The 203,323-nt window shown below is 39.1% G+C and overlaps 4 protein-coding genes, 1 long non-coding RNA gene and 2 other non-coding genes across 18 annotated transcripts in view; 5 read left to right on the top strand and 2 right to left on the bottom strand.

Moving 5' to 3' along the window:
- LOC113539894 (B-cell scaffold protein with ankyrin repeats) overlaps positions 1–24,758 on the top strand; it is a 42,195-nt gene extending 17,437 nt beyond the window's left edge. Inside the window, exons 8-15 of the mRNA XM_034303403.2 lie at positions 16,284–16,347; positions 16,471–16,704; positions 19,832–19,894; positions 20,152–20,321; positions 22,260–22,323; positions 24,049–24,078; positions 24,462–24,541; positions 24,723–24,758. Of these exons, the coding sequence (XP_034159294.2) occupies positions 16,284–16,347; positions 16,471–16,704; positions 19,832–19,894; positions 20,152–20,321; positions 22,260–22,323; positions 24,049–24,078; positions 24,462–24,541; positions 24,723–24,755 (738 nt within the window). The 3' untranslated portion in view covers positions 24,756–24,758. The remainder of the gene's footprint in view (positions 1–16,283; positions 16,348–16,470; positions 16,705–19,831; positions 19,895–20,151; positions 20,322–22,259; positions 22,324–24,048; positions 24,079–24,461; positions 24,542–24,722) is intronic.
- A 49,252-nt stretch (positions 24,759–74,010) lies between these two features.
- On the bottom strand, positions 74,011–166,371 carry LOC113540206 (nuclear factor 1 B-type). Of its 7 annotated transcripts, none has more exons than XM_034303547.2 (13): positions 166,080–166,371; positions 146,476–147,007; positions 110,995–111,048; positions 108,423–108,491; positions 105,846–105,963; positions 105,585–105,697; positions 98,307–98,441; positions 96,622–96,806; positions 93,981–94,119; positions 93,744–93,826; positions 86,684–86,763; positions 84,264–84,318; positions 74,011–80,732 (listed from the first exon to the last, which is right to left on the bottom strand). In XM_034303547.2, exons 1-13 carry the CDS (start codon positions 166,173–166,175, stop codon positions 80,634–80,636), a joined length of 1,758 nt encoding a protein of 585 aa, XP_034159438.1. In that variant the 5' UTR covers positions 166,176–166,371; the 3' UTR covers positions 74,011–80,633. The 7 variants fall into 7 exon arrangements, with proteins under 7 accessions (XP_034159438.1, XP_034159440.1, XP_034159439.1 ...); XM_034303549.2 differs by lacking the exon at positions 166,080–166,371 and adding an exon at positions 152,883–153,481; XM_034303548.2 differs by lacking the exon at positions 166,080–166,371 and adding an exon at positions 150,565–151,057.
- Positions 151,169–156,707, top strand: LOC117597044 (uncharacterized). Its single transcript, XR_004577989.2, has 3 exons — positions 151,169–151,428; positions 151,542–151,907; positions 154,567–156,707. It is a non-coding gene; the product is annotated as an uncharacterized LOC117597044 (long non-coding RNA).
- On the top strand, positions 158,670–158,741 carry trnah-gug (transfer RNA histidin (anticodon GUG)). Its single transcript has one exon. It is a non-coding gene; the product is annotated as a tRNA-His (tRNA).
- Positions 159,175–159,246, top strand: trnah-gug (transfer RNA histidin (anticodon GUG)). The gene has a single exon. It is a non-coding gene; the product is annotated as a tRNA-His (tRNA).
- A 10,400-nt stretch (positions 166,372–176,771) lies between the features above and the next one.
- Positions 176,772–194,466, bottom strand: zdhhc21 (zinc finger DHHC-type palmitoyltransferase 21). 6 transcript variants are annotated; one of them, XM_034303469.2, is made up of 9 exons: positions 194,358–194,465; positions 193,618–193,678; positions 192,882–193,123; positions 190,418–190,516; positions 187,867–187,978; positions 185,840–185,978; positions 183,633–183,749; positions 181,161–181,204; positions 176,772–180,970 (listed from the first exon to the last, which is right to left on the bottom strand). In XM_034303469.2, the coding sequence occupies exons 3-9, from the start codon at positions 193,033–193,035 to the stop codon at positions 180,844–180,846; spliced, it is 792 nt and encodes a 263-aa protein (XP_034159360.1). In that variant the 5' UTR covers positions 193,036–193,123; positions 193,618–193,678; positions 194,358–194,465; the 3' UTR covers positions 176,772–180,843. The 6 variants fall into 6 exon arrangements, with proteins under 6 accessions (XP_034159360.1, XP_026792266.2, XP_053089459.1 ...); XM_026936465.3 differs by having other exon boundaries at positions 176,772–180,973; XM_053233484.1 differs by having other exon boundaries at positions 176,772–180,973; positions 192,882–193,169.
- Positions 194,467–197,646: 3,180 nt separating this feature from the next.
- On the top strand, positions 197,647–202,632 carry LOC113539773 (zinc finger protein 3). The gene is made up of 3 exons (XM_026935817.3): positions 197,647–198,385; positions 199,260–199,625; positions 200,999–202,632. The coding sequence occupies exons 1-3, from the start codon at positions 197,884–197,886 to the stop codon at positions 201,580–201,582; spliced, it is 1,452 nt and encodes a 483-aa protein (XP_026791618.3). The 5' UTR covers positions 197,647–197,883; the 3' UTR covers positions 201,583–202,632.
- The last annotated feature ends 691 nt before the right edge of the window (positions 202,633–203,323 follow it).

The following is a 203,323-nucleotide window of genomic DNA, read 5'->3' on the forward strand; positions in this document are numbered from 1 at the left end:
GGTTGGTCTTGTGATATACTTGGAGATCAACATACCAGTAAACCTAGTCTTATATGCTGGAACATTAGACTCCGAGGAGAACAGTTTGTTCTTTAAGATACCCCTTTCACAGTAATGAATTAAAGCACTGGCTGGGCCAATGCAACAATTATGAAACCTTGCTGATAATATTTCAATCCTTCTGCTCTGTTTAGGTCTAAATGAAACATTTTAATTGCTTACCAAATGTGAACCAATATTAAAAACTACAACTCACAGATTAAAAGAAAAAAAATGTGAATGTGAATGTTTTCTCATTCACAGTGGTGCATTATGGTGAGTGCTGGGAGGGTCTGAGAAAGGAGTCTGGAGAATGTTAATTACAAGATTATGCTATAATTTATTTTTTTTGTATGAATGAAAGCCTGTTTGCATTAAGATCTCCAATAGCACCCAGATGAAAACACAAAGGATGTTTCAGTATGCTGCATTTATTCACTAATGGTAAGCAATTAACAGTTATCAGTCAATGTATCAGTGAATGCATTAGCCAGGCTCTGAGGAACCAAGTGTTCTGCTGCTTTTCACAATAGTCTCATTAAAAACAGCACAGTACAAACCTGTGTGCAGCAAATGCACCTCATTGTAATCATTATAAAGGCACATGGGTATGATAGTAGCAAAATGTTTGATACATTTGTGCTTGGGTAAAAATTAATAGCTAGTCTTTTATGAGATTATGAGAATAGCCATGCCCAATGCATTACTGCGTGAGTGAGTACATACGTACATTATCGTGTGTGTGTTGTATATCACAGATTGAACATTAAACCTTGCCAAACATACAACATTCCAAGAGGATTTTAAAATTTTACAACACTTTGATGTTACAAATGAAAATAAACTACACTAAAACTGTGATGCATTCTGAGATGCTTTACTTGTTTCCAGCAAACGATTGGAAATTACTGTTTCTTGTAGCATTACAGTACTGACTGATTTTCAACCATTTTCTCCAACCATGTGTTGATGCGTAGATGGATGTGTGTTTTTGTGTTGTGATTTTTGTTCTGATGCAGTAAAAAGCTGCACTGTCTTCATAGTACTTCTACAATATTAGAAAATGTTATTAAGTTATTATACAAGCTATATTGATTATTACAGTAAGATACAATGCATTAAGATACAATGCAATAACAACTTAACTGATGCTACTCTAAAATACAAGTATAATATTGTATTTTGTCAGCATTATTGTAGGTATTACCCGAATTCCTGTAGGTATTATTCCAAAATGGAATTTCTAGACAAAAGTATCTGTCCTGTGCATGATTGACATTGTATTAAGCTGATTTTAAATGTCACAGGTGACTTGGTTTCTTCAGGACTGTTTCTACAGCATTTCTTCTCAGAGTGACATTAATGTCTTTCCCACAGTGCTATTGAATTCTTGACACTTATTGCATGTGATTGATCAGAAGCTGTTGATTAATTTTCTAAATAACAGTATACCTCTGACAGTAATGCTGGCTGCAATTCAAATCACAGGTTAATATTAATGCACTCGTTCTAATAAATTATGGTGGATGCACCACAATAATCTAAGCAAGCAGAAATGTGTAATCGTTGATATGATGAAGCTTTCTGAAAGATGTTTATTTAACATTTATGGAAGGAGTCTCGAGTGTCAGTGCTTTACAACAGTCAGTAATTTTTCTGCTGTGTGAGACTATGCTCAGTAACATGACAAGCTGTGGGTTTTATATATATATATATATATATATATATATATATATATATATATATATATATAACAGGAAATGACATGTCTCACAGATGTTCCACATAATTAAATGTAACTATAAATGGTTAAAAAGTATGAGGTTCATAACAAAGTGTAGTTAGTTCATTAGTTCATAACAATTTTACTCATTTTTACTCAAATGTAAATTGCTATAGTATAACCAGAATAAAACATGCAGGTACAGCAAATGGATCACACCACCATCATTGATTCTTTCCTATAGCAGGATGCCTCATTGTGTTTTAATTCCTTAGTTGATAGATTTTGCCTGACAACCCATGCTCTTGCTCAAGTAATATTTAACCCCCAAAGGAATCAGGATACAAATAGAAGCAAATACTACATCTAATGGCCAGTGCTAATTCTAAAGACAAACTACCACACAGTAATCATTAAGTCAATCGGAAGACTTAGCTGGTAGTTTACTGCAGATGCTGTTTAAGCCTAGTCTTGGAATATAATTTCCACTGGAAATTATGATCATTGATTCTGTACTTTAAGACTAGACTTTTTGCCATGAAACTCCTTCTGAGGGATGTGTTCTATAGTAAAACCCTTTTGTTCAGCACAGTTTTGACCCTAGAGAAATATCCATATCTGTCAGCCATCAGTGTGCTGGGATGTGTGTGAGTCTGCTGTCTCTGCTCAATCTACAACAGGGCAGAATTTGTTCCAGATGTACTGACTCAGGCTTAATTACAAGACATTGCAGATAAGGAGTAATTTCATTTGATTTCTCAGGTGGTTTGACTCACAACATCCACGTTTAGCTCTTTTGCTGAACAGCGTTTAAAATGCACAAATCTGAACTTTCACCTATTTTTTGAAATCAAACCATATGATGTAGTACGAGAGAAGTCCTGCAATCCACTTGACAGATTTTTAAGCCTTTTGAGGGATATGAGAATGTAATAAAAAGGCAATTAGGAATGAATGCTGATGACTATGTAGCTGACTTTCCTTAATAACAATTGAAAAAAAAATCTTTTAATAAATTATGCATTATCATAGTGGCCTTTTTTTAATATAAACTAGTGCTCTGAGAAAAATGTGAAAATTTATATGGGTATGTCAGTGTGACAGAATATGTTTTGTTAACATATAAACTTCACCCAAACCAGAATCTTATGATATAACCCTACCTTCCGTTACGCAATACATGATTTATCACCTTAAAGCTGGCATGTCCACAGAGCTTAATACCACCTTCATGCTAAGAAATGAATTTAGCATAAGCCTCCTACAGGTGCACTTCATCTGCAACACTAACAAGCTTTCAGTCCACCCAGAGAATTCCAAACCTCTAGGGAATGAAAATGAGAGGACTTAACCTAATCCCCTCTCTGCTCTGGTTGTTATGTGACGGCTGTAATCATGCCTGTAAAATTGGATTAAAATTGACTGATAGGCCTCACCTAGCTCTGCAATACATCTGATATATACAAGAAGAAATATAATATAATGATGGAATCTCCTTATTGGATCAATTTCCTTAGGTGGAGATGAAAAGAGATTGATATCCTCAAGAGCCTAATAATGGAAGTGCAATATGTGACCTAGATTTAATATATTAAAATGTTCGAAAGTGTTAATCAGAAGTGATAAATGACCGTGTCAAACTGGGTCAGAGCTTATATACCTCATCACTTCCCAAGCATATAAATTATTTGGTGTCATATATTATTTACAACAGTTATATGCTCAAAAGCAATCAATATTTAATGAACGCATCAATATATGTTAATCATGTAACTGCGCACAAAAACTTTCCAACTGCATGTGAACAGAGCCCAGTGGCTTCTACAGGAGGAAAAAAATCCGTCCTACCGGTGGCAAAGACAGGAATTTATTGTTGAGGCCCTATACATACACCATGACATGAATATACAACTTCTCAAACAGACAACAAGGCTTCTATAATGCAAAATAGCTACTACAAACATCATAATAACATGGTATTAGAAGACAATTTATGACCTGAAAGCAACTACACAGCCTCTCTCATACATACAGGAAACTGTATCTGATTACCATTTTTTTATTTCTCTATCAGTATCAATTATTAATAATGATAATTATGTAAAAATCCATTGCATGGTCACCCAACTGGTGGGTGATGTATGCTGTAGTACAAGCAGTTTTAGACCTACTTTTATAACCATATGTTCTGATTCTTTCCAACTGAACAAAATGGCTAATCAGTCTGTCTGTGTGGGCGATATTGAGTTAGAGTGGCTCGTATTTCATACACTATATGGCCAAAAGTATGTGGACACCTGACCATGACAGCTATATGTGCAAGAAAATAGATGATTTTTATTGGTTAATCCTGTTTCTCACCATAGCAGCTGATTAAACAGACTAGGGCAATTAAATGTGGAGGAACTGTAATGCTTTCTTGACGTTTTATGAAAATCATTGTGGTGCAGTTATTGTGCAAAACAATGTTATTTGACACATACAGTATGTATATAATCATCATCGCTGTATGTGTTTTGTGTTAACCATCTACAATAAACCTGAAATCCCCCACCCCAGCTCTGCCTCTGGCATTTACTCATCTAATTAACATGATATGCTTCACAAGCAACAATGCTGAAGAGGAGAAAATGAATTAAGAAAAGCTCCTACTTTACTCGGGTGCCATTAATTTGCTACATTATCATCTCCTGACCTCCTACTCTCCCTATTATCCTTCTTTGTTGACATTATGTAACAATGTCCAGTTTTGGGCAGCATACTGTAATGCTGTAATTAGGTTCAGTGGACTTGTTAATAAAGTAATTCAGTTTTGTAGAGCTGATTGTTAGGCTTTTACTGCTTCACTGAATGGAATTGGTGCACACGGGAATCTGATTAGCAGTTACCCTATTTTATTTTCTGCAACATAGCCACACTGAAAACCACGTCCAGGAAATGGCTTTGTTTGAATTCACTCTTGGTAAATTATTCTGTTTTTAATATAGACTTCCAACTGTTAATAGTATGTAACACATAATAACGCCAATGCAACCATTCATCAAGGAGAAATTAGACTGTAAAATCTTAAGTCAAAGAGGATGCTTAGACTTGGTCTATGTTAACATGAGGTTCATCTCTTAGTTGGATTTTGCTTGAATTTATAAAAATAAGTCTTGAGAAAAAGGATGAATGCTAACCCCGCCCCTACGACTATCCTTATCCTTTACATCTTTTCATACAACTTTTAGCATATCTTGCATATCAAGTCTTGCATATTTGCAAGCGTGGACAAATGTTGGTTTATTAACTATATGAAAAGGGAAAAAAGATAGCTTCTAATTATTCTGTCTTTGGGCTGTTTACATATTTTATACCACAGTGCTGTTGGTTGATTTATTTCCAGCTGCAAGGTTTATATTAATACAATCCTTCTAATACATTATCATTCTAACTTACTAGAAACAATAATGTATTCAAATACACAGGGACTTCTATTCTATTCACATTCTTCTATTCTTGTATTCTAACTTACACAGGGACATGTATGCTGGTCACTGGTTTGCAAAAAAAAGCATCGATATGGTAAAGATTTCTATGACAGAAACTAACTTGTTTCACAGATTTTCCACAGCACTGCAACTATCAACTGATTAAAAAAGTATGATGTATTCTTTAATTAATAAAAATGTTGATTGTTGGCAAAATGCTATGGTATAAGAAGAACAAAACATAAAATGGTGCATGCTCTTATTGGAAAATAATTAACTTAGGGCTCAGCTTCACATCACACCTACCATGTCAGGTTTACCTCGCACTTCTGTGGTTGGGGGTTCAAATCCCGCCTCTCGTATGTGTGTGGAGTTTGCATGTTCTCCCCGTGCTTCGGGGGCGTGCTTCGGGGGCGTGCTTCGGTGGCGTGCTTCGGGGGCGTGCTCCGGTTTTCTCCCCCAGTCCAAAGACATGCATTTCCAAATTGTCCGTAGTGTGTGAATGTGTGTTCCCTGCCTTGTGCCCTGAGTTCCCTGGGATAGGCTTCAGGCTTCCCCGCGACCCCGTGAAGGACAAGCGGTTGGGAAAATGGATGGATGTACTTACAGTACATGTATATCCCAACTCCTACTGATCATCGCTCTCTCTCCTGTTCACAGCTGCCTGTTAGTGCAAATGTCTGATCTCCACTTTTCTATTGTTCTGTAAATCATTCATCAAGTAAAAAGAAAATACACATACAACAATGTTTAAACTTCTCTATAAATATTACCATGTCATTGAGATACAGTAAGGTCACTTTGAGCGTTGTTGTTATGCCCTTGTGCAACACATTTAATCCTACATTGCTCCAGAGGCACAACCACTTTCAGCCCTTCCCTTCCTACTGGGGCCTCTAAATGTGACTATGTTGCCTGGTCAAAAAAATCCCCAGTCGACCACACGAATAACATGAGGCCCATTCTCAAGAGTTTGGCCTGCTGAAATAAACACAGTTCTTATTGCTCCTGCTAACATATGAGGCAAATCATGACATCCACTTAAAAGGTCAGCATGGCTTAATGGGGTAATTCTATTGTGAGCAGGTTACATTTGGTCTCGGGTCTTATTTCAGCTTACGCTCATAAACATGTCATCTCTCTTCCTTTGATGAGGCTGCTGGAATCATATTGGGACAACCTTCAAACACCATAAAAATTTCAAATGACAAAATGGCAGTGGCTGTTCAAACAAGTAAAGTGCTGAGACGTCGACCAGTAGTTATGTTAGGAGTTATTTTTAATTTTTTTTTTTAAGTAAGCCATTTGAGATACTGACTTGCTTCACTGGATGGCTGATCACTCGATTTGTTTTATCACGTTGCTAATGGCAGAGCACAAGTGGCAGCACTGGTGAATGCATGGTGTGATCAATCACTGGGTTTATAAATAGATTAACTCAGGCATTGGGAGTTACTTTACCCAGCCAAATTGCAATCCATAGGCACCCTCGTGCCAGTGGAAGCGCTCTAAACAGCTCTTTGGCAATAGCAGCTCTGAGTCTGATGAAACCAGGTGCAAGAGCAATCAAGCGCGGTAGCCATTCTGCTCCTCTGACAGCATGCAGCTCTTCCTGTGACCGTGGCTACAGCACATCGTCACTTAAAGTTTATGGGCTGATGATTCCTTTATTTGAAATTGATCTCCATTAGATGGCATTAAAATTGGACATCTAAAATTCTTTAAAATCCTGCCATCCTGACACTGTTTGTTTAACAAGCTTGAGTGCTTGTTTACTCTTCTTATGTTGGAGTCATGGTGGTGCATACTTTACGTATTCATGATGATGACCTTTCTTCAGTGTATGACACTCAATTTATCTTCCAAGCCTTTATTACTCTTTGCATTTGATCTACTTTAATGTCAGTCAGTGGATCATGTTTCATACCTTCATCCCAAGCCCCAAACAAATAAGATGTAACGTTGGTCATCACAGCATCTCCAGTCTTAGCTTTTTCAGCCTGTTTCTCCTCCCTAAATCATTTTGATCCACTCCTCGTCACTCTCCTGGCTGGCAGACGTCTGTAACCACAGCAACACTGACTCAGATTGTGTAGCACAAAGCCTGAATTCTGGAGGAGAGCAGATTAAGTGTTGAGCCCAGAGATCTTTTTCTCCCTTTTTTCCAGTGCAGGGCTTAGCTTCCCTACCGGATGTCTAGTAGGTTCACTTGTTATTTGTTTCCCTGTTAAAAGGTTCAGTGATTTTTTCCCTCTGTGTTCCTTTGTGCTGAAATTCTGAAATTATATTTTCTAGGCTGTTGAATAAGTCAAACAACATGATTAAATACTATGCAAGCTAAGGTCATTTTCACACTTGAGTTTTTTTTTTTCTGGACCCTGGACTTTTGTGAAAGCTGTTCTTGAGCTGTTTTGGAGCAGTCCACAGAACCAATCCTTGGTCCTGGTCCTGGCTCGCTTCAACGGGCCCCTGGTGATGTCTTCATCACGTGGGAAAGTTAACCATGATTGCTTTAACTTACTTTACATTTATATTTTATATAATTTTTATAATATTTTTAACTTATTTCTTCCTGTTTAAAGGATTGTGATGGTGCGGAAAGGGTTATTATGGCCAGCAGAGGAGGTGGAATGCCTTAGTGATATATAAAACGAGACTTTCATAGAAGTGGAACACTGTAATTAGCTCACCTACTGTATATGATGTGAGTGCTTGCTCTGAGAGCATCATGAAAAATGCATATTACGTGCCGGCCTACATGGCTAAAAGTCTGCTTGTAATGAGAAAGGCCCCTCATTTGCAGGTATTCCTGCATGATGAAATGTCTTGCATCTAGTACTGTTCTTCGCTACTTGGGTGTGTCTACCAAAGGAAAACTATATTAAAACAATAAAACAGATGAACCTAGTGCCTTCCATATTGCAAACCTGCCTGCACAAAAGTGACGCATGGACTCGATCCACAGTTAGGAAGGAATTCTTCTGTATTAAAGCAAACCTGCAAACTCATCATGGGTGTGGACTCGAGGATTCAGGCCAAGTGTGAAAGATCCCTAAGTTGGGTTTTGCCTGATAAAATGCCCACAGCTAATAGTCTATATCTCAGGAAAGATTATAAAGGAGTCAAGAGGGAGTCTCTGTTAACATGGATTCCGTAATATTTATAGTAACACCTTACTTAAAGGCAGCATTCATAAGGCTACTGTACATGACATAAACCTTCATAAGCATTTATCAAGGGTTTTTTTTTTCCAGTGGACATCATAAACTTTGAGTCAGTGACATTTGGTAATAAGGTTATATTATGACACGTTCTGGGCTGATGTTATGTAAGAAAGTCACAACTGACTTTGTAACACAGTGTACTTCTGGTATGTCAGAGTCACATAATGATTATAATGTGACATGAAAGTTCATTTAAAAATTTAACGTGTTAAGCATGATAATTATTATTACATTGTGTCAACAGATTTATGTATTTCTCTTGCCCTTAAGTGTGATTTATATTTACTTAATAGAGTTTTTTTAAACCTCTAGCAATGGCATGACACCATAAGGACTAACTAAAAAAAGCACAATTATGTGTCATTTTCTGACTTTTCTGAAATTAGAGTGAGTATGATTTTGATGTTTGACACATTAACCAATCAACAAACACTTCAAAGCTTAGAAAATAATGAGTCATTGCTAACAATAACTGATTAACGTGACACACTGGCAACAATAAACCATGAGAAAAAAAATTAAATTAAGCAATTTTAATAATTAAAGGTGTCAGGTGGCTTGACATCAATTCAGCCCAGAAAGCATCATAAAGCAATCTTATGTAAACAAAAAACAAATTCATTTGACTCAGATCTGATGTTATCTGACATTAAAATGAATACAAGTAGTCTTTCATCAATGATAGCCTTGTGAACAATTTACTCTTAAGTAAATTGCTTTTGAATGTTTCAAAATCTAATTTTGGTATACACTGAAATGATATCAGGGTGTAGTAGCACAGCATGTACAGCTCCAGGATCCAGTGATGGATTGTGAGCTCAGGTTTCTGTCTATGTGTGATGTTTTGCATGTTCCTGTCTAATCCACATTCTCTGGTTTCTTCTCTCCACCCAAAAACATGCCAGTGAATGACTGGCTGCTCTAAATCGTTTGACTGGGTGAATTGTATGAATGAGTGTGTGAGTGAGTGCATGATGCCCTGCAACGGATTAGCGTCCCTTTCAGAGTGTATCTCTGGATAGGCTCTGCATCTACCGTGACCCTGACCAGGATAAAGTGTCTCCTGTAGATGAATGATTTCAAATAAGTGCCTTAATCACCCCATAATCATTTATATCTTATGTTTTATGTCAACAAACATAGCAACAAACAGTGATGTGTATAAGTATTGGCACTCCTTGAACTTCCCCACATTTTGTAACATTAAGATAAGATAAGATAAACTTTATTGATCCCACAGTGGGGAAATTCACTTATCACAGCAGCTCACAGACAGTTAAAGTGCAGGAAGAAAGAAAAGGAAGGAAGAAAGAAAAGTTAAAACTATAACTATATATGCACCCTTAGGAATAATAAAAGAAATAAAATTATATAAAATTATATAAAATTTATAAAAATATTGCACAGTATTACAACCTGGAATTAAAATGGACTTTACTCGGATTATACAGTATGTCATGAATCTATACAAAATAGCCCATGATAGTGTGTGAGGAAAAAATCAATATAGTTTGCAAAATTATTTACGGATAAGAAATGTAAAAGTTGTGATTGCATAGTTATTCAACTCCATTGCTGTAAAACTCCTAAACTAGCTCTGGTGCAACCAGTTGCCATCAGAAATCATATAATTACTTGAATGGAGTCCACCTGTGTGCAATTACATCATGTGATCTCAGTATAAATACAACTGTGAATACTTATGCAAGGCACTGTGTATCAAGAGACGTGATGGTTTTTATCCTTGAGAAAGGACGAAATGAACTATTCAGTGATTAGACTCCCCTCACTGAGGAGACTAAATGTACTGTAGGTTGTATGCAGGTTTCCTGGGGCATGTGGTATTACCAGACAGTGTGTTGAGCAAATATGTATTATACAGTCAGGTCCATAAATATTTGCTAATTGATGATGTTATTGTTATTTTAGCTGTCTAGCACAGTGCAGAGGAGTTGGTATTAAATAATGTACAGTATATGACCTCATATTGCATTTTCAGCTTAAATTTGAGGATATTTACATCCAAATCAGGTGAGTGTTATAGGAACTACAGCAATTTTATATGCTGCCCCGCCCCCTTTTTTAAGGGACCAAAAGTAATTGGACAGACATAATCATAAATTAAATGGACATTTTTAATACTTGGTTGCAAATCCTTTGCGGTCAATGACTTCCTGAGATCTGGAACCCACAGACATCACCAGATGCTGGGTTTCTTCCCTGGTGATGCACTGCCAGGCCTTTACTGTTCCCACTTGTTCTTGGGGTGTTTTGCCTTCAGTTTAACCTTCAGCAAGTGAAATGCATGCTCAACTGGATTCAGGTCAGGTGATTGCCTTGGCCATTGCAGAACATTCCACGTCTTTGCCTTAAAAAGTCTTGGGTTGCTTTGTCCATCTGCAGTGTGAATCTATGCAGATAATAAACACCTATACACACCAGAATTCATTCTGCTGTTTTTTTGTCAGCAGTTACGTCATAACTAAATAAAAAGGAACCAGCTGTATGGTGGGCAGCCATTCAGGCCCACAGCAGCAAGCTTCAGATAATGAATAGTGCCTTCCCTTCTCCATACTCTTGTCTTCCCGTCATTCTGGTACAAGTTGATCTTTGTCTCATCTGTCCATGGGATGTTTTTCTCTTCTTTTTTTTTTAGATGTTTTGGCAAACTCTAAGCTGGTCTTCCTGTTTTTGAGGCTTACCAATGATTTACATCTTGTGGTAAACTCTCTGTATTTACTCTGATTAAGGTTTCACTTGATTGTTGACTTTGACACAGATACGCCTACCAGGGAAAGACTTCTTCGGTCATCCATCACTGTTGTCCTCCGTGGTCTTCCAGGCCTTTTGGTGTTCCTGGCCTCACCAGTGCATTCTTTCTTTTTTTTAGAATGTACCAAAATTGTGCCACACCTGATGTTTTTGCTATGTCTCTGATGGGGTTGTTTTGATTTGTAGGCCTAATGATATCTTGCTTCACTGCCAGTGAAAGCTCTTTGAACTTTTTGACAGTTAACAGCAACAGATTCTTTTTTTTTTTTAAAAAAGTTATTCCTTGAATTGGTTTCTGACAAAATCTTACACTAAACATTTTCACTGAACATTTATTTGTAATATCTCCATTAAAAAGTAATTACCTGAGCAGCATTATTGGGATAGTTTCCTATTCATATAGAATAGTTTCCAGTGATGCTTTTTCATATGTATAGACTGGTTAAAAAAAACTGGTACAGGGGTAGTTCAGACCTAATAATGTAAACAAGACTTCATAAGAAATGATGCATGTTTGACACATGTTTGCTAATACCCTTGAAGCAGATGCATTAACAATGGACAGTTTGTCGAGCTCTTTCACAATGGGGTTAGGACAAATGTGCGTCTCCATAAAGTAGGAATTCATCAGTGTAACACACATGGCTCTGAGATTTGCTTGAAATTTGAATGTTAGCGTCTGCCATGTTAAAGTGTAACACTGGGCTCTTTCAGTTAGCACATGGTAGGCAAATGCAGTCTGAACTAACAGCACATTCTGAGTAGAAGCTTCTGCATGACATAAAGTACCATTGTTCCAGCACTGTGTCCTAAATGACACACTCAAAATATGAGCTCTCAGTGAACGGTCATATTGTGAGTCATATTCTTTTCTTTTTTTTTCATGCTAATTAATATACGTGCATATTAAATATTAAAATGCATTTGCACAGTGGTGAGCTTATCTATATGGTGTGAAACACAGTGTCTGAGAAATTACATTTGTTCCAGTTCATTTAAGCCATCATGAAATCCACACGCTTGATAGCGGGTTTCCAGAATATGTTATAGTCCATAGTTGCTCATATGCAGCTCAGCCAGCGTTCTCTTGATTTATTATGGTAGAAAAACAACAGGCAATGTAAACACGGAAGGAGGAACAAATATTATATGACATGGTTCAAAGAGTGTGTAGCACTGCATTTTGTTTATTCTGAAGACAGAAAGTACTTGGAAGTGTTCCCATTCAGTAAGGAAAAGCAAAGTTGCTTGTGTGTAATAGTATGTCTGTGTTTGCTTAATGCTATATTTGAGCTGCTCATACAGAAATATTCATTCTTAAATTTCAGGTATTCCATTTAAGCACTTAATTAACATTCATTAGGCTGTAGGCAATGTGAAATAAGTAATACATAATAATACATAATTTAACCCTTTGCAGACATTTGCCAAAAATAAAATACAAAAAACAAAAAACAAAAAAAAAAAACCAACAAAAAAAAAAAAGAAAGAAAGCACTGGTGAGCTCAACAACATCGAAAGGCTTGGAAGACCACGGAAGACAACTAAAGTGGATGATCGCAGAATCCTTTCCTTGGTGAAGAAAAACCCCTTCACAACATCAACAGAAGTCAAGAATGCTCTGGAGAAGGTAGGCGTATCATTGTCAAAATCTACAATCAAGAGACGCCTTCATGAATGTAAATACAGAGGGTTTACAACAAGGTGCAAACCACTGGTAACATTCAAGAACAGGAAAGCCAGATTAGACTTTGCCAGAAAACATCTAAAAAAGCCTCCCATGTTATGGAATAAGATTCTTTGGACTGATGAAACCAAGATTAACTTGTACCAGAATGATGGGAAGAGAAAAGTATGGTGAAAGAAAGGAACAGCTCATGATCCAAAGTATACCACATCAAGTGTCAGACATGGTGGAGGGAGTGTTATGGCATGGGCATGTATGGCTGCCAATGGAACGGGCTCACTGGTGTTTATTGATGATGTGACTGCTGACAAAAGTAGCAAGATGTGTTATACATGACCTTAAACATACTGAGAAAGCAACTCAAGACTTTTCGAAGGCAAAGAAATGGAATATTCTTCAATGGCCAAGTCAGTCTCCTGATCTCAACCCAATAGAGCATGCTTTTCACTTACTGAAGACAAGACTGAAGGCACAAAGACCCACAAACAAGCAGCAACTGAAGGTGGCTGCAGTGAAGGCCTGGCAAAGCATCTCCAGGGAGGAAACTCAGAATTTGAGTTTTGAGAACATGGGCTCCAGACTTCAGGCAGTGATTGACTGCAAAGGATTTTCATCCAAGTATTAAAATTATGGTTATATTTACAATTATGTCACTTTGTCCAAATACCTTTGAGCCTCTGAAAATGGAGGTACTTTGTTGAAAATGGCTGTAATTCCTAAATGGTAAATGCCATATTTTTGTGAAACCTCTTAAAATAAAGCTGAAAGTCTACACTTCAATCACATCTTGTTTGTTTTATTTCAAATCCATTGTGGTGGTGTATAAAGGCAAAATCACAAAAACTCTGTCATTGTCCAAATACTTCCGGACCTGACTGTATATCAGATATTTATGCAGATGTTGTCACACACATACAGTAGTTGCAAATATTTTATAGAACAAAGCCTGCAGGATTTCCATATAATAAAAGCATAACTAAACATAAAGCTATAAATATAATATATAGTGGCTATAAAGCTAAGGCATGGAAATGTGGTTATAGTGAAATGGATAGTCCCTAAATGCCCCTTGTTCCTCTCTAGTTTTTAAACATCTGTCATTTTGTTGACACATCATTATTTTTTTCTATGGGAGAAAAATAGTTAAATTATTCATTAGAAAGGCACTTGTGGAAAACCTGTTGTTCCACTCATGCCAGACATCAAAGTCGCCATCATTCGCATCTCCCTCGACTTGTGATGCGTAATTAGCTTGTCTTGTATATCTGTTAATCCTCGCTTTCTACTCTAATGAATATATTCATATCACAGAATGCTAATGTGCATTATCAATACTAAAGGGGAAGAGTGGAGGCTATTATTCAGAGTGAATGGAGCAGGTTGCTAAGGAACAGTGCACAGAGAATGGTAGCTGCAGGCTGAAACATGCGCCGTGGTAAAGTGCGTACTTTCAATGGTCCCCACTCATCAATTCACCACGCACTTTCTGCGTTTTGTGCAGAATGAATTTTCTGTAGCTGTGGTCAGTTTGTGTATGAGTGGTATGAATAGTCTCATTGTTCATCTCTCACTGTGTTGAACAACCAACACATAATCTGCTTTGAGGCAAATTGAGTTGTCTGCTGTTTCCACAGTGACCGGGGCCTTGCTTTGCACATTACTGGTGTGCTTCACGAAGTGATTCGGCAAGGCTGGCAAAACCGACAGGACCTTGAGATATAGAGAAAAAAAGAGCATCACACTTCATTTTAAATATCTCTCCTTTAATTGCAGTATTCATGACAAAGGCAGTTGTAACACTTGGCGAGCATGGAATCAAATCTTTGGCTGAGAATTACGGGCTAAATTACATGTTTGAACAGCCTGAATTACATGCTTGAATGGACTGTGTTTGCAAGCTGTGATTGATGAATTAGACACTTTCTGCTCTGGTCCAGACCACATCATTGGCAGACTCAGATCTCTTAGTAGTTGGTTATATCTCTCCTTGTTAAAAGGACAGATTTTGCTCTTTTCCTGATGTTTTTTAAATCTTAAACACAAATGTTAAGCCAATGGATGTAAAAATGTCAGAAAGGATCAAGTCTCAGTGCTTTAGTTCATTTTTGCCACTGAAAAAAAAAACGCATGCTGTTGTGGTTATGCTCAAATGCATGTAACTGTGTAACTGCTAGATAAATAAAAGCGGTGCATTCCTGCACACTAGGTCCGACTCACCCTAAGCGGTAGATTAATAATAGCAGCAATAATTCAACATGTTCATCATCAGGCATGGAGCTGTATTGTATTAATTAAAGTCAGATTATGCTTAGGTCAAGCCATCAGTGGTTATTATATGACTGCTTACATCTTTTTATTAGATGAGACTCATGAACTTAAAACTGCACCATTAATTAAAGGAAAAATCCACCCTGAACTACTTGCTTATTAATCTTCATAAATAATGTGATCTTAAGTGGTGTGGCGTTCAACATTTATTTTGGAATGAAATTCTTGACTTGAGTTGACTTTTTAGTTTAAAGTTATTTCATTGACATGTTGGTCTATTTTCACTTTGGTTAACAGTTACCTACATTACCCACAGTGCCATTTGACTACCTCCTGACAGTGGCACAAGTGGGCCCTCACTTCATCTCTGCCTAAAGAGAGTGATGCAGCAGAACTGTAGTCCTTTACTCTGTTCATCTATCGCACTTCATCTGTACACTCTGCTCAAATAGATAAGGTCCCAAAGCTTCCATTTTCATGCTCAAGGGCAGATTTAGTGATTTGGGGGCCTTGGCAAAATAAAGGAATGGGGCCCTATTCAGTGTTTTAACATTGATATTTAAATTTTCAGCATACATTATTTAGCATTAATAATTAAAAATATATATAGTATACATTTTTAGGGGGCCCTTGGCTTCTGGGGGCCTAAGGCAGTTGCCTAACTTTGATAAGTGCTAAGTCTGCCTCCATCACTGCAGTTGGTTTGTCTTCTAATAGATTGCTAACTACATATTCTACATTGGATTTCTCATTAATATGTCACTGTACGTTGCTGAAAAATGGTAAGTGAGAAAATAAGATCAGGCTCTTTGGTTTAGGAGGTACCATTATTCCTTATGTCTGAGATTGTTGACATTTTTTTCTCCTATTAATTACCATTGTAACTGTGCTAGCAAAGTCGCCCTGAGATGTCAGCATGATCGCTAACTTTTGGTGTAATTGGTGTAATAAAATTACAGCATCAACCAACAAATTAGCACCAGAATTGCATAAGCACATCACAAATATTTCAGTATAAACATATATAAGGTGTTGCAGGGTTTATATATATTCTTTAGGCCCTAAACGAATTGATAGTCTAACTGACTGTGTTTGTATAGGCAAAGAGCAGTGATGATGACACGAGTGATGACACGAGTGTGTATGAGTTGATGGGCAGTACTGGTAAGTCACTACACACTTAAATGTCTGATTACTGTATATTCCTGTAATAAACAGTGCACTGTACAAAAAAAAGCATGGAGTAATTATTGCAGCAAATCAACGTGTGCTGTTTTGATCGTGCAGTGAATCTGCAGGTTGCTGACAGCCGTGATCAGCCTCACACAGGGGGAGCCAGAGATGCTAAAGTGCAGGTGGAGAAAGACAACAAGCTCTATACACTTGAAGTGAATAATGAAGAATATGACACCATCCTGACCTCTAGCAGCTCAATGGTGATGGCCAACCGACCCCCTGCACCTGCCCCCAGACCTGAGAGTCTCCCCAAAAAGGAGGAGAATGTACCTTACATCGCTCAGGGTAAGAATATCACACACTAATCAATTAAACCTGAAACATTTCTACTGCCTTCTCACTTTGAAGGGAGTTTTCATGGATTAATTGATTGAAGGAGAATCTTTGGACTTGTACTTCATCAAAAAACAAGCATACTAGGGTAAGGGTTAGGGTTAGGACTATTATTGGCCATAGAAATTTGTCCACAAGGTGTTCTTGTACTTTTTTTTGTTTAGTAAAACACACTCCTCGATCATTAAAGCAGATTCTGTTGCTCTCTTAAGCAGGCGAATCAGTAATGTTTATAAATACTTAATATTTTTTCTTTTTTCCCCGCCTATGCTCCCATAACCAACGACAAGGGAAAGTGAGGCCCAAATTTGCATCATTCATCACAGGCAGCAAGTTCTTAAATGTTCAATTTCAGCTGTATTAATAATTCAACAAGTTGAAGGTGCCAACTGACTTGTATTGTTAGAGCTTAATAAATCATTTAGACTATCCTGATCTGTAGCGTGTAAGCCAGAGAGAGCACGAGAGAGAGACAGGCTGAGCCTAGCGGTGCTTTATCATGAGAACAAGACCTTTGCATGAACTGTGCAACCAAACTCTCATCTGAATTGCTCAGTTGTAATGGTGAGGAATGATACTTCAGTATTTTACAGTTTCATTTCCACAGATTCAAGGAATAGTGAAATAGGATGTTTTTATCTAAAGCACTGCTGTAAAGATAAAACATTAAGTAAGAGGAAGTGAAAGTAATGAGTCATTAATTGTTTTTAACGGTTAATAGTCCTGGAGAGTGGCTCAGTGTGTACAAGTCAGTTGTTTGGATCCTGCAGTGAGATATATTGCAGTGATATCAGATGCTGTTTTGTAGGAAACAGATGGTAACTAGCGTGTGTTTCTAGAGCTGTTTTGTGAAAACCTCATTTTTCATATATTAATACAGAAGGGGGAATGAAAACATGAGCAATGCCATGGCTGTTGTTCAACAAATCCTGCTCTCTCACTGTCGCTATCGTGCTCATTTCTCCATTTTCTCTATGAAATGTTTCTTCCTTTCATCAGAGATGAAAAGATTATCATCCCTTTTTACCCTTTTCATTGTGCGATCCAGAAATGAGCTGCGAGTTAGGCTCAGCTAGAATGATTGCTTTTCTATTGACACAGTTCAACCAGCGTCATCGTGTTCACACGGAAGGATGGTGGGAAATGAAACTATTCATTAAACACGGATGATGGACGGAGACAATTTCGACTACGGTGGATATTTCTGAAATCCATCTTTACTATCAGTGTGTCTGTACCACCAGACCACTGTTTCTGGTTCCCTCAGAAACCACAGCATAAAAAGCTGTTTTGTACTTCAAATAACCAGACTGCTTTTTTTTTTTTTTTTTTTTAGGAAAATCTAAGCTCATACAGCTGATAGCACAAAGCAGACTGCTCCCTTTGGCGAGCATTTATGGATAAAAAGCCTTGGTGGGTGTGCTGCTACCGTTTTAGGGTCAAATTTCTCCTGCATATGCTCTGTGTTAGGTTTTAGGCCAGTGTGATGCTGAGCTCAGACCAGCATTATAGTGAGGATGAATGATATAAGGCAAGGAGCAAGACAAAGTGTGTCTGTGTGTGTGTGTGTGTGTGCCAGCTTCTCCTTTGGGCCTAATATGTGTTATGATGAATTACTTTTCATCAGACGATATTAAGCATTATACTTGCATTAATTTAGTGTGCAAGTTGATCCCAAGCGAATAGCTTTTATCCTGTTTAATAAGACCTTGTTGTGCTGATCTGCAAATCCTCAGCAGGCTTAAAGGACGATGCCAATATGATCTGAGTGTTATTAGAGCCAAGGGACTTTAGCAAGAGTATAGAATGGTTGCTTTTGAGCACAATGTGTCTCTGAAGATAAAAACACACCAACACATACTCACTCCCGAAGACACGCAGAGAAGGAAGGCGAGCGAGGCTGCTACTTCATGCATCTGCAACCAATCAGAACAGCTCAAGGGGGCCAAGTAGAGCCGACATCATGCATTACACATGTTTTCCACCTCTCCCATCCCACAACATGAAATGACAGAGGGGGATGGGGGGGGGGGTGGGGGGGACAAAAAGAAAGACTTTTCCATCCACTTCAACATTGCGATCTCTCGCCCACGCGCTGATCAGATTTCTAGACACACTCAGTGTTTATAGAGTTGAACGGGGAGGGACCAGAGCTCATCTGAACTGCTCATGCTTAAATTCCAGCTATTGCTAAAGCCATAAAGCTGCTGCATTACCTTCTCAGATAAAATGGTACCAAACTGTACCTTTCCTTGCCACTGGCATGGCGCCATCGAGGGCACGTCTTCTGTACCTATAGTATGTACCATTAAAGTATTACTCTAAAAGCAAATTAAAATACACGAGTTGTCCTTACAGTAAAGTAAACTCGTTTGACAATACAAGATAACTGATATGTACTAAAGTTACGAAAGGCATCCCACCCCATGACAAGGCAAAATACAGTGTAATACTCTTTTTTCTGAGAGTGTATCTTACTATGCTGCTATTTGGTATACGGGTAATCTGGTCATGTCTGCAGTTCAGGATGTATTAATAAAGAACTAATGTATCCTCATATTGTGTGCCTGCAAGTCATAAAATGGTGCAAATGACAACATGGTAGAAAAGAATCCATCAGAGGAGAATGGCACTGTGTGGTGCTGAAATAACCGAGCGCACCAGCAGCCTTTCATTTAAAGCCCTTACAAACAATCAATAGTATCACCAAGTGTATCCTTCACTTTAATTCAATTTTCCACCTTTCATTGATCTCAGAGAGTCTCATCTGTGTTTAACTTTTGTTTCAGCAAATGCAGAAAAAGAGGCTTCTTCCAGTCTGCTTAAGTTATTATGATAATACTCTCAATCAGATTATGTTATTTTGCTCATACTAACTATGCTTAGTAATAAGCCTGATTACTTTAGGGAATTCATCAGGTTTTTTTTTTTCTTGTGCAAACAGCATCTTTTTTTATTATGTGATGCCACCTAGTGGATTAGTAGCATTCTTACTGTTGGAGCACATGACAGTCCAGAGCTGCTCCAATGAGAAAAGCAGGCCAGTGATTATTGCTGCCTGTCTTTGATTTCATCCTAGTGTTCCAGAAGAAAATGTCCCAGGGAGACACTGAAACTCTCTACTCTTTTCCTGCCAAGCAAAGTAAGATATAATACATTTCACAAAGCAGCGTGCTTTCTTCAAATGTCCTTATTAAGATTTAATACTGATAAAACTCACATCTAACCATTATTATTTAGAATGCATCCTCTCTTTTGTTTTTTTTTTGGCATTTGAGCAAAATTGTGTTGTGCTCTGAAAATGTGGCATATTCAATTTGCATGTGTCACAGTGCTGCTGCCCTACTTTATCTCTCTTTAACTCTGTGTGTAACACTAACTGCTGGGTGCATGCCACAGCCAGCGGTCAAGACTCATGCACATACGACACCTTTATGCCAGCGCCGGGACTGGATGAGCTCATTAAACTGCAGGAGCAGGTGAAGAAAGGATCACTCAGCGTGGATGAGGCCCTGGAGAGATTCAGTGACTGGCAGAGGGTTCAGAGAGGATTAGATGGCATCCAACAGGTGACTAGCCATTTTAGATATGCAGTAATGCAAGTAAAATAAATTAATAAGTAAATAAATACATACATAAACAAACAAACAAACAAACAAACAAATAAATAAATAAAGCCTTATGTTAATAAGGGCATTTAAAAAAATTTGCAGTAAGCTGTTGAAAATAGAAACATTAATAAATAGTGTTATAATGTTTAATTAATACAATAATTATTAATGACTTATTAACAATTAATTATTAATTATAACATCATAAAGTAAAAAGATGGGCTTTAAGATGCTTGTTGTAAATATATGTGGTGGTCTGGGAAAACCCAGTTGTTGTCGCCGGAAAACATCCAAAAAAGATCCAAGAAAAATTGGGTTTTGGCCTAAATTGGACTTTTCTATGACATATTTTGATGAATCAACTTTTAGAAACCATAAATACAATCTTGCACATGCTACCTTCTTGCAAAGATCATGTTTGGTAAAGAGCCATTTTAACAAACATAATGTTAAAAACAGTCTCCTTAAAGATGTCTAAAGCCTTCCAGGCTAAGTGTGATTTGCTGACACATTGAATGCCACTCTTTACTCACGTTATTGTAATCATTACACTTTTCACTTTTGGGATTGACCAGATTTAAAATGCTGTATCTTTACTTCCGACAGAGATACATACAGAAGAGAAAAGCCTGAATTAGATATAATAAAATATATGGGAAAAAAATCACCATGTGAAGGGTTTTCCCAGGCCACCACATGTACAGTATAAGGGACAGTGAGTTCCACTAATTCTGAACGGAAGGTCAAACATTTGCACTAGACCCAAAAGCAATGGTGAGTGGCATGTATTAATTCTGTGCTTAAAGTAGAGCTACCCTTAATAAAATTACTCCATTTATGCTCTGTTTAAATTTCCAATTCAACACACAATTGCTTGTTTTTAAATCAGATTATTTTTAATATAGCGTCACATAACTTTCTAAACTAAGTCCCCATGGCCTCTCAGTAGTTATGCTGAAATAGAATTTTTGTACTGTCATTATTGTACATTCTTCTTGTTTTGTCTAATCGTTGTGCTGTTATGGGACCAAGATTCACTATTAGATCTGTGACTAAACACTCAATAAACCATATCAGTATCACTTGTCATTACTGTCAGCAGATAATATCCAGATGAGATGCTTCCAGTAGGGATCCTGAGTGGCTGCAGACATAACATAAACACAAAGTGAGAACAGATCAACATTACATTCACCAGAATTTGCAGAGCAGTGCAGCACCAATAAAACATACCGCTACAGCTATGGCCATATTAGGAGCCCATACAATACACAATATAAACATTCCATGTTACTGCAGTAAATCAAGCAACTTAGGAAGGTTTGCAAAGAAGGCAAAATGAACACACTTCTCATGCTGGAACAGTGTAATAGTAACTACTTGACGATAAAATGTTAGGCAAGGAGGATCACACATATTTTTTTATTTTTCCTGCCACTCCCTCTGTTCACTATGTAGTTTTCACTTGTTCTCCAGCCTACAGTCCACCCATCCTGTTTGTGCTGCTTTGTTTCTTGTTTGAGACTTGCCTTTCACATTATTCTGGCTCACATGTGGCTTGTGACTCATTCATCTCTAAACGGTGAAATTGCCAGCTGAATTGAACCCAAAAGCAAATCACAACAGGTCTGGTTAAAAGCCGTCTTCTGAGCAATGTGCCAAAAACAAGAGTTGTGGTTAGTACAGAGAGACTCATGCAGGTAGATGAGCAGAAACTGAATGACTTGATGAGTAAAATGAGTCCTAATGCCCAGCACTAAACTCAATTACACTGTACACTGTTTTTGCAACTGCTCGAACACAATCAGCTATTATAATGTGCTGCTGCGCTCTAACTGATGGCCTCCACATTAAGGTGACTGTAATGAAGCTCTATATAAATTCTTTGTGTTGTAGGAAAAACTGCGGCAGTTGCGGGCAAGCATCATGAATAACAGAGAAGATGACGACAGCGTCTATGGTCAGTATGTAGGATAAAAAAAAAGTACTCCAGTGTTTTAATCTAATCTCTATCTGCTGTACCTGTAGCATACATGTGATAAGCATGAACAGTAATTGTAGCACATACAGAAAAAACCTACTTATAACGGAAGTCTAAGGGCAGTTGTTGGGGCAGATAATCTTTTTTTTAATTCAGTCAGTGACACTAAGTTTACTATAAGTCTGTAGCTGGAACTATTTTGTCAGAGAGGAGAAATTATACAGGTTATACAGTACGTTACCAAAATATTCAACTTATACAGAAGTGCGTCATTTTTGGCCTGAACCATAAAACTCCGAGAAAATCTAAATAGCCAGAAATGAGTTGTATTTCTTCAGCATTGGAAACAATGAATAAAACTATAATATAATGAACATAATAAAACATTTTTGTAACACTTGATTTGAAGGGTACCTCCACTGGGCCTTTATAACACATTCATAGGTATTGCATAACTATTTTATAAAGCAATAATGGAGAATTTATGAAAGGCTTTTTTATGCCAGAACTCTTTGAGGTGACATTTGAGGTTTTATGAAAGAGAGAAGAGAAAACAGCACTCAGTTATAATTAAGTGTAGACTGGTTGAGATGGTTGCTGTATTTTTTTATATATATTTTTTATGTATGCTGGTTTGTTTTTATTAACAGTACATTCAGGACACATTAAAAAAATTGCAAAAGGTATATATAGTGCTTCATAACAGTCTTACAAATGCAAATATGATTACTAGTTTAATTTATGGGCATTAAAATCATCCATTTGGCTGTCATATATGACTTCATAAACAAGTGAAGTTGTATATAAATTATTTTTAATAGTAATAATTTTAAATGTAAAAGTAGCATCACCACTTTAGTTAAAGAGTATTCAATTCCTTTCTCCTACGAGAAGTGCGAGTGCTTTTTCTTTTCTTTCTTTTTTTTTTTTTTACAAAGACAGTCATATTCTTTCTAAAAAAAAATCATTTCATAGGTTTTGACATAAGCCTTACATAAATTTTCCAGCCTGGCTTTAGACATTATTTATGCATTGCTTATGAATGTGTTATGAAGGCCTAATGTTGGTATCCTTCAGATAAAGTGTGTTACCAACATTTCTCTGATTTCTGCTAATACTAAGACCTTTGTAGTTAGAGCGTTGTAGTTATGAATTAAAGTTGTAATTATGAATTTATGACTTTAATCACAAGTCAGTTTTGTGCAAAAATTGTATGTTGTTTCCTCAGTACAGGGAAATCTGTCGAAATTCTTGTCAAAGATAATAACACATAGGTTACTGATGCAGTAAACAGAGCACAAAACAGTGGAGTATTCCTAAACATGTGGTAAGAAAGCATCTGAAGTAGTCAAGATATATACTATTATCACTCAAGATACATGTTTCCTCAAGGTTTTTCTTGAATACAATAACAGAGTGGTTATGAATGATAAATTCTTATTGGAAAAGCATCAAATGACAAACTGAAATGTTTCTTGTGTTCGTCATGGTGCACAGTCCTGAATCTGTTCCAAAACAGACCCTTCATTTGGGAAAACATTCAGTGTCAAGATGACAGATTCCTCAATGCAACCAGTACAGAGGAAAAATGAAAGAGTTGGGAAAAACTGACCTTGAATCGTTAAAAAAAAAATCAGCAAAAACATCACAGTCTGCCAAAGCCATGATGCAGGCAAGCTAACTAGCTTCTTCTCTGTCCAACAGATAAAATCAACATCGTCCATCACACGCCACGTAAGTGCCTCACTGCTACTTTTCAACATTCGAGAGCTCAGAAAATCTTCGGAGATTATTATTTTATCTTGCAACAAGCCTCCTCCATATCTGTAACACAGGAAGCAGTTAACAAGCAGGATCACCCACAAGGACAGAATCTTTATGTAGTGTGAGGCGGTTGAGTAGAAGATAGTACGCACAATTTCAAACACACTCTTTGAGGTGCCATTTGTCAGTGTCAACGTAATCTGCCTTTTAATAGCCGTGTGGTTTAGGGAGAATAAATTTTAATGAGCAGTACAACTGTTCAACAGCAATAAGTAGACAACTGCGTAGGTTTAGCAACACTCCCTGAGTGGATCTTTTACTGTCAGACTAATAAATATCTTCACCCTGGTCAGCTGCAACTACAAAAGAATGCAGAAGAGGAAGCCAGCAAGCAGAGGCGAATTTCTACAGCAAACCCGTCAAAGGACAGCATGTGAGTTTTGGAATGAAAACTTCTCATCTACCTTTCATTAATCACCCTGCAGATGTTAGTTGGCTCTCTTCCACATCGTAATTGTTGTTCACAATTTTCTCCTAATTAATATGTCCAAGAATAAAAATAACTCATGTCCATATTCAAATTTGGTCATTATTTTATTTTATTTTTTTCCCAGTCAAATTTCTTTCGGAAAGCAGATAAGCGATAAAAAGTAAGTATGATCACTTTAGTTTGCAAAGCTTGGTTTAGGACATTTAAATTTTTTAATTAAAGAAGGAAAAGAAAGAAAGTAATACAAAAAAAGAAAATAATGTAATTATTTTTCACACACTCTTAGGGAAAAAAAAACTAAACTATACCTTTCCTTTTTGCTAAGATGGTCCCCTTATCTTTTGTATATTTAACATGTATGTTATAAGAATCATTTAAAGTACCGTAATTAGTTTTTAGAGTAAAGCTTTAAAAGTACATGACATGCAACTTTCTAGGTAAAGGATACATACTAGATGTACAAATAGTGTATGGTTGAGGGTACCACCCCAGTGACAAGGAAAGGTACCATTTTATTGTGTAGTCTTTTTTCCACTAAGAGTAACATGCAGGATTGATACATATAACTTCAACAGCAAGGCATATTATAAGTGGTTTAGGATGCAAATTGAGTATACATTTTCTTTCAGAAATATGAAGACATTTTCAGTTTCAAGCTACTGTTACAGGAGGAATACCAGAACCATCTAATGTGGAGCTGTGACAGTTATATCATCTGAAAGGAATCAATGCAGAAAACAATACTGAAAATCTCAGGACTTCACACTACGATGTATCTTGGAATCTTCTCTTTTTTTCTTTTACATCTACTATTTTAATAATCAAAAATAAGCATTATGTAACATGAACATTTCAATAATTTTGAAATAAAAATGTTAAAAGTGTTTAATTTGTATACTATTTTTCAAAAAATCTTTTTTTTGTCAAATGTACAGACCTTGTCAGATACACCACCAAGTTCCTTCCTATATAAAAGCTCCACAAGGGGGTGCTATCTCATCAGACATGCTGATCAAAAAAAGGCCTGTCTTTATTAATTCACATCCTTTGATAGACAAACAAGGCTCTTGCACGTCCCTTTTTCCCCAGCAGACTCTTCAAGTGCCATACGGATCACTGACTGCATGCGAGGACACAAACAAACGTCTCAGAAAGAAAACCATACGATGCCGTGCAAGTGAGGTCTTGCCTGTTATGGTGGTGTCAGGGGATTTGGGAGAACTAAAGTGGCTCTGCGATGCACGGCATGCTGCTAACTTGCTCTGCCTGCCAAAACCAAGCAGCTGGACACGTTTGCATGATCAATCATGCTCTTTGTGAATAATATGTATTAAAGCCCCCACACTCGTGGCGTGTTTGGAAGCAGCAGTTTTGCCTTTGGAGATGATCCGGCTCCAGCAGCCCCGGTGGCATTTGAGGAGCGGGTTTTGCCTGTCACCTGCTGCTCTGGGAAGGAGCCGAGCTTCATGATCCTAGGCTGGAGGCTGCTTCGCCATTTCTTCTTCACCTTCATGTATATTCTTCAGCTTCCTGAGTAGGAACAGGCTGTATCAGAATCCTCTGTGTATGTCATTCCAAAATCTAAATCAGGGCATTTCCAATATGACAGTTGTCTCTTGCCAGAATCAACTCACATGATGTGTGTTGGTGAAATGAACCTAATTAATGAAACTGCTTGTCCATTAGCCTCTTATGGAAAGATGCCACAGGAGTTCTTACTTTTCTCAAGCTGGGACAGAGTTGATAAACCCTTCATGAAAGATTAAGGCTTCCCTGAAGTATAGAGCTTTATCTGCGAGAGAGCAGAGGGCAGGATTAGAATGCAGATGCATCAACAATGCTGTCATAAAACCACAAACTGATAAAGATCCAGTGCAGCTGAGGCTCGTACTCAACACCAGCCTGTTATTTCAGTTCATCTCTCCATATGACATTTCAAAAAATTCTTGATTTCTTAACGGAACCTTCCAGAAGCCTGCTGAAAATCTACCGTTTTAACTGGACACAAATAGGCAAACTGCAAACACAGGTTTTTGGATTGGGTTTTGGTAAATGTACAGCGATACGCAAGTGCATGTACACACACACACACACACACACGTCTAACATCATCATCATCCTCCGGATTAAGAACCAGAATTATGCACAGCTGTTCCTCTTTCTGCACCCTGATAAAAATCAGGCAATTTCACAGTCAGTGGCATTCTTTCATCCCCTAATCCCTTGGCATGTGTACAGTATACGTGACCCTCCTCAGGAAAGGGCCGAGGCCACAGTTGTGGAACCTCAGATCCAGGACAGGAGCTTCTTATTCAGAGAACCAGATTACAATAAATAAATAGGGAGTTACATGCGGCAAAAATGTGGGGAGACGACCCAATCTGACATACGATTACAGCAATTTTAATCACTGAAAGAGATTTATTTGGATTTGGCATGTTGTGAGAAAAGGTCTGACCATTAACCCTGCCCACCACCCTCACATCAGTCATCTGTAACTTTTCAAAAGATGAAAAGTCATGAATTTTAGCTGTGCCCTGATATATGCCAATATCTGTTTTCTTCTAAGGCTTGCCTGGGTCATCGTTGCTTCTTTCAGTCTTTTCAATGAAATCATGATGGAGTACAGCAGGAAAACATTCACATGTAAGGAAATCAGAATTACGTTGATGCTTCTCACCAATGTAGGGAAAACAGGCTGCACAGTACATACTATAGTGAGAGCTGGAGCTCATTTTCCATACTCATTCAAATACTATGCTAAACGAAATTCTTCCATTACATGTAACTCTTCACTGACAACATTTAATAAAAAGGCAACCTGAGATATATAAATAGATTGAGAGACTAACAGCATCAAAATTATAACAGCACTCTATATCGTGGAGATGTTTGTTTGAACCAGGCTTAGCCCAGAAATTGACTCAAATTAACCAGAAGAGCAAACTACTTACATTATAGATGCTATGCATCTCTAGGGTTGTGAAAACATCTTGATTAGTAAGTCGCTAATGGTGTGGGATCTCAGTTGTGAGTATTTGTAGTGCAGACGACAAGGGTTGGAGTGATTGCTAATCAGTGCATACAAGAGCCAGGTGTTAGATTGGGCTGTGGGTTGATAGATGCCAGGATCCTTCTTTTGTAATGTTGTCCTTTAGTAATGCTGGCTGGCTGAACACACTCACTGTGTTATTCTTCAGGTAGAGCAACGCAGTGTTTTAGTATAAAACCAATCTTCATAAAAAGCTATAATCAGAGTTAAAATACAAGTAGGTCTGATTACTGAGTCACCTTACACAGTCTGGTTTTGGACTGCTTAAAGCAAGAAATGATGATTTCAGATGTCAGATTTTTGGAAATTTTGTGTCTATAACACTTCTTCTCTTAAACTGTAGTAATAAAGTTAAAACTCAACAGAAACCTCAAATGTTTTATTCATCTGTGACCACCACAATAACTGAAACTTAGCAACTAAAGAAGACTTAATCTCCACTCACTTGGCACAATCTCATCATGTCATATCCCTGAAAAGCCTGTTTCCTGAAGGCCTATATAAATGTCACATTATGTGTTGTTACGATATACCTGTCAGGTTACATGAAATTATGTTCAGGTTTAAACTCATTTTTCCCCAAATCATTTTTATTCAAATCATATATTGAAAATGCCATTAAAAAGCTTTTTATATATTTTATTATTATTTTAATATCTTTATAACAGCGCATGGTATTTTCTTGCTTGAATGATAAATGATATTCCAGCAAATTGTTCCATAATACTGTAAAAGTCTTTCTCTTGCGTTCACAGTGAAATAAGCATTTTAACCTTTTAGTTCCAAAGACTAGATTTTTGGTTTTATAAATTATGCAAAACTACATGTATTTAATTAGGTGAAGCATCATTTAAATTAATAAATGCAAACATTTGAAAAAGGTTCCAATGCACAAATATTTGTAAAAGTATCAGTAATCCACTGGCAAAGATTGAATGTGATATCTATTGTTGATGACCCTAGTCATCTTATGTTCTGTCAGTAAATGTTCCCTTTATACACCTTATCAGATAAAACCCAAAGTCTATACAAAATATAAACAATGTGTATACTGTTTATACACTGAAACAGTAAGATAAATTAATTATAACAATATAAAATTCATCATAAAGAAGATAAGCTGTATAGTAAAGGAACTAGGTTATAGAGGCTGGATTAGGAGACCAAGGGGCGTAGTTAATAATAGATAGATACTTCTGTCCTTTCTGCTCTTAATATTAATCATAGACTTTTCTATAACACAGACTTGTTTTTTAAAAGAAAACTTGAGAGGAACTAATCTCAAAAGGGGACCTATCCTCTTCAGTGCGACACCGGATAGTGAGATTATAAATCATAAATCGATCACAAGGTAAAGGCATTTAAAAAAAAAAAAGCTGAGATAATCCACAGTGATGTGCTTTACAGCAGCAGAGAATTGAGTTACGATTGAGCCTCAGCCCTCTGCCTCTGCGTGGTATGTAAGCCTGGTGTGGGCATGGAACTACCCCTTGGAATGTACTTTTTAAGCCTTCACCGGCACCCAAACACCCCCAGAGGTGTAGCTATTCAAGCTTACTGACTCCATCCCAAGCTTCTCCGCCACGTTGATGCCTCCCCCTGAGAAACTCAATCCCTGAAGGGTGAAGTAGCATCTGCCAAGAGGGCAAGGGTACATGGGGCACTGTGGCCCCTGCCGACCCTTCATCCATCTGATCAGGGGCCAAATGAGGCCCCCAGGGTGAAGATGTGCCCCTTCGCCTACAGCTCACAGGCAGATTAGCAGCTCTATTCAGCTCGGGGCTTTTGTGCGGCAGCGCCCAGGCGAGGTCCAGCTGTCTACGGCCACAGGGATGCACTAATTCCACTGCAGGTCAGCAGCTCTGCATTTTCAAGCAGCTCCTAAAAGGTCACATCCGCTCAGGAGAATCCAGACGACCAGCATTAGCGTCCTCGCACAATCCCAGTGACCCCTGTCCCCCCCCCTCGCAAAGTCGGCACTCGGGCTGAATCAAAGGCTGAGTTGATATACAGGGAAGGCTTAAGGCTTTATCTTTTATCATCACTTCAATCCTTCCAAGTGGGAGTTGAGCCTTTGAAGCTGACGGTTATGTTTTCATAAGGATGTTTTGACTGCTTGATGTGTCTTAGTAAAGGCCCGTCGTGCATTCTGTGTGTATTGGGGCATTTGATTTAGTGTATTTTCACAAGAGTCTTTGTGTTTGAACAAACACTGTAAAGCATATAGAGGTCAATAGCAGTGCATATTTATCATTAATGAATGGTTGGCTTTATTTCAAATCTCATAGATGCTCTATGTCTTAAGGCACATTTCATAATGAAAACAGTGCCAGAGTTAAAGAATAGCTGATAAGTTCTCAGTGCTCTGTCTTTATATTCTTGCCAAGAGAGGTTTTTCAGGGTAAACGTCATGATTTGTAAGAATAATCTCATTACTGCCATTATGTACAACACGAGAAAAGAGAACAGGCACTAAAATGCAAGAACTGTTACTCTGTAGTCACTGCATTTAAAGCAAAACCTCCAAAGAACAACACTGCACATTTTTCATGAAAATAGTCCTGGCCATGACTTTTGGAAACTAACTCAAAAGCATCTAAATATGCTAGTATGGCACATGTTATCATTAAGGGACAGAAAACAAACAATGAATTAACCACAATTGCTGTACTGATTGAAATGTTTCAATCAGATAACTATTAAAAATACACCCAGTTTGGATACATAATGATTCTAGTTTTCTACAGCCGTTCTGTTTGCTCTACTTGTTCTATTTGTAAACATCAGTATACCCAGTTATGGTGCGAGACTGAATACTAGTCCCTAAAAAGATGAAAATCATGATGACAAAAAAGCAAAAGTATGGTGTGACAGCAAACAATCTTAGTCTTGAAAGCAGCTCTCACTGGAACAAGTCTTAGCAACAAAAGAGATTAATTGTTCCAACACATGTGCAATAATTGCTTGACTCCATGCCCAACCAATAGAGTATGCAATGCCAGTCCACAGAGTAATCAAGGTGATTTGGCAAGCGCTGCCTTGCATACATCGTACCGTAAAGTCATCATCCTATGCTGCCCACATATTGCCTTGAGGGCCTTCCTGTGCCAGAGTTGGGAATGTAAATGGGAACCAGGGGCACTGACTAATCAAATAGAAGTGTGTCTGAATGCTCTTTGTCAGCATTATGACTGAGGATGGACTATTCACTGTGCTCTGGAGTGAGCCATAATAAGTATCACTGTCTCTAAGGGATAGGAGTGTATATAGGAGACAGACGCATTTTGTCATTTTCCTAAATTTCCTTCATGAATTTCCAATATACTTGAATAAATACATTTGCCCATATCCTCATGCATGTATCCATCTCGAGTGTCCCTCTTTTAATCTCTCTTTTTTTTCTGCTATAGTGTGATGAACATGCTGTCAATACAGGCCAATGAGATCCTGGCAAAATATGAAACTTCAAACATTAATTCTCAAAAATGTAAAAAATAAACCGAGAAGAATAAAACGATTGGGCTGTTTTCCCATTTCCTCTCAGCCCGAGGCAGCTTTAATGGCTTTTCTCCACTCGGATGCAGGTGAGGGGAGTCTGATTCCAGCTGAATCACGCTCGATCCCCTTCCTCCTCCCCCTCAACTGCAGGCTCAACCAATCCCTGAGCTTGCTGCTGCTGGATGGCAGCCATATTGTTATTAAAACCTGCAGGCGTGCTGAACACAGCCTCTACGCATCGCCCTCCAGTGCCGCAAGGAATTAGGAAAAAAACACCAGATACCCTGAAAAAGAAGTGGAATCATAAAAAAGCAAACCGGGGAGGAAAGAAAATGATGGGTTTAGTATGAAGATAGAGAACAGAGAGCATGGGGTATTGCGCCTTCACCTAATCACTACCGCTAATGTGGTCGAACATTAAAAGTGATGGGTGAAGTTGAGTTGAATTGCACTGCATTGATTACAACCTGATGTGAAAAACTTCCATTTCTTTGACACCATGCTTTACCACATTCTGCTGATGTTTGTAGGGGCTTTTATGAATTTTTTTTGTCTCCCTTTTTTCACTAATGGCTTCATGCTAATGCTCCCTTTTTGCCAGGTATCCTGCATTAGCTTTGATAACGCTGAGCTTTTCTCACCTGCAGCCAACATCACTGCATGCTTCCACCAGGCACCATATGCAAATTATTATTAATGGTGATTCATTTACTTTGTGTCCTGTGCCAATCTTTAATGGTAAAAAAGAAAAAAGTAGTGTGAAAAAGCAAAAACAGCCCCATGTTGGGGGGTTTAAACTCCGCTCTGCATATCATCCAGCTTCAAGGTTGCTGAGGCAACATCCAATCAGAAGCCATGGTGGTAGTGTGGTTGGCGCTGTCTTCGTTGGGCGCAGGTGGAACACATATGGAACAATGGCCCATCTGGGTGTGCCAGCGGCGCCCATTTTAATCACACCATTGCCATGGTACTGGCTAATGGAGACGTTGAGTGGCCTGCTGGGAGGTGGCCAGACTTAGTCTCTGCCAGGCAGAAGAGAGGGACAGAAGACACTAATGTCCAGAATGAAGGACGAGAGACTTACAATTAAACCCATCGCTCATATTGATTCAATCCCTCAGCACCTTGAGATGAATATGAAATCAAACAATCATACCATCATATCATGCTGCACCTTCAGTGCCATGGCAGAATATACATGTATGTACAGGCATATACGCTGCTTGTTAACTCAACTCCTGCATAAATTAATGCCTAATGCTAAAGCTAACGTTAGCATTAATGCTATGTAAATTGGAAGCACGTGTGCCCAATGAATCAATCAACCAAGGCACCTTATCAACTGAAGCACATTTAGCACGAGCAGGCCCAGCACAGGTTAATTAAAACACAAAAGCCAAGGGGGGAGAGGCCTGGCATCCATCCCTGCCCAGTCTAAGCCTGTTTATGCTATGCTGGGGGAAGAGGATTTAGGGCTGTGAGTGTAATTTTAAGCCCCCCTCCCCTAAAACCCACCAACCCCCTACCACGCTCCCACACATACAAAAATAAATCAAGTCTTTGCCTCTTTCCGCACCTGCCCCATTTCAATTGATGTTTGTCAACTCAACTGCTTGTGAGACTTTAAACCGAAACCGATTCCCAGGAAGCTTTAGATATACATTTAGCAAAAAGTAGTTATACATCTGGTTTCAAACATGCAAAACAGTCATGTTATGAAATAATTATTACCTCTATTTTAAATTCAGAATCGTAAAAAAAAAATCACTGCCAAAATCAGCCACCGTAAAGCTTTCACAGGTGGCCTCAAAATGTTTAATGCTTGTGGCTGAACACTTTGTAAGTAGTGCAAAGGCAATAAGGATGTACACCATTAATATATGTACTAGGTAGTATTATAAGTTGATACCATGCCAACACTTTGTAAAAGCCATAAATTTTCCTTATAGGTTCAAGTGATTTAAGAGCTGAACAGAGAAAGCGATTTAGCAGGAAATACACTTTGATTTAGATGAGCTCACCACATACGTACATAGCTTTTTTGTCCTAATCAGCAGTCATTGCGGAGATATCTGCAAATCACTTCCAGAACTTTCTATCCAGGATGAGGGGCTTCAGTTAAGCATAAAGAATTGCCATCATTAGCTTTACTGCAAATCACCCATTTTCTGTAAACGATAAAGTAATTCTTCAAACTGTTCAAGTAGTTTCAGATAAATTACAGGTTCAGGACACTGATGAAAAAAAAAATCGAAGCTCACACGAATAGCCTCGCATGCAAGAAAAGACACTTAGTGTGGTATGCACGCACACGTTTGTATTACTTTCCTTGTGAGGACCTTCCATTATTATTAATTAAGCTAATTAATGCTATTCCAACACAAAAATCTAACCTTGACCTTAACCTGAATAACTAAAAGGAAATCTTTTGACTTTTTCAGCTTTTTTGAAGTATAAGCTACATTTTTTTTTGTTATATATATATATATATATATATATTCTTGTGGAGATATTTGGTCCTCACTAAGATATAAAAACATTCCACAAAACACGCACACACACCCACACACACACACACACACACAAACCCAGAATACTACTTATGTAAGTTATATACACAAAGGAGGTGGTCTTGGACTGTAGAAGTTTTAATTAAGACCCCACTCCTGGCACAATGCAGAGCATCTACCACTGAGCTCCATTACACATGCACTTCCAATTACATAGACAAAACCATGACCCATGACAACTGCTATAATTACAACAGTACCAGCTTTATATTCCATACGAATGTCTCAAAGGACGCAGGAACTCGTTCAGAATAAAAAAAGAAAAAGAAAGCCCTTTCTCACTTTCACTTCTACGCTGAGGAGCACTCGGAGAAGTTTTTATGGATGTGAAAACACTGGCCTCGAGAGGTGTATCGTAATGATGGATACAGTTACGATGCTACTTTCTCATGCCGCCATAATCTCAGTATGCATGTTCCTCTAGCCCTTTCACCATCTGCAGCCGGAGCCGGAGGGGAGAGCGAGCAGCAGTACAGTGAAGGCATTGTGTGCCCTGACACAGGAGGGGGATGAATTTCTCCAAGGTGGAGACGCATGAGATCGATTAAAAGCGCCAGAAAAACATATGGCTTTTTCAAAAATGATGTGAAATAAGTTCATGTTGATTAAGAGGGAATTTTTAGTATAATGTAAGTTTCTGAGGTAGTTGTGGGTCATAGCCAAAACTCCAAACCATAATAATGAACATCCTAATTCTTTACTCTCCTTTGCCTCTACAGCAAAAAAATGTAACATTACTCCAGCCTGATCTTACCTCCTTCTTCTTTTTCTTTTTCATTCTATCTTTCAGAGTTTTGTATATCAATTTATGTAGCATGATTTATTATTTTCCATCTATAGATGTCAAATCCATGGGAATGTTCCAGAAACATGAGAGGAAAAAACGTCTGACTTTAATATTCAATTTCAGGTCTCATCCACACACCAGACATTACCAGGCATTAAAAAAAAAAAAAGTTCACACTGCTGCTGTTTTTAACTGCACTTCTCTGAATTAGCACAGTGTCTTCTTTTGACTTTTGTTGATATACTGTAAATTCAGCATATATTTGACTGGTACATTTAATATAGTACTGCGTTCACTAACAGCTCAAATAACTTATCCATATTAACTGTACAACAAATTCTCAGCATGAATCTTTTGGTGTGAAATGCTTGCCGCTGGCCAGCAGTGAGCTTTTAAGGCCATTTCCTGTGAGCAGTGTCCATCACTGCGCTCCATTTTGCGCCATTCGCTCTGTCGGCCATTATTTATCGCATAATGTTGTGTTGGGCAGCAGACCAAAACCCAGAGCAGCCACAGGGAGAGAAAAGGGAAGAGAACAAACATTCAATGAACACTTCGTCTTTTACATTTTTATGCAAGGGATGGAGACAACATGTAAGGGAGTTTTAACTTTGTTCCAAACATGGCTAAATGTTTGAAAATTTGGCATTCTGATATATTAATTACACAATAATAATGTGTAATAAGAAGCAAAATTCAGTGATTTCCAGATATATGGAATCAGACCTGCACTTGTATCTGTACTTAAGGTCCTGAAAACTACATGAAAAATCATCAAAAGCCTATTAACTCATTATTGATTACCAATATTAGTAGTATTATTAGTAATTGTGTGATTATTCGCACAGATAGTTATGCATTTCTAAAGCACAGAGATTAGCATGCTGAAAAATTTTCTCTCTGAAATACTCCAGGCACTTTCCGAGCTCTGCTCATGCTTTTCTCTGTAGCCGAATGGCAGTGTTTGGGCCTCTGGGGCTCTGCTAGGGAGCCGAGCAGTGGGGTAGAGGAGCGATTGGGATTGATGGTGATTGCTTTAGCATGTGAGCATGAGGGGGGAGAACAGGCACAGCTTCTAACAGCCTGCCTGGTCTGAGGTTAGCTAAGGTGAGAGTCAGAGACACAAGACGGTTTTGCTGGCTCTATGCCCAGCTGCAAATAAAGTCATACTCGCAGAGAAGTCTTAGCCTCATCCCGTGATTCTTGTTAGGTGCTTTAGTAAGTGTCCTGGCTGCACCTTTACTCTATTTTTCAAGTGTTTCTAGATCATTAAAGAAGGTGTATGTATGCGTATATGTATGTATGTGTATATATATATATATATATATATATATATATATATATATATATATATATATATATATATATATATAGATAGATAGATAGATAGATATTTCATACCTATACCTATTGTCCATGTTTTTGTCCAACTCTTGGTTTAACAGACAAACATGTGTTTAAATGCAGTAAAGTTTTTTATGCAGCTGTTTCTAATATCTACATCATCTGTAGTTTAGTCAATTTGCCCTATGCTAAAATTTTGGAGGACTATCTTTTCATATTTTAGAAAACAGCAACACAAACACACACACATGCACACACAAACCATTAGACTCTATTATCTATGACTGAACCAATGCCAGTGGGTCCATTCATATAATTGACACCTCAAGCTAGTCCAAATTATGTTTCCCACAATGCACTAGATTTGATTATTCATAATTAGCCTCATATTCCGCAGATGTAGTAGATGATGATGTTGATGATGACAATCATTTGTAGGTTTTTTTACACTCTTTTGAAAATCACTGCCAGCATTTACAAAGTTTTCATTTTCTGATTACATCTGATTTGTAGAGCCACTACAACTGCCTTGATCTAAAACATAGAGAATTTTTACAGCGACATTTTCTTTGAGTTTGAGAAAGTAGCACATATACAATGGAAAATTGACCACCATTTACATTACGTCAAAGATGCTCTTATCCAGAGTGACTTAAAAATGCAAACAGCTGAAGGCTCAGTGATAAAAAACACCTAGATAATCTACAAGAATGGCTCAGTCAAGCTGAAATAAAAAAGAGACAAGTTCACGCCTGAGTGCATAACCAATAACACAAATAATTTTGGAAATCCGTGAAGTAATACAGAAGAAAATCAAGAAAACTGACCATTTCAAACTTATATGCATAAACAATATTTAGAAATATGTCCAGAAAACCAAGACATTCCACAAAAAGTAATGTTGCAAGGTTTTGTGTTACAAGCATGTTCAGACCTCAGAGAAAGACATGCCGAGTGCTCTGAAGTTGATGTGCAGATGTGTAGTGCTAAATTAAGGTATGAAAATAATGTGGAGTCCTTTGAAGCCTGGAATGCAAAGACAAGAGTTTTGAATTTGATTCTTGATGCAACAAGATGCAAAACTAACTAACCTTGCCTAAATCACTCCAAACCATGTGGCAAAATGTGTTATGGTCTGATGAAACCTATGTAGAAATTTTTGGGTGTAATTCTAAAAGATAGTCGATAACAAGACAGCTTATTCCCCATGTTGAAGCATGCTGGTGGCAGCATCATGTTATGGGGCTGCTTTTTTAATCTGGGACTGTGGCTCTAGTCAAATTAGCGTGAATCATGGATAGCTCCAAATACCATTCTATTTTGGCACAAAACCTGCAGGCCTCTGTTAGACAGCTGGCGATGAAGAAACATTTCACCTTCCAGCATGATAACGACCCAAAGCACAAGTCCAAGTCAACAAAGGAATGGCTTCAGGAGAATAAGATCAACGTTTTGGAATGGGTAAGTCAGAGCCCAGATCTAAATCCTATTGAAAACCTGTGGAATGATTTGAAGAGGGCTATGCATAGGAGATCCCCTTGAAATTTGATAGATCTGGAGCATTTTTGCAAGGAAGAGTGGAATAAAATTGCTAAATCAAGATGTTGTAAGTTGGTAGACTTTTACCCAAAAAAGACTGAGTGCTGCATTACAGGCAAAAGGTGCTTTACCAATTTATTATTTAAGGGGTGTGTTAGTCAAGGAGTGTTGTTTTTCTAAAGCCTCCCACCCATAAAATTTGTTTTTCTCTTGAATTTTGTTGCTTGCTGTATCACAAGCATGATATATCTTGGTTTAATTTTTTTTTTATATCACAAAAACAATTTTAACAGGTTTTTTTATATCCACTGTAAGTATGGAGCTCCTCAGCTTAAGGGGTTAAATGAAAAGATTCACTGTGAGCTGCAGGATGGTATATATGGGTCACTTCTGTAATTAAACAGGATCCAAAGTGCCTCACGTTATTTATTTTACATATAATTCTTGACATATTTTTGCAAATTGTCACTGAAGAAATGTTCACTTGTTTATACACAAGAAAACTTTTCAAAGTATCAGGATATTACTTTGTATATTAGATCAGAAAGAAAATCAAAGGTGTCATCCATATGTCATCCATCCTACTGAAAAGTCAAGTTAAAACCATCAAATTTGATTAGATTTACTACAGGGTTTCTTTCTTTTTTTTAACAACTGCTAACAAGTAATGTTCGCTACTCTTTTTCAACTCTGTACAAATACACAGCTTAGAACATTAGTTCATTTCTTAACCAAAATGCACTACAAAACACCACAATTTCATAATTCATTCATCCACAAAACACCACAACCAAAAAAACACATCTAAAAAAAATCTTATTTATCAACACATCAGCACTATTTCCATTCTGTCAAGAGCACTTTGACAATCAGAGCACAATAGTAACTAATGAAGGTGGAAAAGTGAATCCATTTTTGAATGGACTGAGAATCACTGTGTGACTGCGTAGGTGCATGAAATGTTATGTTGTTCCATGCAAATGTCTTCCTGTTTCCTTATCTGTTTTTTCGTTTTGTTTTGTTTGTATCTTTTAACAGGCTCATGCCTTGTATAGAGGTTATCATTGGTATGATATTCCTGCATACACGGTGCTGTCATTAGTCCTCTGACCCAGAACACTCACAATGGCCCTTTTCTCTTTTTCTCTATTATGACTTTTTAGAGTTTTGATTTAGTTTAATATATTATTTGTTTCGTAGGTAAATGCTATCAATTTGACATCCAAACTTTTAACCATCTGGTTCAGAAAAAAGGTAAACATTTGCAACAGAAATAGTTTTGCCGATAGTAGAAAAGGAGTGAAAAAGTATGCAAGAATTTTGTGTTCACTAAACACATTTTCTGTAACAAAAAAAAACAAAAAAAAAAAACAACAACAACAACAACAACAAACTGCTACTGCTGTGAAGTTTCAAGATGGAGAACTCAGATCATTCAGTGTACTAGAAGCAGTTTTTCTTGTCATGATTCAAAGCATTTCATCATGGACTTGTAAATTCGACCAGATGACAATGACAAAGCTACACTGACAAATATAAAAAATCTTTACAATAGAAATATTCAACTGTTACTAACCCAACATAAACAGGATTCGGAAATTCATTAACTATCCCACCTAACTATATGCTACTGTACCATATTTCACATCATAGATCCTCACAGGTAAAAAATCCACCTTTTTGAGAAAATATCTTAAAAGTAATCTGAATTCACAAACACATTCACCTCATAATCCACCTGCCAGAACCAAAGCAGACTGACATTACAATGAAGATCAGCGTGAGGGGGGTTTGGGGGTGGGTGGGGGGGGGGGGGGCGTGCATCCAACGGAAGACACCACTTGGGGTTTGGCGCTAATCTGAATATGCAAGATGAGAGACAGAGAGTGGTACTGCTGCCAATTTGACAGATGGACAATTAATACGAGCTAAGATGGCATCTTGGCCTGAATACGAATCGCAGGATACAGAGCTGGACCTGAAGAGAACGAACAATCATTTTTCTCGCTGTAATGTGGCCCAGCTTCCACAAAATGAATCAGAGTGATGGGAGGCCATGACTGTTCATCCATATGGGTAACCTCAATCATTACTTGGAAAAGGAAGAGTAATAAATTCACATCATTATCAAATCATGGCAAAAAACAACTTGTTTAGATGGATTTAGATTGTGTCCTACAATCCAATATTGCTTGAAGATTTAGACATGTCTTAGAGGCATTTCTAGATTAATTGGACCACGGCAGAATTGCCTCTTTGTGAAGCAAAAATAAATAAATAAAACTAAGCTGAACTATAAAATCTTTCACTAAAGTTAACTATTTTGCAGGCTTAATTGGAAACGGGTTGCACAAAATGGTAGCACCAAATAAAACAGCATAGTTACTTGGCAAAGGCTTTAAAAGGAGAAAATGTTTGCATTTATCCAGTGCACTTCATCTCAAAAACACTAAAAACCTTTGTTTAGATGAAGAAATAATGTATGAATTATACCTGTAATTCCTACTAATCGTTCAAAAATATATTTTGTTTACTAAGAGCAAGCAACACTAATATTTATGTAAAATGTTGAAACAAGGAGGATTTTCTACACTTTCCGTAAAGATGAAAATGCAGTGCAATGCCTTTGGGGAAACTGGATACTGCTAAATGAATTAACAAATACAGCTTTCATATGAAAGTGGATGAGATGAATCCTCCCCCAAAACTGCCAATGTCAAAGGGACATTTGAATGGCTCGTCCGAAATAAAGTGCTGTAAATAGTTGAGTATCTCTTATCTACCACTCATACGTACTCGCTGGACTGCCTCTCTTCTCCACAGGTGTTCTCTGAGTGGGTTGCTAGTTATGAAGGCTCCTGTCTAATTAGCCTGTTTGTGTTCAGTCATTTATCTTAGCCCTAATACACAATGCCTTAAGGCACAAATAAATCTCATCTAATCTTAGCTTTGGTGCCAAATATGTTTCTAAAGGTGTTCGGTGTTAATGTAACTATAAATTATTCTCCTTGATTAACACTACGGTAAACAAAAGCTGCTATTTCATGATTTTGTTGAATCACAGAATAAAAGGTAATATGGCCATGCTAAAGCACAATATACTGTATGAAGGCTTGCAAAGACACTGATCTACATTTGACTCTGTTATGCACCCAGCCACCAGGGGGCAGAAGCCAAATTACTGGTAACCATACACAACTGAGATTATTTGTTTGACTGCACATCTCACTCATTTAGAGGAAAATGTGCATATTATCTTTACTGGAACCGTCCTTGTGCATGTGGCTTTAATTGTACATATAACTGGTACATACATTTTTATTACTGTATATCAAGTGCTTCAGTTCTGTCCTTTTGTACACTATAAATGCAATTACTGGAACATTTTCCACTTTTCAGAAATAAACCTGAAAACATTTGTAAAAATAAAAAGCTGTCGGTGTATATAAACATTTCAAATAAACATCGCAAACAATTACTGATTGGTACAGAGATTAAATAATTGTAAAACTGTAAACGCAGGTGTTTGTGTTCCATCTCGCCCGATTTCTCACAATTTTTTTGCTAATTAGTGATTTGTTCTTTGGATTTGACAAAAGGATTATTCTCACTTGCCCTGCTGTTAAACAGAAATTTCAAAGCATATTTTCACTCCATATTCTAGTTATTTTTCAAAACCCTAATCTTGCCATCCAGATGGTCTAAGTCTCTTTCTAATATAATTGGCTATGAATCTGGTGTGAGTTACAGCCTAACACATTGCAAAGACAGGTGCACATTTCTTTTCCTTTTTTTTTTCCGAGTGGCCTACGCTTTCTGACAAGCTCCTATCATCCCACATGTCCACTGTGAAAAAAAGTGGAAGACGAAAAAAAATAAAAAACAAACAAACAAAAAAAATGCTTTCCTCCCTCTGTATACCTCATTTCACTGAAGGGCTGACCTTGAATTAGCAAATTCTCAAAAAAGCTTGTGTTAAATGTTGGACACATGTCCTTGTCTGTTTCACATCAGCGCACTTTATCATATCTGATAACATATGTCCAGAATTGAGGATGGGGGACGGCAGGAGAGGGATGTTGATGCTTTTGAAGATTTGGCCACGTTTGGAGAGAAGAACTAGGGGGAAAAAAGAGGGAAGACAGACGAGACCCATGGACTTAGCTGTTCAAAGAGAAGGAAGAGGAAAATGGCTCGGGGGAATGAGGAACATCAAGTCCCGACCCTGGGACTCAGTCTCTCTACTTGCTCCGTGCTGTGTGTGATTCCCTGTTGGAGCCATCTGTCTCTCTCTCTCTCTCTCTCTCTCTCTCTCATTCCCACTCAACATATTGTTGTTCCATCCTCCCCCATCCCACTCTACTCTCGCCAATCTGTCCCCTACCTATGCCAGCCGGGCATGAGTGTGCTTGTGTATATGTGTGAGACACAGTAAGAGAGATAGAGAGTGCCACGTCACATCAGTGCGCTATTACATGCTCCCAGTTGTCCTTTCCCATCTTTAATCCCAAGGATCTACAACTCTGACAGGTGAAAGAAAAAAATGGCCGAGGTGTGCAGAAGGTTGGGGTGATTCTTAATAGCACATCTTGCTGATGAATATCCTCTGTCTGTCTGTTCAAAATGAGTGTGAAGTGTTCTGAGATGTCATAAAACACTCAGAGGTGTGTGTGTGTGTGTGTGTGTGATAGAGAGAGAGGAGGAAGGGGGATATATCCTTGCTTCTCTTGTCAACTAGCTTGATCTTTGCCCACGCAAGTGGCCCCTCCAATCCTCAGTTGCTCATTACAGCTGAGATGTTTAAAATTGATTTGATTTGGGGATTAAGGCTTGCCAGGCTTGAGTGTTGACCTTTTGAGCAGGTTTTTGATACACGACAGCAATGTTTGAATCATTAAACAGATTTAAGATTTTTTTCCCCTTACACTATGTTGTGGTCACACTTCAGGTCAGACATATTCCTAGCCAAAGCGTCTCTCATTATTCAAATCCGAATCCAAAGTCTCATTAAATGCCGTCACAGCCAGGCAGAGATTGACCTGAGCAGCGTCAGTGAATGAGAGTGTGTGCTGGGGAGCCGCTATGAATGGACCAGAGTGCAAGGGTGAACTGTCCCTCTATTCATTTCTTCCCTTTTCTATCACTCAATCCCATCCATCCCCCCTTCCATCCATCCCCCTGGCTCTCACTTGAGAGAAATCAGTGTGTAATGAATGGCCAATCAAAACCGACAGGGACACTGGTGGAGTGGAAAATAACCAATCAAGTGTAAGTGTTTCATCTAGCCCCCTGCACCAGGTCATCCATATGGGCACACCATGCCACCTTCTGCTCATGTGCGTGTATATGAGAAAGACAGAGAGAGAGAGAGTAGAGAGAAAGAGAGAGAGGCCAGCAGCTGTGGTGAGATGAAAGCAACACACAACAGAGAGCTTATGCCAGCCAGAGTGGTGGGAATCAGTAACATGCAGATTTTTTCTCAGAGACAGGTGCTCAGATAAAATAAATAAATGAATAAATAAATAAATAAACAAATAAAAGGGGAATCTAAATATTCATTCTGTGAAATGTCTGTGTGTCGATCGTGCAGTGTGGTGGTGGGATCAGTGGTGGCAAGTTACCCAGTTCAACTAATACCACAATACCATGTAACTTTTTTTTTAAGTAGAGCTTTACTTGGTAAGAGTTTCAGTTAATGTTCACAGAATGGGGGAAAAAGTGTGATCTCAGTGACTTTGACTGTGGCATCGCTGTTGGTGCCAGACTGCCAAGTATGAGTATTTCAGAAACTGCTGATGTCCAGGGAAACTAAAAAACATCTAGTAAGTGCCGGTCCTGCTGGGGGAAACGCCTTGTTAATGAGAGAGGCCAGAGGAGAATGGCCAGACTTGTTCAAGCTGACAAGAAGTCTACAGTATCTCAAAAAAAAAAAAAACTAAGCAGTGTACAACTGAACAGAAAAGCATTTCAGAATGTACGACACACCAAAACTTGATGGTCTACAACAGCAGAAGAGCATCATTTCTGTCAGCCAAGGACAGGAATCTGAGGCTATGGTGGACAGAGACTCGACGAAACTGGGCAGCTGTATACTGTAAAAAAAAAAAATCATAATTTTTTTAAATCAAGCAATGTTTTTTCCAATCTTCAACTGTCCAGTTTTGGTGAGTCTGTGCTCATTGTAGCCTCAGATGCAACACCATTCTTCCAAACGATATTTCCTCAAATGGCATTTTGATGATGGTAGTGGAGAGTGCTGCTTAACATTGCATTTTGAACGTAAGCTTAAAATTCAAATGTTTCAAATGATTATTGGCTAACATGATGGCCTCTAATTTGCCACATCCATGTCGCAGGTTACAGATATTTGAAGAACACAATTCTGTTACTGTCTATTAATCTGAGAGCAAAATAATAATCTGGTATCTGAAATTATCCTATGAGAAATCTAAAATCATTAAAAAAGAAATTTAAAAGCATTACCAGTAGATAATAAGTAGTAGTTAATAAGTTTTAATAAACATTGAGATTTGAAAATGTGCATCCTCCTACACTGCAGAAACCCTCAAAGGACCCTTCTGCCTGCTTTATGTATTAATTTGATTTTACATAATTTGCACAAAGCCAACTGATATGGGCTAACATCTCCTGACACAGATAAATGACTAATATCTATTTAAAGTAAAATTTATGTTTAGGTATCTACTGCATTTAGGTAGCTGACTAGCTAAATAAAAACTCCAGATTCAGAATTGCCAAAGAATAAAGGTTTGTGTTGAGTTATATTAGTTCATCACACACATATGTGCCCATTCCAAAACCATGGGCAGTAACACAGAGTTGGTCCCCCTTTGCTGCTATAACAACCTCCATTCTTCTGGGAAGGCTTTCCACTAGATTTTGGAGAGTGGCTGTGGGGATTTGTGCTCATTCAGCCACAAGAGCATTAGTGAGGTCAGGCATTGATATCAAGTGAGGAGGCCTGGTGTGCAGGCTGCGTTTCATCCCGAAGGTGTTCAGTGAGGTTGAGGTCAGGGCCTGGTTCCAGTTGGCTGCCTAGCTAGCTTGTTAGTTTATTGTTTCATTATATCTGCTAAAACAGCTTAGTAAACTCTGTATTAAAAAAGAATAAGGTTATAACCTGCACCCCTGATTTTTTTCTTAGGCTCTTTCCTTTTTTCCTTGCCGTCTATGATGAAAAGACTTTGCTTTTCTAGTGCTTTTACCAAACATTTTGTGCCTTATATGATATGAGTTATGAAAATGGCTTTCTTCATACAGATAGACTAAGACTGGCTGGAACTCTGTATGTAAAATGAAAGTTGGATCTTAGCAAAGTTGTGCTGCTAACTGCTTTTAAATTGACTTTTCTGGGCAAACACGTTTGCTATCACTAAATAATTACATAACTGCTAGAGACTAACAAACCTGCATGTTCAGCATGTGAAGTGTTCTGCCAACACTGATGTCGACCATTAACTGAGAGTGTGCTGGAGCAGTTTGCGCTTATGATCAGGAGACCATATTCATAACGACTATGACATTTGCCAGCATATTAAAACCCTTATTTTCATGATTAGCTTTTTACTAGTTATAGCTGCAGTTTAATTTACTATCCACTATCCATTCCAAATACACAAATGGAAGTGACCTCTTTCCCTCAGCCTCTTTTCCCCATGAGAGGCCATAACCAAAAAGGCATCTAACATTTTTAGCGTTGTGTAGACACAGTTTTTTGCATAGTACTTTATTAATGATCATGGTGACTAGTTTTAATTTTTTATTTATTTGTTTATTTATATATATCTTTTAATAAGCAGAGTGGATGAGATGAGATCATCACGATCTTCAGCAGTTGATCTAAGTGTATATGTTTAGTGCTGTAAAATTTAGTGCTGTACCTGTTATAGTACCTCCTTAAATATGAGATCAGTAAAGCTCTTGTAAACCAGAACCCCCCCCAACACACACACACTCACACACACACACACACACACACACACACACACACACACACACACACACACACAGGGAGCCACTACTGTCAATCATTAAATGATCTGACACACAGTCCTAATGTGCATCTCTAATTAAATTAGAGTTACGGGTATTATATATTTCCAGAGTCTACCCTTTGTAAACGCTTATTAAATGACAGATATTTCATGTAATTTTTTTAGGCGTTAAACACTTTCTGTAACACATTCCGTATTACACACAGTGTAACTTTATTTAAAGTGTAACTCCACACCTTTTCCATAAAATAATCACACATCTTAAATTACTATAGCTACATTACTTAATGCATCCTCATTCCATTCTCACACACACACACACACACACACACACTCACACACACACACATGCTCCCTCCAGACACACACATCCACTCAACCCTCCCCTCTGTGTGAACGCACTCTCATCTTAATGAGTGTAGAATTGGAAATCAGGCCTGATTATTTTTCAAGCACTCGCCTGAAGGCATGTTAGCACTGAACATAGAAGCCAGGCCCTGAGAAGTCATACGTTTTTCTCTCCTTTCATTGTGAGGACATCAGGCTTCCACAAAGACCTCGTTAGCTGATGTGTGTCCCCCCTTTCCCCCCATCTTACCTCTTTACCAAGCAGCAGCTGATTATGAAAGGGGGGGGGCGTGGTCTGGGGCAGTAATTCAAGAGATCTTTGGAGAGGAGACATGGTACAGGAGGCTTTGGAGATGTGGCGAGTTCGCTGTTGTAGTGCTTCCAATGCTGAGAGCATCTGCTGTGGCCTGGCAGCACATGCTACACTGCATAACATGTAAACTGGTATAAAGCACTAGGATATTGTTCAAAGTGTTAAGTGAAATGGTCCAGAAATGCATTATATTAGCATATTTGGTTCGAGGGAGACCATCTGTATCCCATCACAAACATACATAAATGCTGGAATGAAAATTTGCAATGATCTCAATCTCTGAAGGGGATCATACTACTGTGTGGAGAAATAGAGAGAGAGAGAGAGAGAGAGAGAGAGAGAGGTGGACAGATTTAAGCCATGACTGGGTTGTCCTACTGTTTGAGAAGTATCACACTGTGCTGTCCAGTATTCAGGGGTCAGTGTGCCAGAATATGAGCTCATATTGTCAATATCACCACCTCAGTGTAGGATGAACAATATAAAGTGACAGAAAACTGTGTGTGGGGGGAAAGAAAAAACATAACGCAATGTTAAAATGTAGTATGTCAGATACAGTGAATCAGAAAATAAGTAATGAAATGATTTTTGACCCATTTGGTAACATTTGACTTAAAAGTAGTGCTGATATGTCTACATGACACCTTCCTAATATGATGTATAACAAATATGACAAAATGAGTAGACATAAGAACAACATAAGCATGAGCTACATAATTTGTCATGACATTCTAACTTAAGCCAGCCACAAACTAATGATTTTATGTTGAGTTATAAGCTCATTCACAAGTCACAACACAGCCTTATGCCAAGACAAAGCTCTGTCACATGACACAGGTAATATGTTCACTTAACATTACAGCTGACAAAAGCAGACTTTATAATTAGTTGATGCTTACTGAAATAAAGGATTTTAAATGATTATGTAGGTTTATATCATTGTCTTTAAGAGCTTATGCAGGTGTCATGAACATGTATGGCCAAATAATGACTATTGGATTGAGTGATATCTGTGTTGAGCAGAGTTAATAGTTTCTAAAAGAGCAAGAGCAGTGAATCTCAAAAAAGCTAAGCTGAAATGTATATGAAATGACACTAATAAGGTTTAAATAAATTCCTAAAACAAAACCAGAATCAGCTTTTCTTTTATTTTTTGGCCAACATGAAATAAGCAGTGCCTGTGTTGCTGTAAGTGTTCTGTCATTATTGCATTACTAATATAGATATATGTTAATATAGGCACCCTGCTCTTTAAAATCCTCTGACCTGATGCACGGTGTTCAATAACAAGCGATATCAAGAGCAGTCCAGAAGAGGGCAGTGCCCATCTCTACAATCTCACACACTTGCCCATGATTTTTCAGCACACCACTCAGGCCTTTACTGTGAGACAGGGAGAGGATTTCACTGCAAACAAATAAAGCTGATGGCCTGCTGTCTTCTCGCTCTTCATTTTAAAACCCGTTCCCCATGATTTCAGCAGATCTTGTGTGAGAAGCCGTCTGAGCCTCTTGATTTATTTGGTGATAATGTTATGGGGCCGTCACTTTTTTCCAGAAGATGGTATTTATTGAAACCAGTGATGGTTTGAGAATAAAGTGCAGTATTTGCATGTTGAAAGGGGCTACAGTGAACGGCTCTGAGTGTTCACTGATGTCAGATCAACAGAAGATCTCATGCTAAATAATTTATTTTCCACTATTATCTATAAGTTCAGGAATGTAATTGGCAAGTGGGTTCATTTTGGAGATTTGCAGGAGACAAACTGATTTTTTTTTTATTAATCAATTTTAAAGATGATATTTTAAGATCAGTTTTTATATATTTTATGATTTATGAGCCTAGAGGCAATGTAACATTCGTCGTTTGATTTTAGATGCATTTTACATTGACAAATGATCTCATAGGAGATCTATTTAATAAATTAGAAACAAATTTGATTAAAAAAAACTGTAGTCTATTCCTTTTCTAATCAGAGAGACTTTAGATTTTGTAGTGTTTTGTTTGTTTTGCTTTGTTTTGTTCCAGAATATATTTATAAGATATATAATAAAAATGACATTTATAAGATATATTTTAGCTAAGCTGAGATGTGTATGTATTCATATTTTATGAGGTGGAAATGAGACTTTTTTTATTGTCAATATATTTTTCTATATAAGCAAACATTCTATTAATATCAGCACAGGTCATATGTATAATACAGCATTTTGGGGTCTTGATAAAATCTCTATATTGCCCTGTATTTTCCTCATTACACATCCACTGGCAAATAGATCTTCAGCACCTTACTGAGCCCTCAAATTAAAAGATTAAGTGTACAAACCTATAAAAACAACTTTGTGAGTAGGCACTGCTGATCATTATACAGGTGAGTGCAATAGTTTGCACTTCCCAGGATATAATGAAGAAGAAATTGAATTTACACCAATAAGACATTTAGGCCAGATGTACATACAAAAGGAGGTGCAGTGCGAAACATAACTTGAAGCGGCTGCGAAATGCGCTCGACTAAATTTAACGTACAATTTTGGCTGAAGCTCATCATCAATCTGCGCCAGAGACCGCCTACTACACACTCTCAGTGTGAGGTGCAAATTGTGATTTAAAAGCCACTATGAAGTGTTGGATACATTCACCCACAGAGCCATCACAAAGTTGAGGAGTAAAGAAGACACACAAGTTTAGTAAGAAAATAATCTGTTAATAAAAAGTTTTATTAAATAAAGACTCTGATGTAAGAATGTTGATATATGGTATTGATATATGCTATATGCTGTATGCTGATATGCCTGAATGTTTTTACTTTTTTTTTGTTTTTTTTTTCACAAATGCAAGTAAAGCTTTTCACAGGCAGTTTGGTCATCATGACCAAAATGCACTAGAACTACCAAAACTCATTTATCAAAACACCACCATTACTTATCTTCCAATATTTTGTCAAACAGAGTAAATTGACCAAAAAAAAAACCCCACTAACAACTAGTGCCATTACAGCAGATTCAGCAGATGATATGTATTGATGACTTAGTCATTTGTTTCTGTAGTTTGTTTTGTGTTGCGTTTGTTGATTTTCTCTCGGTTGATAGTTTAAACATTTTCTAAAATAACAATTACAAACAGAATGCCTTATCTTGATTCATACACAACAGGAAAACAGTTACAAATGAAAAGTGCTTGAAACAAAAACAATAATGCTAACCATAACAGAAAAAAAAATAAACTTGATTATAATCTTTTGAGGACAGCATGGTGGTTCAGTGGGTAGCATTATCGCCTCACAGCTCCAGGGTCTCTGATTCGATCCTGAGCTCAGGTAACTGTCTGTGTGGGGTTTTCCATGTCCACCCTATGTTCATGTGGGTTTCCTCTAGGTCCTCTGGTTTCTGCCCTCCTTTCGAAAAAGCATGTGAGTAGGAAGACTGGCTAAGCTATATGGCCAAAAGTCTGTGGACATCTGACCATCACACCCATATGTGGTTCTTCCCCAAACTGTTGCCACTAAGTTGGAAGCACACAATTGTATAGAATGTCTTTGTATGCTGTAGCATTACAATTTCCCTTCACTGGAACTAAGAGGCTTAAACCTGTTCCAGCATGACAATGCCCCTGTGCACAAAGCGAGCTCCATGAAGACATGGTGTGTTAAGGCTGGAGTGGAAGAACTCGAGTGTCCTGCACAGAGCCGTGACCTCAACCCCACTGAACACCTTTGGGATGAACTGGAACACTGACTGCACCCCAGGCCTCCTCACCCAAAATCAGTGCCTGACCTCACTAATGCTTTTGTAGCTGAATGAACACAAATCCCACAGTCACGCTCCAAAGTCTAGTGGAAAGTCTTCCCAGAAGAGTGGAGCTTATTATAACAGGAAACGGGGACTAAATCTGGAATGAGATGTTCAACGAGCACATGGTGGTCAGGTGTCCACAAACTTTTGGCTGTATAGTGTAGATTACCCCTAGGGGTGAATCCCATCCAGGAAGTATTCCAGCCTCATGCCGTGCATTCCCATAGGGTCTGGATTCACCCTGACCAGGATAGAGTGGCTTTATTTTTTCATTCCAATGTTCCTATTCCATTCTACACAAGTCATCCAAAATTTAAATTAGGCACTTTGTATTGTATGGACTGATTCAGGATTCTATTGGATGATATTCCTGCACACATGGTGCTGTTGATATCCTTCTGGCCCACAACATTCACTCTGGCCCTTTTCTCTTTGTCTCTCTTAGCAATTTTAGGGGTTTAATTGTAACATAAAATATTGTTTGTTACTTAGCTAACTGCTATGAATCTGCCATCCAAACTCCTTTGCACTTCGTTCTAAACACAAGTGTAGAATTAGTTCTGAAACATTTAAACAAACATTTGTAAACCTTGTTTTAAATTGCACTGTAGAATATGCTTGTTAGGCAGCAGTGTAGAGAATAAGCTACTTCATATATATGTGTGTGAATCAAAAGAAACTTTTTTTTATTATTTTGCATTGCCCATTGCAAATAGGTGTCATAAACATGTTTAATATTTCGACATAATCTCCATTCAATGCAATGTTCTAGTGCATAACTAATGTCCAGACATTAGTTACCTCGAGAAATAAAATCTTCAGGTTGTATGTGCAGCCACTGAAATTAAGGTTTTCAGCTGACCCACCTTCATAGAAGTGATTAAAGGAAATTCCACATATCTTGACAAGAAAACTTGTAAGACTGTGGCATCTATAACATTTTGAAAATTGGCAGTGTCACAAAAGTCCTGTGTAATGTGTTGAATTTCTTTGTTAGAAGTGATTTCAACTTAACTCAGGCCTGTGCAACTCAATCATCTCCTGGCTTGCTATAATAGGTTTTTTTGACTGACTCGCATTGACGCCAGCAGCAGCCTGATGATGAGGTATGATGTGTTAATCTTAAATAAGCAAGGCAGCTGTCATTTTCAGGTTCTCTGCCTATAAGAGAGCTTACTCCTGACTGACTGTAAGTTCCACCTTCAGTTATCAATAATCAATGCCTAGAGAGTTTATTAAACCTCTGATAATGTATGTTAATAATTACGGATGACGCGATACCATGTTTTCTTTTCTGATATCAATACTGATACTGAAACCTTTCTTTAAAAACTACCAAGCTTTAAAATGTTTTTTTTTAACTGAAACACTTAATATTTAAACTCTTTCACACAAAAACAACTTACATTTAAAAATCTAATAAATATAATAAAGTGTAAAGTATAATTATAATAAAAATCAATCCTAACAAAAGAAAAAACAGTGAAGTCTCTCTTTATGTAAACATTTCCAATTCCAAAAAATTCATTTCTTTTCCAAATCCAGTTCAAATCTTTGCCTTTTGTTACAGGATCCGATGTCTGATACGTTCCTCCAACATATGATCCACTATTTTTTGCTGGTATTGGCCCAATACCAATACTGGGTATAGGATCGGGGCCATCTCTAGTAATAATGTTATACATAGCAATCAGCTAGAGTCAGGGTGAAGCTCAGATGAACCTCGCTTTAACTGCCTTTAACTTCTTCTGAATCATTTGAGCAACCTTGGAGTCCATTCAGCTGTAATATTCACCCCACAGTTGATCACTTGGCCAATCTTTGCCTTACATACTTGTTAACACATAAGATGTAACACTACTACAGACCAGCTCTGGAGAGTTATGATAAAACTACTTTGTTTTGCTTCATTCATTCATTCATTCATTCATCTTCAGGAACAGTAGAGCCTATACATTTTCACATATACATTTTCTTTATTTTAGCACTTTTAAAAGAATTTTAAATGATGCTGGTAATGTTGCTTTGTGTTTTGAATTGTTGCAGGCAACTTTTCTTCTTGTATTTTTTTTACAGTTCTTCAACAGAAGTCCTTTCTTCAAGAATCCATGAGGAATGGAAACTTTTTTCACTCAATTGTATTATGTGTCAAACCAAAACAAATCCTCTGCAACAATCTTAATGTACCAAACTGCTTTCCTCAGAGGTAACTGCTGTTGGCTAGAGGTTTTTTTTTTTTTTTTTCGTGATGTTTTGGCAAGTTGCTGAATACGCTTCTCCTTAGCACTGAGTGAAGGAGCTTGGGTTAAAATGTGCTCTTGATCATGAGCCACTCAGGCACGAGTTGTGGACTAAAATCACCTGAACACACATGTTCTTGCAGCTGCACTCTGTTAAGTTTGAACAATGTACCCAATGTACTGCCTCCCAGGACAGCTTTTGTCCTCCCAGGCCTCAATAAAAATTTCTGCTGTGCTCGCCTGGTTTTCAAGTGTATATGGATCCTCTGTAATCATCTTTCTCAGAGCATATACAGGTCAGGAGTGCTGGGTGACTGGTGAAAAATAAAACAATCCATCTTTGATATTGTAGTTATAAAGAACATTTTTGGAATTAGATTTGAAGTCAGTTGTAGCCTTATAAAATCTCAGTGCTTTCTATAGTAAGCCATAACTGAAATGAAATATAGGCAATTAACATGTAATATTAAAATGAACACACTGCTTTCTTTCACAGCTAGTTCCAAGGAGTTGACTGAACAGTCATGTGTCACTACGTTTCAGCCTCCCACGTGCAAAGAAAGAGGGTTTAGGTCAGTATGATGTACTGCTGGCAGCCTCCCTCATGCAGTAATGAATTCCCCAGGTCAGGATCATGGGCTTTCCTGTTAAGCTAAGCAGTGATTACACCTGAAGGGTATGGACTGTGTGTGTGTGTGTGTGTCAGTGAATCAGTGGCAGGTGCAGCAGCAGATCAGGCCTCATTAGCAGCACCTTCTGCCACTACCGGCCAACAGCAGATGGAGGTTCCGCCCTCATACGTTACCTCACCTCATATGCATGCGTATATATACAGTATATATTTTTATACTGTGTGTGTGTGTGTGTGTGTGTGTAAGTGAGCACAAAGGGAGCCTCTCAAGCGAGAGAGTATTTCAGCTTGTGGTAAAGATTCTGTTAGGTTTATGGCTTGTGTGCCACTGCTATGGCATTTGAGAATAACACTTTGACAAGAAGACAGAAAAGGAATGTTAGAGGTGATTAAGAGATCTCATTAACATGCAGAATCACAAAACATCTGATTAACTTTAATCTGAAATATGTTAAGAATATGTTAAGTACATTAAATGCTTACATCACACTGCTGTCAGAAAACACCCACCTGTCCTAGTGTGTGTGTGTGTGTGTGTGGTGGGCATTCCTCTGGGAACATAGCCACTTGATTAATGATGGCCACACGTGAAACATGAATGACGGCACTAGGACAATGAATACTTTGTGTGGAGAACTCATGGATCCCAAAAGGGGTGGTGTGAGTGTCTGTGTGTGAGTGTCTGTGTGTGCGTGTGTGTGCATGTGTGCATCTAAGAATGTGTATTTGGATATAATGGGCTGCTGACTGGCATCTTGATGTAGCCACCCCCACATGATAACACAATCCATGGCTCCCTTCATGCCTACGCATGTGGCATTTTGAAGCTACAGACTTCATCAACCTATGTTAGATTTAACACCTATTCTCAATAGCATATTTCCTGAAATACAGATCTCTGTCACATTTTCCTAACACTTAATTTGTAAAATTATGGAAAATAAATTGCAATTAGTTTTGTTTTGCTGCAGCGTATAACACAACAACTAGAATTATGGAATCTGTGGCAGGAAAAGTTAATTAGTAACAGAGATAGATTGGATGCTAGCTGTATAGTCAACAGAAATTTCTTGTGGAAAAAATAATAATAATAATAATAATAATTATATATATAGTTTAATCTCTATTCACTATTCCTGTGTATTCCAAATGCAGTTACCAAATACAAGAGGCATTTCACGATTATTGCTCTTACTGTGTGTTCACATTGCAAAGCACAAGTAGAAATCTGGTGCAGAATACTATAGGAGTAAGAACGGTGTGAGCAAAAAAAAGTCGAGACTTTTATGAGAAGTGAATATCATCAGGAGGCAAACAATCAAACTGTGGTGTGGATCTCATCATAAGTCATGTCCACTGTCATGGTCAAGCCACAAACCAAGTGCTTGGCCTAGTTGGGAGCTCCTGGGTGAAACTCCTTCATGAACCTGATGGAGAAAATGCCAAGAGTTTGCAAAGGTTCATGTGGAATACTGTTCAGAATTTAAAAAGTATTATTTTACACTGTTAAAAAAATAGTAGAAAATAGTCAAAATGAAGCAAACCTTTCTATGAGCAGTTTTGTCCAAACATTTGGTTGGTAGTGTACATGAACAGTATGTACATTGGTTAACAACATTCAACAGTACATAAGTAAACTAACTGGAATTTAATAAATGTTCAGAAACACAACCTAAAACATGCAAAAACTTTAGTATATTTAGCCTAGCAAACTTGCATTTTGCTTGAGAACTAGCCTACAACATTTCATGCCCTTTGTCCTGGATAGCTGAACTTCTTTCATATAAGTGTCACACCTTGTTTCCTGTTGTTGTTAAATGATTGGTCTCAACTGTTTACCTTCTCTATTAATGTCCTTGTTTTTGTTGTATTGTAGCTTTCATTGGGTTTAGACCTTTGTTTCTGGTGTAGCTATCAGTTATGGCCAGGATTTAACCTCAGACTGATGTGGTAATTTGTGATCATAGATTTGCTTGCTTTCACACTGTCTTTTGACCCCTGCTAAGGACATCGACTACGATTCTGGAAAATCCCTTAATAAACCTCTGGGTATGGATCCACAACTCTCCTGAGGCATCAGTGTGACACAATGTGCCAAAGAAACTATGCATAGTTGACTGAAAAACTGCCACATTCGATGAGTCATGGGAAACACTCTTAAGCTCAGGCTAATTCAAGGGCTATGGATGTAACTTACAACCCAGTGAAGCTCTATCATGGCTGGTTACACCAATCCTATGAGGCATTAGAAGTTAATCTATTTTTAATCACCACTCTGCAGATGTGGCCTGGGTTCTGCTTTTAATATCGCCTTGCTCTGAGCTCAGATGTGTCTGTGTGAGCTTCAGTGCCATGGAATCGCTCTTTAATGGATTAGCTCTCCTTGGCTCAAATCATTTATTTTGGCACCGATGCTCTTCCAGTTCTTGGCTGGAGGGAGCCATCCATGGTTAAGCGCGGACCTCGGCCAGGGTGAGACGAGACAATGTTAGTATGAGGGAGTTTGTGTGTAGGTGACGAGCCTGGGGGTTCCCTTTAATCAAAGCCAGCTGACTGTTCCTAAATCAGCCTTCCTTCAGCCACAATTACAGTGAGCACAGCCTGCAATTCTGGCAGGAGCTTTGAATATTGTTTTGTTGCTCGATTCTCTTTCAAAATCACAATATAATCATAGGAGCACAATTGAATTAGATCTATGTGGTTAGGTCTTGAACAAGGATTAAACCATGTCCTCAACTTAAAAAGAAGAGAAAAACTCTGAAACAAATTGAACTTGAGTCTGAGAAATTTGTACATAATGGTTAGAGTAGACATGTTATGTACTCTCTCATCATCCCTGGGTTTCTTGACGAGCCGGTACCCAGTGAACTCAACCCCTGCCATGTTTTATCCATTTACTGCATTTCACTGGCACACCACAACCAGGCACCACTCCAGTCTAATTTGATTGTTGCATTGTGGGGAAGTTCATCCACAGGCTAATACTAGAAAGTAAAAACAATTCAGCTGCAACCGTTAGTACAAAAGAAAGTGAGCGCATTCTTTTTCTTTCCATATTCCTTTTTTCATTACTGTGAATATAGCCTAGAAGGTCTGATCTTAAAGGATCGACATGTAACCAACAAGACTTACAGACGAATAACTATTGTTGTTTAAACTCTGTGTTCCAGCCCATGACTAACAGCAAGCTTTTACCTCAGACCTGAGATTAGTTAAGTACGATATACAAGACAAAATGGCCATGGGCACTTTAGTGGTTCCACTTGAGTTTTGACACCTTTAGAGCAGATTTATGACTAACCCGACCACAGAGTCCTTTACCTAAGTGTGCGGTGACAGATTGAACAGCGGCTTTTGTCCTCAGCATCTGGTGTGTGGTTTTTAAAGGGTCCCTGTAGAATTCTCTCACTGTGGTTTAAAGATTTGCTCACATATTACATTCAATTTGTGTATTTATGGTCCAGTTTAGTGTAGAATAGTTTAAGCTAGTTATGTGTCAGTTATTAGGTGTACAGGAGTACTATTTGTAGTAGGTTCAGACAGACTGAAAGACCTGGAAGCATAATTCTCCATTTCTGAGCTTTGTATGCGCACAGGAATTCTGTTATATGTGCAATTAATTTGAATTACCTGTTGTATCTGAATGTCATCATGTTAAAATCTGGATAAACAAAGTCAACTTTGCCCCAGAATTTTAAAAAGTATCTGTAATAATGGAAATCTGTAACTATAAATACTTTAAATATTAAAATACTGTAAGTATAAATCAATGATGATTAATGAATCCTCAAACAGAACCAGGTATTAATGATTCATGGGAATATCCAAGGCATGACAGTTGTGTATTATTCTCATACATTTGAAACATCAGTTATGTTTATACATGAATATATGAAGTTGGGTTTATAATAGTTTTAGATGAAACAGCACATTTACCATTACCACTGAGCTTACTGACAGTCCTTGTTTTCTAGTTCCTGAATCAGCAGCTATAATTTGGCTGACTTAAAATCAGACTATAACTTCTACAAGCTGTACACAGCCTCGAAACTAATGTATTATTTCTTTCTTGGGAATTTTGCCATGGCTCAGTGTAGGAGCATTGGCTGTATGATGCCACATAACAAACTAGTATGATCAAACCTTGCTACATCAAGCTAATAAATTATGCTGCACACCCCATCCCTCTTTTATCTTTATTATTTTTGGCATTATGCTGGCAACATCATTTCTTCCATGAGTTAGTGTGCTCGTCCGTGCATATATAGGATCTCAGATCTATTCGTTTCGCATGAGCTTAGAAGTTAAAACTTTATGTTTTTTTCTGTGTGGCAAATTCTTCACTGTTATAAGGTCTGACGCCACTGCCAGTGGTTATGCAGTTTGGATTTCTGGCCAAGTTTGAAGCCTCATAAAACACACTGCCTTTCCTTTAAAGGAGGGAGGAAGGATATGGCTCCAAAATGTTCAGTGGATCAGAAGCAGGTAAAAAAAGATGAAACATCAGTGACAGTGACTTATAAGTCGTAATGACTTATTGTACTGTTTATATGCATGCAAATGTCTAAAGTAGGATAAGTTTCTATGTGACAGCAAGTAATTTGCTGTAAATCTACTACAGTTTGCTTTGCGACAGAGTAGTAATGTGTGCTATGTCCAATGTGTGCAATAAAATATGCAAGCTTTTTATTATACAGTTCTGTTTATTTGTGGTGTGCAACATTTCTGTTATATAGTTGAGATGAAATGTATGCACAGTGATACTGTGTGATACATTTTTTGTGTTAATAGTGGAAGTATGGAATATTTCAACATTACATTAAATATTTGATATTAAATATGATAATAACATATTCATATTAATGTTATGCTAAACATCTATACTATATGTGAGTGTTTGTGTGTGTGTGTGTGTGTATGGCTGGGTGCATGTGCGTTGCTTACCTGGGAAAGAGATGGCACCAAGATGCACTATAGGAAGAAGGCAAGCTGGTGGAGGCAGTGTGGTGCTGTTCTGCTGGGAAATCTTGGGTCTTGGCATTCATGTGGATGTTAGGTTGACACATATCACCTACCTAAACACTGTTGTAGACCAAGTACATTGAATGATTTAAACAAAAAAGGGTCATTTTAGTGCTATACATTATCCAAAAATATTCACAAAACTACAAAATATATACAGTATATATTAAATGCCATTTGTCAAAGACCTTGGACATTGTCATTTAAAAACAAAAGTGATTGCGTCACTAATTCACCTGTGACTGGAACATGTTTGTGCCTTTCTCATTTGCACTAATCTTTATGCAAATGCGGTGCACATTTCTGGACATCACATACAAGATGTAAAATGTCATTAAATCTGCTGAGGATGGGCTTCTGTTAGGTTTGGGAGCTAATGAAAAGAAACAAGCACACATATGGGATGGTTTTTTAAGCTCCCAAGCACGAGCTGAGGCCACATTCACACACCATATGGGAGTGGGTGAGAGTGTGGAAGCTCCTAATGTATGTTCGACTCTTCATCCAAGAACTTCACAAGCGAGCCAAGTTCTCACCAGGCTCTCTCTCTCTCTCTCTCTCTCACAGCTCTAGTTCTACCGCCAGCTCATGAAAAGCGAGGTTACATTAAACCACTGCCTCAAAGCACCTCAGTCGTGTTTCATGTTTTTATTTTGGAGACTGACTCTCCGGGGAACCATACATTCTCAATTCTCACCAAGGAAAGAGGAACGCATGCTCATGATGTTTCATAACAGCGTGTTATTAAACGTTTTTAATATAGAGTACTGTACGACATGGCAAAAATTCCTGGCTTTGGGAGAAGTAGTTATGTTCTTTGAGTATTGGAAGATTACTGTAGTTATATTTCAGTACAGATATAACATAACTACTTCTCCCAGTGCCAGTAAGGGGGAACTTATAGATTTTCTTATGGATTTTCTCCTGTACTGCACAGCAAAGTGATGTGAGCTTGTGTAACTACAGTTAGCCTCCTCACGTGGCACCATGTCATTTCTTATGTGCATTTACAAAGAATATCTAGTGTCACATATTTCACCCGAGAGTGCCCTTGTTCCTTTTGCACTTTTCTGACTGTAAAGAGCAGTACATATGAAGGAGTCATCCAAATGAAGGGAGGACCCGTTCTCCTTCAATCACTGTGATGCAGAGCAGCTATGTGGAGAGTGTGCCAGCAATCTGGAACCAATTACCGGCCAAGGAAAGGGGAGGTGGATTGGGTTTAACAGGAGAGAGTTGGTTTAAGGTAAACTGTAATGGATGGGAAGGGTTGGAAGGCAGAAAAGACGAGGGGAGTCATATTATGCCCCATTAGAGTTGAGGAGGAAACGCCTCTGTTCTCTGATTGGTTAAATGTTGAAAACAGGGTAGAAGTATGTAGAAATATGAGAAATTCCACAGGAAACACAAGAAAGTTTGCTTAATAGAGAAAGGAAGAGGAAGTTCACATATGCTTGACATGAGTATATGATCCTCAGTAAATTAGATCTTGGAAACACAGAAACACACATAAATGGAGTATGTGTAAAGGGAGATTTTGAATTTGCTGACCTCAAAGTGTGGTCGTGTAGCGAGCCTCATACCTCCACGCCTCATGCTATAATATTAATACCACATGCGCCGAGACCATATTGAACCTCCACCTCCCTTCTCTCTCTCTCTCTCTCTCTCTCTCTCACTCTGTGGAAATGTAGACCATCCTGTGAACCCCACAACCTGACAGCCTCAACATAGAAGCCTCCAGGGGATAATCCAACATGTGGCTGCATATGATGTTACCTACAAGGAGCAAGGGGCTTTGCTATATGAGATTTGTTGGGATATCCTGAATGAAAATTGGGGAAGTGGGGAGATGTGTATATCCCTAATAACTGGGATAAACTGTAAATAGGTGGGCTCAGAGGGGTAATCAGGTATTACAGGCAATTACAGGAGTGGGGTCTTCATCATGGTAGACATAACATACATTTTGCCAAAAATGGAGCAACTTTGGGTCTGTTTTCTGGAATGCTAATGTCTCTGAAACTTTCTTATTAATGGGGTTTAGAGGTAAGAATGGAGAAAGTGGAGTTATATTAAATATGTGTGTCATATCATGGCCACGATCATTAATCCATGTGGCATTATAATGTATAATGTATAAAATTTCATTATATTGACTGTAAAAGTGTGAGTGATTGGTCAGATATGAACCATGTGAGATTGTGAGACAAAGAAAGACCACATTAATTAATGTGAACATGAGTTGCTGTGTGATGCATTTTCAAGGTTCATTCATTCACCCTTAGTAACTGCCTGTTCAAGGTTGTTAGATATTTTTGTAAGAAAATATTGCAGGCAGAAACAAACAAAAATAATAACTGCATCAGTGGAGTGAAATTAAAAAGTTTCATATACATTATATATATAGATGAGACCTTTCCAGTGCTTCTGCTGCCAGGGTTCATATTTAATTTGAATAAATAAATAAAACCTTCCCGTTTAGGCCACGACTTTAAATCTGAATAGAGATACAGATCTGAATATTTGGAGCACTAAACAGATACAGATAGAGATCATGTCACTGGGTTACGTCTCCAGTACAAGAAGAGTCATTTACTAGTCACTAGATTGTCTTGGGTTTGGTTGGTTGTTTCATTTTAACATTCACAATGGGGAAAACTGCTTAACCAAATAAACCAAGCTGTATATTACCTCAATTACACTTACACAAATTACAGTATAAGCACATTAATGAAACAATTTAATTTAAAAAATATATAAATATACAAACATGTTCATTAATGTTTTTATGCATTGTATTCATCATCATGCTAAGTCTGTACAATCTGATAAACACTGGCTTATGTCACTCTCATTATGTGTTTCAAGGATCTGCAGCCAAGGAGCTCAAGAACTTTGGCTCCTCTACTCTCAGACTGGCCCATAGTCATGTGATATCATCAAGCAATCAAATAGTCTTGCACAATCATTAACTGATTTTGGATGAAAAATGAGAGACTCTGTTATTTCTCGAGTCTAATGTCACAAACAGTCTGAGAGGAAAAGATTTGTTTTTGTGTTTCGTAATTGCACTGTTTACAATGTTAATGGTGCAATTGGATTAAATTGTGAACCCAGGACTACTTTCGTTGAGTAAATTGCAGTGGTTGGAAAAATGTACATGCTTTTGAAAAGTCTGAGGAATAGATGATTATACATTAATGTCTTGCAGGGCAGAATCACAAAATGCAGACACAACATGCAGATATCTACAAATGCAAGACAAATGAAAGGAAAACATGGTGGCTCCGTTATGTTGTAGGGCATTTCGCATGGTTTGTGTCCACTTGCCACTCAGAGGGAAGAGTCACTGCAAATAAGTACAATGGACTGATCATCTTTATCCTATGATGAAACAGTTCTGTCATGATGGGAGTGGTCTCTTCTAGGATGACAATAACCCCATCCTCAGGGCACAAGCGCTCACTGAATGGTTTGATGAGTATGAAAATGATGTAAAACATATACTATGACCTTTGCAGTCATCAGATCCAAATCTAATTGCAGTGATTATGGTAACACCTAGTGGAGATTTTGGACTGACATGTTAGATAGTGCTCTCCACCACCATTATCAAAACACCAGTTTTGGAAGAATGGTGTACATCTCTCCACTATAGTTCCAGAAACTCACTGAATCTATTCCAAGGCATATTAAAGCTGTTCTGGAGGCTTGTGGTGGCCCAACACCTTACTAAGATCAGTTAGGGTGTTGTTGTTGTTGTTGTTTTTTCTTTTAATTTGTCACCTGTCTGTATATGCTATGTGTATGGTTCACATGTGCTCCTCTTCACAAAGAGGAAGGACAACTAAAAAGACAGCCTTTATCTGTCACATATACATTACAGCACAAGGAAATTCTTTTCTTCAAATATCCAAGCTTGTTAGAAAGCTGGGGTCAGAGGTCAAGGTCAGCTACGATACAGCACCCCTGGAGCAGGGAAGATTAAAGGCCTAGGTCAAGGGCCCAACAATGGCAGCTTGGCAGTGCTGAGGAGTTAACCCCCAACCTTCAGATCAGTAACCCAGAGCCTTAACCACTGAACCACCACTGCCTTAAATCCACTTGTGACAGAACTGTAGGCCTGTAGTCTATGTGGCAGCAGGCCCATGGTGTGATGCAAGCGGACAGAAAACACTGGAGGCAGGCAGTGAGGGCCAACCACTGGGCTAACACACTTACTGTCTCTGCCATGTGTTTCCTCCCTCAGCTCCCAGCACTGCTTCCAATTACAACACAGACAAAACAAACATGGAACAAATGTCATTTCTCACAGTAGATTGAAGGCCATTATACTTGGCGCTATGCTTTCTCATTCGCTCATATGCTATGAGTTTGTTTGGATTTTCTTTTTCCATGATTATTATTACAACCTTGCATGTTAATGATTATAGGGAGAATGTCAAATAGGCAACAGCTCATGGGCTTTAAAACACAGCATTCAGTGAATGGCTGGAATAATAGACATAACATAAACTTATACACCATAACAGCATACAAGTTATTGTTTGAATTAAAATACAACTGCAGAGTAGAGAAATTGGCAGAGATGCAGAAGCACCAGGGTAAAGAAATTATGTTTTGGCATCTCTTTTTGGGCCTACCCTAAAGGTTTACCTGGTAGCATTGTCTGGGCACTGGTGAAAAACAATATGATCTGCACTTGGTGCTAAGGAGTTTGTGAAACTTGCTATGTGAGCCAGTGGAAGATCCAGGTATAAAGTAACTTTAACTTAGACAGCTTTTTTTACTAGCCACCACTACAGCCATGTGAGTTTAGCTAACTGCATGCCTTATTAGTCACCATACAGTATTTAAGGAATGGTGTTCAAACATGTCACACTATGGCCAAACCCAAGGAGACTCACTTTTAGAAATTTGCAGGAGAACGGAGCTCTATTATTTAAATGTTACTTCTTTGCACCCTATGTGCTCTGTTGTGAGTTTGAGTGATTCAGTTCTCATCCTCAATAGAGGGCAGCACATTGAGTGATTCACATCCTCAATAAAGAACAGTATTAGCACTATTTATGAGTACTGTCTTTTATTGTCTGGGGTGCACTGCCAGGGAGTGTTAAAAACCCTAGGAATGACTTTGGTATTTTCCACTTTTACTGAATGACCTGGAGGTCCAGAATGTAAAGCAGTAAAACAGATGGTTACCTACTGTATATAACCATGGTTCTGTGACAATGTCAGGACACCTTGGTTGACGGGAATGGGCTGAGGATGAATGTGCTTTAGCAGGGATCTTCTATAGGCTAATTGTGAGATCAGATTCATGAGGTAATAATTTGGTTATTTGTACTCAACAGGAAAATGAAGGAACCTGCACTGGCAGTCTTCCACTTAGTCGCTGTAACTATGGTTACATATGTAACCTTCCAATTCTACAGCCCAATTTCCAAATGTTTACATATTCTATTTAAAAACCAATTGCACTCAAGGTCAAAACTAAATGGATAAGAGTTTAGATGTCAAAAAAAACATTGTAGGTATAGATACAAAGATAAAAGGGCAATTGTGAATGTTCGGGGCCAGAGAGATACCAACGGTACATTGTGTCCAACAAAATCGGACAATACATTGCTATACCCCAAATGTGTATATACCAAATGTGCCCATACGGTACAGACAGCCTAATTTCATTTTCCATTTATCTCTGTGGAAGGCTTGAGCCTATAAGAAACAATTAAGGAAACAGACGAAACATGCAGACGGGAAAATGGATGGGAAAAGACATTTCACCATCCTCATGCAGTCACAGAAAGATTTGCAGTCCATTGCAAGATGGAGTCATGTTTCCTCCCACATTATTCACTAAGTAAGTAAACCCACAGAAGAAGTGGAAAGTTTATTTTGCTGTTATAGTTAGATTTTTTACTTCATTTTCACTTAACTAAAGAAAAAATGCCTGATAGTGCATCGATTATAATACCATCAGTTCATGTTTTGACCAGCGTTGCCAAGATAATGGCTTTGTTGCTTGATTTGGTGACCTTTTAGACCCCTGTACTTGATACTTGACACATCACAGCTATTGGTTGTATGAGTTGAGAGAGCAGGTTTGGTCGACTCACCACCAGTGTGTAAAACCTGGCTGAGTTGTGCTTGTGCTAGCCTACATACCCAGTGGCCAACCACTGATCACTATTGTTTCCCAATCACGAATCACTGATCAGCATTGTTCCAAACAACCAATCACTGATCACCATTGTATGTCCCACCCACACACTTTTTGTACGTTGTTTTAAAATCTGTTCTTGGCTGTATTTACCAGTAATAAAAGTGCGTTATTTCATCCATAACCATTTCCTTTATGTGCATTTCCCAACTATTTACTATCGCTGCTTTATTTGTCTGTGTTGATAGAAATTTTTGATTTAAAAGCATAAATAGTTGGTTTAATTCTATTTTGTAAATACATTAAAGGTTTGTGGTGCTGTAACCAAAGATATCTTTATATCTTTATCTTTATAAATTAAAATTAATCTACTATTAATCTATTATTTTGTTTTCTGACTATTCTATTCTATTCTTCATGGAACACATTTTGATGTGCAGTATATGACAGTATATGGCATCATCCGGACATTACTGTATGACAAAATATGACATCATCTGGCAACTTCAGGTATAGTTTCATGGACTTTTTGACCATGCATTAGCTACTTTTCCCTGAAAAAGACTTGACAGCACACGTTTTGACCATGTGCTCTGACTGACAAAGCTTTCTCTTACTCTCATAGAAAAAAAACTAGCACTCCTTTTTTGAGGGTTTTTATAGACTTGGTAGTGAATAATGCTTGTTAGAAAAACAAACAAACAAACAAACAAATATTTTTTTAAAAAAACAAGCAAATACAATATATGAATTCCATTTCTAATGGAAAGTTTTAAAAAAGAGTATTTCATAGATTTACTACTGCAAGGCTTTATATAAATGAATGCATCTTTTGTTGTAAGAATCCTAGTTCTGGTGGGCCTGAAATGTACCTTTGTGCCACACTGAACATTTCTGGAGAGATTTGTATTATAAGTAGAATGATGTAGGCTTGTACATATACAACCCTATACATAGAGATGCTATAATAATTTAAAAAACTAAGAATAAAAATGGCATGATTGATTCTAAGTTTCAAATCCTTCACAAAAGGAAAAGATTGAGACCTGTAGTAATGCCCCTAGGTAGGGGGTGGTTACCTACTGACGTTAATGACACTGCCAAAGATGTTATTATGACCATGTCAAATTAGGTGTTCAGATGTGTGATCAGTGTTGACCACCATTGTCATCAATTCGCTCCTTTCATCTTCTTTGGTGCAGGCGTGACCAGATGAGCACACACCCAGTCTCTCTCTCTCACACCCACACACATACACACACACACACACACACACATGGTGTATCAGTGCCTCTGATCTGACCACAGATGTAATCTAGCATTTTGCAACCTGCCATGAAATTGCCCCATTATAAATGTGACACATGCTAAAACATGTGTGCTGACTTTAAAGGAGGTATTCTCTCACATACTGCATCACATCATTGTTAGCCATATTTAACTGGTGCATGATTGATTTGATTTTGCGATGCATGTGCTATCTTTACTTGTGTCAGATTGCATTTTTATATAGTGAGCTGCATAAATTTAGCCATATACATTTTGATTTATTGTGTGTATTGTTATTGGAAGTGCCTAATTGAAATATTAAAAATCAGGTTGAGGCACTAACAAATTGCCCAATACAATTGGCTATGACCAGCTGTTGAAGCTTTAGTTGAAGGTAATCAATCCAATTGAGTTTTAGTAATGTGAGAACATCCCAGACCCCCTCTGGAAAAAAGGCATTAGTATGGGTAATTAATCATTTTATTAGCCAAATATGTGGCAAGACCAGCACTTATTGCTTCCCATTATATCAGACCCCACCATGACAATGTTAGTCGACAGATAGAGATTGATTATAGGTGTGTGTGCATGTGTGTGTATGTGTGTGTGCGTGTGTGAGTGTGTATATAGTATGTATGTGTGTGTGGTTTAAGCACATGTGCAAATCAATGGATCTGACATCTGGCACTGTGTTGTGTTATTAGAGCCAGAGGGGTGTCTGCATACGTCAGGGACACAGGAGCCGCTATCGTGTGCCGATTTCTCATCAGAAAGAGATTTATAGATTAATGGGGAAAATGGCAAATGCTTCCACATGGGCTTCTGTGTGGATCGACTTCACTGCGGACAATCTCCTCCGGGTCCCCCCTGAATTTCCTCTTTAAGTAATTGAAGATTAGATTGAGAAATGTATTCTATGGTAAACACACACACGCACGCACAAATGCACTTGCACACACTTTTATATCTGTGTAAAGAAGTTATTTCATATTTTGTTCAGTAATTTTTTTTCTGAGAGTGTACATCTTGTATTTCCAGGTTTATAATTTAATCGTATTAAAGCGAGGCCACATAATTCCATGAATCAATGCCATGTACAAAAAAAAAATATATAGCAGGTATAATACATGTACTGTATAATTTTACCATACTTTATGAGCTGGTAGTGTACAGTTATGTAGACAGAGTTATTAATTAATGCATTAGGTAGCTATGAGTAAAACGTTTCATCTTTAACAAACTGATAAAGAGTCTTTTAAATGAGTAATTTACCTTTATAGCCCTCTAACAAAATACTGACACTCTTTCAGCTTTCCTCTAACTACACATTTAGTTAGCTCTATTCCAGCTGGGGGTGGAGCTAAATTCGGAGCCAGAAAAAGATGAACACAAACCTGAAAACAAAGAAACTTCATCATTTTAAAATGCTAAACCCTACCTTTTGGGTACAACCTTCATTTCAGCCCCAGTTTTCCCTCATAGGGAAAGCCATTGTTGTGACTAAAACTTTACAATAATGAATAATAATTAGGTTACTGTTCAGAGATGGGAAGGAAAGAAAGCATATAATGGAGAGAGGAGAAAACAGCATTTTGTATTTTGTGAAGTAATTACATGAAGCACTATTTTGCCCTGTGGAATGTCATGTCAGGGCAGATTTGTGCCACTAGTGGACTAGCTACTGAAAAGGCGTATTAAAATGGTGTGTCTGCTGTAGCTGATGCCAACAAACAAATAAACAAACAAACAAACAAACAAATAAACAAACAGCAGGTGACCCGAACGCACCTGCAGCTCATTATTCCACCGCATGAGCTGCTTAACACAGCGCAGGTGCAGAGAGTCTGAACATGGAACACACACTACAAAATTCACACAAAACCCACACTTATACTCGCATATCAACCCAAAAGAAAGAAAATAAAACCTAGACAGACAGAGGCCTGTGGTTAACCTCTTCAAAACACTAAATACACATCTAAAGGTGTTTATTTACACCATATAGGGTGAGAGAGAAAGAAACCTTTCGACAAAACCGTACACCACAGATATAACACGATTTAAAAACATCCTACTCCTACACATACTTCACCTTTTTGTGCTCTGTGAGCTATGCAGTTCTTGTTTTTAATTAATGTTGGGCCAGAGTGGTCCTCTTAGCAAATGATGACAAATCACGCATCCTCTTAACTTTAGCCAAATGGTTTCTGGCAAAGATACAATCACGCATCAAACATTACTGGGATGTTTGGCCTTTTTCTCGCTCTTCACTTGGGCAAAGGTTAAGCGGGTACTGTGTAAGGCTGCACTCAGCATAAACAACATCGGTGTAGTTAGAGTGGCTAACCATTACTCGACTATAACATAAACAAATAAGGCTTTTCCAAATAACAGCTTTGATGAATGCTCGCAGAAAGAGTAAGACAAAATGATAAGTTTAATCTTAGCATCTAGTGCAATGTAAAACAAATAAAGCTCAACTTCTGAGAATGGAGGCTGAATGCCCTTTGATATTTCTAGTCTATTATGGCTTATATTTGGAGGGTAGACAAGGTACAGTTTTTGCATTGCCACACAAAAACTGGAGATATAAAACTTCATACTGTTATTCAGGGACAATAAACATATGTACATAGTTCTTATGTTCTATAATAATTGTGTACAGAAAATTTGCACATTTGTCAAGATTGTCCTCATAACAGGGCCACTTAATTATTTATTGTGCTGTAAACAGGCCTATACTATAATACGTGGAGTGAAATTTGTGTAGATGATAACATTTGGTAGCTCATATTCATATTTGTATAGAAAGTACATTTTTAGTATTATATTCTAGGGATGTAACTGAATATGAATACATTTTTCAGAATGAACAGATAATGTTATAAACAGATACAAATATAGATACCCATAAGTACACTATTCATTTTTTTTTTTAAAAACCTTGCCAGAAAGGCTCACAGGGCATGTAGCTGAGACTAGAGGTGTACACTGGGACTGAGATCCCGCAGACAGAAAAGTCACATGGGCGCGAGTGAGCAGTCAGACATGAAGCTCAAATAAAGACCACATTCATTAACATGAACATGCAGCAGTCCTTAGGAACAGTGCTTTAAATTAAGCCACTAGTTTGTTTATATTTTGGCAAATAGAACCAACTAAATTCATTAGAATATATCACAGGTAAGTACAAACAAAAATTATAGCGGTTGTATGTTTGCGGGTGTAAAAAAAAACAGTCCTGTGCACATCTCTCAAGTGATATGAGGTTGAGGAACTGTCAGAGACAGAATTCAGTGACCATGCTGACTGTGCTGGCATTTCTACCTCTGAGGTTTTTCCAGTGTTTCCAGGGACATAGTGGTAAGGTTTCTATTTAATTAAACAACAACAACAACAACAAAAGCCCCATCACGTCCACTTCCATTTTAAATCCAAATACAGTAAACACATACAGATACTGTAGCATTGTGTTACACCCATATTATAATCATTTTTTTAAATGAATGGTTGAATGAAGGCCTATTTGTCGAGGTCTATTAACCGATCGTATTCACTCTTGACCCGTTTGCATAGTGGTCTGGATTTCACATGAAAATAGCACCCTGCTACAAAACACATACTTTTTTAGTAGACAGATCAGTGATCACAGCAATACCTCTTTAATTTCAAGGGCAAGTAGGCACAGGAGCTATGAAAAAAAATGGTCAAAAAAATTATTGATATTTTCAGAATGAAGATGAGCATGTAGCATAGAGTAGACATTTTCCACATTCAAAAAGAGAATAATGTGCACAGGGGACATGACCATACATGTCTGTAGCTATTTAAAGATTTTTCTTGCTGTGTAATGGGGTTTTAGCTTGAAGCTGAGGATAGCTGAGGATGTTTTTATTAGCTGAGGATGTTTTTTGATGGAGACTACAAAACACTTCTGTAAGTCACTCTGGATATGAACATCTGCCAAAGATAATGTAAATGTAAACGTAAATATTTACCAGCTTATGACTGTCTTCCTGTTACAAATTTACCCAGCTTATCCAATGTATTAAGATATGGTTCTTTGGTGTTTGGGGTAAGCATGGTTTTTGGCGTTCAGTGCTTGGGGTAGGCAAAAAAACTTGGCAAAAAAAAAATAGGGTTGAACCAAGGAGAGACGGATCGTGCAAGCACAGCAAGAAAAAAAAGAGAAAAAGATGAGCTAGGAAAGAAATGGTGGAGCAAAATACAAGGTGAAAAGAGGAAGAGAGAGTGAGGAGAGAACACCAATATATGGACAGGTTGAGAAGGTGAAGTCAAAATGTTACAACTGTATGCGTCAGAGCAAAAGAGTTCACCATGTGGTTCCTGTGTGCTTCATATTTTATACTGCAACGTCTCATCTCTTCCAATATTGTGCTCTATAGGCTGAAGAGAACATTAAGAGTTCCAAGAGCAGAACAGACCCGCTAGACACACACTGCTCTTAAACACTATAATAACAGTCTTTGTGGTGACATCTGCTTTGACTTAGCCCAAACACTCTGGCACTTAATAAAGCATATAATCAAACTGCTGTATTCAAGACAAGCGAACAAATGTCTGGAGAGGGAGCAGAATTCGTAAAGACTGTCTCGCTTTACCCTGAGAATGCTCTTCTTCAGACATTTTCCTCAAATGTGGTGCAAAGACACTGTGCTAATCTCTGCGCATCAGTGGAAGAGAAATTCAAACAATACACCCTCCCCCATAATATACACCCTCACTCATTATGTCTTTTGCACTTTGTAACTTACTTCAGTCTCAACATTTTTATGCATCATTATGGCTCCCTCTCTATCAGCAGTTGCAATGGGCTCAGTTTGGTGGTTGTTAGGTTGCTTACAAATTGTTTAGAGTCTAGACAGTGATCAGCATTACTAATCCAGTGAACAGACCATTGACTGGGTAAAAACGTCTCCACTTCTTCTATGACAGGGCCTAATTTGTTTTTATTGTTTCTATGATGTCAGTTCATTTACTATGCTCACCACCTGCAGCAGGCTAAGTTTTGTGAGCATGCATTTCACATGGAAACATGGGTACTTACGTCATTCTTGAGCATCTGCAGTATGCTCTTTATCCTGGTCACGGTCAAGGTAAATCCAAGAACACCGGGCATGACGTGAGAATACACCCTGGATGAGGTGCACACATGTTCACATGCTGATTCACACCTAGCAGGGAATTTAACTTAGCCAGTTCACACACGCATGTTTTTGGGAAGTGGGAGGAAACTTGAGAACCAGAAAGAAACCCATTTAGATGCAGGGAGAAGACAAGTGATCAGGATCAAACCAGAGACCCTGGAGCTGTAAGGCAGCAATGCTACCCGCTGTGCCACCACATCACCATTTGTATTTGTGATATATTTTCTATTTTTTACAACTGCAGTATAGTAAAAGCATCTCAATACTTGGTGCGGAAAGAAAAAACGAGTTTGCAATATGCACAAAGAGTGAACACAGATACAGCAATACCAGTGATGCTTTTCATCTCAGTTTTTTCTCTAGCTGTGAGAGTCTTAATCCTGCTGTGCTGAAAGATGAAGCCTGAAAAGCTCCCCTTTACTCTTTATTTAAGTCCTCATTCTGACTCCCACCCCAGGAACATGATCCACAGTCATTTCCCTGCACATCCCCGGTGCCTGTTCTCCCCATCACCATCACCACAGTGCTGAACTCAATCATGATCCATTTAGAGTGTGAGTGTGAGTTACAAACCAATATAGCCTTTGATTGCAGTCCAACGTCAGATCTACAGTCCTTCCAGAGATGGAAACATCTGAAATGAACATTTGAAATGATCCAAGAGCTTTCGCATAGGTACCACGTAAGAACAAATCAGAGCTCTGCAAGGTTCACTACTGAGTCCTCAATGTTTACGAGTCAGCACATTAAGGAGGTTTTCCTCTGTTTAATCCACCTGCAAGCAATCTTGCTGCATTTTTGCGGAAAAGCGCAGAAAGCTCGGCTAACACGTTCAATCCTGGTGCAATTTTTCATGGGATAAAAACAGCATGTCAGTGCGACAAAAAAAGGGGGTTCGTGGCCCAGTGAGAACTTTCTTGACAGCCAGATTACAGTCTACTGCATTTTTTGTGGTTGTTATCTGACAGTTTACGACAAGGTAGACAGTCCATGCATAGCTGAAATTTTCTCCTGGGCTAAAAAGCAATCTGATACCATTCTTAAAATTCACTTAATTCACTTTTTCCCCTCTCTTTCCTTCAGACTCTTAATGCTTAACAATTACCATGCTAACAGTTCAAGACATGATTATTTATTTCTTTTTTCTTGCTACAATGGGACGCATGAAATCCCTAAACACATACTTATCCCAGTGTATATATAGAGAGACTAGTGTGGTTGCAGAGAAAACTTGTTTCTGGTGTTGAGATTATCTTTCCTGGCTTTTTTTGTTACAGTTTAATTTTGCTTACTGGAGCTATGGAATGTATGAAACATAAATCAAAACTCTGAAGGGAATTTGGCAGTCAAAGTGGAACAGCTAGAACTATACAAAGATGTTTTAGGGTGACTGTTACTGCTGTGAGTGGGGGATTAAAATGTATAGCTCAACCAAAAAAGATGTAGGGAGACATCTTGGTTTTAATTTCCTGAATTCTTGCAAAAAAAAAAGAAAAAGAAAAGTGGATTGCATACATGTGCGTGTAGCCTCTATAAGCTCTGTGATCATCGCAGGGATGCACAAGTTCATTGGTGTCCATGTCGCCTGGCATTCATATATCTCCTCTTCTGTTGTCTGAGGATGCACACACACACACACACACACTGTCCCAGGGCTGGAGGCATCCTAGATTGTGTACAAGAGGCAGGGGTGTATGAGAACGGAACCTCGTAGGGGTGTGTGTCTGCGAGTCCCTTTGAATAGCCAGGCAGCACTCAATATCAAGTTTGTTTGTTGCATCCGTCCTTGTCTGTGGAGTATGCAAATTGGCTGTGTGTGTGTTTTTGAAGGGGTAGAGAGAGGGGGGGTCTGTGGGAAAGTGAGGGAGCTAATCCTGAGAGTTTCATCAGGGTGGAGAAGACCATTCACTCAGTAACCCCCTCCCTCACCCCCCACCACTACAACTCACCGCACGCCACTTCGCAAGACAAGGACGTGGTGTTTTCTCTTTGTGTTGAAGTCACCCCCCCTGCGTATATACACAAACACTTTAATGCTGAACACCTGTTTCTGCGCACACACACCCCGGTGATGCGCAGACATCCCACGCTCCCGTCTACTGGGGGCCACACAAAGAGCTTCTTTATGGATAAGCACAAAATGGTAACATCACATAAACCAATAAATCAGGAGTGGGAAATCATACTATATAGTTGAATATGACCAAACCTGTAGTGGTTTCTTTCATTTTCTGTGTTTGGAATTGAACAGATTAATCCGTCACTTGATGACTGACACTTCTTTCAAGTCGGAAGATGTAGTAAGTCTGGGAATTGGTTCCTAACAGCTATGTGTGTATGTTCAGGCCTTGTCTTACTCCCGCTAGTCTGCTTTTCCCTGATTTCTCCAAGGACAGGCAGTTCTGCACTTAGCTCTGTGTAGCGACTCATGTTTCACAAGCAGACCCAGCTTCCAGCATTCCCTATTTAAAACAAAAGCAAACACACACACACACACAGACACACATATCTCAGCTTCTCCTTCTGCCCTGCAGAACATAATCGGCCCAAACAGCACTTAACTTCATCAAATCACCAAAAGTGGGCCTTGATAGAAAATAAAACATCCTTGGGAAATATGTAGGATGCATTAAGAGCCAAAACCCTTCTTATTGAAGACAGATGTTTATTTACCTAGCCAATTGTTTTTTTATAAATGGCATAATGATAACCATTATGTATTTGAGATAATTTTATATCAGCGTAGCACCATATTGTTTGGTTTTATAGCCAAGGAAAGTGATCGCAGCCAGGTGTTGGTTTCAGCCTAATTGTAAGGGTTCAGGAGGACTTCGGCTTTCATGTTTATCTAACATGGCACTCATTGAGCCCCAAATGTTATTCTCAGCCCTGAGCATGTTGGATTATAAAGACATGTCCTGTGGCACCAACTATAGCCTGCAGTGCTGCTTATCTCACACATACACACACACACACACACACACACACACACATGTATGTCTTCCTATTCTTCTTAGGACCTTCCACTGATATAATTATTAATGCAGGTAATGAATGCTATGCTTCACTTAAAACTAACCCTAAACTTATCCTCAATAAACAAAAGGTTAGTTTTTTTAAGCAGTCTTCCTCGTGGGGACCAGCCAAATGTCCCCACAAGGTCAAACCTGTCAGATATTCCTGTCCTTGTGCAGACATTTGGTCCCCATCAAAATATAAAACATTCCCACACACACAGGTGTGTATTTACAGCCATTCGAACTTAGTGTTGTAGTTCTTTCTTAACAACAAAATGCTAAATAAGATGTATATTAATGACCTCACAACTGAAAAAAAAAATCTTAATCATGCCCCAATGTGAAATTTGGTCTTTTCCCATTTCAGCTGCATACCCAGTGGCTCTGTTTTGCTTCATTAACTATCTGTAATGCTTTGCATGTAACCTTTTCCCAACATTTCAGGCACATTGCAGCCATGATTGATGTTTTACTTACTCAAAGTAGGTTATGCTTGGGGCAGCCAGTATGCAAAATTACACAAGTGAATGCCAGCTGTATAATTTCTTCTATTTGCAGCACAATTGATTATTTTATATTGAAATTGTGATCATTTTTTTTTAAATCAAGCATCAGAGACAAAAAAATTGACAAAACAATCTGTTTTGTAGCATAGCTCGTTTTATTGTTTAAACAGTTTTGCATAGGAAATATATCCACTTCCAGTAATTGACTGCAGTAAAAACAGCTGCTAGCAGTATAGGCTGGATATAACAGTAACAATCACAAAAAAGTCAAGCATTATTTACACTCATTTTTAATCTTGTGGCAATTTTATCCCCTACATCAAATGCAGCTAGCTCAAAGGCAATGCCTACCATTTAGCTGTGAAAACTGAAAAAAAAAAAAAATCAAACCAAATGAAGAAAAGTAAAAACAGCTGAAAAAAAAACAAGACCTTCACTGTACAGTCTCTTGAAGGATACCTGCATTTCCCGAACGGTGAATAAAACAAGTCTTTAAAGTCTTCTATGATGTACATTCAGGAATTTACATTGCCTTTTGCATACATCTGTGGTGTTACTACATTCACTAAAGGCTGATACAACCTTAAAACATTTGTTAGTGTTGTTGATGTCATGTTACAAATGCATGGCTCAAAAAAATGCCATTTTGAAAAGGGTGTAAAAGTGCCACAAGACCTGAAAGAAATCAACCCTGCTGTGGAGCTGGCAAGCATCTTTTTTTTTTTTTAACTGACGTTTTTTTCATCTACTGTAGTTCTAAGTGTAGCATTGACAATCTAAAGAAACACACTGCCCAACTATTTATTTAATCTCATCAAAGAAATATCGAGAGACCAGGGCACTCCATTCAATAGGACTAAAATATTCAAAAATGAACAGAGCACAAAAACACTTAAAAGGACACATCACATAAAACCTGGGGGAAAAAAATAAAACATAATAAGATAAAAATACAGGAAGAAGCAACCCACACATTCTGTTTTGACTGTTTTTTTTTCTACATTTCTATTTTTTCCCAAAGAAATTTCAATCAGTGTTGTTTTTATGTACAATGTGAAGTCCACTGAGACTGTAAGCTGGAACAGGCACTGCTTAACATATATATACTGTATATATTTTTTTTGTATTTTTTTTTTTTTTGGTAACCATCTCAAAATATGCTGGTTTTTAATATGTTCCTGTTTATGTCTACCTGATGTTCATTCATGCCATTGGAAATGCCCTTGGAAAACAGAACTGAAGAAATGGACTGAAAGGTTCTCCTGCCTTTCCCTGTGGTAAATCCATATTCAGGTGAACTAAATAAAGATATTGCGTGAGTGCCACTAGCACCTCCTTGCATAAGGAAAATACTTGTGGCCTTCTCAGTGTCCATGAGCATGGCTTTCATAACTAACTCTACATGTAATACTTAACTTTAACCAGGCCATCGTCTCATATAATGTAATACATGTAATGCTATGAAAATCTAACTTCTTGACAACAAACTGATTAAAAAAATTAACAATAATCAGCCCTTTGAAAAGGAATGAAAAACAAACCTAAAAAATCACTACTGAGACACAAAAAGGTAGAAATTGACCAGAACTCCTCTCATAAGCCTCATAACACTGTGTGCTATGGTGAGCGACACTGAGACACGATCACAATCAGTGAAATTAGATGGAAGTATTCAGGCTTGAAATCTGATGATACACGCAAACCATACACCAAACAACAACGCGCCAATGAGAGGGCTAGTGGGAACTGCGGAAAGTGCAAATGCTCAGCTGTTTGCCAAACTCTCCTCTGTGCTAACGACATAAACGGATATCTGTGTGGCTGCGCAAAAGGCTCTTTTGAGTTAGGGTTCTCCCAGTACTGACCTTATCCTAACTACACGATGAAGGTGATCAACGTTACTTAACATGGCAATCACAGCCCACAGTGAACATGTAAATACTGTGAAATGAACATGCTTAGATGTCAGCATTAGAAAAGTTATAAGGTCTCATCCGAAACCAAATGATCCACTGTATTGTGGGTAAATTAATTTTCTTTTCCAGGAGACAGCAGAATAATATGTCACTAATAACATTACCCTGGTAATCACTGACAACAGACTTGAATCAGGTGCCTTTTTAAAGGGACGATGATTTCCCCATTTGGCCCGAATCAGCAAAATCGTTATTTCCTTTTTCCCATTTCTGTTATCGCATAATCAAGTCACACAGTCGAGGTCCATGCTAACAGAAACAACACACCAGGTTAATCTACATGAAGCACAACAAATGACCTTCATCATTTACTTTTAAACATTTACACGTCAACAGAGGAATTTACCTCCACAACAAAGTACAACAAATCAAAATAAAACTCATTCTGGTTTGTATGGGCAGCTAGAGTTGTACCTCGAGTCCAGATTCCAAACAGGTTTGTTGTATTTTAATTTTTTACAATAAAAATTCATATTAAGCAAATTCCTTAAGTTTATAAATTTAGCTTTTTACAAATAAGGGTAAAGAAAAAAATACAGTGTACAAACTTTTGTCTACAAGGCAGGCATTTGAATAGAAAGACCCTCATTTTTCCTTACCGTGTGGAGTCAGAGTCAGCCAGACACACACTCTGGCACACACTCGAACCAACACAAACCACCCAGCTAGCAGAGCAAAATTTAACCACTACGGACTACGAGACTAATGCTATGACTAGTGCTAGGACTCACTGATGACGAACTGAAATCAGGTGCCTTTTAAAATTATTCTGAGAGAACAAAATGTTACCCTTCGCAACATGAATTTAATCATCAATTCTTTTCCTATTTTTTATGACACATATCCACATCACAACTCTAGGTCTCACACCAACCAAAGAAAAAAAAAAAAAAAAAAAAAAAAAAACATTTTACTTTACAGTTACAATTCAACAATTCAACTTTGTAAGTCTTAAAAAGTTCATTTCAGATTCAAAATGATATTTTGTTGTGGCTTATTTTTACAATTTAAAAAAGAAGGGGTAGCAAATTCATTTATATCTTTAAAAAGTTTGCTCTTTCCAAGCAAGGGTAAAAAAAAATTACAGTGTACAAACTTTTGTCCAGAAGGCAGGCAGTTGAATAAAAAGATGCTCATTTGCTTGTCTCTTGTATTGTCAGCGTCCCACACACTCTGCCACACACTCGCACTGACAAACATGTTTTTACAGAGCTGCCATTTTATCTCCTAAAGACTACCAGAGACTAATCCCGTCTGTATGGCCAACACAGTGACCCATACCTCCAGCCATCTTCACTGTTTTAACACGCCTACAAGCATGACACCAATCCTCTGACCCTGACACTGCCATCAGTCTGGGGGAAATGCACTTTCAGTGGCACGGCTAACGGCCAAATGGCTGCAAAGCACTTCGACTTTCTCAAATCCAATACCAATAAAGAAAAAACAACAACAACAAAAAAAACAAAACATGACAGCAGTGCACATAACATGGGGTAGCTTCATTTTGTTCATTTTTTAAAACTTTTTTAGTTTTTTGCACAATAAGAACAAGCACATTTGTGAAGGAGGAAAGATTGAGCTTGACTTGAGTTTTTCTATCTAGACAAAGTTTTTTTTTTTTTTTTTTTTTTTTGGAGGACATGGTTACACAAAGATCTATAATGATTTCAGGTCTGCTGTAGAAGAAAGCGGCCATTAAATGGACCAAGTACAAACAGCAGAAATGTTGATAGATATGCTGAATGTCTTTGTACAATACAAAGAGTAAATCCAATGACTGATATTGATATAATGCTCTGTGATGCATTATGCCTGAGTTACTGTTTTACAGTTCATGAAATTGTTCATTTGAAAGGGCACTGGAGGTGGATGATTGCCTATATGCTGTATAAGTGCTCAGCGTTTAAGTCGCAGTGGTCCTCCAGACCAAAAGGAGACTGCATAAGGCCCTTCCTCTGAAGTTCATAGTTTATCACAAGTAGAATATAAAACAGATCAGGAGTTCATACTGTGTCCCCGAACCTGACTGACATCCTCATAAGGCTAAACCTGGAAATAACTCCAAGATAAGAAACAATAAAATACAAAGGATACGATTTCTTTTCTGATTGTAAGAAGTTTTAACACGCAAGTATACGTGGTGATTGTGATGCATCTCATAGCAAGTCACTTTTTTTCATAAAAATTTAAGGCATCTACTTTTGTACTTGCATATTGCTACTGATAATATGCAGACCCAATGCTGAAGATTCGTCTTCACAGCTTTCAAGATACAGTACCGACAGTTAAATGTGTTTTAAAAGATGCTGTGTGTGGACAGAGTGAGTTAACAGGCAATATGCAGAGTGTTGCATAACATTCATAGTCCTCATTATATGAAAAATCTGAGCTGGGGATGAATTTGATTCCGCTCAGCAGTGTATACTGTAATGTTGTACATGGAAATGTGTTTGTTCTAACTCTAATTCTCTAAATTTCCACGTTGATTGTCAGTCTCAAGTCAAGCTTTCTCTCCTCTGGAAATGAGCCAATTCCAGGAGCCGTGCTAGCACCCCAGTGTGAAGTTAAAAAAAAAAAAAAAAGTCGGTTAGTCACAGTAGGCAGACCAGTGACTTTGCAGCCATATTAGACCAAACGATGCATGCTACAAAGTGTAGAAAAAAATAATTAATAATTACTCCCCTCACAGAGAAAAAGAAACAAAACTATCCTTGCATGCGCCTCTCCATCTTTCAGTACACTCAAGGAAAAAAAAAAGACCTTGTCACACACTGCATAGAAAGCAGTTCCCACTTTGGTCAATAAAAAAAAAAAAAAAAAAAAAAAAGGAAAATAACAACAACATCAACAACAACATTAACAATGACAACATCAACAAAATAAATGTTTACACTATTTGTATCTCTGTACTAGCTTCTAATCGACATAGCTAAAAGCACTACCTACATAGGCAAAACTTGGTATTGCATAATTCTTATAATTCTGGACCCCTCCCTCCCCAATAATGACTGGAAGATGAAAAAAACACCAAAATACTGAAAAATAATGCTGTTTGATTATAAACTTTAGAACAGCAACTATACACAGCCTTGATATGCACTGTAAATGTGAGATAAAGTAGTAAATGAAGCTAAAAATCAACAATGACACAATTTCATCCAGAGTACAAAATATTTCTTATCATAAAAATGTTATTTTTTTCTAAAACGGTAATAAATGCAGCAAAAACAAGTGTAGTGATGTTTTCTATATTCAAAGGCAAGGCACGTAATGTGGACTATATATATTCGTGCAAATTAAGATTATTGGAAAGATTAGTTATATAAATATATCTGATTGGAGAGGCGATGGCATTGGGACTGCCGTGAACAATTGGAGATTTATGGGACTACAGCTCTCGAGATTCACCAAACTGGGCATAAACGAAGCACCATGAGACCTAGCCTCGCCCTGCAGGTTAGTGTTTAACTGAGTGCAGATTTAACACATAACAAACACGCACACATACACACACACACATGCGCGCACACACATTTTCTCTTAAATTACTTCACCAGCCTGCGTTCCTCGTGTTTCTTGTAATATCACAATGTAAACAGTAGCTTTATAAGCTAATGGCCCAAATGAAAATGCACACTAGATAGGTAGGGATTACATAAAAACATAAGCCATTTTATACACGCTGTGTGTTTGTGTCTTTTCACCTTTTTAAGTTTCTGTTTGTCATTTTACATAATAAATTAAAAAAAAAACTACCCGAGTGCTTGGGTACGGCTCAAGATAAGTGCTGTTTTGTTCGTGTTCAGTTCTGCTCAGGTAAACGTTTACTGTCAATCACACTTCTCCACTCTCAACTTTCCACCATGTTCATATTTGAGGATGCAATTAACTTTTTTCTCATTTAAAAGTGAACTTAAAACAGTTACTCCCCCTTCCTTTAGAGTCCTAGGGCAGACAGACTATGATAGCTTCCCTTCAGTAAAAAAAATCATTTGAATTGCACTTGCCTCATATGAGATATTTTCTTTTTTCCATTTTTTGAAAATCCTTTGTAAAGGATACATCAAGAAAATTCACTGGGGTTGTTTTCTAACCTAGTAATACAGGTCTTTTTTTTCACTATAAAAATTCAGAGTTCTTAACTCTTAAGAGTAGATATTAACCTTTAGCTCTAAAGGAAATACAAATCCAAGATTGACAAGATTACAGATACCAAAAGGTGCCTTTTCATCATGGAAAAAATGAAATTTAGAAGGCAAACAAACAAAAAAGTCTGAATTGCTGAATTTTGTTCCTATGGACATGTAATGATGTGGGTTGAGCCTTCTTTAATAGGTCAGAATTGGAGCCTGCATTCCAAAAAAAAAAAAAATTTTAAGTCCAGCCAGCCAGCCCTTGTGTGCCTCTCCTTCTACACCTGCTCAAAAACCAAGCCTAGAAATTGTGACATAAGAATGAGGAAAAAAAAAACACTACAAGAGACTAGCGTGTCATGCAAAACATTAAGGCATCTAAATTTTTTTGTATGGTAAATATCACAGTATGTCAGTTGAGGGGCCTTCTCACACAATGACTGACTGGCATGGAGAGGCTCGTGCCAGCTTTGACCCAAACCCACTCTCCTGTTCTAGGGCAAAGTCCTTCAGTGGGAGGGACAAAAGTCAGTGGAGATTGTGTAAGTGCTGCTTGCTGGTTTGTCCACGGACCTGTCACTCCAGAGTCAAGGCTTGGCCCCCCCGCTTACACCCCTCAGTTGCTTGTCTCCGCCTGAAGAAGGGGCTCACCAATGATGTTTATGCTGTAATTCTGGACATTTGTTGGCAGAATCTGAGTCCCGTTCGACACTTGGAATGGAATTAAGCTCGCCCAGGTACCAGGACTGTGGACACACAGGAGAGAGAGAGAGAGAGAGAGAGGGAGAGAGAGAGGGAGTGTAAGGACATGGACATCAACATGGTGGAATATCTACACAAACATAAAGCAGACATATCAGAATCTACTTGCCTGAAAAATGGAATTATTATTATTATTATTATTATTATTATTATTATTGCAACTACTACTACAAAACAACACCACCACCAACAACAACAACAATAATAATAATAATAATTCCAAGAATAATTTAAGTAAATTCCTTAACAGTAAAACTCAGAGCCAAGAATATTTTCTTAGATTTTGCATTTTGCCTGAAAGACCTTGAAACCTTGCAATCAGCCAAGCTGACATTTGTTTAAAAAACTATTTTTTTGTTAAATCAAGTAAAGCTAGTTATATGCTGCATATCACATAATTAGCAGCCTTTATGTTCAGTATATAATTAAATATTTCGTAAATTTGAATGACTGCTAAGCGAAAAAAAAAAAAATCACACTGAGCATGCAATCACCTGGTTTAACAAAGGACAATATGAAACGATTTTAAATCGAGTCAGTGACACATATCAATGTCTGTTAGTGGTACAGGTCTCAATTATTTCCCACAGTCTGAAGGGCTTCATCCCTCCTTTAGCACTGACAGCACAGGAAACTCAGAGGAACAAAGGCGCCTCAGTAAGTGGATATTGCAAAAGAGGAGTCCCACAGAGAGCTGACACCCTCCCTCTGATCAATAGGGTTAAGTCAGAGGCTGATTGTGTACCGCACTTTCCCATCCGCATTCAGCACATGCTAGCCACACAACAACACAAGACTGTTAATTGCGAGCCATGGCGCAGGCCTTGAATGCGAGAGACGCCGCGATGCACAAACAGCATGTTGTTCCCTGGAGGGAGGACAGCGGGGGTCTGAATGGTATGTACATGTGTCGAATAATTAGGCAGGCCAGAAACCAGTCCACCCTCCTCCTTTCCCGTCTCCTTCTTAAATACCTGTCTCACACAATCGCTGCTTTCTGTTTGCAGATTACAGAGCGTGCTCCTGCTCTTTCAACACCACCCGGCACACACAGCCACCGCTTTGTTATTTTCTCCCTTTTACTTTTTTCCCCCAGCAAATAAGAAAGGGAGGACAGGGCAGGCCGGGGGTGGACGAGGGCGTACTGGGGTGTTTGACGGAAGGCAACAGTAAAGAGAAGAAAGTGAGCGACTTTTCCCTGGGATCTCCGGCTGCAGGTGCATAGCTTCAGTGGATCAGCTTTGGTTGCGAGAAGGGGGGCAGTGAGGGAGTTTTAGGGGGTTTTCTTTGGCAGTTTGTTTGTTTTCCAAAGGGGACACGAGGGCTCAGGCTGATGCCTGGGGAAGACAACAGGGTCTTGGCGGACCTAGAACACTGACTTTATTCTTCCCATGGCTGCCTGCAGTGATACGGCTGACTGTGGCCATGAATGTGGCTAATGACTTAGTCTGCATTTTATACAAATCCCCTGCAGCTAGAGGCCTAGACATCACTTAAAACAATAGAGGCAAAGTTCATGATTCAATAGCCAGAGACATGGTCAGAATTTACAAAGCATGGGATATGAAAGAAGAAAAAGAAAAAGGAAGGAAATGCAGTGCTACAAAAGTCTTCGTGAAAAAAACTATCTCAATAATTTTTTTCATTTTCCTCCATAGCTTCTTTCCCCTCCTTCTGCACGCCCCTTTCACTCTGCTCTTTCTGGCCTGCTAGAAATCATCTGACAGGAAATGAGAGATTAAGTTTTTCCTACCTTGCTGAACAAAGAGAGCACAGAGGAGGGAAACACTTGGCAGTGATTTGGCTTTGTTTTTTTTTTTTTGTTAAGATAGCTTTTTATCCCTTTCTTTCTATGTCTTTCTCTCCCTTTGTAACATACTACTCACTCCACAGGAACACAGGAGACCTGAGCAGCAGGGGATTACTTTGTAAGCTCAGTGCACATGGTCCTCAACCCTTCTGTCCTCCCATACTCCTTGCTCCAACCCCAGCCTCAGCTTTTGCAGAATGCTTAGCCGATTGATCGCTGCGGCTCATGGGGTACCACCCCCTTATTTAACAATTTCAACTTCAGCCTGGCATTACCTAATGTCTGGTTTCCCCTGGATACCAGATGGCTTAATACATGACAGCTCCGCATCCACAGGAACCCGAGGAGGGGGGAGAGGGGAACAAACAACTTTTCCTCACGCGTGGTTGACTTGATCAGATTCTACACTGTTGAATCACCCTCCACGCTCATAGCTTGCCCATCCACAGCTTTCTGTCCCACCAAAATCCTCCTGGCTGTAGTGGTAGGCATACAGTATGCTTCGCTTGGGGATCAGGTCCTAAATTAGATTATCTAATGGCATCTTAATGGATAGCTGACCCCATTTCCTGCAGGATGGCAATGCTCAAGGCTGGGTCCAATTCAATTTGCCTTGAACCATGGAGCACCATACATGAGTCTCTGCCAATGCAGCCCCATCCAAAAGTGAGCAACAAATTACATTTACATACATTACCCGTCAAAAGTATGGGGACACTCCGTTTTTCAAAATATTAGTAATAAATTAGCATTTTTCTTGTCTGTTTGCGATAACCTATTAACAATTAACCACGGTTGAGGAAATCATATGTAACATGAATATATTTGTAACAATGACAAAATCAATCACACTATTGTACATGCTCAGAAAAAAAGCCCTCACTTAGCAGATGTAACTGGTGCACACACATTCTTCAAATGAAGAGTTACTTCAGATATTCCTCACAGATGCTTGTGTGCCTCTTGAAGGACTTTCATGTGGTTCGTGGAGCTGTTTGGACATGTGTCTCTCTCTTGGTTTTATTCAACTCCTTCCAGAGCATCTTGATTGGGTTAAACTCAAGTGAATGGAGAGTCCACTCTGTTATAGACAGCTCTGCCTCCTTCCTCTTCATGCATCACTTACTCAGCTTTGAGGTGTGTGTTTAGGTGTGTTTTAGAAAAGGCTGTACAGTGAATGTATAGTGGGATTGTCGACTACAGCTAAGCTCTCTATACAAAACCCTTCTATCAATATAACCTTGCTATATAAAAAACTGATTTGACATATCCTCTGTCTTAAAAATCCTTGGTCAAAACTAATCCAACTACAATATTGGGCATCATTGGGAATCGAAACAGGCAAGTGGCTTCTCTTTTATTAGGCTGCATAAGTGGGAAAATCTGCAGAAAGAGGCCCTGCAACCCCACTGACTGCAGAGGAAGTCTAAGCATGATGCCTCTGTACCTGACTGCAGAATAAGTGCTGAGAGGAAGTGCTGAGCAAGGCTTTATCCAGCCACGGGAAAGGGGTTTAAAGAGAAAGGGAGGCTCCAAAAAACAAAAACAAAAAAAAAGAGAAAGACAAGAGAGGCTAAGGAATGTAAATTTTCTAAAGAAACAGCCAGACATAGATGTACTCAGAGAGAAATAGGTTTGTCTTTCATTTTCAAGGGCAAAATCCAGCTTTCTACATTTACAGTAAGGCCCAGAATTTATAACCTACCCTGTATGGTAGGTCCTGCTCATTACAATCTCTCCTCTTGTCTGTTTCTATAGACCTACAGAGGGTAGAAATTATTTCTCGGTCTTGTAAGCATATAAATTGTAATTCAAAGTAACAATTTTATCTGCAAGACTGAAAAAATTTGTGATGTCAGATGATATTTATGAATATGGTATGATGACGTGAAAATGAAAGTGACAGAAGAAGATTCATGATAGGCCAACTCCCAAAATCTTAAAGACTGTCCACTACAGATATTAAGAAAATATCAATTTATATTGATGCACCATTCTTGATATTTAATATATGGCTTCACAGATTCAAAACAGTATGTGTCATGCAAAAAGTTGGTGACACTGTATGGGAAAAGTCCAATACAACATGTCCCTTTTTATTACTATTTGTATTACAATTATTATATTACATTATTTTGTTTGACACTGTACACTTTTCTGTCATTTTCTTTCCCTTTCCACATCTTTCCATACAGTTTAGGCTATTTATACATCTTTGAAATCAGGCTACACTGCCAAAACAAATAAGAAACCAATTATATGCACACATCTTTACTTAGTGACAAATGTGACAAATATATTTCCAATACACATATTAAACATATTGCCAATACGCAAACAAATACACACATGTGCACACACAAACCCCTACCTTAAAAAATGATATTAAATATTTAAAAAATGCCAATTAATGTTAATCATAGTAAGCTAATCTGGAAACGTAGCATGCTGTCTAGCTAACACCAACACACAATAGCTTTCTATTACTGACCTGAGAATTTGGTATCTAAAAGGAAAAAATATGAACAATATAGCAGGACAGCATCATTATTAATAATAATAATATTTTATGGCTAATACCCAGAGAATGTTTATTTTTAATTATTATATTTATCATACTGTGTGCTCAGAAGATCTAATCTTATAGTAGTATGTGATAAAGCAAAAGAGGAGTAAGAAATATGATCTTGGTTACTCCTGCTGTTTTTAAGGCATATGAATGACACAGGAATTTCACTAAAAGCTACTTTTTTATTTGCTTTTCCAGAGCCTGGTTCCAGGGAAAAAAAATCAATCGCAAGAGCTGAAGTTGAACTGAAAGCACACTCAGGAAAAACCTGTTACATACACTGACACACGCAATCTTCAAAAGAGTTCATAGACTTCTCTGATACTTTTGGCACATTCCCGTGTGTCAGATTGGGCAAGTATTCATAAGGTTGTAATCTGAAGTTCCAGTGAAGGTGTAAATACTCAAGTCATGTCTGACATGCACTTCTTGGAATTTAAAATGGACTCTGTTCCACACCAGAGTGCTGACACGACCTACATTCAACAAGGTGCTGAATCATGCTGCCTTATTTCCCCTTTCTCATTCCCAATATAAAAACTACAAAAAAAAAAGTCAATGTCAATAGCAATGTTAAATATTTATCAAAGTCTCAAAGTCTTATCGATCCTGCTTTACATGTAATAGTCTATTATACACTCAGTAACCACTTTATTAGGAACATCTGTTCATCTGCTTATTCACACTATTATCAGCCAATCATGTGGCAGCAGCTCAATGCATAAAATCTTGCAGAAACAGGTCAAGTGCTTCAGTTAATGTTCACATCAAACATCAGATTGGGGAAAATGTGATCTCAGTGACCTGATCATGGCATGGCTGTTGTTGCCAGACGGGCTGGTTTGTGTATTTCAGAAACTGTGGATCTCCTGGGAATTAAGCACAACAAGCAGTTCTGTGGGCAGAAACACCTTGCTGATGAGAGAGGTCAGAGGAAGACTGGTTACCAGACTGGTTCAAGCTGACAGGAAGGCTATGGTAAATCAAATTAAATCATCACTCTTTACATCCATATTGAGCAGAAAAGCATGTCAGAATGCACAACACCTCGAATCTTGGGAAGGATGGGCTAGAGGAACAGAGGACCACATCAAGTTCCCAAGAACAGAAATCTGAGGCCACAGTTTACCGAAACTGGACAGTTGAAGATTGGAAAAACTTGTTCTAATTTTCAACTACCTATTTTTGATAAGCCTGTGCCTGGTTTAGCCTCAAATTACTGCATTTTCCCCATTCTGATGTTTGTATCTGCAGAATTTTATGCATTACGTTGCTGCCATATAATTGGCTAAAACTGCACGAACAAGCAGGTGTACCGGTGTTCCTAATAAAGTGGATAGTAAATGTATTTCCTGTAACTGTGAATATTTATTAAAGATCTGTTCAGTGAAACTGTTTATAGTAGAATGCAGGTTTGAAAAAAAAAATCTTAACAGGGTGAAATTTAAAAAGTGTGTATTTGCAAAAATGATGCATGATTGCGATAAAAGAAAACAAAACAAGAACACAAAAGAAACTTGATGGAGAGGTGGGTTGAAAATAAAGGAAACGTTTACCTTTGCCAAGAAATCCCCAAAGCCTCCTCTGAGCCATAAGACCTGACGTTTTGATTCACGGGCCAGTCACAAATCCTCAGCTGTCAATCAAACACCTCTCAGTCAGACAACGGGGCCAGCACAACGGTACTAACACACACATTTAGCATGCAACAAGGCCAGGAGCAGTCTGTGCCAAAACTACACACACATGATTAACTTGCTCTTTTTTTTTTAAATATTATGTTATATTATATTATATTGGTCTTCTAACATCTGATTGTATGTCTAAATTATAATAATTTAATAAAAATTTTAGACTCAGTTCCTGGACCACAGGTTAGAATGAAATTAGCCTCTATAAGTCTCTATTTCAACTACTTTGATTCAAACATTATATTTAAGCAGGGTCCTGGAAAATGTGCCTGAAAAATGTAAAATGTACAAACAGCAAATGTTATATGTAGCATGCAACATTAATGGGGTAACCATTAACTTTCCTGGAAGCAAAAGAAGAGGTTAGTTTACAAAACTAAGGGCTGGGTTACATGGATATCATTCGTCTCTGCCAAAATGCTTCTGCATGGGAACAGGGACGTGCGTTCCATCTGGCGCATGCACTTCATCATGTAAGCTGCTGTTAGACATGTTCAAGCAGATGGGTTGACTGAAGTATGGTCATGCTGTGTGGTGTCAGATATGTTACTTTTTGGCTTTTTATGCTGACCTGTAAAAGTCTTAAAAATATGAATGTGGATGGAGGAGAAGAGAGCATACAAACGTATTCTTATAGACACTCATACACACATGGACTGACAACGTATGAATGAGATTGCAACAAGTGCAAATGTATAGCCTAATAAACAAACAAAATGTAGAGACGTCTGTGCAATAAAAACAACAAAGGCAGAACCTGTCACTTCACCAATCTATGCATTTCCCTAATGCCTGGAGGAATATATTGCCATCCATTCTGCCCACCTGCGGTACTGTTGGTTATCAGATGCAAAGGCTGTTTACAAGCTTTAATCAGGTCCATTCATTCTTTGAATATTCAGTAGCACTTATTCTCAGTCAATAATGCTAGCCATTTCTGGAACAGCGCCTGTACCATTCCCAACATAAATCCATTTCCACTGCAATAAATCTAGGAAGGCAAATAATTGATTTTCTATATTTACACCACAGATGCTTTAGCGCTGACCCAAAGAGGCTTGGCTGGATAAAATATCCATTTCCCAGAGTGAAAGCCACATGAATTAGCAGATTGAGCACAAGCATTAACACTGAACAGGAAATTATTGGAATTTCACTGCTCGTACAGAAGCCCAGTTATGGCAGGTGCCAATATGAATGATAAATACAATTTACACTGAATAGCTAGTGGAAAAAAAACATAATGTAGAAGAAATGTTGGAAACCTTTTCCAGGGAAAAGCAGAAATGTTCAGTTGCACTGAAGCTGAACTGAATTACATGTATGTATTTGAGCTTGTAATAGAACGTGCTGTATGGTGGGATATAGGAAGCAGTTTTTTTCAGAACTTGAGTGACTCAGTTTCACACTGTTAGTGTGCGGATATCCACCTCCATCAGTACAGCTGCCAAATTTACTTCCCCACACAAGTTTGTGTGTGTGTGCATGTATGTGTGTGTGTATGTGTGTGTGCTAAAGCCAGAAAACAATGGCTTTGGGCGAAGTCGAGGTCAGCTATCAGACAGTTACAGTGGCAGACATTCCTTCGTCCTGTTTTGGTAGACCCCCCCACACACATTAAAAAAACACACACACAATATGTGCTGAAAAGGAACCACAAGTGCAGTAATTAGTGTGGATGCATAAACCTAAGTTCAAGGACGTCTGTCCTGGAAAAGAGTTCACATGAGGACTTTTCTCTAGGATTTTAAACTGTACCTCAACAACTAAACAAAGAACAGGAGAAAAAGAACAGGGAGTCTGTTACTGTCATCACAACACTCCTAAAGCACAATTTGTAACAACATAACAACTTATGATCTATAATGACAATGCAGAAGTTTCCACTAGACACCTGAAACAACAAAACCCTTATTTTTTCAAGGCTTATTCTCACAAAAATTAATTATATATCCGCAAAAGTACTCATGCTGAACTGACACCGAAGCTTATCTTACTCACAGAGGTGCAGCTTGATCAAATATCACCTGATATGTCAGTGTCGAGTAAATAACAACAGCACGGCCCAAACACATAGACTCGGGTCATCAATTAGGAGCTGGTAAGCTTCTTGTGAATGCTTCTGGTTGTAGGTGCCATCTGTCCATAGCAGCGCCAGATCATAGAGGTGCATCTCAGCCAAGTTAGCGCTAATGAACATCTGTGTGTGGGGACTGGATAAGCGTGCTAACATTAGATAAAACCAAACAATTTTGATCAGCGATCAGTCCCAGAAGTGAGACTACGGCTTTCTCCTGGGATTGAAAAGAGAGCGAGAGCGAGTAAAAGAAGGGTTAGACGCCCTTAGGGAGAACGGATAATGAAATATTTTCCTCACTGGTGTTTTGATGAGCACTTTACATAGGGGCCTCAGTCAGGAGCAGGTGTTTGGGTTTCTCTATGTGTATGTGTGCTGCTACTTACATATGTGAATTCACCTGTTATTTTCCCCAAGTGTACATGGGTGAGAAGCGAGCTCCAAACGGGCCTAGTGGAACAACAATGGCATTGTAACACTCACACCCTATGACCATCTGCCTGCATGTCTGTCAGTGTTTTCGCTCAGCCTATTTTGTCTGTGTGTAGATAGTTAATTGTCCACACAAACTCTAATCCAGTCCTAAAATCTTTGTTTTATTCATAACGTTACCTGTAAAAGCTGTAAGATAATCTATTTTAGTTTATTTTTTACAGTATAAAAGACAGATATGCCCAAGGAAACACAAATTCCTCTTACGGTATCATGGTATCGAGGTCATGACCCTTGCTCTTCACTCTGGATAGATTACATAAGCAGTGTTTAAGGGCTTCTCTGAAGTCTGGACTTACCACGAGAAAGTGGCCAGTAGCCCTAATAGCTGCACTTCCAACCACACACCCATTTAAAATCTGTGCTTAATCCTCTGGATCTATGTCATATGTTAGATAAGTACAGCATCCATGACCTATATCTTATGACAAGCTTAAGAAATCATATACATGGATTAACCTATTGTAGTTTGAGTTTGTAAAACATTAAAAGAGTTGTTTGTTTTTATGGAATGGAATGCAATAAATGATACTTATACTGTATATTTTTATAAAGGTAGTGTAATTGGCCACATGACCAGAGTTGTTCAACCATAAACCTAAAAAAGAGGCTGACTGTGTTGGAGGTCTATAAAAAAAGGGTGTATACAAAAAACATTATAAAAGAGATATAACTCTGATACACGTTTGATACTTTAATAAAAGACTGCCACATTTATACTGTCCTCACAACTGAGACCGGTCGTATACTACTCGTGTCCACTAATTTGATTGGACAAGCGGCATTCCAGGTGTGCTGATATTTAGTACAAAAGCACTGGTACATTTTGCTGTTTGTATCACTTCGCTTGTCTGTGCTACAAAAAAATTCCTTACATGAAACTGTTACTAAACTTACTATGCGCTGTCAGTCTGTGCGTTGCATGGCAACACGCAATTCAGCGTTAGCTTCTTTGGAAAAATATTTTCATTGACGGAGCAAAAATAAACAAAATATTTGGCCATATTGTGTCTAAAATGTCAGTTACTCAATAGTAATTTTTTGTTTAAAGAACTGCTGTGTAAAAGAAATATCACTCGAGCAAGATCGCTGTTGTACAGAATATCAGCACGGCTGTGAGTGCCGCAGGTAATTTTTTGTCACATGACTGAGAGTGTGATATTGCTTTTATACAAAAGTTCAATAAAGTGTCTCATTGCCGGTTACTAACTATTGATAATTCTAACCGCAAAGATTTTTAAAGTGCTGGTACTTTAAAAAAGAGCTTAAAATAAATTGTTTCATTCCTGAACTATTGTTTTGTTAGCACAATGACAAAAAGGTGACTATATGGTTTTAAGAACTGGATCAGATTGAGCAACTCTGTAGTTTTCACAATTGTGAACAAGAAGCAAACTTATATTCTAAGAAACTTTTCCAGAATAACTTTTTTTGAAAAGGCATGTAGATTGTGCCTCGCGGCTGTCCAAGGAGTAAAACACATGTATTCTTATAGTTGCAAAGAAAAGCTAGAAAGGCTAAAAAAATCTTAAGTGGTAATTTGGTCATACCCTGCTACTATAAGGCCCTTGTGTACACAGATAATTGTTGCAAATGAGGTCTGCACAAACAGTTGTCACATCAGCAACAGGAAAAGCAATCACACATATACGTGCATGCATGCACACTCTGTAACATGTATCTACTCGCTAGTCTCTTTTTTTACTGATAAGAATCTAAACCCTAATACCTCCATCTGCATTCTATTTAATGGCTAATTGGGGGTTAACAAGTCAAAAGGAGAGAGATAGAGAAAAAAAACATCAGCATGAGGAAAGTGAGACATGGGAAAAAGATACTAAAAGCAAGTGAGAGAAAGAGAGAGAGAAGCAGAAAGACAAAGGACAAAGAATGGAAAGAAAGCATAAACAGGAGCACCGGCGTGAGAGATAAAGAGAAAACAGAGAGGAACGAGCATCAGCACAGTGAGTGGGCCCTGCCGAGCGTCTGGAGTCTAGACACTCATTCTCAGGTTGCAGACAGGGCTACAGGGAGTGCCAAGCCCCACGGCATGCTGGGAAGGGCCGGCTGTACGGCTGTAAGGTGACTCCCCGGTGACGACTGTAATGCATACGGCCCCCGTGTTACACCACACGGCCAACAAAGGCCCGGCAGGGGAATGCAGGTGTCAATACAACTCATTATAACCTATGATAAATCACCCTGCATAAAGGCCAGGGTATACCGGAGACGTTATTTACCCTGCTAGGTGCCTCAAAAGCCACAGGTCCGACATGGGTCAGGCCTGCGCTATACAAATCACTATGCAGGAGCACATAAAAGCTCTGGCTTACATAAACACAATGAATTGCTGATATATTACCTTGTCTGTTTGTGGCACTTCTCCTTATTCGGTGTATTGTGGTTGAAACGAAAGACATTAAGTGTGTGGCTGAGGCGGTCAAACATGTAAACACTAGCAGAACGACTGCACAGCTGTACGCATGAGATCCTCGCACTAAAAGATGACACATTCTTCCAACAATGCGTACGTACCTCAATCCTTCGTTCTCTGTGGATCTGTCTCTGTCGTTTTATCTAGCCATCTATCTTCTAACCATAAAAGTGTGACCTCTATTTCAACATTCTTTTCATCCGCATGTAATTATCTATAATAGTCCAAGCTTTGGCAGAATTAAAACATGTTAACACTTAAGATAATTGCGGCGTGACAAGAGAAGAGAGTTTCATGGGCTACACCCCAGGATATGAAAAAAAAATCTATCAATGAGCAAAACTTTCTCCGTCTTTTTAAAAAGCTCAGAGCTTTACAGTACATCTGTGGTGGGGAGCAGCACATGTCTCAGTCTTCGTCCAGCTCTGCCAAACCAGAGAGCAATAAAAGCAAAGGCTTGCCATTACTCTAACTCAGGAGCAAGGCAGGAGAAAACCACTAATTATTATGAAGCCGCGTGCAGATGAATTCAATTAGAGGAGGGTGGAAAACTCTAGCCTCGAACTGGGCCTTTCCCACTGAACAGAACTGCCCCTAACACACACACACACACACACACACACACACACATACGCAAACACTCAGAACTGTTTCTACTTTTATAACGGTATTCTACCTCTTTGCTCAAAGTCATATAAGCCAAACTAGTTCACATTAAATACAAAGCTTTTCTGTGAAATGGTTAAAAAAAAGTCAACTGTATTGCAGTATTAAATTTATGAGAACTTCCATAAACTTGTGAACATTTTAAATTTATAAGAAAAATCTATTAATGTGAATAAATTCATTGTGGGAGAAAGCTAAGCCCAAACAAATATCCATGACTTGAAAACCATACATGAAGGTAGAACACCAGAATTTCCATACACCCCTCAGAAAATATGCTAAAATTATGATTTTTTAATGAAAATTATGCTTTTTAATGAAGAAATGAACCTGAATCTGAGATAATTAATAATAATAACAAATTAACCAATTCTGTCTCCTACGCTGACCTACGCTTGGAATGTCACCGTGGTTACAAGATACCTAGGAGCAAGGCTGTAGTAACAGGGGAAAGATAAAGAGGAAATTTGGGAGCTTGTGACAAAGAGCAAAACATTACTTATAGTGGACCTATATGGTCTGAACATGTGACACACACTCATTCGGTAAGCGATATGAAATAATTTCCTAGAAAACGTGTATCAGTGAGAACTTTACTGGACTAAGCTAAGGAAAAGGATTCAGATATTCCATCAATTAATAATTCTAAACAAGATTTCTAAAAGAAAAAGGCAGGGAGACATTTTATAATGGGAGCAATGGTATTTTCAGAAGCACACGTTTAGTAGGACATTACGTGTTATGTCTTCTGTAATTTAAGTCCAATGGGGCTCTTGAAAAAATCAGATATTTTCTTTTATGACATTATGACTGTGATTCACTCAGAGAGTTACCTGGTACTGTACCTAGTTGACGTCAACACTGTGTGACTGCACATCAACCACAAATACCAACGTGAAATGTGATTAGATTAATGTCAATTTGAAAAAAAAAATTTTTTATATATATATATAAACAAAACATTATTATTATTACATTAGCAGTTGTATTTGCACTTAAAGGAATCCTGAAAGTTAGGGGTGCTCCAGCACACTCAATAGCACCAACAATTCCTGCGTCTTTGGGTGGAAGACAAACAGAGAGAAGAGAGAAACAGAGAAAGGAGACATGTCTGATTTGCAGTGTTACTTGTCTGTTCTGATACCTGTAGTGAGACTTGAACAGCTGGGTAGGGATTTGGAAAGGGCTGAGAGAAAAGCACAGGGAGAGGGGGAAACAGAGGGAGGGAAAGGAGAGAGGGATGAGTAGCATCTCACCTGTTGCTGGTGGAGGAAGGCTGGGTCTCTAGGGCTCAGTCCTACAAAACGGTTAGCAGTAGGGGTGCCGGGGGCTGAATAACCTAAAAACACACACATACATAAACACAAACTCATTAACAATGATGCAAACATGTTCAAGCAAAACAAGTGCTTAAATATGATCCTGCTGAAAACAAAATATGTGATAGTAGTGTGTGTGTGTGTGTGTGTGTGTGTGTGTGTGTGTGTGCTCACCCTCCGAGGATGTGGTGATTGGCTTGGTGTCAGGCATGGAGAGAGAGACGGGTCTGACTGCTCCATGGTGGGGAGATGGTGTCAGCACTGGGGTGAAGTGGCCTGGAACCTTCCCCACAACCTGACCACTGCTGTTCGGCTGCCATACACACACACACACACACACACACACTCAAAATTAATCATAGGGATATATTAGAGACTTATGTTGCACAACAAAAAAATCTCTTTCACAACAATATAAAAATCCATCCATCTTCCAGAGAGAAAAAACACATAAAATTCTGTTTTGTGCAGGCTTTCTGGGCAACAGTCTCAATTATTAATAGTGCAGAAAGCACAGAGAGAGAACATAAGCAACAGAGAGTAAGAAGCAGGGGGAGACTCGACTGCTGGAGACAGACGCTACAGAATTCACTTTGCGGGGCTCTAAGTTCAAACCTCAACTGGGCCTTTATGAAAAAGAATGGGGACGGTGGGGTTCCCCCGTGTGAATAGAATGTTTAATTAGGGTGTAATATAATCTGCGTTAAAGCAAGCATAAAAACATCCTGGCCCCCGTCCACCCAATTATATTCACCATGTTATTTGCAGAGCGAGCTCCCCCCGCCGAGCGCCGGACCCCGGCAACGCCAAATATTTATGACCTTTATCGTTTCCCGCCGCTTTCTCCCTAGTAACAGCCCCCAAGTGCTCTACCTCGCCCAGTCTCGCAACCATTTCTCTACAATTGGCTCTGTGTGGATATATAACTGTGACATCACAGGGCAGAAATGAGAGAAACCCCATTCCCCAAAGCAGAATTAGAAGCATCAAGTATTTCATTTCATTTTTCTTCTTCGTCATGAGCATTTCAATGTGTTGTGGTCTAATAACTGCATTTCTTTAAGTGATAGTGACATTTCAGTGCACACAAGAAGAGAGTTGAATTTTTGGGTGTGTGTCAGACTGTAACTGAAACTAAAGTCAAAGTATTCAGAGGAGGTTTGTGGACACGTGGTGGCCTGGATACCCCTGTGGCCCGAAACTGTTATAAGCTCTGATTTAGACTTCTGCTGGACTTCGGCCAAGCAGCGAGCAAGGTGGCACACTCCTGTTCATTCTACCCTGACCAAAACGGATGCTTTGAACAGATTTACGATGCTAAATGAATCAAATCTTCTTTTTTTGCACTTTCCACACCTACTCCAGTTTCAAGAATCATAAAACGGTGCTATCAAAATTAATTTACACTCAGGAGGAAAGAAGGTAACTGTCAAATCTCGACAGCGTCACACTGAAAGCGAGGGAGTATAAATTTCCCTTAAGAAAATGTTTGGACAAATCGACTTTTTTAGGGGATTTTGTGAATATAATTAAGATTGACTGAGGCTGGCTGAGTTGCTTGGCAGAGACAACATAAAAAGTGGTTTCAGACGTGATTCAGCGAGAGTCTGACAGTCAGTCATCAGAGTGGAGTCAGTGTAAGCGCAGCAGGCAGGACGCTGGCCAGAGCTTCATTACGAAACTGTTTAAACAAACCAGCCCACCCATAATAACAGAAAAACAATAACTAATTTTATACGAATTCTTTCGACTTCTTTTAAACTCCCAAGACGTCTCTGCAGAAACAGGTACATTCCTCACTCGTGTACCTACTACTTTTACTATGATATTTATTGTATTTGCTGAATAATTAATGATAGTTACTAAATAATGTGGTTTAAGATGAATATCTGTATAACAGCCTAGGAGTTAAAGAGGTTAAGCATTTTTAATAGGTGTTGGAGTAACCACATAGTGAATACAATTTCAAAAATCAGAAGTTTTGAACCTTTTCGCTATGTATTGAATCTTATTTTGTAAGTAATGTGTTAAAACTCAGCTACAGCTACTAAAGGTACTACAGTGCTAACTTCACAGGGTAAAGCTGCAAAGCCGAGTGCTCTTATGCGAATTAAGCCAATGAGCAGTGGCTTTCCTGGTTCAAACGTTTATTGACTGGCTTTTGTAGATGCCCCCTCCCTTCCTCTGTTCCTACTCTCTTCATTTATCCCAGCAAATGCTGTTACCGTGGCATTCCTGAGGTCGCCGCTCTGCCTGGCTCTCTGCTTTAGAGCTAAATGAGAGGAGCCAACAGAGCAAACCTCTAATGATTTTAGCTAAACTGGGTCAATTACTGTACCAAAATAACGTGTCCCGTTAATCAAACTCGAGCCCGACTCAGAGGGAATAATAGTGAGGGGGGACAGAATACACACCAAGAGAAAAACAGACGCGGGATGAAAGAGCAAGTTGGAGAAAAGGCAGAAAGAGAGGGAACAACTTGATAAATCCTGAACAAAGTTTTGACAGTTGAATAATGGCTGGCTCGTTTCATTTTAAAGACTGGCTGGAAGAAATGAACCAGCCTCAACTTGTAAGTGTATCACACACATGCTACTACATGACAGAAAGTACGGGTTTGTGCAATTTTGGGCTTCTGTGCACTAAACATGTTAATGCATGTCGTTCTGTTGGACTTTTTTTTTTTGTGGCTGGATGTGTGCAAGGAAAGAAGACATTCTTCTGTACACCTACACACATCCATAGACATGATCAGAGTTTCTAAGCCTTCCCCACTACAGCATGTTGGTTGTGAGTGTTAGGAAGCCGTGCTCACCTGGCTGCTCTGAGGGCTGGACGGATCGTAAGGCTGAACGTAGTTCTTGAGCGAGTCGGCTGGGTTGAGGTGCGGAGGGTAACGGATGGTAGGATGGGAGAAATAGGGTGATGGAGCAGGAGGAAGGATGGCAGGAGCTGAAAACTGCAGTGGGGAGTGAGGGGGAGGACTCCTCGTGGAGATCACTGTACACACACATATCACACACAGAACACACATCAGCCATTATTACTAACACTTTAGCTTCTCTATACTGATCCAGTTCTGTGTAAAAGTGAGATCACTACAAATTCATCATGTTGGATAAAGTTTTTCTTTCATTTTATTTGGTGCTGAATATTTAAACTGAGAACCCCTTGATATAAAATTAAAATTTATTTGAATCCTGTTTTGTCTAATTGTGTTATTTGTTGTGATGTCATATTAATTTCAAAGGTAATGTATGCACATATAAACACAGTGTACACACAGGGCTAATTGTTGTCAGTTTTTAACACCTGGCATTGATTTAATTAGCAGGATTCTGTGTTATTTGATATCATGGCTAATACCTTCAGTAAACAAAAATGAGAAAAATCTGAAAAATTTTTATGTTAGTGAAGAATGATGTAACCTTGTGTGGATTTTTTAAATAATTTGTTAAAAATGGATTTTATATTCACAATTAAATAAAATCAGTCCTTCAAATTTGGCTCAAATTTTTGAACCCAATATTTTAGATATGTCAATAACTCATTACTATATGTCATATTATGTAATATTCTGCAAATATCCCCAATACCAGCTAACAGTTTGGACACACCTACTCATAGAAAAATAAAGGCTTTCTTCATGTTTACTATTTTCTACTATTTAAGAATAACAATTAAGTTATTAATACTATGAAATAACACATATGAAACAATACATGTGACCAAGAAAAGTGTCAAACAAATGAAAACTATTTAATATTTCAAATTCTTAACAGTATTCCTGATGAATCTCTATTGGCATTTTCTCAACCAGCTTCATGAGGAGGTTCACCCAGGAGGCTTAAAGTTTCCAAATAAGTCGAGCTCTTCAGAAATAAATTTATACAAGGGCAAATTTGGCAAATTCATTCGGCTTAGGAAAAAACACCAATCTTAGAGCTTAGTCAAAATGACAATGATAAATATATGTTCAATCTAATGTGTCCAAATTTTTGACTGGTAGTGTATTTAGAGTGACTGTAATTCAGTCATGGTCTATGTACTTTTAGTGTGTTCATTCCAGACATCTATCAAGTTAATGGAAAACAAATCTAAATTATTATTGTACCATTTCTTTCATTCTTCCTCCATTTTTTGCCAAGTTAAACATACTTCCAGAAGCTACCAAAACATATCTTAATTATTCTTTTCGTCATCACAGTTTGGCACTTTGCTAGTAAACCAATATATTTTGATTTATACAACAGTTAGTTCCTGTCCACTAATTTGATAGATCGAGCGGCGTTCCAAGAAAGCTTATATTTATTATAACCGCACTAGGACATTTCACTGTGTGTATCACTCCGATCACTCGAATGTTACTCAGTACGAGGTCCTATTACTAATGATGAGACATCACACTTTTTAGCAGCTTTATCTAGAATATGTTCTTAATTGAGCATCTAAAAGTGTGTATTGTGTGGTGGTGTGTGATGTGTTTAGGTGGAAACGTACCACTGTGACCCACGCTGGTCAGGCTTGGGTGATGATGCTGGGGAAATGTAGTCAGGCGAGGGGAGGAGTCTTGTGGAGAGGTGGGGCTAAACAGCGGTTTCTCCGCCTTCTTCATAGTGGGAGAGGATATCTCAGCTACACAAGAGACACACACAGTTACGAAGGTTTAGGAGGCAAATTAAAAAAAGTATATTCAATCCAAATAAGAAGCAGGACAACAATTAAATATTATCTTTTGATTAATAATATTTTTAAAATCTTTTTTCAGACTTTTAGATGTAGCCAACTTCTGTTGTCCATGTGTGTGTGCATCGTCTCCTCCACTTCCTCTAAATTATACAGCCGGTGCACTTTTGCATTCCAGAGCATTTTTTTTAAATTGGGTGACGTTTTGGCAATGAAAATGTATGGTGATTTTTTATAATTGACGTCATTGATTTTGCCGACTCATGCTTGCAATCCTAATCAGGACAGAGTTGAATGGAATGTGATTCTGGCACAAATCCACCGGACCAATCACATTTAGAAGCAGCTATAAATCCAGGCTTTACTACAGCCCTGAATGTGCCCTTCGTGAACCTTTAATAAAGAGCGAGCAGCTTGTTTTACAGTAGTTATAACTAGTGAACCAGACTGAACTTTCAGCATTCTCTTTCTCTGCTCTTAATCTTTGCTCATCACCATGACAGCAATTCTTCTGAGTCACCTTGTTTTGTCAGGAAGAAAAAAAATTTGCATATAGACTCTAGAGATTGTGGAAAATTTCCTGTCTAGCTCTGTGTTCATGAAGAAGATGCTGCCCTTGCTCTTGAAAAATGTCTTTGGGTGGATCTCCGGAAAAGCGAAGCTAAGAGCTGAGGTGAGGAAAAGAAAAAGAAAGAGAGAAAAAAGTAGGAGCAGGAAACTAATGATGCATGTAAATGTGTGGTTCGCTGTTGTGTGTCAACTGTTGTGTTGTGTGTGTGTGTGTGTTGAGAAGACATAACATCGGGGTGAGTTCTCTTGCATAAAGCTGCACTAAAGGCACACACACACACACACATACACACACACACACACCATGGTCATGCTTCTCCTTCTTTTTACTGTCTAGGTAAATGATCTTGGCTATATGAAGACAAAAGGCAGTGGAATGCAGGGAAATTCCTCTCTCTCTCTCTCTCTCTCTCTCTCTCTCTCTCGGTGTGTGTGTGTGTGTGTGTGTGTGTGTGTGTGTGTGGAGGGGGGGGGGTGCATGTGTGTGTGTGCGTGTGCTGAAACACTACAGACAGACCAGGTTTTATTTCAATAGACTGCAACAGCAAATGAGAAGACAATTGTATTAAAATTTTGCAAGAATAAATTGACCTTGTATTTTTATGTAATTATGTAATCACGCTCTCAACTGTAGCATAACTTCAATCTATCTATCTATTCAACCCTCAGGACGCTTGTGTGTGTGTGTGTGTGTGTGTGTGTGTGTGAATATTTGGTTACCGCACCTCTAGTAACAGAACTGCCACTGGTGCTGGTTGTACAGCCCCAGGAATGTGTGTATATGTGTGACAAAGAGAGAGAGAAAGAGAGAGAGACAGAGACTATATAATCTTGTTATTATGATAAATTATGTCACAATAGGCATTTATGAGAGGATATTGTCAGTACTTTTACAACACTGACTGTCTCCACTGTTACAGTGACTAGGATGTTTTGGTCAGTAATTTTATCTATTTCAGACATTACTCAAATAAACAGAAAATGAATCTGAAGTATTACTGTACCAATTCTTTCATTCTTCCCTCTTTTTTGTCAAGTTATGTATTTAACAGAAGCTATCTAAAAAAATATCCATTTAAATATAGTTGTTGTCATCACAGTTTGGCTGATAGTTGTTAGCAAACTTATATACGTATTGTAATTTGCATTTACATTTTACATTTACATTTATTATCATACATACATATGATATGTATTGTGCTACATATCATATCATGGAAAGATCTTCAATATGAAGATGTGAATTATAACGTGAATTGTAAGTCACTCTGGACAAGGGCATCTGTTGAATGTGGTAAATGTACATATAAATGTAAATGTATGTATCTTGATATGATATTTTTGCCATATCACCCACAACTACACTTCTGACCAAAAGTTTATGGACACCTGACCATCACACCCACATGTGGTTCTTCCCCAAACTGTTACGTCATCTGACATCACTAATGCTCTTGTGGCTAAATCTTGAATAGGATGTTCAAAAAGCACATATGGGTGTGATGGTCAGGTGTCCACAAACTTTTGGCCATATGGTGTAAGTGTGTGCATGTACACAGGGACAGAAAACTTTTTAGAAACCTTTTTCACTATTGAAAACAGCTGTTTGTTATCAAACTTCTCCCTGAGTGTAAACTGCATATGAGAGAGAGAGAGAAAGAGAGGACGGAGGGGATTGTGAATTGTGTCAGGGAGGAGGCCAAACAACGTCAAAGTCATTCCACAAAGTTTACATTAGGAGAAGCAAATGAAGCGTGTGTGTGTGTGTGTGTGTGTGTGTATGTACAGGCTTGGCTGAGCTGCTCTGCTTCTGTCATGGCCTCATATGGCTTTAATATCAAACCTTCCCTTCTTATAAAGGCCCTAAATTCCCTCTTTCTCATGAGCTCTGTACTAAACACACTTTCCTTCCTCCACTATGCCCCTCTGCACTCCTCCACTATCCCCCTCTCCACTTCTCCACTACCTATATCTCCACTCCTCCACTATCCCCCCTCCACTCCTCCACTGTCCCCCTCTCCACTTCTCCACTACCTATATCTCCACTCCTCCACTATCCCCCCTCCACTCCTCCACTGTCCCCCTCTCCACTCCTCCATCCCTCTCTCCACTCCTCCACTATCCATCTCTTCAGACCTCCACTATCCCCCTCTCCACTCCTCCATCCCTCTCTCCACTCCTCCACTATCCATCTCTTCACATCCTCCACTGTCCTTCTCTCTACTCCTCCACTATCCCTCTCTCCACTCCTCCACTACCCCCCTCCACTATCCCCCTCTCCACTTCTTCACTATCCCTCTATCCACCCCTCCACTATCCCCTCTCCACTCCTACACTATCCCCATCTCCACTCCTCCACTGTCCCCATCTCCACTCCTCCAGTGCCCCCCCCCCTTTTTCTACGACTCTTGTCAGCTCATGTCAAGCTCATGTCTTCAGCATGCTAAGCCAATGAGGGAAACAAAAATATTTAAAGGAAAGAAAGGAAACAGGGATGAGTAGCTAACCCACCAGAGGAGAGCGGCTGGCTAACACACACACATGCACACACATTCATTTTTGGGCCTTGAAATGCTCTTTCTTTCCTTCTCTATCTGTCAGTTTCTCTCTCCCACATGCTGGCCACCTGTCAGTCGTCAAGGGACAAGTTCAAACAGACGCTGCTGCACCTGTCTGCCTCTCTTTTCCTCTCTCTTCTTGCATCTTGTTCTCTTTCACACACACACACACACACACACACACACATACACATACACACCTGCCATTCTTGCCCCTGATTTTATCACACAGTCTCTCTCTCTCTCTCTCTCTCTCTCCCCCTCTCTTTCTCTGTCAGCCCCACACCCATCCCCCTCTCACCAATCCCCTCGGGTGTCCAGGTCATGTGTCATGCCTAACCCCTGAGGTCACAGCCTGGCTTTGACCCCTAACACAGTCACTTAAGAGGTTGGGTCAAGTTTAACTGCTGCCACACGCCACAGTGAAGTCAGTCAGCCCCGCCTCCCACCTCTGAATGGCCAATCAATTATCAAGCCATGCAAAAAGTAAACTGAACACAAAGGGGTTAGAGGTCAGCTTCCTCAACTCAAGACAACACTACTAAAGAGAACTTCATGGGCACTCATGAGTTCACCATGCTTTGAGAAACTGCTTTTCCACTGCACATTTAAAACCATGAACTGGTCCAGACAGGAGCCAATGAAGTTTGCAGTTATAGTACAATTGTCTATTAACTTAAGAGATGACTGGAATGGCTGAAAATTACTGATCAAAAGTCTCAATGTCAATGAAGTTTTAAATTTTAAAAAAATCTGATTGAATTAATTAATTAACTAATCTCAAACCATTGTTGAGGAAAATGTTACAAAATAAATATTGTAAGAACATCACACTATTTGGCCGAATGTTTGTGGACACCTGACTATCGCACCCATATGTGGTTCTTCCCCAAACTGTTGCCACAAAGTTGGAAGCACACAATTAGATAGAATGTCTTTGTATGCTATAGCATTAAGATTTCCCATCACTGGAATTAAGGGGCCCAAACCTGGTCCAGCATGACAATGCCCCTGTGCACAAATCGAGCTCCATGAAGACATGGTTTGCCATGCTTGGAGTGGAAAAACTGGAGTGTCCTCCACAGAGCCATGACCTCAACCCCACTGAACACCTTTGGGGTGAATTAAAATGCTAACTGAGTCCCAGACCTCCTCACCCGACATCAGTGCCATAGTGACCTCACTAATGCTCTAATGGGGAAATCTCCACAGCCATGCTCCAAAATCTACTGGAAAGCCTTCCCAGAAGAGTGGAGCTTATTATAACAGAATAATAATAATTATAAAGGGGGTGGAATGGGATGTTCAAAAAGCACATAGGGGTGTGATGGTCAGGTGTCCACATACTTTTGGCCATGTAGTGTATCAGTGCACTAAAACAGCATACAGTCACATTAGCACTCTATATCAAGAAATGAAAAATTATATAATAATTATTATGCTTAAACTTAAATGATTGTATATATATATATATATATATATATAACAAATTATAAAACAAACAGTGCTTCTGCCCCACGCTAACAGAACCATTAGATCCGCATCTTGAGCTGGTACCAAAAATCAGACAACTGGAGCTTTTGGCAATGTCGTTTCTGTTGCCAATGCACACACACAAACACACACACACAGGTAAAACCACATTAATTTGAGTGGTAGTGTGACAAAACAACTCCAACCCTCATGGCTTCACCTTAATCTAACCCAATCTTAATACTTGCTTTCCTTGGAAAAGGATCTTTCAGAAAAACATATGCAAAGTAGAAAAGAGCAAACCTTAAAACATGATCCTTAATTTAACTGTACTTTTGAGCACTTTCAGCTCCGTAAGTAAACAAACATGCACACTAACGAATCCTGTTTCAATTACAAGCTGTCCGATAGTAAATCTTGGCTTTGTCTTCCTTTTGTAGCTATGCGAAAGTGAAAACACAAGAGCAGCGGGCTTATCTGAGGTTTAAATCACCGCTAACAAAAACAAACAAGTCCTTCTCAGTGGGGGAGAAACGTTAGGAGAGCACAGCGCTGCAAAGCACGGCTGGTGTATGAAATGTTTCAAAAGCAGCGTTTATAAGGAGCACAGAGGGCACTATGCCTTTGAGACAGGCTGACGGTGAAGGATTTGTTTTCGACCTGTGCAAGTGAGTACATGGGAGTTCACCAGGTTCAATGAGCTGCGAAGGAAGGTGATAAAACTAGTTTATCAACATTGCACTTCACTGTGATTCAGAGAAGGAAAATAACACTGCCTCATATCCTCACGTAGCAGACAAACAGAGACAGAGTTAGGGAGGTTTAAAGAGCCCAGGAACTGACAAACGGCACCACAGTCCCCTCAGGACCACCTGTGAGTTTACGGTTTAGTCCACCTAAAGCGCTGTTAGGCTAAGAGATGAGTTTTGAAAAATGTAGTTGTCAAAATCTGAATGACTGTTCAGTGCTTTAAAATGAAATGGATTTAAAGGACACATTTTTCACATTTCTTTCAAAATTTCTTAGCCGAGCTCTATCATTTGGAAAACGGTACCTCTATATATACTCTAAATCTCAAAAGTTCAAAAGTAAATAGAAAGTAGTTTGGATCTAAAACCTTTAGCATAAATACTATATTGAACTACAATGAAAATCATAAACACAACAGTAATTTTTGTTTTATAACAAGTATAATATTTATATAGACCAAAAACAGGCCATAGTAAATGTTCTAGGCGAGAAGGTGGGTTGGGGAGCGCAACATCACTTTATCTTCTAATAGATTGCTGTAACATAAATCATGAATCGGCTCATTGCCTAATTTAATTTTTGGATGACCTCTATCAGGTAAGAACACAGGCCAAACAGGCATATATTTTTGAAAGCATGGCACCACATTTTATTTACGATCCGCATGTAGTCACACACTGATTTGTAGTTCATCCAAAGATCGAGTAACTTTTCCTCCCACATGATTCCTCAACCAAGGAAGAGCTGAGATGTTTATTCGTCACATGATCAAATATCTCCTGGATGATGGAGTCCGACTTTTAACAGCTTACTCGGGTAAGACTGATAAGGATTTATTAGGTATGCATTTTTTTCTTGCATAGCAATAGAGGAGGAGAGATGGTCTTATGAAACTATTTACTTATATTCCCTGTGAGTTCAGTAAATTACTATAATTTACTTTATTACAATATTAGACCTTAAGTTCTACAAAACCAACTAGAGGAAAATTTTTACTACTTCAGAGATGTACAGTACATTAAACAGTGTAATGCTAGCCATTAGGTTGTGATTGATTGACAAAGGTATTCTTGATAGACATTTTGTTTTGTTGCTCTGAGGTATTTTTGCAGTTTTGTGGTTCGGTTGGTGCCAGGCTACATGCTTGTTCAGAGAAATGTACAAAAAGTTCAGTATTGAATAATGCGTGTAAGTGCAAAAGCAGGTGTTTAGCCTGAGGAATACCGTAAATCTTTTAAAGGAACAAAAAGATAAAAGTAAAATCCTGAAATACATTGAAATGGGGTAAATAGTTAAAATGTCAAAATAATACATAGACCCACACACACCCTTTTACTGATCATACAGCAATGTTATTTTTTTTTTCTAGGTATGCTTTTTGTTGCTTTTAAGACTATTGATTTCACTCATTTTCAGTATCTGCTTTATTCCTGTCAGGGTCAGGGAACACTGGGCTTGAGGTGAGAATACACCCTGGATGGGACACAGGGCCCCATGCGCACACACATTCAAACAATCATTTACAGCTAGGCATAATTTAGCTTAGCTAATGCACCCACTTGTGTGTTTTTGTGAGTTGAGAGGAAACCAGAGAACCCGGAGGAAACCCACACAGACACAGGGAGAACACACACAGATAATAACACATGAAAACTACTAATTTATTCTCTTTTATCTCTAAAAGCTAACCAGTCAAATCCAATTTCTGTATTTTTAAAACTCTGAGCTCTCCTTCTCTCACCTTGGTCTCTCTCATGCCATGGTCGGCTAACTGGTGAGCTAGGGGAAGAGTAGAAGTCTGGGCCTGTGGGACTCGTCTCCATGCTGTCCTCTGGAACAGTCTTAGGTCGTTTACTGCACACACAATACAGACATGAGTGAGGGAGTACTCGATCAATTCTGTGTGTTTTTAGGAGGACGTGTGCAAACATAAAAGAGTTAAATGATTTATATGGGATGAGTTGTAGTGTGTGTGCAGATGTGTGGGTCTGTGTGTGCTCACCTGCCAGGAGGGGAGGAGAGTGAGCGGTGTAAGCTCACTGAGTTCAGGTCATGGTAATATGGCTGGCTGGGCATGTCCGCCATGGTGAAGTTCACCCCTGCCCCCTGCGTGATAGGAGCTAGTGAGAAAGAGAGAGAGAGAGAGAGAGAGAGAGAGAGGAAGTAAGGATATAACAAAATAAACAAGGACAGGAATGTTTCATTTTTAAAAATTCAATTTTTTCAATATTTCAACATTTGCAGTACATTAGGTAAATCTCATCACACACACACATACACACACATACACACTTACACACAAACTTTCGATACAGTTCTCAATTCGACACAGTTGCTCAGAACTAGTTTTGCATGCGGACAAACCCAAACATAACCGAGGAAGTAACTTGATCTCTGAGAAGGGCTGCCTTCAGGGTTGGAGAGGTGCAATCTCTCTATCACAGATATTAGATCTACAGAAAAACCTCACCCTCCAGAGAGCTGTTCAGCAGTCTAACTTCTATATCCTTCTTCATTTACACACAAGTACATCCCACTTGGTTCACTCATTTATGGACTGAGAAATCTATGCTGGGACAACACTGGGTGCTGGAACATCTTATAAAAAGTGTCCTGTTTAAATCCAGGCTTTAACTCAGTACAGTAAGCTATTGTCCTTTATATGTGGCCAATAAATTATCTAAAGTCAACAACTGCTCATATTATAAACAGTGATACTGTTGTCTGGGCTAAATTAATAAAATAAACACAGAAGAATATCAACATGCGCATAAAAGCAGTTATTATTCATGCACTTGAGGTGTTTACAGACCAATTTCACAAGCCTTGTGCACTACAATGAAGGAACCATGTTGTGAGCATAAGTGAGCATAAAAGAAATACTCCACCAAATTTCTACTGCATCTGTAGTAGGGGTGTAAACCTCAGTCTTTAACATGATGTGATATGATTTTAATTCTTAAGGGAATGGTTTGATATTTTGCAATACCACTGAATCTGCTACAATATGATACGATACAATACAGTTTTGATTCTTAAGACAATAACTCAATATTTGTTGATACCACTGTATTTGCTACAATACGATACGACAATAAAATTTACTACACTCTGAACGTTATGTGACCAGCTTTGTTCAGAATCTGCAGTAGGTTTAATATTAATTTGTGAATGATGATGACATAGTTAAGGACTACAGGCAAATCACCTTTTTTAAGTCATTTACTTATCAGTTTAAAAATATGAATAATTTTTACACACCAGTTATTTGTTCTTTTGGATAGCGTGTGCAGTTACCACAAATAATAATGTCGACATTTTTCCCAGTACTGAGAGAAAACGAAAAACAAAAACAAACAAAAGAACCTGTTAACCTGGAACTTTAAAAAAATTTGCATAATATTTTTTAATTTGAGCAAAACTAAAAAATGACCTACAACTAATTGACACAATTTTTAAGTTTCATTGTTTTCAGTGTTTAAAACCACATTTATGTGAAAGCTGTATTTTTGTAGAAGGATAAATTATTCAGTTCAATGTAGTATTAGTTTATATGAAAATTATAAATATCTGTAATTCTATAATTGTATAAATGATATTGTAATTGTATAAATATCTGTTTTTTCCTACCTACGCAGAAATGTACTGAAATTATTGTCTGTGATAATCCCCCATAGAAAACAGATGCAGTGCATAGAGATTAGATAGAAAAACTCTGAGTATTCATTTAAAGCTCCCGTTCCAGTATTAGGATTAACTGGACTAACCCTAATTAGGGTTAGTGCTTAAGGTGCCTGCTCTTTCCTAACATCTCTAATGCCACACTATTAGGAGTGACAGATCTGTTCCTCTCTCTCTCTCCCTCCCTCCTTGCTTCTTCACTCGAGTGCATTAGGCTTGGGTGTGAGTTCTGCTCCTCTTTTGGTGCTGAAAGGCTGGATGATTGGAGACCCAGATTTCTGAAGCACCATGAAAAGATCAGCAGTTCAAAGAAGTCAAGCTGACAGAGTGGCATTCTCACAAGGTGAGTGAGTGAGTGTGTGTGTGTGTGTGTGTGTGTGTGTGAGGAGCAGCATGTGTGTGACACTGGGCATTTTGTTACATGTAGAAGGTGTAACATGTATCAGTTACAGTGTCATCAAGTGCATGTGTGTGTGTGTGTGTGTGTGTGTGTGTGTTTGGAAAGGGCGGCCTCACAACCCCTCGGCACTGCACACAGATCCTGCCTGAGGGAGGCATTGTCCTCAACCAACAGAGAAAGAAAGATTCCTGTTGGAACATCTGTCATCGTCTTTGATGAAGGCAGGCATGTCGACACACACACTCCTGTACAGTCATTCATACACACACACACACACACACACACACACATGTTGACATACACACATGCTCACATACACACATGCTCTCACACACTGCTCCCAGGACCTGCCAGACTGGATTCTCCACACGTGTTCTGGGTAAGTACCTCCCTTACTAAGTCAGGAAGGCTGAACATAAAGCAAGGCATAGTGACTGTGTGTGTGTGTGTGTGTGGGTGGGTGTGGGTGTGGGTGTGTGTATGGCAAGCTCGACTTACTTCTGGATACTCTGACCAGCTCTGAAACGCTGAACACTCCTGATTTGATGAAACTGTCTTCCAAGTATACTGTGGGTGGAAGAACAAAAACACATTAGCTGTTTTGTTTTTTTTTTTCATGTTTGACCATCACACTGGATCACATTATTTGCATTAAATTACATAATATCACCAATATCACCATATTGCCCAGTCCTAGTGTTAAGCCTGGAAAAGACTTTAAGTTTATTACTGTGGGCCATATTCAGGGTTAAAGTCTACACACATAGTGAGGAGATGATACTAATATTGCTCAGCATTCAGACCTGAGATGTAACTACAGACTTATGCAAGATTTAGTTGCACAGGAGCTCCTAAAATTAGTGGCATTTCAGTGACATTCAGCGTTTCAGCGTTTCAGTGACATTCAGTTACCCCTTAAGTGGATATTGGCTTTGAGTAAGGAGCAGTATTAAGTCTAGCGCCACTGTCTATCAGCTGAAACGTGTTTAAGACAATGTAAATTCATTCAGAAAATGTAAAATGTGGGAAAGAAAATTTGTCCTAATGTCCAGAGTTCAGATCCTGACAATGGCCAGGAGTCCAAGAGAGCAAAACTGGCCATGATGTCTGAGTGGGATGAATGGCATACTCACTTCCTTCTCAATCAGTGTGACACTAGCCAATCATGAGCATCTGCGAGTTCGTGTATGTGGAAGAGGGCAGATAGCACTTTCCTCTGAGTGTATTCAGCTGCCCTGTGATGCAGCATGAGCGGGCTCATGGATACCCTCCCTGGTTGTTGACTATCGTATAATAGGGGAGAGCTGCCTAGTTGGTGGGAATTGGCAAATTACCAAAAGGGGAAAAAAGGGGTAAGTTTCCCTGCATAAATATTAATGTAACTTTTGAACTTAAGTCGCAAACTCTAAATACGGTCCAGTGAATGCAAACTATCCTCTACAGCTCAGCACAAGGATGATGGGATACGTAGGCCAGCTGAACTTGCACCACCAGCATTAGTAGCACTGCCAGGCATGAGTCATGACCACACTGCTATTCTTCACTAAGCAAGATAAGATGAAAAACCTGTTCTTGCGGTAAACAGCTAATTATGCATCACTGATCTCATTCTTTGCACATTACATGGCAAGCATCATCTGAGTACAAAAAAAAAACTGAGAGGAAAAATGTGAAGGGTAAAAGAAAAGCTGTGTGGTGTGCTGGTGTGTGGTGTGTTTCCTCTCCATGCCTACACCCCGATGACAGCATACACCCAGCGACATAAACTGCAATCTGTCAGGCATTCTGTCATTTAAGAAATGACATTTCTATTTTTCCTTTAAAATTATAAATGTAACATAGTTGGCTTTAAGGGTGACTTCAGTTTATTTAGAAGACTGACTGCAGTTCCAAGCCAAATAAATGTCTCAACACAATTTACTGAGTGAAACTAAACAGTGCATATTCACAATTTTTTTTCTTGTAGTGTTTTCTAGGATTTTTCCTTTTTAACGCAGGAGAGTCAAGAGAAGACTGCCAGCTGCGAAGCTGCCACCAAAACAGCTGCCTCAGTGTGGGTCTTGCTAGGTCAGTAAGAAGTCAGAGATCCCAAAGATTCCCACACTGGATCATAAATTAAAAGTCAGGATGTGAAACATACACTAACACACACTCTTGACTGATACATGTGGGATGTTCCATTACACAGTTTCAGCCCCATTAGCATTCTCCTGGATGTTTCTAAGCAGAACAATTGGAGCTTCTCACTCAAAACCCTGCAAATCTCATCAATGGTTCCTTCCGGCTGAGTTCTGAGAGTGTCCTGTTCCCAGCAGCTGGGAGATCACATGGAATTTGTCAGCACTGTGCTTTTTTGTTTAAAGCAACACACGTAAGGTGAATAGAGTATATTTTTTTAATAAAGAAATATTACAATCAGGCTGTCACCAGCTAAATGCAGATTCAAGTATTTTTGTATTGGAAATTTTTCAAGCATTTATTTATGCACATTATGCTTTGTTTAATTAAATGCGCACGAGTTTGCATACTTCATAAAACCAAAAATCTAGTTCTTGGATGATGTCAGAATTAAAGTATTTATTTGACTGTGAAAACATTCTCAAGAGAAAGACTTTTACAGAAAAGTTTTGGATTAACTTTTCTTTATCGTTTATTGCTCTTTATTATTTGAGAACAAATGCTCGCCGAAAAAAAAACACGCTAGTAAGTGTGGTTTATAAGTATAGTTTATAAAGGAAATTAACATGTATATGATAATCACACATAAACTGATGTATGCATCAGGAAACGTCCTTCTCAGGGATATGACATGCTGAGATTGTGCCAAGTGGGTTGAGCTAAGTTTCAGATAATACGATTGTGGACACAAACAGTGAAATAAACATTTTTCTACTGAGTTTTGATATTTCCTTTATTACAGTGTAGAAGATGTGTTCTGAAACCTGACTGATGTGACCAAAACTGGTCACAGTTTACCCGTGGTGTTGTCACTGAGTGATTTTTTTTAAGGTGGTAAAAAAAAAAGCCTTTCTACACTGGATGTGTGTGTGAGTGTGTGTGTGTGTGATACCTGGAGGGTTCTTGCCAGGCTCATTGTTACTGGGACTTCCTGACTGCTGCGAGTCTGTAAACAAATATAAAGAACGTGGATTAGAACACAAAACACAGACTGAGTGGCTCAAAGAGCAGTGGCAGCGCAGATTACATTACCCTCATTTATCATCCACTTCCATTCCCTTCAGCTTTATTTGTTAAGCTCTTACTGCTTTCTAGAGCTTTTTATTTGTTTCTCTGGCAAGGGGAAATTAGTGAAATCCTTGATTATCATCACCCAAAGCTGACTCTTAGGATGGAGGCACTGACATTTGGCAATAAAAAGCTAATTTGTCTTCTAGGAAAAGCAGTCAGCATAAAAAAAAACTATACACAAATGAATCTGTCAGGTAAAAACAAGCGACCATCATAACAGTATACGTTTTAATTAAAAGTATTAAATTCATATGCAAATCCTAATCTATTTTGTACATGATGGCAGTTATTGTATGGTTCCCACCCAACCCCCACCTCATCCTCGCTGGGAAAGACTGCAGGAGCTCAGTCCTGACAGGCCAGGCCAGATGTGTGCAGAAACATGTTTTTTTTCCAGAATGGAGGAACGAGAAAGAAAGTAAGAAAGAAGAGAGAGGAAACACACAAAATGTGCTCTGTGCGAAACAAATCAAAGGAGTGTCTTTTTTCTTGAACAGCCACACACGTGCAAAATTCGCTTTTGGAGATCCAGTGCATGACCATACATCACATAATGCAGACGCAGTACAGAGGGAGATATAGAGGAAGGAGTGGAGAGGGGGAATGAAAAAAATGAGAAGAATCCAGCATGTCGTTAGGGTGTGCTTTCAATATACCGAATCCTGACTGATGATGTTACCTTACACGACCTTCAGGAGGCAGGTGCGCAGAATTCCACTGACCGTGTGGGTTTTTTTTTTTTTTGTTTTTTTTTTAAAGCTGTGGGATCTTCCATTTCTGATCCAACACTACAATTGTTGACTGGTAGGTTTAATTAGATTTGTCATTAATAGCTGATTGGGTGTACCCAAAACAGCACTAAAGAGATCAGCTAAACATAGCTCTGAGTTCAGTACTGCTTCAGCTGAGTGTGTGTCACCCAGCCTTGTGATTTACACACACTCTTCACACATGCACTCACGCAACACAAAGAGCCACACATGTTTGAGGGGCCCTGCAAGAAAGCCCAAAATGATATGATCTCTAACATGGAGAGTAAGAATGACATTGAACTCAGATAGCCTTGCTCAGAACAACACTCTTGCTCCTTCTTCCATAAGTTTTGTCGCAGTGGGAGAAAGCGAGGGAAAGCATGAAGAAGAGATATACATATAAAGTCTCAGAAGCGCTTGCACAGCTGATGAACGGCTTTTCTTTGTGTACGAAGTTTAACTTTTATTACCCCCCCACCCCCAAAGCAAAAATTGACCATTCAACAGCGCTGCACAAATGGAATGTTCTTGGCTCCGGCTCAACAATGACAAAGAGAAGGAGGGAGCACTATATGTTAAGAAAGAAAACAGAAAAAGAAAATTTTTTCTGAGAGAACGAAGGGAGAGCACTACAACATAGTGCTAGTAATAAATTTTGTATAGCGCCTTTCATACACAGAATGGAGCTGCTCAAGATCTGTACTTCAGCTCATCTCAAAGTTGTGTGAATATTCCAGATAATAGAACATCTATATTATGTAGGATTTAAGAGTGTAAAGCCTGACTAGACTATTAGGTCTTTGATTGGTGGGACTGGTGCAAGCTGGCTGTGTGACAGTGCCAATTCCTATGCCAACTTCCCATCCCCCTTCCCTGCCGATCAGCCTTCACATATGCACTATACGCCATCCATCAGTCTGGATAAAGACACCTCCTACTGCGTCCGAAAAAGAGAAAGATGGAGACAGAGAGAAAGAGGGGAAGGAAAATAGAATGGCTCGAATCTATAGGTGCATTCTAGCATAGCGTTGTTTACTGTGATTAAAGTCGAAACAATAGAGCAGCTGGCTCTGGCATTTAGACATCAAATGGTCCAGACTCATTTTTCATTACGACCATGGACACACACCAATACTGTAGAAACACACCCCACAGCTGTTGTCACACGTACACGCTAACTGTATGTGAGAAGTAAACCACAAATATATGCCTGTTTAATAAAAACACTATTTCTAACATGAAATGCATAATTTCACATAACTGTAATGTAATTATAAGGTGACGCCTGTGTGTCCAGATGTGTGTGTTTCTATGCAGAGTTACACAGAGGTACACATGCCTTTGCAATGTAGCATTTGAAAAGAAACAGATGTATGGGACACTTTAAAAATAAACGTCTGTAAGCCACGCACATAAACAGTTTGGCCAGGGCGGTGCTGAATGTGTATGTGTGTGTGTGTTGTAAGTGTGTGTACTTGTGAGAGTGAGACACAGATACCTGAAACACACAGAACCTCTCCAAGCACACTTCTTGGCACCCAACAGCCATGTCAATGTTTAAACAAACAAACTAGCAGGGAAGCAAAGTGTGAGAGAAGACTAAAGAGCAAAAAATCCAGTTCAATTCTGTTCTATCCTATTCCATACAGTGAAGATATACTGGAACTAATGTTTGTACTATTTTATTGTATTTTTTTTAATATAATTTATCATTTTATGCATGTTATTACTGTCCAAGACTATTATCTAATCATATAATGAACCATTTGCATGCAAGGGTGTTTTTTGTTGTTGTTTTCATATACATATTACAGTGAACAAAAAGCTTTATTATATATTTTTTTTTAAAAATGCTTTATTATAGGGGTGGGAAAACAAAAACCTGAAGATCAGTAGTCAGAAAAACAGTAGTGCCACAATATAAAACCCTTAGAAAACATTTAGAAAACCGAGTTCTGAAATATTCTATTTCTATTTTGTAAATCAAATTCAATTTGTAAGTCATTTATTTAGCACAAGAAAGAAGAGAAAATAAAATCAGTGCATAAATTCCAATTTGCTTTGTTCTGCTTCACTATGAGATAAACATGCATGAAGACCTAGACTATTTTGTCTTTCTCAACTGTGACTAAATTTTAGATTAACCCCTTAAAATCCCAGAATTGACTGGCATGTCCAAACTCACAATCTTCCCTCTTGTAATTGTAATACAGAAGGTGTTGAGTCACACACTCACAGGACAATCTTCTTTCCTCTTTCTTTCTGATTCCATCTATCAGTTTCCGATGTGCAACCCAGCTCAGCATTCTTTTCATACAAGTCATCTAATTATATAATGATCATTCCTTTCCAATTCCTTTGCAGAAAAAAAACTTCTTTCTCCAGCAGTCTTTCTCTGGAAACACACCTCCCACTCTACCTAAACATAAACACACACTCACACTCCTATACTTGGCACGATCCCTGTGCAACCCATCCGGCCTCTCGTCTCTGTTTTGTGTTTTGTTTAGAGCTATCACATACTTTAGCAACTTTTCCTTGCTGGCTGAAGACTGGGCTGTATCTCACACACACATACACACACACATACACGCACACATGCACGCTTACACGCGCATTGAACGACAAGGAACATGCATACCGTCGACATTTCAGGAGGAGGCGTCTGGCAGCCATTTTAGAAAGTGAGCAGGGCTGCACACGTACTGCTCCGCTTGCCAAGGAAACCAGGCTTTAGCCAAGAATTCTCTCTTTCCCTCGTTCCTTCTACTTTCCCTCTCTCTCTCTCTCTCTCTCTCTCTCTCTTGTGGGCCAACCATGGAGGAATAGAGAGAGAGGCAGAAATATCTCCTAATTGTGGGCTGTCCTGGTTGAAATGTTTTGAGCAATGCAGCTGCACTAGTGTAAATACTGCCTGTGGCTGAATGTGTGTATGTCCGTTTTTCTCTGTATTTTGGTGTGTGTGTATGTATTCAGTCATCAGTATTTTGGTGCTGGCTGGGCTGAGCACTCATTACCTCACAGCACACGGCTGTGACTTCAACACACACTCACAAATCAGCCGAGGCGGATCTTGGCGAATGACTGTTTAACTTTCTTTTTCTCGCCATCTCTCTTGTCTATCTCAATCAGCCTGTATTTACATTCCCATCAGTGTCTACATATTTCACAATCAGTCTTGCACTCTGCAATTACTGCTCCATATCGGCCCTTTGGTAGATCTCTCACAACACCCTTATCGTTTTGCTTTCTTCACCAGCGCTCACTCTCGTCCATGCTCCCTCTGTCATTTTCTTTTGTCTTAGACCCAGCTCTTGTTGACAAAACACCAGGCCCTTTATCAGAATGAGCCATAACCTAAACAGAGATAGACGGAGGAAACATCCTGGCACTCGCGGAGAGTGAGACAGAGTGAGAGTGGAAGCCTGTCGTGGCGTTTTGGGTGCCAAAGCCGCATCGCCTGCGCGGGGTGTGAATAGTGGGCACACCAAAGCCAATGGGCATCTGTTCTGAAAGCTGAACAAAGACAGACTGGCAGCCATCTTGCAATGTAGTCACGCTATCTCACATGTGTGTCTGAGATAAATGAAAATGGAAGAGTCAATGAACGCTAAGGGTTTAAAGATTCTGACTTGAGATTTATAGTTTTATCTTATATCTTCGTAATTATATTTTTTCTTTATGTGTTTATCCCTGTAATGTCTCTACACGACATTATTTTAAGCCAAAAAAGGTAAATTATATTTCCATAAATGCTTGTTTTCCAGTTGACTAAAGCTTTTTCTTATTCTGGACATAGCATATTTTAGCATCAAACATAACATACTACTTGCATTTTTGATGTTTACACATATCAGTAAAAGCTGTTCACGTTGTGTGTTTTCATGACCTTAAAATAAACCTTTTTATCCAACCGCACAGGCCTGACCTTATATTTATGTTACAATTATGTGTAATTGTTTTTATCCAGAAATGTCCCAGTACAATGTAATTTCTAGCCACAATGAAAGTAAATGAGTTTAACTGCCTGTTTTCCAGTTATTTATGTGATTCCATAGATGTCAAACCACATTCTAGCAAAAAACACCAAAGCTGCCATAACACATCAAGCGTAACACACTACTTGCATTTTTTTTGTTTACTTAAAGTGCTTGCACACATATCACTATGTTCCGTAAAAGTTGTTCTCATCATGTGTGTTCATGACAAAAAACTTTTAGTATTTTATTTATTTATTTACTTACAGTATTTTTTTTTAACTCTTACTATTTTAGTAAAATAAGAAAGGGTGCAGTGGGCTAGAAGTGGATTAGCGGGAAAGCTGAAAACAGTGGTGGGAGAACAAGACAGGCATCTAAAATATAAACAAAGAGATAGGGAGTGTTAACAAGAGAAAGAAAAAGCATGCAAAGAGACAAGCGTGTGTTTGTGTTTATGCTACTCCATGACGTCTCTCAATGATGAAAAGAGAAGTGTCAGAGAAAGCAAACTCTCTCATATGCAAGTATAGGTGCACGCTCTGACAGGGACAAAGTCGCATTATTGATCTGTCTGTGTGTTAACAAAGGCCACCACAGTCTGACACACAGCGTCATGCAGCGCTTGTTGCCTTACATATGTCTGCCCTGGCAGTCCAACACTGAGGCCACAGAGACTCATCAGTCACATGTCAAACCATGGTGTCACAGTGACACACACCGTGCGCCTTCACATCTCAGTCACAAAAGCAGAACAGAGCGTGCACAGATCACCGCAGCCAAAGGCCAAATCATAGACAGATTATGGAAATGAGTATATGGGGGTTTTCAATCATGCAGGTCATTTCAAAATGTCTGGTAGTAGTATGTCTAGGCGGCGAGATTTGTATAAACTTGAAGATGTTTCTCTACTCATTACAATAATACTTCACAATAACACTTACTAATAACACTAATGCAAATGTGTTATACTTGACTGTACGGCTAACCAGAGATGCACTGTGGAGGTGTATGAGGAGGCTCAGAGCAAAACGCAACTTGTGCATCTAAAATTAACATTGAATTTTCTATGGCTGTACCTCATTACATTATGCAATCTGCACCTGGGACCGTGAAGTGTTCGAAATGATCAACAGCCGTCAATAAGCTCAGGACTAAAAATCAAGATCAGTAAAGAAGATAATCTGTTACTAAACAAATTTCTAATTTTAAAATAAATTGCCCAAAATTTTTAGCATAATCAAATGCATGTGTGATGCTGCCTGACACAACACAGGTCTTTGAATATAAGACACAACTTTTCTTAAAGCACATTGCCGTCGCAGCCATGATGTTTTGTATAACTCAGTGACATATATAAGTAACCTTTTATTCATTATCGTTTATTGGCTGATACACCAAGCCCTAATATTATTATTTTATTGAAAATGTGAAAATGCTATCAGTGCATCCCAGTAGATAACTCCTGAACTTCTTTAATACATTGAGAACACGGATTATCAAAAAAACAATTCAATAATCCACAAGTGCCACTTTGAATTTCAATTTCTTTTTAACACTGATATGCCTGCAACAGCATGGACATTATGTAGGGAGATTAGCACACAGCTCCTACCCTCTTGTGCTTGTCTGCAGGGTATTTATAGCAGTAGTAAAGACTGCATTGACTGAAATTGTATGACATCTCATCAGGGTATCTCTCCTTCCCAGTGACAGCATGCCACTTGGATGTGTATTGTTACTTGATTGGCTGAGTGAGCGGCCCATTTGCATGAGTGTGCGCGGTGTCGTGGGACAGTGGGGGGAGGTCCGGGCCGATTCGGCCTCGGCTGTGGCAACTAGCCAACAGTCCTTTTGTAGCCGTCGCAAGCCGGGCAGGGAGGTGGGCACAGAAAGAGAGAACGGTGCAGGGAGAGAGAGTGAGACTATAGATTTAATTATGCATGCACATTTCCCCATTCATGGAGGTGAGTGCGAAAGAGGGCGAGGGGTTGGGTGGCAACCAATGACATTCCACCGTACAGAGCTCCTGTCTGGAAGAACACTAATGAGGTGACACTCAGCGGCTGGAGCCCAGCCAAAACAGTCCATTAACTCCACACAAGTAGTTAAGAGGAGGAGAGACTGGGAGGGGGCAGACGGGGAGAAGAAGTAAAGGAAAAGTTCAAGAGAGAGGCAGAAAGACAGAGAGGGAGTGAGAGAGGAGAGTTGTGAATGACACAACAGGGGGCCCATGGTGAAAGGGGGGGTCATGGCGGGGGGGTGACGGCGAGCGTGTGTGTCTAAGTGTGATGGGAGGTCAGTAAGGCTACTAGAGTCTCATGCACTCAGAGACCCAGACTCAGACAGGCCTTTAACAGTCTGCCTCCCTTCTTTCATCTCTCACTTTCCAAGTCAGAGTAGCACAGGATAATGGCAGCCATTTCCTAATATCGTAACCGCAGTTCCAAGCCTTTCGCATCCTTCACGGCTGGCAGTCCGGGTTGTTAATCAGCCGGACGGAAACCAATGATCATTTGTAGAAATCATATTTCATTTTCTGTTGTGCTTATATTACACCTACTGAATGTGCTGTTATTTATGAGTTCTTTCACATAAGTCCAGTTAACTCAACACACACACACACACAATTTGAATATAAAATTCAAACATGTCACACAAATAAAATTTGAACGCAAAGAAGCTGTTGGTAGGGACATCTTAGGGACATGAGCACAGCCCTGAGACACACACACGCACACACACACACACACACACAATTTGAATACAAACATGTCAAACATGTCAAACAAATTAAATATTTAATTGAACGCAAAGAATCTGTGGGTGGGGACATTTTAGGGACATGGGCACAGCCCTGAGACACACACAAACACACACACACACATATGCATGTGTGAGGCACACTGTAAAATGCTGTCTCACCACATAGTTATGTTCGCTCTGTCAGAACATGTTGTGTGAACCATATCTCCAGCAAAAATCACTCAAAACTCTTCACACAAACTTGTGACACATGTGCAGTGACATCTACATCAGTAATTGAAATATAAATATTCACCTAAATGAATGGAAGGTTTATAAACATTCAAGCTTCAAAAAGATGTATATCTGATGTATATTTGATGAGTGTCACAGTGATTAAAACAGGCAAACACGTGCTGTTACAGTCAGTTTCAAAATGACTGGCACCCTTGGTAAAGATGGGTCAAAGAAAAGGTTATGAAAAATATCTTTGTGGTTAATTAGCTTAATTTCACATTGAAATATGAAAGAAATCTAATCTTTAATTGAAGTACATTTTATTTTAATTACATTTTGACTAACATTTATTTAAGTTTTACCAAGAATGCCAATACTTCTGACGCTGGCTGTATATTATAGTTGTACTCATATTTGAAAAATAACAAGTGTTTCCTCAAAAACACCTTTGTTAGGCTCCCAAAAGAGTTTAATGAAACAGCATAATTGGTTATAGAAACTCTAATATATCACTAATCCAGTGATGCAATATACTCTCCAACAGCTGTGCTATTATTTTCATCTTATTTAAAACCAGATTAGGAGCAGAATGCATATAATCTTTTAATGCACCTGGTAGTATTATACTGCTTTGTGTTTCCTTGAATAAAAATGCTTCTATATTTTATAACAATCAATTGCGTTTGCTCCCTAAATGGGTCTAGACCCTGTGAGATGTAAGAAAAGCAACTGAAACTGAACTGTGGAAATACTAGTTGTCACGCAAGTGGGAAAATAATGGCTATAGGTAAATAATATGTAAAATACTGATCCATGACTAGTCCTATAATTCAAGGACCCTGATTCAGCTGTTATCTTGTGCTTGTGGCTATGTGTCCATTTTTAAACTTGAATCAGTTCTAGGCTCCGAGCAATCCAAACTTTTATTTTTGATCATTTTTGATCATTTAGGCATTTATCTGAAATCGTATTATTCAGTGTTTCTGAGAAATTCCCACTGAATGTTTATAAGGCAACAAGGATTCCTTACACTGCAGGCTGTGACCATGCCAGGCTCAGCTGATGACCAGGCTTGTGTGTGTGGAGAGGAAGATGGCTAGTATAGTGCCAACTCCTGCATGAGGAGGTGGGGCAAAGTGCCAAGGTGGCAGGGGCGGAGTATCCAAGTATGGCCCAAGTCCAGCTTGACCCAAGGGCAAAGCAACTATTTACATATACACTACAACACACACACTCACATTCACTTGTACCCAAATTAGGATACTAAATGACTTATTGGACATATAATACCACATCTAAGGCAAGATCTTGGCACAAAACTGACAAAGAAACAAAGCATTCACTCTTTTGGGCTGCTCTGCCAAAAACTCACGCTCAGAACAAGACATGGGAGCAAAGGACTTAATTTAATGTGTCATTGCAAACATAAAAAACCTCCCAGCATAGCCAACAGATGTCTGAGCACTTTTATAGTGCTACAACACCACTAATTTCAGACTGAAAAACACTCACCAAGTGAAAATAGATGCTGCAGAAGTCCCTCGTGGTCTGTTTCTGCCACAACATTTAATTACCAGAAAAGTGCTCTCAACACTGAGTCTCTCTGTGCCTCATTCAGAAAAGGCAAAACTAGCTAGCCTATATCTGTGTTCAGAGTTTCAACAGAATAATGGTTGACAGAATATTCTAAACTTGAAGAGCCTTTTCAATGCCTAGTTTTAAATTACCCCTCCTACTCTTGATAAAAAATGAAAACGGAAAATGCAATTCACAAAGCATGTAGAATATGCAGTAAAATATAGCTACTAAGTGCAAAGAAACAACACAAATCCATGCACACCTCCATCACCACCTCTACTATCCAAACCCACTACCCTAAGCAGTATTTATTTCATCATTTAATGCTGTTGTATATTACAATTCACACAGATCACCTGTTTTACCAAATGGTAAACGTTCATACTGAAACAAGTCTAAAAACTTCACAGTCTCGTAACTAAAGTCTCCATAGACTGAAAGGCTCCTGGGGCCCTGCACCTCTGTTAAAAGCTTGATCTGGGTAATGAGCATGGCATACAGTGGACCTTGTGAAACACATACCAGACACATGTTAACTCAAAGCAGCCATGTGGAATGCTGCATAGTAGGATTAACGTGGCGTACACTGTGGCTTCACCAGGTACCTGGTAGCTTTCTGTGGTTATATTCATGATCCCCAGGTGAAGACCTAAAATTCAAAACTCAAAGCTCAATATTCCCCGACATGAATCTATTATTATTTCATATAAGGCCTCCAGAAGCTTTTAAATTCAATTTAAGGAACATCGGCTACAGCAGTGAATCAGACACCCTTGAAAGGGACACTGCGAGAGCATGAAACTGCTCCTCCTGATAAAGCCTCTCAGGCGGAAAGTGTCGGCAGGCCAGGGGCTGATGATTAACACAAGCATAATGAAGGAAGCTCTCATTCAGCTCTGGAGAGCCCATGATGCCCGCTACAAGGTCAGAAGACAGGCAACGGGCCAATCATCTGCAGCGGCTGACCAGTGATCTCAGTGCATGTTGGGTAGTCCTTTATAATGGGCAGATGCTATGCCATAATTCACGTTCTGTTAGTTGCAGGGTCCCTCCTCCCTGGAAGACACTCAGAAAGGCAAATCCGCCATGTGCTCTTGAGGCTTGCTAGGGCGGCCCTGGGCTACAGCAGTAACAACATGTGGTTTGGCTCCAGTGCTCAGTTTATACGTGCGACAGTGAGAGGAGGAACCGCTAAATGAATTTCAGATTCTGTTGTTCCAACACCATAAACAATGTTACACAAAGTCTGGCATTAAGCAGATGCTGAGGAATGCTGCTATTAACAGAATCTCATACCTTAGTCTTGTGCTCATCAGACACTCTGCTTTTTCTTTTCAGTATAAAATTTAAATATCTTAAAGCAATTTTAAGATTTAAAAAATACCCTTAGTGGTTGAATGAAAGCCAGTTTTAGAAGTCTACAAAACAAGATAATTTAGTTCCATTATGTGAGGCTGCTACTTTTCAGTGTCTTTATTTCAAGCTGTTTATTAAATTTTGCAATTTATTCAGCCTTTCACATAATAATTTGAAATACATTATTTATAGATGTAGCCACACATTTAATAAAAGATTTGTCTTGAATGTATAAATATTTCCAGGCTAACTCAACAAATGCCGCATATCAAGTAAGGACAAGAGAAAGCCTTGTGAGAGAGAGAAAAAGACTGCAGCGGAGTGCAAACAGTGTTGCTCTTTTTGTAATCTCTGTTATGTAGCATGAGAATTATAGCAGGCTTCCCTGCACAGTGTGGCTGCAGTCGCCCTCCCATGCCGTAGGGGCTGGGAATGCAAAAGGCCTTTGTGTGCACTTCAGTTTTCTGGCGGAGTGTCAGAGCACTAGAATGATAAGAACAATGCTCAGCTGTCATACAGACAGATTCAGAGGAGAGGTGTTAATGTTCCTCAAAAGGTGGCTTTTTAACCAACCACACTACAGACGCATTAAGAGAATGGGCAAGAGAGGAGGATAAGACAAGCCCTCAAAAGTTATATAAAGCACCATGTTAATATCTTTTGACTCTGACTGAGGTTTGCAGTCCAATAAGCCTTTCCACGAGCCAACTCAGGAATTCTCCATCCATGGTCCTTTAATTCCCTCTCTTCTTCTTCTTTCTGCCACGTCCTCAATTCTTTGAGATTGTCAGCTCGTCTCGGCAGGGGTCTTTCTTGCTCTCTTCACAATCTGATGCCTGGTTCTGCATTCATCTGAGCACGCTGTTTTGAGTTTGTCAGAAAAGGTGAGTGAGAGGTTGAAGCCAGGTAGTAGATCAGACAGCTCTGGTCTGGAAGGTAAACAATGCCGAGGAGAATCGGTCTTCCTTGTTTATGTTGTATGGAACATGTTTCTCAGTAACAGAAGGGGCAGTGAGGAGAAAAAGGAAGAAGGAAGAGAGGGGAGGAGAATGGAAGGAAATCACAAGCCTCTTCTCAGTTATGCATACTGTGTGGACTTAATTTTTCATCACCCTGACACTTTCTGTGCATTAAAGTGTTTTCACTTGCAGATGACACACGAATCCATGATTTTGGTGCTCTTTTCACTTTTAGAAGAATGCTGAAGGCTTTAGCACTTCTAGGGTAATTTTTACGGCCCAGGTATGCTACAATCTTGTGCATTAATTATTATTGCCTGCAGCCATTTTCCATCATCTTAGGAAAAACCCTGCTAAACTTCACTGCCTTGTTACCTCTCAGCCCTGTGTGGTGCTGCCATAAATGTGTACACATCTGATAAATCCTTTGTTTCATGTTGTTAGCGAGTGAAAATTACAGTGGTCAGGGTTGAGTTTAGGTATTGAGATGTTGCCTGGTATTTGTATTGCTTTTTCTGGATTGTAAGTGTAATGGAAAGTGTCTATATTCAACAAGGAAACTGAAAAATATTATACATCTTTCCCTTTGCTAGAATGGTATGTGAGGAAAACACTATGGGTTTGTATCTCACCAATTCCAATTAAGACAGCTTGTGCAACTGTAACTAGACTGACTAAACCAATGTAAACCAATGTCAGCATCTCCACAAATGTTTTTCACTCTAATAAATCGTTTAGATTTCTAATATTAAATGTTAATGCAAAAATAACAGTTCCCTATTGCTTGAATAGGCTGCAGTCCAAAGGCTATAAAATGTTATCTGCATGCATGTAGCTGGACACACCATTGCATCATGGGAACTAGCAAAGATATCAAAGGACCACAATTGGATCACACTCAATAATCTGCAGTCTTGGCAAGTGTTCATATGTACATACTTCTCCAGCCCTCACGCCTAGGGACTTTTTTCACACAGACAGGCACTGGAAGTGACATCATAACTCAGTCCCAGCACTGATCCCAGGTCCAGGTAGCGGGCACAAGGGTTTCGGCTGGAGTCCCAGGTGGTTGGCAGAGGTGTTGCAACACTTCCTTTTCACCCTGTCCAAGCCACTTGAGCTTGGCACGCCATACCTGGAACAGCTCAGACCTCCGTCTGCAAACATTCGCCATGGCAAACTCTGAAGCCCACACACTCCCCAGTGCAGACATTGTGCAGTAATGCTCAGGCCTCAGTCTGGCCCCAGGAAGAACAAGCAGAGAAAAAAAATACACTGGGAGGAGGCTTCTTATAAGCTATTCATGCCAAGCAGACACAAAGGTAGGGCTTTTTTTTTATCAATTGAAGGAATTACACAGATCATATGTCACCATATGGAATTCCTTTTACACATAATGCATTTCCTTCATGGAGTCTGTGAGAAGCCATAGAGCATATCTACTGGGAGCACTCTTTGGGGCAGGGGGGAAAAACTTCAGTATGTGTGGGTGTGTGTGTGTGTGCGCAAGCAGGCATGGGGTGGGGGGCCTCTGTCAGGGGCAGCCTCGGCACACTGAGCAGAAATATGCCATATGCACTCAGTGAACTGGGGCCTGCAGGGCTTCTCTCAAGGTTATTAGAAAACCCTGCACACCCTGTGCAGAGTCTGAAAAAAACAAATACTCAAAAGTAGAACTAGATGAAGGCTCAAGTTCTGCCACACCTCTCTCACGTGTGAGGCCCACGAGGACTTTTAAGGAGCTGCGAAAACGCTTTTGTCTAATCAAGAAAACCTTCAGTAGGTCTGCTGTATCTGATCCCTCCTGTTGTGACAATGACACGGCCGCTGAGGCAGAGCGTACGCCTTTGCCTCAGATAACAGGGCCGCCTTTGACACTGAGTTTCCTTCCCTCTGCCGGGGCCAAGAGCCAGGGCCGTGCATCCGCTGCTCCACCCCCGGGTCCTCATCCACACAAAAGTAGGAAGCGGCAACTGTGGCCACTTGCATTGTGACAGACCTCTCTAAATCACGTCTCATTTCATCCGCCGCTCTTCATAAGAGGTTTCGGCAGAGGAAACGATAAACACAACAACAGCACGTAAATACATCAGCCACAGCTACCCGAGAGCTTAGAACAGTGATAGCTAATTGAGTAACACTGCTGTCTCGATGAACTCGCATTAGGTTACGGCGTAAACCAAACCTATACATCTGCAGACAAAAGTTCCTGCGCAAAGTAAACAGATACTATCAGATCAAGATACAGGGATACCAAGATACTATCAAAAACACGGTGCAGACAGTCCATGATGTTAAAAACATCATAGGTTTTAAACCATCAATATAATTTGTGTCTTTTACCAATCAAACCGTTGGAAACAGTTTTCCAAATCATTATATATGTACCTACTATTATACACTGGCATCATCGGGAGAGATGGTGGTTTTGTCACTGTTCCACTGTTATACAGCTGAATCACCGCCATCTTGATCAAATCCAGCAAAGCAACACATCTCCTGCAGATATGTAGCAGAGTGAAGTCTTCGCTATAGGAATTAAGGCCTGTACAATTGGCTTCAGGTCTCATCAGCCTAGCAGACTCCAGCAAGCTGCACAAGGACCATCCATCATCACTAAGTTGTGGTTCATGCCTTTTCTCCAGGCCATAGATTCTTGTGCTGTGTTAGCTGAAAGAGTAGAACTCCCGAGCTCAGAAGACAAACCCAGATGAGTTCTGAGAAAGCCAGCAAGAGCAAACAGCCTGCAGAAGCACACCAGTTTGAGATGAGAACCTTATCAGGAGCCATTTAAAGGAAGATAAACTGGGTCATAAGCCACTCTGTTTAAAAGACCCTTGGTGGGCAAGCAGAGACAGGGTTGGGGGATTAGATGTGACTTGGGGCTGTTGACATAAATTGGTCCATGTCACTGTGGGTTCTCCACCCAAAGAAAACCAAGTGGCAAACAAATCAAAAGCTAAGAATGCTAAGGGTAAAAGGATTAGCTTTAGTTCTATAAGCTTGCTCTTTAATACACTAGTCTTCAATGAAATGTCTATTATCTAAAGGTCCTGTGTCTTTTCACTGAGAAAGGTGGTTTTGAAAAGAAAAGGGAATAATTCTATCTTTACAAGGCAGACACTGTCACTGACAGCCATGCAGTGAGATAACAGGCCACTAATACAACTTACACAACCGTCCCAACAGCCTGAGAAGGCCGGCTTAATGACAAACCAGCCAAACTTGATAGAACATTGCAGTAAGTAAACAATTTGCTATCACCTCATTTAACCTTGGCAGCTGCAGTTCTATGGAAGACGTTTGCAGTTTTAACCCTTAGTGCTCATGAGACAACGTTCCCAGAGCTGCTGTGTATTTAAATAAAACAAAGGTTTATGACATGGCCTGGTGTCTAGTGGTGATGAATTATGGAAAGGAATAGTAGTAAATGTGTTTATTTTTTAAAATGCTGGTTAAAAAAAAAAACTAGTAGGTCCAAAGTACCTGGCATAGTTTGTATCTTTTTAGTCAATACACTATGCAGCCACACAAACCTTTTTTCTTTTTCTACAAGATACTGTTTTTTTAACTGAATCACATTCCTCTAGAGAAGAGAGCAGCTCTGAAACAGGCATGGCTAAGCAAAAAAAAAAAAAGAAAAAGGCACACACACACACACACACACACACACACATATGTCCATGTGTATTTTTAGGCTTGTGATGTTGGATCTGGGACATACCGACTGCTTTGTCCAGTGTTGAAAAGTGGAATGATTATCATGCACACTGTATGAAGAGTTGTGAGTCCATGCACGTAGTGCGCTGCGCCGGACACCAGGCTAAATTTAGCCTCTTTGCTACCCCTGTGCTTGGCCTCCAACCGTCCCTCTGTGAGCTATCCTTTTGTTCTCTGATTCCGCATAGCTAACCTGAAACAAGCGAGCACTTTATACTGGGTTTTTCCTCGAACAGCATCATCAAACATTTAATAGGAACAAATGCCACACTTACAGGAGGACTCTAAATTAAAACCTGTGCCAGTGATCGGGCCAAGGTGTTGTGGCTTCCTGCCTTCACTTCATTGTGGTCCTCATGACAATTGAGTGTGGTTAGCAGGTTAGCTAACAATGGAAGCCCGATCTGGAGGCTATCAATTAAGGTGTGAGCTGAGCAACCGCATATGTAATGGAGAACATGAATGTCTGCCTGCGATGCTTGGTTTACGTTCCATCTTAGTGGTTTCTACTGCGTGGGAAGGGGATAAGCATCAGCCGCCCTTTATCTCTCCTGCGGCACTCTATGGAAGACGTAAACGTTTGTGTAATCAGTTCTTAAAGGCCTAGGCTGGAGAGGGAGTTAGAAGAGTAGTGGAGATCTAACACTCCATTATATGTCCATGGTCTTTAACAACAAGACAGTCTTCCCATGCAGAGTGGAGTGTAAAGCAGGACAATGGGAACTATTATTTGTTGCTAAACGCCAAAACGTATGACCAAGATCCTTTCAATTCCCTTTAAGCCTCTTACTGCAGTCATGACCAAAAGAATACATCCATCACTACAGTCTCCTCCTCAGACAAAGTCTTCAAGCTGTAGCCAAAGTTTTAATATGTTGTCCAATCCAAACTGATTAAGCATCGCAGAGCACAAACAATGCTGGCCCTTACATCTCCATGAGCCACTTTCATGGAAGGCTGAATGAATGAGTGCTCTGTTAGGCTGAACAAATGACAGACGTCCAGTCGAGAGATAAGTCTTCTCCAGCCTTCTCCTACTCTGCTCATGGTGTATCTCATGCGCTGGTTAGTTTCATGGAAGTTCTTGTTACAAAAGAGTATGTTAGTGCCTGTAAGTTTAACACCTCATCTAACTCAAAATCACTGCTGGAAACAGTTAGTATGGCCTTACAATTTGTATAACACATTCACATATTTCATTTATACAGAATATAAACATCAGCATCCCCCCAAAGAGGGCGTACATGACATCACTGCCTTACTAAACCCCAAATACGTCTCATTAATGCCAGCATAAACATGTCAACTCTCAACACGGCACTCACTCCTTCACATTTAACTGAACAATGTGGTGTATTTTTTGCATGGATCAGACATGTCCCAGCGTTCTCAACCATTCATATAAGCAACTGAACGGATACAGCCAGTAATCACAATACTGCCTTAGGCCCTATGTAATGCTATAAGCTGAACTAATGTGTTCAATACATACAGTTCTGCGTGCCTAATCACTCTTACTGTACTGCACCAGAGAGGACAGAAAGTTCTAGAAAAGGAGTGATTCTATAGTGTAACATACACAGTCAGCATATTATTCTTCATTACCCCACTCCAAATACTCAGTGATGTACTGTATTCATTTGACAGGTCAGTGATTCAAACCAATTAGTCACAGATATCAAAATGAATGACCATCATGGAAATGTGAGCAAGGAGGGAAGGAGGAACAAACTGAAGTAAAGAAGTTTAAAGAATGGGCTTAAATACACATTCCTCTTAAATACACAGTCAATGCTGCATTTCACACTCATATCAATGTATATACAGTCCTAAGGAGATTATCTGGTGGTCGACTATGCCTGTAGTCCTCTTCCCTAGACAAGGTTTTTATTCATTTTAGTAATCAAATATTAGATTTAATTAAAGCTTTTAATTAAATTTAATTAAAGATATAGGTGAGCCAAGAAAATGCTGAAAGAAAGTAATCAAACCAAATCAAATAAAATCATGTCTAGGTTGTTTTAGTATTGTTATGAAATTATGTCATGGCCTCTAAAAATGTGAAATGATATCCAAGTGTCTAAACAGCCCAATAAGAGCCCAATAAGAGTCCATATCCAGGTCTGAACTTTGCAGTGCACAAATTAGTCAACTGAAGCACTAATGAGCTGATGAAGATCCATACCTGAGCATTCTGATTCACTTTGCATGTTGACACTACACCCTATCATTACATGTTGATACTAACCTCAAGTAGATACCATTTAGTCCAACATTCTTGTGTGTATAATAATTATTATGTGCATAACAATTAATTGTTATATAACAAATAATTATTTATTTGTTATATCAAAGGAATGTTTTTCAGCTTGTCTGGTTTGTTTAATTTCAAATTACATTACTATTCAAATTTATGGCTGTATCCCCTACCTCTGGTTCCCATCCTAATTTATTGGTGATGTAGAGAAACACTACTACAGCAAAATGTCACCAACAATGTGTTAAGAGTGGCACACTACCACTCAACAGGGCACTATGACATTTATTAAATAGAATATTACACTGGAGCTGCAATTTAGTCTTTACCATTGACAAAACCATATGTTTTGTTGTTTGTACACCATCACTTTCAATAAAATAACATTTACTCTTACTAATAAAAAGTTCCTACTTTCCAGCACTTTGACATTCATTCAGAGCACACACTGTACTAAACTGATGTATTATAAGGCCAACTAGTGATCTCCTGGAATAAAAAGCTCTTTGGTGAGGTCCTGTGAAACACCATGAACAAACAGTCAAGCCTAAGACAAAGTGGTAAAATTGTATACAAAATTGTATATATCATAATTTTTATGAGATGATACTTATTCAGTAGTTCAGTGATAGAAATATAGTGAAAGGGGTGAGATATTTCCACTTGCGGGTCTCTGAGATTTGATCTAGCTGTTCTGCATTTATCTAACACATTTGTGTAGCCCCAATACAATACCAATTTTTGTAACATTTTATTAGTTCATCCATAACTAAAGAACATATTCCCTTTCTACACACACCTATATCACCTATAACATGACACGTCCTAATTGTGCTTGCCTTCTTGTACCATATTCAGGTTGCCTTTGTTTGGTTTATCCCTTATCAGGAGCTGCTAGGCTAATCTCCCCTCACAAAGCCCTCCATTTTGTGTTCCTTTCTGCAGATAGTGTTACATGGAGCGCAGACAAAACTCGCAGGGCCAGAGGGCTGTCGAGAAAGCCGGTGATGATTAGCACACTTCCTCTCTCCACTACGTGCAGATCTAGCAACGGACGGTTAGATGGTGAGGCTTGATGATGTCATACAATTTGTAAATTGGGCAATCCAATGACTTGGTGACTATATAAGTGCTAACATGTGGGGTGGATTGAATATCATGCGTATACATTTCTAATCTTCCTAACTGACTGTTCAGTAATTATTACAAATACTTACTCTACTCACATTCAGGGCCATTGTTGCTGCTTTTTTACATGTACTTTTTAATCACACTCATTAAGGTAATTATAACTTTTGGCTCTTTATCTTGAAAGGTTGTCACTAATGCATGCAATTGTCTTTGCCAATAGTCAAGAAGCCTGGAGCTATTTACACTGAAGTGCTGTGGCATTATGATACGATCTATGTTGTTTATCACTTTCGATAAGGAACAGTGTGAGGGTTTGGAGTTCCCCTAAACAAAAAAAAAAAAGGTGGTGAGGCAGGACACTTGTGTGTGTGTGTGTGTGTGTGTGTGTGTGTGCTGATGTGGGAATGGGTTCCGCTCTGGCAGGCCTCTTTACAGACAATATTTAGAGGTCCCCAGTGGCCCACGTGCATCTCACACACATACACACAGACACACACACTCTTCCTGGACAGAGGGATATAAGCACTATAGGGGCCACACTGAGGGGGCCCTCCCCACCACGCGTGTCCTCATTGTTCTTCTCAGGAAAAAAGAGGGAAAAATGAGGGAGGGAGATTTTTTCTCATTTGCAGGAAAGGGAGGGGCAGAGCAGAGTGCTACTCATGTTCTGTTCAGGAGTTAGCAAGCAAGAGAGAGAGAGAGAGAGAGAGAGAGAGAGAGAGAGAGCTGACAGGATTCTTTCCTCCAACTCGAGCGATATACTCAATGTTTACACAGGTGTTTTACGAGCTCGGCCGATTGGGTCGCGTGTTCCGCAACATCGCACTATAAATACTCCGTCACACAGACACATACTGTACAGATACAGCTGTAGAGCCAAACCGCACAAGGCACAAACCCCACAACTTAATGCACACCATTATGTTGAAACACTGACCATTTAAAAAAAACAAAACACAAATCACTGTTGCTTTCCAGGAAATAATTCTGTAGTTCCTGTGTAAAGCTATGTGATAACATTTAACAACTTCTTATCTTCATTACTGGGCCTGTAAATGGAAACGTGCTAACAGGATGAAGGTAATAATGCAGCAGGACAGTTTGTATTATTTATTAGTTCATTTCTAAGTTGTCCAGCTTCTCCATGTTCTCAGTTACAGTTTTTATGTGTGTTAGATTTGGAACACAAACTATTCAAAATTTTTCAAAGCAATACATGCAATATATCACACCTCGTTACCCACCTGGCCTTTGAACACCTTCTTACTGTCACGCCTTTGGCACAGTTTTATCCAACGTTGAAACTTCAGCATGCAAGCTCACTATCAATGATTATCTCGTAGTAAATTTCTAACCTGATACATTATTGAGAAGGCATGAGGAAGAGATATTAGACATTAGACACTTGTGGTAAATGCTGACAAGCAGGCCATCTTGGTGGTCAAACTAAATTCTGAACTCACTGGGCTCCGAGAGAGTTGAGTGAAAACTGTTTAATTAAATGCCTCAACTGGTGGACCCTATAGGAGCCTCGTCTTTTAACAACAAGCCTCTGGCTTGGGGAGAGTGTGAAATTAGTAGCACTACCATTAGTATTCTGTCACACAAAGCAGGCCATAAAAATTACACAGAAACTAAAGACAGGTGCACAAACATTTCCCATCTTCTGAAGAATTTGCATGGAAAATATTCAGATGAGGAAGAGCGGCCAGTAAAATCTTCCACAGCTTACAAAGTGAAAGTGTTTCAAGTGCCAAACTTTCCACAATTTGAAGGGAGTGGCGAGCCATCGACTACGCTGCTCGACTTGGAGGGAGTGAGATGGGGATGAGGTGAGGTGTAGGTCTGGCAGAGATCAGCCACAAAGCTCTCGCCTCTCCTCCACCAAGCAGCCAAAACTACAGCTGTGAGTCGAGCGTGCTGAGGTAATTGTTGTAAATGCTTCACTCTGACACAGATTACAGGAAAATAAAGCGTGCATGCCAAGCACAACACATCATTTCGACGTCAGTTGGAGTTTGTGTGAACGAAAGTGCGTGCCTTTGTGTACGAGCGAGAGAGAGAGAGAGAGAAAGAGACACACAGGCTGCCTGAAAAAGAGACGGACTTCAAACTTCGATAGTATTTGTTCAACCAAATTCTCTGGAAAGAATGTCAGGAGGAACAAACACTCCACTGTTCCCTTGCTCTATAGACAGGAAACAGGATTTATACACAAACAAACCATACATTAGCTACAGTCTAACTATCAAAGGATACATATGTGTGTGTATATACATGTGACGGGAGGGAGCAGCCGCTTGCTGGCTGACAGGGTCTTCTGAGGTGAATTAAAAGTATTTAGGTCATTAGAGCTGCGACTTTAAAGCCGAGTGAGCTACAGCCGGAGGGAAACAGAGCAGGAGGCCCCGAGCAGGGGAGGCTACCATGTCCTGTATATATCCTGAACCAGGCTGAGCACACACTCACGCACTCATACAGCTAACACGTCCATTGCTTCTCGATCACACACGCCATAAATATGACTGTTACAGCCCTAATGATACACACTTAATGCAAAGGGCTTTAACACCTCAACACATGGTGAGAAATACAGGTAAAACACTTCCTCTGATCGCCATACGTTGAAGCCCCAAGGTATAATGAATCATATTTGACATCTGGAAGTAAGTCATTTATTACTGCCTCACTGTGTGTAAGTTCACTCACTGTCGACTCAGGAGGTTGCCTACAGTATTTCATTTATGTTTTTAGAAATGAATGACACTTTCACAGCTGAAGGACAGCCTTGAGTAAATTCCTGTAAAAAAAAAACCATCTCTACAAGCATGATTAATGATTGATACTTGGTTTTAGTTTTAATTGAAAGGCTTTTTGGTTTATTTGAATTCAGAAATTGATGTGTCTATGCCTCTGTCTCACTGCTGTCTGGATCGTTTTCTTCGCAATAGCTCGGCCTGTCCTTTATCTCTCCCACCTCATTCCCCACCTTCACAACCAGTTTTCTGGCTTTACAGGGGTACCCATAACAACCGCCAAACAGACAAGTGCCCTGTTCTTCAGCTGTCTCACACACACACACACACACACACACACACACGCACACACATATACACACACGTACACCCGCATGCACTATAAACACTCTTTATGAAGACGTAAGGCCTTATGCAAACACAGTCAGGTTCTATTGAGGTCTTTGAGCCAGGCACCAAACAATAGCAAGCCTAAGTGTCCATCTGCAGACGTGTGTGTATGTGTGTGCGAGTATGTGTTCCTCACAGGCGGTGTGTGTAAAATCCAATTATCAAAGCCACGGCATTAACATTCCTGCAGTCTGGCAGGTGACGGCGGAGTCCTTTCAGTGCATAGGAGCGCTGCGGCCTGACCAAGAGCAGCAATGAAGACACAGACACTGGAGGCGGGGGTCCCTCGGGAGTGCGTTCACAAACACTGGACCATTCTTGAAGGTTTAAAGCCTTTTTTGTGGGGGTATAAGACACTGTCTGAAGCACTGAGTTGCATGACAGCTAAAGGCTGAGAACATGTTCCTGATTCTTTGAGGAAATAAGAGGGGATGTGCACTTTACACCGGGAAACTCCCACAGTAACGTATAAGAGATTCTGTTACAAAATTATGGATTACTTTTGGCTCTATTTAGGCTGGCAAAACAGTTGAAGGAGTTTAAAAGTGAATTTATGAGTGAACTAATTGATAGAGTGCACCAGCTTTACATACAGTTTGCTATAATTAATATAAAAAAAACAATAACATTATTTATCACCACAAAAAGTGCTGTGAAAAAGTTCATAGAATATAATTTATTTTCAATAATATATTTTTAATAATGTATTATTGGTATTTTGCAAATTTTCAATGTAAATATTGTAATAACAATCAACAATGTGTTTGGAATGTCACAGCTGCCATGAACTCAAAGTCTCTCTCTGTCTCCTTAGCCTCTTTATATAAAGTATTTATATATAAAAACTACCACTGCACATTGAAGACTTTTTTCCATAATGTAACATCGAAAAGAATACCAATAAAATACCAGTAAAATTCTCTCCAGTGGTTTATGTGTTGACATGACCCCTTCTTTTACTAAACACACACTCGCCCACAGGCGCGTACACTCATAGTGATCTGATCTCTTTGGGAGATGCCGGACGAGCAAAGTTGCAGCATGATTGCCGCTGGCCCTAGTGATTATGCAGGTGGAGAGGATCTCTTACTGTCTGTGTGTGTGTGTGTGTGTGTGTGTGTGTGAGAGAGAGAGAGAGCGAGAGAGAGAGACAGTGTGTGTGTGTTCGCAGTGAGCACCTTATTGAGCTACCGCAATAGCTGATCTAGGACCTGTGACTTCCTTTATGTACCCGCCTTAGCCACCACCAGCCAAACCACACAACTAGCTCTCTATCTGAAACCGCACAACTCCAGCTCAAAGAAAAAAAAATCCTTTTCCTTTCCCCTGCAAAATTTAAACCCACATAAACAAATGGATGTGTATTGAAAATAGTGTATCTTTTTTAAGTACACCAAAAGAAAGGTAAGAAAAAAATGAGAGAAAAGAGGCTAAGAGGCATGCCAAGTGGTCCTCACATTACCCAAACTTTCTTAAGGGCACGGCAGATCCTCTTACCCCTACTTCCCTCCTTCTAGCTGGATTTTATTTCATCATTTGATTAATCCTTATTAAAAGGGAAAAAAATACAGTGGTTATAATACAGGTCCTCTATTCTCTTCCCTGTCACAGTATCTTACTGATAGTGTATCACCTGATCCAAGTAGGGGTTTCTTCCAAAATGTACATTTTTAAATCAAAATAGCACAAAAAACAGTAAGAACCCAAATAAGAAAGAGTGGAGTTAAATAATGTATTACATTTTATATTGCTTTTGCTATTTAGAAAAGGTTCACATTTATTTACTGAGAAAGTCTTTCTAGACTTTAAAAAACACTCATGGCCTAGTGTGTGTGACTGTGTTGTAAATTGACCGGGTAATCATTACACTTGCCAGTGTTGGTTAGGACTACCCCACACTCTTTCCAAGTCTTGTTCTGTTTTCTCTCTCTCTCTCACTCTCTCTCTCTCACTCTGATGTTCTGGGCAGGAACTCTGTGGCTTTGTCCACGAGCTGAGATTCACAGCCAGAGGGGCTAAGCTTAATCATTCTTGGATGCAATGGAAACAAATCCAAGATTTTTTTCCCATTCAGAAGCTTCCATTCATTCATGCTCGCTGGCACTCCCCTGCCACCTCACGCCTGGCACATAACACCACTTTTCTTTACCACATACGCTTTATTACATCTTCACTTTCATACGCAGTGATGATTGTACTAGGCTTAAGGAGACTTGTCCATATTGCAAACCTTATCCTGCTCCTTACAATGCACTACTCCCAATGTTATTTTTTGTTCTGGTTGTACTTTAAATCCAATTTTTTTTCTCTGGCTTATCTGGGAAAATTAAAGCCATATATTTATACTTTTTTTCAAAGTCACATTATGCAAATCTGCAGTACTAATGGAGTTGAGGCATAGATAAGTGAAGCATACGGCCCAAGAAATGGGAGGCCATTAGTCTCATGAAGAGTGTGTATTCATTTGAGTGGAGTCCAGCTGACAGTGACCACTGCAACATGCACTTCATCATTACAAACCCAGTGGGAACGTAGTCCCTGACAGGCCACTTCCCTCTACACGTACATCCCAGCCAGCCACTGCAATGTGTTTCTGTGTGTGTGTGTGTCTTTGTGTGTGTGTGTGCACGCATGAACATATTTATACTGTATTTGCTGTAAAGCACTGCCTCTCTCTTGCTAGGCCAGCAGGAGTAGGAGCAGGTTGACTGGTTGTGGATTACAGTCCGACAGTGGCCCATTGTTAATTGGGCGCCATGTGTGAAAGAACAGAGAGATTAGTTTGTACAGCTGCTGCCATTTGTCATAACTGCCCTTAACAAGACACACATGGTGAGCCTGGTTTGAGCCTCTCCAGCGTCAGGCTCCTGCTTTCACACTGCCAGATACTTTAGCATAAGCAGATGAAGATGTTTTAATAAAAACAAACTGCTCTGATTCCTCTTCCTACCCTCAATCCCCTCATCCCCAAACACCAAGCACTCTCTGTGTTTCATTTGTTCAGTGTTTTAAGACTGTAAGGCTAAAGGCCACTGTGCACATGCTGTGTAATCAAGGGCAGACAAGTTCACCTGGCAAACTTTCTAAACAAACATGTGCTACTCTGTGGCAACTTGCACACAGTGTCCGAAAATATTTTTCTGCAACAAGGCATCATTTTTTAAAAATAAAATGTCTGAATTTTTTTGGTTTGTTTTTTCTTGGATAGGTTATAAATTATAAGAATGTTTTCATCAGGATCTTTATAATATATAACATAAAGCCTACAAAAATAATGATGCAAAGAACAACTTATAGCAATCAGTTACCGGTTGTTGTTTTTTATTTCTATTTATAATCCGGCTGTCAGTATCTTGTGTTTTCTCTTCCTCTGACCTTATAACATTAATGCAACTGTAAATCTGTCTTTGGAACTTCCACTCGCAATTTTAAAGAATCTGTAACATGTAGCTGTATGCTCTTTTACCATGAAAACATGTGGGTTACAGTTCAACATTAGACACACATCTGAAATATTTCAAATGTGTGTTTTGTTTTTTTTTTTTCAAATGACTGGACAACCTTGTACACCATATTGCTTGCATTTTCACCATCCATGAAATAAATAAAAGTCATCCATTTGGGTCTGCATAGGCCTTAATTCAGGTTTTCAATCCCTCTTAGCCACTTGCTTGCTAAAGAAAAAAAAAATAATAATAATGTACTGGTTTTGAAAAAAGAGAGTAGTATAAAGTATTTACAACAGTTAAGAAAATATATATTTTTTAAATTGTGATATTAAATTTTTTTTTTTAAATAAATTTTAACACACTAAGTCAGGGCTCTATGCTAGCACACACAACGTAACAGCCTAGCCAGTAATCTGCAATGAATTTCCCTCCCTGTCTAAGTGAATATCTGAGTCTAGCCAGACTGATAACGCTGTCTTGACCTCAACTTGAGCCACAATCAGCATTTTCAGGCCACATCTCTTCCAATTAGGCCTAAGTGCATTAAAATGTGACAGCACTCTAGGGTTAGTGATAAAGGCTAATCTGCCAGGCGGCTTTTAGTCAAGGGGCCTGATCCCAATCTACGGCTTTTCAGCTATCTGCTATACAGGAAGAATACAGGACGACTCCCTCTAGACTAGTCTAGACTTTAGTCTAGACTTCTATTTTTCTCAGTTTTCTTTCGATAAAGCTATCTGTGTATGTCTCCTTTCTCACCAAATACAATAGTTGTTCGTTTCCAGATTTCACACCTCTATTCGGAAAAAGGCAATCTCCTTCAGCTACCCTTTCTCCAGCTCTCCCAAGAGTGTGCACACACACACACACACACATGCACGTTTTGGGTTTAAGATTTAGCAACAGTGTACATGATATGTGAATATAAGGGAAAGGGTAACTCTCCACAGTCTCTGTTTGGTAAAACAATGGTGAACTTTCCTCTAATCCCTCTTCACCCAGGATCAAAGGTTCACAGTCTGTTTCGACATTAAGGTGGCATTGTTCTGAGCACTGCACTGCACTGACACTACAACATACAATATACACAATGATGCAGACTATTCATGATATATTGATGAATTCTAGGATGAATTCTAGGAAGTAGCCAGTTTGGAGTGTTTTGTGATTGAGGATGAATGGGGTTACACTATGTAAGGGAGAAAAAGTGGACATCCAGGGGCCAGCATCTGTTTCCAACCCCCTTCAAAGCCCAATTCATCCTTTTCCTATCCACCTTGCTTTGCAGATGATCCCAGCTTCCATCCTGACACCCAGATCTAACCAACCTTACTAATCAGGGTTTTAGCTGTAAAATACTGATTATACTGCCTTGCCAATGTGGGCACAAAAAGAAGGACAGGCTTTAATCACTTGACCAGCATTCACGTAGCGGTAACACCACTTTCCCTAGAAATGCTGCTTTAATTATTCTATGTTGTTAGGTTATTATTTTGGGAGAGATGTATAATGTAATTGCAGGTTTAGGGTCTGTGCACATGTAACCATCCTAATTACAATCTTCCACGGATTAAGGGACTTGAATTTAAATGTATACACTCAAAAATACACTCACACTACAGACAGATGCTGTGGTTACCCAGAGTGCATGCATGAATTTGTCTAAATGCAGGTTTCGGGGGCCTGAGTGCAAGGCAAGTGAGTGTGTATTTGCGTGGGTGTGGTTGTGCATATGGGCGGGTTTATGCTCTGTAAAAGACAGAGAGGCACATGGAGGGAAGACAGGAGGGGGAAATAGAAGTTAGATTCCTATGCCAAGCAGAAAGGCAGGCCAATTTGAGAAGAATTCCAGTAATCTGGAAACAACATGTATATCCTTTCAACATGGGCACTCTTAAAAAGGGCCCTGTGCAGCCGCCAAGGCCAGCTTTCATTAGCAGCTCCGTTACAGTGCACTGTTACCAGAGAGCTGGCTTTAATCACAGCCAATCGAGTGCTCTTTCCTCACCATTCTGTGTTTAACACACCAACTGCTCAGAACCTTCAGCAGTGCACTATCACCAGAATTATAGTTATAGACTTCTCACAAAGCATAAAACATAGAGAGGTAAGGTCAGGAGCACCAACTACTGTTTTGTTCTGTTCCAGCCATCGGCCCACAATTAATATCTAATCACACACATGGACTAAACTGAAAAGAGATGCTCATGGGATACTCTGGAGACAAGGAAGCATAATCGACTGCTAGCCATCTCCATAGTCCAAGGTATTGCAGTTTCTGTTCCCTTCTTTCTTTTCGCTGTTTTCCCAGATTTAGGGAAAATCTGCCTCTGAGCAATGAAAACAGGATGTGATTATGACAGAAGAAAGTGTTTTAAATCTGTCATGCTTGAGATTACAGAAGGCTGGGTTTGTGTTGTTCCTTCTCACAGGACATCAACAGAAGACACAGGTCAGTTAGTGGGCTGCAATCCAACTGAGGAACCACTTCTGAAGATCTAACGTATTTTTATAATGACCAACGCAACAAAGTTCTTGAGTGAAATATGATTATTTCCTATATCCTCTTGGAAGTTGTTCTGGAAGAAAAGCCATTGCACTTTACGGTCACTACCAAGTACTCCAAGGACTACACAAATGAGGTATTGTCTACTAGGCATAGATCTACTATACTTTCATTACTGTACAAGATGATACTTTCCTATCATTGGGAACGTACCCAGTGTGGTAACAACACAGTTTTCCTAAGGGATTAATAAAGCTTTGGCATCCCTGGCCATGTTCTAAACAAATGCACACCACATAAAGTGCCTGTCTTTTAGTCACCTATAACTCTGCATTTTATAGCTTTGCATGACTTGCCCCCCTTCAGACAGACTTTGGGCCATCCCAGTCACGGCTGCCCTCCCTTCATCTGTGCGTTTAACTCTGAGCCGTCTGTCTCAGCAGTGGGAGGTACTGTACCAGACCAGACAAAAGAGGAGGCGGCCATCACTCTGAGGCCTGTCTGCCATGAAAAGACTTTTGCTGTGGGCGGAGGGGGGAGAAGTCACTGTCTCCCTTAGCAACCTCCTCGATTGTCTCTGGCCCTCGCTGGCAGCCATTCATTCGCTGTCCCCCTCGTGAAGAATGCCTGTTGGCGTGGAGACGTGCAAGACACCAGTCATCCCACAATGGAGGAATTCAGACCTTTTCTCTCTGTCTCTCTGTCTCTATGTCTGAGTTTACCTGCATTCGATATATCTCTCTTTCACTCTCGGTCAGCTTCTTGCTTTCTCAAACTCTGAAGACTTTATAATTTCTGGGAACCCCCCTCTGGTATCTCGTCTCCTCTCACTCCCTGCACTCTTTCGTCTCTGTGGACATGATCATAACTGCATGATAAGGATGTCTGGTTGATAGAGGATAGAGAGGAAAGCCATGTCAAGGCAGCTGGAGACAGTAAATGTGGCAGTGGTGGACAAGACCCAGACACCCCGTACAGTGAGCTATAGAAAAGGACGATGAACCCATCAGTCTTCTTCTGAGGGAGGCGTGGGAGGCAAGGGAAGGAGAGAGGGGCTCTGGTGATGCTCTTTGCTCAACAGGGCCCTGGAGAGCAGCAGAGCGTTGCGGGTTCTGCACTGATGACGTGGGACTCCAGGAAAGTGAATGCTGAAAATACAAGATAAGCTCTTGGAAAAAAAACTAAAGAGGCAAAGTGGAGATGCTTCTACATGACCCCTGAAATGCAAGTACATTTTCAGACATATTTTCCCATTCTCGCTAATTCTGGCACAGACTGAGGGTCAACAGTGATTAAGAGCTTGAAGCTCGTTTGATGAATCATTCCAAAATAAATTTCTGTCTCTCAGCAGCACTTGTACATACGCCCAAATATTAAAATGGCATGTATAAGTAAATGGTGTTGTTGCCATGGAGAGTGTTTGAGTGAAAGAGGACTGGGGGGTTATAGAGAGCTTACAGTTGAAGTACAACACAGAGATCTGCAAAATGATACAACACACACACAGACACACACAAACACACACACACAGAAACACACACAATCGTGAAACCTACTTACAACATCCAGCTCTGTGTACTGACCATGGGGAGGGGTGCTGAGTGAAAACAGAGACAAAGAGCAGAAAGCAAAAGACAAGTACCAAGAACTAGAGTTAAGGTTCAAGTGTACTATAGGCAAAAGGCATGCAGGAAATTCATATAAGACATACAATGCAAGCAGGCACACTTGAAGCAAAAAAAATAAGCTACAGTAAGCAAGGAAACACCTAAAAAACAAGATACACCAGACAGGCAAGAGAAGTGAAGGAATGAACAGTTCTCTACAGCAGTATGTGGAGTAACAGTAGACCACTGAATTGAAGCAACAGCGAAGCAGAGAGCCAGCGAGCGAGGGAGGGAGAAGAGAAAAAGGAGTCTTACATGGAGGGGAGGGAAATCAATAAAGAAGGCCAAAGAGCTGGAGGGAGCTCTAAATGGATTAGACTAAGGGAATGTGTTCGATAGGTTATGGCTTTACGTGAGGTAGTCACCGCAGGCCGTGCAGAATACTAATCAGCTCTCCAGCCCTGTTTGAGGCAAAGGCCTTACTGCCTGCTCAGCACAAACACAAATCTTCCCCAAATGACCTTCAGCTTCTCAGCAGCACTCATTCCAGAGTGGGATGGTGCAGGCTCAGAAGTAGGATCAGGGAGAGCGATCGAACTGAAATTTTGTATGCAACAGATATTCACATCTCAAACTGCACCCTCCAAAAAATGCATGTTTGCCAAGTTTGCAATACTACGCTTGCTGTACTAACATATCCTAACTGGCTTGTGTCTTAGACATTCAGCTCTTGTTTTGTTTTACCTCTAAAATTAGCAAACGGGCAAGAAATTATTAAATTGCTGACCTAAATGAGTGAACTGTCAAGAAAGTCAGGCATTGGCTCGTTTTCTTTTTTGCCCTTGAGATAAAGTTAAGGCGTATTGTGTTGCTATAGCATTTTTTTCTCTCGTGCTCAGACAAGCACTAACAAAAAAACGAACAAAGCTCAGGTCTATAGCAAAGCCCTCTTTTGATAGCAATCCCTTTTGGAGAGTGAGACTTAGGCAAATCTAGAGCAAAGCAAGAAATGTATGTTTTTTGCTGAAACAAGTTTTTTTTTCTTTTTTAAAGTGGAACCTCAACAAAAAAAAAAAAACACACGTACAAGACCTGCGGGCTGCTGAGATTACCATTTGGACTGAAGTTGTAGCAGCAAATCCCCCCTCCCTTTCTCCCTTTATGTTTAATGTGGCGGTACACCAGTGTACTAAAACATCAAACAGAAGCTATTGCCTTTCATTTCCACAACTGAAACCAAGTCGTGCGTTGTTGCTCCAAACTCAGTGGTGGGACACACAGAGTGGGAGAGAAGCAGAGAACCATCTGTATTGGTTTTAGGACCAAGTCAGTAGCTGCAGGCCTACAAATGGATCGACCACACGCTTTCTCTCTTTCTCTCTCCAAACGGATAGCCTTACAACCACCACAGCCACAACGGCTCACTGGAAACAATTAGCTAACAAACAAATAAATAGCTAAACAAAAACAAATGCTGCGGCGCGAAGGCGTCTCTTTTGCTTGTGCGCTCGTAACGGTTTTTGACACAAGCTGTTGTCAGTGCTCCAAAGTCCAAACCATCTCTGTGCCTGTGGATCGGTGTGTGTGTGTGTGTGTGTGTGTGGGAGAGAGAGAGAGAGAGAGAGAGAGAGAGAGTGTGTGTGTGTGGATCTGGGCAGCTGTCCCTTTGGACCAGATTCTGAGTGTGGTGTACAATTGGCATTGTAGGTCTGGAACAGCCCCAGGTAAACTACTGCTACAAGTGGAAATGAGAGAGAGAGAGAGAGAGAGAGAGAGAGAGAAAGTGAGAGTTGTAGGGAGAAAAGGAGATGAAGTGCTTAGTCACTGGCAGGGGTGGTAACCTGGAGGTCACTGTGGCTAGACCTGATTTTACCACAGACTAAGCCAACTGGAAAACTAGGCCAGCTGTAACACTTCCCTCAAAGAGGTAAATACATGCTCAACACCACCATCATCACACACACAAGGTGTACAGAGGGAGTGTTACAAACGGCTGGCTCTAGTCGAGCCAGTGTGGGTTGCTCCGCTGACCCACACATGTAGAGGTCATGGGAGGCGTGGGGGCTCTATGTGCACCCTCAATCCCTCCACACAATCCTCTTCAAACCCCCAGTCTGCCCCTGCTTGCCCCAGCCACCTCTGTGTTTTCACAGATCCGTTGTGCTCAATTTAACTTCACAGGACACCCACCGCATCTTTTAGCCAAGGTCCTGACACAGAGGCCAAAAGCTAAGTTGAACACTCGTATAACAGGCATCTACAACATGGTCAAACAAATAATAAATAATCTGCCATCTGGAAAGTGCACAGATAAACTGCTTACATTTTCAAAGAAAAAAAGGAATATATGAAAATTGTTATATTGAAATTAGAGTAAATGGGGTAATGCTTTGATGCTGATTATCTATCAATTCCAGAAAACTAAAAGAAGCACAGCAAATAGATTTTATATGGCCTTGACAGCACAGAAAAAAGCATAGGAATTTGTTACCAAAACTAATAGCCCGAAAAGAAAAACATTCCAAATGACTGTGCTTAAAAAAAATGGATGAAGGCCATCAAAATATAAGCATAGTCATACATCGATCCCAGTTTATGAAACACATTTGTATGATGGCTCATATTATGAATTTTATACCATCATGTATTCAAGCCACAAACGAAACTGGCCAGATATCTGTAACAAACACAGTACTAGGAAATTGTAAATATTTATGAAAAGTAAAAACCAGTAGTTAATTCATATACAGTAACTGCAAAGTTTGGAATTCTGTGTTTATCTAATAACGAAAAAAACTAATTGGTCTAGAAAAAATTATATACTGAGTCCAAACTGCTGGAGACACAAATTATATGTCTTAAATAACATAAAACTGTTTATTTTATACAATCATCTAAATGTTTGATTTAATATAATCTTCCTGATCCTACTGTGCATTTTCTGTGCATTTTTTTCTCATCATCCTTTTCCACACCTTAAAATATGAACAATAAAATGAAAATAGCCATATTAGTGCATTTCTTGCAATGTGATCAGTAACTGAAAGCTAAATATTAGTGCACTTCCCTTTTACATGAAATGTTGTTATGAGTTATGAAATGAAAGCAATGTGAAATGTTCCTTACTTCACACGTCCTGACTTGACTTGTAGGACAAGTACATGAACAGCTCATTGAAATTTTCGAAAGATGATCACATTCTTTAATAGCAATATGCAGGTCTTTGGTAAGCTGCAAAATGTTTTTGAAGGAATAAATTGTACGGCTGTAAGGACGGACCTGAGCCAAAACCATGAAACTTACAAGCAGACTCCGTTTCACCTTCTTTAAACCATGTTGTTTTTGTTTAATTTTTTTCAGATCCATAGAGAAAAATGAAGCGACGCATAGATTTTTTTTTTTCAAATGTTTCAAGGCAGATAAGGCTGATCGTAATAGGGCAGTAATTTTCTGAAGGAAGGGGACTGAACAGCATACATGCTGGGTACTGAGACTGCCACAATGGCTACACTGGGCTCAGTGAGGCACAGAGGCTGGACATGGCATGATGCCTGCCGCCTAGCGTACCAGTCCTTCCTGCTATTCCCCCTACCCCTACACTGAACTGCCCATTCACCATGGTACTGTAACACAGTCCAGCTAGCTTAGTGTGATTCACAAAAACCGAGGGCAGAGTGCCCGGTGTTTCCTCCTGTGCCATGTGGCTCAGGCTAATGTTAAAACTACCGCTGTGTGCTGACTAGCAACAGCACCGGGCATAATAGTGGCATAAAATGCCAGGCTAAACTAGTTGTGGTAACAAGTTTGTGTTATGCGGTCGACCGCTTGCCATTTAGTGACTCAGAGTTTGGTTTCATCCAATATGACAAAAACCAAAATCCACAGCTGCTATTCACTTAAGCTAATGATTCACAAACATCTAATTCTGTTAGAGATGCAGTTAACATTTTTGTCATATTGTGAATTTAAAATGCGTCGTGTGAATTCTACAAAAGAAATCACGACGGTTGCCATGTCAAAAACTTTCCTCCATGCCCACTGCATTGCAGATGCCAGCTAACGAATCAAAGGCATGCAAGCAGACAAAGAGGATTTGATGCCAACCGCCATTCCTCCATCACTGGCACTCTCCATGCCACTCTACTAGCACAACACAAACAAAATGGCCGCCCTGGATATGCTGCTACAATGTGGGGGCATTATTTGGAGATGGGCACAGGGTCCAGGGGGCAAAACATGCGCCTGTAATGTATTAAACCCCTAAACAGAGATCGTTATTCACTCAATACTTTTAATTTATAGTTTATAGTCTCTTACCATCACAGTACAAAAACATAGCAAATAGCAGCAAACAGTATATCTGGACAAAATATTAATTGAAAGAGTTTTTTACTTAAATAAAGGTCACATTTTGGCTTAACTTTATAAGATTTACCAATAAATTCAAACCACGCTCTCTGATTATTTACAGAATTCCTTGTATCATGCCGGATGCTGTTAAAACTGCGAGAAAAAAAAAAACAGTTTTAATAAAATAGTGTTAAACTGTTATTTTTTTCTTAATGGCACAAAAGCTGCTAGCTTGTATCTCTCGGTTCAAACCAATATAAGAGATTTAGGCCACGGTTGAGTGTCAACGGTCGAATGCACGTCGTCCTACAAAGACACAAAAGAGAGGGTGATGCCAACTCTGGTGCCAGTGGCAACCATTATTGTCCCTCCGCTATGCCTTCTGCTTAGCCTGGCACTTCACTCATACAAAATGGAGGCGCTAAGCCTGGTGATAACCCACCTCCTCCTCGCACAACCATTCAAACACATGCAGGCTCACATGTACTCTACAGTAAAACACAAACATTATTTTGGCATCTAATGTAATAAGGAAAGACTTGTTTAAATGATTGGCTTACGGCAACTTTTATTAGAACTGCGGATTTTTGACAGGGAGAGATGAAGACTTTTCAGACAAGTTAAATTAGGTTGCTAGTTTTAGAGTAGGAATCTGAAATTTTTAAGTTGTGGTATATAAAAAAAATGTATTAAACAATAAAGTACACCATTAAAAAAACAATGTAGTTCCCTTAGCAGCTAGGCTGGATATTTTTTTTTATTTTGACAGCTCCTTTCAATCTACTATTTTAAATTTATATAGTAGTTTTGTATCTGCTCTCTAAACTCTTCTTATTTTTAAATATTTAAAGTTGTATATATATATATATATATATATATATATATGTGTGTGTGTGTGTGTGTGTGTGTGTATAAAATACACATCAATATTGATGTGGAAGATTTTATGTGGAACGTAAAAACTTAAAAGGCATTTGTAGGTGATTTCGGCTCTCTGTGGTATTTAATTATATATAGAGCTCCACATTATTCCACTATTAAGTAACTTGGTCTAAAAAATAGTCAAAAGATGAAAAAAAATTTTAGGAAGAAAATGGGAGAATAAAATGAAAAAAAAAAAAATTAACGTCTTACAGTACACTGATTCTACTAATTTACTGCTTATTCTGGGGCCTTCCCATTAAACCTGAAATAACAGTGTAGTGACTGCCTTAAAAGTTACATCTTACATCTGATTTTTTGATATTACATTATAATCAGAGAAATAAAAATGGCAGATTTAATGGATAGAATACTGGAAAATGTAATAGATAGAAACAACAGAATATAAATAATCTAAATATTATTGCTTCTTTGGATGATTTCATGTTGAGTAGAATCACAATAAATTGTTAATGAAGTTAAGTTTAACAGGCATGTAGACATGTTAAGTTTAATCAGGCCTCTGTAACTCAGAGACAAAGCTCACAGCCAGAAACACTGGCAGTAACATCTCCCTCCCACCAGCCTTTCCACTCTTTCAGTGCACTTACCTTGATCCTGGACATAGTAGGCCAGAAAGAGATCGAGCTCCTTCACTGACACGGTGATGTGGTGCGGCTGGACGCAGAGCGCCTGATTGGTGCAGTGGGGCGATTTGACTAGGCGCTCTCCATCCGTGCTCTCCAGCGGGATGCCTTTGAACAGGATCACCATCACCAGGTCCAGGCGCCAAACTTTATCCGCCTGGCGGAGACAGTCGATGCGTCGGATTTTGCCCTTCTGGTCAGGGTTGGAAAGCACGCAGCACGGGTGCTTCTTGCCTGTCACGCTGAGCACAAAGTCCTCACGGTACTCCTGCCGGATGTCCTTGCGCAGCTTGGCCAGCAGGCGTGATGCCCACTTCTGCTTGATCTCGGGTTTCTCGCTCAGCAGCTCGTCCTTTACGGCGCGCTCCTCATCCTTGGACATGCGCTTCTCGTGCTTCTTGAAGTACTTGCGCTTGCGGGCCTGCAGGTTGAACCAAGTGTAGGCGATGGAGCGCACATGAGGAAGGAGTGCCTCGATAAATGGATGGAACTCGTCCTGGGAGAAGAGCAAAAGAGAAAAAAGAGAAGGACAAAAAAATACAAGGAAGTCAGTGAACAGGAGTAGAAGTGACCTTTTTTGGCATAGGATTCCTGCAGCCAAGAATGTATTTTGGCCAAAAACAAAACAGAAAAAAAAACCTTACCTCTCAGAAAACAAAACAAACAAAACTGACTATTTAGAAAGCACACCAAAAGGAGATGAAAGTCACTTGACAGCCGTTAAAGATTCAAAAACCACAAAAGCCCTTAAAACAATTACACACGCTGAGCAACTACAAATACAATGCACATGCATTACATACATGCTGAACAAGGTCTTATATATTGTGGTTTACTATTTATAGAAGCCATTCTTTTTTTAACTGAGCATTTTTGAAAAATTAAATATAAAAAAAAACCTGACACCGCCATGAAAGAAGGGTTCATCTACCATATCTGCTGAGTTTACAGCGACGCTGGCCTGTATGGGGCTGCAGGTGTTGCAGGCACGCAGGACGAGGATACCACTGTTTACCACGTTGGCTCACGCCGTGCCAACATACAGCAGACAGTTAGATGAGCAGCACTCACGCTCTCCCCTGCCTCTCTCTCTCTCCCTCTCCCTCTCTCTCTCCCTCTCTCTCTGTCGCTCTCTCTCTCCCCACTATCGGAGCTGTATGTGCTAGCGCACCAAGGCATGTGTCCCTCACACGTACAGCTCTCTTATCAAACAGTCCTGCATTCCTGCAGCAGCACTGCCTCATGGCCCTGCAGCGGCCCACACGACCCTCTCTAACAAAGCCTGCAAAGACAGTGGTGCAGACAGAATCTATTAATCATCGATGTTAATGAAAAAACCATTTGCTATGCTAAATACAAAAAGACTTTTATGCAAAAACAGTAAGACTCTGAAAAAGGAAATGAATTTTTAAAAGTTTTACATTTCCAGCAATAGGTCTGCTTTGCCGTTGGGACGTTTCGTGGTCCAGGGGGGTCACTTAAGTTGTTAGCCGAAATGAGCAGCAATTATTCCCAGCCCCTCTTAAAATCAAACCAAGATGGACAATGAAAATGGCATCTTGGCTCAATCCTGACATTCCTTCTGCTCCAAAGCTCTGTAAGAGTGCCATTAAAAAAGTCTGCTGCCAAGTAAGCAGTAACACCTACAGGCTCAATTCACAAGCGTCTTACACACTACAGGCCTATTCGGCTTTCTCCACCGCAACATGTTAGTTGTACTGCGCAATGCGCTACGCCAAATCAGCTGCCAGGTTTAAAGGCAATTTAGTAACATATGGGCAGCATTTCATATTTTTAACCAAAGTAAAATAAATGCGTCAATACCATAAAATAGATGACTATCTATCTTACCTCTAATAGATTTACAGAACATTTTCGAAACTGAATGATACTACGCTGTTACTAGTCTTCACATTTATTGAATTAAATAATATTAGATGTTAGATAAGATATTCAATTGTTTCTTTAAGAAGTGGAATTAGTTGAAATACAAACTGTGGGAATCTCAAGAATCTCAGCAAAAGGAAACAGACCATTTTTTTCTGGAAAAAATGAGTGCGCATTTCTTTTCTTGTTCAAAACTCCACTAAAAGCTGAACTGGTGCAGGAAGAGTTAAACCACAGATTATTCTTTATTTAAGCAGGCAGCTTACTGCTCTTTGGGAAACCGCAACCAGCACTGCACTCCCCTATCTCTCCCCCTTACAACGTATCCCTCACACACACCACACCAACACTTAACCACCGCTCAGGAACTACACAACTCAGCAACAAAACTGCACAACTAAGTATTATAAACATTAGTAGTCTATTGTAGTCTGCTACTGTTAAACATGGGGAATTTCGGCACAGTTAATAATGCGGAAGTGGTGTGTTCATTAATCTTTTTTTTTTTTAATATAAAAAAACTACAACAGTTACAAAGTTTGAATTATTTTCTAGACTGCATTGCAATTAGTTTTAGTGTAAGCTTATTACAATCAATTATAATCTGTTTTAATATTACAGTTTAGATCAATCCTTGAGCTAGATGCAGCCTATTGTAGTACACAAATAACTTTGGCCTTAAAATTTCCTTATCCCATAATTATATGTCTGCATATTAAATGTTTTTAAATTACGCAAAATGTCTTTGTTATGACATGCAAGATCATTTGATGTAGGCAAAAGAAAAATAATTGTCTTATGGATTTTACACAGGTCCTGTGGCAAAGAAAAATAGTTGTGCAATGTACAGTTTATAAATGTAAAAACTAATTATTAGTAATAATATTTATTTTTAATACATCTTAATGTAAATAATCTGTCCAAAGTAATATGACTTTAAGATATATTCTTGAAAGGAAATTTTACTAAGACCTCAAATCCACAGTGTAAAAATGTACTCCATGTGGTCCTTTTTTTTTTTTTTTTTTTTTTAACACAAAGGCACTTTACTTAATGATAACTCTGGAAATCGCATAATTCCAGATTTAATGATATGATATAAAGATCCGCTATACCATATCATTATAGCATTATTATAAGGATAATGACTTTAATTGGCTTATGGTTACAGGACTTTCTCCTTGTAACTCTTTCATGGTAGTAATAAATTGATGTAGTTATACATTAAGCATGCATGTATATATATTAAAAAAAAATAAAAAATTCTACAGCTGGTTATAGTTTACGTTTTCGCCATAGTATTATGGGATGTCCAATATAATGTAAAGTCCAAGGCTACAGTAGACTACACTAGCTTTAATCCATGTGTCGGCTGTGTGTGAAGTTCGTCTTTGCGCCAGGTTCAGCCCTCCTTTGTACTAAACCATATCTCAGTCAATCACTCGGTGGTGCCAAGCAAAATATAAACAGTAAAATTGTGTCAGCCAAAGCCGGAGGACTCGGTCCAACCGCTCAATCGGCCTTATCGCTGTTTTCATCTTAATTCACTCGGCTAGTGGCTCTCCGTTTAAACTCTGCGCGCTTCTGGCCAAGTACACCGAGCGAGAGAAAACAGACCGGCGTCAAAATCCACCGAGTCAAAGCTAAAGCGCCTTTTCACTTGGCGGAACGATCGCTCTGAGCTCGCTTTCTGACTGTTCACGTGTTTTACACCACAAATCTTCAGTAAATCTATAGCGTGCGTGCGCCAGCGGACGTGTGATTTATGGCTGAACTGAACTAGGTGCTTTACGCACGATGTAAATGTCCAGTGTTAATGCGCTCTTTTACAATAACGTAATGCAATGTGACATCTTCAGGTTCGCTCCACTCGTACCGGGCACACACGAGGAACTTTTGAAGTGGAATGTAAAACATTGTCCTGATTCAGAAGAAAGTGCACATTTTTCAGTGAAGTGAAACGGATGGTTTCATTAACGCGCACTACAGGCTGGTTCCATCTCCACGCTTTATCCTGGAACATTAGCAATAAAACCTAACTATTTTATTCACATGTACAACCGTCGTACTGAACCAGTAGTTCGCATTTCAGCAAATAAAACTCAGCTACTCTGCATACTCAGCAATATTCAAAGCCTGATCAATAAGCGATCTGTAAAGCTCTACCTGCGTTAGACAAATCGGTGAATACATCATGACCTGGGCCGCCAGTGCAGATAAGATCGATCGGTCACCAAAGTCCGGTTATTATCGCTTCATTCTCCCGAGCCCGTGCTGCACCGTGCACGGCCGAGTGGAACTTGTCCTCATTCAAAAGCCAGAGAAAAGCTTCATCAGAGACCGGCGGCGAACTTCGCAGATCCCAGCTCGAGCATTTAAAGATTCCCACGAGAGCTCAGAAGCACAAAGAGTGAAGCACAGAGCCTTGAGGAACACTGCACGCATCCGCAGAGACCGAGCTCCAGCCGGAGTGAAGTGCAGAGAAAAAAGCCCACTGTCTGTGTGTCTGTGTGTCTCTCTCTCTCACTCTCTCTCTCTCTCACTCTCTCTCTCTCTGATGCTGCTTTAAAGGGGAAATCTTGAAGAATGTCACAAGTGCAGGTCGAAAACTAGAAGGCGCCAAATTTCTGATCCTGTTTTCAAACGTGATATTATATCGAACGGTAACACCCTCTAGTCTGCTGGATCCTAACAAATCAGTCTGAGGATTTTTTTTTTTTTTTCATTTCATTACAAAGTCAATACTCCTCCTCTTCCAGCAAACGCGTTCCATATACCTACCACACAGCCCACCTTCAACTCACAGCACTGACACATCATCACATCCCACTTTATCTTACAAACTCATGTCATAATATTTATTCCCATAAATATTTTTATGCATTCAGTTCAATACTGGATATACGGTTTAAGATAGTTTAAATAACATTAATGCAATGCAATATGAGGTTCAAGTAATCATTGCTTTTACATTTTTATCACTGAATAACCCATAGCTCAGGGTGCAGATATTGTCAGCTACATCTGCAGGTAAGTTAGCAAATCTAAGAGCAGTCTTTCTAATATATACATCATGGCTGATGACAGAACGAATAGTCATTGTTCGAAGTTTCAGTGTAACCTTGATTTTTTTTTTTTTTCAGCTTTGCAGTGTTACAAGAACATATATGCATGTGTGTTTTCCATGCAGTGTTCAAGTGACGGTGGGAAAAATTGTCAGACCCGTCAAAAATGTTCTACCATGTCGACTTGAAGCAATGAGGCCTGTGTGTGCTTCCTACAGAACCGGTTCTTTGTGTGGTTATGTTAGATGAGAGGTTTTTCCAGTGTTTTTTTTTTTTTTTTTTTTAGTATTAGTGGTGCTACAGTGCAGTGTGTTTATCTAGCTTATAGGACTTTGAACCAAAACTATTTTCTGCGCGTGAAGCTACAATTACGATGCACAAAGTGACACAAAACAGAGTGAAGGAATCCCAGCACGGATTGCAGATCACACTGGGAAGTTACTGGTAAGTGAATTACTTTACACTCGTTGTGTCTACAGCCTCTGGCGCGCTTCTTGGGATAGAAAGAAAGAAAGAGGGAAATTAAAAAAGGTGCAGGAACTGGATGTGTGTGTGTGTGTGTGTGTGTGTGTGTGTGTGTTCTGTGGCCCGGACCCGAGAGAAGACTGACCGATCACAGGAGCTCTCGGTTTGCGACGCTGATCTTTATTCACATCACGTCACGTCGTAATCTCATGTCAAAGTCTAGAAAGCCTTCCGCACTCCACCCCCTGTCCGGCCACTAACGCACCGCGTCCGCGGTCACGCCGCAACAGCGCACGCGGACACGATGAATGCTAAGCGGGATCGCGCTTCAGCCCCGGCGCAATGTTTCACTCAAGGTCAAACAACCGCCAGACTTTATGTGTGCACATTCAATCGCGAAACAATTTCACACCATGAGAGATTTTTTTTTTTAAAGCGTCTAAAAGTTCAAAATCAAGTTTGTCACAAAGCAACAAAGTGCAGAACGCAGCAGTGTAAATAAGCGGATTTAAACCACGCAAGGCAAACGCGAACTTGGCGAGTCGAAAGCAGCGGTGTTGTCAAATTCAGCCACTTGGCTAAAACACAACTTGCCCGAGTATTCACTCTGTGGCTGCGCAACGTGCCAAAAGTGCAGTGCTACAAGGGGGCGAGTTAGCTAAAAGCAGGAGACATGCCAAGAGTTGACTGATCTCTTTAGGCGCAAACCCTGCCACCGACTTCTGACACACGACGATATGACCCACATAGGAAGGCTGCCAATGCACAACATAAACAATCCAACATACAGTACACCGCCATTCTCCAGCACGTTTCAAATCCAATTCACTCGAAACATGGGACTACATTAGGCTACGGACTACCGTCTCCAGAAGGCACAGGATTACATTTGCACATTAACTTCAAAAGTATTCACAAAATGATTGCAAGATATTATATTCCATGGTAACGTACCATTGCACTGTATTGCATGGATTTAAACGGGTGTCCAGGAGGCGGTGTGAAACTCAAGCCGGTACCTTCACATGTCTCAGATTCAAAAAAACGTAGCCTACTTTTTAGAATGTTTTTTCTTTCTTTCTTTCTTTTCACGCTGCAGTGCTCTCAAAAATGCACACCGGAAGAGAATTCTTGGCAGACAGGCGGCAAAATCAAGTCAGCGAACACCTCAGATTTTTTTTTTTTTTTTCTAATCTTCCTTCCTCTGCGAGTCAGACTTTTGGATAGGTTTTTAGTGGTTGAGTTGAACGCGGTCCAGAAGAGGCAGAGTTTTTGGAACTGGGCACGTCTGCGCCTTTACTTTCTCTGTCTGCCTGTCGTCGCTGCTGCTCGCAGCTCTTGGAATCGGCGTTCTCGTCTCTGATTGGCTGAGGCGCTGTTGGCCCTCCGCGCGCCGCTCCGCGCCCTGCGCCGCTCACTTCCGCCTCACCGCCGCGCTCGCGCTGTTTGCGTACGAACGCGCAGCAAGTCAAGAAACCGAAATGAGCGGATTCCGACATTATAAACCCAGTTTATTGTAATAACGCTATAAAGATTCGATTTTGTTGTGACAGACTAGTTAGCTTTAGGAATCTGCTAAATTTTGCTGTGAGAAAACATAGCCTACCTGGATAAAACAAAACAAAACAAAACGAAAGAGAATAACAAAAACAACAACAACAACAATACTACTACTACTACTACTACTACTACTAATAATAATAATAATAATAATAATAACAATAATAATAATAATAATAATAACGATTAGATATTGATGTTTGAAATGGCATTCCACTACTATTTCCATTTTAAAACATTAATTACTGTTATTGATGGTTTTGTTCAGGATTAATACCATTGTGAAAATGTTATATGGCCTACTGTAATAATACAGAATAAGTGCTATGTACACAGTGTTGGCAGAAAGATTGCATGAGCACAATGATGGCATTGGTCCAGACCTCAGCAACCACCATTCCACAAGCACACTTTCTGTTCCGGCAGAGGACTCAAGCTCGCCTCTCCATGCTAACAGCAGCACACATCATACACACATACATCCATACATCACAACTATTCAGCCTCAACACATCAATCCTTACACTGCAAATCCATGCAAGCTGATGTTCAAGTTTAAAAGCTGCTTATAATGACAGTCGAGCACAAGACACTCTTACGTCCATTCAATTCTAGCTCATTCTGAATTAGTATTTAATACATTTATAATTGTTTATGAGAAAATAATCCACGCTAATACAATATGAAAACAGCTGAATGTATACGCAGTGTTTTAAAAATATAACTCTGGTTATTTTAGTGCTACAGATGCATGTCAGACCTCCTGCACACTAGTGTGTGTGTGTGTGTGTGTGTGTGTGTGTGTGTTGGGGGGTAGGGGGTACCTTGTGGACAGCTATACAAAAACAAAATGTCCTAAAATGCATAATTAAATGGCTTGACAGAACAATTACATGAAATATGAGTATTATTAATGAATCACCATTTATTACAGTTTAATAAATAAAAATGTATTTATTTCACTTTTTATTAATTTATTTCAGCTCTTAATAAGCCAGATATCTTACCACATTTAGAAGCTTTGAATGTTTTATATAGATTTATTTTCATATATATTTGCATTTTCATTTTATTTCAGAATTCCACCTGAAGGGAGCTGTGTATGGAAAATTCTCGGGAGTCTGTGGGAATAAAATAAAAAAAATAGCTTTGGACCCCAAATCGCTTGACAAATCAACGACTGTATCTTTCATAATTGCTATTTATGCCAGTTATGTAATCTGACCTCATAATCAGTTATGATAACAAACCGCACAGTCTGTAGTGCATGGAGAGAAATCTGGCTCTTACTTAGCACACAGATTAAGCAACATGCACAGAAAAGAGGCGAGTTTATGTCTCTCTCTCTCTCTCTCTCTCTCTCACACACACACACACACACACACACACACACACTTCCAGCAAGGCGTTGCGGACACCGGCAGCTGAAATAAAAGCAGGATTTTGGTGCAACTACACTGTGTGCCGTGTTTTTGTTCACACTTTAAAAAAAATACAAGTCGACCTAAAAAAAAACGTCGCTTTCCGATACACTGAATTTCTGTGAGTTAGTGCAAATGATCGCACTTGACAAAGCAAACAGGGGAGCAGTGTGAGAGTTGACTTGGCTGCAGTAGGTGCAGTGGGAGAAGGAGGAGGAGGAGGAGGAATGGTGAAGTGCTCCTCCAAAAAAAAAAAAAAAAAAAAAAAACACTGCCGACAACTTTCCCTCCTCATCTACAAACCTGAGGAAATAATCCAAGCAGCTGGTTAGTTTTTCCTCATTTAATAAAAAATGATCTGCTATTTTTTTTTTCTTTGCGTTTATTTCTATCCCACGCGTGATGGATGGCCTTCTGAGACTTTTCCACGGCGTGTGTGGCACGAGCGCAGAAAGACAGACACACACTGGGAGAGAGAGAGAAGGAGAGAGAAGGAGAGAGAGAGGGAAAGCGCGCGCGCTTCGAGTCCTGCTTCTTCACTGACCATGTGTCAGATTGAGGAGTTCCAATCCTGAGAGCTGTCTCAACCAGAGAGCTGTGAGATTTTACCAGCGTGAGTATGGAGCCTCGGTGCACACGTTCACCCCACCACTGATTAATGCACTCGGAAACCACAAGTGAGTGTTTCATGCAGGTTTTGTCCCAAACTCGGGGGAAATCCTCTATACGTGGCAGCTCAGGAACCCCTCAGCTCCGTTATGTAAGAGAAATGAATTACTGTATATGCTTTTTATTCTACAGTAGAAGCTGTTCTGTGTGCAGTTTATTATGAAAACTATAACACGTTGCTCTATTAAACTTCTGTGCTGCTTGTGTTTCTTTGCTTTTTTTTTTTTCATTCCATGCTCCAGCTGGTTTTAACCTGCACTTATCTTTAATGACTGGGTGATTAATAATAATAATAATAATAATAATAATAATAATAATAATAAGTCTATTATTAGGTATGTGAAATCATTTTAAAGTGTCCTGCAGAAACCCATTTTTAGCTTAATAGAGAAAAAGAATTTATAGCAGGAAATAGTCTATTTATTTAAGTAGTATTTACTGCAGAACATGGCATGATTTAAGATATATAAATCCTGCTAAACATGGCAGAAAAAAATCAGACTTTAGATGTATTAAATATATTTGTAATGATATAGTGTAATTTGATGACAGACTAATCAGCACATCAACATTTTCACCTGTTCATCACTCTGGCATTTTGACAAGTTCAGATTCATAATGTTGTTTTATTTAAGAAATTATATGTAAATTACTTTGCTTTTCCCTATTGATCAGATTCATAATGTTGTTTTATTTAAGAAATTATATGTAAATTACTTTGCTTTTCCCTATTGATCTAAAAGCAAATATATTATGTCATGCATATATTGTATATTCTCTTGTTTTCAGGTTTGCATTTACCTGACTTCTTTATAGACTAACCATTGTATTAAAGCAATCATTTTATATAGCTCTATGATTGTGTCAAATTTACAAATTTTTAATTGTAAAATATAAATTTTTAAATCTTAATATCACAGACTAAATTTGGGTCAGTGTTTCTGTTCAATGTTTTTAGTGGTCTTAGTACAAATGTTAAAAATCAAACTAATTTTGATGGTACACAACTGTCACAAGATGTCAAAAGCACAAGGGCAAAAATAAAATTTTTGGACATTTTGGCTATTCCTTATTTAAAAATAAAAATTTAAAGCAACTGACTGACATATAATGTCTGACATAAATGTCTGACACTGATACATTTCTCTTATTTGTATGTTTTTTTTAAATAGATGGGTGGGTGAAGCTGGGCTTAAAATTATGCAATATGTTGTAAGGTTTAATATGAGTTAGGATCAATGAGATTTATTTAAGGAAAGATTAGTGTGTGTGTGTGTGTGTGTGTGTGTGCATTTGTGTTTTCCAAAATATCAATTGAAATATCTTAAATGCTTCCAAATTTGGATATCAGTTATATCATTTAAATAGAAAAGGAAATGAAAATATAAAAATTAAAAATTAAGGTAAAAGGTAAAAAAAAAAATGGAAAATGCAGATTCCTTTCTAGTAGGTTTTTAATTAAGTGTACACTCAAAGAAAATTTTGATTGACTAAGAGATTATCATTCCTGCCAGAAATCAATTCGTTGAATGTTTCATAATGTTAGAAATCAGATCAGCAGTCACTGAGGCTTATATGTTGACATACAGATGTAGGAATTAGGAGTTTCAGTAACAGGATGCACAATGCTTGGCTCTTAAACACAAATGTTATGTTCTGACTGGAGATGGCTACAGGATCATTTTGCATAAAGGTAGGTCACAGCTGACCATATGAGAAGGGTGTAGGCCTCTGTGTGCCATGTTAAGATTTCCTCTTTAAAATTCAGGCTATGTACAAAACTTCATGCTGTCATGCTAAATGTCAAACAGCAGGCCATATTACTTGCAAAGGTACACTGTTTAAATATAGTTTACTATTTAGTACAGTAGTAGGCTTATGCTATAGCGAGTCGATCTGGCACTACACGAGTTAGTCATTAGAGGTCATTTTGTTATTTTGCGTCCTAGACATTTCCTATAAATAGACAAAGCATTAGTGCTAACATGGTCCAAGTCTAGGCTTTCAAAGAGGTGTTAGAAATATATTATAGCTTTATTTAATGTTGTATGATGTTTTATATATGCTTTACAGGCTAACTGGCATATTTTGAAATGACATTTAATAGTCTATAATGGCCCAAAATTGCCTATAAGTTTAACAGTGAAATGAGGATGTGTGTTGTCAACAGCACTCTCGTAAAGGAATGGTTTGGTCAGAATGAATTTTATGCAATTTACCCCAGACACTTCATACAGTCAATCAGCTAAGACACTGCTGATGTATGAAGGTTACTGTAGTTTTACACTGAAGCTAGAAGTGAACAAGTCGAGCTTACTCCTAACTACATCACACATGGTCAGAATGGTTAGGATCAATAATATCATAAACAGTTTCATAACATAGCAGAATGACTCCATAGCTGTACTGTGCATGGCTGTTGACTAATTGGCAGGAAATTGTGATTACGAATCCCTAGCCATCCGTGAAAAAATAAAAAAAATAATTAAAAAATATTAAAAATGGGCTACACCCCAAATAAACCATTTACTATATTACCATTCAAAACATTTCTAACCTTAAGACTTTGGAAATGTTACAGACACACCACTCCTAGCACTTGTGCAGTGTGATACAAAACTATGTGCTGTTTATATATATTTATTATATATATTATAAGTTTATTATAAGTTTTTCTTTCCATTTTCATAAATAACAGTGTGTCCCAAAGTGTCAGAAACCACATAAGCATGTGTGTTTAAAATGACTGACAAACTAGACGTGGTTTTGGTTACTACACTGCTGAGCTTCCATTACCTGTTAGCTACATTTGTCTCCGAGCTCCAGTGGAAAGGTAAAGAAGCAAACGACATGTCTTGTCTGTCACACTGCATTAGAGGTGAGGGAGGAAAGGAGTGATACACATTTCAAATGTAGCCGAAATATTGTTTTTATATCAGCATCTACCGGTTTAATGTCACCCGGCTGAGATCACTACACAATTTCAAGAGGTTTAAAATGTCCTCTTTAAAACAAAGTAACAGAATACAGTGCTACGATGCTTACACAAAAGCAGTGAAAACCAAGCGCGTGCTAAGCTGCCAACTAGCTCGCCGTGATCGTATAGTGGTTAGTACTCTGCGTTGTGGCCGCAGCAACCCCGGTTCGAATCCGGGTCACGGCAAGAAGATGGCAAATGCTCTTTTAGATTGTTTTTTTTAATTAAAAATAATAATATTGAATTAAAACCATTAAATTACATAATACATAAGAATATAGCGTATATACCACGTGGTGATTGAAAATCCGGAAGTTATGCTGTAACGGTTCTAATTATAAATCCTGCACAAAAAAGACACGTGTTTTGCTTTTAATCCTGTTGTGTTATTTTATACTAGCAGAATGTCTCATAAAAGGAGGAAATCTGTGTATTAATATGCATTTGAATTATGTTCTACAACTTCATTCACATATAAAAAAACATAAACACAAACATATCCTTTGTTATTTTATTTCACTTGAGCTTCAATGTAACCTGAGCAATGGGCGCGCGCTGAACGCTTTCACACGGATGCACATGATGTACAGCAACCTATGCACGCGCCTCTGAGTAGCTCGCCGTGATCGTATAGTGGTTAGTACTCTGCGTTGTGGCCGCAGCAACCCCGGTTCGAATCCGGGTCACGGCAAACACTACATGAGCAGCCCACCTTTTGTGTTACTGATTTAAAGTTAATTAAACCATGAAAAGGAAAAAGAAACCCCTCAAAACACAACATACAACATTCAGAATAGTACAGAGGGTTGCAAGATATTTCGCTTGTTAATTGATACCAGCACATGTATCAAGCAATATATCAATAATCAATTTTGCAATAAGGTCCTGCAAAGTGCAAACGAATCACATTTTAAAACATTCTTCTTGTTTTGATGAATCACATCATTCACACGAACCACCAAACATCATTTACGCGTGTCAGAATAATGCATGGCACATTAAAGCTTCGCCAATGTGTTTTTAATAGGTTGGCATTAAAGATTGGCAAGGCACATCGCCTCCTCAATATGTTGCAATAAAATCGCAATGCAGTAGCCTATGCTGCCCATATCGTCCAGTACTAATTGTGCTTTGTGATGTACAATGGTCAGTACTGTGATTGTATAATGGGCCTTATATATAGTGAAAAAGGTGGGGAAAACTACATACTGATGGCTTTCTCAGAAAGACATGATATAGTATAAGGGTTTATAGTGAGTATGAATATAATGAAGTATCCTTATGACCCATGACTAAATCACTCTCGAGGAATTCAGAAATGCAGCACCAGAGGGCGTCAGAACACCTTACAGACAACACCAGCTGTAATTACTGGAGAGGAAAAAGAAAAAAACTCGTGCTCAGTGATCAATACCGATAATTGGACGTGTTTCTGTTTGATGAGAGAAGTTTGCATGAGCAAACTGAATTAATGAGTCCTGTTAAACAATAAAGGGACCTCTATTTGGCCTTTGTAACTCCTACTTTTAATTGTTTATCATTTTTAACATAAAAACTAAGAAAGCATGCATTAACCATTCAAACTGTGTTAACCCATCAGAGACAACAATCTCATTCTTAATTAAATTACATTTTTTTTTTTTTACCTTTTTTTAACAATGGCTGCATTTTGCTCTTAATAAAAGGGTTAAAAATAATATAAGATTTTTTTCAGCATAGAATTAGCAAATATAAAAAATGTGGTCAACTAGCATTCATGCTAATGGCAGGAGGACATTGAGAACCTTTTAATGAATTACACTTTTTTTATTAAAAATTGATATTTGTTGTAGAATTTGGGTATTAGAGTTGTACGTTCAAAGTAACCTCACCAGGTAATAATCACAATATCGATGAACATTTGAAAAAACAAACAAAAAAAAGAGTTAAATTGCTTTTCTTCTTCCCAAGACCTTTAGGAAGTTCAGATGATGTAATTTCCTGTTGAACATGTGACTTATGGAGTATTTCAAGTATTTCATAGGGGTGAATGTGTTCAACAATGTTGAATTAATGTAGGCTACATTTGAATGACTCATGGAAAAGCAAGTTTCAAGCATGGGATGTTAGGATGTTAAATGGAGTCACACATTATTGCAAAAATAATGATTATATTTCATTAAAATACTTGCTGTTTTCTAAGTGCTACAGATTGGCTTTATTAAAGTTTTATTTATCAGAAATGCTCATCAGATGTTATGAATGACACTATACCTATGTTTAAAATGTCTTTTACCTTTACTTTACATATATTTGTAAACGCAATATCAGTGGAAAACAAATGGCACCCCAATCGTGGAATCACCCATACCGAAATAATTCATTTTCATCATGGTGATTAAAAGGCTGTGTCCCAAAAACTAGTAAAATATTAATCCCTTTATAGTAACAGGTAAGCAATGCTAGTGTACAGTTTTGGTGTACTATGATGCACTGGTATTACAGATATTTGTTCTTGCAGCTCCTGTTTTAGCTAGTGACACTCGGCATCTGCTACTTTGGCCCTTTTTTTTTTTTTTTTCCTTTTTTTTTTTTTAACAAAAACCTAAACTAAAAGAGCCAAAATATTTCCTTTTGGTTACTGAGTTTGGGTTTGGTTTTAGCTGCAGGTACAAGGATAGTAAGTGTGTGTGTGTGTGATTGTGTGTGATTGCGTGTGTGTGTGTGTGTGTATCGTGCTTTGAAATCAGTAAGTATGCAGTCAAGTATGCATTGTTGCTGGAAGAGCAACAATGAAGCAATGACAGCTGTATACAAATATACAGAGAGAAGGCGTAAACGAGGAATTCTGCTAGAACCTCTGCACTTAATTTACTTACACACACAGACACACACACACACTCACACACAGCAGAAAGAAAAGAGCAGCAGGGCTCCACTGTGTCGCAAAACAAACTATGTACTTGCATTCTTTTTCTGTGTGTCTGTCATTTTCCCTACTTCAATAGGTCTTGATTGACATGACAAGCACGCACCTCTGTCGCATGAAATGTGCGTTTCTGCTGGCCTCTCGTATTATGTCTTCATTAAACCCGTCACTTCATGAACGTCTCCTGTTGGGGTGTACGCACTAATGCAGACATGACAGTTGTTATTTTATTTCACGTTCTTTGTAATTTGAACCAATAATTAAAAAAGCACAGGACATGGCAGTTCCAGCTAAAAGTGATGCATTTTCTACAGATGATATTCGTGTCTTGATCTCATGAGCTCTCTCTGGAATTCAACAAACAGAATATAAAAAACACTCAAAACAAATGTGCAAAACTAATGCTCCAGGTCTGATCCTAACCCTAACCCTAACCTTAACCCTAATTTTACAGATATAATATTCATAACTGCAGGTTATAACTTTCTGTGAAGAAAGACTGGGCAATATTACTACACTGGCACTGCATTTTATTTTCGTTTATAACCTTTTTTAACCTTTCCAGTACTCGTGTGGGTGGAATATCTGTCTAGTGTGTGAGTGTACTGGTACTGCAGGCATTTCAAACGTGCCATTCCATCCTTATATAAACCGGGTGCTGTGTTCCAGGGCCTCTTTTCTCCTTTCTCGTCCCCTTGTATCTGTCCTCATCTTGCATCTCCTTCCCTCTCCCACTGACCCTTTTGACAACAAAGAGACCCATTTTTCAGTAATTGCGCAGGGCAGATCCTCGTCAGGCGCCGCTGCACAGGGCTATAGCACCAAGGGGATGCAGACCTAACATGCTACTTGAAAAGGTCCTCATTTTAACACTAATTGCACAAATAGGTTTCAGCTTTACATATGGCATGTGGCACCTTCGGCATTCAAAAATGTGCTGCAGGACGCTAAGAGATTCCGTCAACCTCTTAACTATCACCATGGTCAAACACAAGCTATTTATTGCTCTTCTTTTTGCCATCTGTTCTCCTTTCCTGTGATGGTGTTATGTGTGGAATGTGAAGAGAGACTGTGTGTGAATTCAGACACATATCAGTCTGACATGAGGCCTGTTTACAGTGATTACAAATAGAAAGTGGGAATAAATGTGAGTCGGAGTAAAATTAGGGCGTTATCTAAAAAATAATAATTTATTAGTTTATAGTAATAATAAATACAATATCCTCAATATGCCCTAGTATTTAACCTTTTAAACACCAGCCTATTACACACCTATTTAATCATAAAGTCTATTATACAGTAACTCCTATCATGTTTTTTTGTAGGTGTTTTTGTAGTAATCATGCTATTTTGTATTTGTTTATTTGTTCGTTTGCTTGTTTGTTTGTGTTTGTTTATCAGGAACAATACACAATAATCAGTGTTAGTATTTATAATGTAAATGTGTCAGATTTAACCAAATGGTTCATTTTCATCTGCCGTCCCTGAGCAGATCGATGTTTAAGAAAAAAATGAAATGAAAGCACAGTACTATGAATGGAAACATAGTATAACTATGGTATAACTTTTCAAGAAATGTTCATGAACTTTGAAAATACTGACTTCCTCAAAATAGTCAGCCTTCATGTTAATAACCGCTTAAAGCAAGAGACATTCAGTTAACAAGTCTGAGCAGGAAATCACCTGGCATGCCTTCCCAAATTTTAATTGACTCGGGGTTCAGACTAAAATCCCCTTTGGCTGACCATTTCATTCAACCTTGCCAGTTTTTTATTTTGCATTTAAAATCCTTAATCCAAGTTACATGTGGTCATCTGCTCAAATATAACAAGAGAAATGATAAAAATATAAGACACTTGTGTTCATGAGACACCATGTTCCTGAACATTATAGCCCAGTAGCCTTCAGAGCATATCATAAACACAGCCACTGGAGGGATTCCTCATTTATTTCTACCCTTCCACTAATCCTTTTAATTACTGCCTTAGTAAATGCTAATGTTATTCATGATTAGTTGGTATTATGCTAATCTCTGACCCACATTCGGCCGAGAAAGCAGGAGCATCGTCTGAAGGCCAGATTGCTCGGAGGCTGCACACAAACTGACATCAGTCTCCCAGCTGTACAGAGTGAGCCAGCCAGGAGCTTCCTGAGAAATAACGGTGAGAAAACGTCAAAGAAAATGGAAGGGGGGGAGGTCATAATCGTTTACCTTAATGAACGACTGTTGGCAACAAGGATTAGTGATAAATGCAGTTTTCCACACTGCACAGGGCACCCCAGCATCTGCCCAATTCAGCTTCCTGTATGTCTTAGTTATTCTTTCTATCCCTTAAGTCAGCAGTTCTCAAACTTTTTATATACAGGGGCCCCTTTACCTTTAAAATAAATTCCACAGACCCCATCAGTGCAGATGTATTTCGCAAACATAATTTAAATGTCCATTTATTAGATTCATAGAGCTTTCTGTTGATGAACTTTCCAGCCGCAGAAGACATTAAGTTGCCATTATTAATAGCCCTACTTGTTTTTGCATTACTGAGGTTTGAATTAAACCTATTTAAAAAAAATTAAAAATCGTGGACCACTGGTTATGCTTATAGACCACCTTTATGAACCACTGTCTTAAGTAATATAAACTCCATCACCTGTAAATGAACTTGTAAGTTTAAATGCAGTGCAGCATTCAGCAGGTCAGTCCTCATGTGACCTGATACCTTTCTCTTGTACCTTCATCTAAACCACGAACCCAGAGTTTCTCCAAACTTTATACAGAACATGCAGTAATTACATCACCTCATTTTGTTCCAATACTTGAGGTACAGAAAACTGATATAATAAAGTAATTTGGATGTTCAAAATGAAACTGATAAAGCCTTATTTAAAACAAATTCCATTAAATAAATTTACTATCTACTATCTTAAAACTACAAAATAAAGGCATCTACTGTTTCTTCTGTCCACTGTGTTACACTGAAAAATAAGTTTAAGGTTTGATCAATATTCTGACTAAAATGAATTTTCAACCAAGTTATTGCAAAACCTCATATTTACAACATACAGTATACCAAAGCTTTTAAATCCCGAATGTCTCCAAAGTTCCACACTAAGCAGGTAAAGGAAAACATTTGTGTAGTAAATTCTATCAAATGAAAATGCTACATTTTTTATTTATTTTGCATTATATCGAAAAATATATATATATATTGGAATGAAATGGATTTTAGATTTTAAAAAAAAGTAATATTAATGCTTTAACAGAAGGCATGTTATTTATTTTATAATCAAATTCTGCTTTCTAGAAAATCTCGGAATTTGTTTTCTCAAACTCATTTTAGCTTGCATGTCCTGCACATTGCACATCATGCAACAAATGATTTTAACATAATGGACATTTCTTACAATATAGTAGTTCCAAATGCAAAAAAAAAAAAAAGGTTAAAGAGAAACCGCCTCTTCGTTGGAAAAAAAGAAAATATTTTTCCAGACATGCAAGAATTATTTCCATACTTTGTTAAATTAACAAAAGTTAACTGTGTATAAATATCAGATATAGTCAGAGACCAAAAACAAAAGTAGTTAAAATTAAGTTACAATTCCAGCCCAGCGCATGTACTTGTGTAACAGCACACAGATGGAGGCAATAAAGACTAAAGTTGACTGATAGTGGAAAAGTTAGCCTCGAACACTGAGAAGGAATTAATATTCCTAGTAGACTAAGATCCAGCAGTAGTTTCATTTAGTGCAGAGGCCAGACAAAAGCCCATTGTTCACCAGCAGCGAAAATGGACAAACAGAGAGAAAAATGTCAGCAAGTGCAGGGCACGACCATATCTTAAATACCACCGTATTCATAAAAGGCTGAAACAAGGCACAACTTTGAAGCGGACTCAGTGGCAGCAGTAGAAAAATCCAGCAAAATCATTTCTGCGGCAGATCGGTGTTGGACGAAGGCTGACACAGAAATAAGGTGAAGACTTGGATTTCACTTCTTTTCCAATTCCTTAATGGAGAGCTCATGAGTCTACAACTACTACTCAGTGTTACCACTTGCTGCTTTCACCACATCACAAAACTGGATCCAACATGGACTACAATAACACACGGCTGATTACGATATGATCTGTAACCTATCACAGCGTGACAGACTGCTTTTCCCCCTGATGAGGACAGAGTGGACTCCCTGACACAGCTTTAACCCTCTGACATCAAGCCAAGCGCAGGGTTACGCAACCCGCTCAACCTGCTTGACCCTGACGACACGCGTGGCCCCTGCACACACTTCACTGAACAACAACACACCCGCCAACATCTGAAGAGGGGTCGCAATGAGAGGTGAGAGTAAATTCATGTCAAGTACAAGTTCTGCCAAATATTCACAAATGCCTGTGCTATTTTACATGTAGGCTGACATATATGCTCTGTCTATACCATTGCTGCTACTCGAAATAACATGGTTATTAAGTGTTGCCTGAAAAATTCGGAGCTTTTGGAAAATTTGCAATGCAAACCTCAGCAACAATGCAGCGATGAGCTCTGAAGGAGGAGTTACCTGGTCATACGTCTTAGTCATTAGGTATGGAAAAAAATATGTAGGGAAAAAAAGCCAAACTTACCATCCACCAGGTCCTGGCTGTCATGTCATAGCATAACTGCCATTTGATGGAGCCGTCTGCTGTTTTCCCAGCCATCGCCCTTTCAGGAGCTTTCATCAGGAGCAGCTCAGCAGCAGATAACACACCTAATCAAGCCTTCATCAGATGCCACACACTCAGCTTCATGTAGGCCAATCCTTATCACACTGCATTATGGGAAAACGCAGGCACACACACACACACACACACACACACACACACACAGACACGGCCCTGTGCATAAGCAATGACTCCAGCCTCCGCAGCTGCCTATAATGACAGGATCAGGATCTGGAATCCTCTCTCTCTCTCTCACACACACAGGCACACACACACACACACACACACACATGCTCTTCAGGCAGGGCTTTAATTTTTTAAGCAGTGTACATTAGGAGCACGACTCTTTTGTGGCATCCTGAGGAGTGCAGCAAGTGGGACGCCAGTGAGGGGCTTTTGTGAGAAAATGCAGTATAAACTTTATTTGCATTCTTGTCTATTGTATATTGTTTGACTTGTAGTTTGGACAGCCCTCCCCATATCTTCTCCACACACACACACACACACACTTCAGCCCCCTCAGACACCCCTCTAGTCAATGAGGGGAGGCCCAAATAGGAATTAATTTCCCCATACAAAAGCGGGGAGTTTCATAGACATGAGAGCGAGGCACGGTTCAGATATCACACACCGCTTACATGGGGCACAAGCAAGATACTGAGAAGACCGATACAGACTGCGATGCAGTATTCTCAGCCTTTTCCTTCTACAATGAGGATTTTTTTCTATGTATTTAATTATTTTTCTACATTTTAGTTACAAGGAACATTTCACATTTGTAAGACTTGAATGCTATATATGAAACCACAAATGGGCCTGTGAGGCAGCATCAGTATCACACATGGAGAAAAGGTGCATTGCACATTTCTGAAATTTTCAAAGCTTGTATGTGGTAACATCTTATTTGAATTTGTAATTTTTTCATTTATTTTCATTACAGCGTTTACTAAGCAGGTAAAGGGAATTCTTATATAGTGAATTTCTGTGCTGTTTAAAAATATTAAATAAAAACAAGAAAACTATGAGAGATAAAGTCATATAATGTGTGTTATTAAATACTCATAAAGTGATTATAAATCTTATTTGTTTGCATCAATATTAATAGTGTATTTTTAGATGAGTCTACTAATGGCTATGCTTATATTGTTTACACATACTACACCACTAGACTTAACACCATGTGAATTCAGGTGTGTTAAAATATATTTGAAAACTATAAACTATATTAACTATATATATTAAAAACTATCACTGTAGCTGGTTGTTACACACTAAATGAAGGGAGATTTCTGAAGAAAGACAGAATGTTTGTAAGATATTAACATCGCTGCAGAGACATCAGGAGGTTGCTTTTTTTTTTAACTTATTTATATCTAGTTAGAAATTTGATGATGTTCAAAATGTCACATTAACATCCACCAAAGCCACCTGATGGATTTGTTTATTAACAGCTTTGTATAACAACGTTGAGTAATTTTAGTCAAACAAGCAATTTTAAATAATTTTAAGTAACACAAGCAAGCTTTTAGCAATTCAATGTCAATTTTACGTTATCGCTTCTACAGTAACTGCTCATTCACAAGGACTTGCATGGCAAACACTCTACATATTCTAAGACTAACTGTAAACAGATTAAAATGTGCTATTATTTAACAAAGGAAAAAAATATTTATTGATTATATTATTGATGATATGGTGAAGAGGTCTGTTTATCAAATATTTATGGAAGAAGCCTCCAGCGTCAGTAAGTTATCCTCCATGGGAAAGTCTTCAGAACAGAGGACTTTGCACTTTCTGGTTCATCTGTTACATGAAAAGCTATGTTTTCATCTTATTAATTCCAAGAGACAGAAAAATAGAGAGGCTGGTAAGGGAATGACAGATTATAGCTGCAATAATGTAAGTGAACTTGTAAACTGTAACGAATCATAACGTGTTCATTAATTAATTAAAATGTGTAATCATTGGCAAATTGCAGTGGTATAAGGGGAATAAAACACTTCGTGATGTGCTGTTGAAAAAGAATCAGTTTTGGGGTGGTAACAGCATTACCCAATATTGATTATTTTCCTATAACAGCATGGCTGGTTGTGGTTTATTCCTTACTGTGACATTCTGTTTGCTTAATCTTTCGTTGGCAAGTGTTAATGCAAAATTCTATGACAAGCTCAGAAAAAAAAAAACACACACAAGCGCACATAAACTAACCACTCCAGGACACATCTAATAACATCATCTTATATACGTCATGTTACTCTTTCTCATGAGTGTCCAAGCTTTCAGCCTGTTACAGGTGGCTTTTGTTAATAGCAGCTTTCATGCAGTTGCTTACAGTAATTCAAAGTAGCATTTTTCCTACTTTTTCCTATATTTATTTAACCACTGGCTTTCCCTCAAATGGCAGCAGTCAGGTTATACCAACACGCAAAAGCTTGTCTTCTGAGAGTTGCTCTCATGACATGTAGATCTGAATCTGAACATGTGCTTTTCATCCCACTCTTGCTACATTGCATTTGATTCTCAGACATGCTAGCAAATGAACAACATTCTCACTTTTGACATTTAGAGTGAGCGTCAACCTGCCTCCCAAGCATGCGTGGTGGGCTTTGGGGAGTGAATGCCAGCTTTGTGCCATGTTTGGGACTCTCTTTGTAACCTATCCAGACCTTTTTCCCTCGGCTGCGAATTCCCAACCTCCGCCTTCTCGCAGAATGTTCCCGCCAGTGGCTGCTTCCCTCTGAGTGAATTGTTGGTTTGTGTGAGACCATGCCTTTAAGTCAGGGGCGCAGTGCGACTGGCATCCGAGGGTCGAGGAGGCATTTCACAAAGCAGCACAGCCTTGAAGAATACCCCCTCTCTACCCCCTCAGAGCAGTGGTGTTCTTTATATTTCCGTAACCTTTCCCACATTTCTGTAGCGGTCCAAATGGGGAGACTATTCATCAAAACCTATAGTTTAAGTGTCATGTGTTATAACAACAATATCCCTTTGATACTAAATTGACGGAGGAGCATGCTGAATTAATAACTGATAGGGTTTATTTCAAGGGATATTATCCACCAAAAGAACTTAGGTTCACTGAATAAAGAGTATAAATTTAATAAGAACATAATGTAGTTAATCCACAGACAGGAAGTGCTATGATCATACAACTGTTGGCTGTGGAAGTACAAATCATGGATAGTACATGGCACACCACATACTTAGTGATTTCTTGGTGCATTTTGAGCAGACTGCAATGTTTAAAGATTTTAAAGAATAACCGGAATACATTTAGATGGATTTTTGATAGACATCTGGGTTTGCAATCTGGGCTTAATTCCTGTAACCAAATTTAGGCCCACATGGGACAGGCTGTCTGGCAATTACAAGAAAAGAGAGTGCTGGTTTGTGTTTTATTCCTATAATTCTAATACTTCGTATAAGCAGATGTCAACAACAGGTGGTAATTTGATAATTATGCCAGCGTCAGTCAGGTTTAATGTAGGTAAATAAATTCTGACAGTGAATTCTGACTATGTTTACATATTCTATTCAAATTATTGAATGGTTCAACTTTGGTTAGTTGGCTCAGGTTCCATGACGTATAGCCAGAGAGTCAGTAATTTATTTATTTATTTATTTTACTTTTTATGTTTTTTTAATAACATGATGGTGGAGATCACTATCAACTACTATCTACCACAGTTATAGGTGTTATATTTAATATGGTTGCAAGTCACTTTAATTGAATAAGCCATTCAATTAAAGTGACTTGCAACCATATTATACTGGTTTCTTATGGGAGGTTGTTCATTTTCTAATCTAAAACTATTTTACTCTTAATTTAAAAAGTAAGTATTTTTTAAATGTAAAAGTAACTTTTTAATAAATTCATCACTTTAATAAAATTAGGAAACTAGAATGAAGCAAAATATTTCAACTCTACATTTTAACACAGTGTAACTGGTTTGGGTTCTGTGTAGGTTCAGAAATAATAAGCTCTTGGCGCTAAATTAATATAATTGTTCAAATTTCAAAACTGATGTTGATTCAGGTTTTGACCCTCAACAAGGTCAAAGGAGATACAGTTTTTAACTTCTCACTATATAAATAACATATTTATAGTATTAAGACCAAAAAAAAGACACATAAAATCTTAGAATTCCAAGGTCTCAGTTTAGCAGGTGTGCTTAGTGTTTGAATAGTTGGATTATGTTCTTAAAACTATAATTTTATGAATCTATAAATTTATTATTTTTAACAGTATAAGGGTCCCTATAGCTGCAGAATTTTGGGTATAAAGTACTCGGTGATCTTTCAGTGATGTTGTTTTATATGGTCAAATTGCTTCCTTATAAACTGATAAGAGACAAGGTAAATCTGCCATATGTTTATGCCAAACAATTCATCTCTATATTCATTAACTCATTCATCTTCAGTAACTGCTTTGTCCTGTTCAGGGTGATGGTGGAGCCGGAGCCTATCCTGGGAACACTGGGTATGAGGTGGGAATACACTCTGGATGGGATGCCAGTCCATTGCAGTGCACCATGTAAACTCACACTTACACACTCATTTAGCATAGCATGTGGTGATTTGTAGAGGTGAGATGAAACTGGAGAAGCTGGAGTAAACCCATGGGGAGAACATGCAAAACTCCAAACAAAGATACCAGAGCTTAGAATCAAACCAGGGATCCTGTGGTTGATTCTTTTTCTGGCTTTCAAATGTATGAACTACTAGACCTACTACAGTCACCCAATGGTGTGAGGCATACTGATACTAGCCATCTAGCACAAGCTTGTCATAATGATAGCTAGCCAAGTTAAGTGGGTGCAAACAGCTATCAGCTGCAGACAGGTGACAATTTAAAGGAAAAAACATCATGAAAGTGTATAAGTATGGTGTTGGGCCACCAGGAGCCACCAGAACATCCTCAATGGACCTTGGCACATAATCCACACGTCTCTAGAACAGTACTGGAGGCCTGAACACCTTTTTTCCAAAAGATATTCCCTCAATTGGTGTTTTGATGATGGTTGTGGAGAGTCTTGCGTATCAGTCCAAAATCTCCCATAGGTGTTCAGCTGGGTTGAGATCTGCTGACTGTGAAGGTCAAAGCATTTACAGATAAGCATGTCTTGTTAGTAATTGGTGTCTGTAATGTCATGTGTTATGTCTGTAATTCTCTCTCTCTATCTATCTATATATCTATCTATCTGATTTACATAGTTTTCAACATCATCAAAAATGCCCTGAAGATGGGGGAATTGTCATCCTGGAAGAGAGCACTCCCATCAGAATGGACATTTTTTTCAAAAGACAGAATATTGTTACATTGATTTGCAGTGACTCTTCCCTTTAAAGAGAAAAGGGAATCCAAGCCACCAAAAATTTCTCCCATAACATAAATGAGTCATTAAGTTTTTTTTTTTTCTTTTAGTACATCACCCACATGTAGCTGAATGATTCACAGAAACAAGCAAGATGTACGTTCTTTGTATTTTGGGGCAGTGGTAGATCAGTGGAAAAGGCTCTGTGCTAGTGACGGGAAGACTGTGAGTTTGAATCCCAGCTTGATATCCACTATTGGGCCCTTGAGTAAAGCCCTTAAAGCCCCTCATTTGTATCCTCTTTTGGTAGTAGGTCACTTTAGATAAAATCTTATGCAAATAAATAAACGTATTTACTGATTTCAGCTAATTTAACATTTTATTAAGTAAGAAGGGTGTCAGGGGAAGTTGGTCTAAGTAAAAGTTTTTAAACTTTGCTTTTAAAATGTAAAGTAACGAAAAACTAGACATTGTGACACAAACATTTACAATGGTGTAAAGTAGAAATATTCCAGAACATACATAAGTGCAATAAAGAAGTATTTCTACTATACATACTGTTCCTATAGGCCAATGCAAATGACCACCTGTCACTCCACAGAAAAAGAAGACATCTGCTTTAGGACAATAAGAGGGGGACAATAGGAATTAATTGACTCCAGTCATAACATACGTGTTTGTATGTCCCAGGAACATGGTTAAGTCAATCAGAGAACCACAATCTGAGACCACACAAATCAGACATGAATCTCCACAGACTAAATTATACACAAGATGTAACAAAACACCAAATAATGAAGCCAACTTTATATTAACAGATTGTATCTGAAGCCAGTGACACTGAATGGCAGAATACGATCAATGGCCATACAATACCCACTGCTCATTATGTAGTATTAAGCTTGATAATTAATTCCAATTATTCCTAAAAGTTTAATTAGTGTCAGCATTATTTCTAACTGCAATTATGTATATAATAAGAACAACGTCCTTTGAGTCATGTTAAAATTAAATAAAGTTTGCTCATTTGATTATTGTCTCATGAAGACAATGAAGAGGGAATAAATAATTAAAAGAAACCACCTCTGTTCACTTGCACTGGTGTAACCCATGGCGTTCCAACCTTTTCAATGAAGTCTGTCTGAGGCGAGTGAGAGAGCCTTGTGTTTGTTTCGAGGTCAGCACTCACACTCTCTGTGTCCTGGGAGCAACATTAAAGACTTTCTGCCAAGAGTCTTTTTTCTCCTTTAGAGGGCGAGGTGGCCCTGCCATGACACAGGCAATCCTTTGGGGTGGCTCAGAGGAGGTACGAGCAACTGTCAGTCAGAGGAAGAATATGGAGCAGCGGGGAAGCCCGTCAGCGCTGACAGGGGCCGTCATTCACACCACGGCACTGAGGAGGACACACACCGAGCCAATCAACAGAGACCCTGCTGAGGACAGACAGCATCAGGACGGGAGGCATCCAACCATGACGATGGAGGGCGGGTGGCTTTTGGGGCTTTTGAGGGTTCAGCAAGAGTTAATGACAAGACAGACTTCTCCAAGGTAGAGATATAGATTTTCATGCACTCAGGGTTTGGGCAATGTATGGAATGTAGCAGAAAGTCTAATTCCACACTATACTTCAAGGACAACTGGAAATGTGTGTTGTGGTTACAATTTATGTATCAAATTACCAAAGTAGGCAGCTAGCTGGCCGCTCACATTCAATAAAAAGCTACATTACATTCTAAATGACCCTTTTTAGGATAAATGATGTGAATAGTGAGCAAGCCTAGCAAGGAAGTTCAAATAAGGTAGACGTGGGGCAGAGATAGGTTTCACAGTGGAACTAGCTCTTTTTGGGTTTAGCCACCACCTTTCAGGAGGGCACAACGAACATACACAAGCATATACACACATACACACACACACACACACACTTTACCGAACCAATGAATTGTTCTTTATCCACCACACCATCCAAAGCTCAGTATCTAAAAGACGTCTCCTCGCAACCGTCCCCGGCACTGCGGTATTAGGCCTGCCAGCCCAGAGGAAGTACATAAGGAGCTCTTTGTTAGGCTGTACTGGAGAGACATTGTGTAGAATACAGTGCCTGCCCAAGATAAAAGGCTTGCCTTTCCTCTCATCTAAGCAAAGTTTATCCTCCCCAAAGTCTCCCCTTTCTGCTCGGCCGACAAAGGGATGGCTTCAGTCGTAGAGCACTTTCACTTATCAAAATGTCCATCACTTGAAGCCATTTAGATCCAGCGATGTAAAAATGTGTCATACTTCACTGCTCTTAAGTAAAATTTAGAGGATTGATGAAGATACTGGTACACCTTCATATCAAAATCATATTTAGACTACGTAAACAGTGTTTTTAATTTTTCATAAGACAGAGCAAATTCTTTTTGTTCATTAGAGACGCTTTTTGTCCATTAGAGAACTATAAAATCTATTCAAGAGGTGTTTTTTTTTAGTTTCACTCAGCACCACTACTGAGGGAATCACAGGCACATTCTTTGCAGGATTAAAGCTAGGCAACTTGATTCTGAGTCCCCCGCTCTCAGGTGGTCCTCGGAGAGCAGTTTAGACCAGGAGTCACCCAGCGCAGGACTCAGATAGCAGAACTTCCTGTATAACAATGAGCTGGGTAAGGAAAGCCATGCAGTATATGGTTCCAGTTTGAAACAACTTCACTAGCAGTTGGCAGGCTTTTAGCAATTTCGTAAATAGGACTGACTTGTACTGGATGATTTGAAGTGTGTTAGTTTATTCTGGAGCTGAAAAGAGGAACAGCAACTGTTCAGCTGGAGGAAGTGAGATTCCTACTCGCCTCATAGATTTTGTCCACAGCTGGTTCCACAGCTGTTCTCTGTTGCTTGCTTTAGAAACAAAGGGCAAGAGGAAAGGTCCTCAGATAGGACTCTCATTCTAATGCACACAGGGCACTGCCAGTTCATGAGGAGATTTAGATTTTATGTTTGTGTTATGTGTATAATCTGATATACTGGAAAGGACAAAAGCAATGAAAGATGTGAGTTTCTAATATCGAAATGTTTCCACAATGCCATATCAAGACTATAATATGAGCTAATGACATACTGACTCCATTGTTAGCAAAGTCAGTTTCACTGAGACTTCAAGGGAAAAGATAATATTTCTACCAAAACTCCACACAAGTTCACAAGCACAGGTGCCAAAAGCCAAAAGCATGGTCATGGCCTACGTGTTTACGGTCCTGGGGACATACCAATAGGCCTTGTGTGCTTTTCGAGCACTGATTAAACAGATATAAGGCATCAGGGCATTGGAGATGCCAGGAACTCCAACTGGCAACTCAAAGCAGCACTTAACTGTCACATCAGCCATGTGTGGCACGGTGCCCATCACCAGAGAGACGGTGGCAAACAGCAGGGCATGAGCCTGAGAGAGCCAGACAGAGCAGGCGTGGGGCATCAGGCCAGAGCCACCAAGAGACACAACACTCCCCAAAAACACTCCACGCCAAATCCTCACACGTCCAAATAAAAGGTTACATCTGGCATAAATTACCAAAATCAAACAATTTGAAATCCAATTGGGAGTGCTTTAACATTTCTGGAGTGCAGGAAACAATACATGGCTGTGCATATTGAGTTCATGTAAACACTGGGAAATCGCAGATGTGTGACTTATGCTTAGGTTGGAATCAAGCCAGGATTACACAGACAGACAGATACAGAAAACACGTATTAGTCTGATGGCTAGATACATGTTTCATAAAATCGTGTGCCACAAAGTGTGCATTTTAATCATACAAACACATAGGTGTGTTTGAATTTAAGCCCATCATGGCACAGCAAAACACTCACTGTACCACTACACTCTTCTTGCTAAGCTTATGCAAATCAAATGAGTCCAAAAAATCCCCAATATTATTTTAAAATTGGCTTGTGAGCTCAATGCAGTTCCATAATAAGTCAAATAGCAGCGTGATAGAAGATGACAGGAGTATTTTGATTTCAGCATAAAATTAGCTGATTTCTTCAAACAGGCTGCATAAAGAGAAAGAAAGACACTGACTAATTACTGTTTATTTACAATAAATAAGCTTATTAGATAACTGTTTAGCTGTGAAAACTAAAAGTTAAACTATAGAGACTTAACAAGAAAGCCTCTTCTTACAAATATTGTTTTTTATAAAATGTATGCATTATACATGCATTGGGTGCATCTATCCAGAAGTGTCCTTGAAAACATGAATGCATCTGAGCTTGCTTTTTATAGGGACTTGATACACAGTGCAAAAATGTTTCATTCATCTTCAGTAACCACTTTATCCTGGTCAGGGTTTCAGTGGATCCAGAGCCTATCCCAGGAACACTGAGCGCTAGGCAGGAATACACCCTGGACAGGATGCAGGAAGCAATGTCGTACCATGCAGTATTGCTTTACTGCTTTGCCCAGTTGCTGGAAATTAGACCCCCTTAAAAAGCTCTTTCTACTTTTCAGCCCATATGAGAGCAAGTCTGAAGATTTTTTTCTTTTCGCACCATTCCTAGTAAGCTGGACATGGATGTACTTTCCCACCATATAGAAAATGCTAGAAGCAGGATATCTAGCCATGTCTAATGTCATTAAGGTGATCTGTTTTGCTAATACCAAGTCTAAGACGACACTTACTAAGTGCTAAGATGAGTCATTTGGCATATAAGGTGGAGAATGTAGACACACCTCAGTTTATTTATTCATAGAAATTTGGCTTCTCGTTGCTTTTTTTTTTTTTTTTTTTCTCAGGAAAACAGAATGAATCACACTAACTGCAGTTAATTGACTGCTGATAGTGAATTAGCTGCAGGTGCACTGGGGAAAAACACAACAGAGTGGGACATCCTTTATGACCAGATAGCAGATGGGATAAGTGAATGAGTGTAAGAGAGAACAGAGAGATAGAAAACAAGCCGAGAGGATCATGTAGGTTCTCAGAGTAACACAGATGGGAATGTAGGGAGCCTCAGCCTGAAGGAAAGAGCTGAGCTTTATTTGTGTAAGATTAGAAAAATAACCTGCATGCATTGATTGATGGCTGAGATTCCCTCACAGATGGTCTGCTTTGAGGTCATGGGGAAACTCTATTAAAGAGAAACAAATGGAGAGAGGACCTTTGCACCTCTATTCTGGGACGACCACGAGATCCATGAGGACAACGCAAGGCAGATGACGGCATTTAATAATAAGAACATTGTGAACATTAAGAACATGTTTAAAACTAACAAGCAAGCTCTGCGCATACAGTAGACACACATTAAAATGAAAAAGATGAGTCATATTCCAGATTTCAAAACACTATTTATTAAAAAAACACCCTAATAAATAACAATTCACATATTATATACTGTGTAGTCTCCATCACAAAATAAAGGTAAATAAACTGTTTGATTCACACCACATGAAAAGAATCGATACAAGAGAGTCAATAAAAGAGCCCAAGTGTGATTACATCTTACACCTGAATTAGGAGCTCACGATAGTGCAGAGAGAAGTGTACATTTCCAGCACGCAGTTTCTACTGATAGCAACAGTAGACGTAAACCAAATAGCACAGACATCACTACATGCACATGGCTAACTCCCTTGATAAGAATGTCAGCATGTGTGTAGTAGTATACAGCATGTATATATTTGTATATATGCTATAGCACAGTGAAGATTTGAGAAGGTTTTATTGCTTTCTAAGGTAAAGATACACACCTATAAGTTTATATGAGCACTCTGAGTAAATTTAAGCTGTGTTTAACTGTTTGCCATCGACTAAATACTTCACTTATTTCACACAATATAATAACATGGATGAAAATGTACAAATATTATGGACATGTCATAACGTTGTCAAACAGTGCCGTATACAATTAGCAAACAGCTCCGACTAAACCACAATGTGGTTTGTTTTAATCTAGAGGTGTGCATGGGACTATTTTTGTTTAGCCCTGCACGTGATAATTTCTCATGAATTTAGTTGGCTCTGTTTTAAAAAAATATAAACAAATTTGTAATTTAAACCAGAACAACGCTGACCAGCATATAGCAGTTCTGTAGATGGATGAATGAACATGAGCACCCAGTATGCCCCCATGTTAATGAAAGTGGCCATTTTTTGACCCGTGACCTTCTTCAACCTTTTTATTGGGTCCCAGGCCTGATTTACTCTATCATATGGCATATTCCTAGCATTGTCATGACACTGAAAATGCACAAAAACTATGCTGTGCATATGAACATAGTCTGAAGAGGTAAAGAATTTTAGGGCAATTCAGGCAGCATCAAATTCAAATCATTACTCAAGTGAAGTGTTAACAAGGAACAAACCCACTACTTCCAAATGATAATGTGATGTCAAGACAGAAAAAAACCCTTAGTATCATGTTATATTATTGTTACTGTAAACTTAACATGAAATGTCTGATAAGTGGCAAAGTAGTGTAGTACATTAGAACAAAAAAATAATCAGTGCTCAATTTTGGGAACGGACTTTTTGATCTGGTTTGTTCAACTTGCCACCTTTTCATACATCTTACAGCACACTAGCTAAACTGGCACTTTCATTAGTCATGAAGGAGGCAACTTTATCAATAAATATTCAGCCTAAAAATTCATCCTAAAAATGTGAGGTAAACAAGCACTACTCAATCTTACTAAATAGCTCAGATTTAAACAAAGCCATACGATCCTTTCTTGTGTGCATATACATAAAAAGTATTCATTTGCCATGGAGCCACAGTGAGTAAACAAAATAAACATGATTCAAAACTGAGAGATGTACGATAAGCACAGCATAACGACCATTCTCGATCTTAACCTTGCAGACTGGAGCATAAGATCTGGCTTTCCATAATTCATTTTAATATTGCATTAAATATATTTGTGACCTGGTCCACCATTTTGAGTTGCTCTGACCCAGACCTGCTTTTTTTTTTTAAGTGCTATAATTTTCTGTAAAACTTTCTGGAGATACCCATGTTGTCCCATGTTGTTGATCTATTCCAAACATGAGGAGAGATAGATGTATGCTCATTTCAGTTCTGACTATCATCAAGAGTGTGCTTTACATTTTTAGACAATATTCCAATAAATTAAGACATTTATTCAGACATGAGGCAACAATACCATCCAAAAGTGAGAACATCATCCTGTGATGGAGAGCTTCCAATCAGACCATAGGTATTTACCTGAATTTCACAATAATTTTGAGACAGTATTAATGCTGAGACTTTGATCAGAAACCAGCAAAATCAGCAAAACCCAGATTCAAATTTTACACCAAAAATGTTCTACCCTAATGGGCCAATGTGACTCCTAAATCAAAGCAATAGAAAATATTGCTAAATTAATTTAAAACAATGGATGGCTATAAAACAAAAAAATCTCATTACAATTCCTCCCAAAAGGTAAGATTACAGTCAACTCCAGTATTATTGGCACCCCTCATGCAGATAAGCAAAAAAAGAATAACACATGCATTAAGTGATACTTTGCATTTTAATGTGTAGTTTTATTTTGACATAATATTTTTTTCTTCAAACATTAAAAGTTCAGTAGTGCAGTCTTTCTTTGTAAAAATGTTTTCAAAATTATCTGCACCCCTAAAATAAATATCTGGTGAAATTCCACCTGTAGAGAACGCCTGTAACGTCTAACAATGTTGGAGACACATGTTGGAGGATGCTGGACATTTCAAACTCATTTACTATTTGTACGCGGGTAGATGTAACCCCCTATTCCATTCAGATCACTTTTTTTTTTTCTGTGTTGATTTGGGTGCATATTTGTCACCATATTTTTGAAAGCTCTTTTGATGGCCAACTGTGAACCTCCTGGCAGAGGCAACCAAGCTTTGGGCTAAAATATCCTGATACGTAGCAGAATTCATGACGCCATCAATCTTCAGAGAGCCCCTGAACTATCAGCCATAAAACACAAAATCAAATTACTCGTCACCATATTTTCAGTGGGTGTGAGTACATTTACTCTAACTGGCCTTGATTAGCCTTAACTGTTATATTTCATATGCAATGCCTGACTTGTGAAAAGTCCAACAACCATCTGTCTCTTGTGTTAAAAGTTCTTAGATTTTCCCTCAAGTATTTTATTTTCCAGAGAAACAGCAAATTAGAGGAAAGGTAAGCAGTTTCTTCAGTAGTTTACCTGGAAAAATTTTGCACAATCTTTGTGTATAATGTTTATTTTATACAATATTGTTTGGTCATTATCTTGAAGGTTGCCAATAAATTTGGAGTTGATTGCATCTGTTTTCACCAAATTATGAAGTGGACATTTTTTCCCATACCAGCCTTCCCTGAAGAAACCATTCATAAAAATAAAAACGGAGAATCGTGGCACAATGGAATGAAACAACCAAGCCGAGTTAAGGAGGCACTTCACATACAACAACTACGAAATAAACAAAATATTCTAGTACAAACATTCCCTTCATAAAACCTTAGGTGTAGAGTGTGTATATATCTGTAGTATAGTTTATTAGTTGTTTTAGCATTATTAATAAAGACCAATTGTGCATTTGGTCTATTTTTGGTAAATTTGGGTCACAGGTTTAATATGAAAAACAAAAACCCAAATAAAAAAATAAATAAAAGCTTAACATTCTTTTAAAATCATTAGAATTTTAGGATAACTGCTTCTCACACCATCAATGTACGATTTTAAATAATTTGGCAAAATATATATAAAAATTACCTAAACTCTCTGACATATTCCAAAAGGCACAAATCAGGTGATAAAATAAGCAAGAGGCAAAACTGTGACTGAACGGAATGCATCTTTGTGCTGCCACCTGATCAGTATTCAAGTTGAGGATTCAGTGTTGTGGTACATGATGCTTGGCTAAGCGTTTGTGAGCAGAGTTAGTGTTGAGGTTGTCTTCAGCTCTTGCCAGAGGTCATGGCTCACCTCTAGAGCCATCAGCCACCCACCCCAATAAGCCAAAGATAAAACCTCTCAGACTAAGCTGCACCCTGCCAATCACTGAGTCATGGAGTGTTACCCTGGAAACAACAAACCCTTTAATTCAGTCATACCCTGATGTTCCCTAACATTGTAAATACACACATTCGCATGCCGTTTACAAAGCTTTCAGTACAAACCCAAAAAATAACACACGCTACCAAAATCAAAAGTCAACTCTAATAATACCATGGGACAAGAGCTTGGCCGTGGAATAAGAGGAATCATATCCAATGTGGTCAAGTTCATTAACAGAGCAAAACCTGAAGAGGACTGCAGTTTTGGTACCTCAGAAGTGTTAGGCCACAGTGAAGCGACGGAGTGGAGAAGAGAAAGGAGTGTAAAGTAGACAGTTCACGTCCTCAACACCAGCCTCTGTTTTGCTACACGTGCGAGTGGGAGGAGGAACTCGGGTACAGTGGCCGTCTGCTTCGGAACGGCAGGAACCACAGGAGCTTCCAGCGCGTGCCAAACACCTCGGCCAGCGACTGCTGCCACGACCGATGAGCACTGCTGCGAGCCAGGCATAAATGCACTTCATTAAAGAGGAATATCTTAAACCAGAATATCTTCTAAGATATCTTCTTATAGTACTTCAATAAGAACTGATGAGTATTTTTCACTTGAAAATCCTGGCCTGGGATGATTTGCTAATCATTATCCAAATATCACCTAGAGAACTTAAAAGAGGAACACTTACTTCCCTTCAGAGGAGTGAGACATTTTCTCTATAGTGGTTGTGTCCTGAAACAAAAAAGGAAGAGGATGGATATAAATACTACACAACCATTTAATCCCTCACACATATGAAAGAGAGAATATATTGTGAATCATTGACTTATAGAACTTTCTATGACTAGATGCAAGTTTATGTAGCAGACCTCTTTCTCATCGTTCCCACGCTAGGAATGAAAGACTCTACAGCGTGCACAAAGACAAAAGAGAGACAGTGAAGCTGTCAGCAGTGAGAAGCCCCTGGTGCCCTCTTCACCTTGCCAAGTTGGCAGGGCCAAGAGGGGCATCTGCATGTGGACAATACGCCGCATGCGTCAGCCTACTAAACTCACCCCCTGCACACCAGGTGAGGGGGCGAGACGACCCGAATAAGGGACAAAAAAGAGACACTGCAGCCGATTATGTAAATGAGGTGAGCCTAGCTCTACCACTGAGGGACCTATTTATGGAGGGGTGAAGTGTGACTGATGGCTAATCCAGAAAAAAAAATGATAATTCACACTGATCCACATGCATTAATAATCAAAAATACACGTTTTAACCTTTAAGACTGCTACAAACATCAATTCTTAAAAACCTCATCTAAATCTAAAATATGAGGCATACAAGTCTGGGTTAAGACCAGGGTCAAGCCATTAACACTAACAAATGCAACCAAATGCTGACTTCTGTATAGACATGTGAGATCATCTTACTAGGGATCAGCGGTCAAAAATGTAATCACTGACACAAGCAACTGGCATATCATCTGGCCAGCCAAGTCTAATAATACTCCTTATTAGACAATGTTGGGATCAGAGGGTGGAACGCATTTGTGGTTGGCGTGTGCCTATCTTCATGAGGAGTTCTATGTTATAGCGTGCCTCTCTAGGAAAACACTGACTATATTAGAAAATCCAAATCATGCTGAAGACAGCTCATCTGCTGCCAAGAAGTGTACTCAAGGATATCCAGGGACGTAGGAAACTATTTGACGTGTTAATGTGATAATAACTGTGTTAAACAGCTACTTCTCCTGGAGGCTTGTATCTCATCAGGTTTCTCAATCCATCTTGGCCACAGACATGTAATGCTCTGTGAGGCATGTAATATGGATGGTTAGAGGTGTGGCATTAGGAAAGCAGAACCTGTACTGTTCCAAAACAAAACAAATGACATACCAGTAATGGAAAAAGCCCCATATGAATGTCTTTTGGGAGTTCTGCTCCATGAAGCAAGCAAAGCTTTAGACACAGCCTCTTCGCTGCTTAATTGTCCGGATCCTTTTTAATTGTAAAGCCATCGTAAGGACAAACCACAGCAAAAGCCCATTTTGAAAAGGATACATGGCATAATTCAAGCCACTTAATTCCATAAAGAGGATCTTGGCAGGCACATTTTCTTTTTTTTTTCTCTTTTAGAATTCACAAGGTACATTAGGAGCTGTTAACACTGATCAATTTCATACAATTTCAAGTTCTTTTACTTTCTAATTATCTACACTGAAAAGCATGCATAGCGGAGTACTGACACACAAGTCAGTCCCGTATTTACCTGTAAGTATTTGTGTGTAGTTGATTGTTCTTGGTAATATCAGAATAAAGATTTTAACTACACTGTTCCAGCATATTCATGTATATCAATGTCTTAAAACAGAGCATTTCTCATCTTCTTAAAACAGGCATCACTGACATCAAAATATTTTTATTTGTAATTGTTGTATGTAAAGAAAATGAGAAAATATGAATGTAATACAAATGATATCCCAATGTGCAAAAGGTTCAAGTGTATGTCAAGGACCAGAGAGAAACATTTCCACAACAACTGGTGGCGCTCCAGATTGAAGTGGACATGACTGGGCAATGCAAAACTAGATAAGGCTAGATAGAGAGTGCTCTTTGTCAAAGTACATGGTCTTTTTTTTTTCCTGAATTTAGCCAGGTCACACCCTAATCCTCTTTTCTCACATGAAGTTGTCAATCAAAGGATCAGAGTCAAATGTGATTAGCACTCTGCCCCATCACAGCTTTCAATTCATGTTCAATCAACTGAGAAAGCACACATTTTTATGCATGTTCTGTCTAAGCCAACTTCTAGTAATTCTGTGGGCGAGAATCTGCACACAGTCAGCCAGAGTCATTAGGATGTATGCAAGTCTGGCAACTACAGGCAGTGTAGCAGTGAATGTGTGTGTGAATGGTGCCCTGTGATGGACCGGCGTCCCATTCAGGGTGTAAATCCTGCCTCGTGCACAGTGTTCCCAGGGTCCCGACTTCGGATCCATCATGACCCTAACCAGGATAAAGTGTTCACTGAAGATGAATGAATGATAATGCCAATCATTACTGTGTCACTGACAGATGAGTGTGTAAGTATACAGTGAACAACTGTAAGTGAGTGTAAATGGGGGAAAAAAAAAGTAAGTGAGAAAAAAGAGAAGAGATAGAGACTGACTCACAGAAAGGATTCCTGTGATCTGTGAGTAGAAGAGACTGCTCATTCCTCCGAACATAATCAATCCCATGAAGCAGGACACACGCAAGAGTGCCAACTCATGACGCACCGTAAATAACTCCTGGGAAACAAAGGAAGAGAATGTATCAGCATGAACGAAATATCACACGCATGCAACCATCCCTAATTTCTGTTCCAACATGTCAATTCACACACATACACTTAAACAAAAATGGCATTTCCACAGGGCTCATTAGGAGCGGCTGTTGTTCCTAACAGTGATTCAATGCTTCATGTTCATTTGTCTGGCTTGAGGCTGTCTGTGCCTGTATCACACCAAACATGCATCCCAATTCAGCATATTCCACACACCACCAAAAAAAGTCCAGCTTTCCCAGAGATAACGCCTCTATCTCTCCTGCACAGGCACTTCTGTGTGTATACACCCCGCCTCACACTTCTCAGCTGGGTTCGTTTACCTACACACAATGTGGCAAAACAAAAACAGGAAATGAGATACAGGCCAGCAACTGCTGCCAAGGAGATGGCTCAGTTGTTTCAGCTGTCATTGCGAATGCACTGATTAATCTGGGTGAGAATGAGTGAAAATTAATTGAATTAAGTGTTAATGCAAAGTGACCACAGAGGACAGACACTTTCTGCTACATATTATTTTTTAAGACGCTATAGAATTTACATATAGGTCAACATCAAGTCTGAACTCTGAATTTGTATGATGTCTGAAATTGCAGCACTATGCTGATTGCAGCACTATGCTGATTAAGACCACAATTTATTAAAAGTGATATTAGGGTTTTTTTCTAGGATGTGTGTTGATTCTTTCTTTAAACAATTCTGCATCTTCATTTTTCAAACAAAGAAAACAGTATAAATACAATATGAAACAAGTCATACTTACAAAATAAAAATACAATTTATTTTTGGCCATACAAAGTCCAGACAAACTGGTTGGGGATGTAAAGGTGTAGGCTAGCAACTGTGCTACTAGCAAGTAGCTAAGCTAGCTAGCAGATTTGAATATGGACAAACTCAGATCTATGCCATTCACTTTAAAAGTGACTGTGCGGTCTTGAGTGGCACAACAGAAAAGTGTACAGCCTGTTTCCGGAGATCACAAGCTCGAATACTGACAATGCGACAGCCACCTGTGGCTAGGAGTAAAATTTGCCTTGCTCTCTGGTTGGGAGGGATGACATACTCTCTTTCCCTATCAGCATCCAATCAATCACAGCAACACTAGCTAATCATGAGCGTCCGTGAGCTCTTGTATGCGTAAGGGGGCAGAAAGCACCCTCCTGTTTTGGTAGCTGTCGTATAATAGGGGAGATCTAACTGCTGGGTGGGAACTGGCCAAGACTATATTAGGGCGAAAAAGTGACTGTGGAGGAAATCGAGCTTCAACCAAGTACAGCTTTTTAATCTACTTAAACTTAAATGTTAAAAAAAAAGTGGTCAGAAAAGAGAAACAAGCCATCATGTATAAAATCGAGATACATCAAGATGCATCGAGAATCATTTTATAAATCGCACTGGCGCACTGAATCGAAAACACACAGAATTATAGGTGGCATTGAGAGCATAAGTTTCCCATCCCTAAGTGACACCCAAATCTCACAGGAGCAGGGTACAACGGCACACTTAGCCAAGTAACCACATCTTCCATCCACTCTATTCCGTATATGAGCCGACAAATGCTCTTGACTGTCCTAAAAGAAAAGAGCCAAATAATATCTTACACACACCCTATGGAAACAAGTCATAGCTTTGGATTCCCAAACTCTGAGGATCATTTTGGATTAAACCCACATCCCAGTGATGCGACAGAACCAGTTAATTATGCTTGACTCTGAGCACTGTTAGAGGCATTTTTAACAAAGGTTACAGTTTTAAATTGATCTTTCTCACTTTTCATAAACTATAACTTAATTTCTCTTAAACCACAAATGATCTAAATCAAAGAAAAGCACTGATGCAATGGACGTTACACAAAAAAACTATACTTTATAACAGATATTTAACGAAAGTCAAACTCAAGCAGAAAAGTTACATTTAAATTCTGCTTAATGATTTTTACCAAATATGCCTTTCTGAAGGTTTGTGGATTTGACCATGGATAAAAGCTAGAAGTAGTCATACCTTAAGCTCAGTTAACACTTTAAAACAAGACACCCAAGTGTAGCCTGCTCATACCTTGTCCACTGAGACTAGAGGCTGAAAGTAGTAGTACTGGCAGAAGTCCAACACAAGAGTGTAGAGACTCAGGACCTGAGTGTAGAAACACAGCTGAAGAAAGAGCCAGTGGTTATCTTCCCCAACACAGTTATTAATCCTGCAAAGACGGACAGACAGGTACAAAGTGTTACATTATATCTTCACACAAACTATACATAAAAAAAAATCTAATAAATAAAAACTGAGTGGAAATTCTGAAGAATAATACTTTATTCTGAAAAAGAAAGATATACAGTAAGCAGGAAATAGAATGGAATTGAAAAAAAAATGGAAAGAGAGGGGAAAAAAACAGCTTTGGATGGAGAAGCCAAGTCGAAGCTTAATTCAAATAGTTGTAAAAAGATATGGGCACTTTTTTCCGCCCTTCCTCTCTCTGGGCCATTACAGGCGATGACAGCAAGTCACGATTTGCTGAGTCCAGACAGACTGAAGCCTTCTTCAGACGTACTGTACCACTCTGCTTTGGGCTAGCAGTCACACGCTCCCCTGGTCATCCGATATCTCCTTCCCTTCATTTTACCTTTCTATAGAAGCCTTATTAACTTTACACACACACACACACACACACACACACACACACACACACACACACACACAGTCTGCCAGGAACACCAGCCTGTATAAAGACTGAGGTCTTTTAAGGTAACACACTCGGTCTGGGGCAAAGGGTCAAATTCATAAGATCACTTTTTTTTTTTTACTGTGTTAAGCCTTATATACTTATTCTGTCTTCCATATGTACTGAGGTCATTAAAGTTACTGATTCATTGCCACAGTAAAAGTCAGGCCATATTACATTATTATTAGAAAGAAAGATGGGCATGATATTATTAGAAAGAAAGTTATAGAATACGTCTTAAGTCAAGATGTCCACGTTTAAGAAATATTGTTTTATGCCCTCAGTGCCAATCTTATTCAGCAATCAGATTTAGGTGACATGCCTTAAAGGCATACTCAAAATGGAGGGCTATGACATTCAATGTGCCACAGTTATGACATTGTTCGATGGGCTTGGATGAATGATCATGTCTTGTCCTCTCCTGTCGATTTTATTCTAGGTAGGATGTTGGTAGGTTCAATGGTTAGTAAGCCAAGTACTGAAATATAGACTGATCTCTAGTCCCATTATTCTCAATAATAGGGTCCAGGGACCCCAGGAGTCTGTGAAGCATAGCTAGGAGTGAGTTTTTAAATTTTTGGGGAAAAAAAAAAAAAAAAAAAAACTCTATGGCTCCAATAAACAGCCAAAATATTATTGTACTCATTTAAACAGTTAGACTTTGCTCATAAAAAAGAAAGAAAGAAAAAAAAGACTTATTTTAACAGTTAAAGGGGTACCTGGAGGCAAAAAGTCTGAGAACCCCTCCTCTACTCCAATCAGCTTTACTCACCTCAGTGCTACAGGAAGGTCATAATCTTAATAGCCAAAAAAAAAAATCTACATTCATAGTTTAAATGTTAATTGTTAGTGTTGAACATGAAGTGCAAGTTCATTTTTGAAGTACTCAAAGAATCATGGTCAGGTTTGTTTGCAAATATTAAATCCAAATAGCCAAATTCATAAGCCTAGGGGTCAAAAGCCAATGAACAGATGCTCTATTATAAGTTTAGCTTCACTAATAGCACATAAACCAACTTGTATTTCCCAAAATGAACTCATATTTCCCAAAGCTCTTGTTCCTCAGTCCAAAATCTCAGAATCAGGTGTCTGATACTTACGTGCGATATTGCAAAGTGTAGCATTCTACCTAATTTAACATCTGATCCACTTATTAGCTGATTACCGAGGCCTTCTTGGTCAGAATTTAGTGTGTGAGAAAAGCAAAAACATAAATCTCCATAGAATGAAACTCTCCAGGAAAGGACTGAAGCTTGACATTTCTTCCTTAGATAATTTATCACCACATATAAAATCAAGACTGTGTGTGTTTTATGCATCTCACAACCAGCAAACAATGAAGACGTCTACGGAGACACTTTCTTACCAGGGACAATGGTGGTCCATGCGGCGCACACAGTGTCCACAGCGGCTGCAGTGGTGTGACCTCTTTGGCCTCATAAGGTTGCATTTATTGCACAACTCCCATTGTTCACGTTCTACAATGAATCACAAAGAGAAACCTCACAAATATTACCAACAAAGACATTTATTAACAAAGATCATCTAGTAGCAAATGTTTCTACATAGTAACATTTCGTAAAGTACAATATTACACACTTATATAAAAAGAAGATGAAGAGATACAGTCCTGACCAGAAGAGAGCATTAACCACTTCTTTTTCGGGTTCTGTGTAAATATTTAATCATTCCTGATAACTATGGCTTTTTCACAAAATGGAAAATGCATACACCAGACATGTGCATAGACAAATCTGTCAGCAAGATGCATATGCCTGATTTCTAATAGTGCTGAACATCTAATCAGTGCTGTCCACAATGCAAGCACCCTTTGTTATGGTGTAAAAAATTAGTGCCAGGATCAAATCAGTGTCAGGAATTTTGGAAAACTATGCATCAGCCTGCATAATTTCCTCTAATTTTCTTCCATAATTATCTCAGGCACAATGTGAGGTGATCAGTGCTGTGCCATTTTAATTCCCGTCACCCACAACTACCATTTTTATCAAGTTATTACCTCTCTGTCATTTACTGCCCTGTCACATTTGACCTAATATGACCTTATCTGGTCAGCTGCCTCATATGCTTTCAGGGTAATTGCTAATGCTATTACAAGCAGAGGGCATGTGCTACTCGCACACACATTCACCTAAAGACTGACTGAGGCTTAACTAGCTTAGCACTGTGCAGATAAGGTGATGATCTCCTCTCTGATTCTATTAGAGCCCTGACAAATCTTCTCCCCCAACAGATCTGGAAACCCATAGAGCATTATACAGGTAACAATATGATGCCTGTTTTTATATATCTTTTAACTTTACATATTTTCAGAAAACCTGGAAAAGGTTCCCTTTGTGCTAATATGACCAGTTAGCATGGTAAAACTTTGTGTCTCCAAGTGCCAAATTTTTCCCAAAGCATTGTAAGATTATTAATAAATGTCAGGCAGAGAGTGTTTTAAAAGTACAGATGATCTTTATGTCACTACACTGGTCAACGTGTTATGCCAACTGGTCAAGTCTTTATGAGCTAAAACCAGAACAGCAGTGTCCTCTGCTGGTGAGCATGTAAACCCTCATAAAAAGTCAAGACAAAACCTATCTGTATATGTCCTCATACTTATAGAAACCAAAAAGAAACAGCAATAAAACACAAATGAGTAATCTGCACCAGATATTGTAAATGTGAACTAAAAAAAAAAAAAAAAAACCCACAAGCTATTCTTAATTTCAACTCCAAGTACAAGAATTATGTCATGATTTTGTTAAGTGGTGGATCCTGAGTATTGTACAACTGTAAAACTGCATGCTGTGTCTCTGAAATGTTTGAACTTGAATCTTTTCCTGATGCATATATATACAGAAGAGTGGCCAATAATTAAATAAAAAATAAAAAGGTAATTACAATGGCATCCCTATGGTATTCTTGGAGTATATTTGAAAGAACACATTTCAGTGTAGAAACATTAATTCAATGGCAGTATATAGTGATAGTGATGTGTTTTCCCTTTGCTAAAAAAATTAATAAATAAAAGAAAGAAAAACAGTGTGTTATGGGTGTGTTACCAAAAGAGCATTTCAGTACTGTTGTGGGGTTCATATGAGCATTATACTGAATGAAACATCATACCCCTTTTTAACTCATGTTTTCAAGCTAATTGACAATGGTATGAAGCACAGAAAGAATTACTTATTTGTTCAGTAAATATTACATGCTCAAAAAGTACACACATCTGACCATAAATTTTTTTTTGTTTTTTGACAAAAGTCATCATTTCAGTAACATAACTGGCCAAAACCCACAAATTTGAAAGTTACTTCCCCCTGCTGCCTTTTCAAATGCAGATTCTTCTAATTCCAGCACCACATCAGACTATCGTTACCTCCTGCTGAGGTAACAACTGCTATAATGTAAGTGATAACAGAAACCTGTCCTGTACACATCCACAACTTGAGATGTAACTATAAATGGTTAAAAAGTATGACAAGGATTTTATTAATAAATTTAAAAAATTGAATAACATAATTGTATAACATATACTAACATCACTCCCCATCATGTTCAATTCCTTTCTTATTCTAGTACAGAAATCAGTTCCACAGAACACAGTGGGTGTATACACCTACACAAGCAGCAACGCAGCCCAACAAAGACCTCAAAGTGATTGGTGAAGGAGCTTTCTACCCATCTCTTCACACAACAGAGCACTTTAATGGACTCAAAGTAATTCCATGTATTTGGAAAATAATTATTAAACAACGTTATTAGGATATAGAAATTGTGATATAAGAATGTGGCTACGAATATTTAAAGAAACATTTCCCCTGCAGTACCACCACAACTGGGGGGCAGGGGTCGACAAACAAAAAACACTGTTCAAGTTGTTGTACTTGGGATGCCATTGGTTAGTTAATTACCTGCTAAGGGGATTTTGGGGTCTTGAGCGAGTCGTCCTGGGTCTGCCGTGGAAGCCCTTAACAATGCAGTCACACACAAGAGTGATGCTAGGTAGTAACCTTGGAACAGACAGACAGAGAGAAAGATTACTTTTGACAGCTAACTTGTAAAATACTAAAGAAAATGCTACTACATATGCAAAACCTTCAGTGTGCTTACACTAATCTGAAAAATAGTCTTCTTTAAGAAGGTCCATTCACAAACAGGTTACTGTTTTCCTTAAAGACGCCTGTTTGAACTCGTCACCTAATTAGCAAGCCTTTCATAAGATATACTGGGGTGTGGAAGATCAGGATAAACATCTCTGCAGTTCTGTCACCTTCCAGGACGTCACACATGTGCCCCAAACACTGTAGGGTGAAGGCTTTGCATAGTTTACAAAAAAAAAAAAGCCTGAAAAACCTGTCTGATAACGGTCAGATAACATCTAAGATACTATACGTCTCATTCTATCTCCTTGGTATGGCTGAACAAACCACTTTAAAACGTGTGTGAACCCTGTCACGTATCTCACAGCGTCAATTAGGATCAAGTGTTTTTGAACAACTCTGCAGTTGAGATCTCGAAATGCTGAATGTAAAACTTAGTATAGATAGAAAAACAGAACAGAAGAAAGCCAACGTTATAAGCTGAGAGCAGTGTGAAGAAGTTTAGTAATGTCACAGAAATCTTGCTAAAAGATTTGCTAAAGATTTAAAGATTCCTATCATGGAATACAGTTCAGTTCACATATAAGTGACAGCAAACTGGATTTGAGATGAAACATTGACTGAGGTTTAAAGCTACAATTAGGGATTTTGGTGGAAGTTAGCTTCATCCAGAAGTTTTGAAATTCACATGGATGCACTTTAGCATCCCGTGCAGATTCACACCTCTAAAACACATGCACATGCTGCCTAGGCTAGAATACCTGAACATTAGTACAAGATGGGGAGAAAAGATGTTTTCTCACCCTAATTTGTTGGATGTTGTTGATCCACATCATTTGATTTGTCTCCTGTTTACGGAGCCTGGCATAGCCAAATATATTTTACTTACACATGCCAGAATGTGAGGAAAACAAATATTAAAATACATGCTGTCAGCAGTAATTTGAGTCATAAGCTTCCCTCTGTTTTGGACCTTAAGCAACTGGACAATTGGTTGATCAGTTGTTTCTGAGGCAGGTGAGTGCAGACAAAAACTAACAAAAGATGTAGACGGGATTCTAGACGGAGAGTGTTATCTTTCAACATAAGGACCAAACAAGTGTCAATTCCACTAAAGCAGGGCATTGTTTATTGACCATACAACAGGATCAGTCATAAAGAAAAATCTGTTTTCGAATGTTGAAGACTGCATGATGGTAAAGACTATACACAGAAACAAGCACCATAGAAACATGGTAACAAGAGGATGCATGGCCGCCAGTGGAACTGACTCACTTCTCTTTATTGATGACGTAACTACCGACTGCAGCGGATGGATGAATTCTGAAGTGTACTAAAACATCACAGCAGCTTGCCATCATAACAGTCTAAATGACTTGAAATGAAACATAATGCTAAACCAACTAGGCAACAGTTACTGAATTAACCCCACCGAGTATGAATCTCAATTAGTGGAGGCAAAAAGGCCCTGAAACAAACAGGAACTAAAAAAAAAAAAGCAGCATAGCAGAGCATTACCCAGCATTTGGTCACGTCTACAGGTCACAAATATCAGACAGTCCTCAAGTTCAAGATCAAGTGACGCATGACTTCTACATTGGCGTCAGAAAGTATTGGAACGGCATGGCCAATTCTTTTGTTTTTACTACACTGAAGACATGTGGGTTTGAGATCAAAAGATGAATATGAGACGATAGAACAGAATTTCAGCTTTCATTTCCTAATATTTACATCTGGATGTGTTAAACAATTTGGAACATGGCACCTTTTGTTCAAACCCCCCCCATTTTTTCAAGTGATATTGAAACATGTGATTGGTGTTTCTTGTTGCCCTGTTAGATTGACTGTTTAAACAGTTAATAACTCTGAATGTTTACTCTTGGTTTGAGCCCTGGGTTTCGCCTTTAAAAACTGCATTTGTTGTTAAAAAGGATAAACCAACATGAAAACCAGAGAGCTGTCTATAGGAGACAATCAAGCCATTTTGAAACAGAGAAAAGAAGGAAAATCAATCAGAGCCACTGTTATAGAGCCAAAGATGTAAAAATCAGATCAGAATTTCAGCTTTCTTTTCCTATCACCTCATGTTCATCTTTTGAGCTCAAACCCAAATTCTTCAGTGTATAGCAAAAACAAAAGAACTGCATATGGAGGAATACACAAATCCCCACCACCAAATTGGTCATTCATATTCACCGTTTCATTTTCAATCTGGATTTTTCTGCCATTATCCAATTACTTCTAATTTTAATCCATATTAGTCACCGCAACTCACAGACAACTAGTGCTCCAGTTATATGTCCTTCAGCATAATGTGGCAGCAGCACCAGCTTGGGGATGAGGATGGTGTTGTAGAGCCAGATGAACAGCACCGTGCTGATGCAGAACCAGCCCATGGGGTCCACCACGAAGTGCATCCGTAGCTTCATCCTTCTTCATAACACAACAGGCCCAAGCACGCGATGAGAGACTCCTGCTCCCTGACAGGGGCTTGACTTCAGATCAATGGTAGGTACACTGTGGCACAATTCAAATGGAACTTAAATATTGATTCATGGTGAAGCTGGAAATAAAACAAAAAAATGCATCACCTAACAACAGAAGAGTCTTTAGCTGAGTCCTACTAACAGTTGTAGATTCTCAAATAATAAAAAGAAAGAGGACTGTTCACTGTAAGGCACAGTGGAGTAATAAACAAAAGCCGAGGGTCACTTCAAGTTCAAGTCTATTTGCTTCTGCAGAAATGCACTCTTGAAGTTCTATTATGTAAATTACATAAAATATAGGTTTTATCTGTATTAATCAAGGAAACGAAACAACACATGGATGCACAAGATGCAAATTAGTAGAGCTGCTTAAACATGTGTCGAAGAATTAGAACTATGTAGACTGTCCTTCCAGCCAATCATATACAAGAAAGCATTTAGAGTTAAGATTGGGCCACAGTGTGTCTTCAGTAGGAGATGGGCAATAAACTGTAGGTTCATGTAAATGATTAGCCTCTTGCGTACCTCTTCCTGTGTATTAATGTGAAGAGAGATGCAGCAATTCACCTGTCCCAGCCATAGGGAACTAAAAGGGAAGCATATTAAACATGCATAATATAATATAATATAATATAATATAATATAATATAATATAATATAATATAATATACACATATATAAACATGTAAAATATATCACTTTATATAAGTATATATCATTCATTTATTTTATTATTATTATTTTTTTAACTGAACCCATAAGACTTCCTTCTCCAACTCTTAACTCTAAAGCTTCTAAGACTTACCCCCAGGAATGAGATTTCACACATATTAATAAGTGGGCTAATACACATTAAATAATATTTCTGTGATCCTCATAAACCTCCAGCATGGAGGAGCTCGCGCCTCACGTCCTAGCACGTAAAGTCAGGCAGCCAGTGTGAGATAAAGCGGTCAAGTTGTTGCCACGCCTAACATAACAACATGTCATAACAGAAATTTTCAGTGAAAAGATGTCAGTCCCCTCTAATCCCTCAACCACACTTCCGGTAGCAGGGCCACCTCGAGGCTCTTGGCTAGCTGCGCGTGCGGGTTAGATAAGCTAATACACTATCTAGCATTCTGAAATTAAATATAATAACACAGCTACATAAAACAAGATGGAAAAATTTCTAGAAACGAGCTACAGATTCAGCATGGACTTAAGCATTTAAAGCCGTTTAAAAAAGGGGAAGAAGAAGAAGAAGCAGCAGAAGCAGTACTTACCGGTTGACAGGTTCTTGCTAAATTACCTGATAAAAATCAAGGCAGTGTTCAGACTGTTTCCTAGATTGTGATTCTACGGTGGCCGCGAAGGCGAAGTTGGAAAAGAATCCAGTCCAGTCAGTCTTAAGCCATTTTAAGCAGCTAATTAGAAGTAATTTCAGTTCCCCTGCATTATGAATAGAAAAGGAAAATTGATTATAAAGGAAGTGAATAGGTTTGTTTTCTGTAGTATTAGAATAAAAGTTAAGCAAAATTAAGCAAAAATAAATGTTAAGCAAACATTTTTTAATCATTTTTGAATAGTGTAATTGCATAATGCAACCCCAAATCATAAAGTCTAGCATGCACAAACTGTACAGACTTTTATATAGGCTTAATAAAGTAAAAAATATATATATATTTGAAAATTTGTTCTAGCTCCAGTTCATAAAGCGATGCATGGTTTTTGAGGATCTCCCCCATTTCATGCAGTGGCACAATCTGAGCTGTTTGGTGTTGTTGATTTGAACCAATCTTGGTTGATTTGATTTAACAGAAAGTTTAATACAACACTGAATAACTCCACGTGCATGTTCAGTGGCTATGTGTTTTCTTCCTGGCTTAGTGAATTTGCATTTCCCTCTGCAGCGTTCGTCCATTAAGCGTTTATGACTGTTTCTATATGCAAAAAGCTTGGACAGTTGTGTGCCAGGCAGCGGTCAGGGACGTTCCAGTTTTGAGAGCAGGAACTTTGCTCTTTTTCTGCCCTATGTCCTGTACAAATGAACAGATCACTGGGCAGTGGTGGCTCAGTGCTTAAAGGGGATCAGGAGTTTCAATCGCAGCATCGCCAAGCTGCCACTGTTACACCTTGGGGTGCAGTCGTGGCCTAATGGATAGAGAGTTGGACTTGCAACCCGAAGGTGAACCTGAAGGTTGCGGGTTCGAGTCTCAGGTCCGGCAGGGATTGTAGGTGGGGGGAGCGAATGACCAGCGCTCTCTTCCACCCTCAATACCACGACTGAGGTGAGACCCTTGAGAAAGGCACCGAACCCCCAACTGCTCCCCGGGTGCTGCAGCAAAAAAGGCTGCCCACTGCTCCTGGTGTGTGTTCACGGTGTGTGTGTGTGTGTTAAATGCAGATGGGATGGGATGAGATGGGATGGGTTAAATGCAGAGCACAAATTCCTAGTATGGGTCACCATACTTGGCCACAAGTCACTTCACTTTCACTTCACTTTAATCCCTCAACTGCTCGGTTGTATCCTGTCTTATCACTTTGGATGAAAACATTGTCCCGATGAGTGAAAATGAATATATAAAAAATACATGATGTGGCAATTTCACAGCTCACAAAAGTACCTACAAAAGACTTAAAATACTTGAATGGATAATAATCTCTACCCTACTAATAAACAATCCAAAGATAAACTGCGCAGTGCTCTACATGCCTGTATGCTGACATATTCATACATGTTTTATTGAATGAATGTCCCTGGTTAGTGTATGTAAGTACTGTAGATAGGCAGTATTATTCTAATGAACAGAATTAAAATTCAATTAGGGAATTTATTTCTTAGCTTCTCTGGGATCTTACCATTGAGATCTTACCATTTAAGACAATATAATTTTGTCATTTATGGAATTTCCCTATCTGGATTAGATAGAGAGTGTGTGTGTGTCAGATTTTTCATTTGAATCAATAAAAGAGATTCAAGAGATTCAAAGCGTTTATTGTCATGTGCACAGTGAGGAAAACCAAGTTTCCCTGTACAATGAAATTCTTTCTTTGCTGTCCACATTGAATGCCAAGACAAATACAAACTATGTAAAAAATAAAAACAGACATACACATACATACAAACAAACAATAAAGTGTAGCTATGTTGCAGAAGTAGAAATATAGATTATGTATATAGAAATATAGACTATGTGTGAGTGTGCAATATTGACTTGTGCAAAACAGTATTACAGTACATGTAGTAACAGTAATGTGTTCACATGTAGCAGTAATATGAGGTATATCTCTATGTGCAATATTGACTTATGTACAAAACAATAACAATAACAAATACAAAAACAATAGTACAGTAGCCTGTAGCAAATTGAGTGCAATTACACAATAACAATAGCAGCTGTCACATTTAACAATGTACAAATCAAAATGAAGCTACTTGATAAGAAATAGCAGCAGTAACATTTACAAATGTGCAAATTGAGCTGTAGCAGTTCAGTCCACCTAATCTATGAGATATGTGAGACTAGTCTGTTAAATATTCTGCAGAGAGGGCACTGGAGTCCTGATGATCTTCTCAGCAGTCTTCACCACTCTCTGCAGACGTTTGCGATCCCTCATTGTAGTGCTGCCATACCACACAGTGATGCAGCTGGTCAAGACGCTCTCAACAACACAGCTGTAGAAGTTGTTGAGGATCTTAGGTTACATGCCAAACTTCCTCAGCCTCCTTAGGAAGTACAGCCACTGCTGTGTTTTCTTAACCAGCTGGGTGGTGTTGAGTGTCCAGGTGAGGTCCTCGCTGATGTGGACCCCCAAATATTTAAAGCTGCTCACCCTCTCCACTTCCAGCTCTCGGATAAACAGTGGCTGGTGAGTTCTCCTCTCTTTCTTCATGTCCACTATCATCTCCTTTGTCTTGTCCGTGTTGAGGGTGAGGTTGTTGTCCTCACACCATGTCACAAGACTGGCCACCTCCCTCCTGTAAGCCGCTTCATCTCCGCCAGTGATCCATCCTACCGTGACATGGTGTGAGGACAAATTTGTACCTTTGAATATCTAGATGAATGTGGAATATGGTAGGGGCATGTTGGCTCCATGATATACTGTACATAAATATATATACTGTGAAAACGCAAAAGAGTTTTCAGGCTGCAAGGTGGTGCAGCGGGTGGTGTTGCCGGCCTCACAGCTCCTGGTTCGAGCTCAGGTTACGGTCTGTGTGGAGTGTCTGTGCACATTCTCCTTGTAGCGGTGTCTGTTTCCGCTGGGATCTCTGGTTTCCTCCCACCTACAGAAAAAAAAACATGCTGGTAGGTGGACTGGCTAATCTAAATTGCCTCTAGTTGTAAATGTATGTGTGTGTGTGGTACCCTGCAATGGACTGGTGTCCCATTCAGGGTGTGTTCTCGGGTCACACTCAGCATCCCGCTTTATAGGCTGCAGATCCACCATGACCCTTATGGATAAAGCAGTTACTGGAGAAGAATGAATGAATGAATGAATGAATGAATGAATGAAACGAGTTTTCTCAACAGAGTCTAAAGAAATTGTTGGCCTGTTTTATTTCCGCTCATGCTGTGGACTTTTATTTTGAAGCTCATCTCTCCTCTGTGTATCTCTAGCCCCCTCTCTGACTGACTTCACACTATTTACACTGACGGGATGAGTGCTGTCTTGCTGTCCCTGGCTTTTCATCCCGGAACAAGGCATCAGTGGTACTGAGAGAACTTTGATCAGGGCATCTTAATCTTGAGGCGCAGGGTATCGGACACACTCTTGTGGCTTGCTGCAGCAGGAGAAGGCTGGACGATGCAGACGCGTCGCTCCTCGTCGGCGCTGGCTGTTAGCGGCGAGGTGTCGCTTTCTTTCCAGGATGAGCTCGCTGCCACCATCCACCGAGCCTTCGAGGTGGCGGTGGAGATCGCGGTGGTGGAGGTGAGTAAGTTAGTGAGCCAGGCGCTGGGGGATGTGCGCGATCAGATGCAGGAGACGCTGAGGGAGAACACGTTCCTCAAGACGCGGCTGCAGTCCGCCGAGCTCGAGCTGGACACCGTGAGGAAAGGCAGAAAGAGCAAGAGCCCGGCTGCAGCCGATGATGATCAGCCGCAGAGTGATTTCTCTCAGCGACACGACAGCCAGACCAAGTGTGAGAGCCGATCCACGGGGAGAGCAGACAGCCCAACAGCTCAGGAGACTGAGAAAATGTGCCTAAATGTGGACGAGTCTTTCTGTGAAATCCGTGAGGATGGAAGCGTTCGGTCACGTGACTTGGGCTCAGCATCCCTAGTGCAGTGCCGTGAGCAGAAGTCAGGTAATCAATCAATCAATCAATCAATCAATTAGCCAATCAGTAGGTATCAGGGGCGTGGCCACATGGGTACCACAGGGTGGTAGCTACAACCCTTAGGCAAGGCCTTGTCACCCCAATTCTAACCCCAAATCACATGTTCATTTCATGCAATGAACTGAATTAAAGATTCATATCTCACTCATGTTGATTTAAACCACCGTTAGTACTGTTGTACTTGTTTCAGCTGAATCCTGTGAGTATTAGGACTTATTTAGCAGTTCAAACTTTAATACCGTATATCATTACACAGCTATTTATCTTGCACCAATGAAGAAAAAGAAGCTTTTATTTGTCACATATGCATCACAGCACATTGAAGCTGGGCTCAGAGCGCAGAGTCAGCCATGAGCAGCAGAGAGGATTAAGGGCCTTGCTCAAGGGCCCTACAGTAGCAGCTTGGCAGTGCTGGGGCTTCTGAACCTCCTGATCAGTAACTCAGCCTTAACTGTTGAGCCACCACTGCCCCAATGAACAAATCAAATATTCTCCAAATGCAATCTTTTTCTATACATAATGCTATGAGGATGTTCCCTAGCACGCTCACCCTTCACCTTTTACTACACAACGCCATGTCTATAAACATGGTAACATCACTGGTGGGCATGTAGAAACTCTAGCAGATACATAGCCGATATTAGTTTTGCCTTTAGTCTTCAGTCTGCTGTGAGAAATATCATATCTGCTGTTTGTAATTGATTTTGAATGTATAAACACATAAGGTCTGACCTGCGGAACTGTATTTGTCTGTCATGTCATGATGCACAGTATATCGACTGTCTGTATTGCTATAATGAGTTATATAATAATCAAGCTTATCATCCTGTTGCCTTTACAGGTCCACCACATGAATCTCTTATTCCAGAAAATGAACAGATGGCACAGCACAGCCAAGATATACATGGTGACCAGAATCCACCATCTGTTGAGCAGCCAGTCTGCAAGAAAGAGGAGAACCTAGAACCACAGCTGGGTGATGCTTCTGGAGAAGATGATGGGGATGATGAGAATAATCTGGATGAAGACGATGATGACATTAGGCCAAGCTGCAGCTTTAACTCGGAGCATGATGGAGAGTTTGAGACAGACAGACTTTCTCTGGTTCAGTCTAAACTGCTGGAGGACTGGAGGCCTGACCCAGAGGCGCCACAAATGAGATCAGATCAGAATGAGAATGCAAATGCTGGACCCAGCCGTAGTCTTGGTAAGAAGTCATCATCTAGCTTTGTTTTCTTGAAACATTTAGGGTTTCCATGCCTTAGAGTACACCGGTCATCTCACACTGCTTTGGTTTGGTCTGCTATGTTTTAAAGAGCTTTTATTGTGCAATATCACCACATGAGAAATCAACAGCAGCTATAGAACGTTTAGAACATTAAAAGTGAGCAGTTATCATTGTGAATAACAACAGTGAATAACAGTGAACAAGGGTTTTTATATATAATTTCATCAAAATTGTAATGATAGTAGATAATATGAAAGTACCTTCAGAAATCTTTAATGAAATAAAACATTTTAAAAATAACAATCTCACAACTTGGCTGCTATTGCCACTCATCCGGAGTGGCTTCATAGTTCTACTTGACTAGTGGAAAATCCCTGCTATTAATATACTGTGTGCATTCACACCTGTGACATCATGAGATTACCGTGATACTGGGGTTTGGATGTGTAAATTTTTGCAAAACTTGCAAGATAAATATGTCAGTAGGACATTGCATGTAGATGATAAGTGTTGTTGCAGAACTTGCTCAGAGATTGCCACCCAAACCACTGGGAGTTGGGGGGGGGTCGATGGAGGTAAGTTTGGTAAAGTCACTCTCTGAAAATGAAGCCTACACACCGGTCTCAGCAGTTAGCTAGTAGTGACACACGAAGAGGTAGAAACTGATGGCAGCATCACTTCTACATCCTGGACAACTTTCCCACGGGTTTATATAATCAGAGCAGCAGTTTTATGCACACTGGCTTTAGTGATTTATCTAATCAGTCAGTTTAACCACAATTCTCATAGCGAGGTGAAAGCATTGCCCCTTTTTAATCAAGTAGCTTGTAAAGAGTTTATTGAGATAGTAGCTGATAAATGCTTATAGTTCCTGTTGGTTGATTGGAGCCACTTTTCTCTCTCTTGGTGATATTTGTATATAGCAACTTATAGCTTGGCCAACCATTTTACTTTTCTAGGTTAGCTTGCTGATTCAGGTTTAAATTATAATTTGGAAAAAGCTGGAAATGAGTTATACAGATATTCAAAAGTTTTGAATTAAGTAGTAGTCTACAAATCATGAAAACTGTAATAAATGTCTCCTATTAGATAGTGATTTAATGTAGTTTTAATTTAGCAATATGCTCATCTTATTATAGAATATGTAAATTGTTGTTCTTAAAGGAGCGTAAATTTTCTTTCCTGTAGTTTGGTTTCATCAGTGTTCAAGGTTGTGCATTCTCTCACTGCACTGGACTGTGTGTATTATGCTACCCTGTGTGTGTTTTCAGGATAAAGAGGCTATTGAAGTTATAATATGATATTATATGATATATGATATGTGAACCAAACTTGTGTTTTCTCATTTTTAGATGCTCCAGACATGATCTCCGCACCTGTTGGTGGTAATCCTGGCTTCTCAGCCTCCTTCGATGCTCTCTACCAATCAGTAGCCAGAACTCACTTTGTCCATCCTGCTCCTCAAAACGACGATGTCCAGATGAGGACAAACGTCCCCACCAGGATTCACCAGTGTAAAATCTGCGGCCATTCGTTTAGTCGAGCAAGTGATCTGCGCAGACATCATAGTCACCGGCACAGAGTGAGGGTAGCTAACCCAGCTAAAGCAGGAAGTGCAGGTAGACCTGTCAAACAGCAGCTGTTCCCTCCAGGCTGTAGCCCATATCACTGCAACGAATGTGGCCGTGACTTCAACCGCATGGAAAACTTAAAGACGCATTTGCGCATACACACTGGAGAACGTCCGTACTCTTGTTCTGTGTGCGGGGTACGGTTCCGGCACTCAGGGGCACTCACACGCCACTTCCGTATCCACACAGGTGAAAAGCCGTATGTGTGCGGGCAGTGTGGGAAACGTTTCCGGAACTGCGGTGGCCTGCGCTTCCACCAGAAATCCCACACTACAGATAGACACATGGTTTTGAATTGTATTTGAAGAAGATGGATTGTTTTTGGAGTTATTGTATAGTCGTGTGATTTAGGGCTGGCCAGTGTAACCTCAAATCAGCATCTTGATCATTTTAAACCATTACCTCGATGACAATATATAAGCAGGATTTTTTTAAACACGTGTTCAAAATTTCGCTTTTTTAAGTAGGAGCTTTCGCACTAAAGATTTGCTGAAAGATGTTTAAGTATTAAAACTGGAAAATCGTGAGGGCTTTTTGTGAAGAGTTAAAACAAGTATTTGCTCCATTGTAGCTGTGGGATCTGTAGGACGTAATGGCGTTTGTGTGAGTCTTTCCATTTTGAGTGGTGTTAAAAAAAATGCGTGTGTTAGAGACAGCTGTTTTGGGAAATCACGTGAGTGCACTAATAATTTTTGGACTTGCACTCCTCATATTGTACATGTATGTGTTTTAAATGAATGAGTTAGCTTTGCTTGTTAGCTTTGCTGGCTGAATTGTTTTTCCAACAGTTTACATTTGACACCTCGTCCTATATACTGAACCCAAACCATTAACATTGCAGTGTTTAGTGATTATATGACTGTTCTTGTTCGTCTGTACTCTGGGAAACAGACTAGGAAACTCCTTTGTTTGCACTGAGGAATAACAGAGCAAAGGAGAAGCAAATGGCTGGATATGACAACTGGGTTTTGTATCGATGTTTCACAAAAACACATGATGAGGAAAACCCAGAGTAACATAGCGATATTGAGAGAAAAGGCCAGTGTCACTATCTTCCATCCATGTCAGTTACATAAAACTGTATGTAGTCATAACAACAAGTAGTTAAATTGTGACATGTTTGAAAATGTACATATAATTGAATAGAAACTTCCAGAAATTATGAAATTTTATCTTTTACGTATACACATTTATAAGCTTTCAGTTTGCTCCCCGCCATAGTAAGTCTTTTGCTCTTCCTCTTTTTTATTTTTTTAATGGAGGCTGGTCAATTGTTGGTTATGACAACAATAAAATGTGCAAGTACGGGACATGGATATCAACATGAACTTTGCTCAATAAATTTGGAAAGCCACTTTGAAAATGTTTCTTGACTGAGAAGATAGTTTGGGTTTTCCCTAGTTGGATTCATATCAAGGTTAAATCAGATGCACTGAAGGAATATTGCTCAGTATCCATTGAGAAAACATATTAGACATTTCACTGTTATCATGCGTCATCACTTCTAGCGTCATGTGCAGTAATTTCCTGGCATCTTACTTAATACAAACATATATGGATCTATACTATATAGGCAGAAGTATGTGGACACCTGACCATCATACCAATACGTGCTTAGCGAATATCGAATTCCAAAGTTGGTCCCCACTATGTTGTTATAATAACCTCCACTCTTCTGGGAAGACTTTCCACTAGATTATGGAACATGGCTGTGGGGATTTGTTCATTCAGCCACTAGAGCATTAGTGAGGTCAGGCAGTGATGTCAGGTGAGGAGGCCTTGGGGGGCAGTCAGTGTTCCAGTTCATCCCAAAGGTGTTCAGTGGGGTTGAGGTCAGGGCTCTGTGCAGGACACTCAAGTTCTTCCACTCCATGTCTTCATGCACAAGATCTCACTTTATACACAGGAGCACTGTCATGCTGGAGCATGTTTGGGCCTGTTAGTTCCAGTGAGGGAAAATTGTAATGTAAGAGCATACAAAGACATTATATACAATTGTGTGCTTCCAACTTTGTGGCAGTAGTTTGGGGAAAAAACACATGTGGG

Source organism: Pangasianodon hypophthalmus, chromosome 4 (genome assembly GCF_027358585.1).
Source record: "Pangasianodon hypophthalmus isolate fPanHyp1 chromosome 4, fPanHyp1.pri, whole genome shotgun sequence".
Classification (NCBI taxonomy): domain Eukaryota; kingdom Metazoa; phylum Chordata; class Actinopteri; order Siluriformes; family Pangasiidae; genus Pangasianodon; species Pangasianodon hypophthalmus.

Excerpts from the sequence above, each read along its gene's own strand:
- LOC113539773 (XM_026935817.3), top strand. The coding sequence starts at position 197,884 with ATGCAGACGCGTCGCTCCTCGTCGGCGCTGGCTGTTAGCGGCGAGGTG. Across the intron at positions 198,386-199,259 it reads GTGCCGTGAGCAGAAGTCAG|GTCCACCACATGAATCTCTT; the intron begins GTAATCAATCAA and ends TTGCCTTTACAG. Across the intron at positions 199,626-200,998 it reads TGGACCCAGCCGTAGTCTTG|ATGCTCCAGACATGATCTCC; the intron begins GTAAGAAGTCAT and ends TCTCATTTTTAG.
- LOC113540206 (XM_034303547.2), bottom strand. The coding sequence starts at position 166,175 with ATGAAAGCTCCTGAAAGGGCGATGGCTGGGAAAACAGCAGACGGCTCC. Across the intron at positions 93,827-93,980 it reads AATCACCACATCCTCGGAGG|GTTATTCAGCCCCCGGCACC; the intron begins GTGAGCACACAC and ends GTGTGTTTTTAG. Across the intron at positions 86,764-93,743 it reads CCTTCCTCCACCAGCAACAG|CTGAGGATTTGTGACTGGCC; the intron begins GTGAGATGCTAC and ends TTTGATTGACAG.
- zdhhc21 (XM_026936465.3), bottom strand. The coding sequence starts at position 193,035 with ATGAAGCTACGGATGCACTTCGTGGTGGACCCCATGGGCTGGTTCTGC. Across the intron at positions 190,517-192,881 it reads AACTGGAGCACTAGTTGTCT|GTTACTACCTAGCATCACTC; the intron begins GTGAGTTGCGGT and ends GTCTGTTCCAAG. Across the intron at positions 187,979-190,417 it reads CCCCAAAATCCCCTTAGCAG|AACGTGAACAATGGGAGTTG; the intron begins GTAATTAACTAA and ends GATTCATTGTAG.